Source organism: Saccoglossus kowalevskii, chromosome 11 (assembly GCF_978046115.1).
Source record: "Saccoglossus kowalevskii chromosome 11, keSacKowa6.1, whole genome shotgun sequence".
Classification (NCBI taxonomy): Eukaryota; Metazoa; Hemichordata; class Enteropneusta; family Harrimaniidae; genus Saccoglossus; species Saccoglossus kowalevskii.
In genome coordinates, this window is record NC_140651.1 from 20,967,888 (window position 1) to 21,238,328 (window position 270,441).

A 270,441-nucleotide genomic window follows, 5' to 3' on the forward strand; every position below is an offset into this window, starting at 1 on the left:
GTTCACAAATAATTTATAACATCATGCAAGATAATTCAAGTTGCTAGGTTACAAGATTATCCCCTTTCTTCTAACATGTGTGGTTGGCCGAAATATTTTCTTTCACTTCGAAATATCCTAGTATCCAAATACGATCGTTGCGACAAAGATAAAACAGTTGAACACGGGCGTGTCGTAGGTCAGTTATTGTCATCAGACTTTGCAAAACGACAGGGTTCGTTATTTACAATGGTCAGTTTTGACAATACATCTTGCTTAAATCACTTTTCCAATCTGAGATTAGATGTGAGTGAGTGTGGTCTACGGTGACAACGGTATGTTTTGACTAATTTGAATTAATATATTAGGGTGCGTCAGGCTCAACGACGGATTATCCCAATTTTACTCAGAGGCACAGACAAATCTTATAGGAATGTATTCGTGTCGTCATACAGTTATGAAAAGGCAGAAACACCAAAGGACGTACACACGTGACACAACATGGTGATTAGTCCAGTATCTTATATATGTTAATTATTCTCGGCCGGGAATGATTGTTTTCTGTACTCCATTGTTATACACAAAGACACGACGATTAGAAAATATATAAAGGGTTTCGTTAGTTCTATATCAGTTTGTACATTGGGTTTCCACGTAATTCAAACTAGTTGATAATTATGTTTCAAATAATTAATTCTTAAATATGATTCAATGATATAATTGGTAGTTTTGTTTATTTGTTCTGAAATAGGAATAAGTATCTTGCATCAATGATCATGTTAATGTACATAATTTTATGTTATTACAATTATTGTTAATTTTTATTTTTTTAGAATGGATTCGCATTGGAATGAGAATGAAAAGGAATATATCGCTGTTAAACCGGATTTAAAAGAGTTCCCTGGGAAACTGCTGGAGAATTTCGAAAATGCAAGAAAAGTTGACCTACACAGCAACTATCTGACTACATTACCCGGGGAAATCACGAAACTGGAGCACCTTGAAATATTAATTCTGAGTGGGAATCAACTTACATCGTTACCTGACGAGATTGGTGATCTGAAGCACCTAGAACATTTGGATATAGAGAATAATACACTGACGAGTTTGCCAGAGAGTTTCGGAAATCTAGTACAACTTAAACATTTAAACGCGAAAGACAATAGACTTGAGACCCTTCCAAGCAATTTTGACAAATTAAGTAAACTTGGATACTTAAATATAAGTGACAACAAAGTGAAGAGCTTACCCGAAGATATCGGTAATTCACAAAAACTGTATTATTTGAATATAAATAAAAACAAACTAAAATGCTTTCCTGAATCACTATGTGAACTAACAAATCTCAAACAATTACTTGCAAAAAACAATGAGCTTGAGACACTGCCAGACAATTTTGGCAAATTAAGTAAACTTGAGTACTTAAATATAAGTAACAACAAAGTGAAAAGCTTACCCGAATCAATTGGTAAGCTAGAAAACCTTACACAGTTGTGCGCGAATAATAATTCGATTTCTGAATTGCCTGATATTCGTAAGCTGAAAAAACTTACGGCTCTGTATTTGGGCAATAACAATAAAACAAGGCCTAATTCCAAATTTTCAGAATGTATATCTAATTTACCCATCACTTTAAAAACATTGTGGATGTTCGGTAACTCGCTTACGTCGCTGCCAAAGAGCATTCGTACGCTAAGAAATTTGGAAGAATTGATGATACAGGAGAATAAGCTGGAATCTTTACCCGATGAGATTGGAAAGCTAGGATGCCTGACAAAGTTGTGGGTTCACGACAACTTGCTTGAGTCACTACCCGAAATCAGTCGTCTGAAAACACTACACGACTTGTCCCTTACTGGTAATAAACTGGAGAAGCTACCCGAAGGCCTTGGTAAATTACAAGGGCTACATAGTATACGGTTCAATGACGCCAATGGTAAAATTTACGTGAAAATTAAAGATGATCCCAACAGAGTCAAACATTTTATCAGTTATCGTTCGTAAAGTGTAATGAGCACTGGTATTTGACATTTCTAGTCCAAAACAGCAAATATAATATAATTTGACCTGAAATAGAATTACAATGTAAGTCGTTAGAAGGAAAATAGGATGATATTGTTTGAATTATACTACAACTATTGCTTCTCATCTCATTCGTAGTCTGAGTCGATGTGAATATCCTTCCTGCGCATGCGCCAATGCGTGTCATCATATACTAGTGAAGACACCCAGAACTACTAGTACATGAACTTGTCAATAAGTCAATTTAAAATATGTTTACTCAAATACTCATGTATATAGCAACATTTGCAATTTTAAATTTCTCTTTAACCAATGTTATTATTTGTTGCAGATTACAACTTATTTTCTATGTACATAACACTGACTTTTGCTGTTTTGACGATAATTCGTTATCTTCGTTTTCTGTTAAGTTGTGTCTCATTATATATTCAGAGTCACTTGTAAATTTGTTTACATGATATCAGTATATCTGGTCAATATAACATGGCATCAAAAATGTTTATGATAAAAAAATCGTCTCTCATGTTTTTAGAAACAATTTGATTAGAAACATATTTTATTGTGTGTGCAGCTTTAATAATGCGTACATTTTAGAGGTTTTTTTTTGCCTTGTGTATTTTTTTCCAAAGTTTTAAACTGTAGATTTTATATTTAATCACGATGTACTTGTCAATTAAAAGATAATATACATTTTTGCAATATGAACCATGTGTGTCAATTGCGTTTTGAAAGACCTGCTTTTGTCTCTGACAGAATCCTTGTTCTTAAACTAACCCGACTCAATCAGTGCCGATCATATCTCAATGCTCCAACCAAGATCCACGGTTTGTTTGTATAACAGCATACTCAACAGTTGCTTGGTTACAAGTCTATTGACTCGACTTTTCCCCTTTGCCAACGGAAGCATGCGTTTCCCACCCGTTTTCTTTCACTTTAAAGTTTCCCAGTGTTTTAATATCACGTTGCACCGCGTTGACAATTAAACTGGTGTCACCTATTAGGAATGCAGGCTTGTCATTGGCCGACTATGATTATCGTCTCTGATAAGTTAGTCGGAATTTGTCGTGACACTAAACGGCGATTCACCCATATTTTACAGGCGTAGTTGGGACAATTCAGACTAGTGATTCTTACAATACAGTGTTATCATAATGACATCACCCACACACACTTCTTCCACACGACGTTGCAGTCGTATTATTTAGGATCAACAACTTGTATGTTTAAAGTAGACATTATAAACATATATTGCATGAATTTTATCGTAACAATGTATTCGGTAGTGGCAATTGCGCAATGCTTTAACCGCGAGACATATCCCTGGGAATCACGCGATCTTGTCACGGCTGCAGCGATTGGCTGATCGCATGTTTACTCTTCCACGCCTTAGAGTTTTATGATCGAGTTTGTAAGACTTTGTAGGAAGAAACGGAGAGAAGGAAGAGAAAGGGAGAAAAAGAGAAATGAACAGTGGGGCGTTGCCTCAGCTGACGGTTTGAATGAATAAAGCTGGCCTATCTGTAATGAGCTTTATGTATTCCTTTCAAATTGGGTCGAACTTGGTATCGCTACGTGTGAGTGTTATCTACCACACGAGTCAAAGGAACCTGAATACAGTGCTCTATTCGCAATACACGGTTCACCCATTTGGAGAATGGGAATATTTTATTCAAATAATTTGTTGTCAAGTACAAAAACAGACACGAAATCAAGTATGATGTTTGTCCAATATTTAGAACCGATTATGTATAAACCACTCTTCAATGGTCACGGGCATGGCGTTTAGTAATGGAACAGCACAGTCAACGAAAACCTAGTGAATTTCACGACTATTGTGCGTGAATACTAAAACATCAGCATAGGACTCGGAACAAGTCATTATTTATCGTCTGGGGGTAGGCTGAATTTTTGAACGGGTAGCGGATCACTGTAAAACAGTAATGTGGTTAGGGGGTCAGTAAATCACATATGCAAATGTTATACTAGACAATAGTAGTAGGCAAGTATTTCATTGCAGCAAACATTACTGTAAGTAAAGACGTACATCCTCGTCAAACTTTACAACATTTGCCTTAGACCATTAGCTCCATGCTTAGACATTGTTCAGTGAGGTTAGCGTACAGTGTGCAAATATGATGGAATCACGTGTTCCGTGAATAAGTGAACGTTGTACGAGTGTGTGAACATCACATTCGATGGGCATTGACGGTCGAAAGAAAGCCGTGGCTCCGTAATTGATTTACTCTACCAGACGGCATTATTAAAATGAGTGGACATACATTTCAGGGACCCAAAAAGGTGCCCATTGAGGTCTGTAGACAGTCGCAATATTAACTGTTGGTTAAAACAAAAAATGTGGCAATCAACTTGAACTGAATATGGTATGGCACTTGTATTTGAATAGAACTGGTTATATTTCAGAAATCTTTGATGCCTGAAATTTGTTTCTGGTCAGCGTGCCGCCGCCGCCACCACCAAGTGAGGGTTCTGTCTTCTTTTACACTTAAGATAGCGCCCTCTGTTGAAGAATTGATTAAGCCTGACAATTCGTACGATGTCTAATATTCACCAACGATAAACACACAACGAAGAGAGCAAGTTGCCAATTTGAGAAAACTATTACTTCAGTTTCCAAAATAGGAGTCTTTTCAGTTTCCAGGGTGACGCGTTGTCAAGAAGGGATATTCATAAACAGAATTGTGATTTAATTTGTCTATCATAGAAACGCGAAATTGCGACTTTATGTAATTATGCACAATTGTATAACAGTGACAATTGCGCGTGTAAATATACAACCTTTTCACAAGAATTCACCATTAGAAAAAAAAATCCTGATTTGGACATGATATGCAAACACAGGGGATTATCAACATTTTTTTGGTTAGCGTCAATGTGGTGAACCGCCGTACAGGATACTGAAAAGATCAACTTCATACAACGATGGAACACAAGTTCAACGCATGTGGGCGATATGAAATGTTGCTGTTTTCCAACGAGTAGCGCCCACTTGTGACTAAACGCTCTGTAATGAGGGCGCAACGCATTAAGCTGTGACGATTGCCCCCCCCCCCACCCCGTTAACACACAAAATATTCTAATTCCTATACCTACAGCTAAAATTGTCACAACTTTTGCGAACAATAAAATGTTCATACCAAAATGATCGGATTAATGTAAACAAAAAAATATATAGCTGTATAATGTTATTGCGATACTGTATAGAAAGAGTGCAACTCGAGTGGGCATTTTGAACTGAGCTCATTTTATATAAAAAAAAAAAAAAGTATTCCAAGTATAATATTCATAATTTTAACATTAACAAATGTGAATATAAGCGTATCATAATTCATCCAACATATGACTCTTCGTATACCGGGTACAAGTAGTACTGTAGAATACTTTATTTCTGCTTGGAATTTAACTTGGCTATTTTCGCTTGAAGGGATAAATCCAGCGAATATACTTTTTTTTCTATGTCTCGCATTCAAAAATCAGTGTAAATAGATTTCATACAAAACATCCAAAAGGCATTTTTAGCGAAAATTAAATACAGCTAAAATAAAGTATTTCACAGTACAATATATAGTTTTCACTTAGACAAACCAGGCTAATTATGGGAAACAATGCGATTATACGTTTATAAGTGCTTTCTACTAGAGATTCACTTAAAGCAAATGTGGTATAAACTCCAAGTTTCTCCAAAAAATTTTGACATCAATAATTTGTTGGCAATAGAAGAGAAAAGAGACGGCAGACGAAACAAATCATGTAAGAAAACTTTATTGACTATAAAGAAAAGTTCACACCATGGCATGACATGACAAAATGGCATGTATGACGTGTGTGTTCGTAAGTTGTGTACGTGTATTCATGAGTCGTCGTCTAACCCAAAAAATAACTTTGGGTTGTGAGTTTTGTCGCAAAAATAGAAAGTCTCATTTCATTTTTTTTAAAGCACTTTTATAGAAAAATTCTTGGGAAAAAAATTATCCAATAAACTTTTTTTGTTTTGTAACAATATCTGGCATCTCAGTTCAGGACTGGGAAAATAACTTACAAATGTACGAAAGTATGGGCTACGGAGGAAGTTTGGCAAACAAACAAAAAAACAATATTTTACATCTTTAGAAAAACAGAGTCATTGCAGCAATTTTACGCTGTGACGCAACTACATCTGACCATGGTATATTTATAAATGGATATTAGACAGCCAGACGGTCTATAAAACCATTTCTCAGAACACCTAGTCAGAGGATATAACCAACCCTGAACATTAAGCCAGTGTCCAAATATTACACAAATTAAAGGCAGTCGCCAGCCTCAACAAATTGACTTTAAAGGCCAAGAGAGACGGGAGACAATGCAGCATTTTTAGAAAACTAAAATAATTTACATAGACATTAGATCTAAGAATGAACGGTACATCACGTACCAAGATTACATTTATTAGATTAAAATAATAGCACCAGGATTTCTAGTTAAATCATGATCACATCCCGACTGGTATTTTTCAAATTCCATAACCAAATACAGCATTATTATGAATGCCATTCCCTAACTGATTACAAAATATATGTTCATGGATGCCGCATTAAAACTTCAAAGGTGATTATAAATTGATGTTTGGGGCACTGATCTAAAACACCCATGTGTAATGATAGAAAACAAAAATAGTAAATAAGTAAGTTAGAATGTTGCACATGTCCCTGCAGGTAGTGTCTAAAAGTCATCACAAGGTAAAATGATTTGGAAGTCTATGGGTATACTAGCTACATAAACCAGTTTTTTTTTTTTTGCACTATATGGATGACAGCGCTCGTGCGTACATGTAAAAGGAGCTGAATGTATCAGTGATTGAAACAAGTATCTTTTTTAAGTATGCAGTACCGGTAGATTGCAAAACAGTTTGCGAATAACATTACGTTGCATGGTAAAGAGACACCTGAAGGAATAGATTTCACCAAGTTACTGTGACCCAACTAACAAGCAGCCCTGTAAAATTTCAACTGCCTACCAATCGAACATTTCTCTGACTGAATCTGTAATTAAAGCGAAATAATGCAACGACAAGACACTGACATCTGGTAAAGAGTCCCAATGAAACCCCCACACCTTTCTGTTACATAATCTCTTGACAAACATTCCAGTAAATTTTAGAATTAATTCCTAACTTCCAGCTTCAAAAAAATAAATAAACTATATTACAAGACAGTAATTTTATGATATTAATCTCTCCCCTTCCCTCCCTTGAATTAATCATCTATAAAAATTTGCAAGACTGGTTTAAGGTGTGCACTATGCAACAAATTACGGAGTAATAATTTCATTTGATTAGCTAATACTAATCTTAACAGTACTGCAATATTGATAGAAATGAATTTATCAAATCTCCAGAAGGGGACAAGAGTTGCATAGTATTATAAAGAGTTAAATTTTATTCAAATACATAAAAGGGATTTTTTTTCTCTTTTGGCCTTAAAAATTGAGAGCTGGCGTTCAATTTGAAGTCTCAATTGATACATAATATAGAGATGACATTGACTAGTTTACTGTCCCTGTCATGTGTCAGTCTGGAGTAATTCCAAACTGATGTGTAAATGTCAGTATTTAAAACGTCAAAAAAAAAATGTCCTAGCATTCAAAATTATCAAAGTTAACCAATTACAGAATTACAAATGTAATCAACTATCTAAATAGTAATTACTATAGTCTATTACTAAGGAGGCATGTAATGAAATAGCTTCTGAGCACAGCGCTACTATTCTAATATCAACAAGCATTACACAAGACCCCCCCTTAAAGGTCACACATGCTGAGACTTTTTTTGGGATGTTGTCCAATCTTTTACAGCTATTTTTTCTTACCCAAATTGAAACTACCGTATGTTAAACTGTTCATGAAATTCAGTGACATGCAACTGCTTTTTGCAATTCTGAAGTACCAAATCATTGCGCCAACTTCCAAAGAAAGTACCAAGATGTGTGACCTTTCGGGGTCATCGGTGGGTATAACTTTGATTATTCTGAACAAAGGTGGTTGTTGTGAATCGTATGTATATGAGGTATGTCTGCATTATTGTGTATGCATGCATGTACGTTGCTGTATGCAATGTGAATGCGTGCTTAGAATGCAATCAACCCCCAATGAATCTACTACTAAAATTGGTTGGAAAATTTCATCAACCCGTAGCCAATTAATTAACAATAATAATTAAGTATATCCCTTTAAGGGGGACACGTGAAAGCTGTTATCCTGGTTGCATGAGTAAAATGCTCATATGCATCACATGGAATTTCACAGACACTGTATGCGCTGACGGTGGTATCAATTTTGTAAATTTAAGATGACCTGAATAGAATTTCTGAAACAGAATCGTAGATGATTTGCATACATGTCGTTGCCATGGAGAACATGGCGACATAGCCCACTGAGGTCATAAAGCCAGAGAGCCTGAATTCTTGCCAACAGCTGTCACACGTGACTACTTCCCATGCAATAACTTAAAATTCAAGGAATCTCTTCAACCTGACAAGGAAATAAAATTAAGGAATTTACACGACTCCAGCAACCAGGATAAAACTAAACACAATTTATATACATTTATAGGGGTGAATTTACCAAGTGAGTACCAGGACTGCAGCAGGACGAAAAAGTTCTTTGTACAGCCTCTATTGATTCTATGCACCACAACCTAAAGAACTTTTTTATTCCTTATGCCACTCACAAAAAAAAAAAAAAAAAGACTATCAAATCAATTTAGGAGACACTACTTGCGTTTTGGCAAGAACATTTTTCAAGACGTTGAACACATAGTGGTGTGGCATACTGGTATTACTTACAAAGGTAAACACCCCCTACCCCTTTTCTCGAAGGCATTACAACTGCAATGTGTACGACTGCCAACTGAAAAAAAAAAGGTTGTCAGGTAAATAGGATTTTGGTTTAGCTATATATGTCAACACCTCAGTATTTCAGATAGTAAGCAAAAATATTTTTGATAAAGTGCGAAACAAATACAAGTAGTAGGTTAGCAGATGTTAGTTGAAATTGGTGAATAGGCAAGAGCAGCCTCTGCCAAGTCGACAAAGTAAGGATTGGTTAGTATGTGCGAGCGGGAAATGATTAATATGCAAGAAAGTAATAGTCAGGTAGACATTGGTTGCAAATTAGTTTGCTTAAGTAGAGAGTGGTTAGTAGATATTTGTAGAAATTGGTTAAACAGCATCAGTTTCAACTATTCAGTCGGCACAGCCAGAAAGTTGACAGAAGGCATCAGTGGTAAGAAGTTAATAGGTATCGGTGGTTGTTAATTAGTAGTAATGCTAAACTAGTATGTAAATATTAGTTATTTTAAGTCTAAAGCTAAATTCTGCTGAATATTTTTAGCTCAAAATCAATTAATTCATTTGTGAAAATAAGAGCCTACAGGGTCCCATTTGGAACAGAGACATGTATCTAGGAGATATTTTGTACTGAAATACTGAGGTAGGACGTACAAATTCATTGGGGGTATATGTTAATATACCAGAAGACACACATTTAATTCACCATAAGACTCCTTAATAATTCTATACAAATACTAAATCTAACATCTATATGACACTTTCACATCACTGTACTCAAGGATAACAAAGTGTATTTTCCTGCTTTTTTTTTTTAATGAGGTGTGACGAGTCCTAAAATGTGCACATGTGGTGTCAAATTAAAATATTTTGGAAATCAAAATATATAAATTATATAAAAACGCAAAACCAATGGACAATTTTTGTAACAAATGTGAGAATGCCATTGAATGCTTATAGTACAATTATTTCCAACAATGAACACCAATTTGCTTCACACCCAATTACAATGTACACTTATAAATTTGAACCGAAAATTATCCGTGAGACAATGAGCTGTAGTGTCACACATCATGTACTGTAATTCCTCTATTAGAAGTGCATCTACAATAAAAATGCATGGAAGTCAATTTTTGTGATGTGATTCTAAAAATTGTGTAGATGTTCTCCACGTTATCCAATTGATGGATGCAGAGTATTGAGTTTCTGCAATACTTCTTAGGTACGGCACAACACAAAGATGAGCAACATGAGTGCATCTAGTTTTACAACATCCGTGAAAAAAAATTGGACTCGAAGAGGTCCTATCATTTGAGGCTCTAGAATTACTAATAAATATGCAATTAACATAAAGCGCATAGTTTTAAGTGTCTGCATTCCTAATAGAGGAAGTACGATACAGGATTGCATAACAACTTAGCCCTTTGAACACAACATTTTGCCACAATGTAATATCAATTGTATGTTTTTTGAAGGAACAAAAAATGGTTTTCTGAAAACTAACAGTTGATGTTTGGTGTTCAAAGGGTTAACAAAAAACACTAATTCAGCTCAACTAATTTTGATTTACTTCAATATTTAAGATTCATCTCATCCATGAATGCAGAGCTGCCATTCAGCGACTTTTCTCCAAAATAGGTTAAATTTGGCATGTAAGCGTTTCACACAAAATATGGATTGTGAATCAACTGTGATTTACGTTCTTCTAATTGCCTGCTTTCATGTCAAACCAAATGACAGGCGGATAGCTTTTAGACCTACATTAATGCATAAATATCACCCTCAAGACGGGAGGGTTTTTCATGTTGATTGTGTAGATCTAAGATTAAAAGTTAAAGAGACCATTCTAATATTTAGATCCACTGCTACAGCAGGGATTACGTAGCCAGGAATTGCAAAGTATTGCAGCTCGACTATAGGTTTGCGGTATTAGCAATGTTACTGCTGAGCAGCAGGAGTTACCACAATAATCCAGAGTACAAATATGTGAGCATCAATTAAATTCAGCACAAAACATGAGGTCCGTGAGACTAAAGCTATTCAGATGGAAAAGTCTTCTATTTTTTTTTTATCCAATGTTCATCAGTCATGCACTGCAAATATTATTGATAGAGTTTAGCGTTTTGGTGGTGCATCTTATACTCAGCATACATAAAGCAATATTGATGAGTCGCAAAACAATTTGCGACAGGAATTGGGATAAGCTTGAAACTTGACCATCATTTCAAAGGCACGAATTTTTCTCTAAACTCCATTAAAACTTACATTCCAACAGCACATCTGAATGACATTCTATTTCTACCACATAATCATCAGAAATGTGTATAGAAAAGTTCTCAATGGGATTTTCTTCATTTTTTTTTTTCCACTTTTTTTTTTCTTTGGTTTTGTTATTTTCTAAGAAAAAAGGGTGTAATCTTCCAAAATGAAATTTACCAACGTAAATAAGTATGAGGTGTTTTTTCAGGGTGAAAAATCATTATTTTTTTTTTTTTTTACTCCCACTGATCACAATTTCCAGTGTTAACGATGTTTTAATTAGTTGCTGATACAGTGCAGGATAGAGGAGTGTTCAAAACTGGAATCCACCCATAGGAACATTTTCCTGACCACCAAATTGGAACTGCTCTGCATTCTGGTCCACTTGCGGGGCAATCTTGGCATCCTCCTCTTCTGAGCCAAAGTAATGTTCGATTATATCAAATGCTTTCTGATATATATCTTGGTTTTCATGACTCTGCAGAAACTCTATCTTGTCAAGGCCTGCCAAAGAGATGTGCAGTGCAGTGTAGTGAATTGATTAAACCAAATTTCGAAAGAGTTATGCATAGAAATATATTCAAACTTTCAAAATAATTCTGTTGAACATTTAGTGCTAAAATCAATTGCAAGATTTTTCAACAATAAAAAAATCACAAAAATATTTTGATCAACACCTGCAATCCATGTCATTTATGAATGAGCAAAACTTTTAGAGGAGAAAATAGTGTAAGTCAATCTTTGCTTTAACTATTCAAATTTTCACAAATTAAGTAACACAGACAGCTCACACAACTTCAGCATAAAAAAGATATGCGTTCTAAGGTTTGCAAGTCCACAAATGCCTTGAAACAATTTTTTATTAGCCAAGTAATTTCACTGAAAAGGCAAGTACCGTAAAATTCCTTTTTGAGGCCGCATCTTTAATAGAAGCCGCACCCCTAACTTGAGACATTGTTTCATGTTGAAATTGATATGTTTTGATCCCAGGGAAAAGTCTGCAATATAAGCCGCATCCCAAACTTTCACAAACCAAACAGCCACCACATATTTCAGAAAAAAATATACCATTTAATTTTAAATTAAGGCATAATTTTTCGAACATTTCAATGATTCCTGTCGCTTAAATTAGAGTCTAATTAAGGTTTTCCGTAGTCATTTACGCTTATTCCAGAGTACAGGTTTATTGTGGGTAACGTGACTGGGTAAACTGCGTTTCCACAGTGAGCTGTTATTATCTTCAAAAGTGTTAAATTCTTCTTCAATGCTCAGCTTATCTTTCGAAAACAACTAATTTCTTGATTTAAAAAAAAAAATCATGCCGTTTTTCCATCAAAATCAAACCCAAACGATCGCAGTACAACGACGGTAAATCTCTTCCCTGTTTCGTTTACCATGAGGTCGCTGAACTACATTAACATATTTAAATGAGCTATGGTAATTTAATCACGTTGGCACCATCCAGCGTTTCGATTGGTTAATTAGCGACTTGGCCTATCAGGTCAACATAACAGTTTCAAGTCACTAAAGATGTTTGAACTAACATGGCGGATATCGTATCGGTCAAGCATTTATATGTGACCAAAATCATTCGCTTGCGGTGAAACTAAGTTGAATTTTCACAACAATTCAACGAATTTATTTTTGTACATTATTGTAATCACTACTGATTAATAATCAGCAATTGTAACACTTCGAAAACAAGTAAGTTATTCACTTGTGTGAAACGCAGCATGACCGTTACCGTGATCATTTGCTACTAAGAATGCATTCGTTTTTGTTTTGACTTCTTTTAGAATATACTTTTCGTTATCAAAAAAAAGAAAATAAATATATACCGTACTCGACCGCGTAAGCGCCCAGGGGCCTCAACTCAGAAAATCACGATTTTTTAGGGGTGGGCGCTTACCCGAGCACCCCCCTCGAAAAAGAGTGCAAATGAAAAATGTTATTCATCAAGTGACAGATTATGTCTTTGAGGGAAATCAAATTACGAAATTAGTTGAGTCGTCATTAATTTTCACAATGAAGGAACAGAAATGATCACAAAAAATGTGCACATTTTATTACAATATTAATTACGTACCACCAGAATTTACGAAATTAAAAACATTTGAGTCTGTTGAAACACAGTCGAAGTCAAAATTGTCATATTATCTCCACTGATGAAGGTGTTGGATCGTACGCAAACTCTCGATGAAAATCACTTTCCGCCATGATGCATTTGCAGATTTCACCTGCAGCGGCGTCCTTTGACCTAATGGGTCAAGTTGGTTATTAACCAATCACAATGCTGTGTTGTACTGACGCAATTCTTCGGAAATTCCCGAAGACTTTCCGGTAACGCAATGCGGAAGTGAATTATCGATGTCGAAGTACGATCTGTTGGAATTGATACAAATCTATTTGTAGATATTATTTATTGTGCAGTATGTTATACAGTGTGAAATTTCGTTTGTGTACAAGTTTGTCTGCGTGTAAAAATCCGAAAGTGCCTTAGAATCGCAACAAAGTTGCAATCGAGTGTCGTGCATCTCATTAGCATATCATTATCCCTTCTGGCCTTTGTTTTCTGAAAAAAATTCCAACTGTTATCGAAGTGAATGCTCTAATTAAAGCCGCACCAAGACTTCACGCATCTGAATTCGTCCATTGGAAAAATCAATTTTAATTAAAGCCGCGGCCTCAAAAAGGAATTTTACGGTACTACATACTGCTTCCAACTGTCAATACAGAACAAAAGGAAGTAAACTCCCATTTATTGGCCAGCTTAAACATGTAGGTTTCCCACAAATCGCACATCTCAAGATGACTGACATTAATGATCAGGTCATTCTTGATCAAACAATTAAATAGTCAACTGGGAGAGATGAATTGTTTCAGTTACGAACATTGAGTTACGTACATCGGTTCACTCTCAATCAAAGTTTGAGTTGCTAAATTAAACAATAACAATTTATGTTGCCTGTAACTCAAGTTTGGTCAACTGTTAAATAAACAACGAGTAATATTTTGGGCGTGGTTTCGTGAAAGTGGTAGTGGTAATTTTTATAACTTGATGTTTTTGTGACTCTGTGTTGATAAATCGATGTTCATAACTCCAACAATTCAGCAACTGTGATACTGTTTACTGACAATCATTTTTCAGCATTACTGAAAAACTTGTGCATTTAACTTTCTCTATACATATTAATATCAGAGCTGTGTCCTCTCAAGCTCCTGTATGGCTCGGAAAGCTGGAGAATGGCAGCGAGTGACATCAAGCAGCTGTCAGTCTTCCACACAAAAAATCTGAGAAGAATCTGTAGGATTTTTTGACCCAACACAATATCTAACCATGACCTACTTAATAGATACCAGCAAGAAAGCATGGACAACATCATAGCGAGACGGCGCTGGAACCGGATTGGGCACGTGATGAGGAGGGAACCAAACAGCATCCCAAAAGTAGCCCTACACTGGACACCAGAGGGAAAACGAAAGGAAGAGCAACCCAAAACTACCTGGCGACGGACGGTAGAGAAGGAAATGAAAGCTATGAACTTGACCTGCAGATGTGTCCAGAAAACGTCTCAAAACAGGAGTGGAGAGCCTTTGTTGCTGTCCTACATATCACTTATGCTTAATGGGCAGTAAGTAAATACACATATTAATCCACTTTGAAATGATACATATGCTACGTTCACAGGACAGCATTTTATCGAAGCCCAACTGCTCGAGCCGGCTCGAGCCAGCAAAAATGGCCGTGTAAATGCGTTCGGCTCGAGCCAAGTTCGACTCCACTAAACCCTCGGGGTTGAACTCCGATAGGGTTGAGTCCCGACATGGCTCCAATCGTGTAAACGCATCGGGGCCCAACTATCGGAGACGAAATCACGCCCCCAATCGTCATCTTCGAGTAACCTCTCATTTCAATTATGGCAGAGACAACATTTTTCATAATTTCACGCAATTTTTAAAGACACTAAAGATAAAAATCGTAGTAGCGATCGCGGTACGGTGACATGTTCCTGGTAGGTTTAGATTCTTCCATAGTCCCTCTATGATAGATAGAGAGAATCTGTGATTCTTCCTAGTAGTTCAGATATCACTACAGTTGAATAGTTACAAAATGGCAATTTTGCATGACAATAACGCATTTTAGCTGCTCTGTTTCCTGTTTATTCAAGATACTAGTACCTAAATCATAATACCAGTCATTGTATTTTCTACCTCCATGCTCAGGCTTTTTTTTCTCCTAGCTCAACACTAATTATTCAAGGGCACTGTTGCGCTCGGCTCTGATCGAATTAAATCTAACTCTGGCAGATCTCGGCTCTCATTCGGCTCCCGACCGTATGAACGCATTGTAAATAATCTCCTGTTAATCCGTGGGAGGAGCAGTAGTTCAGCTCCGATAGAATGCTGCCGTGTGAACATAGCAATAGACTTACCATAACATTCCTCAACCATGACAGCATAGGGATTAACACCACCATTAGCTTTAGCATCTTGATCACCTAATCTTAATATGCTTTCTAGCCCACTCAAAGCAACCTGCACAATTTTGGCATCCATTACAGTCAATAAATCACACAGTGGTTGTATAGCACCTTGATCGATTATAAACCTGTAAATTATAAATCATTTACATCATGATTTTGACAGTTGCAATTATACTGAATATAAATATTAATTACTGTAAAATACTTTGTTTTCGCTATTTTCGCTGAAGGGATGATTCAGCAAAAATTAAATGAAATCCAAGCAAAAATACCCTTTTTCCTACATTTTACATTATCAAAAATCAGTGAAACAGTCGGCCATTTTGAATCTTATCTGAAAAACAAAATTATTTGATTTTGATGATTTTTTAGCACAAAAATGGCCGCCATTCGGCCATCTTGAATCAGATCGTAAAACAAAATGATGTGCATCAAGGTCCTATAAGTCTAATGTATATACCAAGTTTAAACAAAATCCATCTGTCAATGGCTGAGAAATGCTTGTTTTTGATGATTTTAAGCACAAAAATGGCCGCCATTCGGCCATCTTGAATCAGATCGTGAAACAAATTGACGTGCATATGTATACTATCATGTATGATGTATGTGTGAAGTTTGATTGTGATTGGTCCAGGCATTTTTAAGATACAGGTCCGGACGCACGCACAGACGCACGCACACACAGACACACGGAGGTCAAAACATAAGTCCCCGTTTTCGGACTGCGTCCGAACGGGGACTAATAATGTACTTTACAGTTTACAGAATGAATTTTGGGGAGTTCCGGCCACATAAATTGGTTGACCACTTTTACAATGTAATATATGTACATGTAGCATACCTAATAAGTTCTGGGGTTCCACCAGACAGCGCATTTGTTATAGCCCATGCAGCTTCTTTCCTAGTCTTGAATTCAGCTTTACCAAGTATATCAATTAACACTGGTATTATATTGGCGTCAATGACAGCCTACAAACATATACATAGAAAGTACATTGTCATACATGAGAAGAGAACACCAACTAACTAATTCTCTTGTTCACTACATATGGCTAGCAAAGGCATACCCACTGTACCTCAACAAAGCCTGTTCAGTGAATATGAATTAAAGTGCGCCCTCATCTGGCCATTTGTTTTTTTAATTAGCTACAACAGCTCTGATTGGGCTAAAGTTTTGAGGCACTCGCAACTAACAGCATGCATGCCACCACACACATGATTATTTCCTATGTACTTTTCTACTTATTTACTTACAGCAAGTGTCCTTCGAACAATATTCATTGCAATAGGAATTTGATGCAAGTGAGAGGTGAGTTGACATCTATATCCTCTATGATGATCACTGTGCTCAAATTTGTGTAGCCTTACCTGAATCTGCGCCCTATTTCCAGCTGTGATATTAGATATTGTCCAGCAGGCTTCTTTCCTGATTGATTCTTTATGGCTACTCAGCAGATGCAGTAAACAAGGGAGTGCCCCACAATTAAGAATTACCTAGTCAAGAGACAACAATGTCACATTACACAGAGTCTAATAACAGGTTGTACATGTATGGTTGACAGTAATTGGTATTCATGTCCTCTCCACAGAGTGCCCCACAATTAGGAATTGCCCTATATGAGGTAGTTCTGTGTAAAACAATTGTAATACACAAAGTACAATTGGTTATGGATCCACTGAATATTAATACAGGTTGAATTCTGCATCCACAAGATTCTGAGATATCTCACATGCCTTTGATTAGTTAACTACTTGACCATATGTCATCATTGTGTGGTACAGTCTTTGCTTGCAAGAATCTCTCAGTTGCATAATTTTGAATTTCTGATGACATCTAAATTATTTTTTTTAATGCCCATCTCGGACCTGATGTTATTTTTTGGCAGATTTGTGTAGTATCAGCAATGTTTTGTTATCTGTTTTATTCAGAATAATTACTGAATCAAACAAAATTTATCCTATTAAAGGCCCAGTAGCTGTAATGAAAACGTCTCTAACGGCGTTCTAAATAACTATTTTGGGTTGAAAACTTGTTGCATTTATCTTTGAAATTGCTTATCTACTGTTATAATAAAATGTACATCGATCTCTGTGCGGATACGAATGCGAAGAAAATGCTCACGATCGAACTCAACGCCATATTTCTAGGTGGTCTGACTGATCACGAGATGAAGAACTCCAACAATCATTGACGCTGCAGTTCGGAGTCTTCTACACCGATCTGACGCATATCGCGCTAGGTGTGCCGGGAGTTTGTTCGAAATTTCGAACGTTTCGAAGTCAATTGTCGATTGCCACGTATTTTACGGATATATTAAATCGTTTCAGAGACCTGTTTACTAAATAATGATAAATGAAACTTAGAAAGCTTGTAAGAACAATCTGGGCCCAAATCGCACAAATTGCAATAAGTTTAGCTGGTTCGGATGGAGTTCTACGCGTGATTTTATTGCGCTCAAGGACGTTCTATTTTCGAACTAGTTGAAACCGGAAATAACGCAACTACTTTCGAACTTCAAACACAAATTTGATTATCATTATTATGTGTTAGTTTCTGTTGTTTCAAAGATTGAATTATGTATGACAATAATATTTCACTCTATAAACAATATTTCACTAAAATATGTGATTCAAAGGCAACCCAAATTGTAAAAAGCAATATCAAGTTCTGCGTATAAACACTGTTGTAAAGAGGCGGCGGAGCGGAATTTTAGCCAAAATCGACTAGTAAGGCGTCATATGACACAGGTTTGTGCGGGGACAGCGCTTCCGGTGACGACACAACGAAGTACTCGGAATTGCGCACGCGTAAACAATCAGTAATGACGTATGATGGTTTAACAAACGGAGCTTAGGGTACGTACAATAAACACTTCACGATGTTGATTCAGTGCTTTTAGCGAGCTTATAAAGCATACAGAAGGGCCTGGTACCAAATAATTGAACTAGTTTCAGCTAATAGAACGGAAATAATTGCTATTCATGTAGAACACGTTTGCAATACAAAAAACTAGGTCGTTACAGCTAGTGTATCTTTAATTCACTCACTTGAAAAAACAATTAATTTACATTTTTTTTATGGTAATTATTCTCAGTAAAGATATTTAAAAAAAAAAATCCACTCTAGATTCTAGTGTTAGCCCCCCAAAAATTATTTCACTGTTATCACAACTACTACATGTATGATGTATTTGTGCTCATTCCATAGCAAACTACAGAGTGCAGTTAAGGTTCACTTTAAATTACAACCTAACCAAATAATGAATTTAAAAGATATATTTGTAAATACTTATATTTACCTGTGTTTGCACATCATCACCGGTTACTATATTACCAACTGCCCTCAATGCCGATGATACAACACTTTGACTTGTATGCCTGCAGATAAACAAAAACATGTTCATTTAGTACTAGAAATCATAATTAATTGTATAGGGCTTAATTTGACAAATAGCTTAATGAGCTAAATTAAACCGAGCAAAATAATTTATTTTCATTTTACAAACCAGTGAATTTAAAACTTAAACACAGTGAATAATTTAACTCTCTATAGTATCAGAGAAACTATAACAGTAACATACTAGTAGAATTATCGGGAAAGCTATTATAATGTACATGTAAGGTTATTACGAAGATACCTTAAAGTATGCATGAAGACAGTACAGCGGCAGTATCGAACGGCGCGCAATGGCGGTCGATGCGACAGCTAACTGCCTGAGTGCATACTTTGTGGTATTCTTGTAATAACCTTATTATTATACATCTTTTCCTACCAAGGATACATCATGCGAATGCCGAAATCTAAAAAGTTTAGAACATAATTAGCGAATTTCTTTGTATGGAGTCCGGTCAAACCCTGATGGCAGCCATCTTTGTTTTTATTATTAGAGGATGCTTACGAGCGTAATCATTCCATATTTGGAATTCACATTTCCTAATATTACGGCACGCTGTAACTTATGGCGCTACGGTGACAGATGTATTATAATAGTAATTCATTCTCTATTGTCAACCATAATCCTGTACAGATACATATACTTTTACACACTATCTCTTATCACAACTGTTTTGGTCAATGTGATTAAAATCAGGTGTAATGTGAGAGGCTCTGGTCAACAGTCTACATTACCTCTAAATACATCCGACCAAATACCTTTTCAAATCAAGTTTAAATTTAATCAATGTATGTGCAGGAGTTTTCACATTCTATTGCCCTTGTATTAACATAGGGTAAACTACTGAACTGTTGTACATGTACCTTTACAAAAAGGCCTGCACCCTATCCTTTTTTATCTTTCAGATAAATATGGTTATTCTCTTATATGACTAAATGCCTAATTTGTGTGACAATATTCACAATGATTATGCAATTTGTTTACAATGGTGATTAACCAAACCTTACAGTGAAGTTTTTACAATGAGCTTTTTTATTGATGTCACTAGTGATATTATTCACAAATCCTGATTACCAAAAAGACAGATAACAGTAATATTCTGGAATGGATCAGGTCGCTGGTTTTGCAGTTAAAGTTTCTGCTGTGAAAGTTTTCAAAATACCATACCAAATCAGAAGCGATATTTCACACTAAACTATCAGTCCTGTAAAATTAGAAACCGTGCCTTCTATTACAATGGTACAATGCAACGGAGGGGATGTGGCTTCTATTAGAGTATCTACACATTTGAGAAATTATGAATTTTTGGTTCTCAATTATTCAAAAAGAATGGGTGCGCCTTTTATTAGAGATGTGGCTTCTAATACAGTCAAACCTGTCTATAGCGGCCACCCAAGGGACTTTGAAATTTTGGCCTTTATAGACAGGTGGCCTTTCTATACAGGTTCACTAATTTATTCATGAATATTAATTAGGCACTGAATGTATTAAAACGGATCTCGCACAACCATCTGACACACTATTACACTACTGTACACAGTATCCAAACACTTTATTACAAATAAAAATGTTGATTTTAAATTGTATTATGTAAACTAAAATCATTTCACAAAAAATCGATCATTGCACAATAATGAGTAGTATGAAAATTATTTGAAGATTTGTACAGTAAAGTTGATGTTCAGCAGCAGTTTCAGTCTCATTTCCTACTAAAGAAATCACTCAGCTTGCTTTGCTTAGCTATTCTGAATTTCTTTGTTTCTTTAAATATCTATTGTGTCTGGTAACTGTTCTAATAAATCGGAATGTTTCTGGGCTATAGCAAATTCTTTCAAAGAGAAGGAAGAGGGACAGTTAGCAGTGCTTTATTGATCCCTACAACGTTACGTATACGGAAAGAACACTTATCTATTGTATCCTTCCAGTTACATGTACGTGACAACTTGAAAGTTTTCTCCCAAATCACAATTCCCTTAACATTTCGTTCATTTTTTTTCAAAAATTTTCTCGACCTACCTCACTTACGAAATGGTTGATCCCTAATCAAAACATTACTTTGCGCAATCGAAATCTGTGCGACTTCCATGTTATTGTACTGGTGCAACAATGGGAACATGTGAAATATGCCTGGCGGCTTTGGCCGGCCATGGAGGTAATAATGGGCCGGCGAACTGGGGTCAATTTAACATCATTGTTAAAAGCATCTATTGTTACATGTACCGAGGCAGTAGCGACCGAAAAAAAAAATTTGAACGAATTTAGTTCAGACAACGAGACGATACTGCACACACATTCCCTCGCAGTGATCGATACACACTAACGCAGGGCTAACGGAAACTACTCTTCTTTTTGACCCGAGTTATCATAACCCCGGAAGAACAAGAACGCACATGCGCAAGGCTAATTAGCATAATTTATTTGGATGGATAAACAGGCATGGCGTTGATTTTTTTACTTTTTGCTATCAGTTCCAGTTACATGCGTATTTATCGGTATTTATAGGTGTTCAAAGTGAATAAATATCGATACTAAATAACAAGTGAGCTGTTATGTTTTTTTTGTTGGTAATCAATTCGATCGAGAATTTACCGTCGGCATTCCGATTCACCCCAGCCACATGCATAGGGACCGTGACTGTGTCCTGGCGACTCACAACTTTTGCGGGTCGTCATCGTTGTGATCGCTCGATTCATTAATTGAACAAAATTGTAAGTTATTCCAATGGTATACATATTTCAACAAAACATTAATGACAGCATGTTTTTTTATCAAGACACTTTCAAATTCGTAATTATGTTTTTGGCGTTCCATAGCCATCGGTACGGTGTGCTTGCCATGGTAAACTGAATTATAAACAAGAATAAAACATAATTGCCGAAGCCATCGGTTGAATGAAAGGTGTGAAAACGTGCTAACTTTGTCCTTTGTGAGCTTATTAGTTGTCTGAGGTGGAAGGCAGTAGTCTGCAAGACATCCGGGAACTATGTCCGTTATATGCAGTTCAACTGTTCACTGCGGCCGCTGAAGCGTGGCCGTTGGCCGCGTTAGGCAGGTGGCCGCTGTAAACAGGGTACTTTACATGTAAAATTCGTAGGGACTGTTCGGTTGTGACCGCTATAGGCAGGTGGCCGCTATATCCAGGTGGCCGTTAACACAGGTTTGACTGTACAGATTTTACGGTACAGTGTTTTCCATACCAAAGTTTACTCAGGGATTTTTCTCAAAAAAAAAATGCTAGAGGAGCACTGCAATTCAGCGGCACCAAATTGGGGAAATAGGGTTCTCCCTACCAGGGTGTGGAGTTTTTGATAATTCTACGTTAAAATGAAGCATTCTATAGCCATGGGGCCAAAATTACTATCAGACAGGTCACAGTTGAATAATGGCCACATGTGATCCCTGGTCATTCAGAATTTTATGGTTGCCAGAGGAACTGCTCCCCAGGGTAAGAGGGCGCATGGCCATGGCATGAGGGCGCTGCGCCCCTGTTCCCTTGTTTAAAAAAATCCCTGATACTCACATCAGAAGCTCAACTAATCTCCTGCAGACACCGCTATCAATAACTGCTTGAATCTTTTCATTAGGACCATCAGATAAATATGACAGTGCCCAGCATGCATCTGCTAACACATCAGCATCATTACTAAAGAGAAGTCGGGATAACACAGGTAGACATGGAGAGACTTTAGTGAAATCGGGCGGTGGATTTTTTCCTCTACAAAGGTTGGACAATGCCCACACAGCATTCCTGGTCATGGACAATCTGTTTGATTTGGTGAGAAGTTGAAGTAATGGTACTAGAATACCACAATCCAGTACGTAATCTCGACAGTCAGGACTGTCACCAGCTATGTTTCCTAGTGCCCAGACAGCCTACAAGAGAACAGGTAAAACAACATAGAGTGTCAGCAATATTTTAACAGTTTGACATTTACATAACATTTTGTTAATTGATTGATTTATAGAATCAGACTAATCAATTGATTTTAGATCATTGTTGTGAAGGAGCAGATTTCATGAATACTCACATTAGGAAATAAAATTCTTCAAGCATGTTACTATAAAAAATGTTGTAAAGTAACTAAGACATTTTGTCATCTCCATTCAATAGTTTTGGCCAGAAGCAAGTAAAACATTGCAAGTTTGAAAATTAATTCAGTTGCCATGTATGTTACTAATAAAGTTAACACCAGTCCGGTTGCAAACAAGTGACACTCCCTGTGATCTAGCCTGACAAGGTCACGTGAGTTGCGCCCTCCGTGGCACTCTAAACCCAACACACGCCTGACAGAACAATATAGTTTTTCACTTCCCTCGATGATATTTTGTCGGTACCAATCAAACTGCAGGAATGTCAGAAAGGGATAACCATCAAAGAGCAACCATTCAGGGCAGAGTTTATTTGTTTGTTGACATAATGTGTGATAAGGTGCTGGCAAATTTTCGCTCAATGTTTATTATCTTGTTGAAAAACAGTCTGTGATTTTTGCAGACAATGCAAACACGGTTTTGATTGACTGTGTTACCATGACCATCAAAATGAATATTCATTGCAAGAAGGCGTGAACTTTGCGAATCCGCAGTATTAATCTTGCCGATGAGACATACACTATTCTGTCAGGAGTTAGTGAGGTCTGATGCCGTTCGGCCAGCGAGGGCGCTAACTCATGCCTACATGTTAGGCTACCTATGACCAGGGTAAACAAAAAGACACTTGGATCATAAAGTTAGCAATGAGGGTGAATGGAAAGCAGTACGACTGAGCTCCTACCTGTTCTTGTACATCTTCATGATATTCAGCACCTAGTAACAGAATAAAGATTGGTACTGCTCCAGCCTCTATTACTACTCTTGTCTGCAATGTGGTTCCTGATGCAATGTTAGTTAGTGCCCAGGCTGCTTCAAACTACCAAGTAAACACATACATCAATGTTAATATTCACATCACCAGGCTTATACAGTCGCACACCTCCCCAAGAGTCAGCAATCTAACTCAACTTTGATCCCTACAAAATCAGTCATGTTAGAGAACACACTACTGTTCACTCGTATACCTTAAAAAAAGGAACCTGCAACTCCTCTCAGAGAAGAAAGAAAATCCAACTACCTATGTGAAAGGTGGGTTATAATCTCCAGTACAGTTGATTCAATTAATACATACTGTAAAATACTTTATTTTAGTTTGAAGGAATGATTCACTGAAAATAAAATCCAGCGAATACAACTTTTTCCCTATATTTTACATTCAACTTGTCAAAAACCAGTGAAAATAAATTCCATACAAAACACTCATTATTAGTTCCAGCTAAAATAAAGTATTTCACAGTATAATGGTAGACTTAACATCTGAAACAATTTTAGTTGTTACCTTTTTATGCTTTTTTTTTATGTATGATAAGTTATGATGTACTAATATCAACATTTGTAATAGTGTTCTGGGTGGTCTAGGCTATATTGGTTCCAAATATATGATTACAAATTCACTTGTTAAAATAATACAAAGTTCACCAGTTTTGTTTCCTTGTAGAGAAACTGTTCCTTTTCCTGTTTTAATAGCGGAATAAATACTGTTACCTTCGCTCAATTTTTCATTTGTATCAATAAATGGACTGGGGTATTCAGGTAGTTTTGATAAAATGTAATTTTTCTGATTATACATGTATTCTAACCACAAAGTTCATTTTGTGTAACCCCACTCTAGCACTTTAAGGCGTTAATTAAGTAAGGGATAATAAATAAGTTTATATGAAAGAAATGCCCACAGTAGTATGTCCCTGTTTTCTAAGGTTTATGGTTCACCTTATAAGGTCAACTTTTAAAGTTACTTCCAATGAGAGTTTAGCAACTGGCTTAATCAAATTTTCAGATCAAAATCCCTGTCAGGCTATATAAGCCAAGTTGTATTTCATATCACTGCACTATACATAACACTGTAATGTTCCAGACAGTGTGTTCATTACTGTCACAACGTTAGAAGATTTCCTGCATACAACTACGTTCATACATTCACCAGTCATCTTTGAGTTATTCTAACCTTTCTCCCCCCCAACACACGATTAATCATGAAAGGGAAATGGAATCACCTGTAACGAACAGTTGCCTTGCCTTTGTAAGAATTCAACAAACCTAGGTACAACACTGCACTGTATTACTTCATCAATTGGTGGATTTGGTTCTAAAATATGAACAATATGAAAAAATATTATTGGTATTGTATGTGGTGAACATAGGTGTAAGGTAGAATGATCTGAAAACTGATATAGGATGTATGTGTTTGAGTACTGTAGTTGGAGAACAAAAGAACCACTTTAGAAACATCAGCCGTGTAATACGAGGTTATCGCAACAATACCACAAGAAAGAACATTGGTTGAAATATTTAAAAATCATGAAAACAAAAATTATTATTTGTACGCAGTAAAAACATTTCCACCATCATATACACATGTTTGTGCTGCACAATTCATAGCAGTTTGTGATTTCAAAACATGGCAGTTGACAGTACTTCAGACAAAGGAACCATACAAGTCTGTAACAAGAACATTAATATGCATGCCCACAGTACAGGTCAGTGGGGAGGCAGACTAACGTGACAATCTATTGACATCCTTAAAATAGATGACAAGTCTTTCTACGTGTACAGTAATTACTGAGAGGGGTGACACTTGTGACTGTTGAGAACTATGTATCCTCACCTCTAGATAAAAGTTTTCTAAATCTCTGTGTGGCATTCAATTGTTGTTCTATATCTTCACTGTAAACAGCTTGCAGCATATCTTGTGTTACACATCCCTGCAATAGAGACAAAAATTTACATTTTTATTCCATTTTTCTGTCCTCCTAATTCTTTAGTTCCTATATTAGCGAAAAAAAAATAGGCAAGACTTGTTGTGACCATCTATTGTTATTTTTATAGACTATTTTAAAGAAAATTATGCAGAACATATATCCCAAAATTGTTAATTTGCTCACCTATTCTAATCAATAGACTATTGTACAAAATAAACTGAACAATGTAGCCTAGGTATTAGCAGTGTGCTCTCTGGATTTCTGTGAGTGTTAGTAAATGTGATAATTCAGAACAGAAAACAGATGGAAAACATTACATACATATATACAATGTGCATTTTTACTTATTTATTTTAACATTTACTTATGACGGAGAAAGCACAGATCAGACAAAACACAGTTCTAAAGTTTTTTTTATAGAGCATGTACAAAATAGATGTTATTTTTGTGCAAGTTGAAATATTGTCAATCATGCAAGCAACATTCATTTCCAACTCATGGGTTGACCTATAGATGACCCATGACCTTATCTGTGATATATGGCATGTAACGTATCATTAGCTGGCTCTGAAGGAATCATGCACGTAGTCAACTAGCAAAAACACATCAATCAACATCGCCCAAAAGCTGTTGAAGAAGTTTGTCTGAAAGTTATTAGACAACAAATGAAATGAAATATGTTTGCTTTCTACTTTCGTTATAATGACCCACATTCATAGCTCACTTAATAAACAGTGGCACACAAGTAAAATATGTGTCGTTGAAAAAAAATAATTAAAAAAAGACTTTGTTGGGATTTAACTATAACTCACATTACCATATTTGCTACATTAGTAGAGCTTGTATTTATGTACATGAGAGGTGAGTCTATACTGAAAACAAGTTGTATTTTAATGATGCAATAAATGCAATGTATGTGCACTTTCTTAGCGATGAGTTTTTATCAAACAAATGAAATGACCTTCAGGGGACTATACAAATTACTTGTTTCTCACAATAACTTTAAGTTACAAATGACGTCAGCCAGGTCATTAAATATTCGGGATGATGTTCTATTCAGACAAACAATATCTGTAATTTTTCAAAGGCAAACACTTTGGTCATCGAGGAAATTGCTTTTGATATCTCCATGATTAGTTCAAGCCCTCGTTGCTGTATATACTGTCTGATTTAGGCTAACTTCTGTCTTTTAATATTATCATGCTGGGTATAAGATCATGACTGCTATGAGGCCACAGCTATCAGGCTGGCTATGAGGTCATTGCTTTTATAAGGCTGGCTATGAGGACACAGCTATCAGGCTGGCTATGAGGTCATTGCTTTTATAAAGCTGGCTGTGAGGACACAGCTATCAGGCTAGCTATGAGGTCATTGCTTTTATAAAGCTGGCTGTGAGGACACAGCTATCAGGCTAGCTATGAGGTCATTGCTTTTATAAAGCTGGTTGTGAGGACACAGCTATCAGGCAGGCTATGAGGTCATTGCTTTTATAAAGCTGGCTGTGAGGACACAGCTATCAGGCTAGCTATGAGGTCATTGCTTTTATAAAGCTGGCTATGAGGACACAGCTATCAGGCTAGCTATGAGGTCGTTGCTTTTATAAAGCTGGCTGTGAGGACACAGCTGCTTGTATCAGCTGGCTATTAAGTCATTGCTTTTATAAAGCTAGCTATGAAGACACAGCTACATGTACCAGCTGGGTATGATATCATTGCTTTTATAAGGCTGGCTATGATCAGGCTGGCTATGAGGTCATGGCTATTATCAGGCTGGCTATGAGGTCATGGCTATTGTCAGGCTGGCTATGAGGTTGTGGCTATTGCTAGGCTGGCTATGAGGTCGTGGCTATTGTCAGGCTGGCTATGAGGTCGTGGCTATTGCCAGGTTGGCTATGAGGTCGTGGCTATGAGGTCGTGGCTATTGTCAGGCTGGCTATGAGGTCGTGGCTGTTGTCTGGCTGGCTATGAGGTCATGGCTGTTGTCTGGCTGGCTATGAGGTCATGGCTATTGCCAGACTGGCTATGAAGTCGTGGCTATTGCCACGCTGGCTATGAGGTCGTGGCTATTGCCAGGCTGGCTATGAGGTCATGGCTATTGTCAGGCTGGCTATGAGGTCGTGGCTATGAGGTCGTGGCTATTGTCAGGCTGGCTATGAGGTCGTGGCTATTGTCAGGCTGGCTATGAGGTCATGGCTATTGTCAGGCTGGCTATGAGGTCATGGCTATTGTCAGGCTGGCTATGAGGTCATGGCTATTGTCAGGCTGGCTATGAGGTCATGGCTATTGTCAGGCTGGCTATGAGGTCATGGCTATTGTCAGGCTGGCTATGAGGTCATGGCTATTGTCAGGCTGGCTATGAGGTCATGGCTATTGTCAGGCTGGCTATGAGGTCATGGCTATTGTCAGGCTGGCTATGAGGTCATGGTCATTACCATACTGGCAATTAAGTCGTGGATATTTTCAGGCTGAAGTCATTGATATTATCAGGCACTCCTTACCTGTCCCCCAGTAGTTGAACTACTTACAGCTGTATCTTGCAGCACAGATGATAATTCTGATGGCACATCAACATTACGCCGTTTAAACAGCTGAAACAAATAATTTCAATAATTTAATCCATGTGAAACAGTTGTAATGAGATAGTACTGGCAACACAGGACATCTGACAATAATGCAACACAGAATAATAACATGGCACAACTACAGCGCGCACACACACACACACACACACACAATATAGTTTATTGATACGCAAGATAGAAATGACAAATACTATTTTTCCCCAAGGATGCATTCCATTGTTGTTGTAAAACTAACAATGCTGTACATACATTTGAGATGTGTAAATCTACACTGATGTTATTTGACCTTGAATTGCAAGGTTCTTAATTTTTATCACAATGCCAAGTATTTTTTTTACTCTTAACAGTATCAGCCACAGCGGCTCTGTGGGTATCAATGTCTTTAACTTTTAATATATGTAAAAATATTCAAATAAACTCATAAAACAAACTAGAGATTTTAATTTTTATATAGTACTTACATTATTTGTAATATTTAATCAATTCAATAAGTTTTCATTATTTTTGAGTCCAGGAAAATATAGAAATTTTGTAAAAGCGAACGTTTTACTGTGTTTCTTAAAATGTGTAGTGTTTGCAAAATTTAAACACGCCCTTTCAGTTTCAGTTTATAACTTGGCGTAAAAGGAAACCTAAAAGCTAAGGTGTTTAAGAGTTACAATGACTGAAATCTGACTTTTTGTTGTTTATCTACTTACTAATTCTTGTCTTTACAACAATAAATTATGTTCAAGAGCATGCTAAATTCACCTAACCTAGGAAATATGTAATTTATATAACAATAACAGGAGTAAAATCAGTGTTCTGCCCAGGATATAAACCGCATGGCAGAACTGACACAGTGCTTTGTTTTACCGCCTAACTGGTCGGATACCAGAACAGTCAATACCCTGACAGCCGGTCACAGAGGTTTTGATAAATTACTGAAAACTTGTATATTGTTGTATCACTCCAGATGCAATAAAAGTTTCATTAGCAAATCATTTTGTGCATTGTGTTATCACAATATCTGTTTAATTATGCACATAATATGCAAATGTTATGCATGTAAATATTTACCATAATGATGGTTTAAATTTTGGGAGAGTGGTCAAGGAGGAAACAACTGAAATCTACTTCGCAGACCAATCATTAGAGAAAATGGTTCCCACCAAACACCATATTTGTTCTGTTAGTAGTGTATGTGATTACATAAATGACAAAATCTAAGTCTACGTCAACATTTTAATTATCCAGCATATGTTTACATACAATAATTGGTTTACACCTGCTTTTACTAGAAATGTGCTTCTAACAGAGCAAAAACAGCATTATTTTTGTGATATTGTTCATCTTCTATCAGCAAACAGAAAATTCCATATTCTAATTTTTGACAACTTACAAAAAAAACTTGAACGCAAATAGATCTACAGAAATGTTTGGTAATTTTTGACTGTTGCACAAACTTTTGACATTGCAAACAATACAACTTTAAGACATGGGGATATTTGTCGTAGTCAAAATGTCTTTGTGAAATTATATACCCATGAAAGCACTGAAATCATCAATTCATGTAAATTCAGTGGTCTCAAACATTACTTACTTGTTCCTCTCTTTTTTGTTTCCTCAGTTGTACGCCTTCTTCTTCTCTTCGCCTTCTCATTTCTTCAGGATTCAATGCTTTATTCTTGTATGATTTTAGCCGCTGATTTTCTTTATTTGGACTCGCCATGATGACAAAATCTTAGAAATAAAAATCAACTGCAGTTATTCAAGTTAAATACAGCACACATGTTTCTAGGATTCAAACAATATAATAACTGTGGATTTATTTTTTTGGAGATATTTCCTCTTTTGCGTGTCAAGAACACACTTACAAATTTAGCAAGCCTTATTTTACATTGTACATGGGACACTGTTTATAACGCAATCTCTCATGATTTTTACACATGGACCATGATCCAAGATAAGCCCCCCCCTTCACATACACGACAGCCAGGGCTTTAACTTCACCATTATTGAGGCAATGAATTTTCTTACAATTTTGAAGGAAATCAAAGACAATCAGGTGGGGAACCTAGCCAATGGTGTGCATGGCCCATTCAGATCCCTGATGTGGTCCTAACTGATATCCCATCCATTATTCACACATGAGTGAGGTCTTGGTTGACAGCATCAACTACAATTATTTCCCAGTTGACGGCATAAACATACATGCTGGGATTAAAGTGTAACTGAATTGGGACAATTGACTTTCTTTGTGTGCAAAATTTATTTATAAACAACATTATGAAAAAAAAAAAACAAGTGAAAAATGTACATAAATTAAATAAACGATCAATAATAATGTTCTGGATAAGGAAACGCCCATGTCCAATTTCTTGGCCGACTCAGAACGAGGCTTCAGCTAGAGAACCTAATTAGCATGTAAGGGTGATTTGTGACGTCACGGGGGGAACTTGTCATCGTTTCACAATGGCCGCTATACGCATGCAGTGCTCGGAAAGCGACACGGAATCTATCTTATCATCGTCTGACGAGAGTTATGAGATCGAGGAATATGATGACAACGAGAGATGTCACGATTTTGTTTTACAGTGCCAGGGACAAAGTGGCCCATACAGGTTTGAACCTGCGAGAAAATACGCAAAGTGGGTGATCGTGTACCTCCCCAAAATGACCATGACGATTCAGGCACCCGGTTAAGGCACAGGCACAGAGTTTGAACATCGTGACCGAAAATCTTAACGTTGTTATTTTTATTAAACTCCACCTGAACAATGTATCAATCAATAATGTTAGAAAATCTGCACTCTAAAATGTAAATTTGTGTGCGTCCGGTAGGACGCGAATACCTACAACTGCAAGATCGAAACAAATGAAATTGTACTGATAAATGATTCGGGCGTAAATGATACGTACTGATTAATGATTCGGGCACTGCAGATAACGTTATGAGGAGAAGGTCCATTCCAATATTTCCTGGTGTTCTTGACGGCTTTGGTCCACTGATGCCGTAAATTCGAATTATTGTTGTTCCCCCCCCCCAAGGAGAAGACAAGCCGAAGGACCATAAAAGCATAATATTACACGTCTTTGTGTATTTGTCAATTTTGCATATATTTGGTATATATATGTTCGTATATATATCTAGAAAAATCTCGTCTTTCGTTAATAATTTCATTTGTTTGAAAGGTCCACCGACCGTGTCCCAATAATTTGTTTGGAATATCGATCCCCGTTGGTTTCTCCAAACGGCCCCGACGTCCGCCATTCAACACAATCAGCATTTATTTATAGCAATTCACCGGGATCATGTTCCGTAATTTACTGTAAAACCAAATAATGAAACAAGTACTATTTATTATATATTTTTTTACCTCTCGAAACTACAACAGTGCGTAGAGTTATTGCAGTGGAATAGTCGCCTTGAAATCGATGGAACTTCAACTATCCATTTCTCACCTTGAAATAAAAAAAATCGAAGAGCATCGGGGGATATATTATTAACCAGTCTTGCCAATCGCTAGCTTTATTTTATTCGAATCCATAAAATTCATGAGTTTTTCGACATTTGTTGGCAACTTCCGCGCTAAAAATGGATGAAAATGTGGGTGTGGTTCTCTCGCAAAGTTCTGTCGATAATACGGACAAATATGGTTCTGTGACCCAGGTCGTGCCCCGATCAGGTGACTCTCATCCAATCCATGATGTTGTAACAAAGCATATTTGATGCAAATTGAGGGTCGTCGTACCATCCAATCTCCGGCATCGATTCAGTTTTTTTGCGCTGTGACAGGCTTCACAATTATTCACTGAAAAAACATCGGCATATTTTGACCATGGAGCTCCATGTTTTGACAAACGGATGGGATTTGACCTCAGTTCAAAAAAAGAAAAAAGAAACAGGGCTGAGATACAAATCAGTTTTGTGAGTTGGGAAATAAGATAAACCAGACTAGGCTGGGGTCGACGATTTTCAGTATCGAAGGACTTCCGTGTGAATCATAATTTTCAAATTGTTCATCGGCTGGTCACCAAATACGTCCATGCTGATCGTGACTTAATTTAGAAAATTGGATGTCAAATTTTACCAAAGACCGACGCCTTCACAACCATCCAATCATAGGTGGGAATGTACGCACTTGTTTTGGAACTTTGTATCAAGATGACTGGCGACAACGCCGACGCACCAGGCAGCGTACGTGGGTTTTGCATGTATTAATAGTCCGGGCATGGGATCGGTTCTCTTATCAGCAAATAAAATGAGTGAAAAAAAGGTAATTTTATAACAAGAACAGTTTCATTTCGTATATAGCAAATTTTGTTGTATCCGAACGACGATTGCATCGTGTGATTTAAATTTATCACAATTTTCCTTGCAGCCAATACGACACTCGTCACCTTGCCGATTGTAATTTACTTCACAAAGTTGTTGGTGCCCAATACTCGCAACACTAAAATAATTCAACAAGATATCTTTTTAGTAAAATGTCATTTTACTCTTGATTATTTTATTTTATTTTATTATTTTATTCAACAGCTGAAAAATTGTGTGAAAGCCAATCAGTACTCTCAAATGCCTCAAGGGAAAAGTCAATGCATATACAAATTCACAAAAACAATAGTTGATTTGGAAGTTGCACAGGGATGTTATTTGGATCCATTCAAGCAAGATATTTAAATGAAAATAGCACGACACATACAGGTTTTCACTAACTATATACATTTTCTAGTTTTCTGATTCTACGACAGACATTATAGAAACCAAATACAAGGACTGAACAGGGAGCAAATCCTAATTCACTTTCACTTGTATTTACAACTTTCACGAAGTCAAAGTGAGTTTCAATTTTGATTATTTCTGAAATATGGTAAGACATTCACTGTTTTGACTTCCACTGAAATAATTAATTAACTGAAATATTAAAATGTTATATGTATATTGTCACCGCATATAGGGAACTCACGTGGTACTGTATGTAACTTGTTTCGATGTCATATATCATAACAAAGTGGTGTTTAAAAAAAACAAACAAAAAAACAAAAACAGAAAGATTATGTAAAAGTAATAAAGGATGCATTATTTACTCCTGTAACCCATAGAACCCTACATCTGACACTGACAGGATGTGAAATTGTGATACTTGTCGCCATTTTGGAATGCATGTCGTAATACCTTTCTGTTAACTGATTGGTGAGGGAGAGAAACCATGGGCGAATTAACAGTTGAAGTTCTTTAATAAAGACAATCAAGCTCTGACATTATACGCGGTGAAGATTGCATCTATTAGTTGTGAACACGCAAATCATAAAACGTTGATAACACCGATTGAACAGTTCGACATTCGATGAGATTCTGGCACGACATGGGGGAAAATTGTTTCAATCGCGAGTCGAGTCTGACATCACCTCCTTGATGATTTGTGTCGTGTTACCACACACAACTTCTGATTTTCTGGACTTTAGAAGACGGCCACATGTGTCTGTTGAGATGTACAAGGCTAAATGCTCAACAAATGTGAGTAAACAAGAAAAATTGACTTACTTTGTAAATTCTATTTTTTCGCAAACACGAACCTGCCAATATTGAGGAAAACGTTTATGCGCATGCGTGAAAATTAAGGCGCAAAATATCGCGAGTTTCTGCGAGATATGCCAATTTTTCCGAAGACGATTATCTTAAATAACCAATAATAACCAGAAATGTTTTGAAATAGTTGTATTATTTCATCAAAATAAAAATGTATTTTCACAAATAATTGATATTCAACTACAATAGCAAGTAAAAATCACCGAAACGTGCATATCACACAAGCAAATCGTTGTCCCCTCTCTCACTTCAACAACTTGGACTCGCCCACTAAAGTTCAAAGTTGAACACGCACATTTTCAAAATGGCGTCTACCGGCGTAACTCTGACTTGTGGAGATTTCATGCAGTTTCAGGCGAGTTGAATTTATTTTGTCGAGAATCGGTATCGATTAGGCCGGTCTTTAATACTTGAGACGTTTGGATGAGAGTTACAAAAATCTGCAATGTAACCAATGTATTTGTTTTGGAACACGTGTGACACGCTGTGGTCAGAGGACGAGGTCACGTAATTGCAAATTAGTGCAGCTACTTTGTATATCATATGTGAAACTGTTTTCAGAAATTACAATCAAGTTACACGACCAGTTACACAAAACGTTTCTAAATATGGCAAAGACTTGCAGCCACTCTTTTTTTTTTAGCTCCATGTATAGATGAACTTGTGATCAGTCACTTGAGGGTTGAACAGTCAAATAAATCGATCAGTATTATTTATGCTCCAGTCAACGTCAACCCCCACCCTCCCCACATCGGATTTAGTGGGGGATTTGGAAATTATTGTTGTAAAATTTGCTAAATGCCCCAGCTCCTGGGGGCAAGAAGGATAGGCAAATCACCACCCAAAACAAACCCCTCACATTTCCCCCACCCTCAACCCTGGGGAACGCCACTGTCCGCCATCAGCAGAGTATTCAATAAACCTATACGGATGCGCAGCTATTACCCTACCTCCACTGGCACAGTTTGGCGGTGAACCCCGTCTAATGCTCCACATTTGTCCCGTATTGCCCGAGGAGACATTGACTGGAGCATTATTTTCCTTCATGTATGTAAGTTGCCTGTTCCTTGTGATTCAACACATATCGGGAAGGGATGGCAAAACTATCCAATGTCTGATTAGTCGATTCACACAATTCACAATTGTGACGTAATCTACAAAGATGTCATAACATTAATCATTTGGTTAGGGATGTACAAGTCGGAGACTTTCTGAGTTTTTCTGAGCAAAAAATAAATAAATAAAAGCTGGTTAAAAAATATTACTGATCAGACTCCTATCAAAGCGTACCACTGTTCACGTGTTATTGTCTCCACAAATCTGTGAGCCTGTTTTATGTTTGAAAGGTTTATGAAATTCAATCTTAGCATTTGCTACAAACTTAAAGACATGGTATATAAACAGACGCGGGCGGAGTTTATTATTCAAATGAAGTCGCCCTCACCCACATCAACAACGGTGACTAAAAGATCCACAAAAACACGAGAAACAGTGATTCATTCCATTATATTTTCTATTTTTCAAATGTGAGTGGCGCCATGAACGTTCAGGGAAGCCATATAAATACAAATATTAGTGAATTTGACAGCTAGATCATTTACTATTGCCAGAAAAATAAGTTTTAAAAGCATTGAGTTTCGAATTTTCTTCTATCATAGTACCGGTATGTAACAATTATATTTAAGAATGCAGATGTGACTAATATTTATTACTATGTTTTTATGTAAGAAGGGAATTGTGGTGATATTAATTTATCTATTGTTTTTTTTTCAGGATGCATTAAAAACTCTTAGAACAATTGACGATAAAATTATCTATGCCCTAAACACCACTGTTCCCACAGATTCATTTGCTGGAAAAATTGATGCCAAGGAAACATGTCAGAAGTTGTATGAAGATGTAAGTTCATTGACTGATCTACCCATACTCTCATTTTAATTTTATACAACAACTTACATAGAAATGTTGACGTTTTCAACAAAAAAATTGAATAAATGTCTCCATGGGCACTCTTTTGTTTACTAACCAATCAAAGACATTGTAGCCATTTGGTGTGTTTAGTTTTTTTTATATGTAACCGTTTTTTATCACAGTGATGACTTCTAGTACTGTAAATTTCTATATTAGAAACCGTGGCTTCTATTAATGGTACAATGCAACAAAGGGGATGCGGCTTCTATTAGAGCATCTACACATATGAGAAATGATGAGTTTTTGGTTATCATTTATTCAAAAATATTGGGTGCGACTTCTATCAAGGATGCAGCTTCTAATACTGATTTTATGCTACTCAATATACTGTTAAAACTCCAATAAATTGACTGTAGTTAAATGATTAGTTTTTAAAAACAGTGATAACATAAAACACTCGGAGGCGTACAATGTGCATCACTTGTTGTTTGAAAATTGTTTCCATCAAAACACAATCACTTGTGATGTTTAATAACTCAAAAAAAGTACGAAAGAAATAATATTTTTTGTATTGAAATACGGGTATGACTGAATAATAAGCAACGGTGTTAGAAGCTCAGAAAAATAAGTTGTATGTCTATGATCTAGATTATTGCATGCAGATAACACAGCATACCTACCCTTAAACTTGTCATCACCAAACTTCCTCGCCCAAATTTTTCTGCACTTTTTTGTTTTACGATTCTGGAAATGAACCCTAATTTTGGAGCCAATTGTTTTTGTCAATTTTTGTGACAATTTTCAGTATTTACTTAAAAGATTTGGCTATTTTTGTCCCAATCTTCTGAAGGAAAGTGCAGACTACATTTTGTGAATTTGTGATGAAAATTAGGAACTGGGGGTTAGTGTATGTTCCTATTAATTAAGGTAGCGAGAGGGGAAACATAATTTATAGTTTAATGGAGTTTAGGACTTTCCTCACCAGTTACTAAGCATGCAGTTATGGCAATGTATATGTTTTCAGAAAGCTGAGATATAGCAGAATACGATCATATATGTTTCGTCTTGATATTTGCTCAGGGGATTAAGTTACGATCGTTCCCGTTAACCTCCTAAACGGAGAGTTTTTTGCGGGATTGGTCGTTTCTCGGTGTTCCTTTTTTCTATGTTTCTGATCTTTTCACTGTTGCTTTATAAGATAATGATCTTTGAGAATGCGTCCCGAAATTTTTATGTGCCCCATTGTTCTGGAGATAAAGCCTGTTGAACTTTATGGACTAAATTTTATGAACGTCTTCCTGTTCCCAAGGCCGTAACTCAACGACAACGGCTCACATAAACGTCCATGAGACATCATATTTTAGCCCATTTTGTGACGAGTAGATTGTGTAATTTATACATCGTTAGCGTAAAGAAAAGTGTTGAAAGATGACATCTTCAATAGTTATGATAGTCAAAAATTGGTTTCCGTAAAAACTCAATAAAACGTTTTTTTCGAATTTGGCCACAGATAAACAGCTAATTAATGACAAAATGTCGACCATTTCGATCATACTTCGATAAATATACAAGTATCTGATATGTGTGGAATGTTAGATCGTGAAAAATTGGTTGGTTGTTTTCTAAAACGTGACAAAACTTAGCAGTTTCTTCGAAAGTGGGTGCTAACTTGAGCAAGATGGCGACCGCGCAATTAATTTATTCAAGTCCCTTTGTTATGTTGAACAGCGTCAACAGTACAATCGGTTCTCTAAACATAGGGCGGGCCTTCGTGACAGCATATATTTACTTACGGGATATACATGCATTCAAGTACAGACATGTTTGCATTACTCTCAGCCTATGGAGAGTGTACCGTTATCGGATTTGTTATAATCAGTTAGCTCTAAGTCAGCACTACCTGATTTGGCCGATACCCCGCCCGGGCGATCTTATGGAGGATTCGATTTTTTTTATAGAAAAATGTGGACCAAAAGATCGCCCGGGCGATGTTATGGCAGATATAACGAAGCCCATCTTGTCTGAAAAAATATCCCTGCGCTGATAAAAATGGTCTCAGAAAATGTTTAGAAAAAATGTTTCGCGTTGACCAAATATAATCATTCAAAGTATAAATTCAAAGTGTTTTAATACGTTGGTGAGAGGTTGCATTTTACGTAAACAAGAACATGCACTAAGAAGGAAAAGCAAGCCGAAGTCGAAACGGGGTGCATCATGGACATGACATGACACAACACACGATGCGACAACTGAGTGAACAGTGACATCATTTTGGGGTGCAATTGAACTTCAAGTACTTCTTTGCGAAACTTGCTGTGCGGCGATGCTGACATCAAGTGTGTGTTGACCGAAGTTTGACCCCAATTCACGCACTGAACTGGCGCGTTACCTTGGCAACCTTTTTCTTTCGTGGTCCGCGCGTCGATCTAGTAAACTTATATCCGACGGTACTGTAATTACGCAACTTGTATGCAACTCTGTACTTTGAATATATCAACATCGTTTACTTGGTTCACTGCTTTTCTAATTACGCAAATTTGTTGCAATATTGTACCAGCTCTGAATATTTCAACTTCGTAATGTATAGCTTTCATGATAACTACGCAAAATTCATTTTATCTTTTACTATTGTTAGGGCACTGACCCGGGGTATTGGGTCTGTGAATATTTCAATATTACTGACTTGATAATGCGTCGCATTCGTAATAATTACGCAAACATAAACATGGGCGCATTTAAATCATTAAAAAGGATAGCAGTCAGGTGTCTACGGAAAGTCAAGAAAATAGTTTAAATACTTCGGACCACCCAGCTTGACCCGTCGACAGAAACCGCTATATCCACTGTTTTTTTATCGGTGTCACCACTCTCGTCTATCTCTGCCAATTCTGTTTTGAGTTTTCTTATTTCATCGGCGGCATCTTGAAATTCTTGTTCTAATAGTCTTTTAGCAACGTCTAAAACTTTCCGAGTGTTTTCTCTGAATGTGGTTCCAGATATAATAGAGAAGTCGGTAATCCCATATAGCTACTAAATTTACGCATTGCGCGACTACCCTTTCCAATGCCAAGAGCCGCGATCACCGGCTTACGATTCACATCAAAAGAATGTCCACTCTTTTTTGACGCAGGAAAAATGTCAGTCACGGAGTTACATTTTTGATTCCACTCTGTGGGCTGACTGTAATATGAGCCCAGGTCATTTTCATTTAGATATCTTTTAACGGTGTCGGACATTTGTCGGCGGCCAGTTTTTTTTTTCATCTTAGAACTCCTTTCCATGATATATTAGGTTATTAAAACACCGAGAAAAGCTTGAATACGATAGCGTAATGTTTATCTGTGCTTCGATCGCGTAACGGACACTTCTTATAGATTACACAGGATATAATAAAGCTGGATGGTCAACAAATTAGTATGCAAATTAAATCCTTTGTCTTCAGTCCGTCACTCAACATGATATGTAAATGCAGGAAGGACATGTTCACCTACAACTAAGTTTCCGGGAATAAATTGAAATTACTCAACAAATGCATCGCGCACTGTAAATTCGGACCAAAGATAAAGAAAGTACACAATATAAGGTTGCATAATCCGGGATTTTTAGAAAAAAGTTTTTTTTTCTAGTTTTTCCCCTCTCGCTACCTTAAAGCCTAAATTAGTCCTGATCCATATGCCCAAGAACAATTCAAGATGGAGTGGATAAAGTGGATAAAGCACAGTTGTGTGATTGACCAAAATTTCATAAGAAAATAGACTCTTAAAATTTGCAGAATAATTATGTGGTTGAATTTTTGTTTTTACTGTAATATTTATTGGTGTACGTATTCACTTTTCAGCTGATGAACTCTTATGATTCACGAGAGATAGCGATAAAGAAATGCATTACAGAAGTCTCAAGTTCAGTTAATCAATATAGGGATGTTAAAACAAAGGATCCTAACAACTTAGATTTATTAAAGAAACTAAGAAATGAACAACACAAGGTATGCACTGTAATTACTGTTTTACCCCAGTAGATATCTTGTAGGTTTCATTATCGTGTGTTATCATACACGGATGTGCAGCCTCATTAATCGTACAGTACAAATGTTTTTAAGCTCCGATGTCATCAAAGTTGACAGAGCGGAGCTGTTCACGTGTGAAGTGTCCCATAAACTTTGTCCAAGAGTGTGCCTGTTTTACGTTTCATTCACAGTACATTTTCAGTATACACATCTAGTGAGGCATTTGAATGTAGTTCCAAAGAAAATAATGCATTTGCTCTGAAATGATAAAAAATTTTCCCACAGTACAAAAGGATTGTGAAACTGTGTATGAATAATAGAGGTTATTACATGACAACCCTGTGGTATTGCCCCATTTCAAACATGTTATTTTGACCCGTCAATTCACAACTCAAAACAACAAAGACCACTTGTAACATACTACAACCCAATATCACAGGCAATGTTGTGTCATGAACCAGTTTTGAATGAGCCTACATGTATGCATTGGTTATGCAATCACACACACATATATATATATATATATATATATATACACCAGGTGTAGCAGAGTTTCACAAATGGTCAATTGACAATATGAAAAATTTAGAAAAAATACACATTTTCAACAGCCTACATGTACATGTAGTCAATTTGATCGCTTGAGATGCGGTGTATTCTGCTGTACTTTCGTGAAAGTACGGCCGCAGGATACACTGCATCACTCGTGAAAATAACTTCCATACACAACGAAAGCTAGGGGGAGATTGTGGAGTTCTGTTATTATTACATATATGTTCTGTTAGTGGCAAATATTTATATTCATTCTCAGCAATACTAATGGTAGTGTTTTTGTTTATAGCTCCGAATGATGCAGAGTGAACTTAACATTGAAGAAGTCGTCAAAGATAGAAGTTTGAAGGTAATAATTATTAGGGATGAACTTGATATTGCAATCTTTACTTCATCTCATCTCAACTGTGAGGGCAGTATAAAAATAGACTGTGATTGTAGTACTACTGAAATTCAGCTTATTCAAAATCATAGAGACACACCATTCCTGAAAACAATCTATTTTTGTACAATTTATAAACACTAACATTACAGTCTGAATATTACTTGAGGTTCAGCCAGCTTAGTTTGCATTAAAAGCCATCATATTCTCAGGAATGAACATCCGGGCACTTTCATCACCTGGCAACCACAACCGATGAAAACTCAAAAAAAAAATTTACTTCGAGCTTGTTGTAGAGACTCTCCTGAACACTTTACTACTGTAAAATATTTTATTTTTGCTTGGAATTAATTTTCGCTATTTTCTCCGAAGGAATGATTCAGTGAAAATAAAATCAAAAAAACTTTTTTTCTATATTTTACATTCAACTTGTCAAAAATCAGTGAAAATAAATTTCATACAAAACACACAAAAAGTCTTTTCAGCGAAAATTAATTCCAGCTAAAATAAAGTATTTTATAGTAGATTACTCCCTGCAATATATATATAAATTTGGTTGTTCAAGATTGTAATATAGTTGAGCTTGTGCTGTTTCCTTGACTTTATTTGTTTTCATTGGCGTTCTACAGCAGTTCGCGCAGAGCCCATAGAAATACATTGTACAGTGGTGCTCCTCTCAGTTTCGCCCCCAAAATATCTACATTGTGAAAATCAATCTGTCTAAATATGTTTCATATTGGTAAAATAGGTAAATACCCGGTACTACAAAAAAATAAAGTTAAATTTGTTGACAACATTGAAGTTTTATGAAAAGACAAAGCCGGTTGAGTGCAGGAGTTAAGATACACTGGAACTGTACTGTAGTCCTCATCCTGCCAGCCCCATGTACCTTACATTGGTGTTACAAGATAGATTTATGGGATAATATACATGTACAGTACATTCCAAGTGTAATTAACCTGCTAAAAAGTTGGTGTAAATATAATATAAAAAATAATTTTTTTGTCAGATTTTTGTTTTTTTTCTAATAGAGCAAATATGGTAATTTCTATAAGACAATTTAATACTACATGGCCACAATTCTTAATTGTGCTATTTTTGTAATTCCCAATTAAAACAATTCAACTCAACATCCAAATAAAATCATCATCTGGCAACCAGTTTGAATGGTTGTTCACATCTCAAATGAGTTTTCTAAAATCTTTGTGTTAAACAATGCAATTTGACTGCTTATATTATGTACTGTGGAATACTTTATTTTCGCTGGAATTAATTTTCGCTGAAATGGCTTTTTGGGCGTTTTGTATGGAATTTATTTTCACTGATTTTTGATGAGTTTAATGTGAAATATAGGAAAAAAAGTATATTCACTGGATTTTATTTTCACCGAATAATCCCTTCAGCGAAAATGGCGAAAATAAATTCCAAGCGAAAATAAAGTATTCTACAGTATATTATGTAGTTATTCCCCCACCAAATATTAAGCACATCAGAAAATAGTGGGGGAAATCTCCCCCAAAATAGGCATGGATCACACATACTGGATGGGACACTATAATAATATAACCTCTCTGCTTTCTCATCTCACAGGTTTTTTACGAAAGATGTCGAAATCACTACAGACCACCGCCAAAGGGCACGTCGTGATGACAGCGAGACCTAATACGAATGATACAATTAGAAAAAATTAATAACATGTCATGTGACAATATTGTTTACAATGTATCTTAATCAACTGGGAAAGATTACACAGTGTTTTGTAATAACTATGTAGTGGAAATTGTTTGAATATTCTGCATTTGGATTTGAGCAGAATCTAGGGTAGATGTACTGACATTTGATGCATGATTTACGCAATGGTATTATTGAGATTTTCAATCTGATATAATCTCACTATGACACATCTTAGCATTTGACTGGCATTAACAAACATACCAATTTTAATGCACGTTTTTTTTCTACCGGGTTTATAGTATTTTTCATTTTAATTGATAGTAGATGGCACTTCAAGCATGGCTCTGTCGAAAGACAAATGATCAGAAGATTGTGCGTACATTGCATGATTTACCACAGGATATCTCACTGGATTTCATTTTGCTGTGGGGGTTATAACAAACCACTTACAGACAATCATGTGTAGTATCCAATGATTGTTTTCGCATTAAATGTTTGTTACAGCATGTACAAAGTGAAATACTGGAAGTAATGTCTCAGTATATTCCCAATGTTGTTGAGATTTTGTTTCAATAAAGTGGATTTTTACAATATTATCTGCTGATGTATCCTGTTTTTCTCAAAAGTTTTTCTGCCTAATCCCTCTGTGCTTGTACGATACTCATAGGCAATTCATTAAATCATGCAAAATATTAAAGGAATTATTTACTGTTATAGTCCAGTCAATTTATGGTTTGACCCATCACAAATTGCAACAGAAATAATTTCTTTACAATACATTCCGGGGAGGTGCCTAGATTGACATACTAAAAGTCTAAGAAAATCTAGGCTTCTGAAATATACCTAATTTGCAAACATTCAAAATGGCCGTTTGGTGCATTTTTGCAACATGGAAAATATAATTATTAGGACATAGCTTTAATTCTAGATGACATTTTTGACTCACTTGTGCAAAGCACAAAATGGGAGTCTTTGCGGTTAGTGTGTCTGTATCTGTATCTGTATGTGTATGTGTGTCCGTCTGTTCCACTGATATCTAAAGAACCATACATCAGTTTTTGATAAAACTTGGTGCATAGATGCTCTGGGCTAATGCGCAGATTTGATTAGGTTTTGGTAAAATTTCATGCATATTAATTACCTACGGGTTTTAAATTCACGGTTTCGTTATTTAGATAATGTGTTCTATACTAAATTTTACATATTCACTGGGTTTTAATTTAGCGCATTTTCCAGTCAGCGAAATAAGCCAAATTAAAACCCAGTGAATAATTACCCCCTTTACAGTAGTAAGCATTACATTTCAATAAAACTTGGTTCATAAATACTCAAGGACAATGCAGAGATTGATTGTTTTGGGATAAATATGTGTGCATATTAATTACCTAATTTGCATAATTAGTTAATTTTCAGCTTTTCCACAGATATCTGAAGTACTAATTATCACATTGCAATGAAACTTGGTACATAGATCCTTTAGGAATATCCAGAGACCTGATTAGTTTTAGGGTAAATAATCGTGTATATTAATTAATTTTCAGCTTTCACACTGATTTCTCAAGTACTAATCACATTTCAATGAAGCTTTGTACATGGATGCTGTAGGAGAATAGACAGACCTGGATAATTGTGGGTTAAAATCTGTACATATTAATTACTAATTTACATAATTAACCACTTTTAAGCTATCACACTGATATCTAAAGTACTAATTATTCCATTTTAATGAAACTTAGTGCAAAGATGCTCTAGGACAGGGTACAAACCTGATTAGTTTGGGGTTAAAATCTGTTTATATTAATTCCCTAATAAGCATAATAATTTATAATTTTTTTTTTGGTTCCAATCACATTTCAATAAAACTTGGTACATAGATGGTCTGTTATATTGCGCAGACCTCATTAGTTTTCCATTAAAATCTGTTCATATTAATTTTCTGATTTGCATTATTAGTTTTCGGTTTTTCCGTCACTATCACTATCTCTGACAAGTAATTTTGAATTATATTTAATGTGTCTCCAATACTCTCAGCACATGGGAGTTCTTTCTAAGCTTTCTTTGATTTAGATATTCAAGCAATATGGTTTGGTGTGTGTGAATGTATGTGATTGTGAAACATTTGATTGAATAACAACCATTTGCATAAATCCAATATGACCGTCAAAATAGTATCATTTAAATGTGCAGCCTTGGGCGGCCCCTCAGAGTCTGTACCACGTAATGCCTCTGTGAGCCACGCCTTGGGGTGAAGGGGTAACATCGATCCTAGTGACCGGATGTTCACCCCCGATCCTGAAACAGACACTTTCGGTAGGAATGTCACTTCCAGGATCCAGAGTCCTGCATTTGGTATTGCTTTGGATTCCGCCGGGTGCTGGACGTAGGGGGGAATGCACAGACGTGTTGATGGGCGGACATTGGTCCACCACGGGATAGAGGCCTAAGTCCTTAGAATAGGTTAATTTTATGCTGAACCTTTTTCGCTGGATCAAGTGCTACCCGATCGAACGATGTTTGAGACATGAGCCAGCAAAGTCTGGAGTCAAATCGGATCCTTTGGTTCCTCCCCGACCCCGGTACCATGATTTTTTTTTGGTTCGGTGAGATGGGCAAAGGGGGTGGCCACGTCCATGGAATATTTTGACCGGTTAGTCGGAAACAATCCACGCAGTGAGAGCAGAGTGGCGACCGTCAACCTTCTAGTTGTGGCTAGCCCACTGGAACAAATAGTTTTGTGCCGCCAGCACTCTGAAATCTCAATGGCAGAACGCACAAGCCTCCTAGACCAGCAGACACAGCCATTGGTGGGACACTACACGGGAGCAATCCAACAGGAGGTAGATAGTTTGCTTACAAAGAATGCTATGCACATGATAGGGGACCCAGCGTTAGATGCTGGCTTCTACTCGCATGTAATCGTGGTTCCAAAGACTACAACTGAGACTAAAGGTGGCTGTGCTCTGTTCTGGACTTAAGCAGACTAAATCAGTATGAGCTTCCTGGAAACGCCGAGCACCATATTATTCTCCATGCTCTGTGTCTACTGGTTAACCTCGCTTGATTTGAGAGATACTTACCCACATATACCAATACACTCAGTGAGTCAGCAATTCCCTTGATTCGCCCAGTTGGGCCAAGTAGTCGAGCGCGGGGTGCTCCCCTTCAGGTTTTCCATGGCTCCATACGTATTCACCAGAGTGTGGAAACAAGGGGTGGTTAGTCAAACAGTAAGACTAACACCAGATTTTCTAGACCAGTTGTGCTTCCTAGTAAATCGAGCAAGTCCCACCTTCAGCAAACACAACAGTTGGAGTTTCTGGCCAGGGAGTTCGACACGGATGTGCGCTTGGTACAGTTGCCACAGGCCTGTTGCCTAAATGACCTAGCTAAATGCCTAGTCAGCGTTCCCTCTGTGTCCCTCCGAGAACTAATGAGGATCATCGGAATGATGTCAGCGGTTCACAGGGTAGTTCCCCCAGATCGTGTTAGGCAGCCGCCTGTTACAGTGCACTTTTGTTGCGACACCGGGCTCTCTTACAGGAACTGGAGAGGTGAGCAATTGCCAACCTCAGGCAGGGGGGTCCCCTTGGACCCACTCGCCACGGCTACGACTCTGGAAATGAATGCTTCCCTCACATGTTGGGGAGCACACCAATTGGACGAACAAGCCCAATGGAAAATATGGACCCTGCATTAGATTCAGGACTGCCATATCAACTAGCTCGAACTAAAAGAAGTGCGCTTAGCACTACTTCACTTTCTACCCATAGTTCGAGACCACAGAGTCTTGCTTCGCAGGGACAACACAGTGGTGGTCTCCTATAGCTACAAGGTGGGGGGACCAGTTCCCCATCGTTGTCAGTCCTAGCGAAGCAAATTCTTCTTTGACGCCTGGAATACAATGTGGAGGTAGCCGTACATCACCTTCCAACGGGACTGCGCACTGCCTTTGAGTCCAGTGGTGTACCACGCATCAAGGCTCTCAGTTGACTCACTCAGGTTTATCTGAGTGGCCTAACAACGTCCTGGCCAGGGCGAACAGGGACCCCACCAACACAGCCTACGCCTCGAAATGACGTGCGTACACTGATTGGTGTAGTGGAAGGGAGATCCATGCCATCCCTTTGTTGGCCAGACAGCTGACTTTTCGTCCATCGTTTGAAAGAAATGGACTTTTGTCGATTGTTGGCTATAGGTCAGCCTTGTCACCCACAATTTTGATTCTCCGGGGACGAGGCTAGCCAGTTGTCCTATCATTAGGAGACTGTTTACTGTTTAATTAGAGGTCTAGACCCCGAACAAGGGAACCAACCAATTGGAACTTATCGATTGTGTTGGCCATTCAAAGCAGACTGCCCTTTGAGCCTCTCCGATCAGAACCACTCAAACTTTTGACATGGAAAACAGTATTCCTACTCACCCTTGCCTCAGGTAGGCGTCGGGCTGAACTAGGGGCGCTGTTATTCTCGGACAAGTGTGTTACCTTTATGAACAATCAAATCGTGATAAAGACACAAATCGGGTTTCTCGCCAGGAAGCAAATCCCAGGACGCGATTGTCATTCCTGTAATGACTGACAAGGAGGCAGCACCTGAATTTCTCTTGAGGATAGTGAGATGCAACTGCTCCACAGACTGCCGCAGTCTCAGATGTACCTGCAGAAAGCACAACCTTAGATGTTCTGCTGTTTGTGGCCAATGTCAAGGATCTGGGTGCACAAATGTAGTTCAGATATCTGATAAAGATAGCAATGACGATTAGCAATTACATTAATCAAACAATAAACTTTTGGACAGAATTATAACTATTTAATACAGTGTTAAATCAAAAATATAGTTTATAGAGTTGAAAATTTACGTTTAAATGGTCTATTATGTATATAGTATAGCAGATTTGTAGATCCAACCAAGGTGTTTCATTCCTCTAGTTTTTCATTTAGATGTGACGGCCATGTTAGATTTATGCAGATGAAGCATTCGTCTACCCAGGAAACCATTTATTTACATCTTTTCTGTTCTGTACGATTCTGTTTAAAATTGTATTCTAGCATCTTAAACTTATTATTTATGCCACATGGAAGAGAAATTACATTAAATAATTATATTATCACGGCCATATTGGATTTATGCTAATTTTCATCTACCCGATCTACACATTTGGCACTCCCATACCTTCTCCGACTCAAAACAGTACCATAGCATAATGAATTTTTAAAATACCTCATCTTGAATTAAAGATATGTTCAAATAGTTATATTTCCATATTGTAAAAATGTGCAAAACGGCTATTTTGAATATAGGCAAATTAGGTATATTTCGGAAGCCTAGATTTTCCTAGATTTTTAGTATGTCAATCCAGATACCTTTCCAAAATTATTTCTGTTGCAATTTGTGACGGGTTGCCCCCACTTTTTGGCTAGAATGACTGGACCATTAATAAAAATACTGTTACGGCCGTATTTGGGTCTAAAGTCGGATGACGGACAGACTGGAATCTTTCCGTTGACCCAAACCCAAACAAGGGGTTCGCAACAAGAAACGACACGAACACAGGATATTATCAAATTCTATTATTGTATTCGTGTAAATAAATACAGTGCGCTCACGAGGTATCAAAAGACATTAATTCAAATGAACAATAAATTCACAAATTCAACATAATACAATAACAGTGTGGTAAGACACACAAAATTAGACAACGCCAGGAAAATACATTTACAGTCGCCTGGAGTCATAAAATGATATGGACACTAAAATACCTAGTTTCAAAAGTCAATCTTTTCGACGCAAACAACGCGTGGCCTAATTTTCGGCTGGCTTCGGCTCGAACAATTGCGACGTGATGGCTGGACGGCAGCGAGTTCTTGTAAATCTTGCTGAGAGAGAGAGGATGCAGTTCTTACAAACGTCCGTGGAATGACATAGTGAAACTGTACGTTGTCTTCAATTCAGCTTGACGTAAAACAATCTGTCTTTGAGAACTCGTAACGAAGCAACTGCGTGCCTCCACATGGCAAGGTGTCGGTGATTAGCCATGTGTCCAGACTCGGTGATAATAGACGACTAATTGAAATTGACCTGTGACCTACATTTATAGTGGACAAAGACTCCTTAAGCTCCAGTAAATTCAATCATTATCAACGCCCTCTCGTGAGCGTCTATTGGCATACAAATTAATACACACGTCTATAAATATCAAATTACACAAAATGCGTCACAATACCAAAAAGTACCTTGTACTTTAAAATATCTTCCATATGTAAAAGTACCAACAAAAAAGAGGAGATAGATAAGCTCTTCTAAAATCAATCAATCAATTAAAGACAACCATTAACAACTGTTTATAAACAAGTGGCGACAAGACATCAACAACGATAATCGTACGATGTCCACCCTCCCAAAAAAAGTTTGAACATTTTCGATCATATAGCGCAAACCTGTTGCGCCTGGGAACTGAGAGACCAGGATGGAACGGTGTAAAACACCGTCCCGCAAAGGCACATTAACTGGATCACTTCCGTTTGCTTGGCAAAGCACCCAATGCGAGTTAACACTTGCCGCCATGCTGTTGTTACAATCTATGTGTTGAATCGAAGTCAATGACAAAGAGTGCCCTCTGCGCTCACTCGGCGCATATAAACATGATGCAACGAACGCAAATAGAGGTTGACTAATATAAATGGAAGTTTCACCAATACAAATATACATTTGTATTGTATACAGAGCGCCCTCTATGCTCACTTATCACGTTTTTTTTTTTTTTTTACAAATACAAATAGATGAATCACGAATACAAATATAGATTTTACGAATATAAATGCAAATTTCACAAAACCAAATGCAAATTTGCATTACGAATACAAATGGAGGTTTTTACGAATATAAATGGAAGTTTTACAAATACAAATGACGGTTTTAAGAATATAAATAAAGGTTTTATGAATACAAATATGTAATTCATAAATATAAATTTAAATTCTCGCACATAAATATTTTTAATGAATATTGCAACACTTGGCCTTCCATACACGACACAGTCCAAAATGATATACACACGTATTAGAGTGTGTGGTTTCGTGCTATCAATGTGGAAGCTTACTCATGTATGCAAATACCCAGAATTTATTAATTTTGCAATAAACTGTACTTCCGGGCAATATTAGGGTATTGAATTTTAAAAGCATTCGGGTCACCAGCCTAATATTTTGAGAAAATTGCTACGTTCACGTCACGGGATATTGTCACGTGCCAACATCTTTAATCCTTCATGTTTGGATATGGATTACAGCGGTTGCGTTCACGTTAGTCGGGACCTACATCAGGACCCACTCGGCTCGTGCCGAAATCACACCCTCAATCGTCGGTCTGTAATTTGACCAAAACATGTTTTACCATGGAATGTTACAAATACACATAAAGTGAAGATATTGCCAAACATGTAAAAAATACTAAAAATCATTATTTTAATCGATAAAAATAGAATGACACTCATCTATATAACCTACTCACACTGATAAATTGCATACAATATTAGGAAATTTGAGCATTTGGTAAAAAAACACAAAAATCAGTACTGTTGCCATGACAACTAATTTATATGTATGCTACCATGTTCTAAACTTTCAGAGGGAATGATGTCATACTTTACCCATAATATCCTCTGCCGAGGAACGTGTGGACAACATACATTCTCAAGACATTCAACTGCCTCGTGTTCGAACTCACGACCTTCGAATTAATAACTGCCCGGTGGGAGGATAAACTAATGACATTGAGATTATGAGACTGACGCGCTGCCTAATGCGCTAACGAGGAGGCGATGACATTAACAATTTGTTGTATTGGGCGAATTTGAAATAAATTTAGTTTTTCGAATAACGTCATGTACATTTAGAAATGTCAATTGTTTTGCAAAGTGTTTCAATTCACGAATTTGTAAATCGCTTTTATTATAACTTCACGTATATTTAGAAATATCAATTGTACTGCATCGTGTTTCGTTTCACGAATTTGTAATCGCTTTTATTAAAATTGAAATTCTTTGGGAAGACATTTGAAACCTCTATATTAGCATTATGAATATATTTTATTGGTTATAAATTAATTTTTTTATTTCAACATCACTGTTTCAATTGTGAACCATAATTACTGCCTCGTGTGAGGATCGAACTCACGACCTTCAGATTATGAGATAGACGGGCGGCCTACTACGCTAACGAGGCGGCGATGACAATAATATTTTTTTGTATTGGGCGAATTTAAAATAAATTCAGTTTTTCGAATTACTTCACGGATATTTGAAATATCAATTGTTTTGCATCGTGTTTCATTTCACGAATTTGTAATAGCTTTTATTAAAATTGAAATACCTTTGGAAGACATTTCAAACGTCCATATTAGCATTATGAATATATTTAATTGGTTATAATTTAAAATATCATATTTTGAACATCACTGTTTGAAATGTGAATCGTAATTACTGCCTCATGTGAGGATCGAACTCACGACCTTCAGATTAAGAGACTGACGCGCTATCTACTACGCTAACAAGGCGGCGAAGACAATAACAATTCCTTGTATTGAGCGAATTTGAAATAAATTCAGTTTTTCGAATAACTTCAGGTATATTTGAAATATCAATTGTTTTGCATCGTGTTTCATTTCACGAATTTGTAATCGCTTTTATTAAAATTGAAATATTTTGGAAGACATTTCAAACGTCTATATTAGCATTATGAATATATTTAATTGGTTATAATTTAAAAAATATATATATTTCAAACATCACTGTTTGAATTGTGAATCATAATTACTGCCTCGTGTGAGGATCGACCTCACGACTTTCAGATTATGAGACTGACGCGCTGGCTACTGTGCTAACGAGGCGGCGGCGACGACAATAATAATTCTTTGTATTGGGCGAATTTGAAATAAATTCAGTTTTTCGAATAACTTCAGGTATATTTGAAATATCAATTGTTTTGCATCATGTTTCATTTCACGAATTTGTAATAGTTTTTATTAAAATTGAAATACCTTTGGAAGACATTTCAAACGTCTATATTAGCATTATGAATATATTTAATTGGTTATAATTGTACAAAAAAATATTTCAAACATCACTGTTTGAATTGTGAATCTTAATTACTGCATCGTGTGAGGATCGAACTCACGACCTTCAGATTATGAGACTGACGCGCTGCCTACTGCGCTAACGAGGCGGAGCCGACAATAACAATTCTTTGTATTGGGCGAATTTAAAATAAATTCAGTTTTTCAAATAACTTCACGTATATTTGAAATATCAATTGCATTGCATCGTCTATCATTTCACGAAATTGTAATCGCTTTTATTAAAATTGAAATACTTTTGGAAGACATTTCAAACGTCTATATTAGCATTATGAATATATTTAATTGGTTATAATTGTAAATGTTTTTATTTCAAACATTACTGTTTGAATTGTGAATCATAATTGCTGCCTCGTGTGACGATCGAACTCACGACCTTCAGATTATGAGACTGACGCGCTGCCTTCTGCGCTAACGAGGCGGCGAAGACAATAACAATTCTTTGTATTGGGCGAATTTAAAATATATACAGTTTTTGGAATAACTTCACGTATATTTGAAATATCAATTTTATTGCATCGTCTATCATTTCACGAATTTGTAATCGCTTTTATTAAAATTGAAATACTTTTGGAAGACAATTCAAACGTCTACATTAGCATTATGAATGTATTTAATTGGTTATAATTGTAAATATTATATTTCAAACATCATAATTACTGCCTCGTGTGAGTATCAAACTCATGACTTTCAGATTATGAGACTGACGCGCTGCCTACTGCGCTGCCGAGGCGGCGATGACAATAACAATTCTTTGTATTGAGTGAATTTGAAATAAATCCAGTTTTTCGAATAACTTCACGTATATTTGAAATATCAATTGTTTTGCATGGTGTTTCATTTCACGAATTTGTAATCGCTTTTATTAAAATTGAAATATTTTTGGAAGACATTTCAAACGTCTAAATTAGCATTATGAATATATTTAATTGGATATAATTTAAAAAAATATGTTTGAAACACCACTGTTTGAATTGTGAATCATAATTACTGCCTCGTTTGAGGATCGAACTCACGAATTTGTAATCGCTTTATTAAAATTGAAATACTTTTGGAAGACATTTCAAAGTCTATATTAGCATTATAATTGCAAATGTTTTTATTTCAAACATCACTGTTTGAATTGTAAATTATAATTACTGCCTCGTGTGAGGTTCGAACTCAAGACCTTCAGATTATGAGACTGACGCGCTGCCTACTGCACTAACGAGGCGGCGATGACAATAAAAATTCTTTGTATTGAGCGAATTTGAAATAAATTCAGTTTTTCGAATAACTTCAGGTATATTTGAAATATCAATTTTTTTGCATCGTGTTTCATTTCACGAACTTGTAATCGCTTTTATTAAAATTGAAATATTTTGGAAGACATTTCAAACGTCTATATTAGCATTATGAATATATTTAATTGGTTATAATTTAAAAAAATATGTATTTCAAACATCAGTGTTTGAATTGTGAATCATAATTACTGCCTCGTGTGAGGATCGACCTCACGACTTTCAGATTATGAGACTGACGTGCTGGCTACTGCGCTAACGAGGCGGCGACGACAATAATAATTCTCTGAATTGAGCGAATTTGAAATAAATTTAGTTATTCGAATAACTTCAGGTATATTTGAAATATCATTTATTTTGCACCGTGTTTCATTTCACGAATTTGTAATCGCTTTTATTAAAATTGAAATATTTTGGAAGACATTTCAAACGTCTATATTAGCATTATGAATATATTTAATTGGTTATAATTTAAAAATATATATTTCAAACATCACTGTTTGAATTGTGAATCATAATTACTGCCTCGTTTGAGGATCGAACTCACGAATTTGTAATCGCTTTATTAAAATTGAAATACTTTTGGAAGACATTTCAAAGGTCTATATTACCATAATAATTGCAAATGTTTTTACTTCAAACGTCACTGTTTGAATTGAGAATCATAATTACTGCCTCGTGTGAGGATCGAACTCACGACCTTCAGATTATGAGACTGACGCGCTGCCTACTGCACTAACGAGGCGGCGATGACAATAACAATTCTTTGTATTGAGCGAATTTGAAATAAATTCAGTTTTTCGAATAACTTCAGGTATATTTGAAATATCAATTGTTTTGCATCGTGTTTCATTTCACGAATTTGTAATCGCTTTTATTAAAATTGAAATATTTTTGGAAGACATTTCAAACGTCTATATTAGCATTATGAATATATTTAATTGGGTATAATTTAAAAAAAATATATTTTTGGAAGACATTTCAAACATCTTAATTAGCATTATGAATATATTTAATTGATTATAATTGTAAAAATTATGTTTCAAACATCATAATTACTGCCTCGTGTGTGGATCGAACTCACGACCTTCAGATTATGAGACTAACGCGCTGCCTACTGCGCTAACAAGGCGGCGATGACAGTAGCAATTCTTTGTATTGAGCGAATTTGAAATAAATTTAGTTATTCGAATAACTTCAGGTATATTTGAAATATCATTTGTTTTGCATCGTGTTTCATTTCACGAATTTGTAATCGCTTTTATTAAAATTGAAATATTTTTGGAAGACATTTCAAACGTCCATATTAGCATTATGAATATATTTTATTGGTTATAATTGTAAAAATTATATTTCAAACATCACTGTTTGAATTGTGAACCATAATTACTGCCTCGTGTGAGGATCGAACTCACGACCTTCAGATTATGAGACTGAGGCGCTGCCTACTGCGCTAACAAGGCGGCGACGACAATAGTAATTCTTTGTATTGGGCGAAGTGAAAATAAATTCAGTTTTTCAAATAACTTCACGTATATTTGAAATATCAATTGTATTGCACCGTGTTTCATTTCACGAATTTGTAATCGCTTTTATTAAATTGAAATATTTTGGAAGACATTTCAACCGTCTATATTAGCATTATGAATATATTTAATTGGTTATGATTTAAAAATATATATATTTCAAACATCATTGTTTGAATTGTGAATCATAATTACTGCCTCGTGTGTGGATCGACCTCACGACCTTCAGATTACGAGACTGACGCGCTGCCTACTGTGCTAACGAGGCGGCGAAGACAATAACAATTCTTTGTATTGGGCGAATTTAAAAGAAATTCAGTTTTTCGAATAACTTCACGTATATTTGATATATCAATTTTATTGCATCGTCTATCATTTCACGAATTTGTAATCGCTTTTATGAAAATTGAAATACTTTTGGAAGACATTTCAAACGTCTAAATTAGCATTATGAATATATTTAATTGGTTATAATTTAAAAAATTATATTTCTGGAAGACATTTCAAACGTCTATATTAGCATTATGAATATATTTTATTGGTTATAATTTAAAAAAATATATTTCAAACATCACTGTTTGAATTGTGAATCATAATTACTGCCGCGTGTGATGATCGAACTACCAACTTTCAGATTATGAGACTGATGCGCTGCCTACTGCGCTGCCGAGGCGGCGATGACAATAACCATTCTTTGTATTGAGTGAATTTGAAATAAATCCAGTTTTTCGAATAACTTCACGTATATTTGAAATATCAATTGTTTTGCATGGTGTTTCATTTCACGAATTTGTAATCGCTTTTATTAAAATTGAAATATTTTTGGAAGACATTTCAAACGTCTAAATTAGCATTATGAATATATTTAATTGGATATAATTTAAAAAAATATGTTTGAAACACCACTGTTTGAATTGTGAATCATAATTACTGCCTCGTTTGAGGATCGAACTCACGAATTTGTAATCGCTTTATTAAAATTGAAATACTTTTGGAAGACATTTCAAAGTCTATATTAGCATTATAATTGCAAATGTTTTTATTTCAAACATCACTGTTTGAATTGTAAATTATAATTACTGCCTCGTGTGAGGTTCGAACTCACGACCTTCAGATTATGAGACTGACGCGCTGCCTACTGCACTAACGAGGCGGCGATGACAATAAAAATTCTTTGTATTGAGCGAATTTGAAATAAATTCAGTTTTTCGAATAACTTCAGGTATATTTGAAATATCAATTTTTTTGCATCGTGTTTCATTTCACGAACTTGTAATCGCTTTTATTAAAATTGAAATATTTTGGAAGACATTTCAAACGTCTATATTAGCATTATGAATATATTTAATTGGTTATAATTTAAAAAAATATGTATTTCAAACATCAGTGTTTGAATTGTGAATCATAATTACTGCCTCGTGTGAGGATCGACCTCACGACTTTCAGATTATGAGACTGACGCGCTGGCTACTGCGCTAACGAGGCGGCGACGACAATAATAATTCTCTGAATTGGGCGAATTTGAAATAAATTTAGTTATTCGAATAACTTCAGGTATATTTGAAATATCATTTATTTTGCACCGTGTTTCATTTCACGAATTTGTAATCGCTTTTATTAAAATTGAAATATTTTGGAAGACATTTCAAACGTCTATATTAGCATTATGAATATATTTAATTGGTTATAATTTAAAAATATATATTTCAAACATCACTATTTGAATTGTGAATCATAATTACTGCCTCGTTTGAGGATCGAACTCACGAATTTGTAATCGCTTTATTAAAATTGAAATACTTTTGGACGACATTTCAAACGTCTATATTACCATAATAATTGCAAATGTTTTTACTTCAAACGTCACTGTTTGAATTGAGAATCATAATTACTGCCTCGTGTGAGGATCGAACTCACGACCTTCAGATTATGAGACTGACGCGCTGCCTACTGCACTAACGAGGCGGCGATGACAATAACAATTCTTTGTATTGAGCGAATTTGAAATAAATTCAGTTTTTCGAATAACTTCAGGTATATTTGAAATATCAATTGTTTTGCATCGTGTTTCATTTCACGAATTTGTAATCGCTTTTATTAAAATTGAAATATTTTTGGAAGACATTTCAAACGTCTATATTAGCATTATGAATATATTTAATTGGGTATAATTTAAAAAAAATATATTTTTGGAAGACATTTCAAACATCTTAATTAGCATTATGAATATATTTAATTGATTATAATTGTAAAAATTATGTTTCAAACATCATAATTACTGCCTCGTGTGTGGATCGAACTCACGACCTTCAGATTATGAGACTGACGCGCTGCCTACTGCGCTAACAAGGCGGCGATGACAGTAGCAATTCTTTGTATTGAGCGAATTTGAAATAAATTTAGTTATTCGAATAACTTCAGGTATATTTGAAATATCATTTGTTTTGCATCGTGTTTCATTTCACGAATTTGTAATCGCTTTTATTAAAATTGAAATATTTTTGGAAGACATTTCAAACGTCCATATTAGCATTATGAATATATTTTATTGGTTATAATTGTAAAAATTATATTTCAAACATCACTGTTTGAATTGTGAACCATAATTACTGCCTCGTGTGAGGATCGAACTCACGACCTTCAGATTATGAGACTGAGGCGCTGCCTACTGCGCTAACAAGGCGGCGACGACAATAGTAATTCTTTGTATTGGGCGAAGTGAAAATAAATTCAGTTTTTCAAATAACTTCACGTATATTTGAAATATCAATTGTATTGCACCGTGTTTCATTTCACGAATTTGTAATCGCTTTTATTAAATTGAAATATTTTGGAAGACATTTCAACCGTCTATATTAGCATTATGAATATATTTAATTGGTTATGATTTAAAAATATATATATTTCAAACATCATTGTTTGAATTGTGAATCATAATTACTGCCTCGTGTGTGGATCGACCTCACGACCTTCAGATTACGAGACTGACGCGCTGCCTACTGTGCTAACGAGGCGGCGAAGACAATGACAATTCTTTGTATTGGGCGAATTTAAAAGAAATTCAGTTTTTCGAATAACTTCACGTATATTTGATATATCAATTTTATTGCATCGTCTATCATTTCACGAATTTGTAATCGCTTTTATGAAAATTGAAATACTTTTGGAAGACATTTCAAACGTCTAAATTAGCATTATGAATATATTTAATTGGTTATAATTTAAAAAATTATATTTCTGGAAGACATTTCAAACGTCTATATTAGCATTATGAATATATTTTATTGGTTATAATTGTAAAAATTATATTTCAAACATCACTGTTTGAATTGTGAACCATAATTACTGCCTCGTGTGAGGATCGAACTCACGACCTTCAGATTATGAGACTGACGCGCTGCCTACTGCGCTAAAGAGGCGGCGACGACAAGAACAGTTCTTTGTATTGGGCGAATTGAAAATAAATTCAGTTTTTCGAATAACTTCACGTATATTTGAAATATCAATTGTATTGCACCGTCTATCATTTCACGAATTTGTAATTGCTTTTATTAAAATTGAAATATTTTTGGAAGACATTTCAAACGTCTATATTAGCATTATGAATATATTTAATTGGGTATAATTTAAAAAATGATATTTTTGGAAGACATTTCAAACGTTTTAATTAGTATTATGAATATATTTAATTGGTTATAATTGTAAAAATTATATTTCTAACATCATAATTACTGCCTCGTGTGATGATCGAACTACCGACTTTCAGATTACGAGACTAATGCGCTGCCTACTGCGCTAACGAGGCGGCGAAGACAATAACAATTCTTTGTATAGGGCGAATTGAAAATAAATTTAGTTTTTCGAATAACTTCACGTATATTTGAAATATCAATTATTTTGCATCGTCTATCATTTCACGAATTTGTAATCGCTTTTATTAAAATTGAAATATTTTTGGAAGACATTTCAAACGTCTAAATTAGCATTATGAATATATTTAATTGGTTATAATTTAAAAATTTGTATTTCAAACATCAGTGTTTGAATTGTGAATCATAATTACTGCCTCGTGTGAGCATCGAGCTCACGACTTTCAGATTATGAGACTGACGCGCTGCCTACTGTGCTAACGAGGCGGTGAAGACAATAACAATTCTTTGTATTGGGCGATTTTAAAATAAATTCAGTTTTTCGAATAACTTCACGTATATTTGGAATATCAATTGTATTGCATCGTCTATTCATTTCACGAATTTGTAATCGCTTTTATTAAAATTGAAATACTTTTGGAAGACATTTCAAACGTCTAAATTAGCATTATGAATATATTTAATTGGTTATAATTTAAAAAATTATATTTCTGGAAGACATGTCAAACGTCTATATTAGCATTATGAATATATTTAATTGGTTATAATTTAAAAAATTATATTTCAAACATCAGTGTTTGAATTGTGAATCATAATTACTGCCTCGCGTGAGGATCGAACTCACGACCTTCAGATTATGAGACTGACGCGCTGCCTACTGCGCTAACGAGGCGGCGATGACACTAACAATTATTTGTAAAGAGCGAATTTGAAATAAATTCAGTTTTTCGAATAACTTCAGGTATATTTGAAATATCAATTGTTTTGCGTCGTGTTTCATTTCACGAATTTGTAATCGCTTTTATTAAAATTGAAATATTTTTGGAAGACATTTCAAACGTCTATATTAGCATTATGAATATATTTAATTGGTTATAATTGCAAAAATTATATTTTTGGGAGACATTTCAAACGTCTATATTAGCATTATGAATATATTTAATTGGTTATAATTGTAAAAATTATATTTCAAACATCACGGTTTGAATTGTGAATCATAATTACTGCCTCGTGTGAGGATTGAACTCACGACTTTCAGATTATGAGACTGACGAGCTGCCTACTGCGCTAACGAGGCGGCGATGATAATAACAATTCTTTGTATTGAGCGAATTTAAAATAAATTCAGTTTTTTGAATAACTTATGGTATATTTGAAATATCAATTGTTTTGCATCGTGTTTCATTTCGCGAATTTATAATCGCTTTTATTAAAATTGAAATATTTTTGGAAGACATTTCAAACGTCTATATTAGCATAATGAATATATTTAATTTGTTATAATTTAAACATTTATATTTCAAACATCACTGTTTGAATTGTGAATCATAATTACTGCCTCGTGTGAGGATCGAACTCACGACCTTCAGATTATGAGACTGACGCGCTGCCTACTGTGCTAACGAGGCGGCGAAGACAATGACAATTCTTTGTATTGGGCGAATTTAAAAGAAATTCAGTTTTTCGAATAACTTCACGTATATTTGATATATCAATTTTATTGCATCGTCTATCATTTCACGAATTTGTAATCGCTTTTATGAAAATTGAAATACTTTTGGAAGACATTTCAAACGTCTAAATTAGCATTATGAATATATTTAATTGGTTATAATTTAAAAAATTATATTTCTGGAAGACATTTCAAACGTCTATATTAGCATTATGAATATATTTTATTGGTTATAATTGTAAAAATTATATTTCAAACATCACTGTTTGAATTGTGAACCATAATTACTGCCTCGTGTGAGGATCGAACTCACGACCTTCAGATTATGAGACTGACGCGCTGCCTACTGCGCTAAAGAGGCGGCGACGACAAGAACAGTTCTTTGTATTGGGCGAATTGAAAATAAATTCAGTTTTTCGAATAACTTCACGTATATTTGAAATATCAATTGTATTGCACCGTCTATCATTTCACGAATTTGTAATTGCTTTTATTAAAATTGAAATATTTTTGGAAGACATTTCAAACGTCTATATTAGCATTATGAATATATTTAATTGGGTATAATTTAAAAAATGATATTTTTGGAAGACATTTCAAACGTTTTAATTAGTATTATGAATATATTTAATTGGTTATAATTGTAAAAATTATATTTCTAACATCATAATTACTGCCTCGTGTGATGATCGAACTACCGACTTTCAGATTACGAGACTAATGCGCTGCCTACTGCGCTAACGAGGCGGCGAAGACAATAACAATTCTTTGTATAGGGCGAATTGAAAATAAATTTAGTTTTTCGAATAACTTCACGTATATTTGAAATATCAATTATTTTGCATCGTCTATCATTTCACGAATTTGTAATCGCTTTTATTAAAATTGAAATATTTTTGGAAGACATTTCAAACGTCTAAATTAGCATTATGAATATATTTAATTGGTTATAATTTAAAAATTTGTATTTCAAACATCAGTGTTTGAATTGTGAATCATAATTACTGCCTCGTGTGAGCATCGAGCTCACGACTTTCAGATTATGAGACTGACGCGCTGCCTACTGTGCTAACGAGGCGGTGAAGACAATAACAATTCTTTGTATTGGGCGATTTTAAAATAAATTCAGTTTTTCGAATAACTTCACGTATATTTGGAATATCAATTGTATTGCATCGTCTATCATTTCACGAATTTGTAATCGCTTTTATTAAAATTGAAATACTTTTGGAAGACATTTCAAACGTCTAAATTAGCATTATGAATATATTTAATTGGTTATAATTTAAAAAATTATATTTCTGGAAGACATGTCAAACGTCTATATTAGCATTATGAATATATTTAATTGGTTATAATTTAAAAAATTATATTTCAAACATCAGTGTTTGAATTGTGAATCATAATTACTGCCTCGCGTGAGGATCGAACTCACGACCTTCAGATTATGAGACTGACGCGCTGCCTACTGCGCTAACGAGGCGGCGATGACACTAACAATTATTTGTAAAGAGCGAATTTGAAATAAATTCAGTTTTTCGAATAACTTCAGGTATATTTGAAATATCAATTGTTTTGCATCGTGTTTCATTTCACGAATTTGTAATCGCTTTTATTAAAATTGAAATATTTTTGGAAGACATTTCAAACGTCTATATTAGCATTATGAATATATTTAATTGGTTATAATTGCAAAAATTATATTTTTGGGAGACATTTCAAACGTCTATATTAGCATTATGAATATATTTAATTGGTTATAATTGTAAAAATTATATTTCAAACATCACGGTTTGAATTGTGAATCATAATTACTGCCTCGTGTGAGGATTGAACTCACGACTTTCAGATTATGAGACTGACGAGCTGCCTACTGCGCTAACGAGGCGGCGATGATAATAACAATTCTTTGTATTGAGCGAATTTAAAATAAATTCAGTTTTTTGAATAACTTATGGTATATTTGAAATATCAATTGTTTTGCATCGTGTTTCATTTCGCGAATTTATAATCGCTTTTATTAAAATTGAAATATTTTTGGAAGACATTTCAAACGTCTATATTAGCATAATGAATATATTTAATTTGTTATAATTTAAACATTTATATTTCAAACATCACTGTTTGAATTGTGAATCATAATTACTGCCTCGTGTGAGGATCGAACTCACGACCTTCAGATTATGAGACTGACGCGCTGCCTACTGCGCTAACGAGGCGGCGAAGACAATAACAATTCTTTGTATTGGGCGAATTTAAAATAAATTCAGTTTTTCGAATAACTTCACGTATATTTGAAATATCAATTGTTTTGCATCGTCTATCATTTCACGAATTTGTAATCGATTTTATTAAAATTGAAATATTTTTGGAAGACATTTCAAACGTCTATATTAGCATAATGAATATATTTAATTGGTTATAATTTAAAAAATTATATTTCAAACATCACGGTTTGAATTGTGAATCATAATTACTGCCTCGTGTGAGGATCGAACTCACGACTTTCAGATTATGATACTGACGAGCTGCCTACTGCGCTAACGAGGCGGCGATGATAATAACAATTCTTTGTATTGAGCGAATTTAAAATAAATTAAGTTTTTTGAATAACTTCTGGTATATTTGAAATATCAATTGTTTTGCATCGTGTTTCATTTCGCGAATTTGTAATCGATTTTATTAAAATTGAAATATTTTTGGAAGACATTTCAAACGTCTATATTAGCATAATGAATATATTTAATTTGTTATAATTTAAACATTTATATTTCAAACATCACTGTTTGAATTGTGAATCATAATTACTGCCTCGTGTGAGGATCGAACTCGCGACCTTCAGATTATGAGACTGACGCGCTGCCTACTGCGCTAACGAGGCGGCGAAGACAATAACAATTCTTTGTATTGAGCGAATTTAAAATAAATTAAGTTTTTTGAATAACTTCTGGTATATTTGAAATATCAATTGTTTTGCATCGTGTTTCATTTCGCGAATTTGTAATCGATTTTATTAAAATTGAAATATTTTGGAAGACATTTCAAACGTCTGTATTAGCATTATGAATACATTTAATTTGTTATAATTTAAAATATATATATTTCAAACATCACTGTTTGAATTGTGAATCATAATTACTGCCTCGTGTGAGGATCGAACTCATAGTTGTCGGTGGTAACATGCAAGAAGTGGCCATGCTCAGCGATGCACTAGTACACCTTCTCTCTGTGGCAGTGTTCCTGTCAATCGTCCGATATCTAAAGCTGCTAAGATTCAACCGCCGTATTATGCTTCTTACTATGACGTTACAAGCAGCAGGGCCAGCCTTGGCTAGCTTCTTCTTCGTCCTCGTCGTATATGTTGGCGCTTACACCCACGCTGGTTATCTCCTGTTCCACAAAAGTATCGGGAATTTCAAAACAGTGTATGATGCATTGCGTTACTTGTTTACTATTATGTTGGGGAAGTTTCCGAAACCGGGTAATTTCGACATACCCCCTGGAACTTGGAACATTTACTTGTTCGTCTTCACTATGTCACAGACAATAATTATGGTCAACATTTTCATCGCCATTATTAACGACGCTTTCACTGAGGCCAGGGAGAAGAATAGAAAACAGCAGAATCATTTTGAAATGGTCGACTATCTAGTGGCCAGATTGAAAGACAAAGCTATTGGCGTTGGATTGGTAGCAGAAGGTATTTATGTGTTTGTTTGTTTATTCTTTCACTCATTGATCTTCATCTATTGCTGTTTGTTAGTTGTTTTTATTTATTTCCTAGTACCGATATAAAACATTTGGTTCTTCATATTTTATTTTCAGAACAAATGATACCTAAGGAACCTGAATATCTTGTCAAAATAGACAGAAACTTAGTTCGATTTATAGAAGTTATGGTGGAAGTGGAAGCGAGAGTCGATAAGCTGTATTAATCTCGTTTTACCGAAGCAGACAAAACAGTCTGAATAAGTACCAGTTGTTCTAAAAGCACAGGTTTCATTTGGGAGTAGAATATATGTGTTTTTGTGTGTGTTTTTTTTTCAATAACTAAATATTTACTCAGATCAGGTGATTTATACAAATATTGATGAAGTGGTTTAAATTCCTTATTTCGCTGATAAAATAATATGCCATAAACATGCAAACAAATGTTCTAAACTGATGCAGATTAGAATTGTATGAATATTCACAATTGCCCTTGAATGCGAGCCTGCTTTTGGTTATTAAATAAAATGGCAGATTCTACCAATGCTAGCGATGAAAACGCTCGGGAACATATATGATGTTTATGATTACATTTTGGCTTGAATGGTTCCAGTTTAAATCGTTGTTTTGCGTAGATATTTCCCCCGGTACTAATACTGCAGTCACTCTAGCATACTGCAAACAACCTACGCAACAGTTGCATAGAAAATAAATAAATTCTTTATACCGAAAAAAATTGCAGTTATACTAATATTTCTGTGTTCAAGCATTGTGTCAATTGTAGCAATGTCACCCGCCCCGTTTTTGCCGGGCCTCGGCAATCAACCACACATTTAGATCGCCGGAGCAATGACGATTTGGACAAATGGATTGCCACGTTTTGTGTGTCAACAAAATAAGAAAATGTGAGAAAAAATAATAATTAATTAAATGTTTCGTAGCAGTGGTGAATATCGGAACTGCATCTGTAGCCCATGTTGCTTGTTTTTGGCACAAACATATGTGAATTTATGACAAAACAGGAATTTTAACTATCATGGAAAAAAATACCGCTTTTCCTGGCATTTTCTTTGGCCAACTTTTGATTGAGATCTTGTCTTAAAAATGAAATCCACGTGACGCAACACAATGTTTGTTCTTGTACTTTGTAATTATTTGTTAACTATTTTTTTCAGTGATTACGATGTCGATCAATAAATATAGTTGTTGTGATTGGTTACAGCTTATAGGAGGTTTGAACGGGATTTATATGGGCATTGGGTCAGATCCAAAACCCTTGGGAAAAAATGCCAGAAAATAAATAATAAATGATAAATTAAGATAAAATAAAGTAAAACAAATTGTATAAGACAAATAAATTATTAAAGAGATATCAACAACATTAAGCCCAAACTAGGATCTTATTTTGATCAGACTGCTCGTGAGCTCGTATTCTCGTATTCAAAACAGCGTTCTTGCTCATTTGCATAACCGAGAGCCGTGCATGAACGCAGATTTTTGTCAGTCTACTGGTTTGCGATTGGGAATATGGATATTTTTGGAGCAATCTCTATATTTACGGTATCGGTGATTCGTAACATAATAACTCGTTTTGGAATTAACTGATACAGTTGTCATTTCACAATTCGTGACAATCACCACTTGCAATGTGTAAAACATTGTTGTGCGCGCAGAAGTTGAGGAAGAGAATTCGGAATAACGTCTCGTCTTAGGTATATATGCGGCTGCATATCACACAAGCGTTTTAAAAAAACTCCTGAAACAATAATTTTGAATTTTATATATTTCTTAATAATAATTTAAGACAATTGTGTAAAATTAACAACATCATGGGGTAATGCTGAATTTTGCGATAGTCAGCCATTGGGTATGTCTGCTTGTGTGGACCAATCAGATTGCCGAGATTTGTATAGAGATATGTAAAATCACTTCACTCCTTTATTACACTAAACTTCCATGAGATATTGGAAACATACAATTATCCAACATGTCATTCCTGTTCCATGTGATACAATTTCTTATACAGATTGGTCTATTAAATCAGACTCAACTTTGGATATTATGGTTCGAACATATAAACATTTTAGAAGAATTACTAGGAATTTGAGAGCGATAATAATTCAAATATGTTCGGGTTATGAAGTCATAGATCTAGTGGTCATTTCACGTAGAAAACACAATTATTGAATTTAATTAGTAGTCATAATACTAATGCGTCTCTGACACCGTAAGTATATTGACGCTACATAACTAATCACTCTAACTTCCAATAAACCTAGAAAACTTATGTAAATGGAGATAGAGAGGCAAATTTATGCAAACGAGAAAGAATGATTCAGAAAAAGCTCATTTACTATGCTATAATTTTTCATCCTGGGTGCCTGAAACGGATATAGATTTGTGTTTCTAAAATTTCACATGTATCGTTCTAATATCTCTGATATTGTGGATGAGATATATACTGTAACAATATATTTACATTTTACAAAGTAACACCCATGTATTACACGACACACATGATCTTTTGTGGTTTCAAAATAATGCTATTCCGGCCAAACACCTTATCTACCTATCTTGTATATTCATCTGTGAATAAGTAACATCATGTTAATACCGACCAATCGTATGAGTTCCATGATTGATTTCCTAAAACCGGATATATTAGGATAAGATTACATTATGTAAGATGTGCTAGGAATGAGATGTTAGGTTTCTGAGCATTATTTGGAAATTTGCATTTGCACTGTTATGACTCGTTACGTAACCTTTTTGTAAGTTAGATACAGATGCTCTAAACAAAAAACATACTTGTTTTCCCGTATACATTTACGTACAAAACGTGTCGTTCTCGATACCACCAACTCATTTGCGAACGTCACACTGAGTATTTATTCTTACATTCTTCTATTCAAAATAATTATTTTAATGTTGTTTTTTTGCATACTTTAAAAGGTTCGATCTATCGCATTCCACCATTGTTTGTAATGCTTGAGGAAATAATGACACGACTTTTGTTTTTTTATTGTTTAAACATTTACTGTATTTCAAAGTCGTTTTGGTTTGATAATTTTGTTTTGCATATAGAAAACTCTTATATTTGTATTCACATGATTTTATATTTCACTGTACCGTGTCTTTTGGCGATTTCAGATCTTAGCCATGAGCTTAACATGTATACAACTGTTCCAGAAGCTGACAACACTCATTTGTACATATACCACAACGGTAACACTAGGAAATATACGTATACAGCATCGATAGTTGATATGATTCACATACATGCAAGTCATTTATATGTAAATTGTTTAGGGAGAAAGAAGAATGTGCTTTCAAGAAAATATGTGCAAAATATTTCAAAAATCTGCCATTTTCCATAGGAATCCATGTTAACACATTACTCCATAGATAAATTATACTAATATTCAAAATTATCCATTTTTTGTTTGTGTTTTTGTAGCCTTCATACCACTATATGATAACGTAGTTGTATGACCATATATTTTTATTTCAGAATTTTGAACAGTAACACAACCATTGCTGATGGCTTTTTCTAATGGTAGAGAAACTACCTGTAATGAATTTCAGTTTAATATGCTGTATGTCATCAAGTTTTCTTTGCAAATAATATTTTTGCATGTTTTCAACTAATTTACATATGTTAAATCTCCACGAGACAATTTTGATGTATATTATCTAAATGTTACCCACCATTCGATGGGATTGTGGATGGAGATAGCATCTTAGTAAAAATACAGAAATTTCCAATTCTTGATAGTTTGCAAATACATGTGAAATAACTATATTAAGAATGTATTCGAGACTATTTTGATGAAAATAAACACTAACGATAAGCTCACTATAGGCTATTTCGAATTAAAAGTTATTCAAAATCAAAACAATAGAAGTTAAAATTTAAATTGGTTAACCAAGCTGTTACAGCGTGACTATATACCCAGTAATGAGAAACATTTTCAAAAAGTTTGTGTTAGAAGTGTTAGCCAAAGGTTATTATGAATCAATAATGCTAATTTTCTATCTATCTGTATAGTATATATAACTGTGTGAAAACAATATAAAACTGCACGACTTGCAATGTGTTCACGAGTGTTTCATTGTGTCTGAATATTACAAAATGACATACACATAGAATGTAGTACTAAATGCTTTACGGGTGCCATTATCATGAGATATTTCGCAAATCATGTTGGAACATCTCGAAATTATACGACTTAAAATCTCAAGTGGCATCATCATAATTATCAAAAATGGAAAACACATATATAAGTCATAGTCATACATGTATAGTGTGTATATAAGTGATGACAGTTACAGCATGCATTAAATCCGAACTAAAGTTTGTGTAAATGTGATCTTTAAGATTTAAACATTAACATCGTAATTAGCTGGATACTGAAACTATCCAGTTCGGCATAGTAAATAGTAAAATCGCCCATCATTATACATTTTTTTTGTAATTTTTTAAAATTTGAAAGAATATCAAGAAGCCTTGTTACAGACCCTGACAGGTGGTGTATGACATTCTATAAATAACGCAAAGAAAGATATTTGTCCTACAAATTATGTTTACATTAATATTCACTTGAATACAATTGCCCAGATTGGTGTGGATGCGTATATACTGCTAGATTTCTCCATAAATTGTATGTAAATTGGTCAGGTGTTAAATGTACAGGAGCCTAGTTTCAGAGACAGCTATAAATAATATAATATGTGACACTAACACGTACAGAAGTAAATGGGTTATTGAAACAAGAAGAAGGCATAAGATGACTTTCAACATTGGAAACACACACTGTAACCTTCATCAAGATCGGGAGCCGTGAATATTAAAATAATAATAATAATGATATTAGATACGTCATTCTTTGTATTTAACGTTTCATATTAATGTTCTGTACCAGATTGTGTACAATTAAATAGAATGAAAAATAGCCCGTGTCTTAGGTAAGCAAAATGTACACGCCAACAATATGTTAATATTCGAATCAATAACTAACAAAAATGGTAATACAATACAAGTTATATAATTTGTCAATCAGTATTGAACTGATTCACATGTAGCAAGATGCGGCAAGCGAAACACGAGGGCCTGGCAAAGAAGACGATCGTATTGTTAGCGTATTTAAGTTAGAACAACAGTGAAATTCAATCGCTTGTAATTAGTTGCCGTTGACTGCTGATGGTATCTATCTATCACGAGTAAGCCATTAATCTTGGGAATTACGTACGCACATTAAATCAATCAGCGAATTTTTCCGAGTTGTTGCAAGAGCGAAAGATCATTGGGCGATTATCGTTTATTCATCCGAGCAATATCTAACTAAGGTGGCGAATGGCTGGCAGGAATGATTTGATTAGTGACAGAATAAATTAGTTTCGTTCTTTCCAATTTGACAGAAGGCATTCTGTACGAAGGTTCCAACAAGCCAATTTAAAACGAAGGAATTCAGTATTGTCGACTTGTCAAAAAAATTAAATAAGACGTGATTCAGTGACCGATAATCGTATCTACGAAATTATTATATGCTTTCGATTTCTCGTTTTCAGAATGGGGTATCCAATGCATGTCAACCTGGATATTGTTGCAACAAAATGTTCAATACGATTTACAACTTTCAGTCCAACTTGAAACAACTATCAGTCCAACTTGAAACACTGGGACAGACATGCAAACATATAAATCATAACAAAGATGATAGCTATGCTAAACAATAAGTGGATAGGTCTAGTCTCCTTAGGCTAGTCAAAAGACGAGTGATATGTTCCACCACAAGGGGCAGAGATGCCAGAAAACAAGCTCGCATGTACAATCTGTGACCAATCGCAACTAGCGCATAATGATTGAGATTAATTGTCAATGATATAACATATCACATAACCCTTCCTTCTCCCCACTGAATGATCCAGATTTGATTATTCTGAACAAATAATGTTCAAAATTGCTTGGTTGCACATGAAAGCATTTAGCCAGAAGTAGTAGAAAGCGTAACAAATGCCGGCCAGCAAATATGAACGACGAAATTTGTGTCACCCTTTACCCCTTTGACCGTTTTGGTGTTTGGTATGTTTTGGTTTCGCATAGATGCGTGCGGCGATATCAGGGATTAACCATCATATATTAAATTATCATACAATTCCCCCCAAAATGGTGTTGTTTCAAAATATACTTTTGACACCCATTCATAGGTTATTCTCACAATTTCAAAATGCATGATGTCGTACTTTATGATGAACTTCCATACCTTGGTGCGGAGACAATATTTGCGTTTGAAAAGGATATACAAAGCTCCCAGGTTTAGCCGAATAACATATGCCATGCTTATAATGGGAGCAGAACGAGAGTATGCCCTTGATAGTTAGTTCGATACTTGGCAGAAACCATGCTGAAAAGACTAACCCCTCTGCGATATATGTAATATTGATTAGTTGAAAAATCGTCATGATTGGTCACCCAAATGTACTTCTTAGTGCTCATCATTTATAGACGATTGATTTTATGTTTTTATAACAGGTATAAGCTGATTATTTTCACTATTCTAGGAGAGAATCTACAGGAGGAGGAGACGGGCACATATTGACATTTGTTTTACTGATGTAAAAGGGCGTAAAGGGTGCTTTATGGGATATTTGTTTTTAATTATTTTCAATCATTATGCGGTGGGCGCGATGTCACGCATCTCGTACATTTCATTTCAGGGATATGACATGACTAAGAACTGATTTGATCATATTGATCTTTCTTTATGGACCGGAAAATTCTATGCACACTAATCTGAATAGATTCCCAGTGTGTTTTTTCTCATTAGCTTTAAAATTGGTTCTCCGAAACATGGTCACAGCGCCTTTGATATTTCCTATGGCCTAAAGCCATATTATACATTTTGACCTTAAAATGGGTGCCCTCACAACCCCAAAATTCACGTCCTGTAATTGTAGAGATCATAATCGACTTTGTTAAATATGTCATCGAATATAACGAGTTGAGCTGTCGGTACATATGATTGTTCAATCCTCACTATCATTGTCATAATCCCACGTCTTTTCATTTATCATTTAAAAGACGATTTCTCAAAAACTACTAGCGCTATTGCGTTAATAGCAATAGTGCGCGTGTTTTTTTGTTTTTTTATCTCTAGCTTACAATGTTGACAATTTGTATTTTATAAATCAAAAATCATATTTTCGTCTTCAATATATTTGATACCTGGTATAAGGTGTCCCCTTGTGGACCTTTATTAGATTTTAACTTTTTGTTATTGTAGTAGAGCCCCGTATAGATGTTATTGACTCAATGAATATATAGACACCACTGCTGACAGGCTATGAGTCTTCCACCTCAATGCATTCTTCAGACAGTTATGAAACAACAGTTTCTCTTTAAGTTATGCTTTATTTGTATCCATCATACCAGTTATGACATGTATACAGACCGAATAGTACTCTGATGGTATAGAATGATTGACTGCAAAAACACAAAAAATAGAATGTCACAAAGTCTCACAAATGTTACAAATACAGCTCCACAACAGCACACAGAAATATATCAACAGTGAAAGCAAAATACACATACTTTTCAGTGAAAACCTTCACGTACATAAAATATCACTCAAACTCAGAAAATGACAGTACAGTATAAATCATTCATGAATCACTGAATAATATTTATTTGTATACTGGCGTCACTGGGCATTCGGTTGTGGTCACTAAGAAAATGCACGATCATCCAACGTGGTTGAAACAAGTTATTACATCATCATCGACACAACGCTGCCGCATGGAGAAATGACTCACAGTGGCAAAGTACTGAAAAGTAGTGGCAAAGTGCTGAAAACTAGTGGAAAAGTACTGAAAAGTAGCCGCAAAGTACTGAAACGTAGTGGCAAAGTACTGAACATTAGTGGCAAAGTGCTGAAAAGTAGTGGCAAAGTAGTGAAAAGTAGTGGCAAATTACTGAAAAGAGTGGCAAAGAACTGAAAAGCAGTGGCAAAGTACGGAAAAGTAATGGCAAAGAGCTGAAAAGTAGTAGAAAGTGCTGAAAAGTAGTGGCAAAGTACTGCAAAGTAGTGGCAAAGTACTGAACAGTAGTGGCAAAGTACTAAAGAGCAGTCGCAAAGTACTGAAAAGTAGTGGCAAAGTGCTGAAAAGTAGTGGCAAAGTGCTGAACAGTAGTGGAAAAGTGCTGAAAAGTAGTGGAAAAGTACTGAAAAAGTAGTGGCAAAGTGCTGAAAAGTAGTGGCAAAGTAATGAAAAGTATGACAAAGTATGGAAAAGTAGTGGCAAAGTGCTGAAAAGTAGTGGCAAAGTGCTGAAAAGCAGTGGCAAAGTAGTGGCAAAGTGCTGAAAAGTAGTGGCAAAGTGCTGAAAAGTAGTGGAAAAGTGCTGAAAAGTAGTGGCAAAGTACTGCAAAGTAGTGGCAAAGTACGGCAAAGTAATGACAAATAACGGCAAAGTAGTGGCAAAGTACTGCAAAGTAGTGGCAAAGTACGACAAAGTACTGTAAAGTAGTGTCAAAGTACTGCAAAGTAGTTGCAAAGTACTACAAAGTAGTAGCAAAGTACTGCAAAGTAGTGGCAAAGTACGGCAAAGTACTGCAAAGTATGGTAAAGTACTGCAAAGTATTGGCAATGAACGGCAAAGTACGGCAAAGTAGTGACAAAGTACGGCAAAGTAGTGGCAAAGTAAGGCAAAGTACTACAAAATGGTGGCAAAGTACGGCAAAGTACTGCAAAGTATGGCAAAGTAGTGGCAAAGTAGTGGCAAAGTAGTGCAAAGTAGTGACAAAGTACGGCAAAGTAGTGGCAAAGTACTGCAAAGTAGTAGCAAAGTACGGCAAAGTAGTGACACAGTACTGCAAAGTATGGCAAAGTATGGCAAAGTATTGGCAATGAACGGCAAAGTACTGCAAAGTAGTGACAAAGTACGGCAAAGTAGTGGCAAAGTAAGGCAAAGTACTACAAAGTGGGGGCAAAGTACGGCAAAGTACTGCAAAGTACGGCAAAGTACTGCAAAGTATGGCAAAGTACTGCAAAGTATTGGCAAAGTACGGCAAAGTAGTGACAAAGTACGGCAAAGTAGTGGCAAAGTAAGGCAAAGTACTACAAAGTGGGGGCAAAGTACGGCAAAGTACTACAAAGTACGGCAAAGTACTGCAAAGTATGGCAAAGTACTGCAAAGTATTGGCAATGTACGGCAAAGTACTGCAAAGTAGTGACAAAGTACGGCAAAGTAGTGGCAAAGTAAGGCAAAGTACTACAAAGTGGTGGCAAAGTACGGCAAAGTACTGCAAAGTATGGCAAAGTACTGCAAAGTATTGGTAATGTACGACAAAGTACTGCAAAGTAGAGGCAAAGTACTGCAAAGTATAGCAAAGTAATGGCAAAATACTGCAAAGTAGTGGCAAAGTACGGCAAAGTACTGCAAAGAAGTGGCAAAGTACTGTAAAGTGGTGGCAAAGTACGGCAAAGTACTGCAAAGTATGGCAAAGTAGTGGCAAAGTAGTGGCAAAGTACTGCAAAGTAGTGACAAAGTACGGCAAAGTAGTGGCAAAGTACTGCAAAGTAGTAGCAAAGTACGGCAAAGTAGTGACAAAGTACTGCAAAGTATGGCAAAGTACTGCAAAGTATTGGCAATGTACGGCAAAGTACTGCAAAGTAGTGACAAAGTACGGCAAAGTAGTGGCAAAGTAAGGCAAAGTACTACAAAGTGGTGGCAAAGTACGGCAAAGTACTGCAAAGTATGGCAAAGTACTGCAAAGTATTGGTAATGTACGACAAAGTACTGCAAAGTAGAGGCAAAGTACTGCAAAGTATAGCAAAGTAATGGCAAAATACTGCAAAGTAGTGGCAAAGTACGGCAAAGTACTGCAAAGAAGTGGCAAAGTACTGTAAAGTGGTGGCAAAGTACGGCAAAGTACTGCAAAGTATGGCAAAGTAGTGGCAAAGTAGTGGCAAAGTACTGCAAAGTAGTGACAAAGTACGGCAAAGTAGTGGCAAAGTACTGCAAAGTAGTAGCAAAGTACGGCAAAGTAGTGACAAAGTACTGCAAAGTATGGCAAAGTACTGCAAAGTATTGGCAATGTACGGCAAAGTACTGCAAAGTAGTGACAAAGTACGGCAAAGTAGTGGCAAAGTAAGGCAAAGTACTACAAAGTGGTGGCAAAGTACGGCAAAGTACTGCAAAGTATGGCAAAGTACTGCAAAGTATTGGTAATGTACGACAAAGTACTGCAAAGTAGAGGCAAAGTACTGCAAAGTATAGCAAAGTAATGGCAAAATACTGCAAAGTAGTGGCAAAGTACGGCAAAGTACTGCAAAGAAGTGGCAAAGTACTGTAAAGTGGTGGCAAAGTACGGCAAAGTACTGCAAAGTATGGCAAAGTAGTGGCAAAGTAGTGGCAAAGTACTGCAAAGTAGTGACAAAGTACGGCAAAGTAGTGGCAAAGTACTGCAAAGTAGTAGCAAAGTACGGCAAAGTAGTGACAAAGTACTGCAAAGTATGGCAAAGTACTGCAAAGTATTGGCAATGTACGGCAAAGTACTGCAAAGTAGTGACAAAGTACGGCAAAGTAGTGGCAAAGTAAGGCAAAGTACTACAAAGTGGTGGCAAAGTACGGCAAAGTACTGCAAAGTATGGCAAAGTACTGCAAAGTATTGGTAATGTACGACAAAGTACTGCAAAGTAGAGGCAAAGTACTGCAAAGTATAGCAAAGTAATGGCAAAATACTGCAAAGTAGTGGCAAAGTACGGCAAAGTACTGCAAAGAAGTGGCAATTTGAAAGTACTGTAAAGTAGTGGCAAAATACTACAAGGAGGTGGCAAAGTAGTGGCGAAGCACTGCAAAGTAGTGGAAAAGTATGGCAAAAAGGTGGCAAAGTACGGCAAAGTAGTGAAAAGTAGTGGCAAAATATGGAAAAGTACTGTAAAGTAGTGAATAGTAGTGGCAAAGTACTGAAAAGTAGTGGCAAGGTAGTGAAAAGAAGTGGCAATGTACTGAAAAGTGGTGGCAAAGTGCTGAACAGTAGTGGCAAAGTGCTGAAAAGTAGTGGCAAAGTGCTGAAAAACAGTGGCAAAATACGGCAAAGTAATGCAAAGTATGGCAAAGTAGTGGCAAACTAGTGTAAAGTGTTGGCAAAGTACTGCAAAGTACTGGAAAGTAATGGCAAAGTAGCGCAAAGTACTGCAAGGTGGTGGCAAAGTACTGCAAATTATAGCAAAGTAATGTCAAAGTACTACAAAGTAGTGGCAAAGTAGTGGCAAAGTGCTGAAAAGTAGTGGCAAAGTGCTGAAAAGTAGTGGAAAAGTGCTGAAAAGTAGTGCAAAGTACTGCAAAGTAGTGGCAAAGTACGGCAAAGTAATGACAAATAACGGCAAAGTAGTGGCAAAGTACAGCAAAGTACTGCAAAGTAGTAGTAAAGTACGGCAAAGCATGGCAAAGTACTGCAAAGTATTGGCAATGAACGGCAAAGTTCTGCAAAGTAGTGACAAAGTACGGCAAAGTAGTGGCAAAGTAAGGCAAAGTACTACAAAGTGGTGGCAAAGTACGGCAAAGTACTGCAAAGTAGTGGCAAAGTACGACAAAGTACTGTAAAGTAGTGTCAAAGTACTGCAAAGTAGTTGCAAAGTACTGCAAAGTAGTGGCAAATTACTGCAAAGTAGTGACAAAGTACGGCAAAGAAGTGGCAAAGTAAGGCAAAGTACTACAAAGTGGTGGCAAAGTACGGCAAAGTATGGCAAAGTAGTGGCAAAGTAGTGGCAAAGTACTGCAAAGTAGTGACAAAGTACGGCAAAGTAGTGGCAAAGTACTGCAAAGTAGTAGCAAAGTATGGCAAAGTAGTGACAAAGTAGTGACAAAGTACGGCAAAGTACGGCAAAGTACTGCAAAGAAGTGGCAAAGTACTGCAAAGTAGTGACAAAGTACGGCAAAGTAGTGGCAAAGTACTGCAAAGTATTGGCAATGTACGGCAAAGTACTGCAAAGTAGTGACAAAGTACGGCAAAGTACGGCAAAGTACTGCAAAGAAGTGGCAAAGTACTGCAAAGTAGTGACAAAGTACTACAAAGAGGTGCAAAGTAGTGGCAAAGTAGTGGCAAAGTATGCCAAAGTAGTGGCAAAGTACGGCAAAGTAGTGGCAAAGTATGGAAAAGTACTGAAAGTAGTGGAAAAGTAGTGAAAAGTAGTGGCAAAATATGGAAAAGTACTGTAAAGTAGTGAATAGTAGTGGCAAAGTACTGAAAAGTAGTGAAAAGTAGTGGCAATGTGCTGAAAAGTGGTGGCCAAGTGCTGAAAAGTAGTGGCAAAGTGCCGAACAGTAGTGGAAAAGTGCTGAAAAGCAGTGGCAAAGTACTGCGAAGTAGTTGCAAAGTACTGAAAAGTAGTGGCAAAATACGGCAAAGTAATGCAAAGTAGTGGCAAAGTACGGCAAAGTAGTGGCAAAGTACTGCAATATATGGCAAAGTACGGCAAAGTACTACAAAGTGGTGGCAATGTACTGCAAAGTGGTGGCAAAGTACGGCAACGTACTGCAAGGAAGTGGCAAAGTACGGCAAAGTAGTGGCAACGTATGGCAAAGTACTACAAAGTGGTGGCAATGTACTGCAAAGTGGTGGCAAAGTACTACAAAGAGGTGGCAAAGTAGTGGCAAAGTACTGCAAAGTAGTGCCAAAGTACAGCAAACTAGTGGCAAAGTATGGTAAAGTACTGAAAGTAGTGGCAAAATATGGAAAAGTACTGTAAAGTCGAGAATAGTAGTGGCAAAGTACTGAAAAGTAGTGGCAAAGTAACGAAAAGTAGTGGCATAGAACTGAAAAGTAGTGGCAAAGTGCTGAAAAGTAGTGGCAAAGTGCTGAAAAGTAGTGGCAAAGTGCTGAAAAGCAGTGGCAAAGTACGGCAAAGTAATGCAAAGTAGTGGCAAAGTACGGCAAAGTAATGGTAAAGTACTGCAAAGTATGGCAAAGTAGTGGCAAACTAGTGTGAAGTATTGGCAAAGTACTGCAAAGCACTGCAAAGTAATGGCAAAGTAGGGCAAAGTAGTGGCAGAGTACTGCAAAGTGGTGGCAAAGTACTGCAAAGTATAGCAAAGTAATGGCAAAGTACTGCAAAGTAGTGGCAAAGTACGGCAAAGTACTGCAATGAAGTGGCAAAGTACTGCAAAGTAGTGGCAAAGTACTACAAAGAGGTGCAAAGTAGTGGCAAAGTACGGCAAAGTAGTGGCAAAGTATGGCAAAGTACTGAAAGTAGTGGCAAAGTAGTGAAAAGTAGTGGCAAAATATGGAAAAGTACTGTAAAGTAGTGAATAGTAGTGGCAAAATAGTGAGAAGTAGTGGCAAAGTGCTGAAAAGTGGTGGCAATGTGCTGAAAAGTAGTGGCAAAGTGCTGAACAGTAGTGGAAAAGTGCTGAAAAGCAGTGGCAAAGTACTGCGAAGTAGTTGCAAAGTACTGAAAAGTAGTGGCAAAGTACGGCAAAGTAATGCAAAGTAGTGGCAAAGTACTGCAATATATGCCAAAGTACGGCAAAGTACTACAAAGTGATGGCAATGTACTGCAAAGTGGAAGCAAAGCACGGCAAAGTACTGCAAAGAAGTGGCAAAGTACGGCAAAGTAGTGGCAAAGTACGGCAAAGTACTACAAAGTGGTGGTAATGTACTGCAAAGTGGTGGCAAAGTACTGCAAAGTACTACAAAAAAGTGGCAAAGTACTGCAAATTAGTAGCAAAGTACTACAAAGAGGTGGCAAAGTAGTGGCAAAGTACCGCAAAGTGCTGAAAAGTGGTGGCAATGTGCTGAAAAGTAGTGGCAAAGTGCTGAACAGTAGTGGAAAAGTGCTGAAAAGCAGTGGCAAAGTACTGCGAAGTAGTTGCAAAGTACTGAAAAGTAGTGGCAAAGTACGGCAAAGTAATGCAAAGTAGTGACAAAGTACGGCAAAGTAGTGGCAAAGTACTGCAATATATGGCAAAGTACGGCAAAGTACTACAAAGTGGTGGCAATGTACTGCAAAGTGGTAGCAAAGCACGGCAAAGTACTGCAAAGAAGTGGCAAAGTACGGCAAAGTAGTGGCAAAGTACGGCAAAGTACTACAAAGTGGTGGTAATGTACTGCAAAGTGGTGGCAAAGTACTGCAAAGTACTACAAAAAAGTGGCAAAGTACTGCAAATTAGTAGCAAAGTACTACAAAGAGGTGGCAAAGTAGTGGCAAAGTACCGCAAAGTACTACAAAGTGGTGGCAATGTAATGCAAAGTGGTGGCAAAGTACGGCAAAGTAGTGGCAAAGTACGGCAAAGTAGTGGCAAAGATGGCAAAGTAATGAAAGTAGTGGCAATGTAGTGATAAGTAGTGGCAGAGTATGGAAAAGTACTGTAAAGTAGTGAAAAGTAGTGGTAAAGTACTGAAAAGTGGTGGCAAAGTGCTGAAAAGTAGTGGCAAAGTGATGAACAGTAGTGGAAAAGTGCTGAAAAGCAGTGGCAAAGTACTGCAAAGTAGTTGCAAAGTACTGAAAAGAAGTGGCAAAGTACGGCAAAGTAATGCAAAGCAGTGGCAAAGTACTGCAAAGTATGGCAAAGTACGGCAAAGTACTGCAAAGAAGTGGCAATGTACTGCAAATTAGTAGCAAAGTACTACAAAGAGGTGGCAAAGTAGTGGCAAAGTATGGCAAAGTACTGAAAGTAGTGGCAAAGTATGGAAACATACTGTAAAGTAGTGAATAGTAATGGCAAAGTACTGAAAAGTAGTTGCAAAGTAGTGAAAAGTAGTGGAAAGTACTGAAAAGTGGAGGCAAAGTGCTGAAAAGTAGTGGCAAAGTGCTGAAAAGCAGTGGCAAAGTACTGCGAAGTAGTTGTAAAGTACTGAAAAGTAGTGGCAAAGTACGGCAAAGTAATGCAAAGTAGTGGCAAAGTACGGCAAACTAGTGGCAAAGTATGGTAAAGTACTGAAAGTAGTGGCAAAATATGGAAAAGTACTGTAAAGTCGAGAATAGTAGTGGCAAAGTACTGAAAAGTAGTGGCAAAGTAATGAAAAGTAGTGGCAAAGAACTGAAAAGTAGTGGCAAAGTGCTGAAAAGTAGTGGCAAAGTGCTGAAAAGTAGTGGCAAAGTGCTGAAAAGCAGTGGCAAAGTACGGCAAAGTAATGCAAAGTAGTGGCAAAGTACGGCAAAGTAATGCTAAAGTACTGCAAAGTATGGCAAAGTAGTGGCAAACTAGTGTGAAGTATTGGCAAAGTACTGCAAAGCACTGCAAAGTAATGGCAAAGTAGGGCAAAGTAGTGGCAAAGTACTGCAAAGTGGTGGCAAAGTACTGCAAAGTATAGCAAAGTAATGGCAAAGTACTGCAAAATAGTGGCAAAGTACTACAAAGAGGTGCAAAGTAGTGGCAAAGTATGGCAATGTAGTGGCAAAGTACGGCAAAGTAGTGGCAAAGTATGGCAAAGTACTGAAAGTAGTGGCAAAGTAGTGAAAAGTAGTGGCAAAATATGGAAAAGTACTGTAAAGTAGTGGCAAAGTAGTGAAAAGTAGTGGCAAAGTATGGAAACATACTGTAAAGTAGTGAATAGCAGTGGCAAAGTACCGAAAAGTAGTTGCAAAGTAGTGAAAAGTAGTGGAAAGTACTGAAAAGTGGAGGCAAAGTGCTGAAAAGTAGTGGCAAAGTGCTGAAAAGCAGTGGCAAAGTACTGCGAAGTAGTTGTAAAGTACTGAAAAGTAGTGGCAAAGTACGGCAAAGTAATGCAAAGTAGTGGCAAAGTACGGCAAAGTAGTGGCAAAGTACTGCAAAGTATGGCAAAGTAGTGCCAAACTAGTGCAAAGTATTGGAAAAGTACGGCAAAGTACTGCAAAGTAATGGCAAATTATGGCAAATTAGTGGCAAAGTACGGCAAAGTACTACAAAGTGGTGGCAAAGTACGGCAAAGTACTGCAAAGTAGTGCCAATGTACTGCAAAATGGTGGCAAAGTAGGCAAAGTACTGCAAACAAGTGGCAAAGTAGTGGCAAAGTACTACAAAGTGGTGGCAATGTACTGCAAAGTGGTGGCAAAGTACAGCAAAGTACTGCAAAGAAGTGGCAAAGTACTGCAAATTAGTAGCAAAGTACTACAAAGAGGTGGCAAAGTACGGCAAAGTAGTGGCAAAGTACGGCAAAGTAGTGGCAAAGTATGGCAAAGTACTGAAAGTTGTGGCAAAGTAGTGAAAAGTAGTGGCAAAATATGGAAAAGTACTGTAAAGTAGTGAATAGTAGTGGCAAAGTACTGAAAAGTAGTGAAAAGTAGTGTTAAAGTACTGAAAAGTGGTGGCAAAGTGCTGAAAAGTAGTGGCAATGTACTACAAAGTGGTGGCTAAATACGGCAAAGTACTGCAAAGAAGTGGCAATGTACTGCAAATTCGTAGCAAAGTACTACAAAGAGGTGGCAAAGTAGTGGCAAAGTACTGCAAAGTAGTGGTAAAGTACGGCAAAGTAGTGGCAAAGTACGGCAAAGTAGTGGCAAAGTATGGCAAAGTACTGAAAGTAGTGGCAAAGTAGTGAAAAGTAGTGGCAAATTATGGAAAAGTACTGAAAAGTAGTGAATAGTAGTGGCAAAGTGCTGAAAAGTAGTGGCAAAGTAGTGAAAAGTAGTGGAAAAGTGCTGAAAAGTAGTGGCAAACTACTGCAAAGTAGTGGCAAAGTACGGCAAAGTAATGACAAATAACGGCAAAGTAGTGGCAAAGTACTGCAAAGTAGTGGCAAAGTACGACAAAGTACTGTAAAGTAGTGTCAAAGTACTGCAAAGTAGTTGCAAAGTACTGCAAAGTAGTGGCAAAGTACTGCAAAGTAGTGACAAAGTACGGCAAAGTAGTAGCAAAGTACGGCAAAGTACTGCAAAGTAGTAGTAAAGTACGGCAAAGTATGGCAAAGTACTGCAAAGTATTGGCAATGAATGGCAAAGTACTGCAAAGTAGTGTCAAAGTACGGCAAAGTAGTGGCAAAGTAAGGCAAAGTACTACAAAGTGGTGGCAAAATACGGCAAAGTACTGCAAAGTATGGCAAAGTAGTGGCAAAGCAGTGGCAAAGTACTGCAAAGTAGTGACAAAGTACGGCAAAGTAGTGGCAAAGTACTGCAAAGTAGTAGCAAAGTACGGCAAAGTAGTGACAAAGTACTGCAAAGTATGGCAAAGTACTGCAAAGTATTGGCAATGTACGGCAAAGTACTGCAAAGTAGTGACAAAGTACGGCAAAGTAGTGGCAAAGTAAGGCAAAGTACTACAAAGTGGTGGCAAAGTACGGCAAAGTACTGCAAAGTATGGCAAAGTACTGCAAAGTATTGGTAATGTACGACAAAGTACTGCAAAGTAGAGGCAATGTACTGCAAAGTATAGCAAAGTAATGGCAAAATACTGCAAAGTAGTGGCAAAGTAGGCAAAGTACTGCAAAGAAGTGGCAAAGTACTGTAAAGTAGTGGCAAAATACTACAAAGAGGTGGCAAAGTAGTGGCGAAGCACTGCAAAGTAGTGGAAATGTATGGCAAAAAGGTGGCAAAGTACGGCAAAGTAGTGGCAAAGTATGGCAAAGTACTGAAAGTAGTGGCAAAGTAGTGAAAAGTAGTGGCGAAATATGGAAAAGTACTGTAAAGTAGTGAATAGTAGTGGCAAAGTACTGAAAAGGAGTGGCAATGTAGTGAAAAGTAGTGGCAAAGTACTGAAAAGTGGTGGCAAAGTGCTGAACAGTTGTGGCAAAGTGCTGAAAAGTAGTGGCAAAGTGCTGAAAAACAGTGGCAAAATACGGCAAAGTAATGCAAAGTATGGCAAAGTAGTGGCAAACTAGTGTAAAGTGTTGGTAAAGTACTGGAAAGTAATGGCAAAGTAGCGCAAAGTACTGCAAGGTGGTGGCAAATTACTGCAAAGTATAGCAAAGTAATGGCAAAGTACTGCAAAGTAGTGGCAAAGTACGGCAAAGTACTGCAAAGAATTGGCAATGTACTGCAAAGTAGTGACAAAGTACTACAACGAGGTGCAAAGTAGTGGCAAAGTAGTGGCAAAGTATGCCAAAGTAGTGGCAAAGTAAGGCAAAGTAGTGGCAAAGTATGGAAAAGTACTGAAAGTAGTGGAAAAGTAGTGAAAAGTAGTGGCAAAATATGGAAAAGTACTGAAAAGTAGTGAAAAGTAGTGGCAATGTGCTGAAAAGTGGTGGCCAAGTGCTGAAAAGTAGTGGCAAAGTGCTGAACAGTAGTGGCAAAGTGCTGAAAAGCAGTGGCAAAGTACTGCGAAGTAGTTGCAAAGTACTGAAAAGTAGTGGCAAAGTACGGCAAAGTAATGCAAAGTAGTGGCAAAGTACGGCAAAGTAGTGGCAAAGTACTGCAATATATGGCAAAGTACGGCAAAGTACTACAAAGTGGTGGCAATGTACTGCAAAGTGGTGGCAAAGTACGGCAAAGTACTGCAAGGAAGTGGCAAAGTACGGCAAAGTAGTGGCAACGTACGGCAAAGTACTACAAAGTGGTGGCAATGTACTGCAAAGTGGTGGCAAAGTACTACAAAGAGGTGGCAAAGTAGTGGCAAAGTACTGCAAAGTAGTGCCAAAGTATGGCAAACTAGTGGCAAAGTATGGTAAAGTACTGAAAGTAGTGGCAAAATATGGAAAAGTACTGTAAAGTAGTGAATAGTAGTGGCAAAGTACTGAAAAGTAGTGGCAATGTAATGAAAAGTAGTTGCAAAGAACTGAAAAGTGGTGGCAAAGTGCTGAAAAGTAGTGACAAAGTGCTGAAAAGTAGTGGCAAAGTGCTGAAAAGCAGTGGCAAAGTACGGCAAAGTAATGGAAAGTAGTGGCAAAGTACGGCAAAGTAATGGTAAAGTACTGCAAAGTATGGCAAAGTAGTGGCAAACTAGTGTAAAGTATTGGCAAAGTACTGCAAAGTACTGCAAAGTAATGGCAAAGTAGGGCAAAGTAGTGCAAAGTACTGCAAAGTAGTGGCAAAGTACGGCAAAGTACTGCAATGAAGTGGCAAAGTACTGCAAAGTAGTGGCAAAGTACTACAAAGAGGTGCAAAGTAGTGGCAAAGTATGACAATGTAGTGGCAAAGTACGGCAAAGTAGTGGCAAAGTATGACAAAGTACTGAAAGTAGTGGCAAAGTAGTGAAAAGTAGTGGCAAAATATGGAAAAGTACTGTAAAGTAGTGAATAGTAGTGGCAAAGTACTGAAAAGTAGTGGCAAAATAGTGATAAGTAGTGGCAAAGTGCTGAAAAGTGGAGGCCAAGTGCTGAAAAGTAGTGGCAAAGTGCTGAACAGTAGTAGAAAAGTGCTGAAAAGCAGTGGCAAAGTACTGCAAAGAGGTTGCAAAGTACGGCAAAGTAGTGGCAAAGTACGGCAAAGTAGTGGCAAAGTATGGCAAAGTACTGAAAGTTGTGGCAAAGTAGTGAAAAGTAGTGGCAAAGTATGGAAAAGTACTGTAAAGTAGTGAATAGTAGTGGCAAAGTACTGAAAAGTAGTGTTAAAGTACTGAAAAGTGGTGGCAAAGTGCTGAAAAGTAGTGGCAATGTACTACAAAGTGGTGGCTAAATACGGCAAAGTACTGCAAAGAAGTGGCAATGTACTGCAAATTAGTAGCAAAGTACTACAAAGAGGTGGAAAAGTAGTGGCAAAGTACTGCAAAGTAGTGGTAAAGTACGGCAAAGTAGTGGCAAAGTACTGCAAAGTAGTGGCAAAGTATGGCAAAGTACTGAAAGTAGTGGCAAAGTAGTGAAAAGTAGTGGCAAAGTATGGAAAAGTACTGAAAAGTAGTGAATAGTAGTGGCAAAGTGCTGAAAAGTAGTGGCAAATTAGTGAAAAGTAGTGGAAAAGTGCTGAAAAGTAGTGGCAAAGTACTGCAAAGTAGTGGCAAAGTACGGCAAAGTAATGACAAATAACGGCAAAGTAGTGGCAAAGTACTGCAAAGTAGAGGCAAAGTACGACAAAGTACTGTAAAGTAGTGTCAAAGTACTGCAAAGTAGTTGCAAAGTACTGCAAAGTAGTGGCAAAGTACTGCAAAGTAGTGACAAAGTACGGCAAAGTAGTAGCAAAGTACGGCAAAGTACTGCAAAGTAGTAGTAAAGTACGGCAAAGTAGTAGCAAAGTACGGCAAAGTACTGCAAAGTAGTAGTAAAGTACGGCAAAGTATGGCAAAGTACTGCAAATTATTGGCAATGAACGGCAAAGTACTGCAAAGTAGTGTCAAAGTACGGCAAAGTAGTGGCAAAGTAAGGCAAAGTACTACAAAGTGGTGGCAAAATACGGCAAAGTACTGCAAAGTATGGCAAAGTAGTGGCAAAGCAGTGGCAAAGTACTGCAAAGTAGTGACAAAGTACGGCAAAGTAGTGGCAAAGTACTACAAAGTAGTAGCAAAGTACGGCAAAGTAGTGGCAAAGTAAGGCAAAGTACTACAAAGTGGTGGCAAAGTACGGCAAAGTACTGCAAAGTATGGCAAAGTACTGCAAAGTATTGGTAATGTACGACAAAGTACTGCAAAGTAGAGGCAATGTACTGCAAAGTATAGCAAAGTAATGGCAAAATACTGCAAAGTAGTGGCAAAGTAGGCAAAGTACTGCAAAGAAGTGGCAAAGTACTGTAAAGTAGTGGCAAAATACTACAAAGAGGTGGCAAAGTAGTGGCGAAGCACTGCAAAGTAGTGGAAATGTATGGCAAAAAGGTGGCAAAGTACGGCAAAGTAGTGGCAAAGTATGGCAAAGTACTGAAAGTAGTGGCAAAGTAGTGAAAAGTAGTGGCAAAATATGGAAAAGTACTGTAAAGTAGTGAATAGTAGTGGCAAAGTACTGAAAAGTAGTGGCAATGTAGTGAAAAGTAGTGGCAAAGTACTGAAAAGTGGTGGCAAAGTGCTGAACAGTAGTGGCAAAGTGCTGAAAAGTAGTGGCAAAGTGCTGAAAAACAGTGGCAAAATACGGCAAAGTAATGCAAAGTATGGCAAAGTAGTGGCAAACTAGTGAAAAGTGTTGGCAAAGTACTGGAAAGTAATGGCAAAGTAGCGCAAAGTACTGCAAGGTGGTGGCAAATTACTGCAAAGTATAGCAAAGTAATGGCAAAGTACTGCAAAGTAGTGGCAAAGTACGGCAAAGTACTGCAAAGAATTGGCAATGTACTGCAAAGTAGTGACAAAGTACTACAACGAGGTGCAAAGTAGTGGCAAAGTAGTGGCAAAGTATGCCAAAGTAGTGGCAAAGTACGGCAAAGTAGTGGCAAAGTATGGAATAGTACTGAAAGTAGTGGAAAAGTAGTGAAAAGTAGTGGCAAAATATGGAAAAGTACTGTAAAGTAGTGAATAGTAGTGGCAAAGTACTGAAAAGTAGTGGCAATGTATGGCAAAAAGGTGGCAAAGTACGGCAAAGTAGTGGCAAAGTATGGCAAAGTACTGAAAGTAGTGGCAAAGTAGTGAAAAGTAGTGGCAAAATAAGGAAAAGTACTGTAAAGTAGTGAATAGTAGTGGCAAAGTACTGAAAAGTAGTGACAATGTAGTGAAAAGTAGTGGCAAAGTACTGAAAAGTGGTGGCAAAGTGCTGAACAGTAGTGGCAAAGTGCTGAAAAGTAGTGGCAAAGTGCTGAAAAACAGTGGCAAAATACGGCAAAGTAATGCAAAGTATGGCAAAGTAGTGGCAAACTAGTGAAAAGTGTTGGCAAAGTACTGGAAAGTAATTGCAAAGTAGCGCAAAGTACTGCAAGGTGGTGGCAAATTACTGCAAAGTATAGCAAAGTAATGGCAAAGTACTGCAAAGTAGTGGCAAAGTACGGCAAAGTACTGCAAAGAATTGGCAATGTACTGCAAAGTAGTGACAAAGTACTACAACGAGGTGCAAAGTAGTGGCAAAGTAGTGGCAAAGTATGCCAAAGTAGTGGCAAAGTACGGCAAAGTAGTGGCAAAGTATGGAATAGTACTGAAAGTAGTGGAAAAGTAGTGAAAAGTAGTGGCAAAATATGGAAAAGTACTGTAAAGTAGTGAATAGTAGTGGCAAAGTACTGAAAAGTAGTGAAAAGTAGTGGCAATGTGCTGAAAAGTGGTGGCCAAGTGCTGAAAAGTAGTGGCAAGGTGCTGAACAGTAGTGGCAAAGTGCTGAAAAGCAGTGGCAAAGTACTGCAAAGTAGTTGCAAAGTACAGAAAAGTAGTGCAAAGTACGGCAAAGTAATGCAAAGTAGTGGCAAAGTACGGCAAAGTAGTGGCAAAGTACTGCAATATATGGCAAAGTACGGCAAAGTACTACAAAGTGGTGGCAATGTACTGCAAAGTGGTGGCAAAGTACGGCAAAGTACTGCAAGGAAGTGGCAAAGTACGGCAAAGTAGTGGCAACGTACGGCAAAGTACTACAAAGTGGTGGCAATGTACTGCAAAGTGGTGGCAAAGTACTACAAAGAGGTGGCAAAGTAGTGGCAAAGTACTGCAAAGTAGTGCCAAAGTACGGCAAACAAGTGGCAAAGTATGGTAAAGTACTGTAAAGTAGTGAATAGTAGTGGCAAAGTACTGAAAAGTAGTGGCAAAGTAATGAAAAGTAGTTGCAAAGAACTGAAAAGTGGTGGCAAAGTGCTGAAAAGTAGTGGCAAAGTGCTGAAAAGTAGTGGCAAAGTGCTGAAAAGCAGTGGCAAAGTACGGCAAAGTAATGGAAAGTAGTGGCAAAGTACGGCAAACTAATGGTAAAGTACTGCAAAGTACGGCAAAGTAGTGGCAAACTAGTGTAAAATATTGGCAAAGTACTGCAAAGTACTGCAAAGTAATGGCAAAGTAGGGCAAAGTAGTGGCAAAGTACTGCAAAGTAGTGGCAAAGTACGGCAAAGTACTGCAATGAAGTGGAAAAGTACTGCAAAGTAGTGGCAAAGTACTACAAAGAGGAGCAAAGTAGTGACAAAGTATGACAATGTAGTGGCAAAGTACGGCAAAGTAGTGGCAAAGTATGACAAAGTACTGAAAGTAGTGGCAAAGTAGTGAAAAGTAGTGGCAAAATATGGAAAAGTACTGTAAAGTAGTGAATAGTAGTGGCAAAGTACTGAAAAGTAGTGGCAAAATAGTGATAAGTAGTGGCAAAGTGCTGAAAAGTGGTGGCCAAGTGCTGAAAAGTAGTGGCAAAGTGCTGAACAGTAGTAGAAAAGTGCTGAAAAGCAGTGGCAAAGTACTGCAAAGTAGTTGCAAAGTACTGAAAAGAAGTGACAAAGTACGGCAAAGTAATGCAAAGTAGTGGCAAAGTACTGCAAAGTATGGCAAAGTACGGCAAAGTACTACAAAGTGGTGGCAATGTACTGCAAAGTAGTAGCAAAGCACGGCAAAGTACTGCAAAGAAGTGGCAAAGTACGGCAAAGTAGTGGCAAAGTACGGCAAAGTACTACAAGGTGGTGGTAATGTACTGCAAAGTGGTGGCAAAGTACGGCAAAGTACTGCAAAAAAGTGGCAAAGTACTGCAAATTAGTAGCAAAGTACTACAAAGAGGTGCCAAAGTAGTGGCAAAGTACTGCAAAGTACTACAAAGTGGTGGCAATGTACTGCAAAGTGGTGGCAAAGTACGGCAAAGTAGTGGGAAAGTACGGCAAAGTAGTGGCAAAGTATGGCAAAGTAATGAAAGTAGTGGCAATGTAGTGAAAAGTAGTGGCAGAATATGGAAAAGTACTGTAAAGTAGTGAAAAGTAGTGGTAAAGTACTGAAAAGTGGTGGCAAAGTGCTGAACAGTAGTGGAAAAGTGCTGAAAAGCAGTGGCAAAGTACTGCAAAGTAGTTGCAAAGTAGTGAAAAGTAGTGGCAAAGTATGGAAACATACTGTAAAGTAGTGAATAGTAGTGGCAAAGTACTGAAAAGTAGTGGCAAAGTAATGAAAAGTAGTTGCAAAGAACTGAAAAGTGGTGGCAAAGTGCTGAAAAGTAGTGGCAAAGTGCTGAAAAGTAGTGGCAAAGTGCTGAAAAGCAGTGGCAAAGTACGGCAAAGTAATGGAAAGTAGTGGCAAAGTACGGCAAACTAATGGTAAAGTACTGCAAAGTACGGCAAAGTAGTGGCAAACTAGTGTAAAATATTGGCAAAGTACTGCAAAGTACTGCAAAGTAATGGCAAAGTAGGGCAAAGTAGTGGCAAAGTACTGCAAAGTAGTGGCAAAGTACGGCAAAGTACTGCAATGAAGTGGAAAAGTACTGCAAAGTAGTGGCAAAGTACTACAAAGAGGAGCAAAGTAGTGACAAAGTATGACAATGTAGTGGCAAAGTACGGCAAAGTAGTGGCAAAGTATGACAAAGTACTGAAAGTAGTGGCAAAGTAGTGAAAAGTAGTGGCAAAATATGGAAAAGTACTGTAAAGTAGTGAATAGTAGTGGCAAAGTACTGAAAAGTAGTGGCAAAATAGTGATAAGTAGTGGCAAAGTGCTGAAAAGTGGTGGCCAAGTGCTGAAAAGTAGTGGCAAAGTGCTGAACAGTAGTAGAAAAGTGCTGAAAAGCAGTGGCAAAGTACTGCAAAGTAGTTGCAAAGTACTGAAAAGAAGTGACAAAGTACGGCAAAGTAATGCAAAGTAGTGGCAAAGTACTGCAAAGTATGGCAAAGTACGGCAAAGTACTACAAAGTGGTGGCAATGTACTGCAAAGTAGTAGCAAAGCACGGCAAAGTACTGCAAAGAAGTGGCAAAGTACGGCAAAGTAGTGGCAAAGTACGGCAAAGTACTACAAGGTGGTGGTAATGTACTGCAAAGTGGTGGCAAAGTACGGCAAAGTACTGCAAAAAAGTGGCAAAGTACTGCAAATTAGTAGCAAAGTACTACAAAGAGGTGCCAAAGTAGTGGCAAAGTACTGCAAAGTACTACAAAGTGGTGGCAATGTACTGCAAAGTGGTGGCAAAGTACGGCAAAGTAGTGGGAAAGTACGGCAAAGTAGTGGCAAAGTATGGCAAAGTAATGAAAGTAGTGGCAATGTAGTGAAAAGTAGTGGCAGAATATGGAAAAGTACTGTAAAGTAGTGAAAAGTAGTGGTAAAGTACTGAAAAGTGGTGGCAAAGTGCTGAACAGTAGTGGAAAAGTGCTGAAAAGCAGTGGCAAAGTACTGCAAAGTAGTTGCAAAGTAGTGAAAAGTAGTGGCAAAGTATGGAAACATACTGTAAAGTAGTGAATAGTAGTGGCAAAGTACTGAAAAGTAGTGGCAAAGTAGTGAAAAGTAGTGGAAAGTTCTGAAAAGTGGAGGCAAAGTGTTGAAAAGTAGTGGCAAAGTGCTGAAAAGCAGTGGCAAAGTACTGCGAAGTAGTTGTAAAGTACTGAAAAGTAGTGGCAAAGTACGGCAAAGTAATGCAAAGTAGTGGCAAAGTACGGCAAAGTAGTGGCAAAGTACTGCAAAGTATGGCAAAGTAGTGCCAAACTAGTGCAAAGTATTGGAAAAGTACGGCAAAGTACTGCAAAGTAATGGCAAATTATGGCAAAGTAGTGGCAAAGTACGGCAAAGTACTACAAAGTGGTGGCAAAGTACGGCAAAGTACTGCAAAGTAGTGCCAATGTACTGCAAAGTGGTGGCAAAGTAGGCAAAGTACTGCAAACAAGTGGCAAAGTAGTGGCAAAGTACTACAAAGTGGTGGCAATGTACTGCAAAGTGGTGGCAAACTACGGCAAAGTACTGCAAAGAAGTGGCAAAGTACTGCAAATTAGTAGCAAAGTACTACAAAGAGGTGGCAAAGTACGGCAAAGTAGTGGCAAAGTACGGCAAAGTAGTGGCAAAGTATGGCAAAGTACTGAAAGTTGTGGCAAAGTAGTGAAAAGTAGTGGCAAAGTATGGAAAAGTACTGTAAAGTAGTGAATAGTAGTGGCAAAGTACTGAAAAGTAGTGAAAAGTAGTGTTAAAATACTGAAAAGTGGTGGCAAAGTGATGAAAAGTAGTGGCAATGTACTACAAAGTGGTGGCAAAATACGGCAAAGTACTGCAAAGAAGTGGCAATGTACTGCAAATTAGTAGCAAAGTACTACAAAGAGGTGGCAAAGTAGTGGCAAAGTACTGCAAAGTAGTGGTAAAGTACGGCAAAGTAGTGGCAAAGTACGGCAAAGTAGTGGCAAAGTATGGCAAAGTACTGAAAGTAGTGACAAAGTAGTGAAAAGTAGTGGCAAAGTATGGAAAAATACTGAAAAGTAGTGAATAGTAGTGGCAAAGTGCTGAAAAGTAGTGGCAAAGTAGTGAAAAGTAGTGGAAAAGTGCTGAAAAGTAGTGGCAAAGTACTGCAACGTAGTGGCAAAGTACGGCAAAGTAATGACTAATAACGGCAAAGTAGTGACAAAGTACTGCAAAGTAGTGGCAAAGTACGACAAAGTACTGTAAAGTAGTGTCAAAGTACTGCAAAGTAGTTGCAAAGTACTGCAAAGTAGTGGCAAAATACTGCAAAGTAGTGACAAAGTACGGCAAAGTAGTAGCAAAGTACGGCAAAGTACTGCAAAGTAGTAGTAAAGTACGGCAAAGTAGTAGCAAAGTACGGCAAAGTACTGCAAAGTAGTAGTAAAGTACGGCAAAGTATGGCAAAGTACTGCAAAGTATTGGCAATGAACGGCAAAGTACTGCAAAGTAGTGTCAAAGTACGGCAAAGTAGTGGCAAAGTAAGGCAAAGTACTACAAAGTGGTGGCAAAATACGGCAAAGTACTGCAAAGTATGGCAAAGTAGTGGCAAAGCAGTGGCAAAGTACTGCAAAGTAGTGACAAAGTACAGCAAAGTAGTGGCAAAGTACTACAAAGAGGTGCAAAGAAGTGGCAAAGTAGTGGCAAAGTATGGCAAAGTAGTGGCAAAGTACGGCAAAGTAGTGGCAAAGTATGGCAAAGTACTGAAAGTAGTGGAAAAGCAGTGAAAAGTAGTGGCAATGTGCTGAAAAGTAGTGGCAAAGTGCTGAACAGTAGTGGCAAAGTGCTGAAAAGCAGTGGCAAAGTACTGCGAAGTAGTTGCAAAGTACTGAAAAGTAGTGGCAAAGTACGGCAAAGTAATGCAAAGTAGTGGCAAAGTACGGCAAAGTAGTGGCACAGTACTGCAAAGTATGGCAAAGTACGGCAAAGTACTACAAAGTGGTGGCAATGTACTGCAAAGTGGTGGCAAAGTACAGCAAAGTACTGCATCGTCTATCATTTCACGAATTTGTAATCGCTTTTATTAAAATTGAAATATTTTTGGAAGACATTTCAAACGTCTATATTAGCATAGTGAATGTATTTAATTGGTTATAATTGTAAAAATTATATTTCAAACATCACAGTTTGAATTGTGAATCATAATTACTGCCTCGTGTGAGGATCGAACTCACGACCTTCAGATAATAAGACTAAAGTGATGCCTACTGCGCTAACGAGGCGGCGACGACAATAATAATTCTTTGTATTGGGCGAATTAAAAATAAATTCAGTTTTTCGAATAACTTCACGTGTATTTGAAATATCAATTGTATTGCATCGTCTATCATTTCACGAATTTGTAATCGCTTTTATTAAAATTGAAATATTTTTGGAAGACATTTCAAACGTCTATATTAGCATTATGAATATATTTAATTGGTTATAATTTATAAATGTATATTTCAAACATCAGTGTTTGAATTGTGAATCATAATTACTACCTCGTGTGAGGATCGAACTCACGACCTTCAGATTATGAGACTGACGCGCTGCCTACTGCGCTAACGAGGCGGCGATGGCAATAACAATTCTTTGTATTGAGCGAATTTGAAATGAATTCAATTTTTCGAATAACTTCAGGTATATTTGAAATATCAATTGTTTTGCATCGTGTTTCATTTCACGAATTTGTAATCGCTTTTATTAAAATTGAAATATTTTTGGAAGACATTTAAAACGTCTATATTAGCATTATGAATATATTTAATTGGTTATAATTGTAAAAAATTATATTTCAAACATCACTGTTTGAATTGCGAATCATAATTACTGCCTCGTGTGAGGATCGAACTCACGACCTTCAGATTATGAGACTAACGCGCTGCCTACTGCGATAACAAGGCGGCGCTGACAATAACAATTCTTTGTATTGAGCGAATTTGAAATAAATTCAGTTTTTCAAATAACTTCAGGTATATTTGAAATATCAATTTTTTTGCATCGTGTTTCATTTCACGAATTTGCAATCGCTTATATTAAAATCGAAATATTTTTGGAAGACATTTAAAACGTCTATATTAGCATTATGAATATATTTAATTGGTTATAATTGTAAAAAATTATATTTCAAACATCACTGTTTGAATTGCGAATCATAATTACTGCCTCGTGTGAGGATCGAACTCACGACCTTCAGATTATGAGACTAACGCGCTGCCTACTGCGCTAACAAGGCGGCGATGACAATAACAATTCTTTGTATTGAGCGAATTTGAAATAAATTCAGTTTTTCGAATAACTTCAGGTATATTTGAAATATCAATTGTTTTGCATCGTATTTCATTTCACGAATTTGTAATCGCTTATATTAAAATTGAAATATTTTTGGAAGACATTTAAAACGTCTGTATTAGTATTATGAATATATTTAATTGGTTATAATTGTAAAAATTATATTTCAAACATCACTGTTTGAATTGTGAATCATAATTACTGCCTCATGTGAGGATCGAACTCACGACCTTCAGATTATGAGACTGACGCGCTGCCTACTGCACTAACGAGGCGGCGATGACAATAACAATTCTTTGTATTGAGCGAATTTGAAATAAATTCAGGTTTTCGAATAACTTCACGTATATTTGAAATATCAATTGTATTGCATCGTCTATCATTTCACGAATTTGTAATCGCTTTTATTAAAATTCAAATATTTTTGGAAGACATTTCAAACGTCTATATTAGCATAATCAATATATTTAATTGGTTATAATTGTAAAAATTATATTTCAAACATTAGTGTTTGAATTGTGAATCATAATTACTGCCTCGTGTGAGGATCGAACTCACGACCTTCAGATTATGAGACTGACGTGCTGCCTACTGCGCTAACGAGGCGGCGATGACAATAACAATTCTTTGTATTGAGCGAATTTGAAATAAATTCAGTTTTTCGAATAACTTCAGGTATATTTGAAATATCAATTGTTTTGCATCGTGTTTCATTTCACGAATTTGTAATCGCTTATATTAAAATTGAAATATTTTTGGAAGACATTTCAAACGTCTATATTAGCATTATGAATATATTTAATTGGTTATAATTGTAAAAATTATATTTCAAACATCACTGTTTGGATTGTGAATCATAATTACTACCACGTGTGAGGATCAAACTCACGACCTTCAGATTATGAGACGGACGCGCTGCCTACTGCGCTAACGAGGCGGCGATGGCAATAACAATTCTTTGTATTGAGCGAATTTGAAATAAATTCAGTTTTTCGAATAACTTCAGGTATATTTGAAATATCAATTGTTTTGCATCGTATTTCATTTCACGAATTTGTAATCGCTTATATTAAAATTGAAATATTTTTGGAAGACATTTAAAACGTCTATATTAGCATTATGAATATATTTAATTGGTTATAATTGTAAAAAATTATATTTCAAACATCACTGTTTGAATTGCGAATCATAATTACTGCCTCGTGTGAGGATCGAACTCACGACCTTCAGATTATGAGACTGACGCGCTGCCTACTGCGCTAACGATGCGGCGATGACAATAAAAATTCTTTGTATTGAGCGAATTTGAAATAAATTCAGTTTTTCGAATAACTTCAGGTATATTTGAAATATCAATTGTTTTGCATCGTATTTCATTTCACGAATTTGTAATCGCTTATATTAAAATTGAAATATTTTTGGAAGACATTTAAAACGTCTATATTAGCATTATGAATGTATTTAATTGGTTATAATTGTAAAAATAATATTTCAAACATCACTGTCTGAATTGTGAATCATAATTACTGCCTCATGTGAGGATCGAACTCACGACCTTCAGATTATGAGACTGACGCGCTGCCTACAGCGCTTACGAGGCGGCGATGACAATAACAATTCTTTGTATTGAGCGAATTTGAAATAAATTCAGTTTTCCGAATAACTTCAGGTATATTTGAAATATCAATTGTTTTGCATCGTATTTCATTTCAAGAATTTGTAATCGCTTATATTAAAATTGAAATATTTTTGGAAGACATTTAAAACGTCTATATTAGCATTATGAATATATTTAATTGGTTATAATTGTAAAAATTATATTTCAAACATTAGTGTTTGAATTGTGAATCATAATTACTGCCTCATGTGAGGATCGAACTCACGACCTTCAGATTATGAGACTGACGCGCTGCTTACTGCGCTAACGAGGAGGCGATGACAATAACAATTCTTTGTATTGAGCGAATTTGAAATAAATTCAGTTTTCCGAATAACTTCAGGTATATTTGAAATATCAATTGTTTTGCATCGTATTTCATTTCAAGAATTTGTAATCGCTTATATTAAAATTGAAATATTTTTGGAAGACATTTAAAACGTCTATATTAGCATTATGAATATATTTAATTGGTTATAATTGTAAAAATTATATTTCAAACATTAGTGTTTGAATTGTGAATCATAATTACTGCCTCATGTGAGGATCGAACTCACGACCTTCAGATTATGAGACTGACGCGCTGCTTACTGCGCTAACGAGGAGGCGATGACAATAACAATTCTTTGTATTGAGCGAATTTGAAATAAATTCAGTTTTTCGAATAACTTCAGGTATATTTGAAATATCAATTGTTTTGCATCGTATTTCATTTCACGAATTTGTAATCGCTTATATTAAAATTGAAATATTTTTGGAAGACATTTCAAACGTCTATATTAGCATTATGAATATATTTAATTGGTTATAATTGTAAAAATTATATTTCAAACATCACTGTTTGAAATGTGAATCATAATTACTACCTCGTGTGAGGATCGAACTCACGACCTTCAGATTATGAGACTGACGCGCTGCCTACTGCGCTAACGAGGCGGCGATGGCAATAACAATTCTTTGTATTAAGCGAATTTGAAATGAATTCAGTTTTTCGAATAACTTCAGGTATATTTGAAATATCAATTGTTTTGCATCGTATTTCATTTCACGAATTTGTAATCGCTTTTATTAAAATTGAAATATTTTTGGAAGACATTTCAAACGTCTATATTAGCATTATGAATATATTTAATTGGTTATAATTGTAAAAATTATATTTCAAACATCACTGTTTGAATTGTGAATCATAATTACTGCCTCGTGTGAGGATAGAACTCACGACCTTCAGATTATGAGACTAACGCGCTGCCTACTGCGCTAACAAGGCGGCGATGACAATAACAATTCTTTGTATTGAGCGAATTTGAAATAAATTCAGTTTTTCGAATAACTTCAGGTATATTTGAAATATCAATTGTTTTGCATCGTGTTTGATTTCACGAATTTGTAATCGCTTTTATTAAAATTGAAATATTTTTGGAAGACATTTAAAACGTCTATATTAGCATTATGAATATATTTAATTGGTTATAATTGTAAAAAATTATATTTCAAACATCACTGTTTGAATTGCGAATCATAATTACTGCCTCATGTGAGGATCGAACTCACGACCTTCAGATTATGAGACTGACGCGCTGCCTACTGCGCTAACGAGGCGGCGATGACAATAACAATTCTTTGTATTGAGCGAATTTGAAATAAATTCAGTTTTTCGAATAACTTCAGGTATATTTGAAATATCAATTGTTTTGCATCGTATTTCATTTCAAGAATTTGTAATCGCTTATATTAAAATTGAAATATTTTTGGAAGACATTTAAAACGTCTATATTAGCATTATGAATATATTTAATTGGTTATAATTGTAAAAATTATATTTCAAACATTAGTGTTTGAATTGTGAATCATAATTACTGCCTCATGTGAGGATCGAACTCACGACCTTCAGATTATGAGACTGACGCGCTGCTTACTGCGCTAACGAGGAGGCGATGACAATAACAATTCTTTGTATTGAGCGAATTTGAAATAAATTCAGTTTTTCGAATAACTTCAGGTATATTTGAAATATCAATTGTTTTGCATCGTGTTTCATTTCACGAATTTGTAATCGCTTATATTAAAATTGAAATATTTTTGGAAGACATTTCAAACGTCTATATTAGCATTATGAATATATTTAATTGGTTATAATTGTAAAAATTATATTTCAAACATCACTGTTTGAATTGTGAATCATAATTACTACCTCGTGTGAGGATCGAACTCACGACCTTCAGATTATGAGACTGACGCGCTGCCTACTGCGCTAACGAGGCGGCGATGGCAATAACAATTCTTTGTATTAAGCGAATTTGAAATGAATTCAGTTTTTCGAATAACTTCAGGTATATTTGAAATATCAATTGTTTTGCATCGTATTTCATTTCACGAATTTGTAATCGCTTTTATTAAAATTGAAATATTTTTGGAAGACATTTCAAACGTCTATATTAGCATTATGAATATATTTAATTGGTTATAATTGTAAAAATTATATTTCAAACATCACTGTTTGAATTGTGAATCATAATTACTGCCTCGTGTGAGGATAGAACTCACGACCTTCAGATTATGAGACTAACGCGCTGCCTACTGCGCTAACAAGGCGGCGATGACAATAACAATTCTTTGTATTGAGCGAATTTGAAATAAATTCAGTTTTTCGAATAACTTCAGGTATATTTGAAATATCAATTGTTTTGCATCGTGTTTGATTTCACGAATTTGTAATCGCTTTTATTAAAATTGAAATATTTTTGGAAGACATTTAAAACGTCTATATTAGCATTATGAATATATTTAATTGGTTATAATTGTAAAAAATTATATTTCAAACATCACTGTTTGAATTGCGAATCATAATTACTTCCTCGTGTGAGGATCGAACTCACGACCTTCAGATTATGAGACTGACGCGCTGCCTACTGCGCTAACGAGGCGGCGATGACAATAACAATTCTTTGTATTGAGCGAATTTGAAATAAATTCAGTTTTTCGAATAACTTCAGGTATATTTGAAATATCAATTGTTTTGCATCGTATTTCATTTCACGAATTTGTAATCGCTTATATTAAAATTGAAATATTTTTGGAAGACATTTAAAACGTCTGTATTAGTATTATGAATATATTTAATTGGTTATAATTGTAAAAATTATATTTCAAACATCACTGTTTGAATTGTGAATCATAATTACTGCCTCATGTGAGGATCGAACTCACGACCTTCAGATTATGAGACTGACGCGCTGCCTACTGCACTAACGAGGCGGCGATGACAATAACAATTCTTTGTATTGAGCGAATTTGAAATAAATTCAGTTTTTCGAATAACTTCACGTATATTTGAAATATCAATTGTATTGCATCGTCTATCATTTCACGAATTTGTAATCGCTTTTATTAAAATTCAAATATTTTTGGAAGACATTTCAAACGTCTATATTAGCATAATCAATATATTTAATTGGTTATAATTGTAAAAATTATATTTCAAACATTAGTGTTTGAATTGTGAATCATAATTACTGCCTCGTGTGAGGATCGAACTCACGACCTTCAGATTATGAGACTGACGTGCTGCCTACTGCGCTAACGAGGCGGCGATGACAATAACAATTCTTTGTATTGAGCGAATTTGAAATAAATTCAGTTTTTCGAATAACTTCAGGTATATTTGAAATATCAATTGTTTTGCATCGTGTTTCATTTCACGAATTTGTAATCGCTTATATTAAAATTGAAATATTTTTGGAAGACATTTCAAACGTCTATATTAGCATTATGAATATATTTAATTGGTTATAATTGTAAAAATTATATTTCAAACATCACTGTTTGGATTGTGAATCATAATTACTACCTCGTGTGAGGATCAAACTCACGACCTTCAGATTATGAGACGGACGCGCTGCCTACTGCGCTAACGAGGCGGCGATGGCAATAACAATTCTTTGTATTGAGCGAATTTGAAATAAATTCAGTTTTTCGAATAACTTCAGGTATATTTGAAATATCAATTGTTTTGCATCGTATTTCATTTCACGAATTTGTAATCGCTTTTATTAAAATTGAAATATTTTTGGAAGACATTTCAAACGTCTATATTAGCATTATGAATATATTTAATTGGTTATAATTGTAAAAATTATATTTCAAACATCACTGTTTGAATTGTGAATCATAATTACTGCCTCGTGTGAGGATCGAACTCACGACCTTCAGATTATGAGACTAACGCGCTGCCTACTGCGCTAACAAGGCGGCGATGACAATAACAATTCTTTGTATTGATCGAATTTGAAATAAATTCAGTTTTTCGAATAACTTCACGTATATTTGAAATATCAATTGTATTGCATCGTCTATCATTTCACGAATTTGTAATCACTTTTATTAAAATTGAAATATTTTTGGAAGACATTTAAAACGTCTATATTAGCATTATGAATATATTTAATTGGTTATAATTGTAAAAATTATATTTCAAACATCACTGTTTGAATTGTGAATCATAATTACTACCTCGTGTGAGGATCGAACTCACGACCTTCAGATTATGAGACTGACGCGCTGCCTACTGCGCTAACGAGGCAGCGATGGCAATAACAATTCTTTGTATTGAGCGAATTTGAAATAAATTCAGTTTTTCGAATAACTTCAGGTATATTTGAAATATCAATTGTTTTGCATCGTATTTCATTTCACGAATTTGTAATCGCTTATATTAAAATTGAAATATTTTTGGAAGACATTTAAAACGTCTGTATTAGCATTATGAACATATTTAATTGGTTATAATTGTAAAAATTATATTTCAAACAGCACTGTTTGAATTGCGAATCATAATTACTGCCTCGTGTGAGGATCGAACTCACGACCTTCAGATTATGAGACTGACGCGCTGCCTACTGCGCTAACGAGGCGGCGATGGCAATAACAATTCTTTGTATTGAGCGAATTTGAAATAAATTCAGTTTTTCGAATAACTTCAGGTATATTTGAAATATCAATTGTTTTGCATCGTATTTCATTTCACGAATTTGTAATCGCTTTTATTAAAATTGAAATATTTTTGGAAGACATTTCAAACGTCTATATTAGCATTATGAATATATTTAATTGGTTATAATTGTAAAAATTATATTTCAAACATCACTGTTTGAATTGTGAATCATAATTACTGCCTCGTGTGAGGATCGAACTCACGACCTTCAGATTATGAGACTAACGCGCTGCCTACTGCGCTAACAAGGCGGCGATGACAATAACAATTCTTTGTATTGAGCGAATTTGAAATAAATTCAGTTTTTCGAATAACTTCACGTATATTTGAAATATCAATTGTATTGCATCGTCTATCATTTCACGAATTTGTAATCACTTTTATTAAAATTGAAATATTTTTGGAAGACATTTAAAACGTCTATATTAGCATTATGAATATATTTAATTGGTTATAATTGTAAAAATTATATTTCAAACATCACTGTTTGAATTGTGAATCATAATTACTACCTCGTGTGAGGATCGAACTCACGACCTTCAGATTATGAGACTGACGCGCTGCCTACTGCGCTAACGAGGCGGCGATGACAATAACAATTCTTTGTATTGAGCGAATTTGAAATAAATTCAGTTTTTCGAATAACTTCAGGTATATTTGAAATATCAATTGTTTTGCATCGTGTTTGATTTCACGAATTTGTAATCGCTTTTATTAAAATTGAAATATTTTTGGAAGACATTTAAAACGTCTATATTAGCATTATGAATATATTTAATTGGTTATAATTGTAAAAAATTATATTTCAAACATCACTGTTTGAATTGCGAATCATAATTACTGCCTCGTGTGAGGATCGAACTCACGACCTTCAGATTATGAGACTGACGCGCTGCCTACTGCGCTAACGAGGCGGCGATGACAATAACAATTCTTTGTATTGAGCGAATTTGAAATAAATTCAGTTTTTCGAATAACTTCAGGTATATTTGAAATATCAATTGTTTTGCATCGTATTTCATTTCACGAATTTGTAATCGCTTATATTAAAATTGAAATATTTTTGGAAGACATTTAAAACGTCTGTATTAGTATTATGAATATATTTAATTGGTTATAATTGTAAAAATTATATTTCAAACATCACTGTTTGAACTGTGAATCATAATTACTGCCTCATGTGAGGATCGAACTCACGACCTTCAGATTATGAGACTGACGCGCTGCCTACTGCACTAACGAGGCGGCGATGACAATAACAATTCTTTGTATTGAGCGAATTTGAAATAAATTCAGTTTTTCGAATAACTTCACGTATATTTGAAATATCAATTGTATTGCATCGTCTATCATTTCACGAATTTGTAATCGCTTTTATTAAAATTCAAATATTTTTGGAAGACATTTCAAACGTCTATATTAGCATAATCAATATATTTAATTGGTTATAATTGTAAAAATTATATTTCAAACATTAGTGTTTGAATTGTGAATCATAATTACTGCCTCGTGTGAGGATCGAACTCACGACCTTCAGATTATGAGACTGACGCGCTGCCTACTGCGCTAACGAGGCGGCGATGACAATAACAATTCTTTGTATTGAGCGAATTTGAAATAAATTCAGTTTTTCGAATAACTTCAGGTATATTTGAAATATCAATTGTTTTGCATCGTATTTCATTTCACGAATTTGTAATCGCTTATATTAAAATTGAAATATTTTTGGAAGACATTTAAAACGTCTGTATTAGCATTATGAATATATTTAATTGGTTATAATTGTAAAAATTATATTTCAAACAGCACTGTTTGAATTGTGAATCATAATTACTGCCTCATGTGAGGATCGAACTCACGACCTTCAGATTATGAGACTGACGCGCTGCCTACTGCGCTAACGAGGCGGCGATGACAATAACAATTCTTTGTATTGAGCGAATTTGAAATAAATTCAGTTTTTCGAATAACTTCAGGTATATTTGAAATATCAATTGTTTTGCATCGTGTTTCATTTCACGAATTTGTAATCGCTTTTATTAAAATTGAAATATTTTTGGAAGACATTTCAAACGTCTATATTAGCATTATGAATATATTTAATTGGTTATAATTGTAAAAATTATATTTCAAACATCACTGTTTGAATTGTGAATCATAATTACTGCCTCGTGTGAGGATCGAACTCACGACCTTCAGATTATGAGACTAACGCGCTGCCTACTGCGCTAACAAGGCGGCGATGACAATAACAATTCTTTGTATTGAGCGAATTTGAAATAAATTCAGTTTTTCGAATAACTTCAGGTATATTTGAAATATCAATTGTTTTGCATCGTATTTCATTTCACGAATTAGTAATCGCTTTTATTAAAATTGAAATATTTTTGGAAGACATTTAAAACGTCTATATTAGCATTATGAATATATTTAATTGGTTATAATTGTAAAAATTATATTTCAAACATTAGTATTTGAATTGTGAATCATAATTACTGCCTCGTGTGAGGATCGAACACACGACCTTCAGATTATGAGACTGACGCGCTGCCTACTGCGCTAACGAGGCGGCGATGACAATAACAATTCTTTGTATTGAGCGAATTTGAAATAAATTCAGTTTTTCGAATAACTTCAGGTATATTTGAAATATCAATTGTTTTGCATCGTATTTCATTTCACGAATTAGTAATCGCTTTTATTAAAATTGAAATATTTTTGGAAGACATTTAAAACGTCTATATTAGCATTATGAATATATTTAATTGGTTATAATTGTAAAAAATTATATTTCAAACATCACTGTTTGAATTGCGAATCATAATTACTGCCTCGTGTGAGGATCGAACTCACGATCTTCAGATTATGAGACTGACGCGCTGCCTACTGCGCTAACAAGGCGGCGATGACAATAACAATTCTTTGTATTGAGCGAATTTGAAATAAATTCAGTTTTTCGAATAACTTCAGGTATATTTGAAATATCAATTGTTTTGCATCGTATTTCATTTCACGAATTAGTAATCGCTTTTATTAAAATTGAAATATTTTTGGAAGACATTTAAAACGTCTATATTAGCATTATGAATATATTTAATTGGTTATAATTGTAAAAAATTATATTTCAAACATCACTGTTTGAATTGCGAATCATAATTACTGCCTCGTGTGAGGATCGAACTCACGACCTTCAGATTATGAGACTGACGCGCTGCCTACTGCGCTAACGAGGCGGCGACGACAAAACATAATTCTTTGTATTGGGCGAATTTAAAATATATTCAGTTTTTGGAATAACTTCACGTATATTTGAAATATCAATTGTATTGCATCGTCTATCATTTCACGAATTTGTAATCGCTTTTATTAAAATTGAAATATTTTTGGAAGACATTTCAAACGTCTATATTAGCATAATCAACATATTTAATTGGTTATAATTGTAAAAATTATATTTCAAACATTAGTGTTTGAATTGTGAATCATAATTACTGCCTCGTGTGAGGATCGAACTCACGACCTTCAGATTATGAGACTGACGCGCTGCCTACTGCGCTAACGAGGCGGCGATGACAATGACAATTCTTTGTATTGAGCGAATTTGAAATAAATTCAGTTTTTCGAATAACTTCAGGTATATTTGAAATATCAATTGTTTTGCATCGTGTTTCATTTCACGAATTTGTAATCGCTTATATTAAAATTGAAATATTTTTGGAAGACATTTCAAACGTCTATATTAGCATTATGAATATATTTAATTGGTTATAATTGTAAAAAATTATATTTCAAACATCACTGTTTGAATTGCGAATCATAATTACTGCCTCGTGTGAGGATCGAACTCACGACCTTCAGATTATGAGACTGGCGCGCTGCCTACTGCGCTAACGAGGCGGCGATGACAATAACAATTCTTTGTATTGAGCGAATTTGAAATAAATTCAGTTTTTCGAATAACTTCACGTATATTTGAAATATCAATTGTATTGCATCGTCTATCATTTCACGAATTTGTAATCGCTTTTATTAAAATTGAAATATTTTTTGAAGACATTTCAAACGTCTATATTAGCATAATCAATATATTTAATTGGTTATAATTGTAAAAATTATATTTCAAACATTAGTGTTTGAATTGTGAATCATAATTACTGCCTCGTGTGAGGATCGAACTCACAAACTTCAGATTATGAGACTGACGCGCTGTCTACTGCGCTAACGAGGCGGCGATGACAATAACAATTCTTTGTATTGAGCGAATTTGAAATAAATTCAGTTTTTCGAATAACTTCAGGTATATTTGAAATATCAATTGTTTTGCATCGTATTTCATTTCACGAATTTGTAATCGCTTTTATTAAAATTGAAATATTTTTGGAAGACATTTAAAACGTCTATATTAGCATTATGAATATATTTAATTGGTTATAATTGTAAAAAATTATATTTCAAACATCACTGTTTGAATTGCGAATCATAATTACTGCCTCGTGTGAGGATCGAACTCACGACCTTCAGATTATGAGACTGACGCGCTGCCTACTGCGCAAACAAGGCGGCGATGACAATAACAATTCTTTGTATTGAGCGAATTTGAAATAAATTCAGTTTTTCGAATAACTTCAGGTATATTTGAAATATCAATTGTTTTGCATCGTGTTTCATTTCACGAATTTGTAATCGCTTATATTAAAATTGAAATATTTTTGGAAGACATTTCAAACGTCTATATTAGCATTATGAATATATTTAATTGGTTATTTTTGTAAAAATTATATTTCAAACATCACCGTTTGAATTGTGAATCATAATTACTACCTCGTGTGAGGATCGAACTCACGACCTTCAGATTATGAGACTGACGCGCTGCCTACTGCGCTAACGAGGCGGCGATGACAATAACAATTCTTTGTATTGAGCGAATTTGAAATAAATTCAGTTTTTCGAATAACTTCAGGTATATTTGAAATATCAATTGTTTTGCATCGTATTTCATTTCACGAATTAGTAATCGCTTTTATTAAAATTGAAATATTTTTGGAAGACATTTAAAACGTCTATATTAGCATTATGAATATATTTAATTGGTTATAATTGTAAAAATTATATTTCAAACATTAGTATTTGAATTGTGAATCATAATTACTGCCTCGTGTGAGGATCGAACACACGACCTTCAGATTATGAGACTGACGCGCTGCCTACTGCGCTAACAAGTTGGCGATGACAATAACAATTCTTTGTATTGAGCGAATTTGAAATAAATTCAGTTTTTCGAATAACTTCAGGTATATTTGAAATATCAATTGTTTTGCATCGTATTTCATTTCACGAATTAGTAATCGCTTTTATTAAAATTGAAATATTTTTGGAAGACATTTAAAACGTCTATATTAGCATTATGAATATATTTAATTGGTTATAATTGTAAAAAATTATATTTCAAACATCACTGTTTGAATTGCGAATCATAATTACTGCCTCGTGTGAGGATCGAACTCACGACCTTCAGATTATGAGACTGACGCGCTGCCTACTGCGCTAACGAGACGGCGACGACAAAACATAATTCTTTGTATTGGGCGAATTTAAAATATATTCAGTTTTTGGAATAACTTCACGTATATTTGAAATATCAATTGTATTGCATCGTCTATCATTTCACGAATTTGTAATCGCTTTTATTAAAATTGAAATATTTTTGGAAGACATTTCAAACGTCTATATTAGCATAATCAACATATTTAATTGGTTATAATTGTAAAAATTATATTTCAAACATTAGTGTTTGAATTGTGAATCATAATTACTGCCTCGTGTGAGGATCGAACTCACGACCTTCAGATTATGAGACTGACGCGCTGCCTACTGCGCTAACGAGGCGGCGATGACAATGACAATTCTTTGTATTGAGCGAATTTGAAATAAATTCAGTTTTTCGAATAACTTCAGGTATATTTGAAATATCAATTGTTTTGCATCGTGTTTCATTTCACGAATTTGTAATCGCTTATATTAAAATTGAAATATTTTTGGAAGACATTTCAAACGTCTATATTAGCATTATGAATATATTTAATTGGTTATAATTGTAAAAAATTATATTTCAAACATCACTGTTTGAATTGCGAATCATAATTACTGCCTCGTGTGAGGATCGAACTCACGACCTTCAGATTATGAGACTGGCGCGCTGCCTACTGCGCTAACGAGGCGGCGATGACAATAACAATTCTTTGTATTGAGCGAATTTGAAATAAATTCAGTTTTTCGAATAACTTCACGTATATTTGAAATATCAATTGTATTGCATCGTCTATCATTTCACGAATTTGTAATCGCTTTTATTAAAATTGAAATATTTTTTGAAGACATTTCAAACGTCTATATTAGCATAATCAATATATTTAATTGGTTATAATTGTAAAAATTATATTTCAAACATTAGTGTTTGAATTGTGAATCATAATTACTGCCTCGTGTGAGGATCGAACTCACAAACTTCAGATTATGAGACTGACGCGCTGTCTTCTGCGCTAACGAGGCGGCGATGACAATAACAATTCTTTGTATTGAGCGAATTTGAAATAAATTCAGTTTTTCGAATAACTTCAGGTATATTTGAAATATCAATTGTTTTGCATCGTATTTCATTTCACGAATTTGTAATCGCTTTTATTAAAATTGAAATATTTTTGCAAGACATTTAAAACGTCTATATTAGCATTATGAATATATTTAATTGGTTATAATTGTAAAAAATTATATTTCAAACATCACTGTTTGAATTGCGAATCATAATTACTGCCTCGTGTGAGGATCGAACTCACGACCTTCAGATTATGAGACTGACGCGCTGCCTACTGCGCAAACAAGGCGGCGATGACAATAACAATTCTTTGTATTGAGCGAATTTGAAATAAATTCAGTTTTTCGAATAACTTCAGGTATATTTGAAATATCAATTGTTTTGCATCGTGTTTCATTTCACGAATTTGTAATCGCTTATATTAAAATTGAAATATTTTTGGAAGACATTTCAAACGTCTATATTAGCATTATGAATATATTTAATTGGTTATAATTGTAAAAATTATATTTCAAACATCACCGTTTGAATTGTGAATCATAATTACTACCTCGTGTGAGGATCGAACTCACGACCTTCAGATTATGAGACTGACGCGCTGCCTACTGCGCTAACGAGGCGGCGATGACAATAACAATTCTTTGTATTGAGCGAATTTGAAATAAATTCAGTTTTTCGAATAACTTCACGTATATTTGAAATATCAATTGTATTGCATCGTCTATCATTTCACGAATTTGTAATCGCTTTTATTAAAATTCAAATATTTTTGGAAGACATTTCAAACGTCTATATTAGCATAATCAATATATTTAATTGGTTATAATTGTAAAAATTATATTTCAAACATTAGTGTTTGAATTGTGAATCATAATTACTGCCTCGTGTGAGGATCAAACTCACGACCTTCAGATTATGAGACTGACGCGCTGCCTACTGCGCTAACGAGGCGGCGATGACAATAACAATTCTTTTTATTGAGCGAATTTGAAATAAATTCAGTTTTTCGAATAACTTCAGGTATATTTGAAATATCAATTGTTTTGCATCGTGTTTGATTTCACGAATTTGTAATCGCTTTTATTAAAATTGAAATATTTTTGGAAGACATTTAAAACGTCTATATTAGCATTATGAATATATTTAATTGGTTATAATTGTAAAAAAATATATTTCAAACATCACTGTTTGAATTGCGAATCATAATTACTGCCTCGTGTGAGGATCGAACTCACGACCTTCAGATTATGAGACTGACGCGCTGCCTACTGCGCTAACGAGGCGGCGATGACAATAACAATTCTTTGTATTGAGCGAATTTGAAATAAATTCAGTTTTTCGAATAACTTCAGGTATATTTGAAATATCAATTGTTTTGCATCGTATTTCATTTCACGAATTTGTAATCGCTTTTATTAAAATTGAAATATTTTTGGAAGACATTTAAAACGTCTGAATTAGCATTATGAATATATTTAATTGGTTGTAATTGTAAAAATTATATTTCAAACATCACTGTTTGAATTGTGAATCATAATTACTGCCTCATGTGAGGATCGAACTCACGACCTTCAGATTATGAGACTGACGCGCTGCCTACTGCGCTAACGAGGCGGCGATGACAATAACAATTCTTTGTATTGAGCGAATTTGAAATAAATTCAGTTTTTCGAATAACTTCACGTATATTTGAAATATCAATTGTATTGCATCGTCTATCATTTCACGAATTTGTAATCGCTTTTATTAAAATTGAAATATTTTTGGAAGACATTTCAAACGTCTATATTAGCATAATCAATATATTTAATTGGTTATAATTGTAAAATTCATATTTCAAACATCACTGTTTAAATTGTGAATCATAATTACTGCCTCGTGTGAGGATCGAACTCACGACCTTCAGATTATGAGACTGACGCGCTGCCTACTGCGCAAACAAGGCGGCGATGACAATAACAATTCTTTGTATTGAGCGAATTTGAAATAAATTCAGTTTTTCGAATAACTTCAGGTATATTTGAAATATCAATTGTTTTGCATCGTGTTTGATTTCACGAATTTGTAATCGCTTTTATTAAAATTGAAATATTTTTGGAAGACATTTAAAACGTCTATATTAGCATTATGAATATATTTAATTGGTTATAATTGTAAAAAAATATATTTCAAACATCACTGTTTGAATTGCGAATCATAATTACTGCCTCGTGTGAGGATCGAACTCACGACCTTCAGATTATGAGACTGACGCGCTGCCTACTGCGCTAACGAGGCGGCGATGACAATAACAATTCTTTGTATTGAGCGAATTTGAAATAAATTCAGTTTTTCGAATAACTTCAGGTATATTTGAAATATCAATTGTTTTGCATCGTATTTCATTTCACGAATTTGTAATCGCTTTTATTAAAATTGAAATATTTTTGGAAGACATTTAAAACGTCTGTATTAGCATTATGAATATATTTAATTGGTTGTAATTGTAAAAATTATATTTCAAACATCACTGTTTGAATTGTGAATCATAATTACTGCCTCATGTGAGGATCGAACTCACGACCTTCAGATTATGAGACTGACGCGCTGCCTACTGCGCTAACGAGGCGGCGATGACAATAACAATTCTTTGTATTGAGCGAATTTGAAATAAATTCAGTTTTTCGAATAACTTCACGTATATTTGAAATATCAATTGTATTGCATCGTCTATCATTTCACGAATTTGTAATCGCTTTTATTAAAATTGAAATATTTTTGGAAGACATTTCAAACGTCTATATTAGCATAATCAATATATTTAATTGGTTATAATTGTAAAAATTATATTTCAAACATTAGTGTTTGAATTGTGAATCATAATTACTGCCTCGTGTGAGGATCGAACTCACGACCTTCAGATTACGAGACTGACGCGCTGCCTACTGCGCTAACGAGGCGGCGATGACAATAACAATTCTTTGTATTGAGCGAATTTGAAATAAATTCAGTTTTTCGAATAACTTCAGGTATATTTGAAATATCAATTGTTTTGCATCGTATTTCATTTCACGAATTAGTAATCGCTTTTATTAAAATTGAAATATTTTTGGAAGACATTTAAAACGTCTATATTAGCATTATGAATATATTTAATTGGTTATAATTGTAAAAAATTATATTTCAAACATCACTGTTTGAATTGCGAATCATAATTACTGCCTCGTGTGAGGATCGAACTCACGACCTTCAGATTATGAGACTAACGCGCTGCCTACTGCGCTAACAAGGCGGCGATGACAATAACAATTCTTTGTATTGAGCGAATTTGAAATAAATTCAGTTTTTCGAATAACTTCACGTATATTTGAAATATCAATTGTATTGCATCGTCTATCATTTCACGAATTTGTAATCACTTTTATTAAAATTGAAATATTTTTGGAAGACATTTAAAACGTCTATATTAGCATTATGAATATATTTAATTGGTTATAATTGTAAAAATTATATTTCAAACATCACTGTTTGAATTGTGAATCATAATTACTACCTCGTGTGAGGATCGAACTCACGACCTTCAGATTATGAGACTGACGCGCTGCCTACTGCGCTAACGAGGCGGCGATGGCAATAACAATTCTTTGTATTGAGCGAATTTGAAATAAATTCAGTTTTTCGAATAACTTCAGGTATATTTGAAATATCAATTGTTTTGCATCGTATTTCATTTCACGAATTTGTAATCGCTTTTATTAAAATTGAAATATTTTTGGAAGACATTTCAAACGTCTATATTAGCATTATGGATATATTTAATTGGTTATAATTTTAAAAATTATATTTCAAACATCACTGTTTGAATTGTGAATCATAATTACTGCCTCGTGTGAGGATCGAACTCACGACCTTCAGATTATAAGACTAACGCGATGCCTACTGCGCTAACAAGGCGGCGATGACAATAACAATTCCTTGTATTGAGCGAATTTGAAATAAATTCAGTTTTTCGAATAACTTCACGTATATTTGAAATATCAATTGTATTGCATCGTCTATCATTTCACGAATTTGTAATCGCTTTTATTAAAATTGAAATATTTTTGGAAGACATTTCAAACGTCTATATTAGCATTATGAATATATTTAATTGGTTATAATTTTAAAAATTATATTTCAAACATCACTGTTTGAATTGTGAATCATAATTACTGCCTCGTGTGAGGATCGAACTCACGACCTTCAGATTATGAGACTAACGCGATGCCTACTGCGCTAACAAGGCGGCGATGACAATAACAATTCCTTGTATTGAGCGAATTTGAAATAAATTCAGTTTTTCGAATAACTTCACGTATATTTGAAATATCAATTGTATTGCATCGTCTATCATTTCACGAATTTGTAATCGCTTTTATTAAAATTGAAATATTTTTGGAAGACATTTCAAACGTCTATATTAGCATAATCAATATATTTAATTGGTTATAATTGTAAAAATTATATTTCAAACATTAGTGTTTGAATTGTGAATCATAATTACTGCCTCGTGTGAGGATCGAACTCACGACCTTCAGATTATGAGACTGACGCGCTGCCTACTGCGCTAACGAGGCGGCGATGACAATAACAATTCTTTGTATTGAGCGAATTTGAAATAAATTCAGTTTTTCGAATAACTTCAGGTATATTTGAAATATCAATTGTTTTGCATCGTATTTCATTTCACGAATTAGTAATCGCTTTTATTAAAATTGAAATATTTTTGGAAGACATTTAAAACGTCTATATTAGCATTATGAATATATTTAATTGGTTATAATTGTAAAAAATTATATTTCAAACATCACTGTTTGAATTGCGAATCATAATTACTGCCTCGTGTGAGGATCGAACTCACGACCTTCAGATTATGAGACTAACGCGCTGCCTACTGCGCTAACAAGGCGGCGATGACAATAACAATTCTTTGTATTGAGCGAATTTGAAATAAATTCAGTTTTTCGAATAACTTCACGTATATTTGAAATATCAATTGTATTGCATCGTCTATCATTTCACGAATTTGTAATCACTTTTATTAAAATTGAAATATTTTTGGAAGACATTTAAAACGTCTATATTAGCATTATGAATATATTTAATTGGTTATAATTGTAAAAATTATATTTCAAACATCACTGTTTGAATTGTGAATCATAATTACTACCTCGTGTGAGGATCGAACTCACGACCTTCAGATTATGAGACTGACGCGCTGCCTACTGCGCTAACGAGGCGGCGATGGCAATAACAATTCTTTGTATTGAGCGAATTTGAAATAAATTCAGTTTTTCGAATAACTTCAGGTATATTTGAAATATCAATTGTTTTGCATCGTATCATTTCACGAATTTGTAATCGCTTTTATTAAAATTGAAATATTTTTGGAAGACATTTCAAACGTCTATATTAGCATTATGGATATATTTAATTGGTTATAATTGTAAAAATTATATTTCAAACATCACTGTTTGAATTGTGAATCATAATTACTGCCTCGTGTGAGGATCGAACTCACGACCTTCAGATTACGAGACTGACGCGCTGCCTACTGCGCTAACGAGGCGGCGATGACAATAACAATTCTTTGTATTGAGCGAATTTGAAATAAATTCAGTTTTTCGAATAACTTCAGGTATATTTGAAATATCAATTGTTTTGCATCGTATTTCATTTCACGAATTAGTAATCGCTTTTATTAAAATTGAAATATTTTTGGAAGACATTTAAAACGTCTATATTAGCATTATGAATATATTTAATTGGTTATAATTGTAAAAAATTATATTTCAAACATCACTGTTTGAATTGCGAATCATAATTACTGCCTCGTGTGAGGATCGAACTCACGACCTTCAGATTATGAGACTAACGCGCTGCCTACTGCGCTAACAAGGCGGCGATGACAATAACAATTCTTTGTATTGAGCGAATTTGAAATAAATTCAGTTTTTCGAATAACTTCACGTATATTTGAAATATCAATTGTATTGCATCGTCTATCATTTCACGAATTTGTAATCACTTTTATTAAAATTGAAATATTTTTGGAAGACATTTAAAACGTCTATATTAGCATTATGAATATATTTAATTGGTTATAATTGTAAAAATTATATTTCAAACATCACTGTTTGAATTGTGAATCATAATTACTACCTCGTGTGAGGATCGAACTCACGACCTTCAGATTATGAGACTGACGCGCTGCCTACTGCGCTAACGAGGCGGCGATGGCAATAACAATTCTTTGTATTGAGCGAATTTGAAATAAATTCAGTTTTTCGAATAACTTCAGGTATATTTGAAATATCAATTGTTTTGCATCGTATTTCATTTCACGAATTTGTAATCGCTTTTATTAAAATTGAAATATTTTTGGAAGACATTTCAAACGTCTATATTAGCATTATGGATATATTTAATTGGTTATAATTTTAAAAATTATATTTCAAACATCACTGTTTGAATTGTGAATCATAATTACTGCCTCGTGTGAGGATCGAACTCACGACCTTCAGATTATAAGACTAACGCGATGCCTACTGCGCTAACAAGGCGGCGATGACAATAACAATTCCTTGTATTGAGCGAATTTGAAATAAATTCAGTTTTTCGAATAACTTCACGTATATTTGAAATATCAATTGTATTGCATCGTCTATCATTTCACGAATTTGTAATCGCTTTTATTAAAATTGAAATATTTTTGGAAGACATTTCAAACGTCTATATTAGCATTATGAATATATTTAATTGGTTATAATTTTAAAAATTATATTTCAAACATCACTGTTTGAATTGTGAATCATAATTACTGCCTCGTGTGAGGATCGAACTCACGACCTTCAGATTATGAGACTAACGCGATGCCTACTGCGCTAACAAGGCGGCGATGACAATAACAATTCCTTGTATTGAGCGAATTTGAAATAAATTCAGTTTTTCGAATAACTTCACGTATATTTGAAATATCAATTGTATTGCATCGTCTATCATTTCACGAATTTGTAATCGCTTTTATTAAAATTGAAATATTTTTGGAAGACATTTCAAACGTCTATATTAGCATAATCAATATATTTAATTGGTTATAATTGTAAAAATTATATTTCAAACATTAGTGTTTGAATTGTGAATCATAATTACTGCCTCGTGTGAGGATCGAACTCACGACCTTCAGATTATGAGACTGACGCGCTGCCTACTGCGCTAACGAGGCGGCGATGACAATAACAATTCTTTGTATTGAGCGAATTTGAAATAAATTCAGTTTTTCGAATAACTTCAGGTATATTTGAAATATCAATTGTTTTGCATCGTATTTCATTTCACGAATTAGTAATCGCTTTTATTAAAATTGAAATATTTTTGGAAGACATTTAAAACGTCTATATTAGCATTATGAATATATTTAATTGGTTATAATTGTAAAAAATTATATTTCAAACATCACTGTTTGAATTGCGAATCATAATTACTGCCTCGTGTGAGGATCGAACTCACGACCTTCAGATTATGAGACTAACGCGCTGCCTACTGCGCTAACAAGGCGGCGATGACAATAACAATTCTTTGTATTGAGCGAATTTGAAATAAATTCAGTTTTTCGAATAACTTCACGTATATTTGAAATATCAATTGTATTGCATCGTCTATCATTTCACGAATTTGTAATCACTTTTATTAAAATTGAAATATTTTTGGAAGACATTTAAAACGTCTATATTAGCATTATGAATATATTTAATTGGTTATAATTGTAAAAATTATATTTCAAACATCACTGTTTGAATTGTGAATCATAATTACTACCTCGTGTGAGGATCGAACTCACGACCTTCAGATTATGAGACTGACGCGCTGCCTACTGCGCTAACGAGGCGGCGATGGCAATAACAATTCTTTGTATTGAGCGAATTTGAAATAAATTCAGTTTTTCGAATAACTTCAGGTATATTTGAAATATCAATTGTTTTGCATCGTATCATTTCACGAATTTGTAATCGCTTTTATTAAAATTGAAATATTTTTGGAAGACATTTCAAACGTCTATATTAGCATTATGGATATATTTAATTGGTTATAATTTTAAAAATTATATTTCAAACATCACTGTTTGAATTGTGAATCATAATTACTGCCTCGTGTGAGGATCGAACTCACGACCTTCAGATTATAAGACTAACGCGATGCCTACTGCGCTAACAAGGCGGCGATGACAATAACAATTCCTTGTATTGAGCGAATTTGAAATAAATTCAGTTTTTCGAATAACTTCACGTATATTTGAAATATCAATTGTATTGCATCGTCTATCATTTCACGAATTTGTAATCGCTTTTATTAAAATTGAAATATTTTTGGAAGACATTTCAAACGTCTATATTAGCATTATGAATATATTTAATTGGTTATAATTTTAAAAATTATATTTCAAACATCACTGTTTGAATTGTGAATCATAATTACTGCCTGGTGTGAGGATCGAACTCACGACCTTCAGATTATGAGACTAACGCGATGCCTACTGCGCTAACAAGGCGGCGATGACAATAACAATTCCTTGTATTGAGCGAATTTGAAATAAATTCAGTTTTTCGAATAACTTCACGTATATTTGAAATATCAATTGTATTGCATCGTCTATCATTTCACGAATTTGTAATCGCTTTTATTAAAATTGAAATATTTTTGGAAGACATTTCAAACGTCTATATTATCATTATGAATATATTTAATTGGTTATAATTTACAAAATCATATTTCAAACATCACTGTTTAAATTGTGAATCATAATTACTGCCTCGTGTGAGGATCGAACTCACGACCTTCAGATTATGAGACTGACGCGCTGCCTACTGCGCAAACAAGGCGGCGATGACAATAACAATTCTTTGTATTGAGCGAATTTGAAATAAATTCAGTTTTTCGAATAACTTCACGTATATTTGAAATATCAATTGTATTGCATCGTCTATCATTTCACGAATTTGTAATCGCTTTTATTAAAATTGAAATATTTTTGGAAGACATTTCAAACGTCTATATTATCATTATGAATATATTTAATTGGTTATAATTTACAAAATCATATTTCAAACATCACTGTTTAAATTGTGAATCATAATTACTGCCTCGTGTGAGGATCGAACTCACGACCTTCAGATTATGAGACTGACGCGCTGCCTACTGCGCAAACAAGGCGGCGATGACAATAACAATTCTTTGTATTGAGCGAATTTGAAATAAATTCAGTTTTTCGAATAACTTCAGGTATATTTGAAATATCAATTGTTTTGCATCGTGTTTCATTTCACGAATTTGTAATCGCTTATATTAAAATTGAAATATTTTTGGAAGACATTTAAAACGTCTATATTAGCATTATGAATATATTTAATTGGTTATAATTGTAAAAAATTATATTTCAAACATCACTGTTTGAATTGCGAATCATAATTACTGCCTCGTGTGAGGATCGAACTCACGACCTTCAGATTATGAGGCTGACGCGCTGCCTACTGCGCTAACAAGGCGGCGATGACAATAACAATTCTTTGTATTGAGCGAATTTGAAATAAATTCAGTTTTTCGAATAACTTCAGGTATATTTGAAATATCAATTGTTTTGCATCGTATTTCATTTCACGAATTAGTAATCGCTTTTATTAAAATTGAAATATTTTTGGAAGACATTTAAAACGTCTATATTAGCATTATGATATATTTAATTGGTTATAATTGTAAAAATTATATTTCAAACATTAGTGTTTGAATTGTGAATCATAATTACTGCCTCGTGTGAGGATCGAACTCACGACCTTCAGATTATGAGACTGACGCGCTGCCTACTGCGCTAACGAGGCGGCGATGACAATAACAATTCTTTGTATTGAGCGAATTTGAAATAAATTCAGTTTTTCGAATAACTTCAGGTATATTTGAAATATCAATTGTTTTGCATCGTATTTCATTTCACGAATTAGTAATCGCTTTTATTAAAATTGAAATATTTTTGGAAGACATTTAAAACGTCTATATTAGCATTATGAATATATTTAATTGGTTATAATTGTAAAAATTATATTTCAAACATTAGTATTTGAATTGTGAATCATAATTACTGCCTCGTGTGAGGATCGAACACACGACCTTCAGATTATGAGACTGACGCGCTGCCTACTGCGCTAACGAGGCGGCAATGACAATAACAATTCTTTGTATTGAGCGAATTTGAAATAAATTCAGTTTTTCGAATAACTTCAGGTATATTTGAAATATCAATTGTTTTGCATCGTATTTCATTTCACGAATTAGTAATCGCTTTTATTAAAATTGAAATATTTTTGGAAGACATTTAAAACGTCTATATTAGCATTATGAATATATTTAATTGGTTATAATTGTAAAAAATTATATTTCAAACATCACTGTTTGAATTGCGAATCATAATTACTGCCTCGTGTGAGGATCGAACTCACGACCTTCAGATTATGAGACTGACGCGCTGCCTACTGCGCTAACGAGGCGGGGAAGACAATGACAATTCTTTGTATTGAGCGAATTTGAAATAAATTCAGTTTTTCGAATAACTTCAGGTATATTTGAAATATCAATTGTTTTGCATCGTGTTTCATTTCACGAATTTGTAATCGCTTATATTAAAATTGAAATATTTTTGGAAGACATTTCAAACGTCTATATTAGCATTATGAATATATTTAATTGGTTATAATTGTAAAAAATTATATTTCAAACATCACTGTTTGAATTGCGAATCATAATTACTGCCTCGTGTGAGGATCGAACTCACGACCTTCAGATTATGAGGCTGACGCGCTGCCTACTGCGCTAACAAGGCGGCGATGACAATAACAATTCTTTGTATTGAGCGAATTTGAAATAAATTCAGTTTTTCGAATAACTTCAGGTATATTTGAAATATCAATTGTTTTGCATCGTATTTCATTTCACGAATTAGTAATCGCTTTTATTAAAATTGAAATATTTTTGGAAGACATTTAAAACGTCTATATTAGCATTATGATATATTTAATTGGTTATAATTGTAAAAATTATATTTCAAACATTAGTGTTTGAATTGTGAATCATAATTACTGCCTCGTGTGAGGATCGAACTCACGACCTTCAGATTATGAGACTGACGCGCTGCCTACTGCGCTAACGAGGCGGCGATGACAATAACAATTCTTTGTATTGAGCGAATTTGAAATAAATTCAGTTTTTCGAATAACTTCAGGTATATTTGAAATATCAATTGTTTTGCATCGTATTTCATTTCACGAATTAGTAATCGCTTTTATTAAAATTGAAATATTTTTGGAAGACATTTAAAACGTCTATATTAGCATTATGAATATATTTAATTGGTTATAATTGTAAAAATTATATTTCAAACATTAGTATTTGAATTGTGAATCATAATTACTGCCTCGTGTGAGGATCGAACACACGACCTTCAGATTATGAGACTGACGCGCTGCCTACTGCGCTAACGAGGCGGCAATGACAATAACAATTCTTTGTATTGAGCGAATTTGAAATAAATTCAGTTTTTCGAATAACTTCAGGTATATTTGAAATATCAATTGTTTTGCATCGTATTTCATTTCACGAATTAGTAATCGCTTTTATTAAAATTGAAATATTTTTGGAAGACATTTAAAACGTCTATATTAGCATTATGAATATATTTAATTGGTTATAATTGTAAAAAATTATATTTCAAACATCACTGTTTGAATTGCGAATCATAATTACTGCCTCGTGTGAGGATCGAACTCACGACCTTCAGATTATGAGACTGACGCGCTGCCTACTGCGCTAACGAGGCGGGGAAGACAATGACAATTCTTTGTATTGAGCGAATTTGAAATAAATTCAGTTTTTCGAATAACTTCAGGTATATTTGAAATATCAATTGTTTTGCATCGTGTTTCATTTCACGAATTTGTAATCGCTTATATTAAAATTGAAATATTTTTGGAAGACATTTCAAACGTCTATATTAGCATTATGAATATATTTAATTGGTTATAATTGTAAAAAATTATATTTCAAACATCACTGTTTGAATTGCGAATCATAATTACTGCCTCGTGTGAGGATCGAACTCACGACCTTCAGATTATGAGACTGGCGCGCTGCCTACTGCGCTAACGAGGCGGCGATGACAATAACAATTCTTTGTATTGAGCGAATTTGAAATAAATTCAGTTTTTCGAATAACTTCACGTATATTTGAAATATCAATTGTATTGCATCGTCTATCATTTCACGAATTTGTAATCGCTTTTATTAAAATTGAAATATTTTTTGAAGACATTTCAAACGTCTATATTAGCATAATCAATATATTTAATTGGTTATAATTGTAAAAATTATATTTCAAACATTAGTGTTTGAATTGTGAATCATAATTACTGCCTCGTGTGAGGATCGAACTCACAAACTTCAGATTATGAGACTGACGCGCTGTCTACTGCGCTAACGAGGCGGCGATGACAATAACAATTCTTTGTATTGAGCGAATTTGAAATAAATTCAGTTTTTCGAATAACTTCAGGTATATTTGAAATATCAATTGTTTTGCATCGTATTTCATTTCACGAATTTGTAATCGCTTTTATTAAAATTGAAATATTTTTGGAAGACATTTAAAACGTCTATATTAGCATTATGAATATATTTAATTGGTTATAATTGTAAAAAATTATATTTCAAACATCACTGTTTGAATTGCGAATCATAATTACTGCCTCGTGTGAGGATCGAACTCACGACCTTCAGATTATGAGACTGACGCGCTGCCTACTGCGCTAACAAGGCGGCGATGACAATAACAATTCTTTGTATTGAGCGAATTTGAAATAAATTCAGTTTTTCGAATAACTTCAGGTATATTTGAAATATCAATTGTTTTGCATCGTATTTCATTTCACGAATTAGTAATCGCTTTTATTAAAATTGAAATATTTTTGGAAGACATTTAAAACGTCTATATTAGCATTATGAATATATTTAATTGGTTATAATTGTAAAAATTATATTTCAAACATTAGTATTTGAATTGTGAATCATAATTACTGCCTCGTGTGAGGATCGAACTCACGACCTTCAGATTATGAGACTGACGCGCTGCCTACTGCGCTAACGAGGCGGCGATGACAATAACAATTCTTTGTATTGAGCGAATTTGAAATAAATTCAGTTTTTCGAATAACTTCAGGTATATTTGAAATATCAATTGTTTTGCATCGTATTTCATTTCACGAATTAGTAATCGCTTTTATTAAAATTGAAATATTTTTGGAAGACATTTAAAACGTCTATATTAGCATTATGAATATATTTAATTGGTTATAATTGTAAAAATTATATTTCAAACATTAGTGTTTGAATTGTGAATCATAATTACTGCCTCGTGTGAGGATCGAACTCACGACCTTCAGATTATGAGACTGACGCGCTGCCTACTGCGCTAACGAGGCGGCGATGACAATAACAATTCTTTGTATTGAGCGAATTTGAAATAAATTCAGTTTTTCGAATAACTTCAGGTATATTTGAAATATCAATTGTTTTGCATCGTATTTCATTTCACGAATTAGTAATCGCTTTTATTAAAATTGAAATATTTTTGGAAGACATTTAAAACGTCTATATTAGCATTATGAATATATTTAATTGGTTATAATTGTAAAAATTATATTTCAAACAGCACTGTTTGAATTGTGAATCATAATTACTGCCTCGTGTGAGGATCGAACTCGCAACCTTCAGATTATGAGACTGACGCGCTGCCTACTGCGCTAACGAGGCGGCGACGACAATACATAATTCTTTGTATTGGGCGAATTTAAAATATATTCAGTTTTTGGAATAACTTCAGGTATATTTGAAATATCAATTGTTTTGCATCGTGTTTCATTTCACGAATTTGTAATCGCTTATATTAAAATTGAAATATTTTTGGAAGACATTTCAAACGTCTATATTAGCATTATGAATATATTTAATTGGTTATAATTGTAAAAAATTATATTTCAAACATCACTGTTTGAATTGCGAATCATAATTACTGCCTCGTGTGAGGATCGAACTCACGACCTTCAGATTATGAGACTGACGCGCTGCCTACTGCGCTAACAAGGCGGCGATGACAATAACAATTCTTTGTATTGAGCGAATTTGAAATAAATTCAGTTTTTCGAATAACTTCAGGTATATTTGAAATATCAATTGTTTTGCATCGTATTTCATTTCACGAATTAGTAATCGCTTTTATTAAAATTGAAATATTTTTAGAAGACATTTAAAACGTCTATATTAGCATTATGAATATATTTAATTGGTTATAATTGTAAAAAATTATATTTCAAACATCACTGTTTGAATTGCGAATCATAATTACTGCCTCGTGTGAGGATCGAACTCACGACCTTCAGATTATGAGACTGACGCGCTGCCTACTGCGCTAACAAGGCGGCGATGACAATAACAATTCTTTGTATTGAGCGAATTTGAAATAAATTCAGTTTTTCGAATAACTTCAGGTATATTTGAAATATCAATTGTTTTGCATCGTATTTCATTTCACGAATTAGTAATCGCTTTTATTAAAATTGAAATATTTTTGGAAGACATTTCAAACGTCTATATTAGCATTATGAATATATTTAATTGGTTATAATTGTAAAAATTATATTTCAAACAGCACTGTTTGAATTGTGAATCATAATTACTGCCTCGTGTGAGGATCGAACTCACGACCTTCAGATTATGAGACTGACGCGCTGCCTACTGCGCTAACGAGGCGGCGACGACAAAACATAATTCTTTGTATTGGGCGAATTTAAAATATATTCAGTTTTTGGAATATCTTCACGTATATTTGAAATATCAATTGTATTGCATCGTCTATCATTTCACGAATTTGTAATCGCTTTTATTAAAATTGAAATATTTTTGGAAGACATTTCAAACGTCTATATTAGCATAATCAACATATTTAATTGGTTATAATTGTAAAAATTATATTTCAAACAGCACTGTTTGAATTGTGAATCATAATTACTGCCTCGTGTGAGGATCGAACTCACGACCTTCAGATTATGAGACTGACGCGCTGCCTACTGCGCTAACGAGGCGGCGACGACAATACATAATTCTTTGTATTGGGCGAATTTAAAATATATTCAGTTTTTGGAATAACTTCACGTATATTTGAAATATCAATTGTATTGCATCGTCTATCATTTCACGAATTTGTAATCGCTTTTATTAAAATTGAAATATTTTTGGAAGACATTTCAAACGTCTATATTAGCATAATCAATATATTTAATTGGTTATAATTGTAAAAATTATATTTCAAACATTAGTATTTGAATTGTGAATCATAATTACTGCCTCATGTGAGGATCGAACTCACGACCTTCAGATTATGAGACTGACGCGCTGCCTACTGCGCTAACGAGGCGGCGATGACAATAACAATTCTTTGTATTGAGCGAATTTGAAATAAATTCAGTTTTTCGAATAACTTCAGGTATATTTGAAATATCAATTGTTTTGCATCGTGTTTCATTTCACGAATTTGTAATCGCTTATATTAAAATTGAAATATTTTTGGAAGACATTTCAAACGTCTATATTAGCATTATGAATATATTTAATTGGTTATAATTGTAAAAATTATATTTCAAACAGCACTGTTTGAATTGTGAATCATAATTACTGCCTCGTGTGAGGATCGAACTCACGACCTTCAGATTATGAGACTGACGCGCTGCCTACTGCGCTAACGAGGCGGCGATGACAATAACAATTCTTTGTATTGAGCGAATTTGAAATAAATTCAGTTTTTCGAATAACTTCAGGTATATTTGAAATATCAATTGTTTTGCATCGTATTTCATTTCACGAATTTGTAATTGCTTTTATTAAAATTGAAATATTTTTGGAAGACATTTCAAACGTCTATATTAGCATTATGAATATATTTAATTGGTTATAATTTACAAAATCATATTTCAAACATCACTGTTTAAATTGTGAATCATAATTACTGCCTCGTGTGAGGATCGAACTCACGACCTTCAGATTATGAGACTGACGCGCTGCCTACTGCGCAAACAAGGCGGCGATGACAATAACAATTCTTTGTATTGAGCGAATTTAAAATATATTCAGTTTTTGGAATAACTTCACGTATATTTGAAATATCAATTGTATTGCATCGTCTATCATTTCACGAATTTGTAATCGCTTTTATTAAAATTGAAATATTTTTGGAAGACATTTCAAACGTCTATATTAGCATAATCAACATATTTAATTGGTTATAATTGCAAAAAATTATATTTCAAACATTAGTGTTTGAATTGTGAATCATAATTACTGCCTCGTGTGAGGATCGAACTCACGACCTTCAGATTATGAGACTAACGCGCTGCCTACTGCGCTAACAAGGCGGCGATGACAATAACAATTCTTTGTATTGAGCGAATTTGAAATAAATTCAGTTTTTCGAATAACTTCACGTATATTTGAAATATCAATTGTATTGCATCGTCTATCATTTCACGAATTTGTAATCGCTTTTATTAAAATTGAAATATTTTTGGAAGACATTTCAAACGTCTATATTAGCATAATCAATATATTTAATTGGTTATAATTGTAAAAATTATATTTCAAACATTAGTATTTGAATTGTGAATCATAATTACTGCCTCATGTGAGGATCGAACTCACGACCTTCAGATTATGAGACTGACGCGCTGCCTACTGCGCTAACGAGGCGGCGATGACAATAACAATTCTTTGTATTGAGCGAATTTGAAATAAATTCAGTTTTTCGAATAACTTCAGGTATATTTGAAATATCAATTGTTTTGCATCGTGTTTCATTTCACGAATTTGTAATCGCTTATATTAAAATTGAAATATTTTTGGAAGACATTTCAAACGTCTATATTAGCATTATGAATATATTTAATTGGTTATAATTGTAAAAATTATATTTCAAACATTAGTATTTGAATTGTGAATCATAATTACTGCCTCATGTGAGGATCGAACTCACGACCTTCAGATTATGAGACTGACGCGCTGCCTACTGCGCTAACGAGGCGGCGACGACAATACATAATTCTTTGTATTGGGCGAATTTAAAATATATTCAGTTTTTGGAATAACTTCACGTATATTTGAAATATCAATTGTATTGCATCGTCTATCATTTCACGAATTTGTAATCGCTTTTATTAAAATTGAAATATTTTTGGAAGACATTTCAAACGTCTATATTAGCATAATCAATATATTTAATTGGTTATAATTGTAAAAACTATATTTCAAACATCACTGTTTGAATTGTGAATCATAATTACTGCCTCATGTGAGGATCGAACTCACGACCTTCAGATTATGAGACTGACGCGCTGCCTACTGCGCTAACGAGGCGGCGATGACAATAACAATTCTTTGTATTGAGCGAATTTGAAATAAATTCAGTTTTTCGAATAACTTCAGGTATATTTGAAATATCAATTATTTTGCATCGTATTTCATTTCACGAATTTGTAATCGCTTTTATTAAAATTGAAATATTTTTGGAAGACATTTAAAACGTCTATATTAGCATTATGAATATATTTAATTGGTTATAATTTACAAAATCATATTTCAAACATCACTGTTTAAATTGTGAATCATAATTACTGCCTCGTGTGAGGATCGAACTCACGACCTTCAGATTACGAGACTGACGCGCTGCCTACTGCGCAAACAAGGCGGCGATGACAATAACAATTCTTTGTATTGAGCGAATTTGAAATAAATTCAGTTTTTCGAATAACTTCAGGTATATTTGAAATATCAATTGTTTTGCATCGTGTTTCATTTCACGAATTTGTAATCGCTTATATTAAAATTGAAATATTTTTGGAAGACATTTAAAACGTCTATATTAGCATTATGAATATATTTAATTGGTTATAATTGTAAAAAATTATATTTCAAACATCACTGTTTGAATTGCGAATCATAATTACTGCCTCGTGTGAGGATCGAACTCACGACCTTCAGATTATGAGACTGACGCGCTGCCTACTGCGCTAACGAGGCTGCGATGACAATAACAATTCTTTGTATTGAGCGAATTTGAAATAAATTCAGTTTTTCGAATAACTTCACGTATATTTGAAATATCAATTGTATTGCATCGTCTATCATTTCACGAATTTGTAATCGCTTTTATTAAAATTGAAATATTTTTGGAAGACATTTCAAACGTCTATATTAGCATAATCAATATATTTAATTGGTTATAATTGTAAAAATTATATTTCAAACATCACTGTTTGAATTGTGAATCATAATTACTGCCTCATGTGAGGATCGAACTCACGACCTTCAGATTATGAGACTGACGCGCTGCCTACTACGCTAACGAGGCGGCGATGACAATAACAATTCTTTGTATTGAGCGAATTTGAAATAAATTCAGTTTTTCGAATAACTTCAGGTATATTTGAAATATCAATTGTTTTGCATCGTGTTTCATTTCACGAATTTGTAATCGCTTATATTAAAATTGAAATATTTTTGGAAGACATTTCAAACGTCTATATTAGCATAATCAATATATTTAATTGGTTATAATTGTAAAAATTATATTTCAAACATCACTGTTTGAATTGTGAATCATAATTACTGCCTCATGTGAGGATCGAACTCACGACCTTCAGATTATGAGACTGACGCGCTGCCTACTGCGCTAACGAGGCGGCGATGACAATAACAATTCTTTGTATTGAGCGAATTTGAAATAAATTCAGTTTTTCGAATAACTTCAGGTATATTTGAAATATCAATTATTTTGCATTGTATTTCATTTCACGAATTTGTAATCGCTTTTATTAAAATTGAAATATTTTTGGAAGACATTTAAAACGTCTATATTAGCATTATGAATATATTTAATTGGTTATAATTTACAAAATCATATTTCAAACATCACTGTTTAAATTGTGAATCATAATTACTGCCTCGTGTGAGGATCGAACTCACGACCTTCAGATTATGAGACTGACGCGCTGCCTACTGCGCAAACAAGGCGGCGATGACAATAACAATTCTTTGTATTGAGCGAATTTGAAATAAATTCAGTTTTTCGAATAACTTCAGGTATATTTGAAATATCAATTGTTTTGCATCGTGTTTCATTTCACGAATTTGTAATCGCTTATATTAAAATTGAAATATTTTTGGAAGACATTTAAAACGTCTATATTAGCATTATGAATATATTTAATTGGTTATAATTGTAAAAAATTATATTTCAAACATCACTGTTTGAATTGCGAATCATAATTACTGCCTCGTGTGAGGATCGAACTCACGACCTTCAGATTATGAGACTGACGCGCTGCCTACTGCGCTAACGAGGCTGCGATGACAATAACAATTCTTTGTATTGAGCGAATTTGAAATAAATTCAGTTTTTCGAATAACTTCACGTATATTTGAAATATCAATTGTATTGCATCGTCTATCATTTCACGAATTTGTAATCGCTTTTATTAAAATTGAAATATTTTTGGAAGACATTTCAAACGTCTATATTAGCATAATCAATATATTTAATTGGTTATAATTGTAAAAATTATATTTCAAACACTAGTATTTGAATTGTGAATCATAATTACTGCCTCATGTGAGGATCGAACTCACGACCTTCAGATTATGAGACTGACGCGCTGCCTACTGCGCTAACGAGGCGGCGATGACAATAACAATTCTTTGTATTGAGCGAATTTGAAATAAATTCAGTTTTTCGAATAACTTCAGGTATATTTGAAATATCAATTGTTTTGCATCGTGTTTCATTTCACGAATTTGTAATCGCTTATATTAAAATTGAAATATTTTTGGAAGACATTTCAAACGTCTATATTAGCATTATGAATATATTTAATTGGTTATAATTGTAAAAATTATATTTCAAACATCACTGTTTGAATTGTGAATCATAATTACTACCTCGTGTGAGGATCGAACTCACGACCTTCAGATTATGAGACTGACGCGCTGCCTACTGCGCTAACGAGGCGGCGATGGCAATAACAATTCTTTGTATTGAGCGAATTTGAAATAAATTCAGTTTTTCGAATAACTTCAGGTATATTTGAAATATCAATTGTTTTGCATCGTATTTCATTTCACGAATTTGTAATCGCTTTTATTAAAATTGAAATATTTTTGGAAGACATTTCAAACGTCTATATTAGCATTATGAATATATTTAATTGGTTATAATTGTAAAATTTATATTTCAAACATCACTGTTTGAATTGTGAATCATAATTACTGCCTCGTGTGAGGATCGAACTCACGACCTTCAGATTATGAGACTAACGCGCTGCCTACTGCGCTAACAAGGCGGCGATGACAATAACAATTCTTTGTATTGAGCGAATTTGAAATAAATTCAGTTTTTCGAATAACTTCACGTATATTTGAAATATCAATTGTATTGCATCGTCTATCATTTCACGAATTTGTAATCGCTTTTATTAAAATTGAAATATTTTTGGAAGACATTTCAAACGTCTATATTAGCATTATGAATATATTTAATTGGTTATAATTTACAAAATCATATTTCAAACATCACTGTTTAAATTGTGAATCATAATTACTGCCTCGTGTGAGGATCGAACTCACGACCTTCAGATTATGAGACTGACGCGCTGCCTACTGCGCAAACAAGGCGGCGATGACAATAACAATTCTTTGTATTGAGCGAATTTAAAATATATTCAGTTTTTGGAATAACTTCACGTATATTTGAAATATCAATTGTATTGCATCGTCTATCATTTCACGAATTTGTAATCGCTTTTATTAAAATTGAAATATTTTTGGAAGACATTTCAAACGTCTATATTAGCATAATCAACATATTTAATTGGTTATAATTGTAAAAATTATATTTCAAACATTAGTGTTTGAATTGTGAATCATAATTACTGCCTCGTGTGAGGATCGAACTCACGACCTTCAGATTATGAGACTAACGCGCTGCCTACTGCGCTAACAAGGCGGCGATGACAATAACAATTCTTTGTATTGAGCGAATTTGAAATAAATTCAGTTTTTCGAATAACTTCACGTATATTTGAAATATCAATTGCATTGCATCGTCTATCATTTCACGAATTTGTAATCGCTTTTATTAAAATTGAAATATTTTTGGAAGACATTTCAAACGTCTATATTAGCATTATGAATATATTTAATAGGTTATAATTTACAAAATCATATTTCAAACATCACTGTTTAAATTGTGAATCATAATTACTGCCTCGTGTGAGGATCGAACTCACGACCTTCAGATTATGAGACTGACGCGCTGCCTACTGCGCAAACAAGGCGGCGATGACAATAACAATTCTTTGTATTGAGCGAATTTGAAATAAATTCAGTTTTTCGAATAACTTCATGTATATTTGAAATATCAATTGTATTGCATCGTCTATCATTTCACGAATTTGTAATCGCTTTTATTAAAATTGAAATATTTTTGGAAGACATTTCAAACGTCTATATTAGCATAATCAATATATTTAATTGGTTATAATTGTAAAAATTATATTTCAAACATTAGTATTTGAATTGTGAATCATAATTACTGCCTCATGTGAGGATCGAACTCACGACCTTCAGATTATGAGACTGACGCGCTGCCTACTGCGCTAACGAGGCGGCGATGACAATAACAATTCTTTGTATTGAGCGAATTTGAAATAAATTCAGTTTTTCGAATAACTTCAGGTATATTTGAAATATCAATTGTTTTGCATCGTGTTTCATTTCACGAATTTGTAATCGCTTATATTAAAATTGAAATATTTTTGGAAGACATTTCAAACGTCTATATAAGCATTATGAATATATTTAATTGGTTATAATTGTAAAAATTATATTTCAAACATCACTGTTTTAATTGTGAATCATAATTACTACCTCGTGTGAGGATCGAACTCACGACCTTCAGATTATGAGACTGACGCGCTGCCTACTGCGCTAACGAGGCGGCGATGGCAATAACAATTCTTTGTATTGAGCGAATTTGAAATAAATTCAGTTTTTCGAATAACTTCAGGTATATTTGAAATATCAATTGTTTTGCATCGTATTTCATTTCACGAATTTGTAATCGCTTTTATTAAAATTGAAATATTTTTGGAAGACATTTCAAACGTCTATATTAGCATTATGAATATATTTAATTGGTTATAATTGTAAAATTTATATTTCAAACATCACTGTTTGAATTGTGAATCATAATTACTGCCTCGTGTGAGGATCGAACTCACGACCTTCAGATTATGAGACTAACGCGCTGCCTACTGCGCTAACAAGGCGGCGATGACAATAACAATTCTTTGTATTGAGCGAATTTGAAATAAATTCAGTTTTTCGAATAACTTCACGTATATTTGAAATATCAATTGTATTGCATCGTCTATCATTTCACGAATTTGTAATCGCTTTTATTAAAATTGAAATATTTTTGGAAGACATTTCAAACGTCTATATTAGCATTATGAATATATTTAATTGGTTATAATTTACAAAATCATATTTCAAACATCACTGTTTAAATTGTGAATCATAATTACTGCCTCGTGTGAGGATCGAACTCACGACCTTCAGATTATGAGACTGACGCGCTGCCTACTGCGCAAACAAGGCGGCGATGACCATAACAATTCTTTGTATTGAGCGAATTTGAAATAAATTCAGTTTTTCGAATAACTTCAGGTATATTTGAAATATCAATTGCTTTGCATCGTATTTCATTTCACGAATTTGTAATCGCTTATATTAAAATTGAAATATTTTTGGAAGACATTTAAAACGTCTATATTAGCATTATGAATATATTTAATTGGTTATAATTGTAAAAATTATATTTCAAACAGCACTGTATGAATTGTGAATCATAATTACTGCCTCGTGTGGGGATCGAACTCACGACCTTCAGATTATGAGACTGACGCGCTGCCTACTGCGATAACGAGGCGTCGACGACAATACATAATTCTTTGTATTGGGCGAATTTAAAATATATTCAGTTTTTGGAATAACTTCACGTATATTTGAAATATCAATTGTATTGCATCGTCTATCATTTCACGAATTTGTAATCGCTTTTATTAAAATTGAAATATTTTTGGAAGACATTTCAAACGTCTATATTAGCATAATCAACATATTTAATTGGTTATAATTGTAAAAATTGTATTTCAAACATTAGTGTTTGAATTGTGAATCATAATTACTGCCTCGTGTGAGGATCGAACTCACGACCTTCAGATTATGAGACTGACGGGCTGCCTACTGCGCTAACGAGGCGGCGATGACAATAAGAACTCTTTGTATTGAGCGAATTTGAAATAAATTCAGTTTTTCGAATAACTTCAGGTATATTTGAAATATCAATTGTTTTGCATCGTGTTTCATTTCACGAATTTGTAATCGCTTATATTAAAATTGAAATATTTTTGGAAGACATTTCAAACGTTTATATTAGCATTATGAATATATTTAATTGGTTATAATTGTAAAAATTATATTTCAAACATCACTGTTTGAATTGTGAATCATAATTACTACCTCGTGTGAGGATCGAACTCACGACCTTCAGATTATGAGACTGACGCGCTGCCTACTGCGCTAACGAGGCTTCGATGGCAATAACAATTCTTTGTATTGAGCGAATTTGAAATAAATTCAGTTTTTCGAATAACTTCACGTATATTTGAAATATCAATTGTATTGCATCGTCTATCATTTCACGAATTTGTAATCGCTTTTATTAAAATTGAAATATTTTTGGAAGACATTTCAAACGTCTATATTAGCATTATGAATATATTTAATTGGTTATAATTTACAAAATCATATTTCAAACATCACTGTTTAAATTGTGAATCATAATTACTGCCTCGTGTGAGGATCGAACTCACGACCTTCAGATTATGAGACTGACGCGCTGCCTACTGCGCAAACAAGGCGGCGATGACAATAACAATTCTTTGTATTGAGCGAATTTAAAATATATTCAGTTTTTGGAATAACTTCACGTATATTTGAAATATCAATTGTATTGCATCGTCTATCATTTCACGAATTGGTAATCGCTTTTATGAAAATTGAAATATTTTTGGAAGACATTTCAAACGTCTATATTAGCATAATCAACATATTTAATTGGTTATAATTGTAAAAATTATATTTCAAACATTAGTGTTTGAATTGTGAATCATAATTAATGCCTCGTGTGAGGATCGAACTCACGACCTTCAGATTATGAGACTGACGCGCTGCCTACTGCGTTAACGAGGCGGCGATGACAATAACAATTCTTTGTATTGAGCGAATTTGAAGTAAATTCAGTTTTTCGAATAACTTCAGGTATATTTGAAATATCAATTGTTTTGCATCGTGTTTCATTTCAAGAATTTGTAATCGCTTATATTAAAATTGAAATATTTTTGGAAGACATTTCAAACGTCTATATTAGCATAATCAATATATTTAATTGGTTATAATTGTAAAAATTATATTTCGAACATTAGTATTTGAATTGTGAATCATAATTACTGCCTCGTGTGAGGATCGAACTCACGACCTTCAGATTATGAGACTGACGCGCTGCCTACTGCGCTAACGAGGCTTCGATGGCAATAACAATTCTTTGTATTGAGCGAATTTGAAATAAATTCAGTTTTTCGAATAACTTCACGTATATTTGAAATATCAATTGTATTGCATCGTCTATCATTTCACGAATTTGTAATCGCTTTTATTAAAATTGAAATATTTTTGGAAGACATTTCAAACGTCTATATTAGCATTATGAATATATTTAATAGGTTATAATTTACAAAATCATATTTCAAACATCACTGTTTAAATTGTGAATCATAATTACTGCCTCGTGTGAGGATCGAACTCACGACCTTCAGATTATGAGACTGACGCGCTGCCTACTGCGCAAACAAGGCGGCGATGACCATAACAATTCTTTGTATTGAGCGAATTTGAAATAAATTCAGTTTTTCGAATAACTTCAGGTATATTTGAAATATCAATTGCTTTGCATCGTATTTCATTTCACGAATTTGTAATCGCTTATATTAAAATTGAAATATTTTTGGAAGACATTTAAAACGTCTATATTAGCATTATGAATATATTTAATTGGTTATAATTGTAAAAATTATATTTCAAACAGCACTGTATGAATTGTGAATCATAATTACTGCCTCGTGTGGGGATCGAACTCACGACCTTCAGATTATGAGACTGACGCGCTGCCTACTGCGATAACGAGGCGTCGACGACAATACATAATTCTTTGTATTGGGCGAATTTAAAATATATTCAGTTTTTGGAATAACTTCACGTATATTTGAAATATCAATTGTATTGCATCGTCTATCATTTCACGAATGTGTAATCGCTTTTATTAAAATTGAAATATTTTTGGAAGACATTTCAAACGTCTATATTAGCATAATCAACATATTTAATTGGTTATAATTGTAAAAACTGTATTTCAAACATTAGTGTTTGAATTGTGAATCATAATTACTGCCTCGTGTGAGGATCGAACTCACGACCTTCAGATTATGAGACTGACGGGCTGCCTACTGCGCTAACGAGGCGGCGATGACAATAAGAACTCTTTGTATTGAGCGAATTTGAAATAAATTCAGTTTTTCGAATAACTTCAGGTATATTTGAAATATCAATTGTTTTGCATCGTGTTTCATTTCACGAATTTGTAATCGCTTATATTAAAATTGAAATATTTTTGGAAGACATTTCAAACGTCTATATTAGCATTATGAATATATTTAATTGGTTATAATTGTAAAAATTATATTTCAAACATCACTGTTTGAATTGTGAATCATAATTACTACCTCGTGTGAGGATCGAACTCACGACCTTCAGATTATGAGACTGACGCGCTGCCTACTGCGCTAACGAGGCTTCGATGGCAATAACAATTCTTTGTATTGAGCGAATTTGAAATAAATTCAGTTTTTCGAATAACTTCACGTATATTTGAAATATCAATTGTATTGCATCGTCTATCATTTCACGAATTTGTAATCGCTTTTATTAAAATTGAAATATTTTTGGAAGACATTTCAAACGTCTATATTAGCATTATGAATATATTTAATTGGTTATAATTTACAAAATCATATTTCAAACATCACTGTTTAAATTGTGAATCATAATTACTGCCTCGTGTGAGGATCGAACTCACGACCTTCAGATTATGAGACTGACGCGCTGCCTACTGCGCAAACAAGGCGGCGATGACAATAACAATTCTTTGTATTGAGCGAATTTAAAATATATTCAGTTTTTGGAATAACTTCACGTATATTTGAAATATCAATTGTATTGCATCGTCTATCATTTCACGAATTGGTAATCGCTTTTATGAAAATTGAAATATTTTTGGAAGACATTTCAAACGTCTATATTAGCATAATCAACATATTTAATTGGTTATAATTGTAAAAATTATATTTCAAACATTAGTGTTTGAATTGTGAATCATAATTAATGCCTCGTGTGAGGATCGAACTCACGACCTTCAGATTATGAGACTGACGCGCTGCCTACTGCGCTAACGAGGCGGCGATGACAATAACAATTCTTTGTATTGAGCGAATTTGAAGTAAATTCAGTTTTTCGAATAACTTCAGGTATATTTGAAATATCAATTGTTTTGCATCGTGTTTCATTTCAAGAATTTGTAATCGCTTATATTAAAATTGAAATATTTTTGGAAGACATTTCAAACGTCTATATTAGCATAATCAATATATTTAATTGGTTATAATTGTAAAAATTATATTTCGAACATTAGTATTTGAATTGTGAATCATAATTACTGCCTCGTGTGAGGATCGAACTCACGACCTTCAGATTATGAGACTGACGCGCTGCCTACTGCGCTAACGAGGCGGCGATGACAATAACAATTCTTTGTATTGAGCGAATTTGAAATAAATTCAGTTTTTCGAATAACTTCAGGTATATTTGAAATATCAATTGTTTTGCATCGTGTTTCATTTCACGAATTTGTAATCGCTTATATTAAAATTGAAATATTTTTGGAAGACATTTCAAACGTCTATATTAGCATTATGAATATATTTAATTGGTTATAATTGTAAAAATTATATTTCAAACATCACTGTTTGAATTGTGAATCATAATTACTGCCTCGTGTGAGGATCGAACTCACGACCTTCAGATTATGAGACTAACGCGCTGCCTACTGCGCTAACAAGGCGGCGATGACAATAACAATTCTTTGTATTGAGCGAATTTAAAATATATTCTGTTTTTGGAATAACTTCACGTATATTTGAAATATCAATTGTATTGCATCGTCTATCATTTCACGAATTTGTAATCGCTTTTATTAAAATTGAAATATTTTTGGAAGACATTTCAAACGTCTATATTATCATAATCAACATATTTAATTGGTTATAATTGTAAAAATTATATTTCAAACATTAGTGTTTGAATTGTGAATCGTAATTACTGCCTCGTGTGAGGATCGAACTCACGACCTTCAGATTATGAGACTGACGCGCTGCCTACTGCGCTAACGAGGCGGCGATAACAATAACAATTCTTGGTATTGGGAGAATTGAAAATAAATTCAGTTTTTGGAATAACTTCACGTATATTTGAAATATCAATTGTATTGCATCGTCTATCATTTCACGAATTTGTAATCGCTTTTATTAAAATTGAAATATTTTTGGAAGACATTTCAAACGTCTATATTAGCATTATGAATATATTTAATAGGTTATAATTTACAAAATCATATTTCAAACATCACTCTTTAAATTGTGAATCATAATTACTGCCTCGTGTGAGGATCGAACTCACGACCTTCAGATTATGAGACTGACGGGCTGCCTACTGCGCTAACGAGGCGGCGATGACAATAACAATTCTTTGTATTGAGCGAATTTGAAATAAATTCAGTTTTTCGAATAACTTCAGGTATATTTGAAATATCAATTGTTTTGCATCGTGTTTCATTTCACGAATTTGTAATCGCTTATATTAAAATTGAAATATTTTTGGAAGACATTTCAAACGTCTATATTAGCATTATGAATATATTTAATTGGTTATAATTTACAAAATCATATTTCAAACATCACTGTTTAAATTGTGAATCATAATTACTGCCTCGTGTGAGGATCGAACTCACGACCTTCAGATTATGAGACTGACGCGCTGCCTACTGCGCAAACAAGGCGGCGATGACAATAACAATTCTTTGTATTGAGCGAATTTAAAATATATTCAGTTTTTGGAATAACTTCACGTATATTTGAAATATCAATTGTTTTGCATCGTGTTTCATTTCACGAATTTGTAATCGCTTATATTAAAATTGAAATATTTTTGGAAGACATTTCAAACGTCTATATTAGCATTATGAATATATTTAATTGGTTATAATTGTAAAAATTATATTTCAAACATCACTGTTTGAATTGTGAATCATAATTACTACCTCGTGTGAGGATCGAACTCACGACCTTCAGATTATGAGACTGACGCGCTGCCTACTGCGCTAACGAGGCTTCGATGGCAATAACAATTCTTTGTATTGAGCGAATTTGAAATAAATTCAGTTTTTCGAATAACTTCACGTATATTTGAAATATCAATTGTATTGCATCGTCTATCATTTCACGAATTTGTAATCGCTTTTATTAAAATTGAAATATTTTTGGAAGACATTTCAAACGTCTATATTAGCATTATGAATATATTTAATTGGTTATAATTGTAAAAATTATATTTCAAACATCACTGTTTGAATTGTGAATCATAATTACTACCTCGTGTGAGGATCGAACTCACGACCTTCAGATTATGAGACTGACGCGCTGCCTACTGCGCTAACGAGGCTTCGATGGCAATAACAATTCTTTGTATTGAGCGAATTTGAAATAAATTCAGTTTTTCGAATAACTTCACGTATATTTGAAATATCAATTGTATTGCATCGTCTATCATTTCACGAATTTGTAATCGCTTTTATTAAAATTGAAATATTTTTGGAAGACATTTCAAACGTCTATATTAGCATTATGAATATATTTAATAGGTTATAATTTACAAAATCATATTTCAAACATCACTGTTTAAATTGTGAATCATAATTACTGCCTCGTGTGAGGATCGAACTCACGACCTTCAGATTATGAGACTGACGCGCTGCCTACTGCGCAAACAAGGCGGCGATGACAATAACAATTCTTTGTATTGAGCGAATTTAAAATATATTCAGTTTTTGGAATAACTTCACGTATATTTGAAATATCAATTGTTTTGCATCGTGTTTCATTTCACGAATTTGTAATCGCTTATATTAAAATTGAAATATTTTTGGAAGACATTTAAAACGTCTATATTAGCATTATGAATATATTTAATTGGTTATAATTGTAAAAATTATATTTCAAACATCACTGTTTGAATTGTGAATCATAATAACTGCCTCATGTGAGGATCGAACTCACGACCTTCAGATTATGAGACTGACGCGCTGCCTACTGCGCTAACGAGGCGGCGATGACAATAACAATTCTTTGTATTGAGCGAATTTGAAATAAATTCAGTTTTTCGAATAACTTCAGGTATATTTGAAATATCAATTGCTTTGCATCGTATTTCATTTCACGAATTTGTAATCGCTTATATTAAAATTGAAATATTTTTGGAAGACATTTAAAACGTCTATATTAGCATTATGAATATATTTAATTGGTTATAATTGTAAAAATTATATTTCAAACAGCACTGTATGAATTGTGAATCATAATTACTGCCTCGTGTGAGGATCGAACTCACGACCTTCAGATTATGAGACTGACGCGCTGCCTACTGCGATAACGAGGCGGCGACGACAATACATAATTCTTTGTATTGGGCGAATTTAAAATATATTCAGTTTTTGGAATAACTTCACGTATATTTGAAATATCAATTGTATTGCATCGTCTATCATTTCACGAATTTGTAATCGCTTTTATTAAAATTGAAATATTTTTGGAAGACATTTCAAACGTCTATATTAGCATAATCAACATATTTAATTGGTTATAATTGTAAAAATTATATTTCAAACATTAGTGTTTGAATTGTGAATCATAATTACTGCCTCGTGTGAGGATCGAACTCACGACCTTCAGATTATGAGACTGACGGGCTGCCTACTGCGCTAACGAGGCGGCGATGACAATAACAACTCTTTGTATTGAGCGAATTTGAAATAAATTCAGTTTTTCGAATAACTTCAGGTATATTTGAAATATCAATTGTTTTGCATCGTGTTTCATTTCACGAATTTGTAATCGCTTATATTAAAATTGAAATATTTTTGGAAGACATTTCAAACGTCTATATTAGCATTATGAATATATTTAATTGGTTATAATTGTAAAAATTATATTTCAAACATCACTGTTTGAATTGTGAATCATAATTACTACCTCGTGTGAGGATCGAACTCACGACCTTCAGATTATGAGACTGACGCGCTGCCTACTGCGCTAACGAGGCTTCGATGGCAATAACAATTCTTTGTATTGAGCGAATTTGAAATAAATTCAGTTTTTGGAATAACTTCACGTATATTTGAAATATCAATTGTATTGCATCGTCTATCATTTCACGAATTTGTAATCGCTTTTATTAAAATTGAAATATTTTTGGAAGACATTTCAAACGTCTATATTAGCATTATGAATATATTTAATAGGTTATAATTTACAAAATCATATTTCAAACATCACTGTTTAAATTGTGAATCATAATTACTGCCTCGTGTGAGGATCGAACTCACGACCTTCAGATTATGAGACTGACGCGCTGCCTACTGCGCAAACAAGGCGGCGATGACAATAACAATTCTTTGTATTGAGCGAATTTAAAATATATTCAGTTTTTGGAATAACTTCACGTATATTTGAAATATCAATTGTTTTGCATCGTGTTTCATTTCACGAATTTGTAATCGCTTATATTAAAATTGAAATATTTTTGGAAGACATTTAAAACGTCTATATTAGCATTATGAATATATTTAATTGGTTATAATTGTAAAAATTATATTTCAAACATCACTGTTTGAATTGTGAATCATAATAACTGCCTCATGTGAGGATCGAACTCACGACCTTCAGATTATGAGACTGACGCGCTGCCTACTGCGCTAACGAGGCGGCGATGACAATAACAATTCTTTGTATTGAGCGAATTTGAAATAAATTCAGTTTTTCGAATAACTTCAGGTATATTTGAAATATCAATTGCTTTGCATCGTATTTCATTTCACGAATTTGTAATCGCTTATATTAAAATTGAAATATTTTTGGAAGACATTTAAAACGTCTATATTAGCATTATGAATATATTTAATTGGTTATAATTGTAAAAATTATATTTCAAACAGCACTGTATGAATTGTGAATCATAATTACTGCCTCGTGTGAGGATCGAACTCACGACCTTCAGATTATGAGACTGACGCGCTGCCTACTGCGATAACGAAGCGGCGACGACAATACATAATTCTTTGTATTGGGCGAATTTAAAATATATTCAGTTTTTGGAATAACTTCACGTATATTTGAAATATCAATTGTATTGCATCGTCTATCATTTCACGAATTTGTAATCGCTTTTATTAAAATTGAAATATTTTTGGAAGACATTTCAAACGTCTATATTAGCATAATCAACATATTTAATTGGTTATAATTGTAAAAATTATATTTCAAACATTAGTGCTTGAATTGTGAATCATAATTACTGCCTCGTGTGAGGATCGAACTCACGACCTTCAGATTATGAGACTGACGGGCTGCCTACTGCGCTAACGAGGCGGCGATGACAATAACAACTCTTTGTATTGAGCGAATTTGAAATAAATTCAGTTTTTCGAATAACTTCAGGTATATTTGAAATATCAATTGTTTTGCATCGTGTTTCATTTCACGAATTTGTAATCGCTTATATTAAAATTGAAATATTTTTGGAAGACATTTCAAACGTCTATATTAGCATTATGAATATATTTAATTGGTTATAATTGTAAAAATTATATTTCAAACATCACTGTTTGAATTGTGAATCATAATTACTACCTCGTGTGAGGATCGAACTCACGACCTTCAGATTATGAGACTGACGCGCTGCCTACTGCGCTAACGAGGCTTCGATGGCAATAACAATTAATTGTATTGAGCGAATTTGAAATAAATTCAGTTTTTCGAATAACTTCACGTATATTTGAAATATCAATTGTATTGCATCGTCTATCATTTCACGAATTTGTAATCGCTTTTATTAAAATTGAAATATTTTTGGAAGACATTTCAAACGTCTATATTAGCATTATGAATATATTTAATTGGTTATAATTTACAAAATCATATTTCAAACATCACTGTTTAAATTGTGAATCATAATTACTGCCTCGTGTGAGGATCGAACTCACGACCTTCAGATTATGAGACTGACGCGCTGCCTACTGCGCAAACAAGGCGGCGATGACAATAACAATTCTTTGTATTGAGCGAATTTAAAATATATTCAGTTTTTGGAATAACTTCACGTATATTTGAAATATCAATTGTATTGCATCGTCTATCATTTCACGAATTTGTAATCGCTTTTATGAAAATTGAAATATTTTTGGAAGACATTTCAAACGTCTATATTAGCATAATCAACATATTTAATTGGTTATAATTGTAAAAATTATATTTCAAACATTAGTGTTTGAATTGTGAATCATAATTAATGCCTCGTGTGAGGATCGAACTCACGACCTTCAGATTATGAGACTGACGCGCTGCCTACTGCGCTAACGAGGCGGCGATGACAATAACAATTCTTTGTATTGAGCGAATTTGAAATAAATTCAGTTTTTCGAATAACTTCAGGTATATTTGAAATATCAATTGTTTTGCATCGTGTTTCATTTCACGAATTTGTAATCGCTTATATTAAAATTGAAATATTTTTGGAAGACATTTCAAACGTCTATATTAGCATTATGAATATATTTAATTGGTTATAATTGTAAAAATTATATTTCAAACATCACTGTTTGAATTGTGAATCATAATTACTACCTCGTGTGAGGATTGAACTCACGACCTTCAGATTATGAGACTGACGCGCTGCCTACTGCGCTAACGAGGCGGCGATGACAATAACAATTCTTTGTATTGAGCGAATTTGAAATAAATTCAGTTTTTCGAATAACTTCACGTATATTTGAAATATCAATTGTATTGCATCGTCTATCATTTCACGAATTTGTAATCGCTTTTATTAAAATTGAAATATTTTTGGAAGACATTTCAAACGTCTATATTAGCATTATGAATATATTTAATTGGTTATAATTTACAAAATCATATTTCAAACATCACTGTTTAAATTGTGAATCATAATTACTGCCTCGTGTGAGGATCGAACTCACGACCTTCAGATTATGAGACTGACGCGTTGCCTACTGCGCAAACAAGGCGGCGATGACAATAACAATTCTTTGTATTGAGCGAATTTGAAATAAATTCAGTTTTTCGAATAACTTCACGTATATTTGAAATATCAATTGTATTGCATCGTCTATCATTTCACGAATTTGTAATCGCTTTTATTAAAATTGAAATATTTTTGGAAGACATTTCAAACGTCTATATTAGCATAATCAATATATTTAATTGGTTATAATTGTAAAAATTATATTTCGAACATTAGTATTTGAATTGTGAATCATAATTACTGCCTCGTGTGAGGATCGAACTCACGACCTTCAGATTATGAGACTAACGCGCTGCCTACTGCGCTAACGAGGCGGCGATGACAATAACAATTCTTTGTATTGAGCGAATTTGAAATAAATTCAGTTTTTCGAATAACTTCAGGTATATTTGAAATATCAATTGTTTTGCATCGTGTTTCATTTCACGAATTTGTAATCGCTTATATTAAAATTGAAATATTTTTGGAAGACATTTCAAACGTCTATATTAGCATTATGAATATATTTAATTGGTTATAATTGTAAAAATTATATTTCAAACATCACTGTTTGAATTGTGAATCATAATTACTGCCTCGTGTGAGGATCGAACGCACGACCTTCAGATTATGAGACTAACGCGCTGCCTACTGCGATAACGAGGCGGCGACGATAATACATAATTCTTTGTATTGGGTGAATTTAAAATATATTCAGTTTTTGGAATAACTTCACGTATATTTGAAATATCAATTGTATTGCATCGTCTATCATTTCACGAATTTGTAATCGCTTTTATTAAAATTGAAATATTTTTGGAAGACATTTCAAACGTCTATATTAGCATAATCAACATATTTAATTGGTTATAATTGTAAAAATTATATTTCAAACATTAGTGTTTGAATTGTGAATCATAATTACTGCCTCGTGTGAGGATCGAACTCACGACCTTCAGATTATGAGACTGACGGGCTGCCTACTGCGCTAACGAGGCGGCGATGACAATAACAATTCTTTGTATTGAGCGAATTTGAAATAAATTCAGTTTTTCGAATAACTTCAGGTATATTTGAAATATCAATTGTTTTGCATCGTGTTTCATTTCACGAATTTGTAATCGCTTATATTAAAATTGAAATATTTTTGGAAGACATTTCAAACGTCTATATTAGCATTATGAATATATTTAATTGGTTATAATTGTAAAAATTATATTTCAAACATCACTGTTTGAATTGTGAATCATAATTACTACCTCGTGTGAGGATCGAACTCACGACCTTCAGATTATGAGACTGACGCGCTGCCTACTGCGCTAACGAGGCTTCGATGGCAATAACAATTCTTTGTATTGAGCGAATTTGAAATAAATTCAGTTTTTCGAATAACTTCACGTATATTTGAAATATCAATTGTATTGCATCGTCTATCATTTCACGAATTTGTAATCGCTTTTATTAAAATTGAAATATTTTTGGAAGACATTTCAAACGTCTATATTAGCATTATGAATATATTTAATTGGTTATAATTTACAAAATCATATTTCAAACATCACTGTTTAAATTGTGAATCATAATTACTGCCTCGTGTGAGGATCGAACTCACGACCTTCAGATTATGAGACTGACGCGCTGCCTACTGCGCAAACAAGGCGGCGATGACAATAACAATTCTTTGTATTGAGCGAATTTAAAATATATTCAGATTTTGGAATAACTTCACGTATATTTGAAATATCAATTGTATTGCATCGTCTATCATTTCACGAATTTGTAATCGCTTTTATGAAAATTGAAATATTTTTGGAAGACATTTCAAACGTCTATATTAGCATAATCAACATATTTAATTGGTTATAATTGTAAAAATTATATTTCAAACATTAGTGTTTGAATTGTGAATCATAATTAATGCCTCGTGTGAGGATCGAACTCACGACCTTCAGATTATGAGACTGACGCGCTGCCTACTGCGCTAACGAGGCGGCGATGACAATAACAATTCTTTGTATTGAGCGAATTTGAAATAAATTCAGTTTTTCGAATAACTTCAGGTATATTTGAAATATCAATTGTTTTGCATCGTGTTTCATTTCACGAATTTGTAATCGCTTATATTAAAATTGAAATATTTTTGGAAGACATTTCAAACGTCTATATTAGCATTATGAATATATTTAATTGGTTATAATTGTAAAAATTATATTTCAAACATCACTGTTTGAATTGTGAATCATAATTACTACCTCGTGTGAGGATTGAACTCACGACCTTCAGATTATGATACTGACGCGCTGCCTACTGCGCTAACGAGGCGGCGATGACAATAACAATTCTTTGTATTGAGCGAATTTGAAATAAATTCAGTTTTTCGAATAACTTCACGTATATTTGAAATATCAATTGTATTGCATCGTCTATCATTTCACGAATTTGTAATCGCTTTTATTAAAATTGAAATATTTTTGGAAGACATTTCAAACGTCTATATTAGCATTATGAATATATTTAATTGGTTATAATTTACAAAATCATATTTCAAACATCACTGTTTAAATTGTGAATCATAATTACTGCCTCGTGTGAGGATCGAACTCACGACCTTCAGATTATGAGACTGACGCGCTGCCTACTGCGCAAACAAGGCGGCGATGACAATAACAATTCTTTGTATTGAGCGAATTTGAAATAAATTCAGTTTTTCGAATAACTTCACGTATATTTGAAATATCAATTGTATTGCATCGTCTATCATTTCACGAATTTGTAATCGCTTTTATTAAAATTGAAATATTTTTGGAAGACATTTCAAACGTCTATATTAGCATAATCAATATATTTAATTGGTTATAATTGTAAAAATTATATTTCGAACATTAGTATTTGAATTGTGAATCATAATTACTGCCTCGTGTGAGGATCGAACTCACGACATTCAGATTATGAGACTGACGCGCTGCCTACTGCGCTAACGAGGCGGCGATGTCAATAACAATTCTTTGTATTGAGCGAATTTGAAATAAATTCAGTTTTTCGAATAACTTCAGGTATATTTGAAATATCAATTGTTTTGCATCGTATTTCATTTCACGAATTTGTAATCGCTTTTATTAAAATTGAAATATTTTTGCAAGACATTTCAAACGTCTATATTAGCATTATGAATATATTTAATTGGTTATAATTGTAAAAATTATATTTCACACATCACTGTTTGAATTGTGAATCATAATTACTGCCTCGAGTGAGGATCGAACTCACGACCTTCAGATTATGAGACTAACGCGCTGCCTACTGAGCTAACAAGGCGGCGATGACAATAACAATTCTTTGTATTGAGCGAATTTGAAATAAATTCAGTTTTTCGAATAACTTCACGTATATTTGAAATATCAATTGTATTGCATCGTCTATCATTTCACGAATTTGTAATCGCTTTTATTAAAATTGAAATATTTTTGGAAGACATTTCAAACGTCTATATTAGCATTATGAATATATTTAATTGGTTGTAATTGTAAAAATTATATTTCAAACAGCACTGTTTGAATTGTGAATCATAATTACTGCCTCGTGTGACGATCGAACTCACTACCTTCAGATTATGAGACTGACGCGCTGCCTACTGCGCTAACGAGGCGGCGACGACAATACAAAATTCTTTGTATTGGGCGAATTTAAAATATATTCAGTTTTTGGAATAACTTCACGTATATTTGAAATATCAATTGTATTGCATCGTCTATCATTTCACGAATTTGTAATCGCTTACATTAAAATTGAAATATTTTTGGAAGACATTTAAAACGTCTATATTAGCATTATGAATATATTTAATTGGTTATAATTTTAAAAATTATATTTCAAACAGCACTGTTTGAATTGTGAATCATAATTACTGCCTCGTGTGAGGATCGAACTCACGACCTTCAGATTATGAGACTGACGCACTGCCTACTGCGCTAACGAGGCGGCGACGACAATAGATAATTCTTTGTATTGGGCGAATTTAAAATATATTCAGTTTTTGGAATAACTTCACGTATATTTGAAATATCAATTGTATTGCATCGTCTATCATTTCACGAATTTGTAATCGCTTTTATTAAAATTGAAATATTTTTGGAAGACATTTCAAACGTCTATATTAGCATAATCAATATATTTAATTGGTTATAATTGTAAAATTTATATTTCAAACATCACTGTTTGAATTGTGAATCATAATTACTGCCTCGTGTGAGGATCGAACTCACGACCTTCAGATTATGAGACTGACGTGCTGCCTACTGCGCTAACGAGGAGGCGATGACAATAACAATTCTTTGTATTGAGCGAATTTGAAATAAATTCAGTTTTTCGAATAACTTCAGGTATATTTGAAATATCAATTGTTTTGCATCGTGTTTCATTTCACGAATTTGTAATCGCTTTTATTAAAATTGAAATATTTTTGGAAGACATTTCAAACGTCTATATTAGCATTATGAATATATTTAATTGGTTATAATTGTAAAAATTATATTTCAAACAGCACTGTTTGAATTGTGAATCATAATTAATGCCTCGTGTGAGGATCGAACTCACGACCTTCAGATTATGAGACTGACGCGCTGCCTACTGCGCTAACGAGGCGGCGATGACAATAACAATTCTTTGTATTGAGCGAATTTGAAATAAATTCAGTTTTTCGAATAACTTCAGGTATATTTGAAATATCAATTGTTTTGCATCGTGTTTCATTTCACGAATTTGTAATCGCTTACATTAAAATTGAAATATTTTTGGAAGACATTTCAAACGTCTATATTAGCATTATGAATATATTTAATTGGTTATAATTGTAAAAATTATATTTCAAACACCACTGTTTGAATTGTGAATCATAATTACTGCCTCGTGTGAGGATCGAACTCATGACCTTCAGATTATGACACTGACGCGCTGCCTACTGCGCTAACGAGGCGGCGACGACAATACATACTTCTTTGTATTGGGCGAATTGAAAATAAATTCAGTTTTTCGAATAACTTCAGGTATATTTGAAATATCAATTGTTTTGCATCGTGTTTCATTTCACGAATTTGTAATCGCTTATATTAAAATTGAAATATTTTTGGAAGACATTTCAAACGTCTATATTAGCATTATGAATATATTTAATTGGTTATAATTGTAAAAATTATATTTCAAACATCAGTGTTTGAATTGTGAATCATAATTACTGCCTCGTGTGAGGATCGAACTCACGACCTTCAGATTATGATACTGACACGCTGCCTACTGCGCTAACGAGGCGGCGACGACAATTACAATTCTTTGTATTGAGCGAATTTGAAATAAATTCAGTTTTTCGAATAACTTCAGGTATATTTGAAATATCAATTGTTTTGCATCGTGTTTCATTTCACGAATTTGTAATCGCTTATATTAAAATTGAAATATTTTTGGAAGACATTTAAAACGTCTATATTAGCATTATGAATATATTTAATTGGTTATAATTGTAAAAATTATATTTCAAACAGCACTGTTTGAATTGTGAATCATAATAACTGCCTCGTGTGAGGATCGAATTCACGACCTTCAGATTATGAGACTGACGCGCTGCCTACTGCGATAACGAAGCGGCGACGACAATACATAATTCTTTTTATTGGGCGAATTGAAAATAAATTCAGTTTTTCGAATAACTTCATGTATATTTTAAATATCAATTGTATTGCATCGTGTTTCATTTCACGAATTTGTAATCGCTTATATTAAAATTGAAATATTTTTGGAAGACATTTAAAACGTCTATATTAGCATTATGAATATATTTAATTGGTTATAATTGTAAAAATTATATTTCAAACAGCACTGTTTGAATTGTAAATCATAATAACTGCCTCGTGTGAGGATCGAACTCACGACCTTCAGATTATGAGACTGACGCGCTGCCTACTGCGCTAACGAGGCGGCGACGACAATACATAATTCTTTGTATTGGGCGAATTTAAAATATATTCAGTTTTTGGAATAACTTCACGTATATTTGAAATATCAATTGTATTACATCGTCTATCATTTCACGAATTTGTAATCGCTTATATTAAAATTGAAATATTTTTGGAAGACATTTCAAACGTCTATATTAGCATAATCAATATATTTAATTGGTTATAATTGTAAAAATTATATTTCAAACATCAGTGTTTGAATTATGAATCATAATTACTGCCTCGTGCGAGGATCGAACTCACTACCTTCAGATTATGAGACTGACGCGCTGCCTACTGCGCTAACGAGGCGGCGACGACAATATATAATTCTTTGTATTGGGCGAATTTAAAATATATTCAGTTTTTGGAATAACTTCACGTATATTTGAAATATCAATTGTATTGCATCGTCTATCATTTCACGAATTTGTAATCGCTTTTATTAAAATTGAAATATTTTTGGAAGACATTTCAAACGTCTATATTAGCATTATGAATATATTTAATTGGTTATAATTGTAAAAATTATATTTCAAACACCACTGTTTGAATTATGAATCGTAATTTCTACCTCGTGTGAGGATCGAACTCACGACCTTCAGATTATGAGACTGACGCGCTGCCTACTGCGCTAACGAGGCGGCGATAACAATAACAATTCTTGGTATTGGGAGAATTGAAAATAAATTCAGTTTTTCGAATAACTTCACGTATATTTGAAATATCAATTGTATTGCATCGTCTATCATTTCACGAATTTGTAATCGCTTTTATTAAAATTGAAATATTTTTGGAAGACATTTCAAACGTCTATATTAGCATTATGAATATATTTAATTGGTTATAATTTACAAAATTATATTTCAAACATCACTGTTTAAATTGTGAATAATAATTACTGCCTCGTGTGAGGATCGAACTCACGACCTTCAGATTATGGGCCTGACGCACTGCCTACTGCGCTAACGAGGCAGCGATGACAATAACAATTCTTTGTATTGAGCGAATTTGAAATAAATTCAGTTTTTCGAATAACTTCTGGTATATTTGAAATAACAATTGTTTTGCATCGTGTTTCATTTCACGAATTTGTAATCGCTTTTATTAAAATTGAAATATATTTGGAAGACATTTCAAACGTCTATATTAGCATTATGAATATATTTAATTGGTTATAATTGTAAAAATTATATTTCAAACATCACTGTTTGAATTGTGAATCATAATTACTGCCTTGTGTGAAGCTCGAACTCACGACCTTCAGATTATGAGACTGACGCGCTGCCTACTGCGCTAACGAGGCGGCGACGACAATACATACTTCTTTGTATTGGGCGAATTGAAAATAAATTCAGTTTTTCGAATAACTTCACGTATATTTGAAATATCAATTGTTTTGCATCGTGTTTCATTTCACGAATTTGTAATCGCTTATATTAAAATTGAAATATTTTTGGAAGACATTTAAAACGTCTATATTTGCATTATGAATATATTTAATTGGTTATAATTGTAAAAATTATATTTCAAACAGCACTGTTTGAATTGTGAATCATAATTACTTCCTCGTGTGGGGATCGAACTCACGACCTTCAGATTATGAGACTGACGCGCTGCCTACTGCGCTAACGAGGCGGCGATGACAATAACAATTCTTTGTATTGAGCGAATTTGAAATAAATTCAGTTTTTCGAATAACTTCAGGTATATTTGAAATATCAATTGTTTTGCATCGTGTTTCATTTCACGAATTTGTAATCGCTTACATTAAAATTGAAATATTTTTGGAAGACATTTAAAACGTCTATATTAGCATTATGAATATATTTAATTGGTTATAATTGTAAAAATTATATTTCAAACAGCACTGTTTGAATTGTGAATCATAATTACTGCCTCGTGTGAGGATCGAACTCACGACCTTGAGATTATGAGACTGACGCACTGCCTAATGCGCTAACGAGGCGGCGACGACAATACATAATTCTTTGTATTGGGCGAATTTAAAATAAATTCAGTTTTTCGAATAACTTCACGTATATTTGAAATATCAATTGCATTGCATCGTCTATCATTTCACGAATTTGTAATCGCTTTTATTAAAATTGAAATATTTTTGGAAGACATTTCAAACGTCTATATTAGCATTATGAATATATTTAATTGGTTATAATTTACAAAATCATATTTCAAACATCACTGTTTAAATTGTGAATCATAATTACTGCCTCGTGTGAGGATCGAACTCACGACCTTCAGATTATGAGACTGACGCGCTGCCTACTGCACAAACAAGGCGGCGATGACAATAACAATTCTTTGTATTGAGCGAATTTGAAATAAATTCAGTTTTTCGAATAACTTCAGGTATATTTGAAATATCAATTGTTTTGCATCGTGTTTCATTTCACGAATTTGTAATCGCTTATATTAAAATTGAAATATTTTTGGAAGACATTTAAAACGTCTATATTAGCATTATGAATATATTTAATTGGTTATAATTGTAAAAAATTATATTTCAAACATCACTGTTTGAATTGCGAATCATAATTACTGCCTCGTGTGAGGATCGAACTCACGACCTTCAGATTATGAGACTGACGCGCTGCCTACTGCGCTAACGATGCGGCGATGACAATAAAAATTCTTTGTATTGAGCGAATTTGAAATAAATGCAGTTTTTCGAATAACTTCAGGTATATTTGAAATATCAATTGTTTTGCATCGTATTTCATTTCACGAATTTGTAATCGCTTATATTAAAATTGAAATATTTTTGGAAGACATTTAAAACGTCTATATTAGCATTATGAATATATTTAATTGGTTATAATTGTAAAAATTATATTTCAAACATCACTGTTTGAATTGTGAATCATAATTACTGCCTCATGTGAGGATCGAACTCACGACCTTCAGATTATGAGACTGACGCGCTGCCTACTGCGCTAACGAGGCGGCGACGACAATACATAATTCTTTGTATTGGGCGAATTTAAAATATATTCAGTTTTTGGAATAACTTCACGTATATTTGAAATATCAATTGTATTGCATCGTCTATCGTTTCACGAATTTGTAATCGCTTTTATTAAAATTGAAATATTTTTGGAAGACATTTCAAACGTCTATATTAGCATAATCAATATATTTAATTGGTTATAATTGTAAAATTTATATTTCAAACATCACTGTTTGAATTGTGAATCATAATTACTGCCTCGTGTGAGGATCGAACTCACGACCTTCAGATTATGAGACTGACGCGCTGCCTACTGCGCTAACGAGAAGGCGATGAGAATAACAATTCTTTGTATTGAGCGAATTTGAAATAAATTCAGTTTTTCGAATAACTTCAGGTATATTTGAAATATCAATTGTTTTGCATCGTGTTTCATTTCACGAATTTGTAATCGCTTTTATTAAAATTGAAATATTTTTGGAAGACATTTCAAACGTCTATATTAGCATTATGAATATATTTAATTGGTTATAATTGTAAAAATTATATTTCAAACAGCACTGTTTGAATTGTGAATCATAATTACTGCCTCGTGTGAGGATCGAACTCACGACCTTCAGATTATGAGACTGACGCGCTGCCTACTGCGCTAACGAGGCGGCGATGACAATAACAATTCTTTGTATTGAGCGAATTTGAAATAAATTCAGTTTTTCGAATAACTTCAGGTATATTTGAAATATCAATTGTATTGCATCGTCTATCATTTCACGAATTTGTAATCGCTTTTATTAAAATTGAAATATTTTTGGAAGACATTTAAAACGTCTATATTAGCATTATGAATATATTTAATTGTTTATAATTGTAAAAAATTTATTTCAAACAGCACTGTTTGAATTGTGAATCATAATTACTGCCTTGTGTGAGGATCGAACTCACGACCTTCAGATTATGAGACTGACGCACTGCCTACTGCGCTAACGAGGCGGCGACGACAATACATAATTCTTTGTATTGGGCGAATTTAAAATATATTCAGTTTTTGGAATAACTTCACGTCCATATGAAATATCAATTGTATTGCATCGTCTATCATTTCACGAATTTGTAATCGCTTTTATTAAAATTGAAATATTTTTGGAAGACATTTCAAACGTCTATATTAGCATAATCAATATATTTAATTGGTTATAATTGTAAAATTTATATTTCAAACATAACTGTTTGAATTATGAATCATAATTACTGCCTCGTGTGAGGATCGAACTCACGACCTTCAGATTATGAGACTGACGCACTGCCTACTGCGCTAACGAGGCGGCGACGACAATACATAATTCTTTGTATTGGGCGAATTGAAAATAAATTCAGTTTTTGGAATAACTTCACGTATATTTGAAATATCAATTGTATTGCATCGTCTATCATTTCACGAATTTGTAATCGCTTTTATTAAAATTGAAATATTTTTGGAAGACATTTCAAACGTCTATATTAGCATAATCAATATATTTAATTGGTTATAATTGTAAAATTTATATTTCAAACATCGCTGTTTGAATTGTGAATCATAATTACTGCCTCGTGTGAGGATCGAACTCACGACCTTCAGATTATGAGACTGACGCGCTGCCTACTGCGCGAACGAGGCGGCGACGACAATACGTAATTCTTTGTATTGGGCGAATTTAAAATATATTCAGTTTTTGGAATAACTTCACGTATATTTGAAATATCAATTGTATTGCATCGTCTATCATTTCACGAATTTGTAATCGCTTTTATTAAAATTGAAATATTTTTGGAAGACATTTCAAACGTCTATATTAGCATTATGAAATATTTAATTGGTTATAATTTACACAATTATATTTCAAACACCACTGTTTGGATTGTGAATCATAATTACTGCCTCGTGTGAGGATCGAACTCACGACCTTCAGATTATGAGACTGACGCGCTGCCTACTGCGCTAACGAGGCGGCGATGACAATAACAATTCTTTGTATTGAGCGAATTTGAAATAAAGTCAGTTTTTCGAATAACTTCAGGTATATTTGAATTATCAATTGTTTTGCATCGTGTTTCATTTCACGAATTTGTAATCGCTTTTATTAAAATTGAAATATTTTTGGAAGACATTTCAAACGTCTATATTAGCATAATCAATATATTTAATTGGTTATAATTGTAAAAATTATATTTCAAACATCAGTGTTTGAATTGTGAATCATAATTACTGCCTCGTGTGAGGATCAAACTCACGACCTTGGGATTATGAGACTGACGCGCTGCCTACTGCGCTAACGAGGCGGCGACGACAATACATAATTCTTTGTATTGGGCGAATTGAAAATAAATTCAGTTTTTCGAATAACTTCACGTATATTTGAAATATTAATTGTATTGCATCGTCTATCATTTCACGAATTTGTAATCGATTTTATTAAAATTGAAATATTTTTGGAAGACATTTCAAACGTCTATGTTAGCATAATCAATATATTTAATTGGTTATAATTGTAAAATTTATATTTCAAACATCACTGTTTGAATTGTGAATCATAATTACTGCCTCATGTGAGAATCGAACTCACGACCTTTAGATTATGAGACTGACGCGCTGCCTACTGCGCTAACGAGGCGGCGATGACATGAACAATTCTTTGTATTGAGCGAATTTGAAATAAATTCAGTTTTTTGAATAACTTCAGGTATATTTGAAATATCAATTGTTTTGCATCGTTTTTCATTTCACGAATTTGTAATCGCTTATATTAAAATTGAAATATTTTTGGAAGACATTTAAAACGTCTATATTAGCATTATGAATATATTTAATTGGTTATATTTGTAAAAATTATATTTCAAACATCACTGTTTGAATTGTGAATCATAATTACTGCCTCGTGTGAGGATCGAACTCACGACCTTCAGATTATGAGACTGACGCGCTGCCTACTGCGCTAACGAGTCGGCGACGACAATAATAATTCTTTGTATTAAGAGAATTGAAAATAAATTCAGTTTTTCGAATAACTTCACGTATATTTGAAATATAAATTGTATTGCATCGTCTATCATTTCACGAAATTGTAATCGCTTTTATTAAAATTGAAATATTTTTGGAAGACATTTCAAACGTCTATATGAGCATTATGAAATATTTAATTGGTTATAATTTACAAAATTATATTTCAAACACCACTGTTTGAATTGTGAATCATAATTACTGCCTCGTGTGAGGTTCGAACTCACGACCTTCAGATTATGAGACTGACGCGCTGCCTACTGCGCTAATGAGGCGGCGACGACAATAATAATTCTTTGTATTGGGAGAATTTAAAATAAATTCAGTTTTTCGAATAACTTCAGGTATATTTGAAATATCAATTGTTTTGCATCGTGTTTCATTTCACGAATTTGTAATCGCTTATATTAACATTGAAATATTTTTGGAAGACATTTAAAACGTCTATATTAGCATTATGAATATATTTAATTGGTTATAATTGTAAAAATTATATTTCAAACAGCACTGTTTGAATTGTGAATCATAATTACTGCCTCGTGTGAGGATCGAACTCACGACCTTCAGATTATGAGACTGACGCGCTGCCTACTGCGCTAACGAGGCGGCGACGACAATACGTAATTCTTTGTATTGGGCGAATTTAAAATATATTCAGTTTTTGGAATAACTTCACGTATATTTGAAATATCAATTTAATTGCATCGTCTATCATTTCACGAATTTGTAATCGCTTTTATTAAAATTCAAATATTTTTGGAAGACATTTCAAACGTCTATATTAGCATAATCAATATATTTAATTGGTTATAATTGTAAAAATTATATTTCAAACATCAGTGTTTGAATTGTGAATCATAATTACTGCCTCGTGTGAGGATCGAACTCACGACATTCAGATTATGAGACTGACGCGCTGCCTACTGTGCTAACGAGACGGCGATGACAATAAAAATTGTTTGTATTGAGCGAATTTGAAATAAATTCAGTTTTTCGAATAACTTCATGTATATTTGAAATATCAATTGTATTGCATCGTCTATCATTTCACGAATTTGTAATCGCTTTTATTAAAATTGAAATATTTTTGGAAGACATTTCAAACGTCTATATAAGCATTATGAATATATTTAATTGGTTATAATTGTAAAAATTATATTTCAAACACCACTGTTTGAATTGTGAATCATAATTACTGCCTCGTGTGAGGATCGAACTCACGACCTTCAGATTATGAGACTGACGCGCTGCCTACTGCGCTAACGAGGCGGCGATGACAATAACAATTCTTTGTATTGAGCGAATTTGAAATAAATTCAGTTTTTCGAATAACTTCAGGTATATTTGAAATATCAATTGTTTTGCATCGTGTTTCATTTCACGAATTTGTAATCGCTTTTATTAAAATTGAAATATTTTTGGAAGACATTTCAAACGTCTATATTAGCATTATGAATATATTTAATTGGTTATAATTGTAAAAATTATATTTCAAACAGCACTGTTTGAATTGTGAATCATAATTACTGCCTCGTGTGAGGATCGAACTCACGACCTTCAGATTATGAGACTGACGCGCTGCCTACTGCGCTAACGAGGCGGCGACGACAATACGTAATTCTTTGTATTGGGCGAATTTAAAATATATTCAGTTTTTGGAATAACTTCACGTATATTTGAAATATCAATTGAATTGCATCGTCTATCATTTCACGAATTTGTAATCGCTTTTATTAAAATTCAAATATTTTTGGAAGACATTTCAAACGTCTATATTAGCATAATCAATATATTTAATTGGTTATAATTGTAAAAATTATATTTCAAACATCAGTGTTTGAATTGTGAATCATAATTACTGCCTCATGTGAGAATCGAACTCACGACCTTTAGATTATGAGACTGACGCGCTGCCTACTGCGCTAACGAGGCGGCGATGACAAGAACAACTCTTTGTATTGAGCGAATTTTAAATAAATTCAGTTTTTTGAATAACTTCAGGTATATTTGAAATATCAATTGTTTTGCATCGTGTTTCATTTCACGAATTTGTAATCGCTTATATTAAAATTGAAATATTTTTGGAAGACATTTAAAACGTCTATATTAGCATTATGAATATATTTAATTGGTTATATTTGTAAAAATTATATTTCAAACATCACTGTTTGAATTGTGAATCATAATTACTGCCTCGTGTGAGGATCGAACTCACGACCTTCAGATTATGAGACTGACGCGCTGCCTACTGCGCTAACGAGTCGGCGACGACAATAATAATTCTTTGTATTGAGAGAATTGAAAATAAATTCAGTTTTTCGAATAACTTCACGTATATTTGAAATATAAATTGTATTGCATCGTCTATCATTTCACGAAATTGTAATCGCTTTTATTAAAATTGAAATATTTTTGGAAGACATTTCAAACGTCTATATGAGCATTATGAAATATTTAATTGGTTATAATTTACAAAATTATATTTCAAACACCACTGTTTGAATTGTGAATCATAATTACTGCCTCGTGTGAGGTTCGAACTCACGACCTTCAGATTATGAGACTGACGCGCTGCCTACTGCGCTAACGAGGCGGCGATGACAATAACAATTCTTTGTATTGAGCGAATTTGAAATAAAGTCAGTTTTTCGAATAACTTCAGGTATATTTGAAATATCAATTGTTTTGCATCGTGTTTCATTTCACGAATTTGTAATCGCTTTTATTAAAATTGAAATACTTTTGGAAGACATTTCAAACGTCTATATTAGCATAATCAATATATTTAATTGGTTATAATTGTAAAAATTATATTTCAAACATCACTGTTTGAATTGTGAATCATAATTACTGCCTCGTGTGAGGATCGAACTCACGACCTTCAGATTATGAGACTGACACGCTGCCTACTGCGCTAACGAGGCGGCGACGACAATAATAATTCTTTGTATTGGGAGAATTGAAAATAAATTCAGTTTTTCGAATAACTTCAGGTATATTTGAAATATCACTTGTTTTGCATCGTGTTTCATTTCACGAATTTGTAATCGCTTATATTAACATTGAAATATTTTTGGAAGACATTTAAAACGTCTATATTAGCATTATGAATATATTTAATTGGTTATAATTGTAAAAATTATATTTCAAACAGCACTGTTTGAATTGTGAATCATAATTACTGCCTCGTGTGAGGATCGAACTCACGACCTTCAGATTATGAGACTGACGCACTGCCTACTGCGCTAACGAGGCGGCGACGACAATACATAATTCTTTGTATTGGGCGAATTTAAAATATATTCAGTTTTTGGAATAACTTCACGTACATATGAAATATCAATTGTATTGCATCGTCTATCATTTCACGAATTTGTAATCGCTTTTATTAAAATTGAAATATTTTTGGAAGACATTTCAAACGTCTATATTAGCATAATCAATATAATTAATTGGTTATAATTGTAAAATTTATATTTCAAACATAACTGTTTGAATTATGAATCATAAATACTGCCTCGTGTGAGGATCGAACTCACGACCTTCAGATTATGAGACTGACGCACTGCCTACTGCGCTAACGAGGCGGCGACGACAATACATAATTCTTTGTATTGGGCGAATTGAAAATAAATTCAGTTTTTGGAATAACTTCACGTATATTTGAAATATCAATTGTATTGCATCGTCTATCATTTCACGAATTTGTAATCGCTTTTATTAAAATTGAAATATTTTTGGAAGACATTTCAAACGTCTATATTAGCATAATCAATATATTTAATTGGTTATAATTGTAAAATTTATATTTCAAACATCGCTGTTTGAATTGTGAATCATAATTACTGCCTCGTGTGAGGATCGAACTCACGACCTTCAGATTATGAGACTGACGCGCTGCCTACTGCGCTAACGAGGCGGCGACGACAATACGTAATTCTTTGTATTGGGCGAATTTAAAATATATTCAGTTTTTGGAATAACTTCACGTATATTTGAAATATCAATTGTTTTGCATCGTGTTTCATTTCACGAATTTGTAATCGCTTTTATTAAAATTGAAATATTTTTGGAAGACATTTCAAACGTCTATATTAGCATAATCAATATATTTAATTGGTTATAATTGTAAAAATTATATTTCAAACATCAGTGTTTGAATTGTGAATCATAATTACTGCCTCGTGTGAGGATCAAACTCACGACCTTGGGATTATGAGACTGACGCGCTGCCTACTGCGCTAACGAGGCGGCGACGACAATACATAATTCTTTGTATTGGGCGAATTGAAAATAAATTCAGTTTTTCGAATAACTTCACGTATATTTGAAATATCAATTGTATTGCATCGTCTATCATTTCACGAATTTGTAATCGATTTATTAAAATTGAAATATTTTTGGAAGACATTTCAAACGTCTATGTTAGCATAATCAATATATTTAATTGGTTATAATTGTAAAATTTATATTTCAAACATCACTGTTTGAATTGTGAATCATAATTACTGCCTCATGTGAGAATCGAACTCACGACCTTTAGATTATGAGACTGACGCGCTGCCTACTGCGCTAACGAGGCGGCGATGACAAGAACAATTCTTTGTATTGAGCGAATTTGAAATAAATTCAGTTTTTTGAATAACTTCAGGTATATTTGAAATATCAATTGTTTTGCATCGTGTTTCATTTCACGAATTTGTAATCGCTTATATTAAAATTGAAATATTTTTGGAAGACATTTAAAACGTCTATATTAGCATTATGAATATATTTAATTGGTTATAATTGTAAAAATTATATTTCAAACAGCACTGTTTGAATTGTGAATCATAATTACTGCCTCGTGTGAGGATCGAACTCACGACCTTCAGATTATGAGACTGACGCGCTGCCTACTGCGCTAACGAGGCGGCGACGACAATACGTAATTCTTTGTATTGGGCGAATTTAAAATATATTCAGTTTTTGGAATAACTTCACGTATATTTGAAATATCAATTTAATTGCATCGTCTATCATTTCACGAATTTGTAATCGCTTTTATTAAAATTCAAATATTTTTGGAAGACATTTCAAACGTCTATATTAGCATAATCAATATATTTAATTGGTTATAATTGTAAAAATTATATTTCAAACATCAGTGTTTGAATTGTGAATCATAATTACTGCCTCGTGTGAGGATCGAACTCACGACATTCAGATTATGAGACTGACGCGCTGCCTACTGTGCTAACGAGACGGCGATGACAATAAAAATTGTTTGTATTGAGCGAATTTGAAATAAATTCAGTTTTTCGAATAACTTCATGTATATTTGAAATATCAATTGTATTGCATCGTCTATCATTTCACGAATTTGTAATCGCTTTTATTAAAATTGAAATATTTTTGGAAGACATTTCAAACGTCTATATAAGCATTATGAATATATTTAATTGGTTATAATTGTAAAAATTATATTTCAAACACCACTGTTTGAATTGTGAATCATAATTACTGCCTCGTGTGAGGATCGAACTCACGACCTTCAGATTATGAGACTGACGCGCTGCCTACTGCGCTAACGAGGCGGCGATGACAATAACAATTCTTTGTATTGAGCGAATTTGAAATAAATTCAGTTTTTCGAATAACTTCAGGTATATTTGAAATATCAATTGTTTTGCATCGTGTTTCATTTCACGAATTTGTAATCGCTTTTATTAAAATTGAAATATTTTTGGAAGACATTTCAAACGTCTATATTAGCATTATGAATATATTTAATTGGTTATAATTGTAAAAATTATATTTCAAACAGCACTGTTTGAATTGTGAATCATAATTACTGCCTCGTGTGAGGATCGAACTCACGACCTTCAGATTATGAGACTGACGCGCTGCCTACTGCGCTAACGAGGCGGCGACGACAATACATAATTCTTTGTATTGGGCGAATTTAAAATATATTCAGTTTTTGGAATAACTTCACGTATATTTGAAATATCAATTGAATTGCATCGTCTATCATTTCACGAATTTGTAATCGCTTTTATTAAAATTCAAATATTTTTGGAAGACATTTCAAACGTCTATATTAGCATAATCAATATATTTAATTGGTTATAATTGTAAAAATTATATTTCAAACATCAGTGTTTGAATTGTGAATCATAATTACTGCCTCATGTGAGAATCGAACTCACGACCTTTAGATTATGAGACTGACGCGCTGCCTACTGCGCTAACGAGGCGGCGATGACAAGAACAACTCTTTGTATTGAGCGAATTTGAAATAAATTCAGTTTTTTGAATAACTTCAGGTATATTTGAAATATCAATTGTTTTGCATCGTGTTTCATTTCACGAATTTGTAATCGCTTATATTAAAATTGAAATATTTTTGGAAGACATTTAAAACGTCTATATTAGCATTATGAATATATTTAATTGGTTATATTTGTAAAAATTATATTTCAAACATCACTGTTTGAATTGTGAATCATAATTACTGCCTCGTGTGAGGATCGAACTCACGACCTTCAGATTATGAGACTGATGCGCTGCCTACTGCGCTAACGAGTCGGCGACGACAATAATAATTCTTTGTATTGAGAGAATTGAAAATAAATTCAGTTTTTCGAATAACTTCACGTATATTTGAAATATAAATTGTATTGCATCGTCTATCATTTCACGAAATTGTAATCGCTTTTATTAAAATTGAAATATTTTTGGAAGACATTTCAAACGTCTATATGAGCATTATGAAATATTTAATTGGTTATAATTTACAAAATTATATTTCAAACACCACTGTTTGAATTGTGAATCATAATTACTGCCTCGTGTGAGGTTCGAACTCACGACCTTCAGATTATGAGACTGACGCGCTGCCTACTGCGCTAACGAGGCGGCGATGACAATAACAATTCTTTGTATTGAGCGAATTTGAAATAAAGTCAGTTTTTCGAATAACTTCAGGTATATTTGAAATATCAATTGTTTTGCATCGTGTTTCATTTCACGAATTTGTAATCGCTTTTATTAAAATTGAAATACTTTTGGAAGACATTTCAAACGTCTATATTAGCATAATCAATATATTTAATTGGTTATAATTGTAAAAATTATATTTCAAACATCACTGTTTGAATTGTGAATCATAATTACTGCCTCGTGTGAGGATCGAACTCACGACCTTCAGATTATGAGACTGACACGCTGCCTACTGCGCTAACGAGGCGGCGACGACAATAATAATTCTTTGTATTGGGAGAATTGAAAATAAATTCAGTTTTTCGAATAACTTCAGGTATATTTGAAATATCAATTGTTTTGCATCGTGTTTCATTTCACGAATTTGTAATCGCTTATATTAACATTGAAATATTTTTGGAAGACATTTAAAACGTCTATATTAGCATTATGAATATATTTAATTGGTTATAATTGTAAAAATTATATTTCAAACAGCACTGTTTGAATTGTGAATCATAATTACTGCCTCGTGTGAGGATCGAACTCACGACCTTCAGATTATGAGACTGACGCGCTGCCTACTGCGCTAACGAGGCGGCGACGACAATACGTAATTCTTTGTATTGGGCGAATTTAAAATATATTCAGTTTTTGGAATAACTTCACGTATATTTGAAATATCAATTTAATTGCATCGTCTATCATTTCACGAATTTGTAATCGCTTTTATTAAAATTCAAATATTTTTGGAAGACATTTCAAACGTCTATATTAGCATAATCAATATATTTAATTGGTTATAATTGTAAAAATTATATTTCAAACATCAGTGTTTGAATTGTGAATCATAATTACTGCCTCGTGTGAGGATCGAACTCACGACATTCAGATTATGAGACTGACGCGCTGCCTACTGTGCTAACGAGACGGCGATGACAATAAAAATTGTTTGTATTGAGCGAATTTGAAATAAATTCAGTTTTTCGAATAACTTCATGTATATTTGAAATATCAATTGTATTGCATCGTCTATCATTTCACGAATTTGTAATCGCTTTTATTAAAATTGAAATATTTTTGGAAGACATTTCAAACGTCTATATAAGCATTATGAATATATTTAATTGGTTATAATTGTAAAAATTATATTTCAAACACCACTGTTTGAATTGTGAATCATAATTACTGCCTCGTGTGAGGATCGAACTCACGACCTTCAGATTATGAGACTGACGCGCTGCCTACTGCGCTAACGAGGCGGCGATGACAATAACAATTCTTTGTATTGAGCGAATTTGAAATAAATTCAGTTTTTCGAATAACTTCAGGTATATTTGAAATATCAATTGTTTTGCATCGTGTTTCATTTCACGAATTTGTAATCGCTTTTATTAAAATTGAAATATTTTTGGAAGACATTTCAAACGTCTATATTAGCATTATGAATATATTTAATTGGTTATAATTGTAAAAATTATATTTCAAACAGCACTGTTTGAATTGTGAATCATAATTACTGCCTCGTGTGAGGATCGAACTCACGACCTTCAGATTATGAGACTGACGCGCTGCCTACTGCGCTAACGAGGCGGCGACGACAATACATAATTCTTTGTATTGGGCGAATTTAAAATATATTCAGTTTTTGGAATAACTTCACGTATATTTGAAATATCAATTGAATTGCATCGTCTATCATTTTACGAATTTGTAATCGCTTTTATTAAAATTCAAATATTTTTGGAAGACATTTCAAACGTCTATATTAGCATAATCAATATATTTAATTGGTTATAATTGTAAAAATTATATTTCAAACATCAGTGTTTGAATTGTGAATCATAATTACTGCCTCATGTGAGAATCGAACTCACGACCTTTAGATTATGAGACTGACGCGCTGCCTACTGCGCTAACGAGGCGGCGATGACAAGAACAACTCTTTGTATTGAGCGAATTTGAAATAAATTCAGTTTTTTGAATAACTTCAGGTATATTTGAAATATCAATTGTTTTGCATCGTGTTTCATTTCACGAATTTGTAATCGCTTATATTAAAATTGAAATATTTTTGGAAGACATTTAAAACGTCTATATTAGCATTATGAATATATTTAATTGGTTATATTTGTAAAAATTATATTTCAAACATCACTGTTTGAATTGTGAATCATAATTACTGCCTCGTGTGAGGATCGAACTCACGACCTTCAGATTATGAGACTGACGCGCTGCCTACTGCGCTAACGATTCGGCGACGACAATAATAATTCTTTGTATTGAGAGAATTGAAAATAAATTCAGTTTTTCGAATAACTTCACGTATATTTGAAATATAAATTGTATTGCATCGTCTATCATTTCACGAAATTGTAATCGCTTTTATTAAAATTGAAATATTTTTGGAAGACATTTCAAACGTCTATATTAGCATTATGAAATATTTAATTGGTTATAATTTACAAAATTATATTTCAAACACCACTGTTTGAATTATGAATCATAATTACTGCCTCGTGTGAGGTTCGAACTCACGACCTTCAGATTATGAGACTGACGCGCTGCCTACTGTGCTAACGAGACGACGATGACAATAAAAATTGTTTGTATTGAGCGAATTTGAAATAAATTCAGTTTTTCGAACAACTTCATGTATATTTGAAATATCAATTGTATTGCATCGTCTATCATTTCACGAATTTGTAATCGCTTTTATTAAAATTGAAATATTTTTGGAAGACATTTCAAACGTCTATATAAGCATTATGAATATATTTAATTGGTTATAATTGTAAAAATTATATTTCAAACACCACTGTTTGAATTGTGAATCATAATTACTGCCTCGTGTGAGGATCGTACTCACGACCTTCAGATTATGAGACTGACGCGCTGCCTACTGCGCTACCGAGGCGGCGATGACAATAACAATTCTTTGTATTGAGCGAATTTGAAAAAAATTCAGTTTTTCGAATAACTTCAGGTATATTTGAAATATCAATTGTTTTGCATCGTGTTTCATTTCACGAATTTGTAATCGCTTATATTAACATTGAAATATTTTTGGAAGACATTTAAAACGTCTATATTAGCATTATGAATATATTTAATTGGTTATAATTGTAAAAATTATATTTCAAACAGCACTGTTTGAATTGTGAATCATAATTACTGCCTCGTGTGAGGATCGAACTCACGACCTTCAGATTATGAGACTAACGCGCTGCCTACTGCGCTAACGAGGCGGCGACGACAATACGTAATTCTTTGTATTGGGCGAATTTAAAATATATTCAGTTTTTGGAATAACTTCACGTATATTTGAAATATCAATTTAATTGCATCGTCTATCATTTCACGAATTTGTAATCGCTTTTATTAAAATTCAAATATTTTTGGAAGACATTTCAAACGTCTATATTAGCATAATCAATATATTTAATTGGTTATAATTGTAAAAATTATATTTCAAACATCAGTGTTTGAATTGTGAATCATAATTACTGCCTCGTGTGAGGATCGAACTCACGACATTCAGATTATGAGACTGACGCGCTGCCTACTGTGCTAACGAGACGGCGATGACAATAAAAATTGTTTGTATTGAGCGAATTTGAAATAAATTCAGTTTTTCGAATAACTTCATGTATATTTGAAATATCAATTGTATTGCATCGTCTATCATTTCACGAATTTGTAATCGCTTTTATTAAAATTGAAATATTTTTGGAAGACATTTCAAACGTCTATATAAGCATTATGAATATATTTAATTGGTTATAATTGTAAAAATTATATTTCAAACACCACTGTTTGAATTGTGAATCATAATTACTGCCTCGTGTGAGGATCGAACTCACGACCTTCAGATTATGAGACTGACGCGCTGCCTACTGCGCTAACGAGGCGGCGATGACAATAACAATTCTTTGTATTGAGCGAATTTGAAATAAATTCAGTTTTTCGAATAACTTCAGGTATATTTGAAATATCAATTGTTTTGCATCGTGTTTCATTTCACGAATTTGTAATCGCTTTTATTAAAATTGAAATATTTTTGGAAGACATTTCAAACGTCTATATTAGCATTATGAATATATTTAATTGGTTATAATTGTAAAAATTATATTTCAAACAGCACTGTTTGAATTGTGAATCATAATTACTGCCTCGTGTGAGGATCGAACTCACGACCTTCAGATTATGAGACTGACGCGCTGCCTACTGCGCTAACGAGGCGGCGATGACAATACATAATTCTTTGTATTGGGCGAATTTAAAATATATTCAGTTTTTGGAATAACTTCACGTATATTTGAAATATCAATTGAATTGCATCGTCTATCATTTCACGAATTTGTAATCGCTTTTATTAAAATTCAAATATTTTTGGAAGACATTTCAAACGTCTATATTAGCATAATCAATATATTTAATTGGTTATAATTGTAAAAATTATATTTCAAACATCAGTGTTTGAATTGTGAATCATAATTACTGCCTCATGTGAGAATCGAACTCACGACCTTTAGATTATGAGACTGACGCGCTGCCTACTGCGCTAACGAGGCGGCGATGACAAGAACAACTCTTTGTATTGAGCGAATTTGAAATAAATTCAGTTTTTTGAATAACTTCAGGTATATTTGAAATATCAATTGTATTGCATCGTCTATCATTTCACGAAATTGTAATCGCTTTTATTAAAATTGAAATATTTTTGGAAGACATTTCAAACGTCTATATGAGCATTATGAAATATTTAATTGGTTATAATTTACAAAATTATATTTCAAACACCACTGTTTGAATTGTGAATCATAATTACTGCCTCGTGTGAGGTTCGAACTCACGACCTTCAGATTATGAGACTGACGCGCTGCCTACTGCGCTAACGAGGCGGCGATGACAATAACAATTCTTTGTATTGAGCGAATTTGAAATAAAGTCAGTTTTTCGAATAACTTCAGGTATATTTGAAATATCAATTGTTTTGCATCGTGTTTCATTTCACGAATTTGTAATCGCTTTTATTAAAATTGAAATATTTTTGGAAGACATTTCAAACGTCTATATTAGCATTATGAATATATTTAATTGGTTATAATTGTAAAAATTATATTTCAAACAGCACTGTTTGAATTGTGAATCATAATTACTGCCTCGTGTGAGGATCGAACTCACGACCTTCAGATTATGAGACTGACGCGCTGCCTACTGCGCTAACGAGGCGGCGACGACAATACATAATTCTTTGTATTGGGCGAATTTAAAATATATTCAGTTTTTGGAATAACTTCACGTATATTTGAAATATCAATTGAATTGCATCGTCTATCATTTTACGAATTTGTAATCGCTTTTATTAAAATTCAAATATTTTTGGAAGACATTTCAAACGTCTATATTAGCATAATCAATATATTTAATTGGTTATAATTGTAAAAATTATATTTCAAACATCAGTGTTTGAATTGTGAATCATAATTACTGCCTCATGTGAGAATCGAACTCACGACCTTTAGATTATGAGACTGACGCGCTGCCTACTGCGCTAACGAGGCGGCGATGACAAGAACAACTCTTTGTATTGAGCGAATTTGAAATAAATTCAGTTTTTTGAATAACTTCAGGTATATTTGAAATATCAATTGTTTTGCATCGTGTTTCATTTCACGAATTTGTAATCGCTTATATTAAAATTGAAATATTTTTGGAAGACATTTAAAACGTCTATATTAGCATTATGAATATATTTAATTGGTTATATTTGTAAAAATTATATTTCAAACATCACTGTTTGAATTGTGAATCATAATTACTGCCTCGTGTGAGGATCGAACTCACGACCTTCAGATTATGAGACTGACGCGCTGCCTACTGCGCTAACGATTCGGCGACGACAATAATAATTCTTTGTATTGAGAGAATTGAAAATAAATTCAGTTTTTCGAATAACTTCACGTATATTTGAAATATAAATTGTATTGCATCGTCTATCATTTCACGAAATTGTAATCGCTTTTATTAAAATTGAAATATTTTTGGAAGACATTTCAAACGTCTATATTAGCATTATGAAATATTTAATTGGTTATAATTTACAAAATTATATTTCAAACACCACTGTTTGAATTATGAATCATAATTACTGCCTCGTGTGAGGTTCGAACTCACGACCTTCAGATTATGAGACTGACGCGCTGCCTACTGTGCTAACGAGACGGCGATGACAATAAAAATTGTTTGTATTGAGCGAATTTGAAATAAATTCAGTTTTTCGAACAACTTCATGTATATTTGAAATATCAATTGTATTGCATCGTCTATCATTTCACGAATTTGTAATCGCTTTTATTAAAATTGAAATATTTTTGGAAGACATTTCAAACGTCTATATAAGCATTATGAATATATTTAATTGGTTATAATTGTAAAAATTATATTTCAAACACCACTGTTTGAATTGTGAATCATAATTACTGCCTCGTGTGAGGATCGTACTCACGACCTTCAGATTATGAGACTGACGCGCTGCCTACTGCGCTACCGAGGCGGCGATGACAATAACAATTCTTTGTATTGAGCGAATTTGAAAAAAATTCAGTTTTTCGAATAACTTCAGGTATATTTGAAATATCAATTGTTTTGCATCGTGTTTCATTTCACGAATTTGTAATCGCTTTTATTAAAATTGAAATATTTTTGGAAGACATTTCAAACGTCTATATTAGCATTATGAATATATTTAATTGGTTATAATTGTAAAAATTATATTTCAAACATCAGTGTTTGAATTGTGAATCATAATTACTGCCTCGTGTGAGGATCGAACTCACGACCTTCAGATTATGAGACTGACGCGCTGCCTACTGTGCTAACGAGACGGCGATGACAATAACAATTGTTTGTATTGAGCGAATTTGAAATAAATTCAGTTTTTCGAATAACTTCATGTATATTTGAAATATCAATTGTATTGCATCGTCTATCATTTCACGAATTTGTATTCCCTTTTATTAAAATTCAAATATTTTTGGAAGACATTTCAAACGTCTATATTAGCATAATCAATATATTTAATTGGTTATAATTGTAAAAATTATATTTCAAACATTAGTGTTTGAATTGTAAATCATAATTCCTGCCTCGTGTGAGGATCGAACTCACGACCTTCAGATTATGAGACTGACGCGCTGCCTACTGCGCTAACGAGGCGGCGATGACAATAACAATTCTTTGTATTGAGCGAATTTGAAATAAATTCAGTTTTTCGAATAGCTTCAGGTACATTTGAAATATCAATTGTTTTGCATCGTGTTTCATTTCATGAATTTGTAATCGCTTACATTAAAATTGAAATATTTTTGGAAGACATTTAAAACGTCTATATTAGCATTATGAATATATTTAATTGGTTATAATTTTAAAAATTATATTTCAAACAGCATTGTTTGAATTGTGAATCATAATTACTGCCTCGTGTGAGGATCGAACTCACGACCTTCAGATTATGAGACTGACGCACTGCCTACTGCGCTAACGAGGCTAACGCCGCTAACTAGGCGGCGACGACAATACATAATTCTTTGTATTAGGCGAATTTAAAATATATTCAGTTTTTGGAATAACTTCACGTATATTTGAAATATCAATTGTATTGCATCGTCTATCATTTCACGAATTTGTAATCGCTTTTATTAAAATTGAAATATTTTTGGAAGACATTTCAAACGTCTATATTAGCATAATCAATATATTTAATTGGTTATAATTGTAAAATTTATATTTCAAACATCACTGTTTGAATTGTGAATCATAATTACTGCCTCGTGTGAGGATCGAACTCACGACCTTCAGATTATGAGACTGACGCGCTGCCTACTGCGCTAACGAGGCGGCGACGACAATAATAATTCTTTGTATTGGGAGAATTGAAAATAAATTCAGTTTTTCGAATAACTTCAGGTATATTTGAAATATCAATTGTTTTGCATCGTGTTTCATTTCACGAATTTGTAATCGCTTATATTAACATTGAAATATTTTTGGAAGACATTTAAAACGTCTATATTAGCATTATGAATATATTTAATTGGTTATAATTGTAAAAATTATATTTCAAACAGCACTGTTTGAATTGTGAATCATAATTACTGCCTCGTGTGAGGATCGAACTCTCGACCTTCAGATTATGAGACTGACGCGCTGCCTACTGCGCTAACGAGGCGGCGACGACAATACATAATTCTTTGTATTGGGCAAATTTAAAATATATTCAGTTTTTGGAATAACTTCACGTATATTTGAAATATCAATTGTATTGCATCGTCTATCATTTCACGAATTTGTAATCGCTTTTATTAAAATTCAAATATTTTTGGAAGACATTTCAAACGTCTATATTAGCATAATCAATATATTTAATTGGTTATAATTGTAAAAATTATATTTCAAACATCAGTGTTTGAATTGTGAATCATAATTACTGCCTCGTGTGAGGATCGAACTCACGACCTTCAGATTATGAGACTGACGCGCTGCCTACTGCGCTAACGAGACGGCGATGACAATAACAATTCTTTGTATTGAGCGAATTTGAAATAAATTCAGTTTTTCGAATAACTTCATGTATATTTGAAATATCAATTGTATTGCATCGTCTATCATTTCACGAATTTGTAATCGCTTTTATTAAAATTGAAATATTTTTGGAAGACATTTCAAACGTCTATATAAGCATTATGAATATATTTAATTGGTTATAATTGTAAAAATTATATTTCAAACACCACTGTTTGAATTGTGAATCATAATTACTGCCTAGTGTGAGGATCGAACTCACGACCTTCAGATTATGAGACTGACGCGCTGCCTACTGCGCTAACGAAGCGGCGATGACAATTACAATTCTTTGTATTGAGCGAATTTGAAATAAATTCAGTTTTTCGAATAACTTCAGGTATATTTGAAATATCAATTGTTTTGCATCGTGTTTCATTTCACGAATTTGTAATCGCTTATATTAAAATTGAAATATTTTTGGAAGACATTTAAAACGTCTATATTAGCATTATGAATATATTTAATTGGTTATAATTGTAAAAATTATATTTCAAACAGCACTGTTTGAATTGTGAATCATAATTACTGCCTCGTGTGAGGATCGAACTCACGACCTTCAGATTATGAGACTGACGCGCTGCCTACTGCGCTAACGAGGCGGCGACGACAATACATAATTCTTTGTATTGGGCGAATTTAAAATATATTCAGTTTTTGGAATAACTTCACGTATATTTGAAATATCAATTGTATTGCATCGTCTATCATTTCACGAATTTGTAATCGCTTTTATTAAAATTCAAATATTTTTGGAAGACATTTCAAACGTCTATATTAGCATAATCAATATATTTAATTGGTTATAATTGTAAAAATTGTATTTCAAACACCACTATTTGAATTGTGAATCATAATTACTGCTTCGTGTGAGGATCGAACTCACGACCTTCAGATTATGAGACTGACGCGCTGCCTACTGCGCTAACGAAGCGGCGATGACAATTACAATTCTTTGTATTGAGCGAATTTAAAATATATTCAGTTTTTGGAATAACTTCACGTATATTTGAAATATCAATTGTATTGCATCGTCTATCATTTCACGAATTTGTAATCGCTTTTATTAAAATTCAAATATTTTTGGAAGACATTTCAAACGTCTATATTAGCATAATCAATATATTTAATTGGTTATAATTGTAAAAATTATATTTCAAACATCAGTGTTTGAATTGTGAATCATAATTACTGCCTCGTGTGAGGATCGAACTCACGACCTTCAGATTATGAGACTGACGCGCTGCCTACTGCGCTAACGAGGCGGCGACGGCAATACATAATTCTTTGTATTGGGCGAATTTAAAATATATTCAGTTTTTGGAATAACTTCACGTATATTTGAAATATAAATTGTATTGCATCGTCTATCATTTCACGAATTTGTAATCGCTTTTATTAAAATTCAAATATTTTTGGAAGACATTTCAAACGTCTATATTAGCATTATGAATATATTTAATTGGTTATAATTGTAAAAATTGTATTTCAAACACCACTGTTTGAATTGTGAATCATAATTACTGCCTCGTGTGAGGATCGAACTCACGACCTTCAGATTATGAGACTGACGCGCTGCCTACTGCGCCAACGAAGCGGCGATGACAATTACAATTCTTTGTATTGAGCGAATTTGAAATAAATTCAGTTTTTCGAATAACTTCAGGCATATTTGAAATATCAATTGTTTTGCATCGTGTTTCATTTCACGAATTTGTAATCGCTTATATTAAAATTGAAATATTTTTGGAAGACATTTAAAACGTCTATATTAGCATTATGAATATATTTAATTGGTTATAATTGTAAAAAAATATATTTCAAACATCACTGTTTGAATTGTGAATCATAATTACTGCCTCGTGTGATGATCGAACTCACGACCTTCAGATTATAAGACTGACGCGCTGCCTACTGCGCAAACGAGGCGGCAACGGCAATACATAATTCTTTGTATTGGGCGAATTGAAAATAAATTCAGTTTTTCGAATAACTTCAGGTATATTTGAAATATCAATTGTTTTGCATCGTGTTTCATTTCACGAATTTGTAATCGCTTTTATTAAAATTGAAATATTTTTGGAAGACATTTAAAGCGTCTATATTAGCATTATGAATATATTTAATTGGTTATAATTGTAAAAATTATATTTCAAACATCACTGTTTGAATTGTGAATCATAATTACTGCCTCGTGTGAGGATCGAACTCACGACCTTCAGATTATGAGACTGACGCGCTGCCTACTGCGCTAACGAGGCGGCGACGACAATACATAATTCTTTGTGTTGGGCGAATTGAAAATAAATTCAGTTTTTCGAATAACTTCAGGTATATTTGAAATATCAATTGTTTTGCATCGTGTTTCATTTCACGAATTTGTAATCGCTTATATTAAAATTGAAATATTTTTGGAAGACATTTAAAACGTCTATATTAGCATTATGAATATATTTAATTGGTTATAATTGTAAAAATTATATTTCAAACATCACTGTTTGAATTGTGAATCATAATTACTGCCTCGTGTGAGGATCGAACTCACGACCTTCAGATTATGAGACTGACGCGCTGCCTACTGCGCTAACGAGGCGGCGATGAGAATAACAATTCTTTGTATTGAGCGAATTTGAAATAAATTCAGTTTTTCGAATAACTTCAGGTATATTTGAAATATCAATTGTTTTGCATCGTGTTTCATTTCACGAATTTGTAATCGCTTTTATTAAAATTGAAATATTTTTGGAAGACATTTCAAACGTCTATATTAGCATTATGAATATATTTAATTGGTTATAATTGTAAAAAATTGTATTTCAAACATCACTGTTTGAATTGTGAATCATAATAACTGCCTCGTGTGATGATCGAACTCACGACCTTCAGATTATGAGACTGACGCGCTGCCTACTGCGCTAACTAGGCGGCGATGACAATAACAATTCTTTGTATTGAGCGAATTTGAAATAAATTCAGTTTTTCGAATAACTTCAGGTATATTTGAATTATCAATTGTATTGCATCGTCTATCATTTCACGAATTTGTAATCGCTTATATTAAAATTGAAATATTTTTGGAAGACATTTCAAACGTCTATATTAGCATTATGAATATATTTAATTGGTTATAATTGTAAAAAAAATATATTTCAAACATGACTGTTTGAATTGTGAATCATAATTACTGCCTCGTGTGATGATCGAACTCACGACCTTCAGATTATGAGACTGACGAGCTGCCTACTGTGCTAACGAGGCGGCGACGACAATACATAATTCTTTGTATTGGGTGAATTGAAAATAACTTCACGTATATTTGAAATATCAATTGTATTTCATCGTCTATCATTTCACTAATTTGTAATCGCTTTTATTAAAATTGAAATATTTTTGGAAGACATTTCAAACGTCTATATTAGCATTATGAATATATTTAATTGGTTATAATTGTAAAGAATTATATTTCAAACATCACTGTTTGAATTGTGAATCATAATTACTGCCTCGTGTGATGATCGAACTCACGACCTTCAGATTATAAGACTGACGCGCTGCCTACTGCGCAAACGAGGCGGCGACGGCAATACATAATTCTTTGTATTGGGCGAATTGAAAATAAATTCAGTTTTTCGAATAACTTCAGGTATATTTGAAATATCAATTGTTTTGCATCGTGTTTCATTTCACGAATTTGTAATCGCTTTTATTAAAATTGAAATATATTTGGAAGACATTTCAAACGTCTATATTAGCATTATGAATCTATTTAATTGGTTATAATTGTAAAAATTATATTTCAAACATCAGTGTTTGAATTGTGAATCATAATTACTGCCTCGTGTGAAGATCGAACTCACGACCTTCAGATTATGAGACTGACGCGCTGCCTACTGCGCTAACGAAGCGGCGATGACAATAACAATTCTTTGTATTGAGCGAATTTGAAATAAATTCAGTTTTTCGAATAACTTCAGGTATATTTGAAATATCAATTGTTTTGCATCGTGTTTCATTTCACGAATTTGTAATCGCTTTTATTAAAATTGAAATATTTTTGGAAGACATTTCAAACGTCTATATTATCATTATGAATATATTTAATTGGTTATAATTATAAAAAATATATTTCAAACATCACTGTTTGAATTGTGAATCATAATTACTGCCTCGTGTGAGGATCGAACTCACGACCTTCAGATTATGAGACTGATGCGCTGCCTACTGCGCTAACGAGGCGTCGACGAAAATAATAATTCTTTGTATTGGGCGAATTGAAAATAAATTCAGTTTTTCGAATAACTTCACGTATATTTGAAATAGCAATTGTATTTCATCGTCTATCATTTCACGAATTTGTAATCGCTTTTATTAAAATTGAAATATTTTTGGAAGACATTTCAAACGTCTATATTAGCATAATCAATATATTTAATTGGTTATAATTGTAAAAATTATATTTCAAACATCAGTGTTTGAATTGTGAATCACAATTACTGCCTCGTGTGAGGATCGAACTCACGACCTTCAGATTATGAGACTAACGCGCTGCCTACTGCGCTAACGAGGCGGCGACGACAATACATAATTCTTTGTATTGAGCGAATTGAAAATAAATTCAGTTTTTCGAATAACTTCAGGTATATTTGAAATATCAATTGTATTTCATCGTCTATCATTTCACGAATTTGTAATCGCTTTTATTAAAATTGAAATATTTTTGGAAGACATTTCAAACGTCTATATTAGCATTATGAATATATTTAATTGGTTATAATTGTAAAAATTATATTTCAAACACAACTGCTTGAATTGTAAATCATAATTACTGCCTCGTGTAAGGATCGAACTCACGAACTTCAGATTAAGAGACTGACGCGCTGCCTACTGCGCTAACGAGGCGGCGACGACAATACATAATTCTTTGTATTGGGCGATTTTAAAATATATTCAGTTTTTGGAATAACTTCACGTATATTTGAAATATCAATTGTATTGCATCGTCTATCATTTCACGAATTTGTAATCGCTTTTATTAAAATTGAAATATTTTTGGAAGACATTTCAAACGTCTATATTAGCATAATCAATATATTTAATTGGTTATAATTGTAAAAATTATATTTCAAACATCAGTGTTTGAATTGTGAATCATAATTACTGCCTCGTGTGAAGATCGAACTCACGACCTTCAGATTATGAGACTGACGTGCTGCCTACTGCGCTAACGAGGCGTCGACGACAATAATAATTCTTTGTATTGGGCGAATTGAAAATAAATTCAGTTTTTCGAATAACATCACGTATATTTGAAATATCAATTGTATTTCATCGTCTATCATTTCACGAATTTGTAATCGCTTTTATTAAAATTGAAATATTTTTGGAAGACATTTCAAACGTCTATATTAGCATAATCAATATATTTAATTGGTTATAATTGTAAAAATTATATTTCAAACATCAGTGTTTGAATTGTGAATCATAATTACTGCCTCGTGTGAGGATCGAACTCACGACCTTCAGATTATGAGACTAACGCGCTGCCTACTGCGCTAACGAGGCGGCGACGACAATACATAATTCTTTGTATTGAGCGAATTGAAAATAAATTCAGTTTTTCGAATAACTTCAGGTATATTTGAAATATCAATTGTATTTCATCGTCTATCATTTCACGAATTTGTAATCGCTTTTATTAAAATTGAAATATTTTTGGAAGACATTTAAAACTTCTATATTAGCATTATGAATATATTTAATTGGTTATAATTGTAAAAATTATATTTCAAACAGCACTGTTTGAATTGTGAATCATAACTACTGCCATAATTACTGAATTTGATCTTTTAAACTTTCCCACCAACAAAATGTATTATTAATATTCAGCTCTCTATTCATTGACTTATCACTCAAAAATCTATTGTAGAATTTCCAGATGCCTGGCCCTTTATCATCTTCAAGTTGCACTTTATTATATATACTATAGTCACTATATAAGTAACTAACAATATCAGTTAACACGCAGTAATGAAAACATTTCTCACTCACTAAGCAATAATGTATGCGAAAAGTACATTGTTAACACTGTCATAGGAACGCCAAGTAATTTCTGTTGTGCTGCATTCGTCAGACGTCAATTAAAATCTCCTCCGATAATAGTTATCGTCTGGGCGGAAACATATTAAAACTGTCAAAAAACGTCATGTGCTCTATTGCAATATTTGGAGCCTAAATATTAACAATGTTAACAGTTCTATCGTCAATGTCGCATTCGATTTGTATTATACAGTCAACATCATCTGATTTAACATAGGTTACGTGGATACCGGATTGTTGCTTATTAAACAACAAATACCCCGCCTAGTACCCTGGTGAAGGGCAAATATTGTGAAAAACAAAATAATCGTTTTCCAATCGTTATCCAAATTATTTCTTGTAAGCAAATAATATCGAAGTGACAAGTTCTAGAAAGATGCATGCTATTTCGGAGTTTTGCATTTTCTACTTAGAGCGGTACTAAGATAATATATGGAACAAATTGTTCACTTGAGTTGTTGTTAATAAGTTTACCTTCAAGACTTTTAGTTTAAGCGCGGTGGTCGTCGCGCAGCGCGTGTTAAATTTTCATGTAAATAAACAATGTATTTTACACGCGTTGCATACGTCGCTATGAGTCCCATATCGAACAGGACGCGGCGTGACGACTGCCGCCCTTTACCTTCTTCTCGGTGATTTTGTTTTTGTCGGAATGCAGTCCTGCTTGGTTTATTGCATACGTTGCGATTACTGTTGTTCGTTTCCGTCTATTGGTTTGTTTTCTGTTGAGAGTTGTCGTTTTTTGTCCCGATTTAGTTCCGTGTGATTCGTCATTTTGTATTTATGTTGAAGGATCGCTCTGTTTGTGTCTTGTTGCTCTGATTTACTGGTTTTTCAACTTCTTCATTCTTAGACTCGTTCGCATTCGTTGATGTTGGCGTCGGCGTTTTTGTTTTATTTTCTGTAATGGTCACTGTCTATTTCGGTGTTCTGTACTTCATCGTCGACGGGAAAGACGTGGTAATCTATTTCAATCCTCATATACACGGGGGGGGGGGGGGTACTCCAAGTCAGAACTGATACTCATGCTGTCATGTGTAGTATAGCTTTTCAAAAAAACACGTACTTATTTTTGTGAAATTATACCCCTTTTCAAGTGCAAAACCTAAAATAGATACCTTATATACATACTAAAATCACAATGTTTCAAAGTAACATGGATTTATAAGATTCCTTTGTTCACCCTAAACACGATACACGCGTATATGCGTCATATAACGAACATCCCTTTACGCGTTTTTTTTTTTTTTTTTACTTCAGCTTGCGTACCTTATTTTATTCAGAGACCCCCCCCCCCCTCCTCCGTGATACCAATAGATTCACAGACATCCTTCTAGTGGGGTCAGAATTATGGTGAGTCATCGTGTATTTAAAGTCGCAGTCATTTATCTTGTGTTTTTGCAGTATTGTGGTATTTCTTATACTGTGAGCAGAACAATTGAAAATTACCTTTAGACAGTGAGTTATTGCATAACTTATGTTTTTTTCACTATGTTTCTTTTTTATTATTTATGTATAGCCTTGCTAAATCTTGCTAAGCATTCAAAAGAGAGAATGTTTGCATCTGTTATCTATATTTTAAAATCGTTTTTTTAGTATGTTCCACTATTCACAATTCTACGAAATTTTAACAGTCTATAGCCAAGACTGTTTGGATAATAAAAAGCCAAAAAAAAATTCACTCCCAAGTGCCCACGAACCTTCATCTCTACCTTAATAAATAGTTAACGGGTTTCTGCATATTAAGGCGATTCTGGTAGATCAGAGCATGAAAACATACGTCCGTCTTGCTCAGGTGGTCTCCAATGCAGGTTCTAGAGGTAGAGCCTCTGGCAACTGGTCGAGCTTTTGGATTACCGATGGAGGTTTCTAAAAACAAATAGGCATAACCGTTCGAATATCCATGGTCAAATGTTAGTTATTGAATTATTCATGAGCATATGACAAAATGACGAAGCATATAAAACACAGTTTGTATTTATGTAAATTAACATGAGTACAACACTGTGCACTGGCGATGCGACTGATAGCTGAATCTTTCAATAATCATGAAAGTTATATTTCACATTTTACCATTTGCATTATATTATAATTTAATTTGTCTCCGTAGCGCCATAAGTTACAGCGTGCCGTAATTTTGAAGTATTTTACGGGGTATTTTCATACTACCATATTAGGAAAATAAGGAATGATTACGCGCGTAAGCGTCCTCTAATAATTAAAACGAACATGACTGCCACCAGGGTTTGACTGGATTCCACACAAAGCAGTTCGCTAATTCTGTTCTAAACTTTTTGGATTTCGGCATTCCCATGATGTATCATTGGGAGGTAAAGATATATATTAATAATAAGGTTGTTACGAGGATACCGCAAAGTATGCACCCAGACAGTACGTCGCCGCGTCGACTTTCACTGCGCGTCGGTCGATAATTCCGTTTTCGTGCATACTTTTCGGTATCCTCGTAATAACCCATATTATTTCTCTACTGTAGGAGATTTGTTCAGCAAGGAATCCTAAGGACACATTGATTTCTTATTACAAGTTTAACTATTTAGGAACTATTTAAATGTTATGTTATAGCATTCTCAATGAGAACCTATTGTCGTGAACAATATTACCTCATATTACCCATGACTCTGACTTGCTTATTGTTATTGTTTTCTTTTTCTTTTCATTATTGCGTATTTTGGTTATTTTAAGGGATTTCTTTTTTTTTTTACATTTTCTGAAAAACAATAAGACTTGTGAGCAATTCTGTGGACTGTTTATTTACAAAAAATGTATAAGGTTGTCCGCGATCAAATATGATGTGTTGGCGCTAAGACCCCAACATTGACCCGAGATCGACCATTAAAAATGCCCGTTCATAATAAGCAAACTATCAGAAACCCAGTGTGCCAAGCACTATCAGTCGAATGCAAACCTAATATATTCAGTTATGTGTTTTGTAGAACAATGCAATGTATTTCTGGTAAAAGTGTGTAATGTTATGTGTGAATCCAAGGTTTTCTGGAAAAAAACTACTACTGTATTTGTTCACAAATTTACCCTTGAGGCGTTCCGATTGTTCCCTCTGCCCCGGCATTGTCGACTGCTGTTAGGTAACACTCATCGGATGTATGGTTAGTGTCTGACACCTTATATTTTTAGAAAAAGAATTCAATTTCAAGCTAATTACGAGCTTTCTCAATTGTGATACCCAATGTGTGCAACACTATTGTGGCAAACTCCGTAATCCTTCTATTGGAAGTCTTTTAGAAATAAACAAATTTGCGGGAATCAATTTCATGAAACATAGATGAATAAAAATAATAAAATAAAAATTCCTTGATACTACACTTGGTTTCATGAAGAAGTGATTTTTTCATGGACATTTATAAATATATTTAAATTCAAAATTCATTCAAATTCAAAGAAAATGATATCATTGGCTGTAGAAACCATTAGCCGATTTACTGTCATGGAAATATAGATACGATCAAATTTTGTTTAACACGCTTAAAAATACAGTGATTTGTTCAACGATTCGTTCGCTGAAATAAATTAAAAATAAGTTCAAGTAGTACCATTATCGTTTGGCGCAGAACGTTAAATTACGAAAGAGAACGAATGTCAAATGAGAGATTAAAGGTTAATTGGCCGCAGTATTTCAGTATTTCCGTATTTCATATTACTAAACTTTGCAATTTGTAGCACAGTATTTAGTGTTGACGCGTGGAGGACATGAATCTACATGTACCATGATGTGAAAGTAAAAGATATTGTATAGCGCCGACTGCGGTGAAATAATTCAATTTTTGACCTTTTGCATTGACCCACTAAAAGTTTGTTTTGCGCAGTGTATTGTGGTTGAAACGGGCTGTTCTGCGCATGCGTAGCTACAATTTCGCGGGAGATTCGCCATTGATCAGAGGTTGTCTACACATCTGCCAGTTTGTATCTTTCAGGGTAGGTATATCGCTGAGTGCGAAAGCAGTGACCTGATCACAGTGTTTTCATGAATCTTATTCCCATTCCGTAATTTCTCACGATTTATGAGTGTCATGAGCAGGCCCAGAGTTGAGTCTATTAGCGGCGATACTTTTTTGAGTTTCGGAGGCCGATGAAGTGAACTCCTGTTCTGTACGAAGGAGATCATCCTCATCGGGTGACTGTGAGTGAGGTTGGCTGTCATCTATCATCGTGCTTGTGCTCGTTACAAGTACAGCGGACGCTTGACAATATTTTCCTCCGCATTTACAACGCTGTAATATATGCGTTCCAGTCATAGCGATCGCATTCGGAAATATTTCAGTCATAAGAGGACAACCGTTTAAAATAATGGGGTGGCTGGAAGAGCGAGACCAGTGCAGTTTTTTATTGTAGTTTCTTATCTATGCAATTTGTTTCTTTAATGCATTTATTCCTCCTACACCTTGCATGCATTTTTTGTTTCGGTGTTAGCACTAGCTTGCAAATTTGTTGTTCAACAACACCCCCCCCCCCCCCCTGTGATTTCGAATGTTCGACCTCCTACGATCAGTATTCGAAAACCAACTCCCTTATATAATAGCGCTGGGCATATAGCCCCAATATACTGACATGAAGATATTATTTTAGTGGAATTCATTCCTACTACACTGGATTGAGTATTTGAATACATGCACGTAAAGTAGATTTACTAAATGACAATCTCCACTCATGAACTTTGTTGTCGAACAAATTTTATTTCTGTCTGTCACTGCCATATTGTTCTGGACACCAAAACAGCAACATTGCCAGTTAAGTTTCTGACGGGCTTGCTATTCGCTGGAGATCATTACGCTATACTTCAACAGAAGACATCAAACTGATATTACTAGTATGGACACGTTGAGTAGAAAATCATAATTTCTGTTTATTTCATTTCGTCATATAAATTATAATAAATAACAAAGTTATCCAAACAAAATGTATGACTGATGCAGTATGAAAAGTGAATGACCGCATTTAACAGAATGACACACCCTTGTAAAAATGGTTTTAACTAACCTGTTCAAATCATGTAATAATCTCTAAATGCTGGCAATGTTGCTGTTTTGGGTGTTCTGAACAATTTGGCATTGACAGTAAAACTATGACGTGGTGGCTGAATAATAAAAAAATTCCAAGTGATCAGTCTGATTTATCATAATAATTTCTCTGCTAGTTGGAATTTTTTTTTTTTAAATTATACATTCTGAAACTTGTGTCAACTTTTATTCATTTTAGTCCATTTAACCTAATTTTTTCTCGTTGACAAATTTGATATAATACAATAGCAAAGGGATTTTTGGGTTATCAACTATCATCTTAGCCATCGTGAAAAATTCTTCTCTGGATTAGGATGTTATACAGACTTTCCAGCAATCAAATTTTAATAAATCATAAAACTTTTGGGGATTCACAACATATTAGCAAAAATTACAGAAAAGTGTTGTAGTGTGAGTTGAAAAATCTGCTCATATTATCCTCTTTTAATATCTTTCACATGTTGTACAGCATTCTATGATTATGTAAGTTCTATTTTCACTGAGATATCGTTATCGTTCCTGCACACTGTTCAGTTTGGTATTTAAGAATATTGTAATTGTTTACGTTTAATTTTCTTTTTCTTTGTTTATATCTTTACTTTTTTTAGAAGCCTGTGAATTGGACTAGTTCCTTGTTGGATTTCCAATTAATTAAAATAATGAAAATATTTTTTTTTTTTTTTTTTTTTTTTTTTTTTTTGATGTTCCTCTGTACACATGATTTACAATGTCATTGTTATTTGTTTAGATCTAACAATGAAATTGACAACACCTGAGATTTCCTGGCATGCCCGTGATCCAGTCTACACAGTGGACTTTCAGTGTGGCGGTAAAAATGGCGTGTATAGATTGGCATCAGCTGGAGCTGATACTGATATACGGGTAAGTTTAATGACAATGGATGGTAATTTTCAGTAAAAAAAAAAATTCAATAAGAACTCATTCTCATTTGTTGATATGTTATCTAGAACAATGCTCTCTTGAAAGAGCATTAAAGGTTCCTGGCTCACTACACCAGTTTTTTTTAAATAGTTTTTTCTCATCTTTTGTCCTCTCAGCTTTGGAAATTGAAGTTAGACAATGATGGCAAAGGAGTGGTTGAGTTCGTAGCCAGTTTAACGAGGCACACTAAAGCTGTGAATGTTGTCAGATATTCTCCAAATGGACTTATATTAGCCTCAGGTGGTGATGGTGAGTAATAATTTCAACAACTTTCAACTTTTTATCTCCGCTGTTGACTTTGTCGAGCATAGCTTATCATACGAGTGATTGTCCGTCGTCGTCCGTGTCAATTTTTTACTTTTTCGACTTCTTCTTGAAAACTACAAGCCTGAATGCTTTGATACTTGGTGTATATATGTAGCTTGGGTAGACCTCTCTCAGATTTGTTAATTTCATTATCATATCTTCAATTCTCTAATTTTGGCGAATATTTTTGTCATTTTTGGTAAAAAGTGATATTTTCGACTTCTTGTTAAAAAACGCAATTGCTTTGATATTACATATATAGGTACTACATATGGATCGCTCTCAGATTTGTTTATTTTGTAATGATATCTTTAGTTCTCTAATTTTGGTGAATATTTTTGTAATTTTCGGTAAAAAGTGATATTTTCGACTTCTTGTTAAAAACTGCAACTGCAATTGCTTTGATATTACATATATAGGTACTCTCTCAGATTTGTTCATTTTGTAATGATATCTTCAATTCTCTAATTTTCATGAATATTTTTGACTCCCGTGTGCGAAGCACAAAAGGGAGTCTTTTTAGTTACCCTGTCTGTATGTCTGTATGTCTGTATGTATGTATGTATGTATGTATGTATGTACATGTATGTATGTATGTATGTCACTTTTTTTGTTCCACCGTTATCTCAAGAACCACTAATCAAATTTTGGTGAAACTTGGTACATAGATGCTCTGGGATAATGCGCAGAGTTGATTAGGTTTTGGTAAAAATCTATGAATATTAATTACCTAATTTGCATGATAATTAGCTGATTTTTAGCTGTTCCAAGACTGTTCCACTGATATCTAAAGAACCACTCATTGGATTTTGATGAAATTTGGCACATGGATGCTCTAAACTAGTGCGCAGATTTGATTAGTTTTGGGTAAAAATCTATGAATATTAATTACCTAATTTGCATGATAATTAACTGATTTTAAGCTGTTCTATGACTGTTCCACTGATTTTTGAAGAACCACTCATTGGAATTCAATGAAACTTGGCACATGGATGCTCTGAACTAATGCGTAGATTTGATTAGTTTTGGGTAAAAATCTGTTAATATTATTAATTACCTAATTTACATAATGATTAATCAATTTTCGGCTTTTCCACTGATATCTCAAGTACTAATCATAACATTTCAATAAAACTTGGGACACTGCACATACCTGATAGTTTTTAGGGTAATATCAGTACATATTAATTACCTAATTTGCATAATTAATTAATTTTCAGCTTTTGATAATTCGAGTAGTAATGATCACGTTTCAATGAAACTTGGTACATAGTTACTTGAGGACTGTGCAGAGACCTAATTAGTTTTTGGGTAAATATTTGTGCATATTAATCACCTTATTAGCATAATTAGTTAATTTTCAGCTTTTCACCTGATATCTCAAGTACTAATCATCACATTTCAATGAGACTTGCGACATAGATATTCTAGGACTATGCAGAGACCTGATTAATTTTGGGATAAATAATTGTGCCTATTAATTACCTAATTTGCATAACTAGTTAATTTTTTGCTGTTCTATGATGTCTAAAAACCACTCATTGGATTTCAATGAAACTTTTAAAGAGTACCCATCACATTTCAATGAACCTAAGACTATGCACCATATTAGTTTTTGGAAAATATTTATGCTTCTTAATCACCTAATTAACATAATTATTTAATACTGATATCTCAAGTATTGATCATCACATTTGAATAAAACTTGGTACATAAATTCTCTAGGACAATAGACAGTCTGATTAATTTTGGGTTAAAATCTGTTCATATTAATTCTCTAATTAGTATAATAATTAATATTTTTTTGGTTCTAATCACATTTCAATGAAACTTGGTACATTGTGCAGACCTTATTAGTTTTACACTTAAATCTGTTCATATTAGTTACCTTATTTGCATAATTAGTTTTCAGCTATTCCATCAATATCTCAAGTATAAGTAATTTTGAATTAATTTGTAATGTGTCTCCAAAACTCTCAGCACACGGGAGTTCTTTCTAAGCTTTCTTTGATTGTCATTTTTGGTAAAAAGTGATATTTTCAACTTCAATGTGGACCTCTCTCAGATTTGTTCATTTTGTAATGATATCTTCAATTCTCTAATTTGGGTGAATATTTTTGTAATTTTTGGTAAAAAGTGATATTTACGACTTCTTGTTGAAAACCGCAAGTCTAATTGCTTTGATATTACATATATAGGTACTACACGTGGACCTCTCTCAGATTTGTTCATTTTGTAATGATATCTTTAATTCTCTAGTTTTGGTGAATATTTTTGTAATTCTTGGTAAAAAGTGATATTTTCAACTTCTTGTTGAAAACCGCAAGTCCAATTGCTTTGATATTACATATATAGGTACTACGTGTGATTGTAACTCGGATTTGTTCATTTCATGATGATATCTTCAATTCTCTAATTTTGATGAATATTTTTGGAATTTTTGGTAAAAAGTGATATTTTCCACTTCTTGTTGAAAACTGCAAGTCTGATTGTTTTGATACTATACATATTGTTCATTTTCTAATGATATCTTCTGTTCTTTAATTGAAATGTGCATTGCTAACAGCGGAGCTATCTCAGCCGAGAGGCTGCTTGTTTAATAAATGTCGTCAATGCCCGGTAAAAACACCTTGGGCCTATACTCGGAGAGGGGCTTATACTCGGGGAAGTACGGTATTAGACTATAAATATTTTGTGAAATCTTACAGAGGTCTTGATCATTTAGTGCCTAATTAAGACCACCACACCTCATAGCTGTTTTCAAAAATGGAAATTTTATTAAATTTTAAGTGACATTTACTCGTACATGACCTATTTTTTTGTTTTTTTGACAGAGGGAATTATTTATCTATGGCAGTTAAATGAATCACAACAAGCTAATAACATCAATATAGCATTCCGAGAAGGTGAAGAAGAAAACAAAGAATCATGGACTGTCATCAAAACATTGCGGTAAGGTCAAAGGTCAACTTGGTATATATTCATCTGTTTAATTTTTAAAAGAAATTCCATTAAAAGTGCTGTGTATATATATGAATAAATAGAAAAAATTTTATTTCTAGCAAAAGTAAAAATGCAAGGCGCAATATTCATTATATACAGTGTATTTTCTTAAAGAAAAAAACCTGAAATATCACCTGAAACTACGCAAACTTTATAAATACATTGGACTGTATGATTTATTGATTTATGTGATTTTGTTTGGCAGATCAGATTCAAAATCACCAAGGTGGCAATTTTGTTTTAACAAATGTTGTTACAGTAATAAATTCCTGACATTCCTTGACCAATCATGTTTAAACTTCAAAACTACCTCATATAGCATGCCACACATATGTGCATATGTATTAATTTCTTGACTCTAGTAAATATGGCCGAATGGCGCCCATTTTAAAACTAAAAATGCATAAAAATCTATCTTTCCTGCCGTTTCAAACCAGATAAATCAAACTTTACATGTACCTTTTCAAGAATTTGTAAAAATAGAATTTATTCAAAAGTATATGCAATGAAAATCTCATGCAAATATTGCAAAATAAAAATAAAAATCATAGTCAAATGTACATTTATAAAACTTGTTAGTTTTCAGAAAGGCTGTATCTACTATAGTGTCCTTATATACATAGCATGTGTACATGCATTTTTTTCGTTTTTGAATACAGCCATATTGTTTATTTATGTTTAGGCGATTAAACATTTCTAGATGGACACTGTCTTCTATAATGCTATTGCTTGATACATGTTTCATTAACACTTGCATAGAAATCATAGAAAGTTTCACATTCATAACTTCACATATTTTTATTCACCAGAGTTTTTAAGGTTTGGGATTTCTATACCCTCTCTTTATATAAAATGAAGGTAAAAAGAATAAAACGAGGCTAAATTATGTACTGCATTATTTCATTTATAATTTGAGGGTGCAAAATAAAATTGAGGGTAGAATACCTTCCACAGAAAATAAATAAAATACTAATACCGGGGACACGTGAATGAAAAGATCACCTAATTACCAACATCGTCAGCAGCAAATTGCCTGTGATGTCTGGAGATCGTTATCATTTTGAAACACTTTGGGCCACCTCAAAAGAAGGCTATGGTATTTACTGAGAGGGGCGCACTCTCAAGTCGTTACTTTACGCTAAATTTTTGTATTTTTTCTTGTTTTGCGCTATTTTAAATGTAATAAATTATAAAATACAATTACAACAACTCTAAGAGTACATTGGCCTCCTATTGAAAATGAGATAGCCAAATCTGATAACGATCTTCGGACGCCAGTTTGAATTAGCATAGGCTATTCATTAGCAAGTTTTCTGACGATTTGGTAATTAGGTGTTCCTTTCATTCATGCGTCCACAGTAAATCCTGAACAACTCTGATTTAAAATGGCTATTGTTTACCATTGCGTGACTGGGAAATGTACACACATGAGTGCTTGTTATTGATTATATTGTACGGTATATCTTATTGTCATTTCATTATTCTAGGGGTCACTTAGAAGATGTTTATGATATTTCCTGGTCAGCAGATAGTAAATATTTATTATCGGGGTCAGTAGATAACTCTGCTATGGTGTGGGACGTCAGTAAAGGTAGGTAATAGAAAGAACTACTGTACCAATCACGATTTTTGCCGGTCACTGGTGGCATAGTGGTTGTCGCATAAGACTCGTGATCGGTAGACCCAAGTTCAAATCCTAACTTAGGCTGTACATCTTAGGGTCGACCTCTACCCTGGGTGAGTGTGCCACAGACTCAATGGGAAGGCCAATTCCACTGGCCGAGATTCATTCACTAACGAATGCGACTTTGGGGGAACCTTGGTTAAGATCCACAGGTGCTTTTGTTCGACCGAGCCTGGTTGACGCCAGGATAGCCAATTAAAAATAGCCATTTGACAGAGAGATGGCCACACAGCCCTGTCATGTAGTCCCAAACATGAATATGACTTCTGTGGCAGAAATGCACTATGTATCAGCACTAGCACTTGCAATTTGTGCATGAAAAAACAACAGTGACACTCAATGTCCACCCTGTCGCCTGTCAAACTGTTTTTTAAAAAAAAATTTAAGATTCTCATGCAATGAAACGCACTTTTTATACGCATATTTTTAGAAACAACATCCTTATTATTATTGAGTTTAAAGCAGGGGAGTCGTCACCTGCGCATGCGTCAAATGGCCATAGCATGTCATTGTTTACAAACAAGTGTCTACCCATGAGCCTTTGCGTTTTTAGTGTGTGTTGTTATCGTCGCTAGGGACTCGATTCCTGCGCGTGCACAGGTGACGACCCTCTCGCTTTAAACCCATTGTCAAAGCCAAGTAATAAACACCCTGGGCGTATAACCCAGGATGTCCTCAACTCGTTAAAAGTAAGTGGTAGCCTTATACTCAGGGAGGGGCTTATGACAGGAGAAGTACGATACATGAACAAGATATGATGTGGCTAACAATAGATTTCTTTGTAAAGGTCAACATACTGGTATTTGGAAAGAACATAAAAGTTTCATCCAGGGTGTCGCATGGGATCCGCTAGGACAATATTTTGCAACATTGAGTTGTGATCGGTGCGTAACATTTATTATCATATCGTATAAGTGTTTCATACTTCTCAGTTACAGTATCATTCACACCAATGTCTTATCAAATCTTTCATGAGTTAAGTGACCATTTTGGACCAAGTAACTTCATATTTAGTGCAAATTTGGGAACTATTACCATGGATATGTGTATTGATATTCGTATCAATGTTTTGTTTTGGTTGTTTCAATATTTTGTATAGACTCACTCATTTAATAGTTCCGGTTCAAAACAAAGTTAAAAAAGTGGACTGATAATTTGGTCATTTAGTATAAGATGAGTGAGTCTGGTTGCAAATGAATTCATGAATGGCAAGATTTACTTTTGAGATGTATATTAGTTCGTACAACAGATTACGACTATGGGTGTGAGTAAACTGACATACATTGTGTGTTAGTTACTTGGTTCATGTTCATGTCCTCATTAAATTGCCTTAATATTTCACCATGAAAACATTGTTAGAGTGCAATGGGTAACGTCATAACAAATAAGCTGGCACATACTAGTGATATGAGTTAGGGTACAAAAATTGCATAAATATGAGAAATAAAAATATACATTGTATGATCATATATTAGATTGAAAAAGTTAGATTTTTTTGATACTGGATTATTCTCTCTCAATTACTTCCCATACATTAAAAGTTCATTAAGAAACAATTTATCCAATTTAATTGTTTACGTCATACATGTCCAATTCAATTTGTGATCAGATAAAAGACAGACTTGCTCTTTGACTATATTGCTTTATTTTAGTCATGAATAACATTTCTCCTAATTGCAACAGGGACTATGTCATTAACATTGTTGTGTTCTGTGATACCATTAATTACAACTAATTTTGATTGTTGATGCATGGAGCTTGCATGAAATCTGTATATTTGTGCATCTAAATTGCATATCCTTATTTTATGAATGCTTGGTGAAATAATAAAAATTATTATACATCTGTCACCGTAACGCCATAAGTTACAGCGTGCCGTAATTTTGCGGTATTTTACGGGGTATTTTCATACTACCATACAGGTTTTTTGTATTAGGAAATGCGAATTCCAAATATGGAATAATTACGCACGTAAGCGTCCTATAATAATAAAAACAAACATGGCTGCCACCAGGATTTGACCGGACTCAATACAAAGAAGTTCGCTGATTCTGTTCTAAACTTTTTGGATTTCGGCATTCCCATGATGTATCCTTGGTAGGAAAAGATGTATAATAATAAGGTCATTACGAAGATACCTCAAAGTATGCACTCAGACAGGACGATGTCGCATCGACCTCCGCTGCGCGTCGGTCGGTACTGCCGCTGTACTGTCTTCGTGCATACTTTGAGGTATCTTCGTAATAACCTTATATTCACATAACATGTTTTTTAACCTGCCTTGAAAACACTCCCACATTCACAAACTCTGATTCTTGTTTTGTCTTTCTTGTATTAACTGTACTCCCTGATTTTGATAATTTCTATTTGTTACAGAACCTGTCGTGTTTACAGTATTCAGAGTAAACGTGTTTTACATAATATCAGTAAATTATCAATATCCTCCACAAACAATAATGGAGAGGTAAGTGTGAGTGCGCTCTTCATACCAACCACATAAGTAGAAAATTATACATTACGTTTTGTAAACGGCTATACTTTTTGCACTCATTCTAACATTTAAAAATATTGAGGTGGGGGGGGGGGTAAATTGTATCAGCAACTTTGAATGCGTTCCAGATTATTGACATTATATTAAAACATTTTCATATGTTCGCATCTGATGCAATTCAGAACGTAATTAAGATAGAATCCTATAGCTGAACACTTGCTGAACACAAATCACATAAAACTCGCTTTGCCTGTGTTTGCCAGTTTGGGCCATTATCTCTTGTTAAACTATCACTTACAAGCATTAAAAAAAAAAAAAACATTTAAGAAAGAAGTAATAATGAGAATATTGTAAATTATGCACTCAGTCAGTGCCTGACATCCACTATGCATCTGTTGATATGCTGCTGCCTTTGTGCATATTTTCTGGTATTCATGTGATAACCTCATACCACTACAAGACTAAATTGTTAATTTTTTTCATTATTTGAGGGGTTTCCAGTGACTAAATTTCCCAAAACTTATTGTTAAATGTGAGGGCTTTACACGGTCTGAGGCATCTACAATACATGTACATTGTATCAAACATTATTTCCCTAGGAACATATGTTACTACATTAACCTTTTCACCACCAGACCAAATTATTCTGCACTTTCTTCTTGTATTCAATATTTCTGGAAATGAATCCTATTTTTGGAGCCAACAGACACAATTTGAGTCAATTTTTAGTTTTTACTCAAAAATGTTGGATATTTTTGTCCCAATCTCCTGAAGGAATGTGCAGACTATAAACAAGACTATTTTGTGAATTTGTGATGAAAAGTGGGAACTGGAGGTGAAAAGGTTAAATTGTGTAAAGGTCAATCACGGTCAGCAATAGACCATAAATTCTATTGTTAGAAAAGTTCGTCAATTTTAGCATTGCCAGTTATCTGAATATCTTGTGGTTTGAAAAAATTCAAATTTAAAATGGCTAATCTATCCCTCCCATGGGTTCACTTTTGACGGTTGTCACAAAGTGCACAATGATATAGCATACATGTGCATAAACACTTAGCATTTTTTTGAAGCTCTCAGTTCTCAAAACACTTAATGAATGACCCAAATTCTACCCCACTTTATTGGAAAAATTTACTTATTATAAAACTGTTTACGGTTCTTAGTCACCAAGTTCATTGGCAGCATAAATGAAAACAAAAACAAAAATGTTATTACCATCCTTAACATGACCCATGTTTCTCCATGTTTCAGAATTACATGAAGCAGTGTCGTATGTTTCATGATGATTCTATGAGGTCATTTTTTCGTCGTCTTACATTTACCCCGGATGGTGAATTGTTAATAGTTCCATCTGGATGCGTAGAAGTCTCAGATCAGACGTTGAATACAACATATGTGTTTAGCAGATCTAACCTGGCCAAGTAAGTATGCAAAGACTGTATTCAAATTTTGCATCTTCTAAGCATGGCACTGAACATAATATTGCATTGTGGGAGAACAATTCATGTTTTGCCTCTACTGAGAAAGGTACTGAACATTTAGCAATGTAGGACCAAAAAAATCATATCAATTAAATTCACTTATCACTAAAAACGTTATGACTTTTTCAGCACATGTCCAGGAACATAGTTTCTAGATACCAAATTTATTATGAAAAATTTCATGAAAATGTGTATGTTTATATATATAGTATTAAAAGTGTTATAAATTTCTAATGACGAATGAAAATAACTTGGAGGAGCAAATCTATCAATGATTGAAAGAAGCCTGCAAAGAATTGTGGGTAATGAGCACTACTAAATGGCTTCTATTGCCATATCAGTCGTACACATTTGTGTAATTATCACATTCGTATCGCACATTTGCCACATTTTTGTAGCAAATTTTACTACAACACACCGGTGTTCAAATAAACTGATCATGGTAATTGTTTTTTTAGTGAATCATTTCTTTAAATAAATGATCTCCCTGATTTTTTTGTTTTTTTCATCACTGCAATGGTTAAAATATTCAATGATAGCTAGTGGAGTGACTATAAATGCACAACTCGCATGTGATTGATACGTAGTGAGAAAGCGATAAATATACAACACCAGAGCAATGAATGCATGACATTCACGCGATGATTGTGCAGTGTGGTTCGATAAAAATGTTTTGGTATGAAACATCGCAGTATTGTTTGATTCGTTTCGAATTTGCATATATGTGCAGCTAATTAATAGCTTGTATTTTCAAAATTTCATTATTTTTATTTCATGATGAATCAATGTTGTCACAACATTCAAAAGTTGACAAAATTTTGGCATTTAAAAGGTTAACTAACCACTCAGATTGTCTTTTATTAATGCTCGCATAACAGACCAGTGGTTCATCTGTCAGGACCACAAAAAGCTACTATTGCTGTCAGATGTTGTCCGATATTATTTGAATTGAGACGGTCACCCAAAACTGAGCAGGAGACTGAAATGGAAATAGGTGAGTTGGCATATTGTCAAGTTCAACAGCATCAAGATTGTGTATCGCAAACGGGGGTTAAAATTAAAAATTAATGTTGCCTCTCCATCGAATGAGTTAGTGAATAAGAGTGCCTGTCCTAATTGATGATGTACATGTCCCTAGCCCTAGCAAAATAAATTTTCAAAATAAAAATTTAATTCTTGGCACATCATCACTACATAAGTCTTGGAAACTCTGAAATCAATCTTCTGAACATTAGCAACGACTTCATTGTTTAGATAGTAAAAATTTGATACTTTTATTCACCTCTCCGCAGGAAAACGTAATGTGTTTATTTACCTGTCCCAGCTAAAACTTGCCTGTCTGAGACAGGTGGTCAGGTCTCATTTTCAAATCATGGCAAATGAACAGTCAACAACAAATAGAGGATTGCCAGGATAGATGCAAGATGAATTAGATTATGTAGATATAAAACCACTCCAAAACACAGTGATGAATACTTTCCCACACAAAACCTATAATTACATTAAATTGTATGGAGTAGACAAACCTACCCATCGTTCTGGTAACATTTTGGATTTAATTATTACCCGTGAGAATATTGTGTTATCATTGGAAGTGAACCAGGCCGCAGCAATCTCTGATCACTATCCCATTTTCTTTAGTTTGTCAAATCATCATGATAATACATCAAATCGTATCAAAATTACTTATCGCTGCTTCAAGAACTTTGATAGGGATAATTTCGCATCTGATCTACACGAATCTGGGTGTACTAGAACAGTTGACCTGGTAGATTCTACAGCTAAGTTACGTATTTTCAACACTGCTGTATCGGAAACGCTTGACAAACATGCCCCCATGAAGGAGAAGACTGTTCACGTTCGTGTGGCCGAGCCGTGGATAAATGTTGATATTTACCACGCCCGCACTGAACGCCGTAAAGCTGAACGGATGTGGCGGCGAACTGGTTTAACTGTCCATCGCCAAATCTACAAATCTAAACGAAATAAAGTTAATGATTTATTGATGTATCACGTAGGAGTTATTTCGCTGATAAGATCGCGGATTGTAATGGTGACCAAAGAAAACTGTTTTCCATCGTAAATGGTCTTCTAGGCTCGACAAATAATTTGAATGCGTTGCCGATTCACGATAACAAAATAAATTTAGCGAATCGTTTTAGCATGTTTTTCGTGGATAAGATTAAGAAAATCAATCAAGGACTAAATCTAAATTTATTGAATGGAAACCGTTTTAACGAACTGCACAAGTTCTCTGGTGATGAATTGAAATGTTTTGAACCAGCCACGGAGGATGAAATAATTAAAATTATAAAAAAAATCGTCGTCGGCTTCGTGCAATTTGGACTGTTTACCCACTAATATATTAAAAGATGAAAAGATCCTTCCTATCCTGCTTTCACCTATAACAGATATCATAAATGAATCACTTCGCACTGGAAGTGTTCCTGAGAAAATGAAATGTGCGTTGATTAAACCTCTACTCAAGAAAGCATCGTTGGATTCAAACATGCTGAAAAATTATCGACCGATTTCTAATTTGTCTTTTATATCTAAAGTCCTTGAACGTGTCGTTGCATCCAGAGTGAAACAACATTTAGAGAATTATTCGTTGTATGAAGAGTTTCAATCAGCGTATCGGACCGCACATAGCACTGAAACGGCTCTTTTGCGGGTCGCTAACGATGTACTATGCAGTATTGATAATTCTAAGAATTCAGTTGCTCTCGTACTTTTGGATCTTTCAGCCGCTTTTGATACTGTGAATCACAGGATTCTCATCGATAGGTTGAGATCAAATTTTGGTTTAAATGGTCTCATCATCAAATGGTTTGAGTCGTATTTGAGTAACCGCATTCAAAAAGTGAAAATTGGAAATGTATTTTCTGATATGACGTCTATATTAGAAACCGGTGTTCCACAGGGCTCCGTCTTAGGGCCATTATTGTTCTCAATGTACATGCGTCCATTGGGCGAGTTATTGCGACGTCACGACGTAAAATATCATTTTTACGCCGATGACACACAGATTTATTTATCGGTTTCTGAAGATGATCAAATTCGCGCCCGGGTGATACTTCAGACATGTATTCAAGATGTTAGCGATTGGATGTCTTGTAATTTCCTACTTTTGAATGTGTCGAAAACTGAATTTGTGTGCATGTCGTCTCGGAGATTCTCACAAGACTCGTGTCCTTTGTCTAGTATCGCAATTGGTGAAGAATTGATTAGTGCTTCGTCAAGTGCTAGAAACTTAGGTGTCTTGTTTGATTCGCAGCTATCTATGGAAACACACATTTCTACTATTTGTAGATCTGGATATTCCCATCTAAGAAATATTAATCGTATTCGTAAATCATTATCCCAATCTGATACTGAAAATTTGGTACATGCATTCATATCTTCTCGCTTAGACAGCTGTAATTCATTATTGTCTGGTCTCCCTGTAACTAAGATAAAACCTCTTATTCGTGTACAAAATGCAGCAGCCCGCCTTGTCACTCGTGCTCGAAAATATGACCACATTACAGACATTTTTATTAAACTTCATTGGTTACCAGTTGTACAAAGAATAAATTTCAAATTACTTTTACTAGTGTATAAATCTTTGTATGGTTTTGCCCCAAATTATCTATGTGAATTAATCGAATTTTATGTACCTAGTCGTAGTTTAAGATCTGAATCGAAGTTTCTTATTAAAACTTGTCACAGCATTCCCATTCACGTACTGCAGTACGTAATTCACGTATAAATAAAATAGTGCGCGCCAAATCTCAACTCATCTACGTTCCATTTACGTATAAAATTATTTTGCGCGTACGTTTTTCATAGGTCTACGTCAACGTTAATTTAGCCTGAAAATCATTGAACTCCGCGCGGACATTTGACAACCGGCTTGTAAGTTACGTAAAACGTCGGGTGTTGAACGCAAGATGGAAAAGCCAAACAGTAGGTGTAGTTTTTTGTAACAGAAAAAATGATTGGTTAATTTTGTAATGATGATGGAAAAATCGCCAATCAAACGACCGTTTATGTGATAAAACATCAGTGACGTCATCGTAAACGACGGTCATTGTAGAAGAAAATGGCGGCATATTAGCTCGTAGTTGCTTGCAGTTAGCGAGGACCTTACACGTTTAACTCGAACATATCAACTGTATAACTGGTATGTATTCTGTTTTCAAATTATTTTCGCTGTTTTTAAAGTAATCTCTGTAATTTTGAACAACGTATTCATTGATATTTGCTTGCATAATGCGTTTATTGTAGTGACAATGTGGGAATCCAAGCCGTAACACATGTTTGATTTTTACTGTCTCGTACACTGTAACAGTAGAATTTTACTGTAGTTAATTTTAATGGTTTTTTTCGTGCAAAATATTTGCCAACTCTGAACTGTCACGTGCTGGAATTCTACCATGGCCGACAGAGCCGAGGGTCAGCATGATCGTATTAATACAATATTTAATTATTTTACGGCAGGTAGCGGTACGCACCATGGACAGTTTGGTGTTCAAAACGAAAAACAGGCAGTCACGCCCGAAGATGTTTACCCGGAGCAGGCAGATGCTGTGGATTTTAATCATAAGCTCGTGGAGGGCCAAGTAGTAGCCTCTGAAACCGAAGTCTGTGAACACCATGTGACGACAGGTAAAACCTATACTGCAGGTCAAAAGTTATTTTGTAATTGTTTAGGTAAATAAATTAAAATGTGAATTAAAATAGAAAAGCCTGCCTTCATTTTAATATGAAATGTTTGTTTTGATAAAATACTAATACCACTTCCAGTGACTTTGAAATTGTATACCGTTATATATTATATGATGCAGTATTAAACGAAATTTTATTCTGTAGGTAGTGTTTTTTTTAAAATTAATATTTTACTGTTTTGTATATTTTATTACAATTTATACTTATGAATCACTGACATTGCATTGGTATTTTTTATTTAAAAACTAGACTCCCAGTGACTATAACTTTTTTTTACCTTAATTTTTAATTGTTTGTTGTTAAGGTACCAACATATTGTGCGATGATTGGAATACCACATAAAATTTAAATTTAATTTGCTTGTCACAGAAGCAGGTGGCCAGCTGGCAGTGTAGTTGACTTGTTTTAACATTTTAGTCACTGGTGTGCTTAACTAATAATTTCATACCTCGCAGATAGCACCAGAGAGAAAGAATCTGGCTACACACAAGACAAGGACAAGCCCAAATTCAAGAAAAGATTTCAACAGAAATGGTTGATGGAATTTGATTGGCTACAACACAATTCTGATCATGCATTAATGTTTTGTGGTACTTGTAAACTTGCCAGTGGTGCCAGAAACAGTCTTAAATCTAATGCATTTGTTAAAGGCACATCAAATTATCAGCGGTCTGCACTTACTAGACATATGAACAGTGATGACCATGTCTTGGCCAAGAAAACAGTTACTCAGCAGAGGTTTATGGCAGCAGCTAAAGTGACTGTACAGAAGCAATATATGCCAATGCTTGAATCACAATTAAGAACAGCTGCCTGGATGGCAGAGCAGAATATAGCCAATAATAAATTTCTGCCACTCATTGACTTGCAGGTGAGAACTAGTATATTTTCTGTTTTTTGTCACTTTCAGTAAGACATTGCCAATTGATTATAATTGAGTGTTACTTTTGCACAGTACTTTATTCTTCATATAATTAAATATACTGTATTTTTTCTTCTTACCAGATTGCAAATGGATCATCTCATTTCACAGATAGAAAGGGTATATACACCAACCACCAAGCCCCAGGGACAATGCAGGAATATATGGCTAAAGTTTTGAAAGAAATGGCTATTGTGCGCATTAAAGACAGTCCATTTTTGGGGATAATGGTTGACGAGTCTCTAGACATTGCCACAAACAAAAAACTGATAATGTTTTGCAAAATTATTCACAATGGGAAAATACAAATTGAATTTGCTGCCAATATTAGTATTCATGATGGGAAGGCAGATACTGTGTACAATTGTATTGTTGAGTGGTTGCAGGAAATCGGCTATAATATAAATAAAGTCAGTGGTTTTGGGAGCGATGGTGCTTCAGTTATGACAGGAAGATTAACAGGTGTGGGGGTCAGGCTAAAAGCTTTAAATCCCAAAATAGTTCATATCTGGTGTGCAGCTCATAGGCTTGCTCTAGTTTCATATTGGGCATCAAAACGTATACCTTATTTGCATTCCATTAATGAAATATTAATTGCCATATACAATTTCTACAATTACTCTGCTCCAAGATATGTGAAGATAAAAGAGTTGCAGGCATTACTTGGCAAAAAAGTGAAACGCTTTAAAAGGCCCAGCCAGATCAGATGGTTATCCATGTCTGATGCTGTCGATGCTTGCTACGAGTCATATTCTGCCCTGGTATTAGGACTTGAGCATGAGGTAGCTTCCTCGCCAAACAGCGAGGGAGGTAACAAAGCCAAGGGCATATTAAAAAAAATCAAAACTTTTAAATTCATTGCAGCACTGTGCTTATTGAAAGACATTTTGAAAAATCTGGATCAAGTTTCTAAAACATTCCAGAAAAATGTTTTGGATATACACCAACTGAAAACTGTGATTAAGGCAACTAGAAATCTAATTAATTCTTATCGTGACAATGACCCCCCAACTTTGTCGACTTGTATCCAAATGATTGATGAGAATGAGGAATTCCAAGGTATTCCACTAAAGTGTAGTTTGCAAGACAGCTTGGTGTTGCATCGTTTGAAAATAAAGTATGTTAATAATCTGCTAAGTGAAATTGACAACAGATTTCCTGATGATGAATTGGGTATTCTAAATGACCTAAATGTTGTATTAAATCCAAAATTATTGCCCATGCATGAAGTAGGCATTAGAAACCATGGAAATGATAGTTTAGAAAGGTGCATTGTAAAATATGGAGGGGATGACGAAATGTCCATCAATGCTCAGAGAAGCAGGGATGTATTTTTGCAGTTTAAACATTTAGTAAATGTTAACAGAGATTTGAGCTTACAAGACTTCTGTTTATTGATTGTAAATGAATATGATAATTTTCATGATTTTCAAATTCTTGCCAGTATCCTTGTTACTTGTCCTCTCACATCTGTTCCCTGTGAGCGTGGTTTTTCGTTACAAAATAGGCATCATAATGCTGCCACGAGTAGAAGAACTACTGACAGTGTTGAACATAGAATGATAATTGAGTATGCATCCAAGCAACCAGGATACAATCAGGATGAGGTTGTCAGATTAGCAGCTATAAAATTTCATGAAGACCGTGTGTAAATTTGTCTAAAAATGAGAATTGCAAAATAAATAAATTCTGTGAAATCTTGTGTATAATCTTTATTCTGTGCTACAACAACCACTCCGAGTGCAGATGAATAATACTGGCCCTCCTAGAAATACCCCCAATTTTTGATGTAGAGGGTACAGGTGTACCCCCAAAATGTGTGTTATACCTCCAGTTTTCTGTATAGAGGGTACATATACCCTCAGTTAAAAAAGACAGTGGGAATGCTGTTGTCAGGTGTGTAGTAAAAAGTCCAAGGTGTTATACAAAGACCGTGCTTTTGAAAATTTAGGTCCTAAACTTTTTAATGAATTACCTCTGTCTGTTCGTTCTAGTCCTTCAGTAGACATTTTTAAATCCAGACTGAAAACGCACTTATTTAAATGTGCTTTTAATATTTGACTGATTGTTTATTGTATCAGCGCCTTTGATCTTCATATGTTGGAATTGTTGCGCTTAATTAAATAAAGTTATTATTATTATTTATTATTAGTATTAAAAATTCTAACAAAAATTTGGCAGTTCTGTGAATATTCTGTATATTTGTTGGAAAGAATTAAGGTTTTTTGGGACATTTAGTGTAATACCTTCAAATTATTAATCACTGAGCATGACTGTCATGTAAAGTCAAGGGTTTATCAAATGTGAGGCTATGCAACTAGTGTGTTACATTGTATGTGATGAGAATCTCAATTCAAAGTCACACAAATTGCGAGTTGATCACAAAATCACAAAACAAGCGCAGTCTACATTTCTAGAAATACTATGCAAATGAGTTCATTCATCTAAATTGTTTTTGCTAGCATTCTAGCTTATTCATAAAACATTAATTAAGTATAGCGTGCATTTTGTGTTTTTGAATAAGAGGATAATCAAAAATTTTTTCAAGTGTTCACTGCATTCTGTGATGCCATTGGTTGAAATATTTTTGATTGGTGAAAACTCATGACCACTTGTAGCAAGTCCTCGTTAGAAACTGGAATACTTAATGAAGGAGTAACTGGTTTACTAACCATTGGAATCTCATTTACCCTAGACTGGTTCACTATTTAAACAGTACTATCGAATTTCTCATACATGTAGCACCGCACATAGATGTCATACCCTTGTTGTATAAATCCGTAGTTATAGCAACACTGTATGAATAAAATGATTTAATTCAATGATAGATACTGAAGTAACGTCTTTGAAAGGCTCAGAAGAAAATAACAAGGATGGAGAAGAGAAATGCAAAGAAGAGGAGAAAGAAAAAGAAAAAATTGATTCATTGTTCAGGTATCCATTGCTACCACAACAAGTATTTATATTCTCGTATTCCTCAAAACATAATATACCCCCCCCCCTCCCATGTATTTAAAAGATTTTTTGTGCAAATCAAATTTCATTAATTTTTTAATATACCATTTTTGTGGCATGATGATGGTCAGTAATTGTAGCAATATCAGAGCATGTGTGAGTTTATTTCTTGTTGAAATACACACTAAACCTGATGAGATTGTATCAATTACATGTAAATAGTGTCCATGAATATATCTCTATGGTGAAAATGTAAATTTTCATTTTTTTTTTCATCAAACATAGTCCTAAAAAATACTTTTGTTATATTTTCCACCCTCTGCATGTGAATGCATGCATACATGCCTAGGTTAATATTAATTGATTGTATGTGCGGGGCTATGCAGTTAACAATGACTTGTTTACAGGACACAGTGAATCTGTGTGCTCTTATGGCTTTATCAAGTAAATGTGATAAATGAGAACAGAAAACAAATGGAAAACATTTCCTATATACATTATAATATAATTTTTGACTCCCGTGTGCGAAGCACAAAAAAGGAGTCTTTGCAGTTAGTGTGTCTGTATGTGTGTATGGGTGTGTGTGTGTATGCGTGTGTATGCGTGTGTATGTGTGTGTGTGTGTGTGTGTGTGTGTATGTATGTGTATGTATGTATGTATGTGTGTCCGTCTGTTCCACTGATATCTCAAGAACCATACATCAGTTTTTGATGAAACTTGGTGCATAGATGCTCTGGGCCAATGCCCAGATTTGATTAGGTTTTGGTAAAAATCCGTGCATATTAATTACCTAATTTGCATGATAATTAGCTGATTTTTAGCTGTTTCATGACTGTTCCACTGATATCTAAAGAACCACTCATTGGATTTTGATGAAACTTGGCACACAGATGCTCCAAACTAATGCGCAGATTTGATTAGTTTTGGGTAAAAATCTGTGCAATATTAATTACCTAATTTGCATAATGATTAATCAATTTTCGGCTTTTCCACTGATATCTCAAGTACTAATCATCACATTTCAATAAAACTTGGTACATAGATGTCATAGGACACTGCACAAACCGGAAAGTTTTTAGGGTAATATCAGTAGATATTAATTACCTAATTAGCATAATTAATTAATTTTCAGCTTTTGATATTTCAAGTAGTAATTGTCACATTTCAATGAAACTTGGTACATAGATGTCATAGGACACTGCACAGACCTGAGAGTTTTTAGGGTAATATGAGTACATATTAATTACCTAATTTGCATAATTAATTAATTTTCAGCTTTTGATATTTCAAGTAGTAATCATCACATTTCAATGACACTTGGTACATAGATGTCATAGGACACTGCACAGACCTGATAGTTTTTTGGGTAATATCAGTATATATTAATTAGCTAATTTGCATAATTAATTCATTTTCAGCTTTTGATATATCAAGTACCGGTAGTAATCATCACATTTCAATGAAATTTGGTACATAGATGTCATAGGACACTGCACAGACCTGATAGTTTTTAAGGTAATATGAGTACATATTAATTACCTAATTTGCATAATTAATTAATTTTCAGCTTCTGATATTTCAAGTAGTAATCATCACATTTCAATGAAATTTGGTACATAGACATCATAGGACACTGCACAGACCTGATAGTTTTAGGCTAATATCAGTATATATTAATTAGCTAATTTGCATAATTAATTAATTTTCAGCTTTTGATATTTCAAGTAGTAATCATCATATTTCAATGACACTTGGTACATAGATGTCATAGGACACTGCACAAACCTGATAGTTTTTAGGGTAATATGAGTACATATTAATTATCTAATTTGCATAATTAATTAATTTTCAGCTTTTGATATATCAAGTAGTAATCATCATATTTCAATGAGACTTGCTACATAGATCTTCTAGGATTATGCAGAGACCTAATTAGTTTTAATTGGATATTAATTACCTAATTTGCATAATGTTCCACTGATATATAAAGAACCACAAATTGGATTTTAATGAAACTTTTAAAGAGAACTATGCAGAAACCCAATTAGTTTTTGGTAAATATTTATGCTTATTAATCACCTAATTAACATAATTAATTAACACTGATATCTCAATTACTGATCATCACATTTGAATAAAATTTGGTACATAAATGCTCTAGGACAATAGACAGGCCTGATTAATTTTGGGTTAAAATTTGTTCATATTAATTCTCTAATTAGCATAATAATTCATAATTGTTTTGTTCTGTTCTGTTCATATTAGTTACCTGATGTACATAATTAGTTTTCAGCTTTTCTATCAATATCTCATGTACAGGTAATTTTGAATTAATTTTTAATGTGTCTTCAATACTCTCAGCACACGGGAGTTCTTTCTAAGCTTTCTTTGATTATTAATTAATACTAGTTTTTTAGTAAATTTTAAAAAACGATTCTCAGTCTACTACATTTACTAATGACAGAGGGAGCATAGTGAATCTCTTTGTATGTTTTTTCTTCTTTCTCAGTTTACCTTACCGAATAGTCTTTGCAGTGGCCACTGAAGATACATTATTATTCTATGATACACAACAAAATGTGCCATTTGCCTACATAACAGATATCCATTATCATCAACTGAGTGACATTGCATGGTAAGATATGTGTATTTATCTAGTACTGTAGAATACTGTATTTTTGCTTGAATTAATTTTCGCTGAAAAGACTTTTTGGGTGTTTTGTATAGAATTTATTTTCACTGATTTTTGACAAGTTGGATGTAAAATACAGGAAAAAAGGTATATTTGCTGGATTTTATTTTCACTGAATCATTCCTCCAGCAAAAATAGTGAAAATAAAGTATATGACAACCTCAGCAGTATACACATGTATACACGAAGTCCGATTACCGTGAAAACTCTAAAATTTCAGCCACTTTTAAATAATTCTATTTGAAAAACGGTTGGGTTTTTAGAATGCAAAATAACGATCAATAATTCAATAAATATAAAAGTTTGGTTATATACAGTTGCATCGCAAATTAAACGTCAAACAAAATTACACACACTTTCCTGCGTCAACATAGAAAATCGCGTCTCTAAACAAAATTTTGGAGTAAAAATAAACCAGCGATTCCGGGAGAGGTCGAAATTATGGAGGTCTTCAAATTACGAAAACCAGCCAAACAACCAGGAGTGAAGAATTTTCAGAGTAGGCGAAATTTTAGAGTTTTTGCGATAGTATGTTGCTGTGATACTGATCCCTATTGTCATGTAAAAGTGACAGAATCACCATCTTTGACTACTATTCACTGCAATAAAAGTGTCACTGTCAATGCTCCAGTAAGTCTTGATCATTGGACCTGAATGTTGTTCTAAGTGCTGTACTAGCATGTGTTTGAATAAAATTTCTGACATGAATGACCATACTTCGACAGTGATACAACTCTGTTATGTCCTGTAAAACCATTTATTGTCGTTGATGTTTAATTTAACTTTGTTGATGTTTTCAGCCTGTTCACTGAGATTTAAGTTCAAAAATTTGCCAGGGATTGTTATTTTACATGTTTATGTAGATTTAATTTAGCAGATTTTACTTACCAACAAAAATAGTGAAATTAAAACCCAACGAAAAATTACATTTATAGTATTATTTTTTGGCTCTGCATGCAGTAAGTACATGTATATAGTAAACATCATTTCGCTCTATTCTATTCTATTGATAGTGCTTAAATTACAGGTGTAATTCTTTGATCAAACTAAGTCATATTTTGATGATCCAGGATACAATAAATGCAATTTTTGGTTTACACTTGCTTCTGATAGAAATGCGCTTGTCATAGTTCAAACATAATACTGATGTACAGTGGCTACTCAATGGTATACACGTAATCACAAAAAAATCAGAATGAAGCTATGCCACATTTTAATTTGAAATTTGAATAATTCTGATAAGATGTTGTTTTGATACAAAATACATTTTAGCTTGAAATTGCTACAGTACAAAATGGTGACAACATTACATAAACCATCTCTTTGTCATAGTGGATGTACTGTGAACTATCAGTATTGTAATTTCATAAGCAATAATCTTTTTATCTGAATTTTTCTGCGAAAAAAGGTTGCACAGTTTGTTGGCTGTGACATCTTGTGATGTGTTTAACACCCTTGCATTCGGCCAAAACAAAAATTATTCATTTATGGTCAGCCCACATTCAAGCTCATGCTCATGGACTTTTTTTTGTGGTTTTTGCCAAAATATTGTGAATGACCTTATTGCAAAAATGATGTATATTTGGAATGATTTTGATTCTGAAATATTTGTTACTTGTAGGTCATCTGATGGACAAGTTGTTGTTGTGTCTTCCACTGATGGATACTGCTCAATAATCTCATTCGAACCTGACGAGTTGGGCACACCATATAAGCGCCAAGTTGAAGAGAAAGCAGCTGTCACTAATAAGAACACGGAACCAATGGAGAAGGATTCTACCAATCAGAGCACTAAAATGGATGTTATAGAGACCATTACAGCAAATCAGACTGCAAAGACAGACATCAGTCAAATCAAGTCAGCCAATCAGACAAAAGCTTCTCCTGCATTAAATGTACCTGCCAGTAGTAAAAATGAGTGAGTACTGTTTATAAAATCATCAGATCAGATCAAATCAAATCAAGATTACACGGTTTACTACCATACCAAGTCCTAATGATTAAATCAGATCTTATTGGCCTTTTCCTCTTTTTTTTTTTTATTTTCTTACCTTGAATGGTGGTGGTCGTCTTGCAGCACATGTTCAAATTTCATGTATTTTACACAAGTTGTGTACCTCACCGTGAGTCCCATATCAAACAGGCCACAGTCCTTTAATTTTATTTTCTGGCTGTAAAAGCCCAAACATCTGAACAACCTCCATTGAAGATTTCGTCTGTGAGATTTCCAATGGCTAGATAAGTCAATACATTGATTATGTTTATTTTGGGCAAGCGTCAGTGTTGTTTCTGTGTTGGTGTAAAAGTGACACATGTATAAGCTCACTTTACAATGCGACTTGTGTTTTTTGCTGTATGTACACGTGTATCTATATGTGTTTGTATGTATGTATGTGTATGTGCCAATAAATTAAATGTGTTTGTATATTTGATATGTCCTATTTTTAATGATCCAGCATATATAATACATTTTTACAAGCAATTCTATTGGAGAAGAATTTCAGTGCAGTTCATCATTCTCTGAATATGACAAATACTTGCCACATCCTGATTGTAAACCCAGTTTGTGTAATACAGTACATGTTAGTTAGCTGAGTCACTGACAACATTTGAAGATACTGTACTCTGTTATGGTTTCTGTAATTGTTCTGTATTCCTTTTTTCCTAGATCACAGCCAAGACGTATACAATTGACATCACTGAGTAGTCAACCCTCAACATTGACATCTACAGGTAGGTAATCTTTTGTGTCTTTTCTTATGGGATGCATAATTTATATGTGGTACATGCTGTATATGTGATGCATACTTCCAAATGATGTATATGTGATGCATACTTCCAAATGCTGTATGTGTGATGCATACTTCCAAATGCTGTATGTGTGCTGCATACTTCCAAATGATGTATATGTGATGCATAATTCCAAATTATGTATATGTGATGCATACTTCCAAATGATGTATATGTGATGCATACTTCCAAATTATGTATATGTGATGCATACTTCCAAATGCTGTATATGTGATGCATACTTCCAAATGCTGTATGTGTGATGCATACTTCCAAATTATGTATATGTGATGCATACTTCCAAATGATGTATATGTGATGCATACTTCCAAATGCTGTATATGTGATGCATACTTCCAAATGCTGTATATGGGATGCATACTTCCAAATGCTGTATATGTGATGCATACTTCCAAATGCTGTATATGTGATGCATACTTCCAAATGCTGTATATGTGATGCATACTTCCAAATGCTGTATATGTGATGCATACTTCCAAATGATGTATATGTGATGCATACTTCCAAATGCTGTATATGTGATGCATACTTCCAAATGCTGTATATGTGATGCATACTTCCAAATGCTGTATATGTGATGCATACTTCCAATTGCTGTATATGTGATGCATACTTCCAATTGCTGTATATGTGATGCATACTTCCAATTGCTGTATATGTGATGCATACTTCCAATTGCTGTATATGTGATGCATACTTCCAAATGCTGTATATGTGATGCATATTTCCAAATGCTGTATATGTGATGCATACTTCCAAATGCTGTATATGTGATGCATACTTCCAAATGCTGTATATGTGATGCATACTTCCAAATGCTGTATGTGTGATGCATACTTCCAAATGCTGTATGTGTGATGCATACTTCCAAATGCTGTATATGTGATGCATACTTCCAAATGCTGTATATGTGATGCATACTTCCAAATGCTGTATATGTGATGCATACTTCCAAATGCTGTATATGTGATGCATACTTCCAAATGCTGTATGTGTGATGCATACTTCCAAATGCTGTATGTGTGATGCTTACTTCCAAATGCTGTATGTGTGATGCATACTTCCAAATGCTGTGTGATGCATACTTCCAAATGCTGTATGTGTGATGCATACTTCCAAATGCTGTATGTGTGATGCATACTTCCAAATGCTGTATGTGTGATGCATACTTCCAAATGCTGTATGTGTGATGCATACTTCCAAATGCTGTATGTGTGATGCATACTTCCAAATGCTGTATGTGTGATGCATACTTCCAAATGCTGTATGTGTGATGCATACTTCCAAATGCTGTATGTGTGATGCATACTTCCAAATGCTGTATGTGTGATGCATACTTCCAAATGCTGTATGTGTGATGCATACTTCCAAATGCTGTATGTGTGATGCATACTTCCAAATGCTGTATGTGTGATGCATACTTCCAAATGCTGTATGTGTGATGCATACTTCCAAATGCTGTATGTGTGATGCATACTTCCAAATGCTGTATGTGTGATGCATACTTCCAAATGCTGTATGTGTGATGCATACTTCCAAATGCTGTATGTGTGATGCATACTTCCAAATGCTGTATGTGTGATGCATACTTCCAAATGATGTATGTGTGATGCATACTTCCCAAATGATGTATGTGTGATGCATACTTCCCAAATGATGTATGTGTGATGCATACTTCCCAAATGATGTGTGATGCATACTTCCCAAATGATGTATGTGTGATGCATACTTCCCAAATGATGTATGTGTGATGCATACTTCCCAAATGATGTATGTGTGATGCATACTTCCCAAATGATGTATGTGTGATGCATACTTCCCAAATGCTGTATGTGTGATGCATACTTCCAAATGCTGTATATGTGATGCATACTTCCAAATGATGTATATGTGATGCATACTTCCAAATGATGTATATGTGATGCATACTTCCAAATGCTGTATATGTGATGCATACTTCCAAATGCTGTATATGTGATGCATACTTCCAAATGCTGTATATGCGATGCATACTTCCAAATGCTGTATATGCGATGCATACTTCCAAATGCTGTATATGCGATGCATACTTCCAAATGCTGTATATGCGATGCATACTTCCAAATGCTGTATATGCGATGCATACTTCCAAATGCTGTATATGCGATGCATACTTCCAAATGCTGTATATGCGATGCATACTTCCAAATGCTGTATATGCGATGCATACTTCCAAATGCTGTATATGCGATGCATACTTCCAAATGCTGTATATGCGATGCATACTTCCAAATGCTGTATATGTGATGCATAATTCTAAATGCTCATCTGCTGGCACAAGCGTTAGACCAAACCAAATGTTAACACTGCTGTTGATGAGAATTATATTAATATGCTTGTACTTGTGATGTTATTGATATACTAATTCAAAATAATGATTTCCTATCTCAGATTCCTCTGCCAAAAAACCAAAAAGAATTACTCCAACTCTGCTTACCAGTGCTACAACCCCATCACAGAAGACAGAGGATAAACCTGAGACTTCAGCGGCTAAGCCACGAAGAATACAACTTGTAACCTTGTAACCAAAGCTTTGTATCACATGTAGAACTGTCACATTGTAACTACCATGAAAAGTGAGGAAGATCGTGGTGTTTAATCGACATCAAGAATATTGCATTGTTGTAATCCCAGGGTTCTCACCAAGGCATTATAATGTAGGGCTTCCAAACTGATTAATTTTGGATGAACAATAGAACCAATTTTGCATACAATAGAAGTCTTTAACATATGCTATTGTTATGTATATTGGGTGATACTGTATGCACTTGTTCTTGGGAGAACACTTATCACTCAAGATCACATTACTTTATTGTGAGAAAACCTTCTAATTTAATTTCAGGATTCTACTAGGTATTTACTAGACTTTAGGGTGTTCTCAGACGAAATGAGAGATTTTCTGCACGCCATTCATAGCGAGAATTCAAGTTTAAAGACTAATCCATACAATTACATTGTAGAAATATTGCAGGAACACTACTAATGAATACAATCCATTGTTAACTCTTACTTCTCTCCTCTGGATTCATACAAAAACAATGTAGGGCCCAAGGTATGGTACAAGTAGGTTTACAAAGTTAACATCAGGATTTTCATCAGAGAAATTTTCACTCCATTTTACCAAACATTGCTTCTATGTACAAAGTATAAAGAGATTAATCACAATATTAGATGTTTCAACATTGTTTTGTGAGGGATTTTTTATAACACCTGCTTTTTAATGGCATTTTAAGTTATCACTTACAGTGCTGTAACTCTCTCATTTATGGTCAAATCCTGGTCTTGCGAGAGAGGCAAAATTTAATGTGATTGAAAAATAATATTACGGTAACTAGTATTTCATTCTAATTATTTTTACATGCTTTGAATTGTTTCCACTGCATTGTAGGTAATTAAATTCATAGATTCGAATAAATTAATATTGTACATACATTTCCAACAACAAAAATAAAAGTTTTCTATTACTTTTAACTGATGTGACATGTCTCGAAGTTTCCTAATCTTATGATTGTGATTATTATATTTACTTCATCTGGGATACTCAAAATTGTACATTTGATTAATGTGAAAGTGAGCCCTCATCAGTTATGCTTTCGCCTTGTCCTGCATTCCTCAGGCAATAACATTGAAAATATTGCTCTACAAGAGCGTAAACCTAAAAAATTGCATTTATTGTCTGGTAGATCACCAAAATATGACTTCCTTAGACTGTAGACATACCTCTGTTGTTGACGTGAATCTATACGTTACTAACGTTTCGCAGAGAATGCAAATGTTCGGGAACAATGCAATTTTCAGATTCTATCAAAAGTTAAGACATTGGAAGTTACATTTTATTTACTCCATGTTATGAAAAGCTCAGTCCTATATTGTTACAAATTTGTTTATAGCGACCATGCACTAAATGTACTATAGACATTTGGTCTTCATATTCAGGTCACTCGATGGCACTTGAAATTTGCATTTATACTGTCCATAGGTAGACACTATGAGCAGTTCGTGGTCACTGACATAGGTTTGAATGTGGTAATTTCATGATTTTTCAACATAGTTTTATCAATTAACTTAAATTTGATGTTCTGTGAATCATTTCAGTGTCCAAGATTCCAACTGTAGCGATTAATTGGTAAATGCAGTATATGTAAAATTCATCTTTATTATTCACAAACTCGCCATTTTATACACATATAGAGTAAAATTATACTTGTGTTATAAAACAAGCTTATTTTATATCAAATATGTGCAGTATAGTCATTTTTTTTATGAAATACAAATTTTAATATATAAAGTAAGAAGATTCTGAAAAAAGTTAAAATGTTTGCATTAGTTGTACATGGAAGTAAGCATGGGTCTTCTGTCGTCTGGTAGCGGAGGTGGCACTAATGGTGATGATGGACGATAGTTATCCAAACTTTGAACAAGATCCATTTCCTGTCTGAGTTGTCTTCTCTTTTCTTTCATCGTGTAACTTTCGCTGGAAATGAACAAAAAAACAAATGTTGATATTAACAAAGGCAGATACAAGAATATTAATGGTGATATACTTGCCTGACATGTAGGCCCTCATGCCTGACAGAATGGTGTATGTCTCGTCAGCAAGATCAATACTGCGAATTTGCAAAGTTCACGACTTTATGAAATGAGTTCAATGAATATTCACTTTGGTGGTCAATGCCGTCAAAGCCGTGTTTGCATTGTCGGCAATAAGATGATTGGCTGGGAATTTTCCAGTACTTTATCACACATGTCAACGAACAAATAAACTCGTTGATGGCTATCACTACCCGGCGTTCGTGCAATTTGATTGGTGCCGACAAAAAAAAAATCGTCAAGGGAAGTGGAAAAATACATCTTTCTGCCAGACGTGTGTTTGGTTTGAAGCACCGTGGAGGGCGCAACTCACGCGACCTCGTCAGGCTCGTGATACACATGTGAGATGAAGATCAGACTGTTAGCATAACTTGCAAAATACGAAAACACACAAGATTTATTGTTGGTTTAATTGTCTGCAATTCTCTATGAAAAATCACCACCAATGTCTACTAATTTAGTCTCACAGTCGAGTTGAAGCATGTATACAAGGCAGAATTTGATTCGTTGAAAAAACCTATCAATAAACAAGCTGCTCTCTGATTGGTCTGACTGTTGGGTCTTGGGATTGGGTAGCCAATCAGGCACAATCTTGTAAGTAACTTCCCATTGACTCCAAAATAGTTGTGTTCATCAAAATTTGAAATATTTTATGAAAATGCACTACTTCAAGGATAAGAAGCAAAACCCCTGTTTTGGCTTTACACTCTAAAGAAAATTTAAACATATTGTCCTGACATCCTTGCAAAATAAATGTTGATATTGACTGAATAAGACTCTGGGTTAGAAATTAGTGTTGGACTTTCATTCAAAAGATTTTCTGCTCATCACTTTTGTTTTTGTTTTTTTGCCATTTTAGATACCAGTACTGGTAAAGTGTGCTCGTCTAGTCTTCTGTTTCAGAAGATCTTTTCTTTGATCGAAATCAACCTTTAATGCATGTATTCAAAAGCATTATTTAATAAATGATAAATGTTGAATAATATAAAAATAAACAAAATTTAAACTGTCCTCAGATAATTTTTTAATTTTTGCTAGGGCAAGAAGGAACACCTTTATTCACACTGTATAGCATAGAAGAAGTCTGATGACGTATGGTAGCTGTTGCAACAGTACTTTTTAATAATTGGCAGTGTGAATAAGATTTACGGTATTATGTACAAGCAATGAAATTCATCTTACCTTAGTGGAGGTAGGTCTAGTAATGGTACAAAGGTGTCTGGCTTTGCTTTCACTTCACCACCGCTGTGAACACAAATGACATTAATTGACCATTAAATTCAACTTTGCTGAAATTATGAAATTACATGGATTGCTGCATGAAGGCATAAATCTATATAAAAACTGTTTCTTAGAATAAAAAAAATCAAAAATCATATTGCTGTGTATCTTGTGCATAAGTTTGTTTTAGATTACTTGTAATATGTTTTCACTAGAGGAATAATTGGTAAAAATGCATATTTTCCAAATTAAATGTTGCATTTGAATGATCTGCTAATATATAAAATGAAGTATTAGACTGAATTTAAATACAAATTGTAATCTGATACAGGAAGTAGATTTCACTTACCCAAAGTGGACAACAGGTCTGGTGGAACCAGATTTGTGGAAGTCCGGTGAATATTCACAAACTTGATAGCTTTTATCACCAGGAGATGCCCAAGGTAACCCTCCCCTGACTTGCCACACAGAACAAACTGAAAATAAAATAGTAGTATATGGTGAAATATCACATGACCATAGTGCATATCGTTCATTGTTTAATGTAAAATATCACTTTATCGATATTTGTGGCAATATCATCAATCTACGTCTGTTCAAACAGTATGCAAAGAAAACCTAATTGTGTGACGGTGACATTTTTAGTTACGGCCGTAACTACAAAAACGTTTTCACAAGCACACTTAGACGTCACACCTAGCATAAACTTAGCCTATCCTTAGCCAGAGTTCCTTGACTTTTTCCATAAATTTTATTTTATGCCATTGCAAAACAAAATCCAGAAATAAATGTAATTTTCGCACAAAAATGTTATAAACACCTATGAAAATACACTAAAATGATAATATATAGTTATAAGGTGGGTATTTAGTTTTCCCAATTATTGACAAATTCTCATGAATACTATTTATTCCTATGGAAATAGTAACAAAGAGCAAATTTAGCTATTTTTTTTCAAATAAATATTTTTTACTGTGTGAAACGAGCTCAAATATTGATGGCTTGTGTCTTAATTAACAACTATGTAACACTTTTGAAACAAAAGAACATAATGTTTTCGATATTATTTATTAAGTTGAATGCCCACAAATGCTCTTTAGTGCCCATACTTACTGGGCCTTTTCTTTCCATACAGTGTTTTGTGTGATAACTCATTACTTGACTCGATAGTTGACATGTGTATGGCGTCATTTACGTCTTCAACTTCAAAAACACATCTTTTACCAGTGTGGTATCCTTCTGGATAAAAACTCCATTCTTTATCGGTCTGTAACGTATTGTCTGTGCATGGAAACAAAGCCAGTTATGTTTAGATTTACATGAGTAACTACACATTCAGCTAAATGCACCTGTCCATTTGTTTTCTGTATTTTTAAAAATGCCAAAAACAATTCCCCCCCCCCAATTGCCCATGAACCAATATCTACTGTAACTTAAAACAACAAGGTAAACTATTGTTATGGTTGTTATTTGAATTTTTCTGAATTTTTACTTAAAGGGAAGACCATGCACCTTTATATAACATGCATTATGCCTGAGATTTGTCAACAACAAAAAATAATGAAAATAATAATAATAAAAATGGGGACAATAAAATGTTTAATTTTTCAGTAAGATCTATATTTAATATATATGTACTGTTCATAGGCTGCCCTAGCCTGTTGAGTTTATCTACTTGCTACTAGGAGTAGAAAGGGACATAGGGTTATATGTATTGGCATCTATAGGACTATCAACAGTTTGAACAATACTAAATATACGATACAATTGGTTTTGGGGGTCAGTATCATATACCTGGGTAATATGTATGAAATTTCAGGAGCTATAGATATAAAAAACTATTATCAATAAAACAAAATACAAAAACTACTTTTGTATCCTGTAAAATATTGTTATTTTCGCTTGGGATTAATTTTCGCTATTTTAACTGAAGGAACGATTCAGTGAAAATAAAATCCAGCAAATATACCTTTTTTTCCCATATTTTACATTCAACTCGCCAAAAATCAGTGAAAATAATTTCCATACAAAACACCCAAAAAGTATTTTCATCGAAAATTAATTCCAGCTAAAATAAAGTATTTTACAGTATTTGGTTTGTGTATATGCAACATTATTTTGAGGGAGGGAAGAAGTACAGGAATAATAAAATAAGAATCTATATCTAAGAGTCCATACGAATAAAAAAAAAAAACATTTTCTTGTTAGAATGCACACACTGAGAACTTACCATATACTAAGACATTGCTATCTGATTGCATGTAAAAAACAAATAAATATGACATAATGTGTGAACATTTGGAATACCATTATATTTGAGAGATGACTTTCCTATTTCTGGATCTATTCAACATAACTCATCACAAATCAGTTAAAAAATTAATTACCGGTACATTAAATTATGTAGGCCAAAATGTATTTTACAGCTGTCAACTTACATGGATAATAACGAATTCCGGGGAATTTAATGATGGGTTTGGCATTCGGGTTTTGAGGAGGAGGAATGTACCGGAGTCTGGATTGCCAATCTGGACCATACCTGGAAAAGGAAAAAAAATACATAATTTAGAATTTCATTCAAATTAAAACAATGGAATGTTCAGTATCATGTGACAAAAGACACTTTTCTTTCATACTGGAAGCACTGTCATAGTGGGTTATTTAAAGCTTTTTTTACTAATACTATTATTTTTTTGTATTTCTGACTTGTCCATCCATCTATCATGCACATTGCTAAGTTCCTGAGCTGCGGAATATTTTAAGTAATAGAAAAAAGAATATTATATCTACATACTAGTAATACCAGTGATATAAAAATAATGTTCTATTTAGAATTGATTGAATACTAAAAATTGAATTAATTACTGTTGAATCTTAAGATTATAAGAATATATATCCTTTTCTGTAAACATAACTTTGCACTCATGGCTTACTGTTTAAAATGCATTATTATTGCTGAACAAATGGCACTTTGCACTTACTTTAGAATGCAGAATGTTACTAAGGCACTGGAAATGATCTATTATGTGCTGGATTAAAATTATAGTGTCAACAATGGTGTTTTTATATGGACCTGGGGATTGACTGCTTACACCATGTACTTATTGTGAACTGCTTAATGTTCATCTACAGGATTTTACACTTGGTCATAATTTGAGAGCACTTGGGGGAAAAAAAATCACCATGGTCACTGTGACATGCTGTCATAATAGGCTACTTGTAGGAGTCAATCTCAAAAAATGGCCAGAATATTATTAAATTGGCTGCATTCAACCGACAACAATCTCTAGATCCCTGGTGTAAGTTTGTAGGTAAGTCTTAGTTTTTTACAGCCCAATATAAAAATGATGTAATTATTAATTATGAATAAATTGGTAAACAACAACTAATATTAGCAAATGCAAAAGCAATAACACATTTTTGATGATTTGTAATTACATGTACAACTATAGTATTTTAATTCCATTCTGATCTGATCTGATCATCTATATTGTATGACATACATGAGATTTTGATTAATAAAAATGACTTTAATTGTTTTGCTCAGACAAATTAAAGATGTCTAACATTTATGGTGGCAGCAAATAGCTAAATTATGTACTCACTCAGTGTACTGTGGTTTCAGGTGTTTGCCATGTGGTCTCCATGGTGGTTGGTCACCGACTCCATGAGGTATATATCTACGACCTTGAACTTTGTATCGCTCTTCGTCTCTTGTTTCAGCAAAATGGCGTCGTTCTCGTTCTAAACAAATTTTTTTTTTAAAAATTGTATTTAATAGTAATACTCAACATAATTTAAAAAGTTTTGATAAATATGACAAAAAAATTATACCAACATAAACCTGGGGATGTTATAAATGTTTTACAAATATTATATTTATTCATTTTGAATACATGGGCGATCACAGTTGCTATGTCACTTGAAGGCTTATGCGCATATTATGGGCACAGAACTCAGTGTGAAGTTCTCAAGCCGATCACGATTAAATATTTCAATTTGAATGAAAGCTGATGATTGGTGTTTACAAATTGTTATAAATATGTTTACAGCTTTCTGTCTTTAACTGTAGATGTGTCAAATTGTTTACATTTTTTCTTTTGAGTCCACATTCAACATTCAGCTCCTGAAGACATTTAACATTAGCAAAGACTGGATACCATGCATTTTAAATTATACTGAAACAGCTTTAATTTCACAAGAAAAATTTTTTCACAAGATTGTAAAAATCATGAAGTTTTGTAGCAGAGAAAATTTCTCTGGGTTCTTACAATGATGACCGTAAAATCACGAAAAAAATTCTATTACTGAAAATTAAACAATTTACAGTACATTCAACTAAAAATCACTTACACTTCAAGTCCCTATAAAATAAATAAAATTTAAGTCGCCCCAATCCTTGATGTCATACATAAAACCACAGTTCCTCTAGATAGAGGGACTGTGATAAAACTAAAATCTTCTCTCTATTATCTCAAATTCTATCTAATTAATTTATTTTTATTTTTCATCTGTGGATGGGTGACCATTGATTAACAATGAGCCTATATTATCAAACGGAGTGACATTGGACAGATGACGTATTTCCTGTTAAATTTCCACACAATATATACTGTCAACACAGCATTGCGGTTCAAAACTTAATCTAAAATGAAACTAGTGAAATTTCAAATATAATACATTGTATGTACAAATGATATACACGCATAGAAACATATTTTTCAGGGAAATCGCGATCTGGGAGTCATTCGGCACCGACAACCACGCCAACTGAGGTCAATACTCTTTTTTTTTGTCAACACACGGCAATTTCCCAACAACAATCGCATATACACACGTACCCGACTTTCCAGGCTTCCCGATTTCTGTCGTAACATGAAGTGCCATAATTGTTGTCTTAATAGGTGGCAAATGTGAACGAATTCGGTCTATTTACGGTCAAAATATCATGGTCAGTCTCGATTGAAAACATTGAAATCGAACATTGGAACAGAGTATGCTAATCAGGTGAATAGTCACGTGGTTTTCGGGAGGCGTCCTGCGAACCCATGGCAACGGCTGCTCGACCATTTGCTTTGGTTCACGACCAATTCTATAAAAGATATTATTTGTCTTGAACAAAACAAAAATCTCGTACAGTTTGTAATGTTTGATAAATATATAATTTAATTTTATTTAATTTCAATTAATATGGAAACACGGCATGACTTATGTTGGCGATTACGTAAACTTTTATTTGCCAAACTCTGGGTCGAGGTGGGACTTCAACCTCAGCTATGAATTGCGCCCTCATGTGGTAACATATTGTGATACGTGAAAAATCACTAAAAAGCTCTTTTGGTGAACATTTATTGCCATGTTAGCAATTTTAATCATTTTTTTAAAACAAATCCTCAATGTTTCTACCCATATAGCAAGTATATCGCGACCTGTAAGCTAATGTTTTGAAGATTACCATGACAACGCCTTCTAGAAATATCGGACGGCCATTTTTGTTTAGTTATTACTTCCGGTATGCTGTACCTGCCTGAGCTTGATTCACACAGATCGTTGTGTTGTATACTGCAGTCTTCACAAGTACAGGATTTGTGCGGTAAGTTCTTTCCATTTTCTTCGGTTAATAGCATAAATATGGGAGCGTTAATTACGGCGAGGTTAAAACGAAATTTCTCGATCATAGACAATTTAGTCGATCGAGTTGAACGAATGAATGAAACTTGAAGTTGAAAGTCAAACCACAGTATAGCTGCAGTTCTGTAGCTCTGGATTTCGCTGGTGTCTGTTTTTGGTGTTTTATGTTCGCAATTACCAATAGACGAATGAATCAGACTACCGATGCACCAGAAAACGCCAAAAACAAACACCAGCGAAATCCAGAGCTACAGAACTTCAGCTAACCACAGCAAAGCTTGCGATGGCGTAGCTGTAGTTCTTTGGTTTTACTCACAGGCGCTCGAAACGTTTCTTGGCTAATAACAAATGACCTAAAATGGGATCGGCATAGTTAGTCAGTCGCCGGTACATTCCCCTACTACTCATATAATAACACAAGGTAGGAAAGCGTTGACACCATGACATCGAAACTTCCCGAAAATAACACGATTTTCCAAATTATATTTTCATCCGCTTCACACAACTCAAGCATGGTATCAGTAGAAACTATCGATCGACGTACATGACCTTTATTCGAACTAAAACGGGTTAAATCCTGTGAAATTCGAAACACCAGAGCAATATGAATAAACCCATCTACGCGGATATTTTGAAGCAGAGGCCCGAGCGTGCGCAGTTCCGAACATATACGCATGCTCGGGCCTCTGCTTCAGAATATCCGCGTAGATGGGTATATTTTGCTTACTGTAAACTAATACTGTAAAACCATTTATATTCACAAATATTTATTGGCTAATTTGAGGCATTCACTGGGTTTTAAGTTTACAAATTTTGTTATTTTACATGTTCACATAGATTTAATTAAGCGGAATTAAACCCAGTGAATAATTAATGCATTTAAACTCACCAACAAAAACAGTGTTGATGATGAGAATATAGGCCACTTTTCTTTCATGTACACACTTCATAGTCACGACATATATCCAGGTATATGAAAACTATTGCCACAGTATTTTTCTTTTGAGATAGAACCAAATAGCTGTTATAAGAAAAGTTTAGACACAACACTGGTTGAGGTAGTGAAGGTTTATTTCTTATCCAATAGTTATCAAATGACATTTCTGTATAGCACAAAGGTAATAATACTTCTGTCGTAAGATCTCATCTCATACTGCCAAAGTTCCTCGGTGTTCAGGATTTAATACTTCAGCAGTGCTCATTAGAAACTTTGAATTATGTTACAGTTAGTTTGCTACTACAGGTGACACCATGGTGAAATTACACATCAAGCGAGGAGATGAGAGTCAGTTTCTGTACGAGACAACCGTCACAACGACCATAGATCAAGTAAACAAAGAAGTGACAGATGTGTATAACGACAGATTGAAGATAACCAGAATTTGTTATGGTAAGGTACTAATTTTCAGAGCATGAAATAGTGGGGATCCCTAGAGCCTGGCACACCTAGAATTTTTATCAGGCTCTTTCCTGAATCATTCTTCATCTAGCCTTGAACCCTCAAATGTATGTATGTGTGAGAATTCTTGCTTTTTAATATTCTGTAGCTAGCATTCAACCTGGCTTCCATATTTCACGCATAATTCTACGTTTTTTTCTTGTGCCCGGTGATCTACCTTCAGAACTGCACTAAAACTGCTGAAATTACAATGAAAATTAACTTGTAACTCCTACAATGTGATTGATTATTTACCAATGACAGTTTTACTTATTATAAAATTTTAAAATATGTAAATAAAAAATGAATACTACCTTCAACAATTTATCCATATCAGGTTTTTAATTTAATCAATGCAATATACTTTGTATTTCACATAGAAATGGAAGAGTTATCTAAACATGGTACTGCACTGCCTCCCAATATGCAAGGACTCACTGACGATCAAATAGAAGATTTAAAACTAAAAGATGAATGGGGTGATAAGTGTGAACCTAGTGGTGGTTCTGTATATTGTCAAGATACTATTGGTAGGCGGAATGGTAAAGGTATGTACAGAGATGATATTTTAGACGTCAATAATCACAGCATTTATGGTGGTAGATTTTGTCTTTTAAAAGGTGGCGTTTTTATATATACAAAACATGTGTACCTAATACCTTTTTGACTATTTTTCAGCCATAGCATGTCATGACACTTTAGGCGTCATTTCATTACCATATAACCACAGAAGTACATTTGTTTGTACCTTCCCAGAACTTTCTAGTAAACATAAGATTTACAGTGACAGTGTTCGCTGTATTAGAAGCACATATGACAAAAATAGTTTATGCTGGATTATTACAATACATGTATTTTGATGATTTTTATTTATTAATACAGTTATTCATATATTAATTCCATTGTACCAAAAATTCTCAAACATGGTGGCCAATTTACATATTAAGTGTATGCAAATTAGCTGCATGTTTGAGGATATAGCTGGAGAGAATCCTAGATTGCATCATTTGTAGAGGAATTTTTAATTAGTACATAACAATAGCTAATTAATAATGATTTAGAGGAATTTTTAATTAGTACATAACAATAGCTAATTAATAATGATTTAGTGGAATTTTTAATTAGTACATAACAATAGCTAATTAATAATGATTTAGAGGAATTTGAACTAACAAAATGTAATATGAATTGTCATCATTATTGCAACTCACAGTACCATTAACTTCTACTCCACGTACACTTCTAGTGTACACCATCTTCATTCATATACTGTAAAATGACTAATTTTCACTGGGTTTAAATTTCGCTAATTTACCAATTTAGGCATATTCAGTGGGTTTTAGATAATGTGTTCTATGCTAAATTTTAAATATTCACTGGGTTTTAATTTAGCGCATTTTCCAGTCAGCGAAATAAGCAAAATTAAAACCCAGTGAATAATTAACCCGTTACAGTACTGTGTCATTATTCTCATAGCATTATTGTTGTTGCTACTGGTGATATATCATATTGTCATGCCAGTCATTGTTAAGTCTATTGTTTTCTGCTTTCAGCCCCTAATGAGAAAATGGCTGAAGTTATTACAAAAACAATCAGTGAAGCAAAAGCGATAATTTCTAAGGTTAGTATTTCCTGTTTAACTGGAAGTGAAAATTTCTGTCAACTAGAACCGACCTTGGTAGTAGATGCAAACAGCAAGTAGTGTTATAATTTTTGTTTTTGTTTTCTAGGATCAAGTATTGAGAGATGTTGTATTAACAAAGAAAATGACGAAAGACGCCCTGGACTTGTTACGAGGTGCTGTGACAATAGTGTATCCAATGAACTTGCCACCACATGATCCAATCAGATTGGAATTTGAAAACAATATAGACCTCACTGGTACACAGGTATGATATGTATTACCATCTGTAGACCATGACAGGATGAATTTTCAATATCTATACAATACCAGTATAGCAAATCTGTTTGATTAAACTACATTCATGGTTTGACTTTCACACTTCTATGGTCAACACTTTTCACTGGTGTTTGCTGACACCTTGTTTTGATGGGACTTGAAAATTCACGGAGGAAACTAATTTGTCATATATTATCAATGGAGACTACTGTTTCGTGTATTGTGTTTTAACTGATGAAATCTAAAATATTTGATCAATGCAAATAACTTGTGATTGCAGTGCATAAAACTGAGTAGAGATGTTGCACACATTTGTATTTGAGGTTCTGAAAATTGAGGAACAATTCTTTATTTCTGCCAAAAACAAAGAAGGAGGGGACCAGGATATCATCACAAGCGTTGTTTTCAAATTACATTATTATGCATTTAATCTTTGAATGATGTCTTCTTTTATGAACTTCACTCAGTTTGCGCAGTTCTATTGTCAAACTGCAGGTTTTCATAGAAGTCACCTTCAATGTTCATTTACATGCTAGTACACACAATCAACAATGACACTTATTATGTTTAATGATGACCAATAATGGTTTGATAAACTATATGTGAGATGCAGTTGAAAAATTCACCCAAGAAAAGTGTTACTCTTATCAGTGTCTTTTTTAGTGTCAAATAGTGATTGCAATTGCATGATATACAAATATGTATCAGCATTTTTGGATGAAACTTAAAATCCCGATTGACACTTAATTTGTTCGTTATTAAAGTGTATTTGATTGAATGTCGTAGTACTTTATTTTACAGACATTAATCAAAATTGCTCAAATGACATTGCCAATTTTAGTTTGGAAACAATTGCCGTCATAAATCATGCTAGTATAATGATGAGAAATACAGCGCCCCTAACATTATAACAAAGAAATGTGCAATGCAAATAAAAAATTCACATATTTTTATTTTCCAACAATCAATCTTTACTTCTTCTACAATATGTCATTTCTATTATTGTAAGAACATTCTTTGCTGTCTCAAACACAAAAACCAGACCAAATGAATATCAATTTTACACACCAGGGAAACATTTCAAGCATCCACTGAGGCCCGCCATCATCTAATTACCTTTTGATTTGATTACAGGCGTCCAAAGAAGTAATAGAAGAGCAAGAAGCATCGCTATGGTTTTCAGGAAAAGAGATGATTAGAGGAAAAAAAGTGTCTGATTATCTTGGAAAAAATGAAAAGACAAAAATTATTGCAAAGCTACAAAAGGTACTGCTTTCTTCTAACAATTTGACTTTTTTCAGCTTTGATAAAAAGATTTTTGTTATTATATTGATGTTGTAATTAGTATTGAAAAGTAATAGGTATGTTATCACATTAGGGAGTGATGTCTTCACTGGTATAGCATATTGTATGGTTATTAGAAAAATCATCATTATTTTCCCCACTGTTTGTTACTCTCTCAAGTGCATGCAGAGAAAATGCCACTGATACAGAAATTTTTACATTATATTGTATTAAAATGCTTACTGCCAGTTTAATTTGCAGATTATGTATCTTTGTGGCTTAAAATTTACACTGCAGGGGTTTCCCTAACTTTCAAAGTAGGAGGCTAAATTAAAATAGTAGGAGGCTCGATCCCAACGACTGCGTAGCTTCACAGCGCAATGTGAGCATGTTGCTTTCGCATGGGGAGGACATGTGGACATATGGTTTATATTAATCTTGCATATGCTTATCATATTTTTAAAAATTATAAAAATAATTTTAGGTTATTCACTCATGAGTGTTTGCTATTATACTTATCCTTTATTCTCAAGAAATTTTGACATGAATTTGATGGTTTGTATTTCAGAGAGGACATGGCGCACCCGCCAGAGAGACTCCATTTAGTGAAGAAGAGCGTAAAGCAATGATGGCGCATGCATATCGAAAACAAGAAGAGTGGAAGGTATGAACAGTTTTTCACAAAGCCAGAAAATAATCTTGTTCATCAGATCTTCCTTGTGGAAATCTTGGGGCAACAAGTACTTTTTTTTCCCCTTAATTCGTTAAAATATAAGTTTATGCCCATCTTAAGTGTCTTTTAAATGATATACAAAATTGCGTAAACTTCAACAAAAAAAAACTCTCAGCCTAATGTCCTGCAATTTGCAAGAATATATCACAAGCACAAGTGCAAGAAGGTCTGATTTTCAAGAAATGTTTTTTCACATGGCCTTAATTCGTTAATTGCACTGTGTTAAGTACATTAAATAAAATTGGATGAAGCATGACTAATGATGTCTTGTTTCCCAAACTTTCATTTCCTGATCACATTATACCTTGCTTGAAAAACTAATCACTATACAGACACATTACTTTAAAACATGCATTTTTGGCTTATCATGACCAGTGTCAGGGATTGCATATTTTGCTTCCCGAACTCCAATTATTGAAAAGGGGACCCAGTTTTTCAGGCAAGCTGGGGTCCAATCTCTAATAAAGTTATCGAGGGTCAAATTTCAATTTCTTACAATTTTTATAACTGGGACTCGTCTTGCCGAGACACTAGCGCAATCCCTGAGTGTTCTCCACAAGGGGTTTTAGGTAGGCAACCCGTCCATCATATAGGTTGTTATAGTGGCATGCTTACTATCGGTACCTAATGTAGAGAATATCTGAATTTTTAACATGTTTTACCCCTGTTACTACTTTAATATGCTAATATTGGGACATTTTACTCAATGACAAATCTTTTTTTGATCCCAATCTAATGATTAATATCCTGCTATACAATGACTTCCCAATGATTGTATGCCCAATATCTTTGTGATTTTAGATTATGTATAGCGCCCTCTTGTGGCATATTTCATATCACCATTTGTTTAAAGTCTGATCAAAAGTCCATCACCACCGTGTCTGGTTCTAATGAGATGGACTGTCAATCTTTCTGTCAAAAAAAAATTTCAATCAATATATAAATTGGCTTTGAGACCAATTCCTCTATTATATATAAAATCAAGGTCAAATTCCAATGCAGATTGATAAATATAAATGTTCTGATGTTCATTATCACAGTATTCCAAGTCAGCATTCCTTTTCTGATTGTTAACTATTAAACTATTTTTCGTTATTAATGGCTTTCTCACTTTTTATTGCTATATTGACTGCTAATTACATGACTTATTTTTTTTGTTCATTGTTAATTCAGAAATTAAATGAGGATTCCGAAGATGCCTATATGAATGCCAAGTGGGCGGATAGCGGAGCTCTTAAAAGACAATTCCATGGAATTAAAGATGTCAAATTCTAATAAAAGATAATACTGATCATTGCTATGTATGGAATGAACAGAGACATTAAACCACGGCATTGTGACATGAACATCCACTAATGGAGATCCATGGTTACAATGACTGTGCATTAAAGCGTCACAGCCATCTTACAGTATGGATTTGAATTTGCGTCAATTAAAAATGTGTTTTACATGCAGTATGTCCATTGCATGAACTTGTATTAAATGCAACACAGTGTAATGACTATGATGCTTTAAGAGGCGGTGGTCGTCGCACAACACATGGTCGAATTTCATGTAAACAAACTATGTTTTACATGCACTGCATACATTGCTATGAATCGAAGATGGCGCAGTGTGGCAATCACCGCCCTTTGAATAATTTTAATTATGTTCTCATCAAAACAACATATCTAAGTTTTTTTACTCTGTGTTGAAATAAATGGTTCTTGATCCACATATCACATATTAGCTGATTTGACGTAATTCTAACTAGCGTCCATACTTCAGTATCAGTATCAAATTATGTAATAAACATGTAACAAATGAACATACATACATACATACAGTGCACCTAAAACGACATTGTACATTACCAAACACCCCAACAAACATGTCAAGTACAATACATATTGCACTCTCACTTGTAAGTCGCCACAACATATAATTAAAAAAAAAAATATAATCTCATTTTTGTGATCTGTTCAATTAAGTTGGCAATAATAAAATTGTGTTTACATATTAAAATCAAACAAAGAATAACAGATTGTAGATTGCATCAGCTATTAGTTAATGTCACGCCATCCGGGTTTGACTGTTCTACATATGTTACTATGGTTTCGCTGTGTTTTCATCAGACTAGAATTAAATAAACCTTGCATGTATGTCCAGTACATTACACACTGCAAATAGCTATTACTGATTTGTGAGTCTCCGCAACAACAAATTGATAGTAAAACTGATACATTTATTTCATCTTTGTCATCTGTCTGCTACAGATAAAGTTGTATTTACATAAATATAACAAATTCAACAGATTGCAGACTTTGTCTGACCTATATACATATACATCACTATACTATGGTTTCCTCATGTTCTCATCAAACATATTTTTCTCTTTTAGATACAATTTAAAAAATGGAGAGATTGATGATATTTATCTGAACCATAAATTGTTATTTGACGGTATATTTGTACATATACTAGTAACTCATCAAGCCATTATAGTCGACACAAGGTGACCTTAGAATTACGGGTTTGACAGATGAGTGATCATGTTTGTACTTTGAGAGTTTCTTATTCAAAGCTTGTTATCCATTGTACAGATATTATTTTATAATTTCATGTTTTATTCTAGGTTTTTTTTCCCCAATTTCCAAAATATTAATTTACTTTTGTGTAAGTTACATGTATATGGCTACTGTCTGCCAGTATTAATAAACAATATTTGAATTTCTCTATTATTATCTTGGTCTGAATTTAGTATATACGGGTAATGTGTAAGGAAAAAATGAATATGAAAACTGGTATTGAATTATTGGAGTTTAGATATTGTTTATTTGTCTATAGACTGACGATATTTCATGGAAACACATTGAATATAACCCCCTCAATCTGAAATTAAGGATGTTGTATGCTTCACGCACTGATATCTCAAGAACCACTCATCAGATTTTGATGAAACTTGGTGCTTATGTTCTTATCCACAGATCATGTTAGTCCGTGTATAATGATTTCATATTTTACTGGTTAAGTCATATTTACACCAATCGATAAAGTATCAATTGATAATTCTTAGTCATGTCTCGACCTTGAATGAACTTTAGAATCTAAGAATCACTACAACCCGGTATAAAAAGGCAGAGTGAAAGCTCCCCTTGTATTAGGCAGAGACAACATCAATTCGTCGAGAGATATCGACAAATATAGGGTATATATATATGCATCGGTAACTGAATAAGGTCCATTACAATCTGCTGATAATCATTCTGCAAACTGTCAACAAAAAGTCTTAAACACGTGGTTGATTATTCACAAGAAACCATTTGGGCATTGTGGTGATACCGGGGTTGAAGGCATATTGAGATCATTTTATTGTTACGCCGTGAGATCCTCGTGCATTTGAACTGAGCCCGGTTCATAGAACAGCTCATGTTCCGAGAACATTTTTTTTTTATCAGATCTGAAGTATTTCTAGAAGGATATCTATCGTTTTTCATATTCTGAAATATCGTAACACAGAACATGTCCAGATTGTCTGACTTAAATGTCCGCTTATAGTAATTGCAACATGAGTCTGGAATACTAAGTTCCACCAGTGATTACGCAATGACTAAAAATAAAAGAAAACGTAATTAATAAAGTGTTCTCTTTGTAATCTAGTAGTATATCATTATATTATCTGCCCGAGATCGTCAATAAGGACACACTACGTAAATAGGGTAAACGCCCGACTGGTGACTAAGTGATATTAGAAGAGTGTTTCACCCAAATAACCAATCCTGTTGGAAATACTAGTATTTCAGGAAATCTCTCGGCGTGATCAAAGTGGCTGCGTGAAGAACTGAAAAACGCAATCTTTCTGGTGAGCCTTCCAATGTTACGCCTGATTAGGGTGGAAGCCTACACAACATTTATCCATTTTGTGTTTTAAGACATTACACACAAAAACGTGAAAGATGTTTGTCGGCTGCTTCTGAAGAAAAAGTGTTACGCAAGTGTGCGTTTATTTGCAAAATATCACTTAGTGTATATTCATCCTTTCCAATAGCTGGGTGGGGCTATATTCTCTAAAATTGTCATGCACGTGATTCACCGTGATTCGGCCATTCAGATAATTTAGTGAATTTGTTCTTTAAAATATTTCCGCTTAAGCGAATTGTGTCAAACAGGTTAAATCCAAATACTCACTCTCCATAAAAGTTTTCGGAGACATGAATCAGTCAGATGGCGTACACGTAATAGTAAATAAAATATATCTATTATTTTGTAAACGCACATAAATTTTATATATAACGTAGCTTGTGATATTTATTGTACAGGGTATCAGGTTTTACTCAGTGCATTCAAATGAATGATTAACTGATATTTAAAGAACGGATGCGAGCGCGCTAACGGTAGTCGACGGCGTCTGGGATAGAGGTTCTAGTGAAGGTCCAAAGCCCGTGGAGTCGAGTAGAATTTTGTGTGGTTTTCGTACAGCCCGAAGGAAAAGTTGCACTCCTACTTGGGTCTAGTGAAAACAAGATCGTTCTGAAAAACAGTTTTTTCCCAAAAACCTGCTATGGAACAAAGAAAGGCGTATTTTCCTATATTGAATGCTGAACGAAAACTGTCAGCTATCAAATGTTAGCTGACAGATAGAACAATCTAGACGAGCTGAACATAGTATTATTAATGTGACGTATGATGTATTTATTCTGGTGAGTTATCATGGATTATAAACACAAAAATATATAATCCTAAAACAATTAGGCGAATTAAATATTTTTAGTAGGTCATTATAACTGCAAAACATTCATTCATTCAATATAAGGTACATCGTGTTGTCTCACAATGTACTGATATTGTGTGTTTTGTTTGGGGTTACCATACATGAGAAAAGTCACATTCCCGGTCGTTTGGCTTGTAGGGCTACCATGCATTTATTGAGCTTTATTCACTAAGGGAAGATTATTAAGCAATAGGCTTATTTTTTCCAAAGGGTCTTCATTTCATGAGGTTAAGTTCCCGTTGTGATCTGGTTTTATATCCACATTTCGATACGCGTTACTTATCATCACTGCCTGTGTCATGTCAGAGGTACTATTGCGTAAAGCGCAAAGACCTATGGGAAGGAGATGGGTCGGTGCGTTGTGGTTTCCAGGGAGATTGGCAGGAAAGGGCGAAATGCGATTCGGATGGGACAATTCGAAGTCAGTCGCCCGCAGACCACCGTCGAAATATCAACCTCCGTTTTACGAATGGATGAAATCATTTCAACGACCACTTTACAGAATAATTCTCAAATTCACTGGTAAAACTTATTGGAAACACTATGAGCAATTTTGAATAATAGTACTGAAGTGAAATATTAACGAGACTACATACATTTCGTAGCTTGCTATGGTCACGTTAAAGAAAACAACTGTGGTTACTTTCATCAGTTGCTGGCCGAGTTTTGCGATTAACTGTGCTTGCATCTCGTAACGAAAGAGCCATTTTATTTGGAACTACTGTGTCGGCTATCGGAAACTACATTATGAACAGTTTTAATGAAAAGATGATTTTTTCATTGCTCACGAATATTTGTTTTTGTTTACTTGCAAAAAACCCCAGTATTGAAGGTTTTCCACATCAGGGGCAAAAAATTAATATGTAGAAAATTTATAAAATTTCGAATTATGTTTACATGTAATGGATTCTATGGACAGTTCTTTTGACTTGAGTACTACGTGACGAACAACAGCTAAGTGATATTTTAGCTTCCACGAAAGATTGGCGTTATTAATAAGTTTCTTTGAATTAACCAGCTATCTGTTACTGTCAATTAACGCTTGCCCTGATTTGGCAAGAGCAATAGACACATGTTCTCTGCCATACTACTTATAGTGAGAATTTGACAAAGAGTGTTCAACGGCAGATGGTATATATTCTCGGGAGGCTCAACGTCTTGAATTGTCACCACCGTCCTCCAAGCCATTACTCTAGACTCTAGTGACGAAATAATTTTCACTTGTCGTAGAATTTGACTTGGACGCACTGTCGATATTGGAAAGAGTTGTTAAAGGAAATAGGTGGGATTGCGGTATCATATATGTACGTTTTTTTTACCTCATTCGAAATGTTCGCTGCAAACTCGGTGATCAATAGTCTGTCCAAACTCACTCTAATTTCCACGGTGACACCGACTCCCGGCACCGACTCATCCAGTATTGTGAATCCATGTTTTACGTGCTTTGCATTATTTTGGAAAATCCAAAATTTTCAGCGGACGATGCCGCTTGTTGTTGTTAAACCCTCTAGTATACAAACGAATACAGCTTGAAACTAAAAAATAAAGAAATTGTCACCGATTAGCTCCTGAGTTGGATAACGATTTCGGTTTTAAAACTACCGAGAAAGTGTTCTTGGTTCTTCGTGTAATTAGGTGTTCGCATGCAAGGGATTTTCCACACAAACACGACAAATTAGGCCGAACTCAATTGGCGGTTGTGTCTGTGAAAGTTTGGCACCCCCTCCCCCGATTTGTAGGAATCCGAAAAAAACCTTTCTCAACTTGTCTCTATATTTAGTTTCAAAACGTTTTCAAGATGGTTGCCCTATATAGTAAATGTCGGTAAATTGGTCGCATTTATTTTATTATCACGTGTACGCCAGCTGACTGTGGAAGTAGCGACCCTAGAAACGGTGACCTACTTTCAATATGACGTCTTTGGCTTTTAACCTTGCGGCAAGCTTCAAATGAAATCAGCCAGGATATTTTTTGCACGAGAGTATGGTACTATGTTGTACCTCACCACTCTTTAGAACTGTCATATATACATACGTGATGGAATGATATATTCTACCATATATAAAATATAGGTATAATGGATCTTATGTATTGATTTGTAATATATTTAATTTCCATTCAAGTTGATGCGCAGTTCCGTATATACTGTATCCTATTTCTGTTAAATGCACTTTTAAAACTGTTGGTGCGTTATGAATATGTTCATTTTATTCGAGTTAATATCACGCAGCCATCATATACCAGTTATATTCCTCGGTGTATTTCTCGTTATCACGTCACCAGTGATCGGCAAATGGACATTCGATGACAATCGCAAGCACATTAAGTTGTCACTTTCCTATTACGGCGTACCTGGTATATTACTTTACTAAACAGTGATCTTTACTCGCACGCGGACGCCGGGAGTGGTTTGCCGTCCGAACTCTCTAAACATCGACCCTGTTCTAGGAGAATTTTGATCAGACAAACAGTTTTGACTGTTTTTGAGTAAAAATATGTCATTGACGGAAATATTTTTTTTTCAAATTTTGGCTCAAGAAACCCTACTTTTGTCCCATGTTTAAGTTTAAATAGAATATCTTCGGAAAGTAGACAATAGGACGGCACATAAGTATACCTAATATCTCAGACTAGTTACTAGTCTGAGCTAATATGCAAGTGTCCTGGGCGTACGTAATTGTCCTATATTTCTCGTGAACTGTGATATATACGCAGTTGATTCTGTGTGATTCGTGAGTACGCACTAATGTTATTACATGTGTCGTGTAATCCCCTTTCCAGTTGTACAGTTGTTGCTATGGAACAAGACGGACACACAAACGAACGTGGTTGGCAATACATTGTAGGTGTAAACTTTCACTGTTTGTGATAATAACCATAGAGAGAAACGTGATCAATAAACTAAATTTAATCAATTTGTTTGATGTTACATATTGTCAACTTCAGCATTAAATTATGAGTAAAATTTGTTTTGCTCGTTAAAAGTCGCCAACCTGTTGCAAATCATTCGTGTGTAGTCTTTTTCCCAAACAATGGACGACTATCTTCAAAACGGGAGAATTCAAATAACAGTCACTCTGTGTGGAAAGGTGGGCATTATACTAGTATGACATACGCCTGCCCATGGCTCATTTGGGTGGTAGGTTACTAATTATTGAAAAAGAAATCCCCTTTATGTTTTTCATACAGGGGAAAACATACTGAACGTTCCCTGGTTGGCAAACATTCCCTGATATTTTAATCTAATTTGTTGCCACGGTTTCAAACATTGTGATAACACTGTATCGAAACGGAACGCCGGTGGCAAGCGCCCTCCATCACCGACTTATTTCAATCGTGTAATGTTCAATGAATTTTCACTTTACATTCTCCTATGCGGTTTTGCTAGGATCAACTTAACAATGTTAGTAATAATAATAATTTGTTTTGCTGTTCCGCTGTTGGTTTTACTGGTGACATTGACTGGTTGTGAGTTCAAAGTTTAAGGATAAAGATTTTCCGTTGTTGACATTGTACGAGTACGAGTTTTGTCTTGGGCGCTACTTGCACTAATTACCGTCGGTGACACCTTCGACACCTTCCAAACACACACACACACAAACTTTGTAAGCTTTGTAACATCTCAGTTTGTACTCGTTAGTGTTCGCAACAATCAAAATCGCAATATTTGTTCATGAGAGACCCATATCTCACGCATGCGTGGCGCGACGACCATCGCCATTTAAAACCACAAACGACCGCGACTATAAGAGGGAATATTAACTCACATATATCGACATAGAATCACTAATGTGAAATCAATATAACATTTCTAGTATAAGGAACCGTCAACAATTGACATAATTCGGTAATAACAATGAAGTGGAATCGTGACAAAGTTCAGTTTTAACTGTTCAAAGGCGTGAAAAAGAAAAACAGAAAGGAATTGAAATTTCGCATGTTATTGACATTTGCTGTAGACGGATGGAAACACAATGTCACAGTGTAGTCACGGATGAACCGAATCAGCCCCCCCCCCCACCAATTCAAATATATAATTATGATGCACAACCGGAGATAAACAATTATTGTTAAACTACTCCTTACTGAATCTCACGACCAATCAAATCTGTGCAGTTTATTTATCTTATTTAGTTATTACTCGTTACTGAATCTCACGACCAATCAAATCTGTGCAGTTTATTTATTTTATTTAGTTATTACTCGTTACTGAATCTCGCGACCAATCAGATCTGTGCAGTTTATTTATTTTATTTAGTTATTACTCGTTACTGAATTTCACGACCAATCAGATCTATGCAGTTTATTTATTTTATTTAGTTATTACTCGTTACTGAATCTCACGACCAATCAGATCTGTGCAGTTTATTTATTTTATTTAGTTATTACTCGTTACTGAATTTCACGACCAATCAGATCTATGCAGTTTATTTATTTTATTTAGTTATTACTCGTTACTGAATCTCACGACCAATCAGATCTGTGCAGTTTATTTATTTTATTTAGTTATTACTCGTTACTGAATTTCACGACCAATCAGATCTATGCAGTTTATTTATTTTATTTAGTTATTACTCGTTACTGAATCTCACGACCAATCAGATCTGTGCAGTTTATTTATTTCATTTAGTTATTACTCGTTACTGAATCTTACGACCAATCAGATCTGTGCAGTTTATTTATTTTATTTAGTTATTACTCGTTTCTGAATCTGAACCAATTTACATATTTTGTAAGATATCTTGCTTAAAAGCAGATATTGATAGCACATTTCTAACGTTTCCATCCAGGTTGCTTCAAAATAAAACGCCTCGATGATTTAAAATTACTGACGGAACGTACACTAGTTGTTGGCAGATGAACTTATTGTGGTATTGCGATTGTGGATTACATTTATTAGTGAAAGTATTAATTATAAAAATATATACTTTTGTAGTCATTCAGTCACAATTAGAAGATGAAAACAAGTATGCAAATAATAGTCCCGCTACTTTAATATCGCCTCGGGACTACCTACTGTAACATATGCCGTCTATGCGTTCTCGTTGCCAACACAATTGACACAGATTTGAACATACGATTTTTTTATTTTTCAAGGAAGCGGAAGAATGAAATATGATTATATATGATATGACGAAAGTTTGCAAATGTAAAAATAAATGTAGAAACTATATATAACAACACAGTGAGATTTTTTGCGCGCAGTAATTGAAGTCACTTTCCATTCCATTTTCTAAACGAAAATATTACCATGGTGGATGTTCGCATGATTTAATTATTCACGCCCCTCAATGTAGTGCAAGTTCAGCACGCTCCCAATTTGTCACGTATTCAAATGATATTCTAGAATCTTGGGACGTCACGCTGACGCAATCATCGTAATAACATTGACGTCACCGATGCTTCACTTCTGTCATGTTTACACCAGCGCAACCTATTGATCTCTAAAAGTACGTCAAGAACTTGTAATTTGATTTGAAGGGTTTTCACCCTTTTTCAATTACGTGAACTCGACATGAATCTGTATGTACGAGTAGTAGACGCAGTGATGTTTTCATTTTCTGTCTGCATGTAAATAATACCGATAACACGTAACAACAATAATGACGTCATCGGTACTTCACTTTGGCATCTTTACACCTGCGAAACCTATTGATCTGTAAAGTATATCAAGAACTTGTAATTTAATTTGAAGTTTTTTCACCTTTTCCCAGTTACGTGAACTCGACATGAATCTGTATGTACGAGTAGTAGACGTTGCGGCGTTTTCATTGTGTATCTGTCTGCATGTAAATGATACCGATAACACGTTCTTTTATTCTCACGTGCTGCACCCCAAGGATATGTTGCGTCGATAACATGATGTTTTTTATTCAGGATCAGAATGAATGTGCAACGAATTTATTTGATTCGTCTGACATCGCAGCGCCATTCCCACGGGCAATTAGATAATACACTCACTGAAGAACACGTTATACGCGACGAGCTGAATAAAATGAAGTCTGTTCACCGCAGTTTTGTTCAGGTATTCACATCTGTTGAATACTCTGAATCTGAAAAAAGCTCGCTCATTTGCATATGTTCAAGATTACACGATCGTTATGTTAGCATGGAAACCGCTCATTTCCAACACTGACGCAAATACATGCCAAGTAAAAAATGTCACAGGTTTGTGTAATTATAATAAACCACGTAGTTCTATATATTCTATCATTGTACTAACCTAACAATGTGTACATTTTAACTTCAGAACAAATGATATCATTAAAAGTGAATATCTAGTTTACATTCTTTTTTTCCAGATGACTCATCTGCGTATACTAAATAAATCTCTGTGTGAATTAAGAAAGGGCATGCACTAGTAGTGTATTATTTGGTACAATATTGCCACACAACGTAACCCAAATGAGATATATGTAACATATTACCAATACTGCGTAAAACAAACAACGCTATACTTGACGAGTTGCAGGGTCTATGCCAAGGCTATGTGTGAGGCAAGGCCGAAAACATTATCGGGTCTAGACCCTTCTTAGAACAAAACATGACGCTGTGGGGGATTCACTGTTGTTGTTATAAATCACTACCATCAGATGCATAGTAACATAGACACATGATGCGCATTTCAACTAGGGTTATTCTTCAACTAGGGTTATTTGTTCAATACACTACACACTTGAACTTAATTGAGGGAGGGGCTTCTAAACAGACCATATATGAGGATTCGATTTTTATACAGTCATGTAGTATAGGTGTTCATAACTAAATGTTAAAAGCGTCATTTTAATGTATAATAATCGGGAGCAATACGTTTTAACGCAATGGCATACCATGCTTTGTCTTGTTCTTGCAGTTCGGTATGTTTGCATATATAGCAAACCGTATACAAGACAAACAGATCATGAGTGCCGGTGTAGCTTGAATTACCAGAATGTGCGCGATGGTAATTTAATTTGGGTTGCAGAATGGAATTTTGCAACTTTCAATCAAATTCTCACAGTGTTACCGAATATCCTTTTGTAAGATATATGTCCATTGATTGACCCAGTAAACGAAAGTTGAACAATAATTCTCATTTCCAAGGCAACGACCGACGATAGAACCAGGAACTCGATATTCTATAATGATTTACTGTACAGTACTTTATCTCGGTCTACGAGAATAGCGGTTATTGTGAATCTGAAGAGTTTTATCGAGCCTAACTATTTCAGTCAGTCTCGTTGACACATGAAACTATACTAGACACCGCCTATGAACGTGAGGTTTTAAAAAAATCTACGATTAATAGATTAGAGAATCGGTATGAAATGTGTCACATGCTAGTCTGTGCATGCGTATTCGTATGATGATACACTGTTGTCATAGATACAGTCAATTAGTGAGGATACATAATTCTGTGTCGACTAGTTGTATAATGATTCACACGACCTTTTATGGATATACTCAGCATGGCTAAATTCCAGTCTGAGAAAAACATATCAATCTGATAAACAGATATATACATATTTCATGAATGATTATGTCATGCGCAGTAGACCGTTTGGGGGTTAATTGGATCCTGCGCAGTAGAACTGTCGCTTAAGATATCTGATCGACAGGTTGCCTACGAATGGTCATCCATGTTTTGGGTTCATCAAAGGAAAGTTGACTAAACCAGGAAATAAATATATTTTGTGTAAAACTAGTTCGCCTTATATTAAAGATCAGCTATTATTCCTACCCGGTGTCCCAGCTTCTAATAATGCGGGTAGAACATAATATAAACGTAATGCGCCACGGTGGACACATTCTATACGCCAATGGACCACATCTTTTCATTTGCATACTCCGCAATTATGGATCGATGCCGTGCTTCGGCATGATTTCTCCGAGTGTATACAATGTCTGTTGCCGACAGCAAATACTGCCACTGGTCCTTTCTTCCTATGACCGACTAAATTGTTTGTTCATTAACTTACCGCACAATGGTTTATTTATTAAACGTTCAAACAAACTAGTTTGATTTTGAACGATATGTAGGTCAGAAAAAAAACAGCAATTTGTATACTGCCAGACCATCGATTCGTTTGGCAAACTACAACCTCGCTTATATTTTTGCAAAGCATGTGTCTTCAACAACATTCAGTCACTACATCCTGGAATTCCGTGATGCAAACTGGAAACGTCTACATGCCTCTTGCGACCCTGACACAAAACGAAAACAGATGAGCAAAACACGTTCAAATGAGATAAGGTCCGTAGGGATGAGGCCGGGGATGATGGGCGAGTCTCTTGTCTGTGGATAAACGGGGTAACGGGGACGCCAACTCTACTTATACTTTCGTAACTACTATTTTGACTCCCACTATTACTGTTTATCGTAATTATGTGCAGCATTGCGTGCCAGAAAAATTGCATATTGCCTTATTAGTTTCAAATAACACAATGCTTGGGTAAATTTCGTCAGTTATGAACGCAGGAAAATGTCGCTTGCCAACCACAGGGATATTTGCATACTCGATTTTTGGAAAAGTACAGGATAACCGACAATTTGCTTCGTGGCAATTTGTTGCATATTTTAAAACGATTGCGAGGGTGTGCACAGTGAGCGCGAGAACTGCATCTTGTGTTTTCTGGAAATGAATATGACACCGACAATTTCACGCCTTTTCAGAAATTGCACTACGTACATGCTTGGCTTTAAAAGTGCCCATTCATTTACTGTTCTCTAAATTACCTAAATTTGAAGTCTAAATTTTATTAAAAACTGTTGTAACGTGTAATATGATATTTTTACAGGATTTGTTACCGTTTTATATCAGACTTAAAGCGCCGTGGTCGTCGCGCAGCGCGTGTTCGAATTTCATGTAAATAAACAATGTATTTTACACGCGTTGTATACGTCGCTATAAGTCCCATATTGAACAGGACGCGGCGCGACGACTGACGCCCTTTAATTTTCATGGTTGTTGTTAAATCTGAAAATAGAAAAAAAACTACAAAAGCGGTTAACTGGGCATGTGAATGAGCCACGGAGTGGGCCAGAACAGCTGAGCCAATTCACACTGTCGCATATTCTCTTTCATACTGATACAATCCTCTCTGCGGGATGTATTCCCTTCAACATTAAACATTGTGATACGACGTCCCTTGCTACGTAACTACATAGTTCTATGGCGATTTTCAGCAATGATTCGTGTTGAGTATACAGGCTCATCGCACTGGCGCCCTCTAATGTCACATCGAACCACTTTAAAATCTGTACTGAAGAACTTCTCCAAGATTTCAATTTCATACATGTATGTCTTCATGTGTATGTCTGCGAAATTTCAATTCCAAGGCTAACCATGAAGCAAGTAGGCTGATAGGATTTAAATTTGAACGAAAAACAATTTAATTAAATTAATTAAATTATGTATGAAATTTATGTTTTTTTAGTACGACAACTACTCGTTTATACTATTGAGTTAGTGGGTGAATAAATAAAATTATGACTGAGTTAGCACCGCCTTGTTCATATTACCTGTTGCCGTGCCAAATAATATCAATAGGAAGACCATGAAAGGCTTCGTTACTCGGTTACGGGGGTAACAACAAATCACATTCAGGTTTCTAAAAATATTTCCGTTAAAACCGAGACAAGAATATATTCGGATTATTGTCAAGAATGTGCTTCTCTGAAATCATTGTTAAATAATTTTAAAAGGCGATATGAAGATCTAGTAATGCAGTAATGAGAATTGTCAGTTGACTTTTACTGAAATATATTGTTATGGTAACAGCAAAATACGATCTTGCATCCAACAATTGTCACATAAATCGTTGTTCCGGGAATTAACCTCTGAAAATGACCAATTTGTCTGTCTCTAATTGGTTGGCTATTAGCTTCGATAAAAAGAGCAGGTCACATTTCGGGTTATAAATACACACCCAACTCAATGCTCTAAAAATGTCCTCATATACTATGGTAGTTGTAAGTATTGTATTACAATTCAATTAATGAAATTAACGTATCGCACTACAAACCATTGAACATAATATCGCATTGCCCGTAATCTCCATTGCTTCCGAGAATTATGCAATAGTAAGACATTAGATACAATTGGTACGGAAACAGACAGAGACGTTCTTTGTGCGACTATGAACACTAGCATTTGTGGAATCGATTGCGACCTTTTGATAATTCACTGTTCAGTACGTGTTTTAGATTTTTCACATTTATGTTAGTTTTGCTTAGCAGGCGAGGTCGGTGATGAATGAGTCCATTTTCGGCAACGATGTGCGAACTCATGTTCATAAATTGTCAGTCTGTTACCGGTGACAATTACGTGGACACGTGCTTGTCTATTTTCAGATCTTCTACTTCTACTAATTACATATATGTGGATACGCACGGCTCCACTCACTATATATCACTTCACTAACGCCTAGGTGCGACACTAGTAATATCTCATGACCCATTCAGATTGATGAAAACTTCACACAACTACACACCAGAAATTCCTCATAATAATGTAATTAGTATAGTAGCCAATTAGGAAAAGGGCCCTAGATAATGAGTTCGAATTCGTGGTCCCCTCCTGGCAACTTTATTTTGACCAGTGGACATGAAAGTACACTTCTTATCCTAATTATTTTTGGTGGATGCCAGGAAAAATATTGCATATTTAATGAGTTATGATATTTTTGACCCCTCCCCTAATTTCATCAAAATGAATGGTTTAATATATATTTTATGAAAAGGCATGTGAGTGTTTATTTATATTTTTTTCTCCTGTGGCTTCACAAGTGTTTGACCAAATCTTAATGGAGTAGTTTGAAGTTTTCTAATATATGGTTATGAAAAATTAGTAATTTAGGTCAAACTGGCGGCCATTTTGAATTTTCAGCTAACAACTACATATGATCTCCGATGAACACAAATGTTACCAAAACCAACCTTTAAGAAATACAGATGTGTCCATTATTCTTTTTCATATAAATTAAGAGATACTGAGCTGGATTTATTTTTTGCATCTTGAAATCTACACTCAAACTAGAAATTGAGTTGTTGAGTGTGATTATTCTTCTCCATAATAGGATCGGACTATTTCTACATTTTCGAGCATTGTCAAAGACATTATCAATACCAGGGAATGGATAACTTTTGGTCAGTGAGATACACAGCCTTGTGTATAGTCATGAAGCCAAGATCCCATGCAAATCTCATCTCGTAGATTTAAATATGTGGAACGTAATTCTAATGAGTACGCGAAGGGACGCAGATATGCGCGTTTGAACAAAATTGCGATTAATATAATTTTTCGCTCCAGGAGATTTTGTTTCTTTAACCTAAACAAGGTCCATATTTTTGCACAATATTTAAACTATACATTTTGCCATTTAATGTGATTCATAAGAATTTCTACCAACAGGGTTGATAATTGCCAAGATCGTTCATTTGCTTTACATTCAGTTGCTTTTGTTATCTACCCTTGATAATACTCATCCAACAAGAAATCTCACCATTTCCCAGTTAGCTGGATTTTCAGTGAATACACAAAGACAATAGAAGTATATTGTAGATGATTTTCTGTATACCAGGTAGGTATTTATTTCTATTGAAAAAATGAACTGTTCACAATCTTTATATATTAGATACACATTTATAGTAAGCATTGAAGATAACAATGTTTATACAATGCTGCAAACGAAGAAGAATGTCCTAAAACATATTACACTATTTCTGCTTTGTCAGAACTTCAGAAACCTCTAAAAATTACCATACAGTCTGTGAATTACCAACAAGATGGAGGGACTCGTACCAATAGGACAAGCTCCCGCTGCTAAAAAAGCTAGAAAGTCAACAGATTGGTCAAGATGTATTTTTTTGTCAAAGTAAAAGTAAAACCTTACGATGTGGTACTATTTACGGTGTGAAAAAGGGAAAAGCTGCCATAGAAATCAGGTGTGATAAAGAGCCATCAAAGCGTTTGGAACAAGATATTGACACTCTTCTTGAATATGGGGCAAAATGGCACAAAGATTGTTACTCAATATTCACGAGTCAAGAAAAGCTCAATCGCATTAAGCAGAAACAGTCTCATCTCCTTCAACCGAGTTCAAGTTAGGTTCACTCGATCTGCTCTAGAATCTGACCCTAAGTGCCAAAACTGTTTGATTTGTGGAAAGTAAGGAAAGACACTTTGTCAGATTCTGTCTTACCAGGCAGGAGAAAAGCTACGAAATGCTGCTGAGCTACGGAATGATGAAATTGTTAAGCATCGACTAGGAGATTATGATCTTATAGCATATGAGGGAAAGTACCATAAGAAATGCTATCAAACTTTTACATCTACAGATCACCTTGCTCGCATCAAAAGTTCTGATGGTGAAACAAGAAATGAGTACAGCAAAGCATTTAGTATGCTGCTATTCGAAATTGATGTTGGACTTTTTCAGCTGCACCATGTATATGAACTGACAAATATACGAGATAGGTATCGACAAATCCTATGCACATTTAATGTGGAAGCACACAACTACAGGTCTGGTAGAGTAAAAAGCGTCTTCTACAGCATTATGGTACACTAATTTCCTTCCACAGACCTGAATCAAGAAACAAAAGTGAGCTTGTTTTTGCCAGTGACAGTATCACCGGAAGGGCTGTAGAGTCCTTAACAGAGGTTACTGCAGATGCAGTGTTAAATGTTGATGCACCAGTGCTTGACATTGATGACAAGACTGCTGTTCTTATTAGAGCATCACTTATTCTGAATGCAGAAATAAAAGAGGTAATAATGATTGTATATATACACAGTCGCAGGCATAGACTAAAAAGTGGCTTTTGGATGTAAATGTGGGGGGGGGCGGGGCTCAAGGTGTTATAACTAATTAAATATGCGACAATTGTTATGACATCCACCAAAAATGATGACGGTAATAGATGTACTATCACATCCAATAATCAAAATAAAAATGCCAGGAGGGGACCACGAACTCAAAAAATACTGGCCTTGGCTACTAGACTAAATCTTATGACAAAGCCATAACTAGGCATTAGACATGATAGCGCGTCAAAAGGGGAAATATATTACACAAACGCCGCTTGCTCGTATGTTACAACTTATGGATGGTTTCTCGTTCCAGAACACAATTTATGTTATTTGGTTTTTATGTTGAATTGTTCTTATATTTATCTTTATTCTGTATTTGCATAAATTGAATAAATTAAATCTATACACTCTATATAGTATGTATGTCATGCAGAATGATATGTTTATAATTATTTAGATGCATCTTACCACAACTATATCTAATCACATTTGACCGTGCATTATATCTATAGAAAATAATTAAATAAATTAACATACTTCTATTTTTGTTACATCAATCGTGTTTATAACGATTAAAATTAAAATGGAAGTATATCAACTATTGGTCTAGTAATTATATAGAAGCCAATTTGCATATTCGAGTATTATATAACACAAATACTAACTTTATTGACATAATTTACATATACTAGACAATTAAAAATGTTTGCGATTCTGATAACACATCACCTGAAATCGCAAATTAGTTTAACATTTTTATGAGCTCAACTTCGTAGTTACATACGACAGAAATGTGATCAATACAATTCCATCTACCGTAATTGGAATATTATTAGAATTATATCCTCAGTTGCAATACTGATCAATCATTTATTATCATTTGCGAAAATCCGTTTTTGAAGCATTTTTGTGTCAGCTATGTATGTCAACTATTATGAATATGTTAAAATTATTCGTGTTGTTGACTTAAACTCGATTTGCATAATATTATGTTGTTGCTTTGACTCAATTCATTATTTTCATTATTAACTGTCTGTAAAAATGCATAAACATACTATTTCCATGGCAATACGGTTAAAGCCTCGTTCCATAATATCATCTTAAAATCTATGAATTCCTAACCACAATGCAAGTATATATATATATATATATATATATATATATATATATATATATATATATATATATATATATACAGTCACTGTATTTAACCGAATACAACTCTATAGATGCATAAACATACTATTTCCATGGCAATACGGTTAAATTTTTACGATTATAGTAATCAACGGCAAATATTTAAAACTATCTCCATTTTCATTGAAAATTGACAATTTGTTTGAGCGACAATTAGTTCAGTGTGATCTATTTCAATGGTTGCCAACTACCTAAACACCTGGCAACGTGTTTGAACGTGTTTGAACTTAACAAAATAAAAACGAGATATGTATATTACACATTCCTCATTACAGTGGGTCTATAATTGAAGAAGAATTTTCAGGATCATAATGTGCGACGGTAGCCTGGGTCAGTATGTCACCGACTCAATTGGAAGACCAGCGCCACTGGCCAAGATTCATTCTATAACGGACGTGACGTTGGCGGTTAACGCCATACTGTTATTGTGACATTAATATGGTCACAGAGCTTTGTCACAAACACGCAACATATTTTCTGTAACTAAATGCACCATATTTTTAGCACTTGCAGTTTGCACATACAAATTTACATGAATATATTATGAAATATCCATGCATAGAAAAGGTGTGAAAGTCTATTGGTTCCTCAGTGACCAACTCTACATACATTTAAATATTTAATCAAATGAATATTATTTTTCATTTTGCCAAACTATATTCGTATTCGATTAAAAGGTAATTTCGCCATAGTATTATCCAAAGACGAACTATTTTGTCTCGAGTAGGGATTTAGATCGGTAAAACGGCGCCGACCATACTGGTGCACACATTTTACCGTATTGTACATTTGTTTGACATTGAATGGATGCTCAAGGGTTTGCTGAAGGCACATACTTCAAACTACACCGATGTATGAAATTGTATATGCTAATTTATCATGGCGCCATCAATTGAGATAGAATGACTCAACAGACAAAGACATTGAATGATCGATTTACATCATACTCTGAATAATTTATGCAAATGAAATATTTTGAAAAATGTATTCCCAATGGCATTACTGGTTAATGTTCGCAGGCTATTTGTAGACATTCTACTTGAAGCATTCTTTAGAGTAACTAGTGACATTTTTCAAGTATTGTTTGAGATTTATTTCGAAACACCACGTTTTATTATCTTGTTGACTTATTTGAATAAGGTTTTTGTTCAAGAGTATTATATAGTATTGATGAAAAGTCATAACTTTTTGTTACAGTACGAAATAATTGTTAAGAGGAAAATTGTCGGAAACATTAAAAAAACATGGACATTTGTTAAATTGTCAATAAGAATAAAGGTTGAAGCCCCATTCCATGAAATAATTGTTATCATTTAAAATTTTTGAATCAATATAAGCTGTCATATATCTGACAGGGCACAGACATTTTATTTATTTGTTTTGATGATCTACCGATATTTCGAATGAAAAAAGCATTAAATTGTCATATGAAATGAATATGGTAACACATCTGTATCATTCAGTTAGTTCCAAACTCGGAACATAACAAAATATAAAATATTTTTTTTTTACAATACCATAATGTTTTCAATCTGAGGACAAAAAGCGACTTGTTGAAAACTTATTACAAAATTGCATTCGCTCGAAATGTAATTGTACCAAATGCGGGGGATTCTTTTTCTTGAGGGAGCATTTTGTGATTGATAAAAAGGCGCCGGTAATACTGGTGCACGAATGCTGCCGTCACGCTTTTATTTCGCATTGACTGCTTGCTCAAGGGGTTCTTGTGAGTGTAATGTTCTATGTTCAACTTTCCATGGCGCCATCAAATGAAATTCACGCCCACGTAAAGAGTTGCTCCAGTAGCCAACAACAATGTATGATAAGAATATATCAGGCTTTGATGCAATCCATAGTTGAATGAATAACTTCACCTGGTGCGAATACCTTGTAATGTAGATACATACTCGTATTTGAAAATAGCAAACAATCTTACGGTGCTTTTGTAGAGCGTGAATAATTAAAATCAATCGTTTCTGCCACCATGGATATTGTGGTTAAAACACTCGAATCCGGAGGTTGACAAAACTTGCCCAGACGTGTTACCACCAAGGGCGATATGTTGGAATACAGATCGTGTATATCATAACAAAACGTATTTTAATTATTCTACAAGCGATTTCTGACAAGCGGGAGAGAGGGAGGTTACTAACAATTTTGAACGTTGTGGGAGAAAACATTGCTGTTTCATATAATGTGACATTCTACTGTAAAATACCTGTTTTTAGCTAGCATCTCATTTTAGCTAATTTAGCTAACCTGTAATTTCGCTAATTCAAGATGTCGCTAATTTAGAATAAAATATATGATCGCAATGAGATTGTTTGCATTTTAGCTAAATTAAGATTTTGTTAATTCATGTATTGAGTTAAATTCGCCAAAATGGCATGTAGCTATTTCAATGTGTTTTACAGTATTTTGATCGCTAATAGCTGTCTAAAACTTTAAAAAGGTAAAAATTTATTTATTTTTCTTTCCTTGATAAATTGTAAATAAACAATGTATTTTACATGCGTTGTATGAAACCCATACGATACGGCGCAACAACTGGTGCTTTAATTGATATCGCTAACGTAGTAAACCAGTGAACTTGCACCTTTTTCTGAGATCATTTGAAACATCTATTACGAAAATGTTTAACAGGTTTTTCTTAAAGCACGTAATGGTATTAGGTCAGTCAGCAAGTGACAGAAAAAAATGTATACACAATATTCCTTCATGAGAAAATCACTAATATTAAAAGAACACACGTACCATCATAGCCAGTACCAGGAAATACGATAACTTAAAGGTGACCACGGTTGATTAGTATAAACGCACTATCTATATGGTGCGTACGATATCCATTGCATATAATATAATATAATATAATATAATATAATATAATATAATATAATATAATATAATATAATATAATATAATATAATATAATATAATATAATATAATATAATATAATATAATATAATATAATATAATATAATATAATATAATATATAGACCTATTTTGACCATATTTCACGACTGAGTCTGATGTATAGATATATTAAGCAGGGCGCAAAATATTACTATTATTATTCCGTGAACACAGGAAAACAGATTAGTGTGATATATCTCAAACCATGTACAAATGTACGCTATTTTGTCGTAATAGTGTCATTTTTACGAGCGATTAATATAACTTTAACACAAATTCAATGTGATTTATATGTTATGTATTGGTTTACTATTGATCAACACATTTCAATCTTTAGAACATCTGTTTTTCAACATATTTTATTAACTTTTCTTGAATTGCCTTGGTGCTCTCCCCATTTTCACAGTGCATATCGTTTGTATTACTAGTACATATAAATAACACAGTGCGCACGTTTTAACATTCACAATAACACTCTACTTCGTCGATTCTAACCGATACTTCATGAATATAATAACATGACAGAATGTAATATCCTCACCCTGGCGCTATGGGGTTATTTTCACGAGTGATGCGGTTTACTCGGCGGCCGTGTTTTCACGAGCGAAAATAACTTCGCCAGGAAAGTTGAAACCACTTCATGCAAGAGGTTGGTATGGGTGCGCATAAGAACGGTGACTTAATTTTAATTTTGTGCAATGATTGGTTAACGCGACGTTCTAATCTATTCATATGCAAAATGTTGGCAGCCTCGCTCTCGTCGTTGTGTTTGCCACAGAGTTAGCGACGCAAATGCCGGCGAATAAAACAAAACATAACGAAATTCGAGATTTAAAAAAAAGGGACATTCCAAAACTTCTTGAGACATATAGCGACTTCATGTGTATTTAAACATCAACACCACAAAATAATGGACCGTTCTGATCGAAAATTGGCATTCAGTCTGAGAGAATTTGTGTCCTTGCTGGGACGATTTTGATTCGTTTTCGATCCAGGTTTGCAATGCTTTAATTTAATTAGTTTTTAATTTGCTAATCAACGACAATTTGATTTGTAGCTCAATTTCGGAAGAAAACTGGTATAGACTAACTAACCATAAACTGCATTTATAAAAATAATTATCGCATCCCTTGATTGTACAGCAATATCACAGTGGCTTCAATCGTGTATTCCTTTTTTTGAACGCTTCAACCAGAGCTCACGTGTTACTGTACGTGAAACATATAGGTTTTACACAAAGTAGTACATAAGCACTTTATACAATCTCTGAGCAAATTCGGTTGATTTTCAATAATTGAACAGGATCAGTGAATCCAAACATGCGCTTCAGATATAGAAAAAGTGTGAGTTAAGGAAATATATTAATTACTCAAGGAAAACGTGCTTCGATTTAGAAATAAGCAATAAATCAAAAGATCGGGTGTCGCACTCAGAATCGAATTGAAAGGAACAACTGTGATCAGATCAAATTATAATTAACCGGTAACCAGTTCATACTTTGAGGCACGTAACCTGATGGTGACATAGATCGGAATCAAACCTGAACGGGTAGTGCATTTCTACCGCCGTGCAGTTTATTTACACGTGTCAGTGCTCTGGTAATTACGTAAACTCAAAGCAAAGTCAAACGTAGCGTAACATGGTTTAAACTTAAGTGGTTGTACTGTCATAGTGAATGTATTCAATGGCCGTATCTCAATATACAGATTGTTTGGAATAATTTTACTGAAGTAAATGAAACTGTAAACTGGAATAAATACCTGTCTTGCTAAATTCATGAACCAGTAGTATATTTGAAATGCGCTTGTCAAAAATGCATGTGGTCAACTTGATTTAGACGCATTACAATCTAAACTGTTTTGCCAAATGATTATGATATATATATGAGTAATTGGCGTAAACAAATAATACTGGTCATAACAATTCGTACATTATAACAAACAATTAACTGTTATGGAACTTCCATAACATTTAGAAGAAATAGTGTTATATATGTTTTCTCTCGAGATGCAACTTCCGGTTTATAAAATGTGACCCACAAATGTGATCTACTTACTAGATTGTTACTGAAATATACATATTACCCTGGGACAAGACTAAATTGTAAAACGTTTCCATTTACAGAATGCAACTACTTAGCTCGTAAGATTCTTATCAATACATGTTAAATAATGGAAAATTCTTGTTTCTTACGTTCAGAAATTAGGGAAATCTTTGGAGAATGGAAAATGACATAAAGTACTGGTTGAATGTCTTATATCTTGTTTGTAATATGTGACAAAACAACGAAAACAATACGTGTTTCCCCTACACAAAATACGATTCAGGCATTTAGCCAGCAACCTGTCAACCTGTCCTTTTTGACAGGCACTCCACAATATAGACGTATAAACAATGTCATTTGACAAGCAACATTTCTACAAATCTGTCCAATTATGATTGGAAATTACCAATAAATTACACAATGTACATACATAATCAACAAAAAACGATAGTACTGCTACATTTCATTTTGATAAAGTTTTAGGCAGGTACTTTCTATTTTCTGGTTATAATCCTATTACGATCTATTGTTAAGATAATACGAGAGTCCAAGTAGACTGTGATATTATACTATGGATATGTGTGTTATAATACTGTCATGTGCTCCTGGTAACTGTCATGTCCCCCTGGTATGGAATAATCTACACAGATAAATATTTCAGATCTTAAAATCATTTACATGTTGTGTAGCCTTAGCAACGGTTTCAATCGATGATCAATTAGTGGAGACATAAGTGTTTAATTTCTGTTCCGTGAACATGAATACCAACTCCAATTTCCTAACATTACACGCTGTCTTATCTAGTACTGAAAACCAATCTCGTATGTGAACGGGTTTGAGCTCCAGTGTAGATTTAAAAGTATGATTGTCACGGGAATTGTGGCAATCTGACCATTTGAACTCAATTATCATTGAAAAGAGCTAAATTGGTTACCGAGTCAGTATGCATAGTATGACTTTGTGATGTAACTATATGTCATAAGTTAAGGGGCTTGACGATTGAGTAGTATGAACGTACAAATATCATGGGTATACTTTTCTTATATGAGAAGACACCTGTGATGTCTACCTTAATCAATTACGGAGGAAGATGCCTGGACCGATTGGTTTCTTTTTCACCCACTGTTAATATATATTTGGCATACACTTCAACTGTTAATCATTTCAATTATTAATTGCATCATTAATAATAACTTAAATTTCCAAAAGTGAGGCAATCTCCTGGGCAAAATAAAAGTAATACACATGGGCAATGTCAGAAATAATTAATTTATTGTTTTCTACGACATTTAACTGAAACAGATGGTAACGGGGGTTGAAAATGATGGCAATATTGACTCTATATTAATACATTCGCAACATGTTTGTGTTTTTCCTGTCTTGACTAGCAAAAATATATTTTCTACCATCACGTTATCTGTCTGACCTTTAGTACGTGAATAACGTAGCGGCAACAATTTATGAACGGAGACAAATTAAATTTTACAATTGAGCTGGGTGTGGGCGCCATGGAAACATGTTTTATTTTAAAATGTCTTCACAATTGCCAGATAGCCAGATAAGTCGTTCACTTATTGATGACATATTAGTAAATCTTAGGAGTTGATGGCCTTGGCACAGAAACCAATCGATTAAATTTTGAGAGAGATCTGACTCTGGTTGCCACTTGTGATTGTGAAGATGAGTACTTTGTAGCTGTGACTTAGATTTGGTTTTCCCAACCAGATATATTTGGTTATCTATATGTGATATGATTTGTACACAATAAACATAACTCCGTGATCATATATATGATTCAAAATACAAAGATAGAACGTAACTATGAATACACCTTCAAGGGTAGAAACTATGGGGGGGGCGTAGTCCTATAGCAAGGGACGAGTGGAATCCCATCCGACTTTAGTAAATATAGCTATAATATATTTTGGACAAGTGAGTTTTAAAGTTAACGTCAGGTCCAGATCGTCTACTTTTGAATATTTGTCTCTTTGCATATGCAGCTGAACTCGGACTTGGTTTGAAAATAAAAATAGTATCACATACACGTAAGAAGAAGCATTTTTTATACAATTAAGTACAATTTTCAAATGTTGGCAATTAATATATATTTGATGAGTCGAATCGATTTGTCTTACAGATCTGTTTTAATCAAGTCGCGCTGTATCGTATAAGTCGGTTATTGTGTCACATTTATTGGAAACAGGACGCTACAATTCCGAATTGTCAGTATCGCATGCAGAAGGTGGCGATACAATTCCGCTCTTTAAACTTAGTTTAATACATTGATTTTAGTGTTCCGGCTTCCGTGCTGTAAAGAACGTGCTTTGTGATTGTAGAAACCCGGGTTGCCTTTGAGAGTTTATGATATCTTTGTGAAATAGGATGAAGGTATTAAAGCAACTATTAAACTGCAGCAAACATACTCCCGATTATAAAATCAGCCCTTTTCCCACCGCGGATATCAGAGTGCGCATGCGCAGTAGCGTACTTGTAACTCGTACTATGTACAGCAGAATGAGGCATACATAAAGGAGTGACAACAGCTACTATTGTGATAGACAATGATGAAATTGTAACCTTTGGCTTATCATTTTATCATTTAGATATTTCTTTCAATTCAGCCAGGCAAATGTGTACAAATTTGCCTCATAGTCGCGTCGTCAACATGTAATCCAATTTTTACTTTGAATAGTAGTAGATTAAGTTATAAACCCAGAATCTCATCAGTGTATACATATATTTGAAGCTCCGTCAAGAAGAAAGCTGATGAAAATGCAGACCGCAGAATGTGCAGAATCAAAATATAAACCACCCGCAACACTCTATTGATCTTGACTGTTTGAATCCTATTGTCTACATATAAATATTAATAGCAATTAGGTAAGACACAGTGTTCCAGATTGAAAGCTCCATTCAGGCGATAACTGAAAAAAATATAACTTGCTTGATTGAAATAAATTATTTAAATTTATTCAGTATAAATGGCTTACAGGCATGCATGTAAATTAACTCATTAATATAACAGACTAATACCAGATAAACTCAGCAATTGGTAACACACCCTTCTCCCATTCATGGCGGAATAGTAAGCTGTCGAAATAAATACAAAGTAAGTGCGGGCGAGTTTAAATCAAGTGGAATTAAATAAATACTGTAAGTGTACACGGAAATGTTTAGGACTTGCGGCTTGCTCTTGTGATTATATTCTCACAATATAACTTTACATGCACACGTTCACATAAACTAAAAAAAACGGTGCAACCAATTAAAAGTAATTGATCTTATGAGATTGTCCAATTAAAACTCACATTTCATCAATGACATTATTATATTATATTTCTCCACGGTGGCACGTAAGTACTATTTCCGAGTAAACAGTATTTTCGCTTTTATTTTTGTCAGCTGATACTATTTCACATAGCGAGGCTTCCGGTTTTTCTTTTCTTCGTCGGATTGGTTAAATATTCGGGACTTAACATACATTGACCAATATATTAAGGTTACTCGTGGGCATTGATTCAATTAATAATTAAGAACAAATTATATAGCATTTTTTAGTTTGAAAAATTGTTGATTTGGACACGGTTGTTAACCCAGTACGACCTCTGTCTTTTGGGAACAACTTTTGGAAACTATTTCCGTATTTTATTTCATAACAAAGAGTAATCGCCAACATTTAATAATAAATTCATGACAACAATTATTGTTACCGAACACAATTGAAAATTCGTTTACCAAAGAACCTAACAAATGGTCATGTTCATGAATAAATGACCCAGTTTTTGTGCGATGTAGTTCGGTGACCACATTTATAGACATAAAAATAAACTACCTATCAGGCATATAATCAAAATGGACAGTCAATCAAAACACCTATAAAGGTGTTACATGCACAGGAAGAAATTTTACACATTAAAAACGGAATATAAATATTAGATTAAACAACGTTTCTTACTCTCTTTTTATTTAAAAAGAGTATAAATTTGGGGAAATGTTAATAATCAACGAGAGTGAAGTCTTATATTTATTGGAAACTTTCAATGCTTCCAAGAAATTGATATATAATATAACATTGTTACTATGACAAATGTTACCATATCAGTCACTTCCTGGCTGTTAATTGCATGGATGTTGTGAACGGCGGCGTACAATGTAAGTCAATAAATTCTTACGATTTGTTTTAATATTTCCCATCTACCTTAGCCTGTCCCTATCATACCACTACTATTATAACACACATTTTCTATTCGATCTGCGCTTATTTAGAAACTTTTTTCACTAACGAGTGTGACTTTTTGGGAACCTTGGTTAAGGTCCGCAGGTTCTTGTGTTCGACAGAGCTTGCTTGACGCCAGGATAGCGCATTAAAATTGCCATTTGATAGAGAGATTGCCGAACAGCCCTGCCAAGTAGTCTCACACCTGAATATGAGTTCTGTGGTAAAAATGCACTGTGTCAGCACTAACACTTGCAATTTGCACATACAAAAAAGTCAGGCGAGACAACAGTAACATTCAAGGTCCAGAACTGTCGCAGGCACAAAAAACAAACATTTAAAAAACAAAATAAAGGTCGACATGCAGCTGTGTTCGGACAGGCCTGGTTGACAATTAGTCAACGAATTGTTCGGCGCGCTGTTATACTATTTGATTGGAGAGGAATGAGCGCAGACCATACTCACACATTCAGCAGTTGATTCGATATAATAATATACAAAGTGGTCGTCCACATGTGACATATTCGTGTAAAACTAAAATATACCAGAATTGTCAGTTCTAGAGTACGGGAATATGCATGTGATAAATGGTCGTGATCTTATTATAATACTAGGTATTATTCAATGAACACATCAGGTGATTGACACGAAATCTTAAATTTCGGTTCCGAGTAATTAGTCCATGTAAATATATAGAGCGGCGTATTAATGTCAAAGTACATCAGATTCCGATTACATACGCACCGAGAGATGCTTTGTTTGTAACGTGAATTTGGATTACAGGACAATAATGCGTAATTGAACCATGTATAGAGTTGATCCAATCAATTGTGAGCGTCTATTACAATCATAGACATAGATGAAAACAATAATTTAATAAAAGTAACGTTATACACAATTGAAATTAATTGGTAATATATGTGATGTTTGTGTTTCGTTTTGATTGGGGAAATATGATCCAGCATTCGTGCGACACCAAACATTCTTGTGTCACATGACGTGTGTAGTTTAAGTTAGCGGATTATCATCAAGACCTTGCATTGTTAAGTTCACATTTCAATTGTTCTTGCAACAAATATGATTTAAACAAAATTTGATTTTAAAATGTCGCTTCTGGTTTATATATAACGCGACATATGTTTTCAGTATATTAGATTTCAATTTACATAACCACCAATATGTCAAAATGTGATTGCCATAAAATGTTATTATTATAATATTATTTCGTAGTGGGCGTTTTGCTCAATTAAGTGCACATTGCCTTAATAATACAATGTCTTTGACGACCAAAATACATGTCTCACAGATTTTAGAGATAAATATAAAGATTTATCTTTAATTTATATTATCCCCACAAACTAAAAGTAACAAACCGTCTTGAGAACTGACAACGTTCACATAATGTCCCGTAACTACATTGTGACCGTGGAAATCAGCTAGTTTGAATCAAAATATTGCGCATTGACTTAAATATCTGACATGTCAATTTGACTCCATCAAACAAACACCTGCACTACCTTACATCACTCAATACTCCATTAACGACCTGTTCACAGAGAGAGAGAGAGAGTGGAGATCGTTAAATATAGACCTTTGGAATATATCTCTACCTATTCATCACACCTTATTTCAAGGATTACGCTCCCGCTTAAGTACACTTAGTGAATACGTGTTCAGAATAATAATATTTCTAATTAACGACATCCCAACGACGTTGAATGGTATTTGTGTTTTGATATACGACCAATGACCATATATAGGTGTAACTATTAATGAACATGGAGACTAGATGAGATAAGGCGAATTGTTAGTAAATCATAAACTAGATCAACTGAACTCAGTGTTTCTTATACTATATCAGCTATATCAGCCAAAATTGTGAGTTAACATCGACAATTACTTGAAGTGAAAGAAAGGGCGTTTATTGAGTTGGATTGACGTCGATAACTCACAAACATCAATTTACTTTCTGCAACAGACTCGTATAAATCTAGATTGATTAATGGCAAGGGGACAAACATAAACTAAATCAACTAATACCATTATTTTTGTTACTTCATCATATTCACGTCAGCTATTATTGTTTTGTGTATCATAATACCACTTAGCATATGTACAATGGGGTATGGGAAGATTGAATATTATGAAAATTCATTATCACACCGAAATCACTTGAAGTTACATTACAATTTTTAATTTCATTTCATATCAATAACCATATATTGTTAGCTCATGTTATCGAGAGCATGTCTTGATATGAAGTAAATGCATCCACTAAATACACGCAAACGAACATTCACATGGCAACATATGTAACAAGAAATACGAAACTTCAGACTTTAATTTCGTAAACAATTTTCGTAACTAAAATATGACGAAAATGATATATAACATTCAATTCTATGTGTACCTCTATAATCAATTTGATGTGTGTTATTTGCATATCGCTTATACTCTGAACATTTCAAATCTGACATTAGTTTTCGGGTAACATGGCGTGACAACGTTCATGCCATGTGAAGAATAATGGTATTTTCACTAGCTAATTTTGTAATATGAGCACAGATGTTTGTGCAAACTCGTCTTAAATTCGACCTGCTCTAAGATTTCTTTCATTTGCAAGGTCGAACATGTGAAATGATCTCCATTTCACTAATTGCTATAATGATATGGAAATATGGCATGAAATGAACGAGTAAAGCTGATCGTTTAACAATGACATCAAGGTTACACGATATCTTGAATATTTGTTCCGACTAGTTACCACTAAATGGGTGTTACATTACCAATTACAGTTGGTACTTATTGTACACCCTAATTGTTAACATTGTCAGTAACAATGGTAAGTTTATCATATATTTAAGAAACAACTAAGATTCTAGATCATGTTTAATTCAAGAAAAAACGGCGTTGCGATATAAAATTAATGATTTCATTTTATTTTAATTAAATTATTGTTATTAATGCAGTTGAGCTAACCGAGTCGTGACCTCGATGTGGTTCGTAACCAGTCTTGTGATTGGTTGTTGACAAAATGCTGAACAGGCCACGCCTCCAACTGTGCCGTGCGTTCTGGCAAACCGTTAGGAATTCCTAAATGGAGTCAATTTGTGTAGTTTTCTTGATTTATTCTGCAGATATCGGTAAAATGTAGGTAAGGCTTTGGCGAAATTTGAAGGAGCAACTAATATTCTTGAACCTGGTATTTTTTTTTAGATTTTTTTTTCATTCTTTTCGTCTGTTTTTTCGAGTTTAAAAAATGTGAGCTGGCTGGAGCCTTCATCCCTTATCTATTTCTTACACTGGATACCAGCCGATACCCCCACCCCCCGCTCATAGGGAGTGCGTACAGTTGATCAAAGTTCCTGGGCTCCCTGTGGCTCAACCAGTGGAGAGAGTATAGAACAATCCTGTCTGCGTGTTATGAGGAATTTGACATTTGACTATACCACAATACCATTCTCTTGGAGGAAAAAGCCTGCGACCTTTCCAATACTCATGTTTTTATGCAGAGTCGACGCTCTCAGTCAACATTTTCTACACGCGTACGAACTGGCAAGATGTGGATTGATCGTCTCTGTCTCAACAAATTTGATTTCTTTGCATGTCGTAGTTCAGTTGATCCCGCGAAACAGTCTCCTCTGGTTTTCTATATATTTTATTTGACTGCCACAAACAATACACGTTCATTTTTTGGTTCTAGATGATTTAATAGTTTTCTTTGTTATTTTGATTAGAGTGACTGTATTCATTGTGTTCATAACGTGAACGACCAAGCATTAAGGAGGTCATTTAGAATAAATTTGCATATAATTTATTTCGTGATCAGCATCATATCAACTAGAAACCAGCAGGCTTCTTGGCATTTGAATGTCTGGGACACATAATTACATTAGGCCCGAGGACTGTCGACAGTCTAGGGTAAATCCTGCAAAGCAGAGTGAAGCACATTTTTATAATCATTTCTGTTAGGAGTGTTGAGAGAACTTTCGAGTAATGTTTCAAAGAGAACATAGTGGCGCACATTGCTTTCTGTGAGGGATTCATGTCACGCACCCATTTCAATCCCCTTTATGCGAAAGAATGTTTGTATGTGTAAAAAGTTTATACAAAGATAGTGTTGTCATGTTTCACGGATTTATTTTTTCAAATTAGAACAAATTGCAGTACTGCTGTGTGAGTAATTTGATTCTGTTCTTTTAATTACCCCATCATAGTTAGTAGAATATTGAAACTAGCACGCATTTTTTGCCATTCTGTCACAAAATCGGCAATGAGGCAAATGTACTCCAACACACAATGTTCATATTAAACCATTTTGGATTGTTAAATTTAACTCCACAACAATAATGGCATCATGCTTTATACGTGAAGCTGGAACAACAGAACTATCATAGACTAAATCAACATGACATTGAACTGTTATTACGAGAAGTTGGCAACATAACTGGCCCCGTGTGTGCAGACATTTTTGCCACACAGCACAGCACGCCTCGCTACACCCAAATGGAACAGATGGAAAATAACAGGATATAAGCAGAACACTTAAAATATGAGTATTTACAACGTGACAGGAAAGACGAGCCAATGTTCGCCAAACACCGAAGAAGCAAACAATAACAATACAAAAGTGAAAACAGTACAAAAACAGGTGTGTAACACACAACACGGTGTATTGAGCTCGAAATAATACAATGTTATTATATAATAGAAAGAAAATAGAATCACATAACAGTACAAACACCTTGACACCTGTTTGCGCTTAAGAGCGTGCCGCCCCAATGTTTCAAGGAAATTTTAAAACACAGAACAAGTAACATAAAATGAATACCCGTGTGTGCGAGAAGATGATCTGCCAACGCAACAATTCTATTGACTCCAGTACGTGCTCTAAATCTTCTAACAACAATGCACATATAATCGTCTGACACTGATATTTGAAACCAAAACTGTTCGTAGCTGAGAAGAAAGTCTTCCGGCACTTGACGCATTTATAACAAAAAATGTTTTATCCTTGATTTTATACAGTATATCATTTACCATCTCGATTACCTGAAACCGAGAATACTCATATGTATTTTTAAGCCTGAACTAGATACTGTGATTATCAATTCCAGAGAATCACTGGAGTTTTGCTACTTGTTAGACTGCTTGTACGAATCGCAACTTATCAATGCACGCTAAAACGAAAAATATGCCTTTTGACTGGCCGGAAAACAAAATGTGTGATGGCATAGTAAGAATATGAATTACTGATTGAGAATAGAACTGCGAAAGTCTGGTAGAATCAGTCGAACTCGTCACACAAATAACACTCACCTGAATTTGCGGGACGAAGAATTAGTGGAGTGTGGAAAGGTGGCTCATGGAGAACATCGGTTAGAATGCTGTCTTAAAATTTACAATATCTGCAGACTTCCAGCCTGGTGGTGTTCACAATAGAATGGTGGAAAGTTGAGACCGCTTGATTAAAAAAGAAGTCAAGAAAGACGGTCGTGGTTGTTGTAAAGATATATTTCAATAGAGCTATGTTGTATGAGTGTTGTAAGATGGAAAAATGTCGTTCATCCTTTGCCAGTGTAGGTACAGTATTTCCGGAGATACTCAATGTTGGTCTCGCAAGAAGAAATCAAGCAACACTCTTTGCGCTTTTAGAACTACACCAGCGATACAAGGCTATTCAAATTCTACGCTAACTGCAATGGGACAAATTAAGTGCGCCTTCTATAAAAATGGCATGAACGAAATGATTCCAGGAGTTGATTTTGTTGTTCACGTTTGACACAAAGTCGGTCCATTGCTGAATCGTATTGAATGCCCTGTCCTATTGCTGTTTCATTCTATATTAAAAAAGAACGTAGATGATGTTGTGTCAACTAATAGTCCATAACCCTACCGATTTTTGAAGGTTGATTTTGGAGTATGATGCACGCTCATAAACTCTTAATCAGCGAGCAAGTATACCGACATTTCTAAACTATCTCACAATGAATCGGAGAAATTTAATCAACATAAGTCAAAAGAAAAACAAGCGCTGATTTCGGACAAAGAACGAAGTCGTGACACAGAATGTGAAGCAGGAGAGTGCGAAAATAGAAAAATACAATGATTATTAATAGATCATTTATTAGCTGTTTGTGCTCAACCGTAAACCATGTAAATGCTAAATTGATTTGCTTGCTACACAAATAAATAAAGACAGATATGGCTATGGTCTAAATTGGATTTGATAAGACATCGTTACATTTTAATTTTGGTTTGACGTTTTAACCTCTAAGCAAGTGCAGATAACTGAACGAAATTCTGCGCATGCGCACAGGGAAGCATACTGTCTTGATTGTTCTAAATTATTAGAACTTGGCTTCGAAGACTCGTGCTGTGCTTATTTTTTTGTTTTTAGCAAACTATAGAGGGAGCTTTTAAACCTTACTTGCTGAATGTTTAATCTAATTTGGCAAAAGAAAGTCTGACTTCCTAGCATTGTTTTACACGGTTTTTAGGTCAAGATATGCAAATGAAAGTGTCTACTGTCAAACTGAATGTTTAGATTCTGATATTTTCTATGCGACCGTATATCAGATAATATCAAGACCACTAATTAATATGAATGATTATTATGGTAGATACATAATATGTTTGAAATCTCGCACGTGACCTCTAAATTGTGACGTCTTCTGTTACTTGTTTATGCTTCATTTATTTCAGATAGTCTTGCCAATGATGTTATCATTAGCTTATGACCCTGACAACAGAATTGCATATTTTAATGCTACCTAACGTATTTTAATGTCTACCTCCATCCGGGGACCTTCCTGTCAAATTTACGCCTATTTATCAAATACCTAGTTTATCAAAACCTAGATTTCCAAGGCATATGTTAATCATTTGATATGGTGGAGGGAAAAACATTTAATTATTGATACGACTTACTATTTGCGGCGTTTCTGATAAAAAAAAAACCTTGTAATAGTTTAATTTGTATTTGTAATGAAAGGCTCGGGTTGTTTTCGTTTTAGGTAAATTACTTCTACTAATGGCATTCGGTATGGAGTGCCTCAAGGACCCCGTTGTCTTTCTGTTTTTTTATTAATGATCTGCTTATGGCCCTAAGCAACAGTTCACTTAGAAATATTTCTGAGAGAATTAATGACGATGTGGAACTCATTTTGATATAACTGCAATAATATGACTATTAAAGCTATAAATACAAGTCCATCATTTTTGGTTTTTCTTCATATACGAAACTCTTTCTGTGAACATTAACGGCAGCCCGCTTATTATGTTACTAATTCGGTGTATTTCGTGGCTACTCATTGTCATGGAATCATAGTATAGACGTCCTGAACACTGAATGAACTAATATAAGTTTGTCTATCTTTAGCAATTAGAATAATATGAGGTTATTACGGGGATACCTCAAAGTATGCACGAAGACGGTAAAGCGGAGGTCGTCGATTATTGACTGTTGTTGTATTGTCCCTAAAACATAAGGAATGATATTTTTAGCAGAATTTATCATTCACAAAAAGGGTTGTTTCGCGCAACTTGCGTTCAAAATGTGTTCAGAACAAAAAGTCCGAATCAAAATAGTTTACACAATTTTGCATTCATGCATTTTCTATGCCGTACATTTGAAAACTATACAATATTTTGAGATATTGAAGTTTCAACAAATATATGTCTATAATGTTAAAAACCACAACGTATTAATATATAATAGAGTGTATTTTGATGAAATAATATATACATTTTACATTATTTATAAATATATGCATTATTTATAAAGAACGTGATTGCGTCATTTCATGATATATTGAAAGCTGATTATTTATTAATAATCATATCTGATACTCCTTATAACAATATAATATAATATGGTTAAAACATATGAACTATCACATATGAATAAAAACACAAACGTATACGAATATTGGCTCGAGTATAAGCGGCCGACTTATTCTATTACTTATTTCTATTTATTTCTATTTCGGTATTTTTGTAGTAAGAAAGCATAAATTAGAGAATGTTACATTTAAAGTTAAATACATTATATTGTCTAGAATAAATATTCACTTACATACATTGAATGTAAGTTGTAGGATCATACAGGTATAAGTTACACATCGACAAATACATACTATACATAATTTGAATATTGTGAAATTTACAACCTGAAATGGTTAGCAGACTTTTGAATTCAATCTGTGAAATAAGCTTCTCTCTAAACCGGAAATTGTTTTTTTCTTTGGAATGTTTTGAATTTGTTTATTTAGCGTGTCTTACCAGTCATTTCCCTTTTAGTAGATTCTGAGATGGTTTAAGCTATTTTCGTTTATTCAGGCATTTGAAGAATGACAAAAATGATAACTACCATGGCAGTCTATATGTAAGAACATGTACATACAATATGAATGAATGTTACACATGCACCAAATGCATTCTGTGTCCGACATATTTCACAGCTGATCGAATAGTAAACAGTATTATTACCTTGACATACATCAAATGAAACTGATTCAACTACACACATATTGGTAATTATAGATAGTGTAAAGTATTACTCCTAAATTTTAAAAGCGATTGGTTTACTCAAATCAAATTCCAACACATATATCTAAAGCTGGGGATCTAATATTCATGTGAAAAGTTGTTAATAAACAGAAACTATATGACTCCATGGCCTCGTGTATGAATGCGTGTTCTATGCGTAGGGTGACACAGTATCCCAGACTTGATCGTTTGGACGTGGACGGTTGATCGTTTGTAAACTGTTATTGATGATATTTCGAAATTAATGATGGGAAATTCGGTAAACTTGTTGTTGGTAGGAAATTAAATTTCATTGTCTTCCCCACTCACGGTAATAACTAAATCTTATATCATTATATTAACGGAAGCAACGTAATGATTATTATAGGGCAACCAGGGACCCTAAATACGCACATGCATTTGTTAAAGATAACCCAATTCAAGTAGAATAACATCAAAAGAAACAGCATACAGGAATGCATACAGGAAAGACGTACAGTAGACACCAGCTGATAACACCACCCCTGCATACAGGAAAGACGTACAGTAGACACCAGCTGATAACACCACCCCAGCATACAGGATAGACGTACAGTATACACCAGCTGATATCCGCACACCTGCATACAGGAAAGACGTACAGTGGACACAAGATGATATCCGCACACCTGCATACAAGATAGACGTACAGTAGACACCAGCTGATATCCGCACACCTGCATACAGGATAGACGTACAGTGGACACAAGATGATATCCGCACACCTGCATACAGGATAGACGTACAGTGGACACAAGATGATATCCGCACACCTGCATACAGGACAGACGTACAGTGGACACAAGATGATATCCGCACACCTGCATACAGGATAGACGTACAGTGGACACAAGATGATATCCGCACACCTGCATACAGGATACACGTACAGTGGACACAAGATGATATCCGCACACCTGCATACAGGAAAGACGTACAGTAGACACCAGCTGATATTCCCTCCCATGCATACATGATAGACGTACAGTGGACACCAGCTGATATTCCCACCCATGCATACAGGATAGACGTACAGTACACACCAGCTGATATCCCCACCCTGCATACATGATAAACGTACAGTAGACACCAGCTGATATCCCCACCCTGCATACATGATAAACGTACAGTAGATACCAGCTGATATCCCCACCCCTGCAAACAGGAAAGACGGACAGTTGACACCAGCTGATATTCCTACCCATGCATACAGGATAGACGTACAGTAGACGCCAGCTGATATCCCCACCCCTGCATACAGGATAGACGTACAGTAGACACCAGCTGATATCCCCACCCCTGCATTCAGGAAAGAGGTACAGTAGACACCAGCTGATATCCCCACCCTACATACAGGATAGACATACATTATACACTAGCTGATATCCCCACCCCTACATACAGGATAGACGTACAGTAGACACCAGCAGATATCCCCACCCTGCATACAGAATAGACGTAAAGTGGACACCAGCTGATATCCCAACCCTACATACAGGATAGACGTACATTAGACACCAGCTGATATCCTCGCCCTGCATACAGGATAGACGTACAGTAGACACCAGCTGATATCCCCACCTTGCATACAGGATAGACGTACAGTAGACACCAGCTGATATCCCCACCCCTGCATACAGGATAGACGTACAGTAGACAGTAGCTGATATTCCCACCATGCATACAGGATAGACGTACAGTAGACACCAGCTGATATTCCCACCCATGCATACAGGATAGACGTACAGTAGACACCAGCTGATAACCCCACCCCTGCATACAGGATAGACGTACAGTAGACACCAGCTGATATCCCCTCCCTGCATACAGGATAGACGTACAGTAGACACCAGCTGATATCCCCTCCCTGCATACAGGAAAGACGTACAGTAGACACCAGCTGATATCCCCACCCTACATACAGGAAAGACGTTCAGTAGATACCAGCTGATATTCCCACCCATGCATACAGGATAGACGTACAGTAGACACCAGCTGATATTCCCTCCCATGCATACAGGATAGACGTACAGTAGACACCAGCTGACATCCCCACCCTGCATACAGGATAGACGTACAGTGGATACCAGCTGATATCCCCACCCTGCATACAGGATAGACGTACAGTAGACACCAGCTGATATCCCCACCCTACATACAGGATAGACGTACAGTAGACACCAGCTGATATCCCCACCCTGCATATAGGATATACGTACAGTAGACACCAGCTGATATCCCCACCCTGCATACAAGATAGACGTACAGTAGACACCAGCTGATATTCTCATGCATGCATACAGTATAGACGTACAGTAGACACAAGCGGGTATCATCATGCATATAGGATAGACGTACAGTAGACACCTGCTGATATCCCCACCCTGCATATAGGATAGACGTACAGTAGACACCTGCTGATAACCCCACCCTGCATATAGGATAGACATACAGTAGACACCAGCTGATATCCCCACCCTGCATATAGGATAGACGTACAGTAGACACCAACTGATATCCCCACCCTACATAGAGGATAGACGTACAGTAGACACCAGCTGATATCCCCACCCTGCATATAGGATAGACGTACAGTAGACACCAGCTGATATTCCCACCCTGCATACAGGATAGACGTACAGTAGACACCAACTGATATCCCCACCCTACATAGAGGATAGACGTACAGTAGACACCAGCTGATATCCCCACCCTGCATATAGGATATACGTACAGTAGACACCAGCTGATATCCCCACCCTGCATACAAGATAGACGTACAGTAGACACCAGCTGATATCCCACCCCTGCATACAAGATAGACGTACAGTAGACACCAGCTGATATTCCCACCCATGCATACAGGAAAGATGTACAGTAGACACCAGCTGATATTCCCACCCATGCATACAGGAAAGACGTACAGTAGACACCAGCTGATATTCCCACCCTGCATATAGAATATACATACAGTAGACACCAGCTGATATCCCACCCCTGCATACAAGATAGACGTACTGTAGACACCAGCTGATATTCCCACCCATGCATACAGGAAAGATGTACAGTAGACACCAGCTGATATTCCCACCCTGCATATAGGATATACGTACAGTAGACACCAGCTGATATCCCACCCCTGCATACAAGATAGACGTACAGTAGACACCAGCTGATATTCCCACCCATGCATACAGGAAAGACGTACAGTAGACACCAGCTGATATTCCCACCCTGCATATAGGATATACGTACAGTAGACACCAGCTGATATCCCACCCCTGCATACAAGATAGACGTACAGTAGACACCAGCTGATATTCCCACCCATGCATACAGGAAAGACGTACAGTAGACACCAGCTGATATCCCAACCCTACATACAAGATAGACGTACAGTAGACACCAGCTGATATTCCCACCCATGCATACAGGAAAGACGTACAGTAGACACCAGCTGATATTCCCACCCATGCATACAGGATAGACGTACAGTAGACACCAGCTGATATTCCCGCCCTGCATATAGGATATACGTACAGTAGACACCAGCTGATATCCCACCCCTGCATACAAGATAGACGTACAGTAGACACCAGCTGATATTCCCACCCATGCATACAGGAAAGACGTACAGTAGGCACCAGCTGATATCCCCACCCTGGATATAGGATATACGTACAGTAGACACCAGCTGATATCCCTACCCTGCATACAGGATATACGTACAGTAGACACCAGCTGATATCCCACCCCTGCATACAGAATAGACGTAAAGTGGACACCAGCTGATATCCCCACCCTACATACAGGATAGACATACATTATACACCAGCTGATATCCCCACCCTTACATACAGGATAGACGTACAGTAGACAACAGCTGATATCCCCACCCTGCATACAGAATAGACATACAGTGGACACCAGCTGATATCCCTACCCTACATACAGGATAGACGTACATTAGACACCAGCTGGTATCCTCACCCTACATACAGGATAGACGTAAAGTAGACACCAGCTGATATCCCCACCCTGCATACAGGATAGACGTACAGTAGACACCAGCTGATATCCCCACCCTACATACAGGATAGACGTACAGTAGACACCAGCTGATATCCCCACCCTACATACAGGATATACGTACAGTAGACACCAGCTGATATTCCCTCCCATGCATACAGGATAGACGTACAGTAGACACCAGCTGATATCCCCACCCTACATACAGGAAAGACGTTCAGTAGATACCAGCTGATATTCCCACCCATGCATACAGGATAGACGTACAGTAGACACCAGCTGATATTCCCTCCTATGCATACAGGATAGACGTACAGTAGACACCAGCTGATATCCCCACCCTGCATACAGGATAGACGTACAGTGGATACCAGCTGATATCCCCACCCTGCATACAGGATAGACGTACAGTAGACACCAGCTGATATCCCCACCCTACATACAGGATAGACGTACAGTAGACACCAGCTGATATCCCCACCCTGCATATAGGATATACGTACAGTAGACACCAGCTGATATCCCCACCCTGCATACAAGATAGACGTACAGTATACACCAGCTGATATTCCCATCCATGCATACAGGATAGACGTACAGTAGACACAAGCGGGTATCCCCATGCATATAGGATAGACGTACAGTAGACACCAGCTGATATCCCCACCCTGCATATAGGATAGACGTACAGTAGACACCAGCTGATATCCCCACCCTGCATATAGGATAGACGTACAGTAGACACCAGCTGATATGCCCACCCTGCATATAGGATAAACGTACAGTAGACACCAGCTGATATCCCCACCCTGCATACAGGATAGACGTACAGTAGACACCAGCTGATATCCCCACCCTACATAGAGGATAGACGTACAGTAGACACCAGCTGATATCCCCACCCTGCATATAGGATATACGTACAGTAGACACCAGCTGATATCCCCACCCTGCATACAAGATAGACGTACAGTAGACACCAGCTGATATCCCACCCCTGCATACAAGATAGACGTACAGTAGACACCAGCTGATATTCCCGCATACAGGATAGATGTACAGTAGACACCAGCTGATATTCCCACCCATGCATACAGGAAAGACGTACAGTAGACACCAGCTGATATTCCCACCCTGCATATAGGATATACGTACAGTAGACACCAGCTGATATCCCATCCCTGCATACAAGATAGACGTACAGTAGACACCAGCTGATATTCCCACCCATGCATACAGGAAAGACGTACAGTAGACACCAGCTGATATTCCCACCCTGCATATAGGATATACGTACAGTAGACACCAGCTGATATCCCACCCCTGCATACAAGATAGACGTACAGTAGACACCAGCTGATATTCCCACCCTGCATATAGGATATACGTACTGTAGACACCAGCTGATATCCCACCCCTGCATACAAGATAGACGTACAGTAGACACCAGCTGATATTCCCACCCATGCATACAGGAAAGACGTACAGTATACACCAGCTGATATCCCAACCCTACATACAAGATAGACGTACAGTAGACACCAGCTGATATTCCCACCCATGCATACAGGAAAGACGTACAGTAGACACCAGCTGATATCCCCACCCTGCATACAAGATAGACGTACAGTAGACACCAGCTGATATTCCCACCCATGCATACAGGATATACGTACAGTAGACACCAGCTGATATCCCACCCCTGCATACAAGATAGACGTACAGTAGACACCAGCTGATATTCCCACCCATGTATACAGGAAAGACGTACAGTAGACATCAGCTGATATCCCCACCCTGCATACAAGATAGACGTACAGTAGACACCAGCTGATATTCCCACCCATGCATACAGGATATACGTACAGTAGACACCAGCTGATATCCCACCCCTGCATACAAGATAGACGTACAGTAGACACCAGCTGATATTCCCACCCATGCATACAGGAAAGACGTACAGTAGACACCAGCTGATATTCCCACCCTGCATACAAGATATACGTACAGTAGACACCAGCTGATATCCCCCACCCTGCATACAAGATAGACGTACAGTAGACACCAGCTGATATTCCCACCCATGCATACAGGAAAGACGTACAGTAGACACCAGCTGATATCCCACCCTGCATACAAGATAGACGTACAGTAGACACCAGCTGATATTCCCACCCATGCATATAGGACAGACGTACAGTAGACACCAGCCGATAGCCTCACCCGCAAAACTATGAAGCAGCGTGACCCACGTTTATATATACACGCTTTCATATATCAGCGATATTCATTGGATAACCAGTAAAATAGGTAATCTCGACAATCACATTTCTGGACTCAGAAAACACGTGTAAAATCTTGGTACAACACACGTGTTACACTTTTACAGCAGAGATGAACTGACTGCGTGTCATTGATTGGCTAAGCACTTAAGGTCGAGGTCAAAGATCAAAAATGAGAAAAAATCAAAATAAGATACTAATATGATGTACAAAACTAAAGGGAAAACGCAATTTTACATTCCTTTTTAAAAGTGAAATTAAAACGTGTAAATTGAATTTCGATTGGCAATTTTAATTTGTATTTATGCTGTTGGGATTGATATTCAATTTAATTGTGATGTCTATAAAACAAGTTAAAAATGCAAATAAAAATAAAAATGTTAATTATGAATGTGTAAAATACGAAAAATGGGACTCTATTCAAAACAATGGCCGTGACCCTCCTCGGTTGCCGTAATAGTATCTTCCAAGCAACGGTAGGCGCGGAATCGTTACTAATTTTCTTCGCAGTTTGAGTGCACATTCGACATCCACCACTCAGTTTATGCTGCACTGACGTGACGAATATGATATAACATCGTTAATTGGCTTCAGTCACATATGGCGAGGTTAATTTGGTGCCACGTCACAGAGCACTATCACATAACCTCATTTCTTACGAGAATAGCACCATTCCCTCCTCAGTCATATAACTTAACGTTACAAGGACCACACACAGTCGCAGAGTGCGTTCGAATTTCATGTAAACATATGAAATATTTTACACACGTCCAATATATCGCATGGGATTCACATCATACACGCCGCGTAATGACGACAACGGCGACGCGATATCAAGATAGAGGTTACTTTATGCAAAGATTCGCTGTCCAGTTGGTGTTCCTTGTCGCTTTTGGTGGACACTGGGCACTTAAGACACACACCATCAGGACGTATACCGTGGAAGACTATCAATTTATTATAAATACTATCGTAACAAAGCGGATATTATATAATAGCGGACAATGGTTTGTTCTTCTATAATGTCATTGTAGTGTACACAATTTGCCGTTGTTCACTCATTCTACGGTATTACCCGTGCTTAGCAACCCCACTGTGTAGTGTCGTAAACATAAATTGCCGCCGTAAAATACAGCCGTATGTAGTGTGTAATTGTTACAATGTAATATTTACGTATGTAATGCGCACAAATATGCCCAGGGTTTCCCTGTGAAAAATACAATGATAAGAACAAATGAAATGTCACACTTTCTTTCGAGTTCTTCCACTATTTTGTGAATGTTGTATTAAGGAAAACCCCGATCAAAGATCTACAATTACTATTGGTACTTTACGACTACAACATAGACTGCTTCGTTGACAAATGATGTATCAATATATCGTATCTTTTCTAAATTCAGAGATTAAATTCCTCTCAATTCATATTATTTCGTAATGTCCTACATGCTTTTAAAAAACAACAATATAATTCATGTACGATTTTATCACGCGAATAATCGCATTACAATTTAGTTTAATAATTGGTCGGTTTAAAAAAAATACTGCTAATATATTTTGTGTCTGTTATGACTAAACCGGGAATAATAAACGAAATGCATCCACTTTCGTCATACGATGTATTATGTAATTTAATCTAGTAGCAATAAAATAAGCGACTCAGTGGAAAATTGTCTCATAATCAATTAATGATGTAGCACAGTAAATATTTTAATATCAGCAGCGTCATGCAGGGGAAATTAAACAACAGCTGTGTATTGCACACATATTAAACGTTATTTATTACTTTCAAATTGGTTACGTCACATTGCGAACTCAGTATCCTAATCTATATACACTTTCCTAATTACGAAAATACGTTGATTCACTGGAGATTGGCACGTGATGAGCTGATGTCAATCCGAATTGAAAAGTCAGTTTATTAGTTGAAAATTCGGGTATGGTAAATCAATTCGTCAACAAAGATACCAATATTTATAATACGTTATCAGTTACAAGAACTTTTGCATAGCACTTCTGAATAACGTTAGTTTAATGTTACGTAGAATTTACTATGTGAGTGGTATATTTCTGGCTGCGTGCTTCTCATATGTGAGACCTATATTGACTGACTGCCAGACATTATTGTTAATTACGGATTGCCTCAGGCGGTTAAGTTCTTATTTTGTTAACGTTAAACAGAAATTTGCCATTTGGTACTTTTCCGTAATATACGTTTCCGTCGATATCTTGTTGAGAGTGAAACGGCCACGATAATTGTGCACCGAATATTATTCCATTCTCTGACGTAGTCACATTTACTGTTCCTGACTACAGGCATTACGATAGATAAAAGAACGCCTTTCATGGGCGTGTGGTCATTTCGCTTTCAACAATATCTCGGCGCAGCCTAGTGAATTGGTGTAGATAATGACCGGCACTTTTTCAACTACATTTTCGGTGATTATGTACATGAACAGTTCCGACAATAATGAATTTACAATTGACAGTATTAACCTAATTTCTATAGAGAACCAGATAAGTGCACACCTGTACACCCATTAAATATTTGATCAAAAGCGTTAGTATCATATATTGATCCAACACACACCTGGCACCCACGGCTACACAACCCCTGCAGCCACCCGACATTAACACCCGGGGATACCTCAGTAATTAACAGGATCGGACCCCGTAATATACAAGACATCTGAACACTTTTTTGTAATAAAATACTGAACCCGGGTGTATATTAATTGTAATATGCCATTATATGTAAATGAAAATAGACTATTACCCATCACATTGTTTGTGGCCATGTGCGCCATGAAACAAATTACAACATATACATTGCTGTTGTAAATATCACGTGCACAGGTTTATTACGCTGTAGATGTATCAACGCCGGGATGTTGAGACTGGTCGCGCGATTTCTTTCGATTTTGGCCCAGAACACTTAAGCTTAAAACAAAATCAATACATAGATTCGATCTGACCTGATTCTATGCTAGAGTTGATTGATCTCTGAAAGCTAAAGTGCTGAATGCTTATTTGAATTATTCATTGCAGTTCTTTCAGACTAGCTAGTACCGTAATTGATTACGGTGACTTTTCAATCGTTGCATTGTTTTCTTTCAAAATTTATTGCAATCCGAAAGTACATTGATGCTACTAGCGTGTCTCTGAAAGTGGGGCGATATCAGCTGAGGAAAAAGAACTGCCTAAAAATCAAACACCAGCTTTTATAAGCATACACCATCGGAGACTAGAACGAATAGACAAAAGTAAACCCGAATATACGCATCTATCACCAGTAAGAAGAGTGCATTTAACCCTGCAATTACGATCCTGATACAAAACCATTATCTGCAAGAAACGATTCCAAATACATTTACAGCGTGATTCAAAAAAATAACACATCCTACCTATTTCACCTATGTGTATTGTACTTGTGTTCAAACTTTCAACTAAACGAGGAGATAAAGCAGTGAAAATCGATATAGACATCAATAAAAATAATATTTGATCTAATGCTATCCAAAATTGAAATGCATATATAAATGATCATACCATACTCCGAGTCACAATGCAAACACACCGCATGGTAACAAACGTACAAACTCACCCAAACCTCGCAATACTCTGTGCGTGTAACTTACTCACGGCAGCATATTCCAATAGCATTCTCAATTCATACATATGTGCAATCAGTCACTATTACTTTAAATAACTAACCAAACCAAAAGTAACTGCGTTTATACTTTACTTTACTCAACACAAAACCATTGCAATAAATAAATAAACAATAAATAAAGTCATTATAATTACATAACAAAATAAATATTATTAATATTCTTCAAATAATTGCATATGTACTGTTTTAATTCCAATGTCCCTTATAGAATAATATAACATAAATTGTATAACCGTTTCCAAATAGTTATGTGATAAAATATATAGAAGAAAAATAAAATACTAGCATGCACTTCACTTCACTTTGCACTTTTTTTTTATTTATACTCATAATTATTACCAAACGCTTCAGCGTGGTATTAAGATTTTGTTTTCAGGCTTGGGTGGTACCAAGGTGGAAAATGGTTGCACATATGGGGGGTAATTCCTGGAAATGCAATAGAGAGGGTTCAGGCCGAAATACATATATATAGTGTTTCCATGTTTCGTCTGATATTTCTGTGGTATTCTGCTGCTGTAAATAATGCAAGATTTGTTCCGAAATTCAGTGTGTTGTGTGCACTCCAGGGTTATTCGTTTTTTTGCTCAAAACACCCCTATTTTTTAATGGCAGAGTCGAATAGTTTCCACTGGGAAATCTGCATTGTTACTTGAATGAGAGCTAACTAAACACATTTTCCAGACCGGCGAAAGTGTATACAACAGCCAATTTTAACAGCCTGTCACGTGATTTTAGTCTGAATGTCAACAGGCTAGTCCATTTACGCAGGTATAACTGGGAATAGAATATGTGAGGGATTGTATCAACAGAGATGTGTATAATGAAAAGTAACATATATCCTTCTTTTGCATCGCTGAGCATTTCTGTTTTAGTATACTGGTTTGAAAATGTTGAATTTGCATGATTTGCAATGTGTTTTTTTACTGAAACTCCCCTATTGATCGAATCCCGGGTTTGAAAGAGAACGGCACACCACGTGATTCGTTTGAATACAATGGTGAAGGCACGCAAGCTTGATTTACGTTGTCAGCAGTAGTCGCTGAGCTTCACGCTACAACTTCACTTGTGATGTTGCTTGTTAGCCGTGGATTGAATTAATCTTGATTACCGGTTAAAATGTTGCTTATTTGGCGTTGGTGATCTTTATTTGGAACTGGGTAACTTCGCCAGCAGAAACCTCCTGGGATTTTGATGTTGATGGTTGCGCCTCCATGGCAATCACTAATTTAACTGCGGGTGGATCTTCCAAGAGTCCTTCGGGGTTTATAAAACTCATTCAACATACATAAAGTTCTCTCAATCGTAGTAGTCCATTGTATAAGATATTTACTGGATTTATCCAATTGTAGCTGGAGACGGAAAAACACAGCAATTAGTACAAAGAGCAGTGACAGTTTTTGTTCAGCAAATCAAAAAAGTTAAATGGATTCATGTATATAAATAAATATTTTTTTTGTTTTTTTAACTTTTAAATATGCATTTTTTGCTCTGTAAAATACCAAAATCCAACACAAGTTTATACAAAAATCAAAGTGTCCTTTGTTTTCATAAGCACAGACTGTGCTTCAGGTGTAAAGCTTTCCTGGTCTATAAGATATGAAAGATATATTAAATCCAAATTAGTTTTCAAACCGCCTAGATTCAAATCCTCTTTTCCTATCTTATAAGGGCGTTTATCAAGTGAGTACTCCACAGCTTTGTTTTTATTTACTATCTTTAGCAGCATAGATTTCCCTACTTCCTGCAGCCTTTTCTGTAGTCGTTTTTTGGCTTTATGCTTCCCCTCCCCTCCTAAGGTGACTGGTCTATTAAATGCAAACACTAATTACGGCAAACCACGATATTTTCAATGCACATCATACATTTTGTAATCATGTCAGAGCCAAAACTGTTAATGTTTCTTTGTTTTTCGGGGGGGGGGGGGGTCAGCATGTTTTAAAATATAATGTTAGGGGGTCGCCCACTTTTTGTTGTTGATAGGGGTGGGTCAACTGAGATTTACAGCTGACAAAATGGAATCTGCCGGACCCCCCCCCCCAGGCCAGAATAACTGAACAATCCCTTAAATTTATTATTTCCAACCGATAGTATTTTCTAGATTGCAGGCAGCATTTACAGTTCATTCAAAGTTCAAAGTTGCGTCGGGATTACGTTGATACAGGGTAACAATGTCGGCGTCGGTGATCTCTTACCGGTGTGCAACGTAGCCAAAATAAAAGGCATGAATACAAGACTAGTGGGAGGTAATAAATTTGGGGTCGAAAGTATTCAAAAAACAGTTTTTGGCTGTTGCCATGGTAGCTGTGGACTAGGATTGTTTTGCCAATTAGTGACGGTACGACCTGCCTGTCAATTATAAACAAAATTAGCCAAGCCAAAATAAATCTCAGTAAATTGTTGCCCACACTCAAGCGGATTAGAATGAGCTACGTCCATGCTTTTTAATCATAGAAATGTAGGGTGTGATACATTTGGCGTGAAGGTATTAAAAAATTCAGTTGTTGGCTGTTTCCATGGAAACGGAGGTCAGAATTTGTTTTCAGATTTTACCAATAGTAAATTTGTGCCCACACTCAAGCTGAGCAAAATGAGCTATGTCTGAGGTGTTGTATCCACAATTTGTAGGAGATACATTTCCTGATAACTAGGGTGAAGGTGTGACCTACCTGCTAAGTTTGAGCGAAATCGGCCAAGCCAAACAAATCACAGAAGAATTAATAGGTGAAAACACTAGAAATCACACACACACAGATACACAAAATTAAAGTGATTTTAAGGGCAATCCAAGTGGAGCGAATCGCCAATACCATGTTCATTTGCATATTGACCGTGAAAATACCAAAAATATCATTGCATGGGTGATATTAGTTTTAGTCAAAATAAGTTACTGCTTAGAAGTACCATTACTGTTGTTCAAATTTCATTTCACTCGGCAAATATATTCATGTACCCAAACGTAAAGTATCGTACTTCTAAATATTGTTTATTTCTGCTATGTTTCGAAAAACGCTACTCTTGAACGGACTACTTTATTCGCTTCCAGACCTCATTTGCATATGGGGTGTCGAAGTACCGATTTTGATTTCAGGGACGAATCAAAATAAACTGCAGTATATATGTAATAATGTGGAATACTTCCTTTCACTGTGAACATTTTTCCGCTAAAATAAATTCCAGTGAAAATGCCATTTCCCTCATACTCTATTGAGACTTGACACAGCACAGTGAAAATTTGATTCACACCGTATGCTTGAAAACTTTTCATCGAAAATAAATTAAGTGAAATTCTGTGTGATTTCATGAGAGTTGAAAATGAAAAATTTATATGACACCCAACCCTACCACTCCATACACAATGTAACCACACCTCAAAAACATCCTTTCACCAGTGTATTCTATTTGAATTCAGCAGAAATTTAAATAAACAAATTATATGACAACGAACTTAATTATAATTTCAACCTCTAGTTCAGCACTGCTTAAATAAACTACCTCGTCTTTATGCCAACTTGAAGTTATTCAATGCCTACACCAGTGACTTCAAAATCTATGTTTCAATTCCAAGAATTTCACTTGTTATTAATTGTATGGGAGTGCCAGTCTTTTATTTTCTATTGTAATGTCAATTTCTAGTGATTACTCGGAAAATGAAGCTGTAACCACAGACCACAGTGCTGCAACTAAATCCTGGTATAAGCACCGGTTAGGCAGTCTTGAACTATGCATGTGAAGCCAGCTGAGAGGTATATCCAATCCTATAGATTTCTCAATGTTTGGTAACTATTTGCTGCAAATGCAACAAAAATCAATATAAACATATTACCCACACAGCATTCTACAGGTTACTTGTACTACTTAGTAGTCTACTATTCCTCTTGACAGAACTTAGAGAACAGAGCATATTACTGACATTTGGTTCTTATTATTATCAGTTTTTTCTACGTTTAAAATTAAATTGTTTGACATTTAATAGCGATTGATAAGCTTCCACAATTAAAGGGGATCACATAAAAAATGTTTTATTTACAACCACAAGAAGGAGAAAATTATAAATGAAATTTAAACATAATCTTAAGAATTATGCATTGAACACGAACCAAAATCAAACTCGGACGAGATCCTGGTTAATATAACATCGAAGTTTGCAGAAAATCGGATAAAAAATGTTAAACAGTTGTATGACTGCGTCAACGACTGACAACAACGAGGACGGATATATCCTCCTTATATGCAAAATGTATATAATCTAATATAATATTTACGAAAAACAGAAGCTGTTTGTTGGTAGGGATAACGTTTTTTTCAAACATATGTACGGTTAAATCACAACGTTCACAAAATGTCAGAAGTTTGACAATAGTTTCGTCACAACTCGTTTACTAGTGGATTCTTGCATATGACCCGAGTTTATGGTTAGTTATGCAGATCACGAGCTGAAGTAAATAATTATAAAATATAGGTCGATTATTCAAACATTTTGAATTGGCATTGTAATCTTTATGATCTGATTGATGAATTTATAAATTAGTTGAAACATTTTCTTTTAGAAAATGGTTGTTTAATTAATTTATGTAACTTGTATATATTTTCATTCAAAAACAATATTAACAAAACTGCACATCCTATCATTGAACCAATACTGGCATTTTAAGTGTTTCTTCTAAACTTGATAACTTCTAAAAGATTTATAGAAGTCTAGTCATATACTTTTATTTTACTATGATGAATACATTCTTATTTATAAGATTATAACTCCTGATGAACAACATTTTGGAAATATTATTTTCACCATCAACAATTTGAATCCTATCTAGAAATATTAACGGTGTTGTTAATATGTTTATTTTTTAGTACGTTTATAAGTATGATTTAGTATACTTGTATGTAGTATTTCTTGTTCAATTTTGATGTTTCATGGCAAGACTTGAACTCCTTCTCCGAATGTCCGTAACAGAACTAAATCACCCTTTAATATACCACATGAACAATTCTTCAATAAACTGAGTAATATCAGGTGACAGCTTCTGACACGTGTTTTTTGTATTCCTGCATTTAGGAATGGACACTAATTTTGTGATACCAACGCAAGGTTGTTGATATTGTCATCCAACAAATTGGGAATGGTTTTACTGAAATTACTTAACTATATCCCATTATTGATTTTCACTGTACGCCTTATCTTCATCTCCTAAACCTCAATCTTAAAAACATTAAAATGGTATACTATATACTTGTACGAAAAGGTAGGAAATCAGAGGTATCAAAAACTGCTTTACAAAAACTTGACTCGTATAAGCCTGGGTGCTGACGCTTTTTCCCATGGTTTCTATAGTAATATATTCATGCGTCATGAGCACAGGTGTATTTTTCTCTAACGATAGGACAGATATTATAACACAAGCCAGTACATGTATTTTCATTCATTAGACTCGAGACGTTGGGTGCTGTTAAATAACCTAACTTGAAAAAAACCTTGGCTTTGAAGCAAATATTGAATAAAAAACAAGATTTTATTTAACAACTTTTCTTACATAGATTTCAGTACATGTTTGATATATTGTTTAGAATGAATATTTGTGACATGTTAATATGAAAAGATTTTATGTTGCAATTACTAGTAGTCGCAGGTCTAAATGAATATTGGGTTAACCTTCGAATCTGTAAATTAATATAAGTTGACTTAGTATTTTTGATTGCTTTTGGGAACATGTAATTCCG

At 34.4% G+C, this 270,441-nt stretch overlaps 6 protein-coding genes and 227 non-coding genes across 237 annotated transcripts; 4 read left to right on the forward strand and 229 right to left on the reverse strand.

Annotated features, from left to right (window-relative positions):
• Positions 1–11,207: 11,207 nt before the first annotated feature.
• LOC100366324 (importin subunit alpha-7) lies at positions 11,208–33,957 on the reverse strand. 2 transcript variants are annotated; one of them, NM_001184912.1, is made up of 12 exons: positions 33,878–33,914; positions 29,933–30,072; positions 28,294–28,356; positions 25,676–25,772; positions 25,065–25,156; positions 23,753–23,887; positions 22,502–22,854; positions 18,886–18,964; positions 16,955–17,080; positions 16,428–16,555; positions 15,536–15,711; positions 11,208–11,606 (listed from the first exon to the last, which is right to left on the reverse strand). In NM_001184912.1, the coding sequence occupies exons 2-12, from the start codon at positions 30,059–30,061 to the stop codon at positions 11,416–11,418; spliced, it is 1,569 nt and encodes a 522-aa protein (NP_001171841.1). In that variant the 5' UTR covers positions 30,062–30,072; positions 33,878–33,914; the 3' UTR covers positions 11,208–11,415. The 2 variants fall into 2 exon arrangements, with proteins under 2 accessions (NP_001171841.1, XP_085360986.1); XM_085504860.1 differs by having other exon boundaries at positions 11,262–11,606; positions 28,267–28,356; positions 33,878–33,957.
• Positions 33,684–42,961, forward strand: LOC102804794 (protein MIX23-like). 2 transcript variants are annotated; one of them, XM_085505006.1, is made up of 5 exons: positions 33,684–33,850; positions 35,696–35,821; positions 39,672–39,818; positions 40,681–40,740; positions 42,364–42,961. In XM_085505006.1, exons 1-5 carry the CDS (start codon positions 33,749–33,751, stop codon positions 42,418–42,420), a joined length of 492 nt encoding a protein of 163 aa, XP_085361132.1. In that variant the 5' UTR covers positions 33,684–33,748; the 3' UTR covers positions 42,421–42,961. The 2 variants fall into 2 exon arrangements, with proteins under 2 accessions (XP_085361132.1, XP_006822878.1); XM_006822815.3 differs by lacking the exon at positions 33,684–33,850 and adding an exon at positions 34,194–34,277.
• An 8,633-nt stretch (positions 42,962–51,594) lies between these two features.
• TRNAM-CAU (transfer RNA methionine (anticodon CAU)) lies at positions 51,595–51,667 on the reverse strand. The gene has a single exon. It is a non-coding gene; the product is annotated as a tRNA-Met (tRNA).
• Positions 51,668–53,530: 1,863 nt separating this feature from the next.
• Positions 53,531–53,603, reverse strand: TRNAM-CAU (transfer RNA methionine (anticodon CAU)). The gene has a single exon. It is a non-coding gene; the product is annotated as a tRNA-Met (tRNA).
• Positions 53,604–54,248: 645 nt separating this feature from the next.
• Positions 54,249–54,321, reverse strand: TRNAM-CAU (transfer RNA methionine (anticodon CAU)). Its single transcript has one exon. It is a non-coding gene; the product is annotated as a tRNA-Met (tRNA).
• Positions 54,322–55,464: 1,143 nt separating this feature from the next.
• TRNAM-CAU (transfer RNA methionine (anticodon CAU)) lies at positions 55,465–55,537 on the reverse strand. The gene has a single exon. It is a non-coding gene; the product is annotated as a tRNA-Met (tRNA).
• A 739-nt stretch (positions 55,538–56,276) lies between these two features.
• TRNAM-CAU (transfer RNA methionine (anticodon CAU)) lies at positions 56,277–56,349 on the reverse strand. Its single transcript has one exon. It is a non-coding gene; the product is annotated as a tRNA-Met (tRNA).
• A 314-nt stretch (positions 56,350–56,663) lies between these two features.
• TRNAM-CAU (transfer RNA methionine (anticodon CAU)) lies at positions 56,664–56,736 on the reverse strand. Its single transcript has one exon. It is a non-coding gene; the product is annotated as a tRNA-Met (tRNA).
• A 258-nt stretch (positions 56,737–56,994) lies between these two features.
• TRNAM-CAU (transfer RNA methionine (anticodon CAU)) lies at positions 56,995–57,067 on the reverse strand. Its single transcript has one exon. It is a non-coding gene; the product is annotated as a tRNA-Met (tRNA).
• Positions 57,068–57,730: 663 nt separating this feature from the next.
• On the reverse strand, positions 57,731–57,803 carry TRNAM-CAU (transfer RNA methionine (anticodon CAU)). Its single transcript has one exon. It is a non-coding gene; the product is annotated as a tRNA-Met (tRNA).
• Positions 57,804–58,853: 1,050 nt separating this feature from the next.
• TRNAM-CAU (transfer RNA methionine (anticodon CAU)) lies at positions 58,854–58,926 on the reverse strand. The gene has a single exon. It is a non-coding gene; the product is annotated as a tRNA-Met (tRNA).
• Positions 58,927–59,589: 663 nt separating this feature from the next.
• TRNAM-CAU (transfer RNA methionine (anticodon CAU)) lies at positions 59,590–59,662 on the reverse strand. Its single transcript has one exon. It is a non-coding gene; the product is annotated as a tRNA-Met (tRNA).
• Positions 59,663–59,994: 332 nt separating this feature from the next.
• Positions 59,995–60,067, reverse strand: TRNAM-CAU (transfer RNA methionine (anticodon CAU)). Its single transcript has one exon. It is a non-coding gene; the product is annotated as a tRNA-Met (tRNA).
• A 1,049-nt stretch (positions 60,068–61,116) lies between these two features.
• On the reverse strand, positions 61,117–61,189 carry TRNAM-CAU (transfer RNA methionine (anticodon CAU)). Its single transcript has one exon. It is a non-coding gene; the product is annotated as a tRNA-Met (tRNA).
• A 663-nt stretch (positions 61,190–61,852) lies between these two features.
• Positions 61,853–61,925, reverse strand: TRNAM-CAU (transfer RNA methionine (anticodon CAU)). Its single transcript has one exon. It is a non-coding gene; the product is annotated as a tRNA-Met (tRNA).
• A 589-nt stretch (positions 61,926–62,514) lies between these two features.
• On the reverse strand, positions 62,515–62,587 carry TRNAM-CAU (transfer RNA methionine (anticodon CAU)). Its single transcript has one exon. It is a non-coding gene; the product is annotated as a tRNA-Met (tRNA).
• Positions 62,588–90,951: 28,364 nt separating this feature from the next.
• TRNAM-CAU (transfer RNA methionine (anticodon CAU)) lies at positions 90,952–91,024 on the reverse strand. The gene has a single exon. It is a non-coding gene; the product is annotated as a tRNA-Met (tRNA).
• A 591-nt stretch (positions 91,025–91,615) lies between these two features.
• Positions 91,616–91,688, reverse strand: TRNAM-CAU (transfer RNA methionine (anticodon CAU)). Its single transcript has one exon. It is a non-coding gene; the product is annotated as a tRNA-Met (tRNA).
• A 258-nt stretch (positions 91,689–91,946) lies between these two features.
• Positions 91,947–92,019, reverse strand: TRNAM-CAU (transfer RNA methionine (anticodon CAU)). The gene has a single exon. It is a non-coding gene; the product is annotated as a tRNA-Met (tRNA).
• A 258-nt stretch (positions 92,020–92,277) lies between these two features.
• On the reverse strand, positions 92,278–92,350 carry TRNAM-CAU (transfer RNA methionine (anticodon CAU)). The gene has a single exon. It is a non-coding gene; the product is annotated as a tRNA-Met (tRNA).
• Positions 92,351–92,940: 590 nt separating this feature from the next.
• TRNAM-CAU (transfer RNA methionine (anticodon CAU)) lies at positions 92,941–93,013 on the reverse strand. The gene has a single exon. It is a non-coding gene; the product is annotated as a tRNA-Met (tRNA).
• A 1,251-nt stretch (positions 93,014–94,264) lies between these two features.
• TRNAM-CAU (transfer RNA methionine (anticodon CAU)) lies at positions 94,265–94,337 on the reverse strand. Its single transcript has one exon. It is a non-coding gene; the product is annotated as a tRNA-Met (tRNA).
• A 590-nt stretch (positions 94,338–94,927) lies between these two features.
• Positions 94,928–95,000, reverse strand: TRNAM-CAU (transfer RNA methionine (anticodon CAU)). The gene has a single exon. It is a non-coding gene; the product is annotated as a tRNA-Met (tRNA).
• A 589-nt stretch (positions 95,001–95,589) lies between these two features.
• TRNAM-CAU (transfer RNA methionine (anticodon CAU)) lies at positions 95,590–95,662 on the reverse strand. Its single transcript has one exon. It is a non-coding gene; the product is annotated as a tRNA-Met (tRNA).
• Positions 95,663–96,252: 590 nt separating this feature from the next.
• On the reverse strand, positions 96,253–96,325 carry TRNAM-CAU (transfer RNA methionine (anticodon CAU)). Its single transcript has one exon. It is a non-coding gene; the product is annotated as a tRNA-Met (tRNA).
• Positions 96,326–96,583: 258 nt separating this feature from the next.
• Positions 96,584–96,656, reverse strand: TRNAM-CAU (transfer RNA methionine (anticodon CAU)). The gene has a single exon. It is a non-coding gene; the product is annotated as a tRNA-Met (tRNA).
• A 258-nt stretch (positions 96,657–96,914) lies between these two features.
• On the reverse strand, positions 96,915–96,987 carry TRNAM-CAU (transfer RNA methionine (anticodon CAU)). The gene has a single exon. It is a non-coding gene; the product is annotated as a tRNA-Met (tRNA).
• A 589-nt stretch (positions 96,988–97,576) lies between these two features.
• Positions 97,577–97,649, reverse strand: TRNAM-CAU (transfer RNA methionine (anticodon CAU)). Its single transcript has one exon. It is a non-coding gene; the product is annotated as a tRNA-Met (tRNA).
• Positions 97,650–97,907: 258 nt separating this feature from the next.
• TRNAM-CAU (transfer RNA methionine (anticodon CAU)) lies at positions 97,908–97,980 on the reverse strand. The gene has a single exon. It is a non-coding gene; the product is annotated as a tRNA-Met (tRNA).
• A 258-nt stretch (positions 97,981–98,238) lies between these two features.
• On the reverse strand, positions 98,239–98,311 carry TRNAM-CAU (transfer RNA methionine (anticodon CAU)). Its single transcript has one exon. It is a non-coding gene; the product is annotated as a tRNA-Met (tRNA).
• A 258-nt stretch (positions 98,312–98,569) lies between these two features.
• Positions 98,570–98,642, reverse strand: TRNAM-CAU (transfer RNA methionine (anticodon CAU)). The gene has a single exon. It is a non-coding gene; the product is annotated as a tRNA-Met (tRNA).
• Positions 98,643–98,900: 258 nt separating this feature from the next.
• On the reverse strand, positions 98,901–98,973 carry TRNAM-CAU (transfer RNA methionine (anticodon CAU)). Its single transcript has one exon. It is a non-coding gene; the product is annotated as a tRNA-Met (tRNA).
• Positions 98,974–99,232: 259 nt separating this feature from the next.
• Positions 99,233–99,305, reverse strand: TRNAM-CAU (transfer RNA methionine (anticodon CAU)). Its single transcript has one exon. It is a non-coding gene; the product is annotated as a tRNA-Met (tRNA).
• A 258-nt stretch (positions 99,306–99,563) lies between these two features.
• Positions 99,564–99,636, reverse strand: TRNAM-CAU (transfer RNA methionine (anticodon CAU)). The gene has a single exon. It is a non-coding gene; the product is annotated as a tRNA-Met (tRNA).
• A 258-nt stretch (positions 99,637–99,894) lies between these two features.
• TRNAM-CAU (transfer RNA methionine (anticodon CAU)) lies at positions 99,895–99,967 on the reverse strand. The gene has a single exon. It is a non-coding gene; the product is annotated as a tRNA-Met (tRNA).
• A 258-nt stretch (positions 99,968–100,225) lies between these two features.
• Positions 100,226–100,298, reverse strand: TRNAM-CAU (transfer RNA methionine (anticodon CAU)). The gene has a single exon. It is a non-coding gene; the product is annotated as a tRNA-Met (tRNA).
• Positions 100,299–100,556: 258 nt separating this feature from the next.
• Positions 100,557–100,629, reverse strand: TRNAM-CAU (transfer RNA methionine (anticodon CAU)). The gene has a single exon. It is a non-coding gene; the product is annotated as a tRNA-Met (tRNA).
• Positions 100,630–100,887: 258 nt separating this feature from the next.
• On the reverse strand, positions 100,888–100,960 carry TRNAM-CAU (transfer RNA methionine (anticodon CAU)). The gene has a single exon. It is a non-coding gene; the product is annotated as a tRNA-Met (tRNA).
• A 259-nt stretch (positions 100,961–101,219) lies between these two features.
• On the reverse strand, positions 101,220–101,292 carry TRNAM-CAU (transfer RNA methionine (anticodon CAU)). Its single transcript has one exon. It is a non-coding gene; the product is annotated as a tRNA-Met (tRNA).
• A 259-nt stretch (positions 101,293–101,551) lies between these two features.
• TRNAM-CAU (transfer RNA methionine (anticodon CAU)) lies at positions 101,552–101,624 on the reverse strand. Its single transcript has one exon. It is a non-coding gene; the product is annotated as a tRNA-Met (tRNA).
• Positions 101,625–101,883: 259 nt separating this feature from the next.
• On the reverse strand, positions 101,884–101,956 carry TRNAM-CAU (transfer RNA methionine (anticodon CAU)). The gene has a single exon. It is a non-coding gene; the product is annotated as a tRNA-Met (tRNA).
• A 259-nt stretch (positions 101,957–102,215) lies between these two features.
• TRNAM-CAU (transfer RNA methionine (anticodon CAU)) lies at positions 102,216–102,288 on the reverse strand. Its single transcript has one exon. It is a non-coding gene; the product is annotated as a tRNA-Met (tRNA).
• Positions 102,289–102,546: 258 nt separating this feature from the next.
• Positions 102,547–102,619, reverse strand: TRNAM-CAU (transfer RNA methionine (anticodon CAU)). Its single transcript has one exon. It is a non-coding gene; the product is annotated as a tRNA-Met (tRNA).
• A 259-nt stretch (positions 102,620–102,878) lies between these two features.
• TRNAM-CAU (transfer RNA methionine (anticodon CAU)) lies at positions 102,879–102,951 on the reverse strand. The gene has a single exon. It is a non-coding gene; the product is annotated as a tRNA-Met (tRNA).
• A 258-nt stretch (positions 102,952–103,209) lies between these two features.
• TRNAM-CAU (transfer RNA methionine (anticodon CAU)) lies at positions 103,210–103,282 on the reverse strand. The gene has a single exon. It is a non-coding gene; the product is annotated as a tRNA-Met (tRNA).
• A 590-nt stretch (positions 103,283–103,872) lies between these two features.
• TRNAM-CAU (transfer RNA methionine (anticodon CAU)) lies at positions 103,873–103,945 on the reverse strand. The gene has a single exon. It is a non-coding gene; the product is annotated as a tRNA-Met (tRNA).
• Positions 103,946–104,204: 259 nt separating this feature from the next.
• TRNAM-CAU (transfer RNA methionine (anticodon CAU)) lies at positions 104,205–104,277 on the reverse strand. Its single transcript has one exon. It is a non-coding gene; the product is annotated as a tRNA-Met (tRNA).
• A 259-nt stretch (positions 104,278–104,536) lies between these two features.
• Positions 104,537–104,609, reverse strand: TRNAM-CAU (transfer RNA methionine (anticodon CAU)). Its single transcript has one exon. It is a non-coding gene; the product is annotated as a tRNA-Met (tRNA).
• A 590-nt stretch (positions 104,610–105,199) lies between these two features.
• Positions 105,200–105,272, reverse strand: TRNAM-CAU (transfer RNA methionine (anticodon CAU)). Its single transcript has one exon. It is a non-coding gene; the product is annotated as a tRNA-Met (tRNA).
• Positions 105,273–105,530: 258 nt separating this feature from the next.
• TRNAM-CAU (transfer RNA methionine (anticodon CAU)) lies at positions 105,531–105,603 on the reverse strand. The gene has a single exon. It is a non-coding gene; the product is annotated as a tRNA-Met (tRNA).
• Positions 105,604–105,861: 258 nt separating this feature from the next.
• On the reverse strand, positions 105,862–105,934 carry TRNAM-CAU (transfer RNA methionine (anticodon CAU)). Its single transcript has one exon. It is a non-coding gene; the product is annotated as a tRNA-Met (tRNA).
• A 259-nt stretch (positions 105,935–106,193) lies between these two features.
• On the reverse strand, positions 106,194–106,266 carry TRNAM-CAU (transfer RNA methionine (anticodon CAU)). Its single transcript has one exon. It is a non-coding gene; the product is annotated as a tRNA-Met (tRNA).
• Positions 106,267–106,524: 258 nt separating this feature from the next.
• On the reverse strand, positions 106,525–106,597 carry TRNAM-CAU (transfer RNA methionine (anticodon CAU)). The gene has a single exon. It is a non-coding gene; the product is annotated as a tRNA-Met (tRNA).
• A 258-nt stretch (positions 106,598–106,855) lies between these two features.
• On the reverse strand, positions 106,856–106,928 carry TRNAM-CAU (transfer RNA methionine (anticodon CAU)). The gene has a single exon. It is a non-coding gene; the product is annotated as a tRNA-Met (tRNA).
• A 259-nt stretch (positions 106,929–107,187) lies between these two features.
• On the reverse strand, positions 107,188–107,260 carry TRNAM-CAU (transfer RNA methionine (anticodon CAU)). The gene has a single exon. It is a non-coding gene; the product is annotated as a tRNA-Met (tRNA).
• A 258-nt stretch (positions 107,261–107,518) lies between these two features.
• TRNAM-CAU (transfer RNA methionine (anticodon CAU)) lies at positions 107,519–107,591 on the reverse strand. The gene has a single exon. It is a non-coding gene; the product is annotated as a tRNA-Met (tRNA).
• Positions 107,592–107,849: 258 nt separating this feature from the next.
• TRNAT-CGU (transfer RNA threonine (anticodon CGU)) lies at positions 107,850–107,922 on the reverse strand. The gene has a single exon. It is a non-coding gene; the product is annotated as a tRNA-Thr (tRNA).
• Positions 107,923–108,181: 259 nt separating this feature from the next.
• TRNAM-CAU (transfer RNA methionine (anticodon CAU)) lies at positions 108,182–108,254 on the reverse strand. The gene has a single exon. It is a non-coding gene; the product is annotated as a tRNA-Met (tRNA).
• A 258-nt stretch (positions 108,255–108,512) lies between these two features.
• On the reverse strand, positions 108,513–108,585 carry TRNAM-CAU (transfer RNA methionine (anticodon CAU)). The gene has a single exon. It is a non-coding gene; the product is annotated as a tRNA-Met (tRNA).
• Positions 108,586–108,843: 258 nt separating this feature from the next.
• TRNAI-UAU (transfer RNA isoleucine (anticodon UAU)) lies at positions 108,844–108,916 on the reverse strand. The gene has a single exon. It is a non-coding gene; the product is annotated as a tRNA-Ile (tRNA).
• A 258-nt stretch (positions 108,917–109,174) lies between these two features.
• On the reverse strand, positions 109,175–109,247 carry TRNAM-CAU (transfer RNA methionine (anticodon CAU)). The gene has a single exon. It is a non-coding gene; the product is annotated as a tRNA-Met (tRNA).
• Positions 109,248–109,505: 258 nt separating this feature from the next.
• On the reverse strand, positions 109,506–109,578 carry TRNAM-CAU (transfer RNA methionine (anticodon CAU)). Its single transcript has one exon. It is a non-coding gene; the product is annotated as a tRNA-Met (tRNA).
• A 259-nt stretch (positions 109,579–109,837) lies between these two features.
• Positions 109,838–109,910, reverse strand: TRNAM-CAU (transfer RNA methionine (anticodon CAU)). Its single transcript has one exon. It is a non-coding gene; the product is annotated as a tRNA-Met (tRNA).
• Positions 109,911–110,168: 258 nt separating this feature from the next.
• Positions 110,169–110,241, reverse strand: TRNAM-CAU (transfer RNA methionine (anticodon CAU)). Its single transcript has one exon. It is a non-coding gene; the product is annotated as a tRNA-Met (tRNA).
• A 256-nt stretch (positions 110,242–110,497) lies between these two features.
• Positions 110,498–110,570, reverse strand: TRNAT-CGU (transfer RNA threonine (anticodon CGU)). The gene has a single exon. It is a non-coding gene; the product is annotated as a tRNA-Thr (tRNA).
• A 259-nt stretch (positions 110,571–110,829) lies between these two features.
• Positions 110,830–110,902, reverse strand: TRNAM-CAU (transfer RNA methionine (anticodon CAU)). Its single transcript has one exon. It is a non-coding gene; the product is annotated as a tRNA-Met (tRNA).
• A 258-nt stretch (positions 110,903–111,160) lies between these two features.
• On the reverse strand, positions 111,161–111,233 carry TRNAM-CAU (transfer RNA methionine (anticodon CAU)). The gene has a single exon. It is a non-coding gene; the product is annotated as a tRNA-Met (tRNA).
• A 258-nt stretch (positions 111,234–111,491) lies between these two features.
• On the reverse strand, positions 111,492–111,564 carry TRNAI-UAU (transfer RNA isoleucine (anticodon UAU)). Its single transcript has one exon. It is a non-coding gene; the product is annotated as a tRNA-Ile (tRNA).
• Positions 111,565–111,822: 258 nt separating this feature from the next.
• TRNAM-CAU (transfer RNA methionine (anticodon CAU)) lies at positions 111,823–111,895 on the reverse strand. The gene has a single exon. It is a non-coding gene; the product is annotated as a tRNA-Met (tRNA).
• A 258-nt stretch (positions 111,896–112,153) lies between these two features.
• Positions 112,154–112,226, reverse strand: TRNAM-CAU (transfer RNA methionine (anticodon CAU)). Its single transcript has one exon. It is a non-coding gene; the product is annotated as a tRNA-Met (tRNA).
• Positions 112,227–112,485: 259 nt separating this feature from the next.
• TRNAM-CAU (transfer RNA methionine (anticodon CAU)) lies at positions 112,486–112,558 on the reverse strand. Its single transcript has one exon. It is a non-coding gene; the product is annotated as a tRNA-Met (tRNA).
• Positions 112,559–112,816: 258 nt separating this feature from the next.
• Positions 112,817–112,889, reverse strand: TRNAM-CAU (transfer RNA methionine (anticodon CAU)). The gene has a single exon. It is a non-coding gene; the product is annotated as a tRNA-Met (tRNA).
• Positions 112,890–113,145: 256 nt separating this feature from the next.
• TRNAI-UAU (transfer RNA isoleucine (anticodon UAU)) lies at positions 113,146–113,218 on the reverse strand. The gene has a single exon. It is a non-coding gene; the product is annotated as a tRNA-Ile (tRNA).
• A 589-nt stretch (positions 113,219–113,807) lies between these two features.
• On the reverse strand, positions 113,808–113,880 carry TRNAM-CAU (transfer RNA methionine (anticodon CAU)). The gene has a single exon. It is a non-coding gene; the product is annotated as a tRNA-Met (tRNA).
• A 258-nt stretch (positions 113,881–114,138) lies between these two features.
• Positions 114,139–114,211, reverse strand: TRNAM-CAU (transfer RNA methionine (anticodon CAU)). Its single transcript has one exon. It is a non-coding gene; the product is annotated as a tRNA-Met (tRNA).
• A 259-nt stretch (positions 114,212–114,470) lies between these two features.
• Positions 114,471–114,543, reverse strand: TRNAM-CAU (transfer RNA methionine (anticodon CAU)). Its single transcript has one exon. It is a non-coding gene; the product is annotated as a tRNA-Met (tRNA).
• Positions 114,544–114,800: 257 nt separating this feature from the next.
• TRNAM-CAU (transfer RNA methionine (anticodon CAU)) lies at positions 114,801–114,873 on the reverse strand. The gene has a single exon. It is a non-coding gene; the product is annotated as a tRNA-Met (tRNA).
• Positions 114,874–115,131: 258 nt separating this feature from the next.
• On the reverse strand, positions 115,132–115,204 carry TRNAM-CAU (transfer RNA methionine (anticodon CAU)). The gene has a single exon. It is a non-coding gene; the product is annotated as a tRNA-Met (tRNA).
• Positions 115,205–115,463: 259 nt separating this feature from the next.
• TRNAM-CAU (transfer RNA methionine (anticodon CAU)) lies at positions 115,464–115,536 on the reverse strand. The gene has a single exon. It is a non-coding gene; the product is annotated as a tRNA-Met (tRNA).
• A 259-nt stretch (positions 115,537–115,795) lies between these two features.
• On the reverse strand, positions 115,796–115,868 carry TRNAM-CAU (transfer RNA methionine (anticodon CAU)). Its single transcript has one exon. It is a non-coding gene; the product is annotated as a tRNA-Met (tRNA).
• A 257-nt stretch (positions 115,869–116,125) lies between these two features.
• TRNAM-CAU (transfer RNA methionine (anticodon CAU)) lies at positions 116,126–116,198 on the reverse strand. Its single transcript has one exon. It is a non-coding gene; the product is annotated as a tRNA-Met (tRNA).
• Positions 116,199–116,456: 258 nt separating this feature from the next.
• On the reverse strand, positions 116,457–116,529 carry TRNAM-CAU (transfer RNA methionine (anticodon CAU)). Its single transcript has one exon. It is a non-coding gene; the product is annotated as a tRNA-Met (tRNA).
• A 259-nt stretch (positions 116,530–116,788) lies between these two features.
• On the reverse strand, positions 116,789–116,861 carry TRNAM-CAU (transfer RNA methionine (anticodon CAU)). Its single transcript has one exon. It is a non-coding gene; the product is annotated as a tRNA-Met (tRNA).
• A 259-nt stretch (positions 116,862–117,120) lies between these two features.
• On the reverse strand, positions 117,121–117,193 carry TRNAM-CAU (transfer RNA methionine (anticodon CAU)). Its single transcript has one exon. It is a non-coding gene; the product is annotated as a tRNA-Met (tRNA).
• A 258-nt stretch (positions 117,194–117,451) lies between these two features.
• On the reverse strand, positions 117,452–117,524 carry TRNAM-CAU (transfer RNA methionine (anticodon CAU)). Its single transcript has one exon. It is a non-coding gene; the product is annotated as a tRNA-Met (tRNA).
• A 259-nt stretch (positions 117,525–117,783) lies between these two features.
• Positions 117,784–117,856, reverse strand: TRNAM-CAU (transfer RNA methionine (anticodon CAU)). The gene has a single exon. It is a non-coding gene; the product is annotated as a tRNA-Met (tRNA).
• A 258-nt stretch (positions 117,857–118,114) lies between these two features.
• Positions 118,115–118,187, reverse strand: TRNAM-CAU (transfer RNA methionine (anticodon CAU)). Its single transcript has one exon. It is a non-coding gene; the product is annotated as a tRNA-Met (tRNA).
• Positions 118,188–118,445: 258 nt separating this feature from the next.
• On the reverse strand, positions 118,446–118,518 carry TRNAM-CAU (transfer RNA methionine (anticodon CAU)). Its single transcript has one exon. It is a non-coding gene; the product is annotated as a tRNA-Met (tRNA).
• A 258-nt stretch (positions 118,519–118,776) lies between these two features.
• On the reverse strand, positions 118,777–118,849 carry TRNAM-CAU (transfer RNA methionine (anticodon CAU)). Its single transcript has one exon. It is a non-coding gene; the product is annotated as a tRNA-Met (tRNA).
• Positions 118,850–119,109: 260 nt separating this feature from the next.
• TRNAM-CAU (transfer RNA methionine (anticodon CAU)) lies at positions 119,110–119,182 on the reverse strand. The gene has a single exon. It is a non-coding gene; the product is annotated as a tRNA-Met (tRNA).
• A 259-nt stretch (positions 119,183–119,441) lies between these two features.
• On the reverse strand, positions 119,442–119,514 carry TRNAM-CAU (transfer RNA methionine (anticodon CAU)). Its single transcript has one exon. It is a non-coding gene; the product is annotated as a tRNA-Met (tRNA).
• A 258-nt stretch (positions 119,515–119,772) lies between these two features.
• TRNAM-CAU (transfer RNA methionine (anticodon CAU)) lies at positions 119,773–119,845 on the reverse strand. Its single transcript has one exon. It is a non-coding gene; the product is annotated as a tRNA-Met (tRNA).
• Positions 119,846–120,104: 259 nt separating this feature from the next.
• TRNAM-CAU (transfer RNA methionine (anticodon CAU)) lies at positions 120,105–120,177 on the reverse strand. Its single transcript has one exon. It is a non-coding gene; the product is annotated as a tRNA-Met (tRNA).
• A 259-nt stretch (positions 120,178–120,436) lies between these two features.
• On the reverse strand, positions 120,437–120,509 carry TRNAM-CAU (transfer RNA methionine (anticodon CAU)). The gene has a single exon. It is a non-coding gene; the product is annotated as a tRNA-Met (tRNA).
• A 258-nt stretch (positions 120,510–120,767) lies between these two features.
• TRNAM-CAU (transfer RNA methionine (anticodon CAU)) lies at positions 120,768–120,840 on the reverse strand. Its single transcript has one exon. It is a non-coding gene; the product is annotated as a tRNA-Met (tRNA).
• A 258-nt stretch (positions 120,841–121,098) lies between these two features.
• Positions 121,099–121,171, reverse strand: TRNAM-CAU (transfer RNA methionine (anticodon CAU)). Its single transcript has one exon. It is a non-coding gene; the product is annotated as a tRNA-Met (tRNA).
• Positions 121,172–121,430: 259 nt separating this feature from the next.
• On the reverse strand, positions 121,431–121,503 carry TRNAM-CAU (transfer RNA methionine (anticodon CAU)). Its single transcript has one exon. It is a non-coding gene; the product is annotated as a tRNA-Met (tRNA).
• A 258-nt stretch (positions 121,504–121,761) lies between these two features.
• Positions 121,762–121,834, reverse strand: TRNAM-CAU (transfer RNA methionine (anticodon CAU)). Its single transcript has one exon. It is a non-coding gene; the product is annotated as a tRNA-Met (tRNA).
• A 258-nt stretch (positions 121,835–122,092) lies between these two features.
• On the reverse strand, positions 122,093–122,165 carry TRNAM-CAU (transfer RNA methionine (anticodon CAU)). Its single transcript has one exon. It is a non-coding gene; the product is annotated as a tRNA-Met (tRNA).
• Positions 122,166–122,424: 259 nt separating this feature from the next.
• On the reverse strand, positions 122,425–122,497 carry TRNAM-CAU (transfer RNA methionine (anticodon CAU)). Its single transcript has one exon. It is a non-coding gene; the product is annotated as a tRNA-Met (tRNA).
• A 258-nt stretch (positions 122,498–122,755) lies between these two features.
• On the reverse strand, positions 122,756–122,828 carry TRNAT-CGU (transfer RNA threonine (anticodon CGU)). The gene has a single exon. It is a non-coding gene; the product is annotated as a tRNA-Thr (tRNA).
• Positions 122,829–123,087: 259 nt separating this feature from the next.
• On the reverse strand, positions 123,088–123,160 carry TRNAM-CAU (transfer RNA methionine (anticodon CAU)). Its single transcript has one exon. It is a non-coding gene; the product is annotated as a tRNA-Met (tRNA).
• A 258-nt stretch (positions 123,161–123,418) lies between these two features.
• Positions 123,419–123,491, reverse strand: TRNAM-CAU (transfer RNA methionine (anticodon CAU)). The gene has a single exon. It is a non-coding gene; the product is annotated as a tRNA-Met (tRNA).
• A 258-nt stretch (positions 123,492–123,749) lies between these two features.
• On the reverse strand, positions 123,750–123,822 carry TRNAM-CAU (transfer RNA methionine (anticodon CAU)). Its single transcript has one exon. It is a non-coding gene; the product is annotated as a tRNA-Met (tRNA).
• A 258-nt stretch (positions 123,823–124,080) lies between these two features.
• On the reverse strand, positions 124,081–124,153 carry TRNAM-CAU (transfer RNA methionine (anticodon CAU)). Its single transcript has one exon. It is a non-coding gene; the product is annotated as a tRNA-Met (tRNA).
• Positions 124,154–124,412: 259 nt separating this feature from the next.
• Positions 124,413–124,485, reverse strand: TRNAM-CAU (transfer RNA methionine (anticodon CAU)). The gene has a single exon. It is a non-coding gene; the product is annotated as a tRNA-Met (tRNA).
• Positions 124,486–124,743: 258 nt separating this feature from the next.
• On the reverse strand, positions 124,744–124,816 carry TRNAM-CAU (transfer RNA methionine (anticodon CAU)). The gene has a single exon. It is a non-coding gene; the product is annotated as a tRNA-Met (tRNA).
• A 258-nt stretch (positions 124,817–125,074) lies between these two features.
• Positions 125,075–125,147, reverse strand: TRNAM-CAU (transfer RNA methionine (anticodon CAU)). Its single transcript has one exon. It is a non-coding gene; the product is annotated as a tRNA-Met (tRNA).
• Positions 125,148–125,405: 258 nt separating this feature from the next.
• On the reverse strand, positions 125,406–125,478 carry TRNAM-CAU (transfer RNA methionine (anticodon CAU)). The gene has a single exon. It is a non-coding gene; the product is annotated as a tRNA-Met (tRNA).
• A 258-nt stretch (positions 125,479–125,736) lies between these two features.
• On the reverse strand, positions 125,737–125,809 carry TRNAM-CAU (transfer RNA methionine (anticodon CAU)). Its single transcript has one exon. It is a non-coding gene; the product is annotated as a tRNA-Met (tRNA).
• Positions 125,810–126,067: 258 nt separating this feature from the next.
• Positions 126,068–126,140, reverse strand: TRNAM-CAU (transfer RNA methionine (anticodon CAU)). Its single transcript has one exon. It is a non-coding gene; the product is annotated as a tRNA-Met (tRNA).
• A 258-nt stretch (positions 126,141–126,398) lies between these two features.
• Positions 126,399–126,471, reverse strand: TRNAM-CAU (transfer RNA methionine (anticodon CAU)). Its single transcript has one exon. It is a non-coding gene; the product is annotated as a tRNA-Met (tRNA).
• A 258-nt stretch (positions 126,472–126,729) lies between these two features.
• TRNAM-CAU (transfer RNA methionine (anticodon CAU)) lies at positions 126,730–126,802 on the reverse strand. The gene has a single exon. It is a non-coding gene; the product is annotated as a tRNA-Met (tRNA).
• A 258-nt stretch (positions 126,803–127,060) lies between these two features.
• On the reverse strand, positions 127,061–127,133 carry TRNAM-CAU (transfer RNA methionine (anticodon CAU)). The gene has a single exon. It is a non-coding gene; the product is annotated as a tRNA-Met (tRNA).
• A 258-nt stretch (positions 127,134–127,391) lies between these two features.
• TRNAM-CAU (transfer RNA methionine (anticodon CAU)) lies at positions 127,392–127,464 on the reverse strand. Its single transcript has one exon. It is a non-coding gene; the product is annotated as a tRNA-Met (tRNA).
• A 258-nt stretch (positions 127,465–127,722) lies between these two features.
• TRNAM-CAU (transfer RNA methionine (anticodon CAU)) lies at positions 127,723–127,795 on the reverse strand. Its single transcript has one exon. It is a non-coding gene; the product is annotated as a tRNA-Met (tRNA).
• A 258-nt stretch (positions 127,796–128,053) lies between these two features.
• TRNAM-CAU (transfer RNA methionine (anticodon CAU)) lies at positions 128,054–128,126 on the reverse strand. The gene has a single exon. It is a non-coding gene; the product is annotated as a tRNA-Met (tRNA).
• Positions 128,127–128,385: 259 nt separating this feature from the next.
• On the reverse strand, positions 128,386–128,458 carry TRNAM-CAU (transfer RNA methionine (anticodon CAU)). The gene has a single exon. It is a non-coding gene; the product is annotated as a tRNA-Met (tRNA).
• A 258-nt stretch (positions 128,459–128,716) lies between these two features.
• On the reverse strand, positions 128,717–128,789 carry TRNAM-CAU (transfer RNA methionine (anticodon CAU)). Its single transcript has one exon. It is a non-coding gene; the product is annotated as a tRNA-Met (tRNA).
• A 258-nt stretch (positions 128,790–129,047) lies between these two features.
• TRNAM-CAU (transfer RNA methionine (anticodon CAU)) lies at positions 129,048–129,120 on the reverse strand. The gene has a single exon. It is a non-coding gene; the product is annotated as a tRNA-Met (tRNA).
• A 258-nt stretch (positions 129,121–129,378) lies between these two features.
• On the reverse strand, positions 129,379–129,451 carry TRNAM-CAU (transfer RNA methionine (anticodon CAU)). Its single transcript has one exon. It is a non-coding gene; the product is annotated as a tRNA-Met (tRNA).
• A 258-nt stretch (positions 129,452–129,709) lies between these two features.
• Positions 129,710–129,782, reverse strand: TRNAM-CAU (transfer RNA methionine (anticodon CAU)). Its single transcript has one exon. It is a non-coding gene; the product is annotated as a tRNA-Met (tRNA).
• Positions 129,783–130,040: 258 nt separating this feature from the next.
• TRNAM-CAU (transfer RNA methionine (anticodon CAU)) lies at positions 130,041–130,113 on the reverse strand. Its single transcript has one exon. It is a non-coding gene; the product is annotated as a tRNA-Met (tRNA).
• A 258-nt stretch (positions 130,114–130,371) lies between these two features.
• On the reverse strand, positions 130,372–130,444 carry TRNAM-CAU (transfer RNA methionine (anticodon CAU)). The gene has a single exon. It is a non-coding gene; the product is annotated as a tRNA-Met (tRNA).
• A 259-nt stretch (positions 130,445–130,703) lies between these two features.
• TRNAM-CAU (transfer RNA methionine (anticodon CAU)) lies at positions 130,704–130,776 on the reverse strand. The gene has a single exon. It is a non-coding gene; the product is annotated as a tRNA-Met (tRNA).
• A 258-nt stretch (positions 130,777–131,034) lies between these two features.
• TRNAM-CAU (transfer RNA methionine (anticodon CAU)) lies at positions 131,035–131,107 on the reverse strand. The gene has a single exon. It is a non-coding gene; the product is annotated as a tRNA-Met (tRNA).
• A 258-nt stretch (positions 131,108–131,365) lies between these two features.
• TRNAM-CAU (transfer RNA methionine (anticodon CAU)) lies at positions 131,366–131,438 on the reverse strand. Its single transcript has one exon. It is a non-coding gene; the product is annotated as a tRNA-Met (tRNA).
• Positions 131,439–131,696: 258 nt separating this feature from the next.
• TRNAM-CAU (transfer RNA methionine (anticodon CAU)) lies at positions 131,697–131,769 on the reverse strand. Its single transcript has one exon. It is a non-coding gene; the product is annotated as a tRNA-Met (tRNA).
• A 258-nt stretch (positions 131,770–132,027) lies between these two features.
• On the reverse strand, positions 132,028–132,100 carry TRNAM-CAU (transfer RNA methionine (anticodon CAU)). Its single transcript has one exon. It is a non-coding gene; the product is annotated as a tRNA-Met (tRNA).
• Positions 132,101–132,358: 258 nt separating this feature from the next.
• TRNAM-CAU (transfer RNA methionine (anticodon CAU)) lies at positions 132,359–132,431 on the reverse strand. The gene has a single exon. It is a non-coding gene; the product is annotated as a tRNA-Met (tRNA).
• Positions 132,432–132,689: 258 nt separating this feature from the next.
• TRNAM-CAU (transfer RNA methionine (anticodon CAU)) lies at positions 132,690–132,762 on the reverse strand. Its single transcript has one exon. It is a non-coding gene; the product is annotated as a tRNA-Met (tRNA).
• Positions 132,763–133,020: 258 nt separating this feature from the next.
• TRNAM-CAU (transfer RNA methionine (anticodon CAU)) lies at positions 133,021–133,093 on the reverse strand. The gene has a single exon. It is a non-coding gene; the product is annotated as a tRNA-Met (tRNA).
• A 258-nt stretch (positions 133,094–133,351) lies between these two features.
• Positions 133,352–133,424, reverse strand: TRNAM-CAU (transfer RNA methionine (anticodon CAU)). The gene has a single exon. It is a non-coding gene; the product is annotated as a tRNA-Met (tRNA).
• Positions 133,425–133,682: 258 nt separating this feature from the next.
• On the reverse strand, positions 133,683–133,755 carry TRNAM-CAU (transfer RNA methionine (anticodon CAU)). Its single transcript has one exon. It is a non-coding gene; the product is annotated as a tRNA-Met (tRNA).
• A 258-nt stretch (positions 133,756–134,013) lies between these two features.
• TRNAM-CAU (transfer RNA methionine (anticodon CAU)) lies at positions 134,014–134,086 on the reverse strand. The gene has a single exon. It is a non-coding gene; the product is annotated as a tRNA-Met (tRNA).
• A 258-nt stretch (positions 134,087–134,344) lies between these two features.
• Positions 134,345–134,417, reverse strand: TRNAM-CAU (transfer RNA methionine (anticodon CAU)). Its single transcript has one exon. It is a non-coding gene; the product is annotated as a tRNA-Met (tRNA).
• A 258-nt stretch (positions 134,418–134,675) lies between these two features.
• On the reverse strand, positions 134,676–134,748 carry TRNAM-CAU (transfer RNA methionine (anticodon CAU)). Its single transcript has one exon. It is a non-coding gene; the product is annotated as a tRNA-Met (tRNA).
• A 258-nt stretch (positions 134,749–135,006) lies between these two features.
• TRNAM-CAU (transfer RNA methionine (anticodon CAU)) lies at positions 135,007–135,079 on the reverse strand. The gene has a single exon. It is a non-coding gene; the product is annotated as a tRNA-Met (tRNA).
• Positions 135,080–135,338: 259 nt separating this feature from the next.
• Positions 135,339–135,411, reverse strand: TRNAM-CAU (transfer RNA methionine (anticodon CAU)). Its single transcript has one exon. It is a non-coding gene; the product is annotated as a tRNA-Met (tRNA).
• Positions 135,412–135,669: 258 nt separating this feature from the next.
• Positions 135,670–135,742, reverse strand: TRNAM-CAU (transfer RNA methionine (anticodon CAU)). The gene has a single exon. It is a non-coding gene; the product is annotated as a tRNA-Met (tRNA).
• Positions 135,743–136,000: 258 nt separating this feature from the next.
• TRNAM-CAU (transfer RNA methionine (anticodon CAU)) lies at positions 136,001–136,073 on the reverse strand. The gene has a single exon. It is a non-coding gene; the product is annotated as a tRNA-Met (tRNA).
• Positions 136,074–136,331: 258 nt separating this feature from the next.
• Positions 136,332–136,404, reverse strand: TRNAM-CAU (transfer RNA methionine (anticodon CAU)). The gene has a single exon. It is a non-coding gene; the product is annotated as a tRNA-Met (tRNA).
• Positions 136,405–136,662: 258 nt separating this feature from the next.
• On the reverse strand, positions 136,663–136,735 carry TRNAM-CAU (transfer RNA methionine (anticodon CAU)). The gene has a single exon. It is a non-coding gene; the product is annotated as a tRNA-Met (tRNA).
• A 259-nt stretch (positions 136,736–136,994) lies between these two features.
• On the reverse strand, positions 136,995–137,067 carry TRNAM-CAU (transfer RNA methionine (anticodon CAU)). Its single transcript has one exon. It is a non-coding gene; the product is annotated as a tRNA-Met (tRNA).
• A 258-nt stretch (positions 137,068–137,325) lies between these two features.
• TRNAM-CAU (transfer RNA methionine (anticodon CAU)) lies at positions 137,326–137,398 on the reverse strand. The gene has a single exon. It is a non-coding gene; the product is annotated as a tRNA-Met (tRNA).
• Positions 137,399–137,656: 258 nt separating this feature from the next.
• Positions 137,657–137,729, reverse strand: TRNAM-CAU (transfer RNA methionine (anticodon CAU)). The gene has a single exon. It is a non-coding gene; the product is annotated as a tRNA-Met (tRNA).
• Positions 137,730–137,987: 258 nt separating this feature from the next.
• TRNAM-CAU (transfer RNA methionine (anticodon CAU)) lies at positions 137,988–138,060 on the reverse strand. Its single transcript has one exon. It is a non-coding gene; the product is annotated as a tRNA-Met (tRNA).
• Positions 138,061–138,318: 258 nt separating this feature from the next.
• TRNAM-CAU (transfer RNA methionine (anticodon CAU)) lies at positions 138,319–138,391 on the reverse strand. Its single transcript has one exon. It is a non-coding gene; the product is annotated as a tRNA-Met (tRNA).
• Positions 138,392–138,649: 258 nt separating this feature from the next.
• On the reverse strand, positions 138,650–138,722 carry TRNAM-CAU (transfer RNA methionine (anticodon CAU)). Its single transcript has one exon. It is a non-coding gene; the product is annotated as a tRNA-Met (tRNA).
• A 258-nt stretch (positions 138,723–138,980) lies between these two features.
• On the reverse strand, positions 138,981–139,053 carry TRNAM-CAU (transfer RNA methionine (anticodon CAU)). Its single transcript has one exon. It is a non-coding gene; the product is annotated as a tRNA-Met (tRNA).
• A 590-nt stretch (positions 139,054–139,643) lies between these two features.
• TRNAM-CAU (transfer RNA methionine (anticodon CAU)) lies at positions 139,644–139,716 on the reverse strand. Its single transcript has one exon. It is a non-coding gene; the product is annotated as a tRNA-Met (tRNA).
• Positions 139,717–139,974: 258 nt separating this feature from the next.
• Positions 139,975–140,047, reverse strand: TRNAM-CAU (transfer RNA methionine (anticodon CAU)). Its single transcript has one exon. It is a non-coding gene; the product is annotated as a tRNA-Met (tRNA).
• A 258-nt stretch (positions 140,048–140,305) lies between these two features.
• On the reverse strand, positions 140,306–140,378 carry TRNAM-CAU (transfer RNA methionine (anticodon CAU)). The gene has a single exon. It is a non-coding gene; the product is annotated as a tRNA-Met (tRNA).
• A 258-nt stretch (positions 140,379–140,636) lies between these two features.
• TRNAM-CAU (transfer RNA methionine (anticodon CAU)) lies at positions 140,637–140,709 on the reverse strand. Its single transcript has one exon. It is a non-coding gene; the product is annotated as a tRNA-Met (tRNA).
• Positions 140,710–140,967: 258 nt separating this feature from the next.
• On the reverse strand, positions 140,968–141,040 carry TRNAM-CAU (transfer RNA methionine (anticodon CAU)). The gene has a single exon. It is a non-coding gene; the product is annotated as a tRNA-Met (tRNA).
• Positions 141,041–141,298: 258 nt separating this feature from the next.
• On the reverse strand, positions 141,299–141,371 carry TRNAM-CAU (transfer RNA methionine (anticodon CAU)). Its single transcript has one exon. It is a non-coding gene; the product is annotated as a tRNA-Met (tRNA).
• A 258-nt stretch (positions 141,372–141,629) lies between these two features.
• TRNAM-CAU (transfer RNA methionine (anticodon CAU)) lies at positions 141,630–141,702 on the reverse strand. Its single transcript has one exon. It is a non-coding gene; the product is annotated as a tRNA-Met (tRNA).
• Positions 141,703–142,623: 921 nt separating this feature from the next.
• On the reverse strand, positions 142,624–142,696 carry TRNAM-CAU (transfer RNA methionine (anticodon CAU)). The gene has a single exon. It is a non-coding gene; the product is annotated as a tRNA-Met (tRNA).
• Positions 142,697–143,286: 590 nt separating this feature from the next.
• On the reverse strand, positions 143,287–143,359 carry TRNAM-CAU (transfer RNA methionine (anticodon CAU)). The gene has a single exon. It is a non-coding gene; the product is annotated as a tRNA-Met (tRNA).
• A 258-nt stretch (positions 143,360–143,617) lies between these two features.
• On the reverse strand, positions 143,618–143,690 carry TRNAM-CAU (transfer RNA methionine (anticodon CAU)). Its single transcript has one exon. It is a non-coding gene; the product is annotated as a tRNA-Met (tRNA).
• A 259-nt stretch (positions 143,691–143,949) lies between these two features.
• TRNAM-CAU (transfer RNA methionine (anticodon CAU)) lies at positions 143,950–144,022 on the reverse strand. Its single transcript has one exon. It is a non-coding gene; the product is annotated as a tRNA-Met (tRNA).
• A 590-nt stretch (positions 144,023–144,612) lies between these two features.
• Positions 144,613–144,685, reverse strand: TRNAM-CAU (transfer RNA methionine (anticodon CAU)). Its single transcript has one exon. It is a non-coding gene; the product is annotated as a tRNA-Met (tRNA).
• Positions 144,686–144,944: 259 nt separating this feature from the next.
• TRNAM-CAU (transfer RNA methionine (anticodon CAU)) lies at positions 144,945–145,017 on the reverse strand. The gene has a single exon. It is a non-coding gene; the product is annotated as a tRNA-Met (tRNA).
• Positions 145,018–145,276: 259 nt separating this feature from the next.
• Positions 145,277–145,349, reverse strand: TRNAM-CAU (transfer RNA methionine (anticodon CAU)). The gene has a single exon. It is a non-coding gene; the product is annotated as a tRNA-Met (tRNA).
• Positions 145,350–145,607: 258 nt separating this feature from the next.
• Positions 145,608–145,680, reverse strand: TRNAM-CAU (transfer RNA methionine (anticodon CAU)). Its single transcript has one exon. It is a non-coding gene; the product is annotated as a tRNA-Met (tRNA).
• Positions 145,681–146,270: 590 nt separating this feature from the next.
• On the reverse strand, positions 146,271–146,343 carry TRNAM-CAU (transfer RNA methionine (anticodon CAU)). Its single transcript has one exon. It is a non-coding gene; the product is annotated as a tRNA-Met (tRNA).
• A 922-nt stretch (positions 146,344–147,265) lies between these two features.
• TRNAM-CAU (transfer RNA methionine (anticodon CAU)) lies at positions 147,266–147,338 on the reverse strand. Its single transcript has one exon. It is a non-coding gene; the product is annotated as a tRNA-Met (tRNA).
• A 258-nt stretch (positions 147,339–147,596) lies between these two features.
• TRNAM-CAU (transfer RNA methionine (anticodon CAU)) lies at positions 147,597–147,669 on the reverse strand. Its single transcript has one exon. It is a non-coding gene; the product is annotated as a tRNA-Met (tRNA).
• A 259-nt stretch (positions 147,670–147,928) lies between these two features.
• Positions 147,929–148,004, reverse strand: TRNAM-CAU (transfer RNA methionine (anticodon CAU)). The gene has a single exon. It is a non-coding gene; the product is annotated as a tRNA-Met (tRNA).
• A 255-nt stretch (positions 148,005–148,259) lies between these two features.
• TRNAM-CAU (transfer RNA methionine (anticodon CAU)) lies at positions 148,260–148,332 on the reverse strand. Its single transcript has one exon. It is a non-coding gene; the product is annotated as a tRNA-Met (tRNA).
• A 258-nt stretch (positions 148,333–148,590) lies between these two features.
• Positions 148,591–148,663, reverse strand: TRNAM-CAU (transfer RNA methionine (anticodon CAU)). Its single transcript has one exon. It is a non-coding gene; the product is annotated as a tRNA-Met (tRNA).
• Positions 148,664–148,922: 259 nt separating this feature from the next.
• TRNAM-CAU (transfer RNA methionine (anticodon CAU)) lies at positions 148,923–148,995 on the reverse strand. Its single transcript has one exon. It is a non-coding gene; the product is annotated as a tRNA-Met (tRNA).
• A 259-nt stretch (positions 148,996–149,254) lies between these two features.
• TRNAM-CAU (transfer RNA methionine (anticodon CAU)) lies at positions 149,255–149,327 on the reverse strand. The gene has a single exon. It is a non-coding gene; the product is annotated as a tRNA-Met (tRNA).
• Positions 149,328–149,585: 258 nt separating this feature from the next.
• Positions 149,586–149,658, reverse strand: TRNAM-CAU (transfer RNA methionine (anticodon CAU)). The gene has a single exon. It is a non-coding gene; the product is annotated as a tRNA-Met (tRNA).
• A 590-nt stretch (positions 149,659–150,248) lies between these two features.
• Positions 150,249–150,321, reverse strand: TRNAM-CAU (transfer RNA methionine (anticodon CAU)). Its single transcript has one exon. It is a non-coding gene; the product is annotated as a tRNA-Met (tRNA).
• Positions 150,322–150,579: 258 nt separating this feature from the next.
• On the reverse strand, positions 150,580–150,652 carry TRNAM-CAU (transfer RNA methionine (anticodon CAU)). Its single transcript has one exon. It is a non-coding gene; the product is annotated as a tRNA-Met (tRNA).
• Positions 150,653–150,909: 257 nt separating this feature from the next.
• TRNAM-CAU (transfer RNA methionine (anticodon CAU)) lies at positions 150,910–150,982 on the reverse strand. Its single transcript has one exon. It is a non-coding gene; the product is annotated as a tRNA-Met (tRNA).
• Positions 150,983–151,240: 258 nt separating this feature from the next.
• TRNAM-CAU (transfer RNA methionine (anticodon CAU)) lies at positions 151,241–151,313 on the reverse strand. The gene has a single exon. It is a non-coding gene; the product is annotated as a tRNA-Met (tRNA).
• A 590-nt stretch (positions 151,314–151,903) lies between these two features.
• On the reverse strand, positions 151,904–151,976 carry TRNAM-CAU (transfer RNA methionine (anticodon CAU)). The gene has a single exon. It is a non-coding gene; the product is annotated as a tRNA-Met (tRNA).
• A 258-nt stretch (positions 151,977–152,234) lies between these two features.
• TRNAM-CAU (transfer RNA methionine (anticodon CAU)) lies at positions 152,235–152,307 on the reverse strand. The gene has a single exon. It is a non-coding gene; the product is annotated as a tRNA-Met (tRNA).
• Positions 152,308–152,566: 259 nt separating this feature from the next.
• Positions 152,567–152,639, reverse strand: TRNAM-CAU (transfer RNA methionine (anticodon CAU)). Its single transcript has one exon. It is a non-coding gene; the product is annotated as a tRNA-Met (tRNA).
• Positions 152,640–152,897: 258 nt separating this feature from the next.
• On the reverse strand, positions 152,898–152,970 carry TRNAM-CAU (transfer RNA methionine (anticodon CAU)). The gene has a single exon. It is a non-coding gene; the product is annotated as a tRNA-Met (tRNA).
• Positions 152,971–153,227: 257 nt separating this feature from the next.
• TRNAM-CAU (transfer RNA methionine (anticodon CAU)) lies at positions 153,228–153,300 on the reverse strand. Its single transcript has one exon. It is a non-coding gene; the product is annotated as a tRNA-Met (tRNA).
• A 258-nt stretch (positions 153,301–153,558) lies between these two features.
• Positions 153,559–153,631, reverse strand: TRNAM-CAU (transfer RNA methionine (anticodon CAU)). The gene has a single exon. It is a non-coding gene; the product is annotated as a tRNA-Met (tRNA).
• Positions 153,632–153,889: 258 nt separating this feature from the next.
• TRNAM-CAU (transfer RNA methionine (anticodon CAU)) lies at positions 153,890–153,962 on the reverse strand. The gene has a single exon. It is a non-coding gene; the product is annotated as a tRNA-Met (tRNA).
• Positions 153,963–154,221: 259 nt separating this feature from the next.
• Positions 154,222–154,294, reverse strand: TRNAM-CAU (transfer RNA methionine (anticodon CAU)). The gene has a single exon. It is a non-coding gene; the product is annotated as a tRNA-Met (tRNA).
• Positions 154,295–154,553: 259 nt separating this feature from the next.
• On the reverse strand, positions 154,554–154,626 carry TRNAM-CAU (transfer RNA methionine (anticodon CAU)). Its single transcript has one exon. It is a non-coding gene; the product is annotated as a tRNA-Met (tRNA).
• Positions 154,627–155,216: 590 nt separating this feature from the next.
• Positions 155,217–155,289, reverse strand: TRNAM-CAU (transfer RNA methionine (anticodon CAU)). The gene has a single exon. It is a non-coding gene; the product is annotated as a tRNA-Met (tRNA).
• A 258-nt stretch (positions 155,290–155,547) lies between these two features.
• Positions 155,548–155,620, reverse strand: TRNAM-CAU (transfer RNA methionine (anticodon CAU)). The gene has a single exon. It is a non-coding gene; the product is annotated as a tRNA-Met (tRNA).
• A 590-nt stretch (positions 155,621–156,210) lies between these two features.
• Positions 156,211–156,283, reverse strand: TRNAM-CAU (transfer RNA methionine (anticodon CAU)). The gene has a single exon. It is a non-coding gene; the product is annotated as a tRNA-Met (tRNA).
• A 258-nt stretch (positions 156,284–156,541) lies between these two features.
• Positions 156,542–156,614, reverse strand: TRNAM-CAU (transfer RNA methionine (anticodon CAU)). The gene has a single exon. It is a non-coding gene; the product is annotated as a tRNA-Met (tRNA).
• Positions 156,615–156,873: 259 nt separating this feature from the next.
• Positions 156,874–156,946, reverse strand: TRNAM-CAU (transfer RNA methionine (anticodon CAU)). Its single transcript has one exon. It is a non-coding gene; the product is annotated as a tRNA-Met (tRNA).
• Positions 156,947–157,204: 258 nt separating this feature from the next.
• Positions 157,205–157,277, reverse strand: TRNAM-CAU (transfer RNA methionine (anticodon CAU)). The gene has a single exon. It is a non-coding gene; the product is annotated as a tRNA-Met (tRNA).
• Positions 157,278–157,534: 257 nt separating this feature from the next.
• On the reverse strand, positions 157,535–157,607 carry TRNAM-CAU (transfer RNA methionine (anticodon CAU)). Its single transcript has one exon. It is a non-coding gene; the product is annotated as a tRNA-Met (tRNA).
• Positions 157,608–157,865: 258 nt separating this feature from the next.
• TRNAM-CAU (transfer RNA methionine (anticodon CAU)) lies at positions 157,866–157,938 on the reverse strand. Its single transcript has one exon. It is a non-coding gene; the product is annotated as a tRNA-Met (tRNA).
• Positions 157,939–158,196: 258 nt separating this feature from the next.
• TRNAM-CAU (transfer RNA methionine (anticodon CAU)) lies at positions 158,197–158,269 on the reverse strand. The gene has a single exon. It is a non-coding gene; the product is annotated as a tRNA-Met (tRNA).
• A 590-nt stretch (positions 158,270–158,859) lies between these two features.
• On the reverse strand, positions 158,860–158,932 carry TRNAM-CAU (transfer RNA methionine (anticodon CAU)). Its single transcript has one exon. It is a non-coding gene; the product is annotated as a tRNA-Met (tRNA).
• A 258-nt stretch (positions 158,933–159,190) lies between these two features.
• TRNAM-CAU (transfer RNA methionine (anticodon CAU)) lies at positions 159,191–159,263 on the reverse strand. Its single transcript has one exon. It is a non-coding gene; the product is annotated as a tRNA-Met (tRNA).
• Positions 159,264–159,522: 259 nt separating this feature from the next.
• On the reverse strand, positions 159,523–159,595 carry TRNAM-CAU (transfer RNA methionine (anticodon CAU)). The gene has a single exon. It is a non-coding gene; the product is annotated as a tRNA-Met (tRNA).
• Positions 159,596–159,853: 258 nt separating this feature from the next.
• On the reverse strand, positions 159,854–159,929 carry TRNAM-CAU (transfer RNA methionine (anticodon CAU)). The gene has a single exon. It is a non-coding gene; the product is annotated as a tRNA-Met (tRNA).
• A 254-nt stretch (positions 159,930–160,183) lies between these two features.
• On the reverse strand, positions 160,184–160,256 carry TRNAM-CAU (transfer RNA methionine (anticodon CAU)). The gene has a single exon. It is a non-coding gene; the product is annotated as a tRNA-Met (tRNA).
• A 589-nt stretch (positions 160,257–160,845) lies between these two features.
• On the reverse strand, positions 160,846–160,918 carry TRNAM-CAU (transfer RNA methionine (anticodon CAU)). The gene has a single exon. It is a non-coding gene; the product is annotated as a tRNA-Met (tRNA).
• Positions 160,919–161,508: 590 nt separating this feature from the next.
• Positions 161,509–161,581, reverse strand: TRNAM-CAU (transfer RNA methionine (anticodon CAU)). The gene has a single exon. It is a non-coding gene; the product is annotated as a tRNA-Met (tRNA).
• Positions 161,582–161,839: 258 nt separating this feature from the next.
• TRNAM-CAU (transfer RNA methionine (anticodon CAU)) lies at positions 161,840–161,912 on the reverse strand. Its single transcript has one exon. It is a non-coding gene; the product is annotated as a tRNA-Met (tRNA).
• A 259-nt stretch (positions 161,913–162,171) lies between these two features.
• Positions 162,172–162,244, reverse strand: TRNAM-CAU (transfer RNA methionine (anticodon CAU)). Its single transcript has one exon. It is a non-coding gene; the product is annotated as a tRNA-Met (tRNA).
• A 257-nt stretch (positions 162,245–162,501) lies between these two features.
• TRNAM-CAU (transfer RNA methionine (anticodon CAU)) lies at positions 162,502–162,574 on the reverse strand. The gene has a single exon. It is a non-coding gene; the product is annotated as a tRNA-Met (tRNA).
• Positions 162,575–162,832: 258 nt separating this feature from the next.
• Positions 162,833–162,905, reverse strand: TRNAM-CAU (transfer RNA methionine (anticodon CAU)). Its single transcript has one exon. It is a non-coding gene; the product is annotated as a tRNA-Met (tRNA).
• Positions 162,906–163,164: 259 nt separating this feature from the next.
• TRNAM-CAU (transfer RNA methionine (anticodon CAU)) lies at positions 163,165–163,237 on the reverse strand. The gene has a single exon. It is a non-coding gene; the product is annotated as a tRNA-Met (tRNA).
• Positions 163,238–163,495: 258 nt separating this feature from the next.
• Positions 163,496–163,571, reverse strand: TRNAM-CAU (transfer RNA methionine (anticodon CAU)). Its single transcript has one exon. It is a non-coding gene; the product is annotated as a tRNA-Met (tRNA).
• Positions 163,572–163,825: 254 nt separating this feature from the next.
• On the reverse strand, positions 163,826–163,898 carry TRNAM-CAU (transfer RNA methionine (anticodon CAU)). Its single transcript has one exon. It is a non-coding gene; the product is annotated as a tRNA-Met (tRNA).
• A 589-nt stretch (positions 163,899–164,487) lies between these two features.
• Positions 164,488–164,560, reverse strand: TRNAM-CAU (transfer RNA methionine (anticodon CAU)). Its single transcript has one exon. It is a non-coding gene; the product is annotated as a tRNA-Met (tRNA).
• Positions 164,561–164,818: 258 nt separating this feature from the next.
• Positions 164,819–164,891, reverse strand: TRNAM-CAU (transfer RNA methionine (anticodon CAU)). Its single transcript has one exon. It is a non-coding gene; the product is annotated as a tRNA-Met (tRNA).
• Positions 164,892–165,149: 258 nt separating this feature from the next.
• Positions 165,150–165,222, reverse strand: TRNAM-CAU (transfer RNA methionine (anticodon CAU)). Its single transcript has one exon. It is a non-coding gene; the product is annotated as a tRNA-Met (tRNA).
• A 277-nt stretch (positions 165,223–165,499) lies between these two features.
• TRNAM-CAU (transfer RNA methionine (anticodon CAU)) lies at positions 165,500–165,572 on the reverse strand. The gene has a single exon. It is a non-coding gene; the product is annotated as a tRNA-Met (tRNA).
• A 258-nt stretch (positions 165,573–165,830) lies between these two features.
• TRNAM-CAU (transfer RNA methionine (anticodon CAU)) lies at positions 165,831–165,903 on the reverse strand. Its single transcript has one exon. It is a non-coding gene; the product is annotated as a tRNA-Met (tRNA).
• A 259-nt stretch (positions 165,904–166,162) lies between these two features.
• TRNAM-CAU (transfer RNA methionine (anticodon CAU)) lies at positions 166,163–166,235 on the reverse strand. The gene has a single exon. It is a non-coding gene; the product is annotated as a tRNA-Met (tRNA).
• Positions 166,236–166,493: 258 nt separating this feature from the next.
• On the reverse strand, positions 166,494–166,566 carry TRNAM-CAU (transfer RNA methionine (anticodon CAU)). The gene has a single exon. It is a non-coding gene; the product is annotated as a tRNA-Met (tRNA).
• Positions 166,567–166,824: 258 nt separating this feature from the next.
• TRNAM-CAU (transfer RNA methionine (anticodon CAU)) lies at positions 166,825–166,897 on the reverse strand. Its single transcript has one exon. It is a non-coding gene; the product is annotated as a tRNA-Met (tRNA).
• A 259-nt stretch (positions 166,898–167,156) lies between these two features.
• On the reverse strand, positions 167,157–167,229 carry TRNAM-CAU (transfer RNA methionine (anticodon CAU)). Its single transcript has one exon. It is a non-coding gene; the product is annotated as a tRNA-Met (tRNA).
• Positions 167,230–167,487: 258 nt separating this feature from the next.
• Positions 167,488–167,560, reverse strand: TRNAM-CAU (transfer RNA methionine (anticodon CAU)). Its single transcript has one exon. It is a non-coding gene; the product is annotated as a tRNA-Met (tRNA).
• A 259-nt stretch (positions 167,561–167,819) lies between these two features.
• On the reverse strand, positions 167,820–167,892 carry TRNAM-CAU (transfer RNA methionine (anticodon CAU)). Its single transcript has one exon. It is a non-coding gene; the product is annotated as a tRNA-Met (tRNA).
• A 259-nt stretch (positions 167,893–168,151) lies between these two features.
• On the reverse strand, positions 168,152–168,224 carry TRNAI-UAU (transfer RNA isoleucine (anticodon UAU)). Its single transcript has one exon. It is a non-coding gene; the product is annotated as a tRNA-Ile (tRNA).
• A 259-nt stretch (positions 168,225–168,483) lies between these two features.
• On the reverse strand, positions 168,484–168,556 carry TRNAM-CAU (transfer RNA methionine (anticodon CAU)). Its single transcript has one exon. It is a non-coding gene; the product is annotated as a tRNA-Met (tRNA).
• A 259-nt stretch (positions 168,557–168,815) lies between these two features.
• On the reverse strand, positions 168,816–168,888 carry TRNAM-CAU (transfer RNA methionine (anticodon CAU)). Its single transcript has one exon. It is a non-coding gene; the product is annotated as a tRNA-Met (tRNA).
• A 907-nt stretch (positions 168,889–169,795) lies between these two features.
• TRNAI-UAU (transfer RNA isoleucine (anticodon UAU)) lies at positions 169,796–169,868 on the reverse strand. Its single transcript has one exon. It is a non-coding gene; the product is annotated as a tRNA-Ile (tRNA).
• Positions 169,869–170,127: 259 nt separating this feature from the next.
• Positions 170,128–170,200, reverse strand: TRNAM-CAU (transfer RNA methionine (anticodon CAU)). Its single transcript has one exon. It is a non-coding gene; the product is annotated as a tRNA-Met (tRNA).
• Positions 170,201–170,458: 258 nt separating this feature from the next.
• TRNAM-CAU (transfer RNA methionine (anticodon CAU)) lies at positions 170,459–170,531 on the reverse strand. The gene has a single exon. It is a non-coding gene; the product is annotated as a tRNA-Met (tRNA).
• A 258-nt stretch (positions 170,532–170,789) lies between these two features.
• On the reverse strand, positions 170,790–170,862 carry TRNAM-CAU (transfer RNA methionine (anticodon CAU)). Its single transcript has one exon. It is a non-coding gene; the product is annotated as a tRNA-Met (tRNA).
• Positions 170,863–171,784: 922 nt separating this feature from the next.
• Positions 171,785–171,857, reverse strand: TRNAM-CAU (transfer RNA methionine (anticodon CAU)). Its single transcript has one exon. It is a non-coding gene; the product is annotated as a tRNA-Met (tRNA).
• Positions 171,858–176,255: 4,398 nt separating this feature from the next.
• LOC100374812 (chromatin assembly factor 1 subunit B-like) lies at positions 176,256–204,934 on the forward strand. The gene is made up of 14 exons (XM_006811804.3): positions 176,256–176,342; positions 178,173–178,306; positions 178,483–178,615; positions 181,507–181,624; positions 183,163–183,266; positions 184,147–184,243; positions 185,736–185,823; positions 187,102–187,271; positions 188,210–188,325; positions 195,792–195,897; positions 198,429–198,554; positions 200,233–200,529; positions 201,280–201,344; positions 203,853–204,934. Exons 2-14 carry the CDS (start codon positions 178,181–178,183, stop codon positions 203,984–203,986), a joined length of 1,680 nt encoding a protein of 559 aa, XP_006811867.1. The 5' UTR covers positions 176,256–176,342; positions 178,173–178,180; the 3' UTR covers positions 203,987–204,934.
• On the forward strand, positions 191,750–194,615 carry LOC146736515 (uncharacterized protein C17orf113-like). Its single transcript, XM_085505550.1, has 3 exons — positions 191,750–191,981; positions 192,497–192,912; positions 193,047–194,615. The coding sequence occupies exons 1-3, from the start codon at positions 191,750–191,752 to the stop codon at positions 194,613–194,615; spliced, it is 2,217 nt and encodes a 738-aa protein (XP_085361676.1).
• A 338-nt stretch (positions 204,935–205,272) lies between the features above and the next one.
• Positions 205,273–212,285, reverse strand: LOC100374662 (spermatogenesis-associated serine-rich protein 1-like). The gene is made up of 7 exons (XM_085505007.1): positions 212,114–212,285; positions 210,878–211,016; positions 209,711–209,811; positions 208,386–208,553; positions 207,622–207,748; positions 207,234–207,296; positions 205,273–205,935 (listed from the first exon to the last, which is right to left on the reverse strand). Exons 1-7 carry the CDS (start codon positions 212,157–212,159, stop codon positions 205,785–205,787), a joined length of 795 nt encoding a protein of 264 aa, XP_085361133.1. The 5' UTR covers positions 212,160–212,285; the 3' UTR covers positions 205,273–205,784.
• A 471-nt stretch (positions 212,286–212,756) lies between these two features.
• On the forward strand, positions 212,757–220,978 carry LOC100373604 (cilia- and flagella-associated protein 298-like). Of its 3 annotated transcripts, none has more exons than XM_002730971.4 (8): positions 212,757–212,865; positions 214,130–214,293; positions 214,722–214,889; positions 215,895–215,962; positions 216,072–216,230; positions 217,376–217,507; positions 218,094–218,189; positions 219,432–220,978. In XM_002730971.4, exons 2-8 carry the CDS (start codon positions 214,155–214,157, stop codon positions 219,531–219,533), a joined length of 864 nt encoding a protein of 287 aa, XP_002731017.1. In that variant the 5' UTR covers positions 212,757–212,865; positions 214,130–214,154; the 3' UTR covers positions 219,534–220,978. The 3 variants fall into 3 exon arrangements, with proteins under 3 accessions (XP_002731017.1, XP_077866393.1, XP_085361134.1); XM_078010267.2 differs by having other exon boundaries at positions 212,784–212,865; positions 214,147–214,293; XM_085505008.1 differs by lacking the exon at positions 212,757–212,865 and adding an exon at positions 213,566–213,615.
• Positions 220,979–270,441: the final 49,463 nt, after the last annotated feature.

Bases quoted from the DNA above. Each gene is read 5' to 3' on its own strand.
- LOC100366324 (XM_085504860.1), bottom strand. From the start codon at position 30,061: ATGGCGAGTCCAAATAAAGAAAATCAGCGGCTAAAATCATACAAGAAT. The intron at 23,888-25,064 runs GTGATTCCATTT...TTTACTTGGTAG, and splicing joins AAGGCAACTGTTCGTTACAG to TTTGAAGCAGCCTGGGCACT. The intron at 16,556-16,954 runs GTAAGGCTACAC...ATATGTTTGTAG, and splicing joins GAAATAGGGCGCAGATTCAG to GCTGTCATTGACGCCAATAT.
- LOC102804794 (XM_085505006.1), top strand. From the start codon at position 33,749: ATGATTTGTGTCGTGTTACCACACACAACTTCTGATTTTCTGGACTTT. The intron at 33,851-35,695 runs GTGAGTAAACAA...TTTTTTTTTCAG, and splicing joins AGGCTAAATGCTCAACAAAT to GATGCATTAAAAACTCTTAG. The intron at 35,822-39,671 runs GTAAGTTCATTG...TTCACTTTTCAG, and splicing joins GTCAGAAGTTGTATGAAGAT to CTGATGAACTCTTATGATTC.
- LOC100374812 (XM_006811804.3), top strand. From the start codon at position 178,181: ATGAAATTGACAACACCTGAGATTTCCTGGCATGCCCGTGATCCAGTC. The intron at 183,267-184,146 runs GTAGGTAATAGA...TTCTTTGTAAAG, and splicing joins GGTGTGGGACGTCAGTAAAG to GTCAACATACTGGTATTTGG. The intron at 201,345-203,852 runs GTAGGTAATCTT...TTCCTATCTCAG, and splicing joins CTCAACATTGACATCTACAG to ATTCCTCTGCCAAAAAACCA.
- LOC146736515 (XM_085505550.1), top strand. From the start codon at position 191,750: ATGGCCGACAGAGCCGAGGGTCAGCATGATCGTATTAATACAATATTT. The intron at 191,982-192,496 runs GTAAAACCTATA...CATACCTCGCAG, and splicing joins TGAACACCATGTGACGACAG to ATAGCACCAGAGAGAAAGAA. The intron at 192,913-193,046 runs GTGAGAACTAGT...TCTTCTTACCAG, and splicing joins TGCCACTCATTGACTTGCAG to ATTGCAAATGGATCATCTCA.
- LOC100374662 (XM_085505007.1), bottom strand. From the start codon at position 212,159: ATGGCACTTCATGTTACGACAGAAATCGGGAAGCCTGGAAAGTCGG. The intron at 209,812-210,877 runs GTGAGTACATAA...TTCCTTTTCCAG, and splicing joins CTGAAACCACAGTACACTGA to GTATGGTCCAGATTGGCAAT. The intron at 207,749-208,385 runs GTAAGTATGGGC...TTTTATTTTCAG, and splicing joins GTATGGAAAGAAAAGGCCCA to TTTGTTCTGTGTGGCAAGTC.
- LOC100373604 (XM_078010267.2), top strand. From the start codon at position 212,787: ATGCTGTACCTGCCTGAGCTTGATTCACACAGATCGTTGTGTTGTATA. The intron at 215,963-216,071 runs GTTAGTATTTCC...TTTGTTTTCTAG, and splicing joins CAAAAGCGATAATTTCTAAG to GATCAAGTATTGAGAGATGT. The intron at 217,508-218,093 runs GTACTGCTTTCT...TTTGTATTTCAG, and splicing joins TTATTGCAAAGCTACAAAAG to AGAGGACATGGCGCACCCGC.